The sequence below is a fragment of the Drosophila elegans genome, unplaced genomic scaffold (genome assembly GCF_018152505.1).
Source record: "Drosophila elegans isolate 14027-0461.03 unplaced genomic scaffold, ASM1815250v1 contig_208, whole genome shotgun sequence".
Classification (NCBI taxonomy): Eukaryota; Metazoa; Arthropoda; class Insecta; order Diptera; family Drosophilidae; genus Drosophila; species Drosophila elegans.
The window spans coordinates 19,654,665-19,935,260 of record NW_024545578.1 but is presented as its reverse complement, the minus strand read 5'-3'; the positions used below and the strand labels follow the sequence as shown (position 1 = coordinate 19,935,260).

General features: G+C 39.7%; 28 protein-coding genes and 1 long non-coding RNA gene across 58 annotated transcripts in view; 13 read left to right on the top strand and 16 right to left on the bottom strand.

Annotated features, from left to right (window-relative positions):
- The window catches only part of LOC108142762, a 2,197-nt gene extending 176 nt beyond the window's left edge, over positions 1-2,021 (bottom strand). Inside the window, exons 1-4 of the mRNA XM_017266796.2 lie at positions 1,759-2,021; positions 1,335-1,445; positions 848-1,264; positions 1-91 (exon numbers count right to left, since the gene is read on the bottom strand). The exon at positions 1-91 is cut by the window's left edge and continues 176 nt beyond it. Of these exons, the coding sequence (XP_017122285.1) occupies positions 1-91; positions 848-1,264; positions 1,335-1,445; positions 1,759-1,938 (799 nt within the window). The 5' untranslated portion in view covers positions 1,939-2,021. The remainder of the gene's footprint in view (positions 92-847; positions 1,265-1,334; positions 1,446-1,758) is intronic.
- A 1,455-nt stretch (positions 2,022-3,476) lies between these two features.
- LOC108142506 lies at positions 3,477-13,370 on the bottom strand. Of its 5 annotated transcripts, XM_017266415.2 has the most exons (18): positions 13,174-13,370; positions 12,408-12,954; positions 12,163-12,357; positions 11,759-12,004; positions 11,229-11,705; positions 10,611-11,165; positions 10,230-10,472; positions 9,698-10,168; positions 8,470-9,639; positions 7,951-8,415; positions 7,627-7,893; positions 5,788-6,414; positions 5,331-5,722; positions 4,981-5,136; positions 4,134-4,920; positions 3,975-4,067; positions 3,788-3,871; positions 3,477-3,724 (listed from the first exon to the last, which is right to left on the bottom strand). In XM_017266415.2, exons 1-18 carry the CDS (start codon positions 13,219-13,221, stop codon positions 3,588-3,590), a joined length of 6,960 nt encoding a protein of 2,319 aa, XP_017121904.1. In that variant the 5' UTR covers positions 13,222-13,370; the 3' UTR covers positions 3,477-3,587. The 5 variants fall into 5 exon arrangements, with proteins under 5 accessions (XP_017121904.1, XP_017121901.1, XP_017121903.1 ...); XM_017266412.2 differs by having other exon boundaries at positions 5,788-7,893; XM_017266414.2 differs by lacking the exons at positions 11,229-11,705; positions 11,759-12,004; positions 12,163-12,357 and having other exon boundaries at positions 5,788-7,893; positions 13,174-13,369.
- Positions 13,371-13,530: 160 nt separating this feature from the next.
- LOC108142508 (cytochrome c oxidase assembly protein COX18, mitochondrial) lies at positions 13,531-14,929 on the bottom strand. Its single transcript, XM_017266419.2, has 2 exons — positions 14,349-14,929; positions 13,531-14,294 (listed from the first exon to the last, which is right to left on the bottom strand). The coding sequence occupies exons 1-2, from the start codon at positions 14,811-14,813 to the stop codon at positions 13,704-13,706; spliced, it is 1,056 nt and encodes a 351-aa protein (XP_017121908.1). The 5' UTR covers positions 14,814-14,929; the 3' UTR covers positions 13,531-13,703.
- Positions 14,930-15,550: 621 nt separating this feature from the next.
- On the top strand, positions 15,551-19,991 carry LOC108142692 (F-box only protein 33). The gene is made up of 5 exons (XM_017266701.2): positions 15,551-15,737; positions 16,379-16,534; positions 16,599-16,703; positions 16,761-17,577; positions 17,639-19,991. The coding sequence occupies exons 1-5, from the start codon at positions 15,595-15,597 to the stop codon at positions 17,768-17,770; spliced, it is 1,353 nt and encodes a 450-aa protein (XP_017122190.1). The 5' UTR covers positions 15,551-15,594; the 3' UTR covers positions 17,771-19,991.
- Positions 19,992-23,943: 3,952 nt separating this feature from the next.
- LOC108142426 (arginine kinase) lies at positions 23,944-40,145 on the top strand. 2 transcript variants are annotated; one of them, XM_017266285.2, is made up of 3 exons: positions 23,944-23,997; positions 26,401-26,961; positions 38,946-40,145. In XM_017266285.2, exons 1-3 carry the CDS (start codon positions 23,954-23,956, stop codon positions 40,027-40,029), a joined length of 1,689 nt encoding a protein of 562 aa, XP_017121774.1. In that variant the 5' UTR covers positions 23,944-23,953; the 3' UTR covers positions 40,030-40,145. The 2 variants fall into 2 exon arrangements, with proteins under 2 accessions (XP_017121774.1, XP_017121775.1); XM_017266286.2 differs by lacking the exons at positions 23,944-23,997; positions 26,401-26,961 and adding an exon at positions 37,715-38,184.
- Positions 27,197-30,497, bottom strand: LOC121467125. The gene is made up of 2 exons (XR_005977260.1): positions 27,649-30,497; positions 27,197-27,563 (listed from the first exon to the last, which is right to left on the bottom strand). It is a non-coding gene; the product is annotated as an uncharacterized LOC121467125 (long non-coding RNA).
- An 893-nt stretch (positions 40,146-41,038) lies between the features above and the next one.
- On the bottom strand, positions 41,039-42,433 carry LOC108142427 (arginine kinase). The gene has a single exon (XM_017266287.2). The coding sequence runs from the start codon at positions 42,368-42,370 to the stop codon at positions 41,198-41,200; it is 1,173 nt and encodes a 390-aa protein (XP_017121776.1). The 5' UTR covers positions 42,371-42,433; the 3' UTR covers positions 41,039-41,197.
- Positions 42,434-45,495: 3,062 nt separating this feature from the next.
- LOC108142428 (T-box transcription factor TBX6) lies at positions 45,496-49,332 on the bottom strand. The gene is made up of 5 exons (XM_017266288.1): positions 49,080-49,332; positions 48,391-48,559; positions 46,858-47,125; positions 46,654-46,791; positions 45,496-46,161 (listed from the first exon to the last, which is right to left on the bottom strand). Exons 1-5 carry the CDS (start codon positions 49,168-49,170, stop codon positions 45,679-45,681), a joined length of 1,149 nt encoding a protein of 382 aa, XP_017121777.1. The 5' UTR covers positions 49,171-49,332; the 3' UTR covers positions 45,496-45,678.
- A 25,692-nt stretch (positions 49,333-75,024) lies between these two features.
- LOC108142858 (T-box transcription factor TBX6) lies at positions 75,025-83,277 on the top strand. The gene is made up of 5 exons (XM_017266929.2): positions 75,025-75,473; positions 76,800-76,956; positions 80,591-80,858; positions 80,948-81,085; positions 82,283-83,277. Exons 1-5 carry the CDS (start codon positions 75,383-75,385, stop codon positions 83,048-83,050), a joined length of 1,422 nt encoding a protein of 473 aa, XP_017122418.1. The 5' UTR covers positions 75,025-75,382; the 3' UTR covers positions 83,051-83,277.
- A 3,345-nt stretch (positions 83,278-86,622) lies between these two features.
- LOC108142269 (probable inactive serine/threonine-protein kinase DDB_G0278909) lies at positions 86,623-88,216 on the top strand. Its single transcript, XM_017265992.2, has 3 exons — positions 86,623-86,873; positions 86,929-87,417; positions 87,757-88,216. Exons 1-3 carry the CDS (start codon positions 86,688-86,690, stop codon positions 88,063-88,065), a joined length of 984 nt encoding a protein of 327 aa, XP_017121481.1. The 5' UTR covers positions 86,623-86,687; the 3' UTR covers positions 88,066-88,216.
- Positions 88,217-89,637: 1,421 nt separating this feature from the next.
- On the bottom strand, positions 89,638-91,795 carry LOC108142264 (T-box-containing protein TBX6L). The gene is made up of 5 exons (XM_017265986.2): positions 91,600-91,795; positions 91,361-91,529; positions 90,963-91,230; positions 90,534-90,671; positions 89,638-90,462 (listed from the first exon to the last, which is right to left on the bottom strand). Exons 1-5 carry the CDS (start codon positions 91,688-91,690, stop codon positions 89,884-89,886), a joined length of 1,245 nt encoding a protein of 414 aa, XP_017121475.1. The 5' UTR covers positions 91,691-91,795; the 3' UTR covers positions 89,638-89,883.
- A 3,332-nt stretch (positions 91,796-95,127) lies between these two features.
- LOC108142731 (ubiquitin-protein ligase E3B) lies at positions 95,128-99,448 on the bottom strand. 2 transcript variants are annotated; one of them, XM_017266755.2, is made up of 7 exons: positions 99,055-99,448; positions 98,512-99,001; positions 98,072-98,452; positions 97,386-98,011; positions 97,211-97,329; positions 95,897-97,077; positions 95,128-95,836 (listed from the first exon to the last, which is right to left on the bottom strand). In XM_017266755.2, exons 1-7 carry the CDS (start codon positions 99,207-99,209, stop codon positions 95,552-95,554), a joined length of 3,237 nt encoding a protein of 1,078 aa, XP_017122244.1. In that variant the 5' UTR covers positions 99,210-99,448; the 3' UTR covers positions 95,128-95,551. The 2 variants fall into 2 exon arrangements, with proteins under 2 accessions (XP_017122244.1, XP_017122245.1); XM_017266756.2 differs by having other exon boundaries at positions 95,897-97,074.
- A 698-nt stretch (positions 99,449-100,146) lies between these two features.
- Positions 100,147-107,951, top strand: LOC108142559 (protein Smaug). 3 transcript variants are annotated; one of them, XM_017266500.1, is made up of 4 exons: positions 101,076-101,306; positions 102,873-105,343; positions 105,410-105,989; positions 106,919-107,951. In XM_017266500.1, exons 2-4 carry the CDS (start codon positions 102,972-102,974, stop codon positions 106,958-106,960), a joined length of 2,994 nt encoding a protein of 997 aa, XP_017121989.1. In that variant the 5' UTR covers positions 101,076-101,306; positions 102,873-102,971; the 3' UTR covers positions 106,961-107,951. The 3 variants fall into 3 exon arrangements, with proteins under 3 accessions (XP_017121988.1, XP_017121989.1, XP_017121987.1); XM_017266499.2 differs by lacking the exons at positions 101,076-101,306; positions 106,919-107,951 and adding an exon at positions 100,147-100,563 and having other exon boundaries at positions 105,410-106,911; XM_017266498.2 differs by lacking the exon at positions 106,919-107,951 and having other exon boundaries at positions 105,410-106,911.
- A 285-nt stretch (positions 107,952-108,236) lies between these two features.
- Positions 108,237-109,759, top strand: LOC108142561 (UPF0193 protein EVG1 homolog). The gene is made up of 3 exons (XM_017266502.2): positions 108,237-108,557; positions 109,015-109,386; positions 109,451-109,759. Exons 1-3 carry the CDS (start codon positions 108,353-108,355, stop codon positions 109,624-109,626), a joined length of 753 nt encoding a protein of 250 aa, XP_017121991.1. The 5' UTR covers positions 108,237-108,352; the 3' UTR covers positions 109,627-109,759.
- Positions 109,685-112,365, bottom strand: LOC108142560 (protein phosphatase methylesterase 1). The gene is made up of 6 exons (XM_017266501.2): positions 112,144-112,365; positions 111,884-112,082; positions 111,714-111,823; positions 110,782-111,093; positions 110,496-110,720; positions 109,685-110,436 (listed from the first exon to the last, which is right to left on the bottom strand). The coding sequence occupies exons 1-6, from the start codon at positions 112,215-112,217 to the stop codon at positions 110,127-110,129; spliced, it is 1,230 nt and encodes a 409-aa protein (XP_017121990.1). The 5' UTR covers positions 112,218-112,365; the 3' UTR covers positions 109,685-110,126.
- A 743-nt stretch (positions 112,366-113,108) lies between these two features.
- On the top strand, positions 113,109-116,537 carry LOC108142809 (N-acetylgalactosamine kinase). 2 transcript variants are annotated; one of them, XM_017266870.2, is made up of 6 exons: positions 113,109-113,231; positions 114,096-114,274; positions 114,353-114,526; positions 115,025-115,758; positions 115,967-116,171; positions 116,228-116,537. In XM_017266870.2, exons 2-6 carry the CDS (start codon positions 114,102-114,104, stop codon positions 116,412-116,414), a joined length of 1,473 nt encoding a protein of 490 aa, XP_017122359.1. In that variant the 5' UTR covers positions 113,109-113,231; positions 114,096-114,101; the 3' UTR covers positions 116,415-116,537. The 2 variants fall into 2 exon arrangements, with proteins under 2 accessions (XP_017122359.1, XP_017122360.1); XM_017266871.2 differs by lacking the exon at positions 113,109-113,231 and adding an exon at positions 113,815-113,901.
- On the bottom strand, positions 116,472-117,969 carry LOC108142810. The gene is made up of 2 exons (XM_017266872.2): positions 117,863-117,969; positions 116,472-116,973 (listed from the first exon to the last, which is right to left on the bottom strand). Exon 2 carries the CDS (start codon positions 116,965-116,967, stop codon positions 116,587-116,589), a length of 381 nt encoding a protein of 126 aa, XP_017122361.1. The 5' UTR covers positions 116,968-116,973; positions 117,863-117,969; the 3' UTR covers positions 116,472-116,586.
- Positions 117,970-120,013: 2,044 nt separating this feature from the next.
- Positions 120,014-122,898, top strand: LOC108142786. 2 transcript variants are annotated; one of them, XM_041708190.1, is made up of 4 exons: positions 120,014-120,533; positions 121,647-121,936; positions 122,002-122,346; positions 122,421-122,630. In XM_041708190.1, the coding sequence occupies exons 1-4, from the start codon at positions 120,257-120,259 to the stop codon at positions 122,526-122,528; spliced, it is 1,020 nt and encodes a 339-aa protein (XP_041564124.1). In that variant the 5' UTR covers positions 120,014-120,256; the 3' UTR covers positions 122,529-122,630. The 2 variants fall into 2 exon arrangements, with proteins under 2 accessions (XP_041564124.1, XP_017122321.1); XM_017266832.2 differs by having other exon boundaries at positions 122,002-122,898.
- LOC108142785 (signal recognition particle subunit SRP68) lies at positions 122,884-125,225 on the bottom strand. Its single transcript, XM_017266831.2, has 4 exons — positions 125,069-125,225; positions 124,611-124,960; positions 123,883-124,545; positions 122,884-123,824 (listed from the first exon to the last, which is right to left on the bottom strand). Exons 1-4 carry the CDS (start codon positions 125,166-125,168, stop codon positions 123,120-123,122), a joined length of 1,818 nt encoding a protein of 605 aa, XP_017122320.1. The 5' UTR covers positions 125,169-125,225; the 3' UTR covers positions 122,884-123,119.
- Positions 125,226-125,688: 463 nt separating this feature from the next.
- LOC108142794 (protein Pixie) lies at positions 125,689-128,393 on the top strand. Its single transcript, XM_017266844.2, has 5 exons — positions 125,689-125,797; positions 126,084-126,297; positions 126,362-126,972; positions 127,029-127,745; positions 127,812-128,393. Exons 2-5 carry the CDS (start codon positions 126,085-126,087, stop codon positions 128,101-128,103), a joined length of 1,833 nt encoding a protein of 610 aa, XP_017122333.1. The 5' UTR covers positions 125,689-125,797; position 126,084; the 3' UTR covers positions 128,104-128,393.
- A 108-nt stretch (positions 128,394-128,501) lies between these two features.
- On the bottom strand, positions 128,502-131,997 carry LOC108142775 (myotubularin-related protein 9). The gene is made up of 7 exons (XM_017266817.2): positions 131,481-131,997; positions 131,120-131,370; positions 130,667-131,051; positions 130,129-130,604; positions 129,649-130,061; positions 129,497-129,594; positions 128,502-129,444 (listed from the first exon to the last, which is right to left on the bottom strand). Exons 1-7 carry the CDS (start codon positions 131,637-131,639, stop codon positions 129,367-129,369), a joined length of 1,860 nt encoding a protein of 619 aa, XP_017122306.1. The 5' UTR covers positions 131,640-131,997; the 3' UTR covers positions 128,502-129,366.
- A 645-nt stretch (positions 131,998-132,642) lies between these two features.
- LOC108142202 (uncharacterized Golgi apparatus membrane protein-like protein CG5021) lies at positions 132,643-133,926 on the bottom strand. 4 transcript variants are annotated; one of them, XM_017265889.2, is made up of 4 exons: positions 133,771-133,926; positions 133,552-133,634; positions 133,248-133,482; positions 132,643-133,198 (listed from the first exon to the last, which is right to left on the bottom strand). In XM_017265889.2, exons 1-4 carry the CDS (start codon positions 133,792-133,794, stop codon positions 132,869-132,871), a joined length of 672 nt encoding a protein of 223 aa, XP_017121378.1. In that variant the 5' UTR covers positions 133,795-133,926; the 3' UTR covers positions 132,643-132,868. The 4 variants fall into 4 exon arrangements, with proteins under 4 accessions (XP_017121378.1, XP_017121380.1, XP_017121379.1 ...); XM_017265891.2 differs by having other exon boundaries at positions 132,643-133,183; XM_017265890.2 differs by having other exon boundaries at positions 133,780-133,926.
- A 1,247-nt stretch (positions 133,927-135,173) lies between these two features.
- Positions 135,174-137,478, top strand: LOC108142766 (transmembrane protein 43 homolog). Its single transcript, XM_017266803.2, has 3 exons — positions 135,174-135,609; positions 135,943-136,535; positions 137,142-137,478. Exons 1-3 carry the CDS (start codon positions 135,284-135,286, stop codon positions 137,351-137,353), a joined length of 1,131 nt encoding a protein of 376 aa, XP_017122292.1. The 5' UTR covers positions 135,174-135,283; the 3' UTR covers positions 137,354-137,478.
- Positions 137,374-138,755, bottom strand: LOC108142767. Its single transcript, XM_017266804.2, has one exon. The coding sequence runs from the start codon at positions 138,529-138,531 to the stop codon at positions 137,485-137,487; it is 1,047 nt and encodes a 348-aa protein (XP_017122293.1). The 5' UTR covers positions 138,532-138,755; the 3' UTR covers positions 137,374-137,484.
- A 288-nt stretch (positions 138,756-139,043) lies between these two features.
- LOC108142651 (protein ECT2) lies at positions 139,044-155,583 on the top strand. 3 transcript variants are annotated; one of them, XM_017266649.2, is made up of 12 exons: positions 139,044-139,534; positions 143,626-143,839; positions 149,079-149,214; positions 149,290-149,396; positions 149,620-149,869; positions 150,035-151,438; positions 152,741-152,872; positions 152,939-153,289; positions 153,363-154,304; positions 154,418-154,528; positions 154,595-154,744; positions 154,805-155,583. In XM_017266649.2, the coding sequence occupies exons 1-12, from the start codon at positions 139,504-139,506 to the stop codon at positions 154,931-154,933; spliced, it is 3,957 nt and encodes a 1,318-aa protein (XP_017122138.1). In that variant the 5' UTR covers positions 139,044-139,503; the 3' UTR covers positions 154,934-155,583. The 3 variants fall into 3 exon arrangements, with proteins under 3 accessions (XP_017122138.1, XP_017122140.1, XP_017122139.1); XM_017266651.2 differs by lacking the exon at positions 150,035-151,438 and having other exon boundaries at positions 139,050-139,534; XM_017266650.2 differs by lacking the exons at positions 139,044-139,534; positions 143,626-143,839 and adding an exon at positions 147,763-148,136.
- A 78-nt stretch (positions 155,584-155,661) lies between these two features.
- On the bottom strand, positions 155,662-156,803 carry LOC108142747 (eukaryotic translation initiation factor 4E1). The gene is made up of 3 exons (XM_017266774.2): positions 156,284-156,803; positions 156,039-156,226; positions 155,662-155,984 (listed from the first exon to the last, which is right to left on the bottom strand). The coding sequence occupies exons 1-3, from the start codon at positions 156,628-156,630 to the stop codon at positions 155,824-155,826; spliced, it is 696 nt and encodes a 231-aa protein (XP_017122263.1). The 5' UTR covers positions 156,631-156,803; the 3' UTR covers positions 155,662-155,823.
- A 45-nt stretch (positions 156,804-156,848) lies between these two features.
- On the bottom strand, positions 156,849-187,600 carry LOC108142746 (transcription factor mef2A). 2 transcript variants are annotated; one of them, XM_017266773.2, is made up of 5 exons: positions 187,309-187,600; positions 186,798-187,252; positions 162,443-162,646; positions 158,326-158,663; positions 156,849-158,051 (listed from the first exon to the last, which is right to left on the bottom strand). In XM_017266773.2, the coding sequence occupies exons 2-5, from the start codon at positions 187,248-187,250 to the stop codon at positions 157,178-157,180; spliced, it is 1,869 nt and encodes a 622-aa protein (XP_017122262.1). In that variant the 5' UTR covers positions 187,251-187,252; positions 187,309-187,600; the 3' UTR covers positions 156,849-157,177. The 2 variants fall into 2 exon arrangements, with proteins under 2 accessions (XP_017122262.1, XP_017122261.1); XM_017266772.2 differs by having other exon boundaries at positions 156,850-158,051; positions 186,798-187,600.
- A 1,751-nt stretch (positions 187,601-189,351) lies between these two features.
- LOC108142349 (hepatic leukemia factor) lies at positions 189,352-246,381 on the top strand. Of its 14 annotated transcripts, none has more exons than XM_041707909.1 (7): positions 202,568-202,869; positions 203,935-204,905; positions 240,912-240,953; positions 242,666-242,820; positions 243,253-243,478; positions 244,272-244,513; positions 244,574-246,381. In XM_041707909.1, exons 2-7 carry the CDS (start codon positions 204,803-204,805, stop codon positions 244,658-244,660), a joined length of 855 nt encoding a protein of 284 aa, XP_041563843.1. In that variant the 5' UTR covers positions 202,568-202,869; positions 203,935-204,802; the 3' UTR covers positions 244,661-246,381. The 14 variants fall into 14 exon arrangements, with proteins under 14 accessions (XP_017121627.1, XP_041563843.1, XP_017121624.1 ...); XM_017266128.2 differs by lacking the exons at positions 202,568-202,869; positions 203,935-204,905 and adding exons at positions 232,751-232,784; positions 233,674-234,767; XM_017266138.2 differs by lacking the exons at positions 202,568-202,869; positions 203,935-204,905 and adding an exon at positions 189,352-189,434.
- Positions 246,382-251,456: 5,075 nt separating this feature from the next.
- LOC108142440 lies at positions 251,457-279,840 on the top strand. The gene is made up of 7 exons (XM_017266304.2): positions 251,457-252,227; positions 256,666-258,203; positions 274,792-274,910; positions 274,971-275,108; positions 275,656-276,250; positions 276,912-277,870; positions 277,933-279,840. The coding sequence occupies exons 2-7, from the start codon at positions 257,036-257,038 to the stop codon at positions 278,185-278,187; spliced, it is 3,234 nt and encodes a 1,077-aa protein (XP_017121793.1). The 5' UTR covers positions 251,457-252,227; positions 256,666-257,035; the 3' UTR covers positions 278,188-279,840.
- The last annotated feature ends 756 nt before the right edge of the window (positions 279,841-280,596 follow it).

Here is a 280,596-nt window from a genome sequence, read left to right as displayed (position 1 = left end):
CGCCCAGTTGGCCACATCCATTGCAAACCTTGCGAATGGTCTCCGTGTAGAGCCCACGGCGGGAAAGCAGGTTCCGGATGCTACGCAGCTCCTAAAAAGTGGCAAAAGGAGACAGTAAACAATTAGAAAAATGATTAACGATTCTTATCTATTACTACACTGATCAAAAAAAACGTAGTAAATCCAAATATTTTGTATTAAATTTTAATCTTTTCTTTTTGATTTTCTTCTGTTGCGGTTTTTAGCTATTTTAAATATGAAAATATTAAAAAATTGTTAAATATTTCATTTGACTATTTTCGGATTTGATTTTAAATCTAATATTTTAAATTTTACTTAAAATTTTTAATATTAAATCACGTAATTTAATATGCATTGTATTTAATATTATAATTTCATATTTAATTTAAGTCACATATTTATTTGTGCTTTTCCATTTTTTTCTCAGTGCTGTTTATATGCAATTTTATAAACAAAGTAACCTTTAAAAACCTCTCATTACGCTTACATTTACATTATCAGTCATACTTTTTAGTAAATATTTTTTTTACAAACATATCAATACTTATTGTCGTATGACGTTGTCGTTAGAAAAGCTATTGTTTACGTAGTTATTGACAAATAATAATTAAATGATTAAATTATATTTAAAAGAAAAAAAACAACAAACAAAATCACAATTTTTTTTTAAGTTAAGTTTCAACATTTTGCCGGTTAACAACAAATGTTTTTCGCAAAATAGCATATTTAACGTGAAAACATTTAGCAATTAAATGCTTATGTTTCTACATAATTAGCGAAATATAATTTACCATAAAAAAACCTCAATATTAATTTAATTACTCACATCAGAACCAAGGCCCATGCGATTGCGGGTGAGCACCACGGTGTATATAGAGCTCTTCACATCATTGCCGCAGAATGTGAGCACCAGGTGATCGTTGACAGCTTTTACCACCTGGACGGTGCCAGTGAACTGGGTGTAAGTGTTTAGAGCGACCAAGGATCCCCGCTGGTCGCCAATGTTGGACCATCGACCAGGTTCAGTGGTTGTGTAGTTGAAGGTATACTCCAAATTGTTGTCCCTCTCGCTCCACACCAACCGCAGATACTTCTGCTGGCCGCGATGAGCAGATCTCATGTGGTACTCATCGCTATCCACGTATGAGGATTGAGTGGTGGTTGTTCGTCCATAGTTGTTCTGATTCCGGTCGTAATCCTGGGATCCATAGCCATAGCCGCGACTGGCCTGGCTGTGTCGAATCTGAAACAGCAAAAATAGGCAAAATAGCTTGAGAACAAGATCTAGAAACTAATCAACTTGAGGAGCTCACCTGTTCTGTGACATCGGCAAGATGGATAATCACACATGAGTCGTACTCGTAGGTTCCCGGAAAGTCTTGGCTGTGCACAATAATCTCGCTGCCGTACCACAGACCCATTATCTGTATATGCAGAGAGGCTGGGCATTATTACACACTCAAATAAAAGCGAATGGGGGTCATTTGTGCGATTTGCATGCCACTCGCTGTGCGTTCAATTAAATGCCCACAATGGAAAAATAAATAACCATGGGCTGGGAGCTACAGCATTGACATTGGGCGCACTTTGGGCGCAAAGGGTTAATTAGAACAAATCGACGATAATTGCATTAGCCTGCAATGAGTTCTTCGTATTCAAATGAGCCTATATTTACACTGGTTGAGGCTGATAATCCCTGACTCTAAAAGACAACTTTTGATCTGGATTCCCTTTCACCTGTTCCAAGTCCACCGAATTCTGCGGATTGATGTTCATGCAGCGCAATTCCGAGTTGATCCGTTCCGTGGTGGAAATGGCCGATCCTCCATATGTCCCGTACTGATCGGCTGCGGTGCCTGCAATCTGGCCGCAAAAGAGGCCGAAGATCGCCAAGCAAACCAAGGAATTGATGAACATTATGAGGCAGACTTCTATTTTCTACTGATAAGCCACTGAATGCGATCTGTTCCAGATGAAATCTCACAATCAACTGACAAAGAATCCCAACGTGTTGAGCTGAGTTCCGTCCGTAAATCGCACTCAGAGAGAGAGTTACCCCGAGGAACCGCCCGAGTTTACTCTTTCGCTCAAAAAAAGCTGAATTAAAAAACACACAGGCTTGTTGACCACACAGAAAAAAAATTTTAGTTCTATATATAATTTTCAGAATTTATTCATTTTTTTTTAAACAAGATTCTAGGCATATAAACCAAAAAGAAAGCAGTTTAAAATTAAAAAAATATATATTAAAAAAGGACAATTATTATTGTTGTCTTTTCAACTATCCATTCTAAATAAATGCTGCTGTTTTTCATAAATGGTCGACGTCAAGAGTTTCGGAAATTTTCTCAAAATGTCCCCAGAACTTTTTGTTTACTTGGTTTTAAGTTGTTTACTTTAAGTCCGAGCGAATACCATTTTTAATTTTCATGTGATAAAAAAATGAAACTGTAAAAACTAATTTTTGGCTATTAAATCAAAAATTGTATTTTAAATATTTAAAAAATTTAACAATAAAATATTTGAAATGATGAGGAAAATATGGGACTTTAAATGGGTCCTATTTGTTTGATATGCATTATACGTATTTATTGTAGATTTAATATTGTACAAGCTTTAAATAAATTTGTGGGTTCAATTAAAAACAAAAAACTGCAAAAATGAAAATCAATTTTTTATTAAACATTTTGTTTGGAAAATTTGAAATACAACTTACACGAGCATATAAAAAGATATTTGAAACTAAAATATCATAATTTTTCAAGTATTTAATTGTTGTTTGTTAACTTAAGAAGGGTGTTTTTGTAAACCAATTTTAGCAATTGATTAGTTCTTTCGTATTATAATTTCCAATTTTTCTCAGTGTACGCTGGCAAATTGTTGTATTAATTAAGTTAATTGTAGCGCTTTCCATGCCGGTCATCCAATCGCGCGTGCAACGCCCGCACAATGCGATCTGTGCGAGTAAACAGCTCCGACCCCTTCCCCAATCCGCCGGGTGCTCCCCTTTGACCGCTCTGGTGTCTGGTGTCAATTGAGTGCGTGTTCCGCTCCTACGGACGGACCGTCGTTGACGGTTGACCCAAAAAGTGGAACGGAGCAGCCAGGAGGAAAACTCGGTGAGAACCGAGTGAATCCAGTAAAGCACTCTGAATGGGGGATGAGTCAAACAACCCATGCAGACTTGTGAATTAAATCATTGTCGTCGATGTATGTAGTTTGTTGTGAGTATGTTTTTGTATCTCCGACTAAAGCTTCATTGTTGTTGTGCATTTTATTAGCATTGATTATGGATTTAATTCATTTTTCTGTGTGAGTAAACAAATGAAGAGTACTGGTTTGCAGTCGCTAATGGGTAGATGTAAATTCACACAGCTAAATAAATTATGTTAAGATTTCAAATATTTAATCGTAGGTAAACATTTAAATGTTTATAACATCGAAACTTCTCTATATTGAAACATTTTCTAAATGATCTGCTTTATTAGTAAGCTCACTACAAAATTCTTAAGAAATAATAGTCATGTAACAAGGTAGATATTAAAGGGCTTGGAAAATGTTTGTCCTTAAAAGCGTAGCAAGCTCTCATTAATTTTCTCGTAGATCCAATCGATGTAGTGATTGACACGGACATAGACACCCGGCCTGTTCTTATAGCCGCAATGCTGACCCCACGAAATAAGGCCATACAATGTCTCGCCATCTAGAAAATATAAATTGAAACAAATATAGTTTTTGTCTCCGAACAAATAAATGCTATTCATACCGTCGTCGGAACAAACAAGTGGACCGCCTGAGTCACCTTCGCAGGCATCCACACTCTCATCCATGGAGCCAGCACAGAACATTCCTGAAATAAAGTAGAGTTTAGGGGTTATTTCCTGCACAAACTAGATTTACGAATACAATAGGACTATTGAACTGTTGATTGATCATATTAGCTTAGTACACACCTTCCGACATGGCCGATCCATACACATTTGATTGCTTGCAGACGTTATCAGCTAAAATGGGAAGCTCAGCGGATCCCAAGACTTGCGCAGGAGCTAAAGAATAATATAATATAGCAATATATAGAATTTGAATGAATTACCAAGAAGTAAGCCACTTACTAGACACTCCCGCTTTAATGGAACCCCAGCCGGAAATGGTGCATTTACGATTCTCAACGAGCTCTGCCTTTTTGTCAGGCAAACAAATGGGCTGGACGTAGTCACTAAACTTCAGAGGACTCTTCAACACAACCAGGGCTATATCGTTATTCATATGGGTTCCCTTGCGGAAGTCCTCGTGCGTGTACCAGTTCTCTATGAACGTATCCACCTCGGAGTTCTCGGCTATATTCGCATAGTGATCTCCGACGCGAACGAAGTAAGCTCCCTTTGGACTTCCATACAGACAGTGAGCAGCGGTGAGAAGATGGCGCTTGGAAATCACCACCGCGCCACACCAATGACTGGAGATGCCAGCACGTCCTCTGATTCTTATGGTGGCCTGCCAGGGATGACGACCCCGCTGGGCCACTTTTCCCCTGACCACGCGCTCCTCTCGATGCGCATACTCATCCGTGAGGTCGTCCTTGAAGATTCCACAACGACGTGGAGTATGCAGGGCTTTGCTAGATCGTTCCCACAGGCCAATCTGTGAGTAGCTTCTCGCAGGTGAGGAGCTATCCTGCCCAAGTTGCCTTCCACCTTTGAGTTGGCTTTGGGACAACTTCTCATTGCGAGGTGGCGGTCCAGCGCTGCAATGCAGTGCCACATCCTCTGTGTGGTTACAATTGTGGTCACCCCAGTTCCAGTGGCTGCACTTGTCGAGGCTGGTTTCGTTGCCGAAGCACATCACCTGGTCAAGCCAAATGGGTCCATTGCCAATCCCAAAGATGTTCTTCTCGATTTTCTGGGGTTTAAAAAAAAATACTATGATTAAATATTCTGCAGATAAGTGATTTTTTAATACCGCTGGCCCGTAGAAACCCATGGAATTGCAAGCCACTTGAGCGGACTTCTGGTTGAAATCATCATCGCATACACTGCCCCAAGCGCCATGGTATTTCACCTCCAGGCGGCCTTCGTTGGAATTGCGTCCTCCTTCCAAACGGTACTGAATGGGAGCCTAACGAAAAACGTTTGAAAATCAATTTTTAAAAATCCAAAAACAACTTAGGGAATAATAATTAATGTCTCAAATGACTTTGACAAATGAAAGACAATCACTATAATTGTAGTGGGAATCTATGCACAACGAAAAAAGCGAAATTCTCCGTTCCCCATATTCCCAAGAAATATGAAATATTTTAATTAACCCACCTGACAGACGGCAGCGCATTCGTCTGACTTATCCGCACAGTCTTCAGTATTGTCGCACACAAAGGCGGGTGGGATGCACTCCTTGGAGGTGTGGCATAGCCAGTAGTTATTAGGGCACTTCATCACCGGAACTTTGCAGATGACGCCAGCCACCTCATCAACTCCGCAGTTGTGGATGCCCCACCCCTTGAAGGGGCATTCGCTCAGCTTTGTTTCGTTGCCATGACATTCGAGCTCATCCATCAGATAATTGAAGTCCTGGTCGGGGGGAGCATAAATAGAGCTTCCACGGACCGCTTGAGCACCCATTTTAAAGCCCAGTTCTCGGCACACAACATCGGCATCCTTGAGGCCGAACTTGTCATCGCACACATAGCCCCATTGCCCATTAGCTGGAGGTGGATCAAGATATGGGATTAAGAATAGTTACGAATTAATATTTTCAAGACCCACTCACCCTTTACTTCAATGCGGCCCATGTGAGGGCTTTCGCCTCCTGTCAAACGCACCTCGTAGTCCAATGGCGGGCAGTTGGCCTCGTCCCTGCCGTTATCGCAGTTTTTCTGGCCATTGCAGACCTGCTCCTTCTTCAGGCATTTGCCATCACCGCAATCGAAGTCGCATTGACTGTCGAAATTCGAACGGACACTTAGTTTGGGAGTCACTTCCTCAGCATTGGGATTGACCAGTAGCTCCCAGTCATCTTCTTGTTCCGCCTGCTGGTCGGTTTCATCCTTTTGTGGGAATGGATTGGGCAGTTCCGGATGACGACGATGGAAGTCGGCACTATGCTCGTGGTGTTTGTGTTCATGGGGTTGGCGGTGGTTTTGGTGGTGATGGTGGTGTTGGTGTTGGTGGTTATGAGGAGAGGGATTGGGATGGTGCTCGGAGAACGGATCGGGCAAATTTGGATGACGCTGGTGGTAGTCACGACTGTGTCCAGACGCAAGCCAATTGTTTTTCATTGTGGTTGTGGTTGGGTTCGAGTCGAATTCCGCTTTGCGGGTACTCCGTTGAAAGTCTGTCGAGGCGTACGTTGTACTAGGATTTAGGGTCTGCTCGGTTCGGGACGTCTCCCCGGCATCTGGAAAAACATAGTCGTCGTCAACGGCGTCCAGGCTTTCCTGTTCACCCGCCTTAATAAGTTCGGCGTCAGAGTCGAGGTCTATTCTAGAAGTCGTCGAAGTTGTTGTTGTTTTTGTTTTTGGTGTGGTTGGAGGTTTACTAATCACAGATACTATGGCTGACTCAGCCTGCTTGGTTAGTTTCTCTTGGGCATTGCCACTATGATTGAAATAGGGACGCAGCATAAGTTTAAGAGCCTCTTTGATGGCCGTTTGGGAGTTGGGATCAGAGCCTTGGCTCAAGCTTGGAATCTGAGACTGCGGGCTATAGAACTTGTGATCAAAAGGTGGTGGCACCAAACCCCGTCTCACTGTTGTGGTTGTGAAATCATCACCATCATCATAGAAGGTCTCATCCGATTCAGGATTAAAGGGATCGGGATCCTGTGCTGGCGTCGTACTCGTCACCGAGACCTTTGACCAGGATGCATTTCGAGAGTGGGCAATTCCCGAGTACGAGGGACTATAATGTGGTTGATTGGGAGTCTGGTGTGAGGTTGCATTGGCCACAGGTGGGTAAATAGGAAATGTGTGCAGTCGGTTAGCCAATTGCGGTGTTGGAGCCTTAGAAGGAAAAGGATGGGGTGTAGAAGTGGGTTGGGTGTCAACCGGGAAATCTGGTTTGGGGGGTAATAGACCACCATAAAGATTGGATTCATTACTCAAAGGCGGCCCGTAGTTGGGGTTATGTCTTGGCGGAGTATTGGGCTTGAGCTGGTCCGGAAAACCGTTGGACTCCAAATCAACAGGTTGCTGTCTACCAATTGGTTTCGAACCACTGGGCAGCTGATCTGGATAGAAGCGAGGCGGTGATCCCGGAAGGGGCTGAAGTCCGGTGTACGGATCTTGCGGGGTTTGTTGGTCATCATAGTCCAAGTCAATGGGTTTCTGTCCGAGCAGAGGTGTTTGCGGTTGGGGTTCTCTTGCACCAGGAGTATGGGGTGTATAGTCTAGATTTAATGGTTGCTGGCCACCCAAAGGAGCAAGTGGTGGCATTGGTTTCCATCCATTGCCCGGTGAACCGTAATCGATTCTGCGACTAAAGTTTTGGCGCGATGGCACTGGTCTTTCATGCTCTGGCTGCTGTTCCGCAACAGGTTGGGCATAGTAGACCTTGCCCGTGTTGCTGGGTGCCATCGGGGCCAATGGAGTCTTATAGGTATGATAATTACGGTTAGGCTGTAGCGATCCCTCTACATATAGAGTATTCTGGGAGGGCTCACGCTGGACGTAGGATGTTTCCTGGCCGCTCCAGCCCGGGTTGTGTGCGTGCTGATGATGATGAGGGTTCTGCTCCAGTCCAGCGCCTGATGGTCGCTGCATGTTCATGTCCGACCAACGGTCTCCCATCACCCGCGTTGTGGTCGTAGTTGTAGTTGTGTATCGGTTGCCGAACTGATCGCGACCAGAAGTCTCATAAGATTTGGACTGACGATTGTCTGAAAGCAGAGAGAGAAATCTTAAAAAGAGCGAGACTTTTACCAGGGGTTAGTAACCATTAGAGGGAGCTATCCAACCGGAAGTGACCCCCCGAACAATATAGTCGGTGCGATCGTGGCTGGGTAGTTTCGTATCCAGCACGCACACTCTACGGGAAACGCTGAAAATCTTCTGGCTCGGACAGTCGTACATCTCGGCCTGGCCTGGTCCACATCGCAGGTATTTGCTGGGCACGCTTGGGTGCGGTAGGGTTCCGGTGATCCCCGCGGGACAGGCGGGAACGGCGCCCTCAATCTTCATCCGCTGCGTCCACTCAAAAATGATGTGGAGCTCACTGAGTGTGTACAGACGATCCTCACGCAGTACTTGATCCATGGGCTTGCAAAATCCCAGGGAGACACTGTAGTGCTGTTCATTTGGACAACTCAGAAGTTCCATTCCATTGGGACCGCAGCTCAAGTACTTCGAACAGTCGAAAGGATAGACAAAGAAGCCTACGTAATTTCTAGGACAGGCCAAAGCTGCAAGGGAGAAGTCAGGATAAAAGGACCTGCTTAGCTGAGTTTTTCACTCACGATTATCTTGGTCGGCTTGCTTCTTTTCAAACGGAACACGGTCAGTTATGGCAACATGCTGCCCAGGCAGGCAGTAGCCTTGGGAAACACTGAAGATATCGAGAGGCTGGCACTGCCTAGCCAACGTGTGTCCATCGATGCAGGTCAAATAGCCGGTAGCGTCGAATGGATTCGGAAACAGGCCACTTACCTGTTCTGGGCACATCAGGGGACAAGGTGGAGCAGAAGGCTCTACTCCCCCAGGATAGTATGTTATATCAGTAGATTGGGTTTGCGATAAGTAACCGTCATTCGACTGAAAAGGAGGCTGGTTACCTCCTGTAGTTTGATGGGATGACTGATAACCTCCATTTGCTTGATAAGGTGGCTGGTAACCCCCATTCGCTTGGATAGGCGTCTGGTAACCTCCATTAGCTACAGAAGGTGGATGGTAACCTCCACTCGCTTGAGAAGAATGCTGGTAACCTTCATTATTTGAAGAAGATGGCTGGTAACCTCCTTTAGTTTCATATGGTGGCTGGTAGCCTCCATTTGGTTGAGCAGGTGGCTGGTAGCCTCCATTCGCTTGAGAAGGTGGCTGGTAACCTCCGTTAGTTAATGAAGATGGCTGGTAAGCTCCAGTAGCTTGGAAGGGCGGCTGGTAAGCACCAATTGCTGGAGAAGTTGGCTGGTAAATCCCATTAGTCGGATAAGGTGGCTGGTAACTTCCATTCGCTTGAGAAGGTGGCTGGTAAGCTCCATTAGACGGATAAGATGGCTGGTAACCTCCTTTAGTTGGATAGCCTCCATTCGCTCGAGCTGGTGGCTGGTAACCTTCATTCGAATTGTAAGGAGTCTGATACTTTCCAGTTGATGGAGAAGACGGCTGATAGCTTTCGTCATGCGAGTGTCCTGTCTCCTGCTCCGGCTGCTCCTCTTCCTCATCCGCCTCCTTGCTCAACTCATGCTGCGTGTCTTCAAAATACTCCACACGATCGTAAGCTTCCGTTACTTCATCTCTGTCTACACACTCTTGGCGCGATATGCTGAATACCTCGCCTAGCTTACAGCTCTCTATGGAGATTTGTTGATTCCAGCATTTCAGATACTTGGTGCAATCAAAAGGATGAAGATAGTAGCCCTGGGCTTGCGGAGGACAAGTCAACGCTGAGAAGTCGCGAATAAGGTCAGCTGCGAATGGAAAGGATCACCTAGTATTCACTTAATCGGTTCGTAACAAAGATCTTACTCGAGAACTGTACACTGATATAGCCATAATCCAAATAGTCATGGGCGGAGAGAAGGTGATGGCCCACACACTTGCGTTGGGACAAACTGTAGACAGCTGTTGGGGGACAACTCTCAATCTGCAAATGTCCATTCTGACATTTCACAAAGTGTCCAGAATGGAAGGGATAGGGGTAGTTTGTCCGGAGAGTGTCTGGGCAATCTCTAAGAGGAGATTGACGGGTCTTAACATCCTGACTGGTATACGTTGTCGTGGTCTGAACCTGCAACTCTTCCCAGAACTTCACACGGTCATCCTTAGTCACCTGACGACTTGGACGACAAGCTCGCTGTGACAAACTAAAGGCCGTTTGCGGTCCACAGCTTAAAATGGACATCTTGCCACCACTGGAACAACGCACATATTTGCCAGCATCATATGGATACAGATGAAGACCGTCAGTGCCATCAGGGCAAGCGGAGAGCATCATTGCTGATAGATGAAGGCGTGATGAATTATACGATCAGTAAAGCGACCCAATAAAAAAACTTACATTGCTCAATGCTAATCACAGAGACTACATAGCTCACATAGTCGCTGTAGACCAACTGGGCCTTAACCTGGCAGTTACCCCTCGATATGCTGAACACATAACCGGGCGGACAGCTTTGTACCGAAAGTTTAGCTAACTGACAAAGTAGAAACTTTGTTTGATCGAAGGGGTGAACAAATTTGCCCTCCACTCCAAAAGGACACAAAAGATCTGACAAGTGCTCAGCAGGTGGGGTGGAAGGACCTATAAAAGGGGTTTAGGTGTTATATTTTAACCTTGAAAGTCAAGCTGAGAATGATTGCATAATGGAGAACCAAAACCCAGATGAAAAAGCAGGTGAATAAAGCAAAAAAGGAAGGAAAATCCGTGATTCCAACTTACTGGCTGACTGCGATGGTGGGTAGGTATCCGCTGGTTTTGTTGGGTAGCCAGGTCCATGGTTTGTCTCGGTAGCTTTGTTCAAACCGTGTGAAGAACTTCTGCCACTGCAGTCCACATTATGAGCAAAATCGCAAATCTTATTGACAGTGCTGAAAGCAGTTCCCGGTCCGCAAACCTTTACGAAAGTTTCTCCATCTGCACATTCCAAAAACTTGGTGCAATCGAATGGATGGGCATGAATACCAGAAGATCCCGGTGGGCAGGTAATTTCACCACTCTTATCCAAACCTTTTTGGTGTCCTGGTTCATCTGTCTCATAGGTTGTGACTGTCGTCGTCTCGATCAAATATTCTACATGATCGCTGGGACCCTTGCATTGATCCTTTGGTACGCATTTCTGATTGGAAAAGCTGAATATTTCGCCCGGTATGCAACTCTCGATATAAGTCTGCTGATTCCAACACTTGATATACTTGGTGCAGTCAAAGGGATGCAGATAGTATCCCTGGACTTGAGGCGGACAAGTAAGAGTCGACCGGTCTACCAAAAATTCAGCTGTGAAAGAAAACGGATTGTCAAGTCAAGTCGATTCCAAAATAGGATTCTGGGAGAGCTTACTCGAAAACTCAGCACTGATGTAAGAGTAATCCAGATAGTCATGGGCAGAGAGAAGGTGACGAGCGACGCACTGTCTCTGAGATAGACTGTAGAGCAGTCCAGTTGGACAACAGACTATCTCTAATGCTCCATTCTGGCACTTTACATAGTGTCCAGCATGGAAGGGATAGGGGTAGTTTTGCTGGACATTGGATGGGCACGACCTAAGTTGTGACAACTGGCTCTGAGCGTGTCCCTGACTGTTGTGGTAGGAATACGTCGTCTGAACTTGAACTTCCTCCCAGAACTTAACCCGATCAGTGCTGTGAACTTGGCGACGAGGGAGACAAGTTCTTTGGGACACACTAAAGGCCATCTGGGGACCACAGCTTAGGATGGTCATCCGGCCACCAGCCAAGCACTGAACGTACTTTTCAGCATCGTAGGGATACAAGTACATGCCGTTGATGTTGCCAGGACAGGCAGTTAGGGACAATGCTATTAGAATATTGTGATGAATTCCAATAAAAAGTGAAATTCAATTTACTTACAATACTCATAGCTGATCTGGGAGACAATTAAAGTCACATAGTCGCTGAAGGCTAATTGTGTTTTCACCTGACAGTATCCCCTCGATATGCTGAACACAAATTTGGGCTGGCAGCTTTGCACAGCCACCTTACCATCTTTACAACTAAGGAACTTGGTCTGATCGAAGGGGTGAACAAACAGGCCAACTGCTCCCACTGGACACAGGAGATAGTTGACCTGAATTTCAGCAGAGGTGAAAGAGGAAGCTGTTCAAAAATATTTATATTATAGTAGGTTACAACATGGCAAAGAAGCAAGCAAAGCATGAAACGCATTATATGTGAAAATACTCCAAATGTATAAGCAGATGAACCAAGCAAAAGCAAGCCGTAAGGATAAGGGAAAGAAATGAGATCACACTTACAGGAGGACTGAAAGGAGCCAGAATGAACACATACCAGAGTGGAGCCATCGAAGATCATTCCCTGTGGACACTGCTCCACTTGAGTCTTAACACCTATACCGCATCGCAGATATTTGTGCAGGTCGTGGGGATGCGGACGAAGGCCACGTGTACCGGGTGGACAACCAAGGTCCTCCGAGGATACCTCAGAGTAGCCTGATCCGTGTGTTAGTTAGGGCTTATAAACATGAATAACTCATACGTACCGTGGCTCAGAGATCCTGCTCCTCCAGTTCCACAGTTGGCGACATCCTTGTGCACACAAACAAGCGTTAATGGGCTAAAGGCAGTTCCTGGTGAGCAGTCCATTATGAATGCCTGGCCATTGGCGCAGTTGAGGAACTTGGTGCAATCCGTCGGATGCGGGTGCAATCCATTCACTCCGGCTGGACATTTTGGTTTACTGTCAAATTGCGTTAGTCGTCCCAAACGAGTGGTTTCCGATTCCGGTGTTGGGCAAGCCACATTGTTGGGATGATCACACTCCAGGCTCTTGGCATTAAACAGTGTTCCGGGTGAACAGGTCTGGATGGTGGGACTGCCTTGGAAGCAGTTCACATAGCGATGACAGTCGTGGGGATACGCCACTAGACCCGTAAAATGCGCCGGACAAGGCGAATCCCGATGGTAAATAGGTTGCTGTTGGTCGGTGCCGTAATTCGATTGCCCGTACTCTGCTGCTGATAACCGGACTTGTTCCAACTGCCCGCTTGGGTAGCCGCTGCCTGATCGATAAGCTATAACCCCGGGTCGCTGTCGAAAGCGCAATTATGAAATATTATTGAAGAACTGAAGTAATTAAGAGCAATATTTAGCTAATAGCTTGTAGTTATGTCCAATTTGCAAGAGAAATTTTAAAATTCCTATATCTTGAAAAAGGTATTTTATAATTAAAATCATAAAAAACGTTATGCTTTTTTAAGTAACTTGAAAAATGTAACCAAACTAAGCCCGAAAGACTTTTATACTAACATCAACAAGCAGGATCGTCAGCCAAAGGCCAAGGAGCCACTTGGCCATATTCAGATTTTGTTTCACAATAAAATAAATTAGTATTTTTTTTATATATTGCACCGATGCTGATAGCAACAATTATGTCTCCCGAAACGCGCTTCAAAATTTTTCGTTGTGATCCCGTCCGACTTCCAGGCTCGACTGACTCAGACCCAGATCGCATTTCAATTCAATTGGGCTCGGGATGAATCTCTATCTCTGCCGCAGCTGATAGATGCTCTCGGATGTCGCCGATCCAATTGAGTGGGCCACTATCTGAGCTAGTAATCTCAAGACCTTTCTCGCTGCCTTATCGTCTTGTTTTGTTTGCATTTCTTTCGGGTGTTTTCACTCGTTTATTTGTTTCAGGGAAATCGAGATGATGTTGCATTGTGATGATGAAGATGATTTACAGTGGCGCAGTTGCATTTAAGGGTTGTCTATATTTATACAAACCATAAAACAAACTCAACGTCTTACCTAAATTAGACTAGGCGATAATAACAAAATCATTTGGCTTCTGGCTTATCAGCCGGTGGCCTCTCTACGAGTCTGAGCCGCTGCTGTGTTTTTAGCCAGAGCAAATCGTACGGGTGGCTGAGTTCCGTTTGCGTCTTGGGAATTCCCACAGATCGTCGCACATCCGGCGAGAGGATGAGCAGATTCTGTGCAAGGCCAAAACTGCTGGACGCCACCCAGTAAACACATAAAGCTGAGGGCACGGTACAAGCGACTGGAATCATCACAACACTCAGGCCACGGAACAAATTGTTGAATATGCCCTGCAATCGGGTGGGAGGACGCGTTCTGGACATGGCTTGCACTTCGATGATGGCCAAATTGATGAGGCCTAAGGTTACGGGCAGGATATAGGAGTTGTCCACCACCGTGAGATTGGGTATCCAACCAAATCCGCCAATGGTCATTTCAGTAGCTACGATTTGGGCTTGAATGGCCATTGGATCCGGCAGCATGTAGACCAGATTGCGCAGCGCCACGGATTGAAAGATCCACAGTGGAATTTGACCCCACAGCACTACCATGGTCTTCATGGGATGACAGTTATCGCGGACTATCAGATTCTGCCACTGCTTTTTGATCTGGAATCATATTGAGATTAGGAGTGCATCGAAAATAATTTTCTTTAAACAGACCGAACGCCGGTAGACGATCTGCGTCTGCTTGTCGCTCCACTTGAACTTGTGCTTGGCCATGGCCGCCTCTTTTTTCAGCTCCTCCACTATGGCGGGCATCTCCAGCGCTATCCCCTCGATCCTGGCCGTGATTTTGTGTTGGTAAATGGTCAGTGGCAGGGTGACGACGCTCCGGAGCAGAAAAGTGGACAGCACGATGGATGCCCACCAGGGCAGGCCGCTGTAGTCGTGTATCTTGATGAGGACATCCTGCATGTAGGCCACTGGTGTGCTATTGGACAATGTCTGCCAGAAACCCACCAATCCACCGGCATTTGCCAGTTGGACACTTGCGGACGCCGCTTCTGTAGAGGCCAGCCGATGATTGTACGTGTTATTGGAAGTCGTGGTTCCCGTGTAAATGTAATTATACGCTCCAGCAAATGATTGCCTTCTGCAGGCTCGCAAAAGCAGCAATGCTGCCATATATAATTAATAAATAACAATAAATCAAGGTAAACAACAAAAAGGAAATTACAGAGAACGCTGTTATGTGTTACAGAACAGCTGATTGTTAACATAGCCTCCTAGCATCAGTGTGACCATAGTTTTCGAGCAAACATTTTAGGCACCATTAACCCTTAACTAACCCTTGCGACTCTCATTTATTTTTCTTCATTCTTATTTATTTGATTTGAAAGCTGTTTTCTTTTGAAAGCTGTTCTGTTAAAAATATAGATACTTTTTTTTTGTAAAACATAATCTCAAGCAGTAGGGCAACAGAGTTTTGTATTATTATTACTTATCCGTTGAAAATATTTCAAAACTGTTATATAAAAGAAAACTGAAATATATTTTAAAATTTTAGACAGTTGAATTTGTATGGGACTGCTGACGAACAGCTAACTCAATTTAGCAGTTCAGAGATTTAGTCGCTTAGGGAATTCTGAAAATTGTTGAAAGCTGTTGAAAAATGAAAGTATTTAGTGTTAGAAATAACAGGAATAAAGTAATAGTAATACAAAAGTACATTACCCAGTACAGAAAAGTCAGCATTTTTAATCATTTTTAAATTTGGAAATGGAAAAAAATTCAGCTTAACAAAACCATATAGTGTTTTTTTTATTATAATTGCATTATTAGAGCTTGGTTTTTTTTCCATCTCGCTCCACGGTCACTCTAATTTGGCATTTTAAATCGTGCAGCATACTCGGCTGCACTTGCAACTTTTCATTGTTTGAAACGCAATTAATATTTAATTCGAGTAATGAATTTTAGCCAACGCCAACCAGAATGGCACACAATACCAGCAGTGGCACTAAATCACATCTTCGACTACCTGGATCCTCCCGATCGAAAATCGGCAGCGAGTGTTTGTTATTCCTGGAGACTTTCATTTTTTCAAAAACGGTAAGTTCGTGCCCTCCGTGTGTGTGTATGTGACTGAAATGTTTAAATTCGGAGATTGTTGGGTATATTTCCTTTGTTATTTACCCATATACTATAGCCGTGGGTTAATGAAGCACAGAAAAACATCTGTGCAAGTATAAGCAATCAAAGAACGACCCCATAATAAATGAATGTTTTCGACGCATTTGGCAGCGTTTCAATGTGTGGGGCAAACGCCTCGGTCCGTTTGTTTATGTTAGTGTTGAAAAAAGGGGAAAGTCCAAGATAAGAGGAATTCCCCGTGCCAATAAGTGCAATTAATTAAACTAATTGATCCGATCAGCTATAAGCTGTATAAATCGATCGTCGCGATTGCAAAATGGCATTGAATTTTATATAATATTTTAATTACATATACTGAAAGCCATAAGTATTTATTTCATTTATTTTTGCTTAATTTTAATTTATTATAATTTTTAATTTTTTGTTTAATTATTTATTACTAATGTCCAAAATTTATAATAACAAAAACACACTTCTAATATAGTTTTTGGTTGAAATTTATTTATTTTACTTGATTAAGTTTACTAAAAACTTCTAAATCAATATTAAAACTATGTTTTGCTAAAATGGCAGTAAATAATTTTTTTTTAACCCCACAGCTACTTTAGAAACTTTCGCTTTCAATTGGATGTAGGCATCGATGATCAATTGGCCTTCTTCTATCGCTCCATGGCCCATTTGGCCAGGGAACTGATTATCGTCTTCGACTTTCAAAATGCATTTCACATCCAGAAAATGCGACGACTTCTGCACAAGTGAGTTTCTTAAGAAGGTATAATAAAAAACGTCCCAAACTAATATATCTTATTCTACCTGCAGAGTGGCACGCTGTGATAACATCCAGAAATTGCGTTTCCAAACTCACAATGTGGGCCTCGTTGCCATCGGCAGTATGCACAGCGAGCACTCGGTGGCCATTGAACAGTATGTACTTCCCCGGACTTATTATACCCACAGTAAATAACCCAAAACCCTTCACAGATGCTTCGTGGAGCCACTGAAGCTGTTCCTCAACCGCAAACGTCAGTCCTGCCAGCTGCTGGACCTTGGGGCTATTGAGGCACTTTCATACTATGGCCACGACTTCCTAAAGGCCATTGTCAAGCCCCAGGAGTTGCTGCAATTGACGCTGGCCAGCATCAAGTATGATCCTAGTCACTATCCCATCCTCACGCTGGACGCAACGCTGCTTCAGAAGTGCGCAGCCCTGCAAGTGCTATCCCTCGACTACGATTCCCTATCCGACGAACTGTTGCACACCATTCAGGTGCTACCGCTGCGAAAGCTACTCATCGCGGTGCACGGTCTGGACAGCGAGGAGCATCCCGATGTGTCGGAGGCAGCCTGGGCCAATTTCTCTGACCATTTTTCTAGCATTGAGCTGGTGCTGACCCTGGTGTATGCCTACGAAGCCATCGAGCTGCTGCAACATCGCGTCCTGCGTAGAAACATGCCCGTGACCCATGTGCGACTGCTCTTCTGCGAGCAGATGAACGCCGAGGCCCTAGATTGGATGTCGGTGCATCACAGCGAAACGCTGCGCAGCATCCACTACGTGGACTCGGCGTACAAGCATTCCAACTGCATGGACTACGCTCGCCACGGCTTCCTGCGCCAGGACCCATTTGTAATGATGGCCTGGCGCTGCAAGCACCTGGAGGAGATCGTCGTGCACGGGTACTTGATGGATCCGCACAACCTCGTGGGCATTGCGCGGCTTCGTGGTCGTCAACTGAAGCGTTTGGAGGTCTCCATGATCGACTGGTCCAGCGCTGCCCCGCTAAATTCCTTCAATGAGGTGAGTTTTGGCTCTTCTTTCGGGGCTTCCGAATGACTGTCGTGTTTTGATTCTATCACAGGAAATAAGCACCTTGCTGGGACAACAATGGTCGCCAATCAGCCCCGACAAGATGCCGCCATCGCTGGCTTTTGACTACGAGGTACGCGATCAGTTTGTGTACGAAATGTTGCGCCAGGATCTCAGCCAGTAAGTGGTCGAAGTAGGGACTCACTCAAAAATAACCAAAAATTGAAGCAAAGTCATCAAGTGAACGAAAGAAAAGCAAACATGACACGTGATCAACTCGAGCGCATAGAAATTAATTTAAAAATTGCAAAACCTAATTATGTAGCTAAAACTAAACCCAAAAGAGATATGTAAGCCTAAAGAAAATTCAACCGTTATACTAAGTTATCAAAATTTGTATATGTAAACCAAACCTTTTGATTGGCAAGCATTTTATATACGTTAAATTTCCTAAGTTTTTAGTCTTTGTAATTAAAATCGCTATTAGCCCTTGTTTGTTAGACTAAAAGCGAAGATGAACAGCAACAGGAATGTAAGAAGCAAAGCAAAAGACTTGAGCACTTCACAAATTTATATAATTATGTAACGGGTCGAAATGAGTTTGTTGAAACCTGCTAGCGAAACATCATTTTATAAGCAACAACAACTGTGATTCAAACAAAATGCAAAGCGAGTGCAGAAGCAAATCTAAATGCAAGCCAGTGTGAGCAATTGCGACACCAACTCTCATACAAAACAAAAACGACAACAACAAATTGTTAAGCGAATTGTCTAGTTAGCTAAGTTTAAAAGTAACAAAAGAAAAGTGTTGAAAAATGTTTGTAAAACCAAAACTACGACCAATGTCAAATTGTTTGCTCAAAACTCAATTGGCACAAATTGTTAACCTTTGTAGTAGTGTGAATAAGTACGGAATCCGGCGCTCAATTGTGATAAACCAACAAACAACATCAAAAGCAAATGTAACAACAACGAGAGCTCGATCCTCGTTCGCTAAGCGCCGCCATTTGTGTAGTTTAAAGTGATATAACCGGCAACAGCTAAGAAAATTGTAAGCAAATACAAAACACCACACAGATATATATGTATTGTAATAGCCAAAAGGAGCTAAGTTTGCTGTCACGTGTGGTACATGCGTTGTGGCCAGAGAAACGGGCCAGAAAGCCAGGCAATTGTAAGACCCAAAACCAACTTTTAAGTATTTCGTAGCACAGGCATTAATTTATACAACTATGTACTATATTTAACCTATGTTTGCACAAAACCGGCAGCGTGTTGTCACTCCCCGCGTCTCATCCTCCCTAGAGTTGTTTGCCGACCAACAAGTACAACCGCAACAATGACAACATCAACAACAACAATGGTACCTGAAGATCATGATGAGCATTTAGAGAACACCGGAACAACAACCACAAAGTACTTGCTCAAATCTAACAATCTAAACAAACACAAAATCTATTGAAACAGAAGACTGAACGATAAGGAAAATCGCGACGAGGGTGTTGGCTTCGTTGTCAGAGCAACTCGGAGGATGGCACAGGGTTTTAGGACAAGCAGCCGCAAACAGAATGCGATCTCAAAGACAACTCTTACAACTATCCAATCGACCATTTATACTTGTATGTATCTATATGTAACCAATGCATGTAATAATTTTTGTTATGAACCGCAATAGCGAATATTAATTTGTAAAACAAGTGCAAATCATGTGTAAAGCGAAGCAATCTAAGAATGTCAAGCAGCTATAGAGCAACTGTAACACGGCCACAGAAAACAAAATCAGAAACAGTGTCGGGGTCTGCAAGAGATTCGAAATCCGCGACCTCAAAAATGTAATCAGACCTGTTTTTATGTGGCTGTGCATTTAATTTAAGTCTAGTACGTACCAACACAACAAACAACACCAACAACAAATGTGATAAAAGTGTCATGCTGCTTCCAAGAATAACAGCCTGTGCAAATGCCACCCAAAAAGTGCACGATCGAAGCAATAAGAACAGTAGTAAGCATTGGAAACGCAGGGCCTGATAAATGGGAGATATTCTGCATATGAGCTCTATTTCATAGTCATTCGACACCTGAGTTTAAGTCTTAAAGTCTTAATTTTTTTCTTATAAAACCGACATGTATTTTTCACTCCTGAAAAAAATCATCAATACATAAAAAATCATAAAAATAAAGTGTCGTTTAGCTAAGGAATTGGGTTTATATTCAGCCTTTATCAATCATTAAAGAACGTTAATCAATGGATTCATTCAATTACAATCAACGTAAATGAAAAAAAGTATTATGTTTTTCTGTTATACTAGAAGTCACTTCCAACGCTGCTGCATATGAGTAACGTTCTTTTTGTATACTTACTAAAAAAAAAATATATATTTTATATGCCATTTATTGTATTTAAATTCGAAGAGACCGAAACCAATTTTGTAAACCATTCCACAAACACAACAAACCAATGCGATTTATGCTAACGTATGTACTGATTCAGTAGCAACACTTGCAGAAAGGGAGACAACAACCAAGTTTAAGATAAGTGTTGATCGAGAACAACAACAAGAAGCCAGCGTGTTAATATATGTATGTAGAGTATAGCCCGATGTCGATATTCAGGGGAACAACAAGTGTGACATTGGCGAGGAGGGAAAGAAAACTAAAAACGATAAGATACAGCCGTGCATTAACAACAATGTTTATATATGTATATGCAAGTTATGCTTAAAAGTTAAAAGAGCAAAAGTGAAGAAAGCTGTGATATAACAAAATCCAACAAAAAGGCAAACAACAACCGACAACACACAAAGATAACACCGACACATTCAACTACAAACCGACAAGCCAATTCGAAACGTGTGCGACCAACAAAAGAATGTTAACAACCTTTCCAATACTAAAAACCAGAAGAAGGGCCATCGGAAATGGCCAATGGTAAGAATTAAAAGCGAATTGTAGAAGATCGAACCAGATCCAGTAATAGTTAGCTAGGCGGGATTACGAAGGATGAAGCGGGGAACCAAAGCTTTGAACCGAAGTGTTTAAGTATGCGGAATATATCATTTGTATTCCAATCAGGAAGAAAACTGAAGAGAGAAATCAAATGTTAAATTATATATCGATAAGTAACAAAACACACACATAAAAAATGCACATAGCTTTAACAATCTGAAAGCAAATATTTTATTTAAAGTCAATTTCCATTTGATTTGCCATATTTATGATTTGTGCAAGATTTTAAAGCTTAAATATAAAACAAAACAAAACAAAGGCCAACGACAGTTTGTGTGGCATATGCAATATCATTAAAATGTAAGACAACCAAGAAATATAAACCAATTAAAGTGTAGAAAAAAAATGCATTCAATTGAAAACCCAATAAAAACGTTTGAAACTTAAAAAAAAATTCTATTTTAAATCGTTTAGAAGAGGGCGTACATTTTTTATTGAACATAATCCTTGTCAGGCATTCAATGCTTTATTTTTGTTGCATACTTCTCGGACGGTGTTACACAATAGGCCAATGAAAGACCGAAGGGAGCCGATTAAAAGTACATAATTTAAAATAATAAAAACGTAATGTCAACAAAAACAGAGCACCCACACCAGCAAGGACTTCCGCTGAGCAACGCAAGCGCTCCAGGATGTCGGGAGCTTTTCTCAGTCCTTGAACTTTTGACCTTGTTTCTGTTCGGTTTTATCTCGCAGCCGCGGTTATGTAAGCAGCTGCACGTAGTGTTATGCAACCTGTCCACGGATTCTGGGCGCGTGCCACCGCAACACCAGCGAGTCAGTGACTCTCAATCTGCAGCGGACCCACCAAGCGATAAGGCCCAATTAAGTGGGCTTTGCAGAGGAGATAGCGCTGCTGAATGAATGACTGGACGGTACGATCGAGTTCATTATCTAGACTTATCTGGCCTACGACAGACAACCGGCAAAAGGCGTCAGCGGCCCTTTTTTTTCGCGAAATGTGATATATGGTTACGGCAACCATATAAAATGATCAACAGCGCACTGATTACGCAGTTGCAGTTGTGACTCCTCCAATGCCAGTAAAACTGTTCCCAAAAATTCTATTTTAAATGTTTCGTTTATTGATTGGGCCGTCTTTTGCTCAGGCTCAACTCGATTATTAAAACATAGCGGTGGCATAGCGTAAGCGTATGAGTACACGCAAATAATTATCCAAAGGCTACACCGAAAAAAATGACTACCTAATAAATATTTATATAATTTATTTACTCATCATTAAAGAAATAAATCTAAGTCTTATATGAAATGTATTATATGAAACAGACTAAAATATTAAATACATTTTTATATACATTTTTTATATACATTTTTTATTTAAACTAAGCTCAAGCTAAAATGTGACGGAAGAGATACAAAACATATGGTAACCAATTACTACTTTGCTGCTTAAAAACAACTTATTAAATCCTTTGCTTTTTAGCATAAAATAAATAAGAGCATGCCTAAATATTTAAATATCATATTTTCAGACATCTTCATTTCAAGAAGATTTTTTAAAAATCTATAAAATGATTTTAAATTTGGCTTAGGAACTTGGATCATACATCCATTTCCCACCTTAGGATATTATCTGCTGGTTTTTCTTCGGGTGTATAACCCGGGGTTGGGGGGGGAGCGAATCTCGCGAGAAAAGCTTCGTCGCAAGTGCAGCTAGGAAACATCGGCGTCGGCGCTCTCTTTGGGACTCTCTCATTCGGGGGCCGTCGTAGCTGTAGTCTCGTCGCTTTTGCCGCCAGTTGAGCAGTCGATTTTCGCACGGAGCACGACAGTCGAAAAAATTTGAAAGAAGCATTCAACACCAAGTCGAGAGAAAATAAATTTTATACCTTTACTCAAAATCAAACAACAAACACAGAATCGAAATTAGTGCTCGATATTTGACCAGCTGTGAAGCATTTAAACGAATCAAACCTTTTGATATACGAAAGAAAACGAAGGAGAACAGAACCCTCCGGAAACGACATTAACTTTTTCTATCCGTTTTATTATTACCCAACAGAGGCCCAAAAGGTGAGTGCACGCAGAAGAGGTCACGCTGCAGGGCCCAAGTTGTTTGTTATGTGTGGCATGCTGCAACAGTGAGTGTTCCTACCACCCACCCACCCATCATCATTCACATCCACCCACTCATTCGCTCGGTGTGACGTAACTGTCAGTGTGTGTGTACCATCTGAGATTGCTCATACGCCGCGTGTGCGAAAGAAAACAAACGCAGACGGGGCTCCGTTTGCGAATTTCGTTTGTTTTTGCACAAATCCGTGGGATAAACAAAGCTCAGGGGTTTGCAATCAGCGCAAAAAATACTCATAATTGATCGATGGCGGAACGGTCTAAATTTAGAACCCTTTCGACTATTGGGCGCCATCCGGTGCAAAAAAATACCCCTTTTCACAAATTGATCTGCAGTACACGGAAAACTATTTTTTACTTCTTTAAGGATTGCAAACAATTTAAAGATTGCAAACGAATTTATTTTATTATATTACGCTTACATTTTGCAATACCAAATATTTTCTTAAAATAAGGCAATAGCCTCAACTGTCGTTTTCGGTCTTGTTTCTTAAATTTTGTATTAAGGGCGTTAATTCAAGGCAATTATTCCTAAAATTAAGTAAATTTTTATCTAAAATCAATGAATTTTTTTTTTCTGGGCTAGGAAGTAATCGTTATCTTAGTATATTAATCCGATTTTATTTTAAAATCAATACCCTTAAACTTTAAAATTAAAACATAGGGAATATGGTAATATTTAACCTATGGTTGAAAAAAAATTAAAAATTATATAATTTTTTTAATTAAATATATAAAAGTTTTCTATTAAAAGTTCCATTTATGACCCCATTTTTTCCGTGTGCTGATCTCTGGCCGAATGCCCAGAAGTCTCGGCGTTCACGTGCCTCGGCGCTTGACGCTCTGCGAATTTGGCATTCTGCATTTTGCATTCTGCTCTACGGCAGTTCGCACATCCATGCGCGCTTTTTGTTTATAAATAAACCTTGAATAATGCCGGCATATTTGCACTGCTGTCTTTTCGCTGGTGGTTCGCCGACTGTCTTTTATCTCCATTTCTCGGCTCTTAATTGAGCTCTGACTCTCTGGAACTTACTTTCCTGATGAGCGAGGCGCTCGATTGAGTTTTTAGCATTGCCTCATGACGACGTCATTTGTTGCGCTTTTCGAGGTCGGTCGGTGATTCAGTGACAGTCCAACAAGTGCATAAGCAGTGGAAATTGCCATTTAGAGTGCAATTAATTCGTATAAATTAACGGCCAAATCGCTTACGAATTCACTAAACTATTTACTCATTCTATTCTGTCTTATTTTCAGCTAATACAAAATGTTTGCTTTGTGGTACTTAACTTTTGCGGTCGATGAAATACGGTAAGTGCAAGGGGGTTTTTTTCTACAGTTTGAAAATCACTGAAGGCCCACAGGGCGTATGGAGGTATTTTGGTGCCTACTTTTGGGATAGGTAGTGGGTGTTTGTGTAGAATCCATGTAAAGTTAAATATTTGGGGCGTAATTAAAGGCTTTTAAGGGTAAGTCCTCAAGGAATTGATTGCCCCTCTCTATCCCTAAAAAGTTACATTAGTTCATGGCTTAAAAAAAGAGTAATGATCTTCATTCAATGATTGTATGTACTAAGCCTTTTATGGTTGTTTCTTATTTATACCTTTTATTTTTTAGAACTGAAATTATCAATTAGCCGTAAAAATGTTCTAAAAAGTTAAAAAGAATTCCTTAATTTCTTATAAGAATTGCTTCAACCTATTAATAATTTTACCAATTCCATAAGTATAACCGATTTTTTTCAAGAGAAGCCTTTATTCTTGCATTGCATAAATCTTTGAGATAACTTTTGTCGCAATTTCGGTCGCAATCATTGCAAAACCGATAATCTAATCGGTATCAGTTGATGAATTAGCCCAATCTAGATTTCTATTTCCGCGCATGTTGCGAAACGATCGTTATGGTTGGGAGGTGCTAAATGTCACTATTCAATCTCCGTGCATTTGGCAACAAAGTTAGTCACCTAGCACTGTCACATGACGAACTATCAGCCCGGTTTCCACCCTCGCACTCCCCCGATCTCGTCGAGCTCCCCCAACAACCGGCTTTTGAGGCTCTAACTCTCATTCGTGATAAGTGCAATCAGCTCTCCGCACAAACACACTCTCGTTTGCATATGTGCGAAACCGAATTCGCAATTTTGGGCAACAAAAAATAAATAAACGTTGAGCGTCCAGTTGTTATCTACCGGCAATTAGCGTAATAATGAAAGTGATAATTGAAGTTTGGAGCGGTATTAGTTTTTTCCGTTCTCAGCCACAGCCGGCTTTTTGGCCCTGTTTTTCTTGGTGTTTGTGAGCCGGGTGGAGCTCGTTTATTTGCTTATCTATTTGCCGCATAAGTTTTTCGCCAGCGTATAGCCCATTTGGCCTACGTGACAAGAGAAATGCCGGCGTCTCCCAGCGAGAAATGGGGGAGTGGAGAAAGTAATTTCGTAACTCGGAAGGAAAATGGGTGAATTTGCGGTTACGACACTTTAGGGGCATCAAAGCACTACAATGTTATGGCCCTAGTGCCACGCCTCTTATCGGGTAACGCCTTTTCGTATAACAAAATAAATAATTGGCTCTATTACGTTGGTTTTAATGGGCAAAAGTATTTCGCTTTGCTTGCCAAGTTGTGGGTTAAAAAGAGCTTTGGGGCCCTAAGGGACCCTCAATCTCTATTAAACTTGTAATATTCGAACTTTAATACAGAGGTCTGAATTTTATTTTTACCTTCAAAACAAAAAATGATTTTACGTTTCTTATGTTAAAATTTGAACTTTATTTAAAAAACAGGGCTGCTCCGGAATTCTCATGAAAGGTGACAAGTGTGACCACATTAATTACTTAAACTTTAATAAAAATATGTTTTAAGGGAAACTATATATCTACGGATGCAAAAAGATGGCTTTAAATTTTTCAGAATTTCTAGCCCATTTTCTAGCATTTACCATTTAAAAAATTATTTTGGTTTCTTTTATTAAACTTGTTAAAATCCTATCCATTTAATGAGAAAATCCATGAAAAAAAAAATTATCTGATAAACTGTAGAGCTGTCATTTGTTATTAACCAAAACTTCTTACTCTTTCGGATTACCTGAGAGACATAATAATATAATAATTAAATATGTGTACATATACTTTCAACAGAATATTTTACAACAAAAAAGTAATTATTGGAAAATTAATCAACCCTACAGTTAGCTGTGTTTAGTGACCTCGTAAGCTTACAATAAATTTGGGTGTGGTCACACTGCTTGTCACTTTGCATTGTCCCTTTTACTTTTGTCATTCGGTCAATTAGGACGTGGACTGCAATTAAGTTTTGATTTGCTAATAAATAACCTGGTTTTCGTGTAAACTGATTGCCATTTATTGGATTTCGACTGTGTGCATTGCCTAGAGTTGAAGGTAGGTCGGATAATAGTGGAAATAATTAGCGAAAAGTGCATTTTCAATAGCGACGCGCTTGGTTGCTTTCGTTCTGGTAGTTTCTGGAAAATTCAGTGAAAAGATGCTACAGTAGACATTGCATAAAAGCGATTATTAGGTATTTAGGAGTATCTTGCTATAAATTGCTGATAATTTCAACGCCAAAATATCCTGATTTAGACATTTAACTTGCAATTAAATTTATTTTATTCGTAGTGCACTTTAGTTTATTGGTTATTTTGCAATTTAATTATTATTTATTCTGATTTTCTTTTGTTATTTACCTTTTTATTTGTAGCAAACGTTTAGCTTGGTTATTTAGTTCTAACAAGCCTGCAGCGCAAGCGCTAGACAACAAGCCGGCAAATCCCACTCCCGCCAAGGAATCCGCTCCAGCTCCAGTTCCAAAACCCGCTGCAGTTCCTGCCCCAACGCCAGAGCCCCCAAAACCAGCGCCTGTTGTAGCACCCAAACCCACACCGGTTCCAGTTCCTGCTCCAGCACCTGTTCCCCCGAAAGAGGAAGCACCCGCACCGAAACCCAAAGCAGAACCTGCTCCCGCACCCGTTGTTACCCCGCCCAAACCAACTTTACCAGCCAAACCCAGTAGTCCGCCGAAACAAGCCGACAAGATGCCCATCCCATTGCCCAAATCCTTGAGCGAGGCCAGCACAAATGGCCAAAATGGCAATGCAGCCAATGGCAGTGGGCCCGGAAGTGTGGATGAACGTGTTTTGGGCGGCCGGCAGGCGCCCGAGAAGGTGCTCCCGACGCCCAAGGATGCCAGCAACGACTTCATCAAGGGCGAGACCAATGCCTTCATCCAGTCCATTAAGGAGGCACAGCAGCTGGGCGAGCGGTAAGTCTTAAATCCTTTAGTTTCTTGTTTTAATTTTTTTTAATTTTGAGTTGTTATACTCGTTTCTTGTAGTCGTACAAAGGTATAGGCTACTTACTAATGCTAAGTCATATAAAGATAAATGCTTTCCCTACTCTTTATGGTATAGACTACCTATGAAGTCAATATTTTGTTTCTTTTGAATCTTGTAATTTTTTTTTTTATTGTATAGATTGTAGATAGTATTGCAAATATCTAGATTTCTAACAAATTTTATAATTTATTGGTTATGCCGAGCTTATATAAAATACACGCGTGAAGGTAGGCCACGAATTTTAACCCATAGCAGTTAGTAGCAGGTATCTCTAAGTTGAGGCCACTCAGCTATAGCGTTCTTTTGGTTTTATTTCGGTAACTTTTGAGTTTTTAAATTTAATTTTTCCGCATCTGCCATGGTGGGAAGTGGGTTCAATGCACTCGGATGACTTCTCTTCAACGGGCGAAAATAGTTGCCATGCGGCAGAAAGACAGCCGCTTGCTTGGCGACACAACGGTGCAGCGTCAGCAAATTCGTTGGATCACCAGCATGATGATGATGATGATGATGATGATGATGATGATGGCTATGGGTGGAGACCACAATTTGCTGTTATTTTTGTCTCATGTTCTGTGCTTGGGCGGACAGCTCAAGTCAAGTCGACTACTCACATGGCGTCGCCAGTTTGGGATCTGGTCCTGCATGTGCAGTTTACAGTTTATTTATGAACCTCAACATCGCCATGTGTTTGGTCTCCACTTCCTCTAATTGCGCGCAATTGATTTTCCATTAATATTAATCGAAGAAAACCTTGGGGCACGCAAGCCCTGCCGACTTGTCCTTGCCCCAATGTTGTCAGGTGTTCAAGGATCTCTGGCCGCCCTGCGAGGCAGGTTTATTAGTTTTTGGCAGGCTGCCCACGAGAAATGGAAATCGTAATGACGTGCCTCTGACGGGCCATTATGAGACCTGTCGCGTCGCCTGTAGTCGGGTCACATGATCTCCCCCATGCAAAGTTTATTTATATTTGGAAACGCAGCAGAGGCTGGCTGTTGTGGCGCGACAACGTACACACATTTCGTTACGTTTCATTGTTCATATGCATCAGATTAGCCCGGCAGCAGCAATATTTGCCTCCTGCTGCGGATAGATCCCATTTTAGCCTGGCGTCATGCCTCATATCTGATCCGCCTTTGGGCCCTCTTTCATAATGCCTGAAGTTCCTGATGGACAGAGGTCTTCATTTAGGTGTCTTGTTTGATGTACCCTCATATATATGCATAAGTATAATTTGCCTGTACATATGTACGGATATATATTTTAAGCACTTGGCTCGCGTCTGTGCAAAAAATTGCTTTTGGCAAGCGTCGCTTTTGATGTTCTGCCAAAATATTGTTTAGCAAACAAAAGGCAAGAGCCGAAACACAGATGGAAAGTTGACAACAGAACAGAGCTTTTAGCATATATGCGTTTTCGTTTCATTTTATGGCTATAATCTGTTGCAATCCGTGGATAATTAGCCACTGCTTTGCTAGTGCTAGAGCTCCTCCTCCGTTCCATTTTGAAGCAGTAATTTCACAGCTAATTGCCCGGATAGCGGGCACTGGGCATTAAGTTGGGCTCGTGCTTCGTTGGCCGCAAATTGAACTAATTAATAACACATATTTCAAATGGTTTACTCATTTTTGGCTTTCGTTTTTGCAGCTACATTCTCGATCGCTGGCCTCCACAGGGGTCGCAATCAGTCAATGACTAAATGCTACTATAAACATTGCCCACCATTCATACGTTCGAGAAAGTTATGCAAGTTGTTTCGATTCGTCAGATGTGCGGATAAAGATCGCGTATGTCGAGGCTTAGTGTGTAAGCGATCACATCTGAGGAATCAAGCGGGACTTAGCTTACTGTAGGCTCGTCACATGCAGCCTCAGTTCTACACTAATCTCTTAAAAAGATATACATACAGTTGCGGGTAAAATATTAACTTTGTGAACTTGGAAGAATTTATAAAGGCTTTTGGCAGGCATACTTATTTGAAATACAATACCCTGGTTTATTTCTCTCTAATTTGGACACAAAAAATAAATATTTATCGTATAAGTAACAAAAAAGTAATTTTAAACCTTCTCGAAAAATAGTCGATTAGTGTGGTAAATATATTTTAAGAAAGACAACCATAGGGCCTATAAAAATGACCCGCTCTGTACGTTCTATACCCCCATATGCTAAGTGCTTTCTCAACTGTGTGTCAACAGTAACGAAATCGCCAGTGGCTGCTATTGTATCTACATATCCGCGAGCTTGTTTCGCAAGCTTTTCAAGGTCAGCCCAGTATAGTACATGCCATTTCGCTTTTCCCCCACTTGTTAGTTGGGGTTTAGGTCTATTGTTCTATGTGAAATCCTACGCGGCACCAGCCCCCAAAGGCTGCCAGCTGGTTGATGGGTTGGTTGCTTGGTGGTTAGGAGTCGCTGTGGAATGGAAAAGCTGCTGGGCGCATTTACGTAATCTCAGCGCCACTTGACGGCAGCAATTGAAAATGAAAACGAAAACAGGCGGGGCAGAAGTGACAGTTACCAAAGTAAAAATTGAAAATGCGCAAACTTTTCAAGAAAGAGCAGAGGCGACAACATTTCTGGATTATATAAGCATCCTGCGTGGCTGCTGTAGCCTGGCTTTCATTTAATATATATAAAGAATTAATTTGTACATATTTCTTAAACGTATATAATTTGATTGTTGGAATGGCGGTTTGATATGTATTTTAATATCCGCCAGTGGAAAATTCGTGTTCTGATGAAAAGCAAAAGTTTTGCGTTTTTTGAAAAACAACACACGTAGATAGATGGGTTAGGTGTCTTAAAATCTTTCGATGTTTGCTGCGCGTTGCATAAATTTTGTTGGCAACTTTTCAAATATTTTCCCTCAGTTTTCGTTAGTAACAAATGAATATGTTCGCTTCGATAACACAACATATGTATGTTAGGCATATGTATGGGTTACCCAAAAGATTCAGATGATTTGTCTGAGAATTCAATATCAAGTTCAAGACTTTTGTTAAAGATTGTGTAAACGATTATAATAGATGGTGTTTATTTGTTTGAAATATGGCAAGGGAAAAATTTTGGGATCCGTGCAAATTAGGTATCTGAATAACAAAACTGAAAATTATAGTTAAGTTGGCCACATCTATGTGTCTTTAGTATTTATCGAATCTCCCCCGAATTTGTTTAAATCTTTTACATTTAACAGCACAACATTTTTCATTTTATATTGCGGTATTAGTGCCGAAATTTATGACAGCAACGTTGTGTTTGTTTTCTATTTGGCCAAAAACAACAGATTTTTTTCTATACGTTCTAGGTGTTGATATATATTATAAATCATGCTATTTTCATTACAGTCCATCCTTATTGACTAAAATTTTCTTAAAGACTTCGCTGTGACAATAAAACTGAAAAATTATTTTTAAATGTTCATAAACTTCATAAATTGTAAAAATAAGTGAATAAGAATTAGCTTACTCCTATAAAAAAACGTACCAGAAATGAGAGTTAAAAATAATTAATTATTACTAAAGCAAACATTTTTTTAACCGGTGTTTTAAAAATGAAAAAATTTATGTAAATCACTCAAATTTAATTATTTTGGCAGTGGTAATCTGACAAAGGGACAGTAATATGTGTGTTTTTTCACAGAACAAATCTTTAGAAATAACTTTGGATATACAAGTTATATTATATTTTGTCATCTGGACAAACAATTGGGTTTCTGTGCTTCGTTCGTTTTGGTTGTTTATTCATCAGCTTAAGCTCGGATCTTGTGAGCTGGATTCCATTCCGAATATTTGCGCTTCTCATTGAAGGAGTGACTGTTTACTGGTGCAATTGTGCCACTTGCCTTGATTACTTTCAACGCTCATCATACCATATCATTTCATTCCGTTTGCTGTCGGCGAAGTCTAGTCATAATTAAGCGATGAGACCGCTCCTTGAGTATGCGGTTGTGTGAGTGTGTGTGGCACACCCACCAAGTGCAGCACACAAACATAATATTTTTGATTTGCGGCTGCAAGAAGTCGGTGCTCCTCTCTGCCCTCTCGCTCCCACTCACGCATGGAGCAATGCAGTTTTCTAGCTGTTTGCGAAGCGAACACTTTCCTTTTCTTTCTTTGGCGAGTGAGCTTTCCTTTGCTGTGTGTGTGTGCGAGAGAGCTTTACCTTTCTACTTTTTAGTCATACGTCACGTCCTACGTCAATCGTCGGCGGCTACCAATACATAGGCACCACTCCCTACGTACACAGAGAACAAAAGTTGATATGATATTATGATTTGGTAATTGGAAATATAATTTTATTTAATGTATATTTAATAAAAAAATTTAAATATTGAATTATGAAAACAATAGATTTTTAGTTTCTTTGAAAAAAAAAATTTTGAATTTTTTTTATTAAAAGTTTGTTTGTTTCCGTGCATGCCACAACGCTGGCAGAGGCGGTGGCAGAGGAGCCAGGAGGCAGCTAGTAGGCAGCTTTTGCTCTCTGTCGCTCTTTGGATTTGGCGTCTGTGTGAATATTTTCGTTCGTGTAGTTTGAAAGTGAAAGAAGGAAGGGTGCCTCTGCCGCTGCCGCAGTCGCTGCCTCTGCCAACTTTGGCGCTATGAAGCACCGACTGCAGTCAGTTGGGTTAAAGAACAGAATATTCTGATCATTGTATCGTTGGACGTTGAATTCTACGGTTGCAAAGGTGAGCCGTTCTCCAAAGATAATAATTGCAAGTCAAGTGAAATTTTCAGACGTTAAAGTACCTCACAGATACAGTTTAATCTTTAATTTAACCGTTTTGTGGCACCTTAAAAATAAATGGCAATCAATATACAGTGAATTTGTAGTCTAATTGAATTTCTCGTTTAAAAACTTAAGATTTAAATCTTTTGTATTACGGATTTATGGCAAATGAAAGTTAAATTTTCCCCATTTCAAATTTTTGCAACAGTGAATGGCTTTTAAATTTCAATCGTTAACTTAAGGGGCTTGTGTACATTTTCGGGACTTGTGTAGATTTTCGCAGTTTAATATCCATTAAAAACAGTGAATTGAATTTGGAGGTTTAATTTTATTGGCAATTAAATGCTTTGTGCTGCTTTTGGATTGAAAATGATGAGATATAAATACTATGAGCAATTCAGATAATTTTTTTGAATTTTTGAAACCTTTATTTGATTTAAATTTATTTCTCTTAAATTTAAGAGTGGTAAAATTAAATTTATTAATTTAATTAATTAAAAACTGAAAACTATTTCTAGTTTTATATTTTTCGGGTTTGTCTTTAAATTATAATAATTGTGTGCCAACTAAAAGTTTAATTTTTTTATATTTTTGCAATCGAAACAGTGAACAACTTTTAGATTTCAATCCTTGAGCTTACATGAAAATTTAAATACAAAACAGTGAAATGCCTTTAAATTAAATAAATTTAACCATTTTGTGGCAAGCAAGTGAATTCTATTAATTAATTCTTACGGCTATTTATTAATATTCTCCCGCTATTGAGTTTGAATCTGTGCGTGTGTTAAATTTTCACATCCCCAGTTGAGTCATGCAATGCATTTTTGCAATCCGAAAACCGGTTACCGGCGAAAAGAAATTTATACGGGCGGCTATAGGCTATCAAGCTTTAAGTTTATAGCTATGCAGTTTCAGATTCTTTTTTATTTCGCCAGCCAGCAGCAAAAACTTGTTTGGCCCTGCTGCCACGGTCTGGCAGCCGCTGACGCTCCGTCCGTCTGCCACATTTGTATACACCATGTAGTTGTGCAATTTTGCGGCCAAATGCCAATGAACGGAGGACTGTACCGCTTGCCAAATGCAGTGAATGAGCGTTTGAGGGGGTTCCGATGTTTGCGGGGGTGCAGTTTAAGGTCGGCCGTTCGTTGGCTCTTAGAAAGTGCTGTGTAGCGTGTTCCTGTATCGATTTCGATAAGATATTGGCCCGTGCTAATGCCATTCTAACTGAATGATAGATAAGAGGCGACGAAACGAACTTTAAGTTGGCACTTGGGTGGCTTCTTTGCTTTTTTTATGTTCCTCTCCCTTTTTCCACTCCTTGAACTTGCCCACAAACAGCGACTATAAATAAATAAGAAAAAGTTCTTACCCGGCAATAAAACAAACATTTTCGCGGTCAATGCCAGGCAGTTGCATAATCGCAGATAGGAATTTTATCAACGTTTTCAAACAATTAAACCAGTAATGCTGGGCAAGCACAAAATCAGGGCAACGCAATCCCAGAGGGACAATTATATAAGACAGTTTGAGAGCCACTTGGAACGTCCGATCGAATTTACCCAGCCAAATTTAGTTCGGGTTGATATAATGCCGGCCGCTAAAAATACAACCCCGCCAAAGCAAATAAGCAAAACAAAAGCACAAGCACAAGCACACATCGGGGAACACAGATGGATAGGGGGTAGCTAGGTAGATAGGTGTAGGTACCTAAAAACACACGAAAATTCCAAAAGCATATTATTATATAGGTGAACAGCTGACAAGTTTACGAGGGTCTTTGTATATGATTTGGGCTTTGTATATCATACAGTTTGTTATATTCAGCAAACAAATCGCGCAAATTTGTTGTACAAATTGTTAGCCCCGGGCATTTTTTTTTGCTTCTCCACTGGCACGTTGTTGTTAATTATTCAATTGAGATCTATTAAAGCGCTCGACTGAATAAGAACGGAAAAGGCAGAGTCGGAAAAAATCGAGCGAGAAGCCCGCACGATTAAGTTGTCACAAAGCTGGAAAATCCGCGTTTCCCGCAGTCTAGGTAGTTAACTGGGTAACGCTTCTATTTTCCCTGGCCAAACAAAAGGTTGCAGGTTGCATAATCAAAGCTGGGTTGGGTTCTTTGGCTAGACAGGAAATGAAATCGCACACATAAATCATCGAAAGGCTAGGGGAAGCGGCTCCCCAGAGGGCCAGCCAATCAATTTCGAATAACACCAAGCCGATTTTTCTCGCAAATCATTCGGCCAGTAAATAAACAAATAGCTTAAATTTCACAAAAACGTAAACAACTCGAACGATTTGAGTTCTTTCAAGAAAACAGCTATACCAATATTTTCGAAGCGACTGTTACTGAATGAATGAGAGCTTTTTATTTCCCTTCCCTTTAGGAAGTTGTCTACGCCTTCTGGGAGGTAAAAGCTCCTTATAAGCTTCCCTTAAACCTGGTCTCTAACGATTGATTCCTTTTTCTACATTTGCAAAGTAAAAACTTGGAAACTCTGTGTAGAAAGTAATATATATTTTACTTTTACAGATGTAGAAAGCGCTAGATGGCGACAACTACTACTCATGTAGTAAAAATGTAATAATATAAACGACTTCTTTAAAAATAAGACTATCAAAGAGATTTCTGTGTTCTTCTAAAAAAAATGTATGAAATTTAATTAAGAAATTCTCAGAAATTTTTAGGTTCCCCACACACTCACTGTGAACACTTACTAGATCTTGCCGTTTCCCCACAAAATATGCATCCTACTTAAAACCCTTTACTGCTTCTATGTCTTAATGAAGCCTCGTATGATTTTCGCTGATTGTCTTCCCAGACAGCGCAAATTTAAATCAACGACATCCGGGTAGTGCCTGCACCAAATATTTTGCGGCACTTGCTGCTGTGCAAAAAGTTATTTTTCATCATCTTCAGTAGTGTTTACATATATGTATGTGCCTATATTTCTCTGCATGCTGTCTAATTGAGTGTGAGCCGCTTTGACGTTTTGCCAAAAGAATTTTAATTAAATTAGGACCGCAAGAGAAAAAATAGCGAGTGAAGAGGAGAATCTCGTCAGTAAATGCGGGTGACCAGCAGCAGCCCTAATAACACCCGTCGCTCCCTGACTCACCCCTAATAACCGGACCCCTATATTGCCAGATATATATTAATAAGAGCTTTATGTCACAGCCAGCAATATTATTGGCCGGAATTATTGTATGCGGAAAGGGCCTCCATGTCCATGTCCAGATTCAATTAGTGTCGAAAGGAGAGTGTGAATGAATGTTGGGTACATTCATTTGGATGGGTTATCAGTTATGCTGGCGTTTGGGCCCAAACTTTCCATTCCCATTCCCCTTATCAAATCCGTTGACCAGTTTGGAGTGACTGCCCGCCGTTCCCAATTTCCCATTGCAGTCGCTCACGTCGGCCAATTTCCCGAAAATACATTTCGAATTATTTTCGTACACTTGCCAATTTCTTTGTGCAATCGACTGGCCAAAATCGCAATTAACGAAGGCAACTATTGCAGCGATTTCTCGGGTGAACGACCAGACCAGACCGTTGGCCATAAACTTACCCATTGCACTGGCTGGCTGGCCGTTTAGTGTTCGCATTGCCAATTTCCCCCCAGATTTGTTGCTGCAATACTGTTGCGTTATGTTAAGGCCAGTTTTATGGTGGCCAAACAACCACTTGTGGCCAGAAGAAATGAATTATTTGCTCAAATCCCGGACTGGGCTATCTTATCACCATCCCTCCATTGGGAATGATCATTTCTGACAGCCGAGACGGTTTACGATTTGCAGTTTAGAGCTTATCTACTGCTGGCTTATCTGGCCAACTCTCCTGGCCAAAATGCACACTTCTCTCTCTGGGCTCTCACCTGCTCTCTTTCTCCAGCTCCAGATTTGCAGCAGGTGATTGGGTGTATGCCTACTCGCAGTCGCCGATTTGCGCTAGCCATTCGCGAATTGTTGCTTAGCCTTGACGGTTGCAAAAAATAAAAAAATTCGTGCGTGATATCGTTATAAAGCAAAGGCTCTAAGTAGTAGCCCAAATCGAATTAAGCCGACTTGGTGACGCGTGTGTGATTAGAGCCACCCCGTAACACTAGAGCTGCTCTGCTGATCCTGCCCCGGGGTTACAGGGGGTTATACTGTCCCCTCGGTAGTCCCTGCTCACCCCAAGAATCCCGTGTCTGTCCGCTGCTCATCAAGAGGGTTACATAATGAAATCAGTTTTTTTTCAATTGTGCGTCAGCTTAATTTGATTTGTCCGCCCGACTTTTAAGTGCCTTCAGACCGGGTTTGCTTTCCTCCTGCCCAGTTTTTAGCCTGCCATGTTTGTGTGCTCCAATTCCAGTTTGTCTATCGGGGCGGCACTTGAGTTAATTGATTAGTTTCAACGCCTTCCAGACAGGCCAATAAGTCATTACTATTATCTGGCATGATTCGGAGCCACTTAAAAGTTAGAAGTTTCCAACCAACGCCCCCTTTGGGTACATTGCAAATCGCAATGACCACCACTATCTTTACGAGGCACTAACATTAACAAGCCTCAGATTACTCATGCAGTGCAGAATGAAACGAAAGGCTCATATGACTCTCAAATGATGTAGAAACTTCCACTGCGAAACAATAAACACTTTGCACCGGCTACCAGTTAAAATGGCAAATTGTTTACAACTCGCCATTAATATTTACAGAGCCAAAGCCAAATGGCGATGGCAAATGGCAAAATGGAAAAGTAAGTGATCGGCTGCGATTGCGATTACTCACTCACTCCGACTTACACCATCGCCCACTGGCCGCCGCTGAGTAATTGAAGCTGCAAATGAAATTAGCCAAAACAAAACAAAAGTCTGAAAATACGGCGTTTAATAAACGAAATATTTTCACGACTTAATGTGCATTAGACATGCAATGAGTGTTTGTCTGACGACACATTGGAACCAGTTCCCTGCTCTCAAGTTCAACTCAACCCGCAATGGGTTAATTCACAAGCTTGAAGTGCCCATTCCCGTGTCCTTGTCCTGGGAATCCTGCAAGCTGGCTTTGATTTCCATTTGCCGAGTAATTGATTTTTTTACACACTCAAGAGAGGTCTTTGGGGAGGGGGGGTAAAAGAGAAAGGAGTGTACGTGTACCCGATTCCTGTCATTACCAGAGCACATTTCACACTCCAGTCCGACACTTGAAGTTGACTTGACCGCCCGGGCTGGAGGCGGAGGCAGAGGCGGAGGTAGAGGCTCAACAATTCCCAGCTGCCAGTCGCGTGCTATAAACTTTATTGATTCGGGTAGCAATTGCAGCGAGCGGGTGCACGGGGTAATGGGCATTGGGTGGTTGGTGGTGGGTCCAGCGCATCGTGTAAATATATCCTTCCGCATTATGTTGCCGCTCATCCGGCAACAGTTTGGACCGGCGCCTGCGGGTAGGCATTGCTGCTGCTGCTTCAACCCTCCAATCCTCCAATCCTCCAACCTCGACCCGATACGACCCGACCCTCCCCGAAATATTGGGCAAATATAGCCGTATAGCACTTCGATTGAGAGCACTCTCTTGCTGGGAAACTCCGGGTTAAAAATCTCCCAGCTGAGCGCTGAATGCGGCTCAATGCCGGCGCTAAAGTGCGGGCCCATTGGGTGCGACGGCGCTCGGCAGTTTCATTCGATTTGCCGATTGAAGTTGGCAAGTTCGTCCTTTGCTGACTGTTGTGTGTTGTCCCACGCTCGCGAGTCAAAGGCGCGCGCTAAAACATTGTGCAGAGCAGAGCAGAACAGAGCAGAGCAGAGCAGCTCCAGTAGTCAGTCAGCCGAGCAGCAGTCAGCAAGTCCTTTTGCTCCCCCAAATAGCATCGCGTAGTGTTTGTTTAGTGTAGTATACATTTGGGCGCGGCAGCAGCGAAAAGCACAGAGTCGCAGGAATCTCGAAAAGGAAGAAAAAAAATATACAACATTGTTGCGTCCGATATTTTGATACCAACGAAGAAGACCACCAGAAAACGGAAACTTAAATCCGCTAAAACGAGAATCAATCAATCCCAATCACCAAGCACCAATCACCGAAAATCAAAAGCAATAGCGTTAAGCAAAGCGTGTCTGTGTTTGAAGAACGGAGTGTATGTGGATCACCCAAAGAGATCCTTGAAGAGCTAGAACAAAGCTGCATTGTGATTTCATTTTACCTGCAAACGCAACCAAACAAACGAAGATTGGTTTTTTTTATATACAAACACCGACTTTGTGACCAAGCGAACGCCAAATTTTTAAACGTTTTTTGAAAACTTTACACCACCAACTCTACAAAAACCACACGCAAAATGGGTCTCTGCGCCTCCAAGGACAAGAAGGAGAAGGTGATCGAGGGCGAGGTGGCCAATGGCGAGCCCAATGGCACCGCCACGGCAGCCGCCGCTGGAGGAGATGGGTGTGTATCCCGGGGCTCCGGGGACTTTGCGGGGTTTATGTCTCCTAGCCAGGAGTTGTCTCTATGTCCCCTGGGTGGGTGACGGGTAGGAGGCACTGACGTCATGTGTGTGTGTGTGTGTGTGTGTCGGTGCGTGAGCTGTGTCTGAAAGCGGCCAAAAATAATGTGGCATAGAAAAATTATTATTGCCCTGGTCCTTCGTTTTGTCCAGGACTTCGGCTGGGTAGCCATGTTGTTGTAGTGCGCATGTCCTTTGGCGGTCGGGGAAGGGGAAGGGGAAGAGCGGGTGTATAGTGTGCCGTCGATTTGCGTATTCAGCGGCAGCCGGCAAAATTTTATAGTCAGTCAGCCACCACCGAAAGCAGGACACAACCGAAGAACAGAGCCAGAGCCACCACCTCTAAAAAAGGGGCGTTTTGGGAACAGGAGTGATGGGTGTTGGGTGTTGGGTGCTGGGTGCTGGGTTATGGCTTAGGGAGAGTAAAAAGGAATGAGGAAAGAGGGGGGTATATGTGGCAGTCGCGTGCCAGACTTAAGTCGGGTATGAGAGCACATGGCCATAACCCGAAACTAATTGCGGGGCAAAACAGGCCGGATTCCGAGGAAAACAGAAACAGGAAAACATGTTGCCGACTTTTGGGCGCCACAAAACGGAGATAGCTAGCCCGTAGCAATAAAAACTTGAACTACCGCCCCAGCCACGCCCTTTTACTAATGGTCAATCCCCTTTTTTCTGTCTCTCTTTCGGTGTGTATTTGCAGCAAACAAGACACCATGGTTGATGCCGCTGTTCTCGCTAAACTGGAGGAGGGTTATGCCAAGCTGGCTGCCTCCGACTCCAAGTCGCTGTTGAAGAAGTACCTGACCAAGGAGGTCTTCGACAACCTGAAGAACAAGGTCACGCCCACCTTCAAGTCGACCCTGCTGGATGTGATCCAGTCCGGCCTGGAGAACCACGACTCCGGCGTGGGCATCTATGCCCCCGATGCCGAGTCGTACACAGTGTTCGCCGATCTGTTCGACCCCATCATCGAGGACTACCATGGTGGCTTCAAGAAGACCGACAAGCACCCGGCCTCCAACTTTGGCGATGTGGCCACCTTCGGCAACGTTGACCCCACCAACGAGTACGTGATCTCCACTCGCGTGCGCTGCGGCCGCTCCATGCAGGGCTACCCCTTCAACCCCTGCCTGACCGAGGACCAGTACAAGGAGATGGAGGGCAAGGTGAGCAGCACCCTGTCTGGACTGGAGGGTGAGCTGAAGGGCAAGTTCTACCCCCTGACCGGCATGGAGAAGGCCGTCCAGCAGCAGCTGATCGACGACCACTTCCTGTTCAAGGAGGGCGATCGCTTCCTGCAGGCCGCCAATGCCTGCCGCTTCTGGCCCAGCGGCCGTGGCATCTACCACAACGATGCCAAGACCTTCCTGGTCTGGTGCAACGAGGAGGACCATCTCCGCATCATCTCCATGCAGCAGGGCGGTGATCTGGGCCAGATCTACAAGCGTCTGGTGACCGCCGTCAACGAGATCGAGAAGCGTGTGCCCTTCAGCCACGACGACCGTCTCGGCTTCCTGACCTTCTGCCCCACCAACCTGGGCACCACCATCCGTGCCTCCGTGCACATCAAGGTGCCCAAGCTGGCCTCCAACAAGGCCAAGCTGGAGGAGGTTGCCGCCAAGTACAACCTGCAGGTGCGCGGCACCCGCGGCGAGCACACCGAGGCCGAGGGCGGTGTCTACGACATCTCCAACAAGCGTCGCATGGGTCTGACCGAGTTCGATGCCGTCAAGGAGATGTACGATGGCATCACCGAGCTGATCAAGCTCGAGAAGAGCCTGTAAATTGCCCGCACACCGCCGAGCATCGTCCCCCCGTCTGGTGGTGCATCCCCAAGGAGCTAATATCTGTCCACGGGAGCCACCAGTTCGGGGCACACGCAACAATCAACAACAACAACAACAAGAACAACCAACAGCAACACTTAGAAATCTTCGGCTCGTCCGCCTTGTCGCTTTTGGGCGGTACGGGCTGCAAAAATGTCTAGTTTGTAGCGATGGTGCGGAGCGACTTGTCCCAGCCCGGCGACCTTCGGCATTTTCGTATACTTTGAGGGTTGCGGGCGCAGGCAGCGATCCCATCTTGCAACACCAACAACACCCACTGCAGCAGCAACAACAACGGATAACTATTTGAGAATAACATTTGCTTAATTACAACCAAACAATGTAAAACATTTTGACATCTGTGTCGAGCAAAAACAAAAAAAGAAACTTTAAATACTTTTATTTTAAGTCTTAAGTTTATAAAAGAATTAAAATTATTAAAAAATAATAAAAAAAAAAAAAATAAAAACCCAATTATTGTGTTGTCTTGAATGGATCAAGGATTGAGGAAGAACAAAACTCAGAGTATACTTAGTGCTTTGACCCAATTATAAAGTAGATTCATTTTAAAAAGGTCTATAATAGTTTGCATTTTTTTAAGAAAGGGTTGCGGGCGCAGGCAGCGATCCCATCTTGCAACACCAACAACACCCACTGCAGCAGCAACAACAACGGATAACTATTTGAGAAAAACATTTGCTTAATTACAACCAAACAATGTAAAACATTTTGACATCTGTGTCGAGCAAAAACAAAAAAAGAAACTTTAAATACTTTTATTTTAAGTCTTAAGTTTATAAAAGAATTAAAATTATTAAAAAATAATAAAAAAAAAAAAAAAAAAACCCAATTATTGTGTTGTCTTGAATGGATCAAGGATTGAGGAAGAACAAAACTCAGAGTATACTTAGTGCTTTGACCCAATTATAAAGTAGATTCATTTTAAAAAGGTCTATAATAGTTTGCATTTTTTTAAGAAAGTTTTATAAAAAATTAATTTATTGCAGGTAAAGTATTACTATTGCTTTGAACAATATAATTTTGTGAAGATAGGTAAGTCTGGATTGATTTTTTGTACTGGTTAAATTTAGAACCTAAAAGATAATGTGCATTCCAAACATTCAATCTAAGCTTTCTTTGCCTTGCATTCGGCTTCAATGAGGCCCTTAATCCCGTCATGCATTTCCTTGATGATCTCGTACTCGGTGAGTCCAATCCTTCGCTGGTTGGATATGTCGTGCACCCCGTCCTTGGCCTCCGAATGCTCCCCCGAAGTGCCGCGGATCTGGAGATGGTACTCCTTGGCCAGCTTCTGCAACTCATCCGGCTGGTCCATGAGATTGGGCAGCTTAATATGCACCGAGGCGCGAATGGAGGTGCCCAGGTTGGTGGGACAGAAGGTCAGATAGCCAAGCCGGTCGTCCCTGGTGAACTCGATCTCCTTGCCCAGGGCATCCACGCCGGCAACCATGCGATTGTAGACCCTGCCCAGATCGCCACCCTTCTCCATCGCGATGACGCGAATGTGGTCCTCCTCGTTGCACCAGACCATGAAGTCCTTGGGCTCGTTCAGGAAGATGCCCCTGCCGGTTGGCCAAAAACGAGAGGCTCCTGCGGCCGCCAAAAACCGATCGCCCTGCTTGAACAGAAAGTGGTCGTCGATGAGCTGCTTCTGGACCGCTTCGTCCATTCCAGTGAGTGGCATGTAGGTGCCCCTGTGTTCGCAGGTGAGCGTCATTAGTGCCTTGCAAAGCTTGCTCTCCAGCTCCAGGTAATCACGTTCCCTCAGGCAGGGATTGAAGGGGTACCCTTTGACGGCTCTTCCGCACCGGACCCGCGTCGATACGATGAAGTTGCCGGCGGGATCCAGGTTTTCGAAGTCCTTGCCCTGACCGAAACAGGGCTTGGGCTGCTTGTCCGTCTTCTTGAAGCCTTTGTGGTACTCCTCGATGACGGGATCGAAAAGATCGGCGAACACCTTGTATGCCTCCGCATCTGGAGCGTAGAGACCCACGCCGGAGTCATGGTTGCACAGTCCCGAACTGATGCAGTGCATCAGTGTGGAGTTGAACGTCGGCGTCGTCTGGGTCTTCAGCTTGTCGAAGATCTGCTTGGTGAGATGCTTCTTCAGCAGCGACTTGGACTTGGAATCGACCAGCTTCTTGTAGCTCTCCTCCATGTCCTTCAGCAAATCCTTGTCGATCTTAGCACCACTTTTGCTAGCATAGCGATTGATTGCTAGATGTGTCCACCGATTTAATATTCCAAGTTTAAGCCGGGGTTGTGTTTGTAACACCATTTTAAAAGAGCCAATATTCGAATGTTCCAAGCCAGGGTGACCGAAATTTGAAAGTTACACTATACCAAAGGGCTACCAAAACTAGCCAAAAACTAAACACTAAGAAATAGTCAACGGGTAAGAAACTTCGGTTTCACTCATTTCTAAATATAGGTAGATGTCTAAAAGCACTGATGATGTTAAGCACAGATTCAAACCATGGCATGGAACTCTGTTATCACTAAGTAGAGACTTAAATTATTTTTAGTCCAATTAGCATGGTTTTCTTATGTCAAATACATATATTTGGTACTTTTTTAAACTTGTTGGATGTTTAGTTATATTAGTAGCTAAACAAAAATCTTTCAAATAAGTTTTACAGAAGCACGTTCTTTTATTCCTTTTAAAATTTTAAATACACACTTTTTTCTCAGTGTAATGGTTTATCAAGATCTGTAACCATTGTAAAATACATGTATAATTCGTGTGTAAATTTGTGTTAAAAATATGTCAGATATGGTAAAAATATTATTTCTTGAGTAAATAGTTAGCATTAAGATGAAAAGGCGTTAAAAGTATAATCTAAAAACCAATTTAAATAAAGAATTTGGTTATAAGACGATTAAAAATTATTCTTTATTTAACATTATATCTTGGGCTTATAAAAAAACGCAGGAAATTGATAAAACGTTATATCAAAACAAAATTATGTTTCTACCTGTTGTTATCGTTTATCTGACAACCCAACTGACCAATATTTGGCAGCACTGCGGACAACATAAGCTTCAATAAAGGGCACCAAATCATACTTAAAATATTATAAAATAAGGTGTGTTAAATGTTATTGCTAATCACAGCTCACCTCGACCTGTTCTCATTCGCACAATTTAATTAAATGTTTGCACGCTGTTTGGCTCATAAAACAGAGAATGCGAACATTTTTATAGCTTAAAGCTTAAATACCAAATCAAATATATTATAATTAGCAATAAAGAACAACAAAAGCAGCTGCGGCAACAACAATACGCTAACATGTGGCGCAAATAAAATTCAAATCCGAACGGCAACACCTTCTCAATAAAGCATCGTTATCCTCATTATCATTATCAACAGCTTTGACCGCAAACCGGATTTGGATATTCGGTTTTGGGTATGTGTTTCGGGTATGGACCAACCTACACAACAAAATTCATTAAGTATATTAAAACAAGCGCAAATTAACAATGCAATACGTGAGCGATATCCATTTGCATTTTTATCTCATAATCTACCAATTTTGACGCTTTTTGCCACCGTTTTTCGAAAAGAAGCCAGCCGCAAATCAGCAAAAAAAAAGCTAGCATTTAAAAAAAAAACACTTCTGAAGCGCAGACGCCGACAAGATTTTATGTATTTTTGGCCCCTTTTGTTTTTGGTGAAAACGTGCAAATCCCATAATTTAATTGTTTCAGTATTTCAGATGCAAATTTATGCGCCAACAAATCCAATCGAAGACGAGGAGAAACACAAAGCGCTAATACAAAACTAAGCCCAAATTAGTCAAAGCAGCTTGAAACGCGGTTTCGTGTGGCCAGTGAATTATTTCGCGCTGCCGCGGATTACATTATGCATAATCTATGCAAAGGTTTCTATGAATGGAAGCCAGATCGTTCGATCTGCCTTTGAACTATCCGCATTCGAGGAGAGAGTGGGTCGACGTCGGTCTAGGTATTCTCCGGGTTCCATCTACTGGGTGCACTTAAAAACTTAATTAAAAATATTAAACACGAAATGTTTGGCGCCACCGTTTAGGAAGCGCTCAAAAGTGGACCCCACACGCATCCACGACCGCCGCGTTATCAGCTCAATTATGCAAGCTGAAAGGCAGCCGCCGGCCCACAGACGGATTTGTCGCATTTGACACGATAATGCACACAAGGAGTGACCACACCAAAGTCTCTCCATCGGCATTGCCTCGGCATCGGCATCATTCTCGACCAGCTCCCACTTCGTTTTGGCCTGGCCAATGGCCATAAAAGGTGCGATAAAACGAAAATTTCACAAGACGGCAGCAGCAACACATGCACTGAAGAAAATTGGTTAAAACTTGATTTAGCCAGACGGGAAATGCGAAAATCTTAATTTGTTTAGTTTTGGAAATTTAAAAAGATTTAGTATATATAAATATATAGTGTATAAGGGGTCGAACACTTGCAAACTCTAAAGGGTTCAGATAATCGAGCAACGATCAACGATAGATAGCAACGAAAATAACTCTTTTTAAAAAGTTTGAAAAGAGTGGGTTCCAAATGATTTTTACCATAGTAAAAAAAACTTATTTTAAAAATAGGCAAAAAAGACTTGTTGCAGTTCCGAAAATACAAAAGCTTTAATTAAGGTGGGGCTTAATTTTTAAGTCTTCTAAACAAGCATTGTATTAAATTTTATTACCTTATATTAATTGTTGTTTTTAATTTCAATCAAAGAAATTATCAATTTAAATGAAAATATCAAAGCTAATTTTAAAATTATTTGACAAACATTAGATTTTTTAGTTTTATATTTTCTTTGTAAATATCACTTTAAAGCATAAGTAAATTAAGAATACATCTTTTAATATTATAAAGTTTTTTTCAAAATATTTTTAAATGTTATCCGGTTAATGTAGATCACTTAAAAATCTACTAAACTTTTCGAGCATAATGAATTGGCAAGGCTGTTAAGCTTCTCGAAGTAACCACTTTCTTCTTATTAGCCTGGAAATTAAATAGAACCTACCAGTTAAAACATTTAGATTAAAAACATAATTTATTTTTTCTGTGCAGGCTCCTCTGCGTCATCGGCTCTCTTCGGGGGATGGGGATGAGGATGAAGTCGCAGGGGAGTTGGGTCGGCAAAGACCAAACGGCCTGAAAGCCGTCAAATCGCTGCTCATAATGGACGCCTTATCTTTCCAGAATTGCTTTAACTACTACCGGAGTTGGATGTGTTTCAGATACGTGTGGCTCGAGAATCGACTGGTCACCATAATGGAGAGCATTAATTTGTCTTAGGCCCGCCAAAGCGGTCGCCAAACAACTTTTGGCCCAGGCACCTCGATAGCGCCAAACCTGTAAAAACGGAAACGCTGAAGGCTGTTTCCCTTCCCCCGCACGAAAAGTTTTGCATTTGCTGTATTTTGTTTATTCTGTCCAAAGACACTTAAAACGATTTAACAAAGTATATGATTGCGGCTGGGTACTTAAACGATCTTATGGCTAGTATACAGTAGCTTACAAAGTATATGCACACGTTTCTCACTAATCACAACAGAAGATGACTCCAACCTAAGTGGTTCGTACTACGATTTTTCAGTACGCCAAAATGGCTGAAATGCTGAAGCTATTCCGCTTGGTGGAGGTCGAAGGCTTGGGTGTGCTGGAGCCAACTGGTTGTGGTGCCACAGGACTGACAGGAGCAGGAGCTGGCACATAGCCAGCTGGAGGCATGGCCAGAGCCTGAGGAGGAACTCCACTGAAATAGGCTGGAAGTCCTAGGGCCAAACTTGGTCCATAGCTCAGGGGATGGCGGTGGTAGGGGGATAGGGAACTGGCAGCTGATTGGGCTCCGTAGTAGGCTGGTGAAACGCTGCCCGTCGAGTCCTGCTCAAAGTCCTGGCGCTGACGCTTCGCCTGCGGGGAGTCACAGCTGCTCACACTGGACCCATCGTCCTCCGACTCCAGACTGGAGTTTCCACTGCTGTTCAGCTTCCTTTTGCAGCGGGACTGACCCGTTTCGCGGAAACCCTTGGCGAAGGGATTGTTGTCGATCTTTAGCTTGGTTATGCGATCATTCTGTAAGGATAAGACAATTTTAAAATTAATGTGGGGAACTAAATTGTATTGCCACAGTAAACTGTGATATTATATTTTGGTAATAAATATTATATTTTTATATTGATAATAAAATTGCATTTTTAAATTATTAAAGACTTTACTCAATTAACAGTAAATAACTTCATAGTTAAAATGTATGGCTTTTTACAAAATGTTTGAAAAGTTTTACCCAAAAGACAAAAATCGAATATAAATCTATTAATAAAAGTGGAAAACGATCTATGTTTTAACTGTCTGACAGAAATTTGAGACATGAGGCGTCAGTAAGTAGCCGTCGGCTGGGAAGCACTTGAAAAGTTTGTCTCCGATCCTCGTTAGGATCATCTCAAGTGGCTGGCGTGGCGACAAATTTGGAAATGCCTCAATTAGCCGACGACCCCCGCAGAGCCATTGTCGCGTCAAAAGTGCTCAATGAGGACGAGGAGGATGTTTTCATATTGCTAAACCCACCTGATAGGCTGTGACAGCTACGAACTCCGTCTCCGGGAACACGAACGCCTGCTGAGGAGCCCAGGGAAGTTGGGTGAGCTCGCTGCTTCGGATAATGTGCAGGCGTGGCTGGTACTTATGCATGCTGGCCAGAACGATCTGAAGGAAATAACGATGCGGATGAGTAACCCATCTAGTGGAATGGGGGAGATTTCCAAAACTTACATGTCCGCTGCTGTCCAGCGTGTTGTTGGTTAGCTTCACCTTGTTGAAAAGCAGAGCCTGCGACTGCCAATGGGCACCGGTGGCCGGACTATCCGGATGCAGATACATGCGCTGGGGGCTCTGGGGCTCGGCTCCGCCGGCCGGAACCCACTGGGATCCGGAGAACTTGTAGCGGCAGTCGCCGATGGGTACCATCTCCAGCAGGACGCAGTAGCTGGCCTCCTCCTCCAGTCCACTGAGGGAAACGCGCATCGAGGGGAACATGCGTCTGCAAAGGAGAAGCAAAGAATAGGACTTGATTAAGTGGCCTGCCACGAACTGCATATAAATCAGAGAGGGGAAGGGTATCGCAAAAGGAGGCGTCGCCCGGGCATCTATTCTATTTCACTGTACTTCGCCTTTGATTTGTGGCCCCGGCTAACAAGTGTGTAATTATGGACCAAAAAGCGGGCAGCGGGGAGTCTGCGCAAAGCATCGTAGCGTTGCGCATCGCATCCATTTAAAACGTAACGCAAACAGATCTCGCCAGCCCAAAACAATGTGCCACCGGCACATGATTAATTGTGCAGCAAATCGGTGGACCGCTGCTTGCATGGCGGAGAACTGAAGGGGCAGTGGAGCGGGGCAGTGGAGTGGGGCGATCTGGCGCCAAGCAATTAGACAAAATCTGGGAGTCGCCCTAACGGCTTCCAAGCGTCGAATGCATGTCTAATGAGCCGAGAAAGTGACTGTGATCGCCGATTAAGCCACACAGAAAACAATACGAAATTTAATTTGAAAAAAAAGGATGAATAAGGCAATATAATATAAAAATCATGCCAAATTTGGATCAACCAATGTGAGTAATTTAGGAAATTTACAAAATATATTTACCCATTATATGTACTGAACATTTAGGTTATTTTAAATGCACCAATGATCTGTTTTTGGAATGGAACATGACTTGTTAAACTGACTTGACTTGGCCCTAAAAGTTTTCAATTTCTTCCCGTGTACGTTTGTAACTTAAACTTCGAGTTCAGCTCATAATTATGTAAATTTGTCTCGGCTCCCGCTCGGTAGTCGCTGTGCGATAGTTTGATGTTCCTTTATCTGAGATACCTTAGGGTCTTTTTTTTTGCTCCAGAGAAGGGTCAGGGCTGGGCATTGTGGGCAAAGTGTGAAAAGCGCAGGTAGATCGGACCAAACCAAACCAAGCCAAACTAAACCCGATTGTCAACGCCGAAACCGAAAGAAGAAAGATTTTTATGAGCGGACCGGCGCCAGGGCGGCGTCTTCCTCTTGTCTTCTCCTCCGCCGGCTATCCGGCTATTCGTCTACACTGCACTTGTTGTCACTCGGAGCGAGAGCTCCTGCTGCGTTTTGAATTATGGCCAGGCGCCACATTAGGCCCGGGAAATCGAAAAACAAGGGACTACAAATAGGAAACTGGCCCTGGGACAGGAGCAAATATTAACATAGGCCGTGCGACGCACTTGACTCTTGGAAAAGTCGGGCTATTTGCATAGGATAATGGGTTCGCGGGAAACTTACCGGCCGCTCTTTGTGATGATCATCTCGGTGCCGATTTTATGGAACTGTTGCCACAGATCGTTGTTCTCCAACTTGGCCTCCACGCCAGGAAGGGTGGGCCGGCTGGGCAGCATCATTTGTGGCTGCTGGTGGTGGGGCATATTGAAAGGCAGCATCGACGGGAAGGGGTCTGGAAGAAGCGGTTTGGTTAGTTCATTAGTTTGGCATGGGCTCGGGATGGTCGCCGAAAAGCATATTTCTAGGCTATATCGCTTAATTTCGATGGCTGTCCACTGATTTCATTGTAATTAAATATCTAATTCTGAACTTCAGGTTACGCCAATGGTGATAGAACATTGCAAAACGAAAGAAAATGTCCAAAATAAAACTTTTACTCACTAACACCTTAAAGTTATTCAGTTTAAGAGAAAATTGTAAAAAAAAACCGAAGATTAAAATAGGTGAAGAGTTTGATATGTTTTTGTGGAAATATTTAAAAATGTTTGAAATGTTAAAGTCACATTCATTTTAATGATACATTTAAAAGTCCTTTTATAATTTAACCCTATCCTCTAACCTTACGATTGTACGTTGTAATACAAAAGGTTAAACAGTGCAATTTTGTAACCTCTTCCGCACTGTCTAATTTATAGATTTAAAAAATCACATTGCCATTTGCCGACGGCACTTGACCTTATAGAGAAACCCACCTGGAATTCGCTGCATGATCTGCTGGCGGTAGATCTCGTGGGCCAGCTGCTGCTGCATCCGCATATCCATTAGTTCTTGCATGGAAAGCATTTTGAATCACTTGCACTTGGTAAAAATGTCTGGGTTCTGATAATATCTGGTTCTGGGTACTGGTACTGGTTATTCTTCTTCACTTCACTCGCTCGTAACTGAAGATGCGCTCTGAGGTTCTTTCACGCTCGACGTTTCGCAACGAACTGATCTCGAGCTGCTCCGCTCGAGTGCTAGCTCGCTTTGGGTCGCAGCCAGTTTTTCCCGATCTTCGGCAGCGGCTACCTGCTGTAGGGAAAACCGGTTCTCCGGGGGAATCGCATGTGATTGGCCGACTGGTTACGCCTACGCTATGTGGCACTACTATGGTCATCCCACTCTGGCGGAGATCGGCGGATCGCAGAGGGCGCCATTTTGTGTGCAGGGAGCGGGAAAACGAGCTGCGTGCAGCCGAGTGGCGAAGTTAACGCTTAGCCCTGTTGATTTTCATCAGCCGCAGTGTTTTTCTGCGCCACTGCCTCCTAGCATTTATTCCCTGTCTCCCTCTCGATCACTGTCAGCTAGGTTACTTGGATATATACGTGGATGTGGATGTGGATGTGGCTGTGGATGTGGATGTGGATATGGCGTTGATTGTAATTCAGAAGTGAGATTTTCCACAGCGCGCCTGTCTGCTGCCTTCAGCTGCTGCCTTTCTGTTTTTTTTTTGTTTTGTATCTTCTTGTGTGTGTGTTTGTTTTTTTTTTTTTTTTTTTTTTTTTGGCGCTGTCGGAAAATGTCCGTTGCCATTTCCATTGCAGCCGTCTTCCGTTTGGGCCTGCCTCTCCTTCTCTAACCTTCCCCCGTGTAATTAGCTGGGTTCCCTATCTTCGACATTGTCTGGCGTTTCTTGGGTATTTATGTACTTTGCTCCAGACAGGTGAAACATAAATTTTGTTGGCTTTGTTAATTGCCCGTTTTGGAATTTCGATATGCCCTCGCTATTGATTTGCCAGTCGATGCGTTGGGCTACCCAAAACGAAAAAAATTAAAAAGAAAAACCAAAAAATGCATATATGTATGTAGTATTTGGGACTGGCTTGAGGGCCTATTGATTACTGGAAATTGCTATCTAAAGTGCTTGGGGTTGGAGGTGCAAGTAGATTAAAATGCACATTCCACAGAAAGTATTTTAATTGTCATTTAATGAGCTATTGATCATTGCAAAGCATCGGAATGAATCACACTTGTTCGTAGTGTTAATGATTGTCTGACACAAATTAAGGAAACATATTTAAAATAACTGGAATAACTTAAGAGATTAGTATTTAATGCCTTTTGTTAAAAATTAATATAAAAACGAGCTTTTTGATCACTTAACTAATAAAAAGAAATTAATATTGATTCTAACTTAACAAAAATGTTGCTTTAAAATAATAAACTACAATAAAACTATTTATATATTTAGTTTCCACGTCCTAAAATTCTGACGAATATATATTTTTTAAAAATACCTTGTTTGTTAAGAAAGAAAATTTAGGTTAGACTAACATATTAAGATTCACAAAAGAAAAGATTGCTAAAATGCGTTTAAACTGGGAAGATGATGATAATATTAGATGATATCCCAAGTATGTACTTTGTTTTTAGCTTTGTTTTACAAGGAATTTATGATCTATATAAAATAAATTAATGTGTTTTGAAGAGTTAACTTAAGCAATCGATTCTTATTTTTTGCAACGCCATTGATCTTGAAACCAATTCGAGTCTCAAGTGCATCACAACAGACCTGATCTGGCAAATAAAAAAAGGGCAATTTAAATCCCAAGGCAGACATGATGTGATGCGTTTATCCTTGACTCGTCGCCAGCAAATAATTTCAGGCTTGGGTTCATCTCCAGTCGACTAGAAAGCAAGTCAGTGTCGAGAAGCCTCCATTAAATTAGCATTTGGCTGTCGTTTGGCACGCTCTTCAAAATTAGACCTAATTCCATTCCCATGTCCCATTCGGCCTCCGGATCCGGACGAGACGGCATATCTCCGGTGCAGGGCCAGCTGACGATGATGACTGCTCGTTGCGTCCGGCGCCAGAGCATCGTAAAATATTTATACAAATATCGGAGCAGTTAGAACAAAAGATTGCGATTTGAAATTGTAACGCTTCACGCCTGCCGAAAGACCGACAAAGAGATGTCACACAAAAAAAGGCAGTGGCAGCTGCGGATGCAAGTAGATCTGTGCCCAGATATAGTACTGACCCTCGGATAACTCAGGTGTAATTGCGTCATGCGGGTGCAACAAAAACTAGATCGAAGTAAACCCAACCGGGACAGAGACACATAAGTTGACGCGACATCGGCACAGCCCACAAAGTGACCACGCTCCCGGGATTCTGGGACTCGATTCCCAGGACAGGTCGTTTTGCGGTCTGTCTCCGCTGGGTGTGAAGTGTCCCGTGGGCGGCATCCTCAGTTGCTTGAGATGTCGCGTACCTGAGTAACAGTCTGCTGTCGCCAATTGAAGTAATAATTTTCTATTGTCCCCTCGACGCGCCTTCCATAAACCAAGGCACTGGCACTTCAGGGCACAGAGACGCGACAAGTGCAAGTGCTCTTCCCTCAAGTAGCCGTTGGCGCCAGACGATCATCATCCCGGTTAGAGGACATCTTTGTGAGTCGGCTATCTGCCGCCTTGGATCTGCAGATGCCGCACGGTAGCCGGTCAAACTGCCAGAGGTTGACAACGACATATGTATGTACGATATGTATGTTCGGGCTGGATAAGATTGGACCAAAGCAGATTAGCTAGCCCTCGGGGGAGTGGGTATCGGTATCGGTCATACGGGCGGATGGCTAGACGGAAGCTCCCGGCCAACCCACACAGGGAGCAGCGGTAATTAACATATAACCCGCCGATCAGGCAGCCATATTCATATATTAAAAGACCATCAGCTTATAAATGCCCATAATCATTGAGACAGGTTACATTTCCCAGTTTCGAAAGATCAATAAATCATGGACAACCCTAATTAAGCAGCTCTCGTAGCCACGAAAACCCGTGTGTCACCTGCCTGGAAGATCTGGTGATCTGGAGATCTGGAGATCGTGAGCTGCCAAAACTACAAGTTACACATAATTTATCCGGCACAAAGGCTGACCAGCGGACCAGCGGACCAGCGGAGAGGCAAATGTCATAAAATAATATAAATGATATAAACGACACTGTCTGCGCCTAATAAGCCAGGGCGTGGCCCAAGACCAAGACCAATCCCAATCCCAAAACCAATTCCAATCCCAATGCAGGGTACAAATCCTGGGAAAACGGTATGGGCATAAAGATGCAAACTACACGATAAAGTTAGCTGGTTTAGGCGCCTGCAACTAAATGCTAAACGAGTTAACCCGCTGATAGAGATCTTCTTCGTGTTTTCCCCCATCTTTCTGGGTTTCTGGGTTTTTGGTAGATACTAAGCCGATGCTCAAGGTGCGTCGAGAGCAAAGCATCATTAAGGCAGGAGGAAGGCAGTGGTAACTCCGGGACTTCAGACCACAAGCAACGATGATTTAATTTTCCAACACGCTTTCTACCACGCCAGCATCTGAGATTTTTTGATTTTCGATTTTTAGAGTTTGTTTTTTTTTTTGGGTTTTCAGTATTTCTGGCATGATCGATGGCCTGTCGTTGAGATGATCACTTTCCGTGGCTGCCTAGCGGCTACTAGTTGAGATACTTAACGACGAACCGAAAGGGCGCCATCGGGCCTTATAATTTGTTAAGATGTTTGGGCGATCGTCGATCGATCGATCGATGGATCGATGCCTGGATTGATTGACCTTTCTCTGCATAATATTTATGTATATTTCTCACGACGAGAGCTGGATGCCTAGATGCATTGTGGCGCCCGCAAGAGCTGGGGACAGGCTTTTTGGCTACTGATCATCGGGAGTGGAGACGCCATCATCGCCTTATCAGCGGCTCGGCATCTGGGAACATTGAGCGGCTACTTAAGATACAGCTTCCCGCCGGAGGAGGTATCAGTTCTAGCATATCGATTACCAGCCAGCCGAGGGCAATTGACCTGAACCCAACAGAAGTCGAACGCTGTAATCGATACGATCGGCAATCGTTGATCTTTTGGCAGGCAGAAATTTAGCAACTTTGTCGGCATTTGCAGCCTGTGATCACTAAACTATGATCTATGATTGCCCCCAGGTCGTTTGCCATTAGCCATTTGCCATTTGCCAAATACCCTGCACCCTCCAGTTATATAGATATATATATATATGTGTACATCCACCCATTTCTATCAACTCATCTCGCATGCCGCGCACAGCTCACTCGCACTAATTAAAATAAATTCTGTCAGACATTCTCGTTTAATTTTTTCGCGCACCTTGTTTGTTTTTCTCATTTTTTTTTTTGTTTTGGTTTTTGGCCAGACCCATGGAGACCCAAAGTTGAAGCGAGAAAACAAGCAATAAAAACGTCAGCCAATACGTCAAAGGCAGTCTGACAGACTGACTGCGCTCGCAACTTAAAATGCACATTATTAATTAGTTGTTATAATTGCATTTAAAAATCCATTAATATTTATAGAATTCATAATAAATAATGAGGCACGGTCTGGGCCTCGAACTGGAGCTCTCGAGCTCCCGAGACGGCGACATCGACGCCTCCAAATGCCAAAACGATCTTGTGGCCAGGACGGACTGGGGCCAAGTTTGGCAATTTATGCGACCGACTTCGTGATGTGTGTGGCATATTTGAAACCCAGTCACAAGTTGTCTTTTGACAAATTCTCCAAGAATGTGTCTGCAAGATTTTAAGAGATTGCCCTGGGGCATATCAGCAGGGTAATGCGCTTTGTTTTGGGTCAGAAAAGGGTATCAATATACATACAATTTCCTAATGACTTACTCAAGTTCCTTTCTAACTTGATATAGAACAGACAGTAAATAAAAGGTAATTTGTTTTAGTAAAAATATAACAACAAGCTTTTATAAACATCTACGAAGGAAAGATACATTTTTGAATCGTAGTTGCAATAACGTTGTCATGTCATAAGTAATATTAATATTAATTAATATAAAATTAAATAGAAACCAACTCCATTAAAATTTGATTTTTTTTTAATTTTTGACAGACTGTATTAAAACATTCTACCTAAATAAATATCAAAATACACTTATTATTAGAAAATTATTGTCTATCGTAAAGGTCAGGACCAACCAGCCCAAGTTTTATTTTAATTGAATACATTGGCTATATTCATTGTCTTTTAATTTTTCTAAATTTGTTCTTCTCTATTTAATTGGCATATGAGCACTATTGGAGTTTGTCATGTTCAAGATAGTGTTCGAGGAAAATTAAAGATAGCTACTTTCGATTTATGGTCCCATAATTGCCTATCTTGGGCCCCATCTTCCTGAGTCCGCTCACACCTGATACTGATATCCTGCCGTAAATCTGTAGCGCACTCCATGGCCCCATATACCTTGCGCTCCTCGGAACGGGCCAATTTAGTTTTCTGGTCCAGCGAGCCTTCATAAATATTTATGTGCCGTCATTATTGAGTCAAATTTTTTATAACGCATATTAAATTGTAAATTAAAAACAAATTTTTGTTGACTTTTCTACACTCGGCCAGTCGTCGTGTGTTTTATTGCAGTGATATATGTGTGTAGGCATAGTATCCCGATCTGGATGCCGAAGACCCAAGTCCGAGCCCATAATTAAATTTTAACATTTCCACCTTTTTATGCTCTGCGCAGTGCTGACGCTGTCCAATGTTTTGAGGTTCAGGTCGGGATTCGAGATACGAGATGCGAGATGCGAGGTCCAGAGATGAGTTTCTCAGGCCGTTCGACCCACGCTGTTATGTATGTTCCAGCGGCGATCGGTGGAAAAAGGTGAAATATATCACTGGCGCCAGGGCACCGCCCGCTGGGCCCCAATGTGGTAAATTTTTTATTGCAGCCGTTTAGGCGAGCGTTTGACGGCCAAGGACATCAATCAAAACTGGTGAGATTGAGATTCGGTGATGGCGCGATCTCGGACTTGGGTTTTCGAGATCTTTACGAGCTGGTGGTGGACTGGGGGGTTTTGGAACCCCATTAGAGGGGCTGGACTTGGATGCACCGGCGAAGAAGCGTTAATATGATAATACTCACCTCTGTCTCTCTAGTCGGGCAACCTGCTGTATCTTTCTCTTTTATGGAATAAGCAATTAAAATTGAATTTGAGGCAGCAGCATGCTGGCACTTTAATGGCCGTCATTTAATTGGATTTCAATGTTTCCCGAGATCGTCGTGCGGTGGGTCCCAGCGCCGAATCAAAGATTCCAGATTCAAGACTCCCAGATTCAAGATTCTTAGATTCGCTGGCCGGGCCAAACGTCTGCGATAGTAAACATTAATTAATTTAAACATTTATATTGGGAGTTTATTAACCTGGGACAGGGCGTGGGCCTTGGGCTAGATAAGCGGACTGTTTACGACCTGATGTCTGATTGAGTTATGAATGCTGCAGACGTGACAGCCGAGAGCCTTGGGGATCGCGTTTCTCAGACAGATGGAGTTGGGTTTCGGGTCGTTGCATCTGCATCTGCAAATGTCAAGTTATTTTGTCAATTTACATGACTACCAAACACCCACAAAAAATTGAGTAACTCCACCCGAAACAGAAGTGTAATCCTAGCCAGGCTTACTTGTTGAAGTCCCCACATTAGTCAGGCCTCTAACTAGACAAATCCATTTGTAACCCAACCAGATGAGAATCACCCTGTTACACCCCCATCCACGCCCTTCTGAAATTCCAGTGGAGAAAGAGAACCCTTCACTTACAGCAAAGTTGAGCAGACAGGCACGCACAGTTGGTCAGTTTGGGATTTGGAAAAGGGACGACGACGACGACGACGACGACGACGACGACGACGGCGGCGACTGGCGACGTCTTCAGCCACGCCCCTGTCTCCCGATCGAGGAGAAAAGTGACTCACCCCACTACCTTTTTACCACGACGACTGCGACCTACAAACTTCGGTGATGGAGATCCCACAAGTCGAGTTTAATATGTGAATGCGCTGATTGCCTCCGCTTTTTAATAAAATGATAACTTTTAGACCAGACAAATATTTCATTTCCTTTTCGACGCTGGCGACGCGCCGAAGACGGCGACCGGAGGCAGACCCAGAAACCAGAACCAGAACCCGAAAGTCATCATCTTGTAGCAGGGGGCAGGGCACCACGGTGATGACGATGATCGCTCCGCAGCACAAATTGGAGACTGGCCCAAACGTATTTGCACCTCCGAATTCCGTGTGGGCAATACGGACAGCAACCACATCTGCACTCAGAAAATAAAATCTCTGATTTTCCAGATAGTCTAAAATATCATCAGCTTTTAAAAGTAAAGAAAACTTAGCTGAGCTACTTAAAAGACCCCACTTTTAGCCAATTATTACTTGACTAAATATGCTTTTTTTCTAGAAATTTTCTAATATTTCCGAAATGATTGGCAAATGACTGAATTCGGATGGTGTTATTTCTTTGGACATATTTGATATGACTTGATCTGCTCAAAACCCGATTTCAAAGTAAAATACATTGAAAATTAAAATTTAAAGTAAATTTTTTTTTATTTTCTAGGGGGTTAATATTTTCAAAATATTTTATTTCCAAATATGTATAAATACTTTTAAATGCTCATTAAACTGATTAACCAAACGTATACCCCCAAAATTATAAGTAAGCTTAAAATAAATAAAGTTTTTTTAATACAAATGGCATATTTAAAACGAAGTGTATTAAACTTTATTTGTAAACCTTACCAAATGATCAGCACTTAAGCAATCAAACTTGCGCATTGGTTGGCAATTGGTTAAAGAAGGAATGTAAGGATGATACTGGCTTAAAGTGCTTTTCTTACATTTAAGAAAATATTTTCCCAAGTGTAGACGGCGCTAGCGCCAGTCGGCTGCCAGTCGGTGAAGGGTCCGCTGGTTCACTGGACCACTGGTCCGCTCCTCACCTCAACGCGGCTAACAAGCTGGCTCTGCCCCAAGTTCGGAGTTCGTGCGTCTGTTTTGTGTGTGTGGCATGGTGTGGACGGGCGGTGGCAAGATCGTTTAGCAGCACAACGGCGCACTTCATTGCCCCAAGAGCCTGCCCCTGTCCCTGCCCCTGTCCCTACCCTGCCCCATAACCCCTTCTCGGGCCCTGGAATTCCAGCCAAATTTGCTCGCAACATGTAGAAATTGGTGCCCATTTGTTCGTGCCATCTCACTGCAGTTCGGTCCAGGTTCCAGGTTCCAGGTCCAACTCCAGATTATATGGCCCTGGCCTGGCGCCAGCTTTTGGCCTGCCCAAATGCGGCATTTAATGAAATCTTGCGGTGCAGCTTGCTTTGGCCGCACAGTGGTTTTGGCAGCCCCTCGGGGTTCCGTTCCCCAATGCATCGCCTCATAATCTTTCGTGTGTTATTTAAGTTGTAGGGGATACGGAGCTCCAGTGAATAATGGTGACTTCTGCAGGAAGTTTGCCGGTGGCCTGATAATTTACCAGAGTTGAGGAAGTCATTAAGTTATGAATCGATTAAAGAAATGAGGGGACTGTTTGGATTGGACGTTAGTACTACTATTGAGCAATTGTTGTGTAGGCAAAACCTGTTAGAAAAGCCAAGATCAAAATAAATAAAATTTAAGAAATTCAGTAAATCTTAACTTTGTTTACTGTGGCAGAGAAATGCTCGTAAATACATGTAAAATCTTAATCTTATTTTGGTGGAAGATTATGTTTCGAGCTATAAATATGTAACTTTATTTATTTATTCTTAAATTAATAAATATAGCAACAGCACTTTTTAAAACAAGTGTATTCCAATTGCATTGTATATTAAGTATTTTTAAAAAGTTCTTAATCGTGTTATTTTATATTTGTTAGGTACAAAAATCTATAGCTGACAAAAATTCGTAAAAAATATTTGTGTTTGCCATGGTGTAAAATTTAAATTACCTAACTCTTTAGTTATAGCACACAGCCAATTCGTTGTGGCCCGAACCAAACTCTTTACGTGGAGAGATGGAATCTGTTCTGCTGTTGGCGTTAACGAGACTTTTGACAGGTTGATTCATGCTCACGTCTCTGACTTGGCTTATTTGACCCAAAGTAGGGGCTGGCTGACTGGACCCACCAAACAGTCTTAGCCCCAGATCCGGCATCAACTCCAACTCCATCTCCAACTCCAAATTCGACTGTTCGGAGCTGTCCGATGCGACCGCCCGTCCATTTGTTTGTTTTTCTTATGCTTTCGGGGAGTTGACCAAGAAACAGCACAACGAAAAAACATTTTTATTAATGACCACAAGGGCCACGCAATTGCAATGGGCGCCAAAAGGGCCACTTGGCTGGGAAGCCAAAATGGAAGGGGTTTGCAATGGGCGAGGAACAGTGCTGAGAATTATTTATTACAAAAAAAAAAAGCGAATTCGACAAAGCAAGCAATTAAAATGGAATTTGTAGAAAATAATATACAAGACAATTTAAATTCTCTAAATACCTCTTTTAATTATTCGGTTGTGCATATTCCAGATTAAAAATTTTGTTATAAAATTGTTTTACATATGAACTTCTAAGAACGTGTCAAAAAATTGAACTTTTAATTAAAATATATTTAGATAAATTCGATTATAAATAAAAAATCACTAAACAGAAATTAAACATACAGAATGTTAAGAGCAATTAATGAACATTTAAAGTATGAAACCTGTTTAATTAAATGTTATTGAGAAATAAATAAAAAAAGTTTCAGTATATAACTTCGCAATTCGGTTTGGAATATCTGGCCTTTAATTCAGTGCCCTATATCATCGAATATATAAATGAAGAATTAACGAAAAAATAACGCCCTAATCAAAATTACTGTCTGAGTCTTTATGAAACCGAAGTACGCAATGATTCCAATATGAAACCTTTCAAGATCAGGAAGGTTTAGCTAGGTTATAGCTATATGGGCAACTCTAGTAGGGAATTATACGTCTACTTGCACTGGGGGGCAGATCCCAGCGCCAGTTTTGAGTATGTGTTGAAATGTGGTAATTTGTCTCGCTTAGAGACGAATGTGCCCGTCTGCCCCGCCAAGTGGTGCCCACACTGTGGTGGCATCGTTTCATTAATAAAACATTTGTTCGCCCGAAGCCCGGCCTGCTGATGGATGCAGTTGCTCTGAACTGAACGGACTGCCCTCAGTTCTAAGCTCGGTTTTCCATAATTCATAAATGCCAATGCCAACTGTTAACTCAACTACTGGTATTGAGTTTTTGTCAATAGTCCGGGATTAGAGAAGCAGCAGCCTGGAGCTCTCCCCCCCCCGGCAATTTCAGCTCCTTCTCCGGTCCACCATCTCTTCCACCTGCTCCACCCCCCTCCAAACCAAGCGTATTGTAGCCGGGCAAACAATAAATTTCACAGGTTAACGCGATCGCATAATGAGCCACGACGTCGTCCGAGTTGCAAACAAGCAAACAGCAGCGGGAGCAACGGATTCAACACTTTTTTACCCCATCCCGTGATCCGGTCTCGGCCCGCCGACTGTTTGCCTAGCCGCCAGTCAGTCGATGGGTCCGGGCGGTCGGGTTTTTTTCAGTTTTTCAGGGAACTGCCAGCGATTCAATAGAATTAATTTACGCCTCACGTTGCAGGCACTCGCAACCTGCAACTTTTGTGCAGAAGCTGCAGTTGGAGAGCTCGAAGTTGGAGCAACAGTTCGCCCCATCGCCGGTTGCACGGGGAAAAATATCACGTGATAGCAAAAATCTAATTTCGAATACTGATTTAGAAAAAAAAATGTTAGTGATCAGAATACCAATGGAAATTTACAACAAATGTTAAAAAAAATATGCAAAGTCCAAAAATTACAAGGTATAAACGAAATGTTGTTTAAAAGCAAACGATACCTATGATCAATTAACACATTTAAATTATTTTCAGCACCATAATAGTGATAGTTTATGATAAGTAAGTCAATTAAACTTTCCTTCAAAGTTTTTTAACGTTTCGATATTAATTTTAGCACAAATTAATATTTAGTGAAGAGACATTGTCGTATTAAATATAATTTTGTGCAAGTATTTGTTGTTCATCTAACATCAGAGCTTATTATCTTCTTGTATCCAAGGCATTTCCAATTTGAGTACTCGATATGTGAAAATTGAGATGACAATATCAGACTTATTACTTATACCCCGCTCCATGCCCATTTTCTCTGTGTGTAACTACTATTTATAAAAGCTATCAATATGATTGTAAGCAGTTGGAAAATATTTGTGTCCCAAGGTGTTAGAATGCATTTGCATAAACACTTGAAGCGTTGTCATGCCTCTTTCACTGTCAAAGGCGAATCGAGTGATAGTGTTTCCATCACCTGGTCGTCTACCGAAAATTCAATTACCTTTCATCTCCGGCTACCGTGCGCATAAAAAACAAAGCAAAATTAGGGGAAAAATAGCAAAGGTTTTCCAGGCAGACAATAGGGGCAAAGGTAAATCCCATTACACAGCAGTAGCTCCACGCCTGAAAAGAGCAGGGCAGAGCCGAAGATGTTACCACTTCACACTGGGCCATTGAAGAAGTGCGTCGAAGGACCCCTGACATTGGCACCAGAGGCCAACACCACACCTCCGCTGGAGGAATCGGGGTCGGGATTGGGATTGGGATTGGGATCATCATCGGATACGAACTCACGGACTCACGGATTCCCCAGCGGCAGCTCTTTAAAGAGCCGACCAATTTGGCTTAAAATCTCGGTACGGTACACTGATCAAAGGCAGCTGCGCCCAGATGACGAGATGTCTGGCGAAAGTGCAGTGACGTGTGGATCGGGATCGGGACTGGGATTGGGATCGGGATCTCTGATGATAAGCTGCTGCCATTGATCTCACCTCCGCACCATCGCCATCGTGCGTACATCGTACCTGTGATCCGTTTTACAAGCCAACATCGCTCCAGATATTCGACTGGCTTGTCAATTGGGCGGACAACGATATTGTTATGCTTATTACACCGGCACAGCTACCGAAAGTAGAAACTTCCCCCCTCTCCATGTTTTTCTCGGGTGTAGGAGTTCAGAGTTCGGCGTCCGGACTTCTGACGACCGACCGACTGGGATTATCTCCTTATCAGCCCTAATCTCAAGTAGTTAATAAAGTGCGATGCTTTGTACTTTAACCGCGTCCATTGTTGGCCAGAAGACATGGCCATCGCCGAGAGGATGCTGCCCGGATCCGTTGAGTGTGCGCCGGTGCAGATAATCGTTTGTGGTATGCCGAAAGATGCGCGTACTCGAAGATGTGGAGTACTGTCCAACAAAAAATCGGGGTCCGGCAATGATAATCATTAAGGTAAAAAGTGATCCCTCGTCTGGGAAAAATTCCACTGGACATTTGAGTGGAATTGATACTGCTGTTGATATTCAAAGCTAATCTGAGAGAAAATTGAGTTTTACAATATAACTATTTTCTTCTATCGAATTGAAGAAAGTTCATCCATGAATTGACCTCAATTCTTATTAATCAACTTTTATCCAAGAGTGAAATAAGTCATTATCATGTATTTTATATAATTGTGTGTGGGGTGGGAAATTAAATGATAAAATAAATATTATATATTATAAATTAAATATGGACTATTATATATCTCATACCATAGTTTATTTATTAAGTAAAGAAAACTCATATGCAAAAATATTTTTATTAAACAGCACAATTTTTTTCCAACTCTATTTTCATAGGCCAGCCGTGGTTTTTGAATTTTACAATAAACAATCTTTAATGTAAGCTAAAAATAGGTATTAGAATGAGAATTTTCTTACGATTTTTCAAATTAAGAAAACTTCTTGAGTTTCAGGTCAGAAAAAGTTTCCTTTAATAGGTATTCTTTTAATTTTAAGTAAGTGTTTCTAAGGTTGTTACAATAAACCAAAACCCAAAAGTATCTCTTTAAAACACAAATGTTTACCTTAACTATCTGTTTTCTGTTAAACAAATTTTCGCTTTAACCAAAATGTTATTGTTTCGCTTGTTTATGCAACATTTAGGGATCCCATCGCTGGCTAATTCATGGAACGAACATCCTTCTCCCGAGATCCATAGATAACACCGGCTATATCAACACGCTGATCCAGCTGCAGGATAGATGCCACTTAAGCCTAACAAGGGCTCCCCCCAGCCGAAATCCAAACAGATATTGTCAAACAGATGACAACAGTCCGTCAATTGTCCCCAGCTTTCGATGGGAAACGCGAACAAGGAGCGATGTGCTGTCAACAATGGCAAAACGATGTTATCCTTTAACCAAGCCTCTTGTGGCAAACCCAAATCCCATTTGGCACAAACAATTTAAGCGAAAATTGCTTAGGCAGCAGTAAAAATAAACCACAAGATGTACGCATATGTCCCCAGGTCCAGAAACCCATCTCGGCAAGAATGGGAAATCCTTTGAGCAAATCTTTGTGACAAACAAAAGTGCATACATGTCGTTAGGGAAATGAAAACAAACCGAAAGAAAATGGGATCTCCGAGGCTGCGACAAACTGTAAAAACAAATTGCGCTTTGTTTCAATTATACAAGGATTACATGGGAATGGAAAATGGAAAAATGGGTCCGAGAAGAGGATCTCCTCGAAGATCCAGGGCCTTGTCAAGTGGATAACCTTCGTCTTCGGCGGCGGCGGCGTCTGTACAATTTGCACTTGATTTTTAAGTAGGTGATTTCTATTATTCGAGACATTAGCTGTCATACAAACGCCCTATTCAAGCCCGAGGGCCCAAGGGATCACAATCCTCTGTCCCAGTCGAGCACTTGATTAGCATATGAAAACCCACGCATGTGGCCATAAAATCTCAAGTACCTCGGCATTGTGGCCGTAACGCCGGTGCCTCCTTTTCATAGTGCAAGTACATTGGCAGGTAGGATGGGCAATAAAACCGCAGGCCCTGCAGCTTTGACCAGGATTTTCCAGCTACGCTCGTCAATGGCTGGGTTGCGGGGAAATTCGCCGGAATTTCCTAGCCAACGGCCAGTTGATGTGCCATAAAATTATGGCGGCTCATAAAATTCATTAATCGCTGCTAAATGCGCGTCATTAGTCAACACGCGGCTCGGTTGGCTCTACTTCGCTATTCTGGCCCGCTTCTAACCGTCCCAATGAGCCGACTTTTCCTGGAAACACACCGCAGGCCATGGCAACGTGTCAGTCCCGAGGACTAACGAGTTGGACTGTCGAAGGCGGGCCAGGACCAGGAATCGTGGCCACTCCACAACGGCGACAGCGAGTCGCGTGAAAATGGTGATTAATGCCTTTGGTGCGTGGATTTAATATGGAACACGATCCGGCTAATCAGCTGCCCCAGGTAGCCGGGCCCAGAATGGAACTCTATGTGGAAAGCCCCGCAACAAGTGCGATTGATAAAGGTAGCCCTTTATAAGAGAAGGCCTAACGAATTTGAAAGTGTGTCTTTAAAAAAATAAAGCTATTATAACTCACATACTCTGTTCAAAAGCAAACAAATTTTTTGTCATGAAGCACCAAAAAAAAAAATTCTCAGTAAACCTTAAGCTATCTTTTGAAAAAGTCTATCAAAAGTCATTAAAAAATTTTGTTTTTTTTTGTCGAAACCAAAAAATACGAGTTTTTTTAAATAGAGATACATAGAATTTGAAATTAAATAAGTTCCCTATTTAACTTACTTATTACTTTCTGCTGAACATTATTTTAAGAAATCCCCAAATAAATAGAATGAAAAAATGTTTTAAATATACCTAGTTATATTTGATGTGGAAAATATTAATATTGTACAAATTTTATTTTATGACAAGTAAGCCTTATGCTTTAAAAATGTACTAAAACAATGAATAAACACGCTTAGTTTGTTCTTATAGATATCAACTGGTTTAAAATCAAACAACATATATACCAACCATTGAAATTCAAAGAAATTAGTTTAAGATTCCACTTAATTTCATTATTAACTAACCTTATTAGAAGAGAATTTTCAGTATTTTCCAAGACGACTTGTTAATTATATTTTAATAACTTAATAAATGCAAGAACTTTCCGAGAAATGATTATAATGACAGGCAGCGTTACGGAGACGACGGATAGCAAGCCAGAGAGACGTGATTCCGGTCTACGGGGCTACGCTTAAGACAAGCCACAGAAGGCAAACAAAACCTGAGAAGGAGGAGGAGGTGGAGGTGGAGGTGGATGAGATGGGGCGACGAGGCGAAGAGGCCTACAACACCGACAACTCAAAAATGTGTCTACTTCATTCATAAGATTTTTTAGTGGCGCCTGGCGCCAACATTTTTCACTTGCGTGCAGCAATCGTCGCTTCGGATTGAATGTGTTTTGTGGGTACTACACAGTACAAAACAAAAGCTTCAAGTGTTCTTTCTTTTATGAATATTTAGATTGTATTTCTGACATATATAAGTTAAAAAACAAATAATTTCTTTTTAAATTTCTTCGGTTGGTTGTGACTTATGGTAAAAGAAAGACTTTGGGGTCTTTAAGGAGACTCGTTTAATACCGAAATTACATTTCATGGAAGAAGCAGACGTTATAAATGTACATTAAACTATCTTTAAATAGAGTCGGAATCCATAACCATTAAAATTATAGCTAACCTGTCAATTAGTTGAAAAATACTAAAAAAAAAAAAACTAAGAATAACTAGAAGGACAAGATTAAATTTCTGTGACACCCCGACTGTAATACTTTATGGCGCTTTAAAAAGTGTTCGAAACTATTCTCAACAATCAGTCACCAACTTTTTTCAGTGTACTTTTAAAATTATACTTATTTGAACGGTGGTTTGGCTTCAGCTCGAAGCACTTGACTTGCAGTGCCAACATTTTCATTAAGTGAAATGCCCGCCCGCCCGAGATTATTGTTCCGTTCGAGTGCATCTGCTTGATTTAGCGTATCGCTCATAATTTGTTTTTATGGTTTTGCATTTAGATTCTCGGGCCTTTGGGCACGCGGCTGATAATTCTCCCATGACGCGGCAGCTGCCAACGATTTTCGCTTATCAAGTTAAGTTCTTACTTTCTTACTTTCGATAGGGGGCATGGGCTGGAAATTGAAAGTGGTGCGGCCCAGCTGTGGATTTCCGAGTGGCGCAGAGCGCGTGTCGAGTGGTGGGCTATGGCTATGGCTATGGCTTACTACACTATATAGCATAGCCAACTCTCACACCCGTCCATTGTGAGACTGACAGTGGAATTCGTTGATCGGGAAACGTTTCCATTGCGGGCATGTTAATTTTAGTACAAATTCGGGTCGAAAATAGCTGTGGCCAAAATGCCCACGCAAATATTTTCGATGCTACTTCGCCAAGTCATCGTGGCTATTAACAGATCGAGTGAGCACGAGCACGGGCATGAGTCGGATTTTGTGATATTGTGGTCGTTTGTGATTTCGTAGGTCCCAAGATCAGAGATCCGTGGACGTGGAGCCGCTTTTTGTGGGTCGCCGAGTCGGAGTCGCCAAAGCCAAAGCCAAAGCCGCCGTACGAGTATTGACAATTTCAATTTGGGATCATCCAGTCAGCTCGTCTGCGGCTGCTGTTAAATATTTTGTTATTTTCATATGTAAATCTTGTTTAACGACTCTGTATGAATTCGTGTGTAGTATGGGTATATTTATTGTGCCGTTGATTGAATATGCAAATGCATTTTCACACGTTGGACCGCAGCACCGCTCAGCACACCGCCATGCTCCATAGCCGGTCAGTCAGCGGACAAAGGCACACAAACACGGTCCAAAGAAACACTGCTGGGGCTTCTTCTTGTTTTTTTTTTTGGGCCCCCAGAAGGGATCGCTGATCTCCCGAAGAGTTCGCTGGAAGCTTCTTCCCCTTAGTCAAGTCTACCTACAGCAGTCGCAGCTGAGATCTTTAAACCCTGGGAGGTGATAATGGGAGCGAGAACTCCCATTCCCAATCGCACTCGCTCACACACCTCTTTTCAAAAATGTCTGATATAAAAATTAATATTCCCTAATAAATCTGTCAAAAGTTATGGGCAACTGGAGGCAATAAAAAGAAACAAAAATTAATAAAAACAAGATATAAAAATTAACGAGCAGGGAAAAACAACGAAGTGGTAATGCCCTTTTAAATATCTTTTAAAACATTGCATTTGATTGATGTGCTCAATTTTAGATAGCTTAGGTGAGATTTGTATATATTTTATTTTAATGGTAAATAACTTGTTAGTACTTTTACTCACCTGAAGAAAGAACATTATGTTGTAGTTTTTATTAATTAAAATATATTATTTTATTTATATTTTTTAAACTTTTTAAGTTGGGATTTTAATAAATCATTAAAATACGTTATGTCTCCTTTGGATCATGCGCATGTAACGTAATTTTTTTCTCGTACGAAATTAAAACAATATTAATTATTGACAGTATAAAACCTTTTCACAAAAATGAATTTTACGTAAACTGTTAATGTGAGGGTATAAAGTACAGGTCTGTAAGTGGCTCGCCTTCATTGGAGGGCGCGGCAGCCAGTCAGCAGAGAAGTGGTTCTGGCTGCCTTTTTCCCAGACATTTACCTGTCAAATGTTGCACTCGCACACGAAAATGATGGAGTGAAGAGTTTTAATTTTATGACGCAGCAAAGGAGGCAGAGAATCCGAGAACCCGAATGATGGCGCCAAGAAATTAAGGTAACGCGCCACAATCAACACAAGACCGACTGGCAGGATCTCAGCATTCCGAGCTAGTCCTGTGAGGTGATGTGAAGTGAGTTTACCAGGCAGAAAAGGGCGAAGATTCCAAATGGGCGTGGGCTTTTTCTCATGTGTCAGACCTAAGCCATTAGTTATGCAGCTCGTTGGCTTATCTACAACAGCATCGATCTTGTTAGCTGCTGTTAATTGGCTGTGAAAGGTCCGATTCATTCAATAAAAGTCCCAATAATGTAAATGGCTCAACACTTTCCCACCGCCGAGAAAATCAAGTCCATTGACATCCGATGCTGCGCATGCGTATCCCCGCGTCTATTAAGCCAGATACCATATACAAGATACACGATCGTATCGCTCAGATACAGGCGAACGGCTATTTCAAGACAGTAAATTGCCGCAACCGCAACGCATTCAACAGATTGGTACACTAAAAGAAAACAACTACCACGGACCAAATTTTATCCTTTGCCTAATTTAAAATACATACGAATAACACAAATAAATGGAAACAAGGGAAAACATGTTGGGAAAAAATTTAATTTAATTATTTAAACATTTCATTCATACTTTTAAAGGTAACAAACTACAAAACGATATTGTTCTTTTAAAAACAAAATGAGCAATTTAAAACACTTATTTTTAACAGTGCACATTGTTCAAATCGGTTCAGATCGGATACATAGTTAATTATGCTCCCAAAATGAAACAAAAAAACAAACTAAACATTTTTACGAGCGAAATTTGTAATCATTACCACATTCATATGCAAATGGGGGCAGCCGGCCACTACGTATCTGTATCTGTATCTGTATCTGTAGGGGTATCTGGTATCTGTAACTCAGGGGTTTTCGGTGTTTTTCTTCTCTTTATTTTTTTTTATTTTTTTTTGGCCGTTTGGGCCAGCTGCTCGAACGGCAGCTACGCGTATGTCGCTTCTGTGCTGTCTTGGCCTTTGTTTAGGATCGTGGAGCCCTGATTTTGGTGTTAAAAGTACCGTATTGTTTGCCATATATAGCAACAACATGCTGTCCACGCTGCGATAACGAACTCCCAGACTCAGACACTAATTTATTAAAGACATTTTCTTGTTGTCTTTTTCCCTTTCGCTGCCTGCCTGCCAAGACAAACATAAATTTTGGATGCGACAAGTTTTAATTTCTTCAGATACTCCTCCTCCGATTACCAGTTTCAGGTCTTCCCCCCTCCCAAATTTCAGACTCAGTTCGGTAGCTGACAAGGTTGTGAAAAAGCTTAAATTTTAATCAAAATTAGATCCTTATCTTCCGCAATTTATTTGCCTTTTAACAAAATATTTTCATGCTCTGTCTCTAATCTCGTTTGCTTATTTTTCTGCTTTGGCTCTCTTGTGCTGCTTGTCGCCGTTCGGAACTGTAAATATTTAAGCTTTTGACGCCTCACATGGCTCGGAATTACTGGTGGAACCATACAGCTGGAGCTCCACAGCTCCAGAGCTCCATTGCAGAGGTAACATAAATTTTTCTCGCTTTGCCGCCATTGAGTAATGGCCGTGTTTTTGTTTGTCTTTGCGCCATATTTGTTTGCCGCTTTCCGCTGTGTTCGTGTCGTTTTCCACGAACCCCCACCCATCAAAAAAGGGGGTGGTAAGGTGGGGCAAGGGTGCAATGAGGGGGGTTGGGCTGCACTATCTAGCGTGTAACGCGGTTGCCAGCTCTCGGAAGATTAGCATTTTGAACAACAAACAATTAAAGTTGGTCGAGATCACCAGACAGAGTTGGCGCCGCAATGGAGATCTTCACAAATTCCAGAATGAAAACCTTAAATAAATATGAAACAGGAGAAAGTTATTTAGTTAAGTTATTTAAGGAATTCGCTTAATTACATAGTACACAATGTCCAAACGTTTAGCACCTTCTTCATGTTTTTATCAGTAGTCTTGTAAACTGTTATCTGTAAGCGAAACTGAACACTAGACTAGAACTTGCAGACATAATTAAATTAAAATTGTTTACTTAAACTATATATAGACTAATTAAATATACCGTTGGTTTGTAAGTTAGGGTGTTGATTAAATTTGTTTGTTTAAAATTTCTATCTCACTTACTTACTTACTTAAGAAACTAAAACCCATACATACCTAAGTACATAAAAGAGATTATACGTAAATAAAATTGAAATGTTTTATACCATTTAATGGTAATTGTATTATTATCTATTTTTGGTTCCCCTAATTATCTTTTGTCTTACGATTTTGTTCTATTAATTTCAGAGTATTTTGATTGCTCAATCCCCCTCGCATTCCAGCACTCCTTTTGTTACCATTAAACTGCCATACGCCTTAGAATTTCCCGATAATTCCATTGCAACTACATGTTGTACACATACCCGAGAATTCCCCATTTAAATGAAGTCGCGGCAAGTGCTTCGCCGCTGATTAGGATTCGTGGAAGTGCAGGCACCATAAAAGCGAAAGTCTTGACGCCATTAGAGAGCAATCAACGCCGGCAACTGGAGGCACTGGCCCAGTTGGAGAAGGATGAGGCGGAGGCAGCTCATAAAGTGTCAACTATGACTGGTGCCATGAGTACACAGACAGCCCGAGATAGGGGCCCAGATAGACAACTATGGCTATGGCCAGATCCAGAATGTGGGACCATGCGATGCTCAAATACGAATTGGAATCATGGAATCGGAGACAACGCGACTCGACCCACTATATTTGGCCTCGTGACGTTATGGGTTGGCAAACAAATACGTATCCAACACTCGCAAGGTTGTTGTTGCACAGTAACAAATAAAGAACACTGAGATATCAAAAAACGAAAGTATGTTAAAAGACAGCAAATAAATGCTTATATAGAGAACTAAAATATTTATTTTTGTTTGTAGTTTCGTGACCTGTATTTGCATACATGAATCAAAGTTTATTCATTTCCTAAAAAGATGATGAAACTTATATAAATAAATAATAAAGGGAGGTAAACTTATAGTTATCATAACAACTACCCATTTATTAAAAATTAAAGATGATGAACGGAGTTTTGCTTTGGTTTTATTTTTGTTTTACTAAAAGATAAATTCAAATAATCCTAACTTTTAATATTTTTTTGAACATAAGAAGGGAATATTAAATAGGAGCATAGGGTAGATTAATATTTTTGATACTATATAAAATAGCATGATCATGTTAGTCGAAAATTAAGCTCAGAGAAGCCAGGGCACTTCTTCTTCCTTTTATTTTATAATATAACCCCCGATTTTTTCCTGTGTAGGGTGCATAGATATGGAGCGGGGGCTGAGGGAATGCGAAGGAGGAAGAACGACGACTGAAGCCTGTTGTTGTCACGAGATTAAGGCATTTCCTTATTTGACGTCAGCGCAAGACTCGCCCTTTGCCGCTCTCTGTTTGGCTTCTTTATCACGGCCATTGTAATTGCGCACTCAGGCCTGATCCGTTCCGACCCACTCCGATCCATACCGATCCATACCGATCCCATTCCATCCCATCCCGTGGTCCAGTCGATCCGCCGAGCGACAACAATTACCCCGCGGCTAGGCCAAGCCATCTCGGCCACTCAATCAAAGGCGAAAGCCGATCGCCGCCTCTAAATCGAAATAAGGCAAGCGGTAGCCAAAGAAGCCGTCAAATTGTTACGCATAATGGATGTTTTTATCAGCGAAATGGTTTCTTTGCCCCGTTGGACTACTGGACTTGGCCCGGTATTTTCTCCTTTTGTTCGCTAGCTGTCGGCGATCTTCTGCTCTCGTCTTTGATGTCACCGTTTGGCCGTTGAACTTCTGTGGCTTTGGACTTGGCCACATCTTGCCACCGTTTCACCATTTTGGTAATAAAATGCAGTATAAAATTGGTCAGTATTGGAAACTAAAAGGTTTTTGGAAAGAACAATCGGTTCATTGCCAATTTTTAATGCTCTGTACGCAATAAAACCCATTTGATAATTTTTAAATATGAATTAAATAAATTTAAAACACGTTTTGTAATTTACATTTGAACAAAAGCCCTCAAATAAACGATTATGGTTTTATAAATTTTCTTAATTTTCTTGACGATGACTATGCCTGTAAGATATTGATCGTAATGATTGTTTTGGATGAATATTTAACAATTTTAGTTAGTTATTGAATAAGATTCATAGAACACTAATAATCAGCTAATTTAAATCGAATTTAACTATTAATAAAGTATTACCACTTTTTGTTGAACATATTTAATTTAATAGTTATCCGAACATTTAAAACTTAAAAATCGGAATTATCACCTTATCTTAGTAAATCTTCCAATGCCCAATGTACCATAAACGGCAATTGTTTTCGAACGCCAAATTTGAATCCATGATCTTGTTATTACACATGCCATTAACACGCATCTCCGCCGAGTGCCAACTCAATGAGCTTCGAAGGCAAACAAACAAATGTGATGCTTTGGAAAATATGCAGATTCTTCGACCGGGCACCCAGAAACTATACCAAACATGGGACAGACGACGGAGGAGTGGAGTGAAGTGGAGTGGAGTGGAGTAGAGAGGAACGGCGAGTCAGTAGCACTTGAAATTTGAATATAATATTGTAATAACTCAAGGGTCTACACAACAGAAGCGCCTCTCAGAGCGTCGCGTCGCCAGCAACTTTAGCACTTCAGTTTGAAGAGTGGGGTCTGAAAAGCGTAAAGTAGTAAGAAACATCGGGGGAGGGCCGGGTATTGGGTCTGGGCCTTAATATGAATATGAATCTGAATATGAATAACAAATACGAATCGCAGTCTGGTCTGGCATCTTGGGCCGTATTTGCTTATGATAATTCAAGAGCAAACAGCGATCGAGTGGATTGGTAGCTGGTGGAAACCGAACGTAAGGAAAGGCCTAAAATCTCGGGGGTCGTGAATGTGCAGAAAAACAAAAATCGAAACACACGATTAAACACCTCTCAATTATTGGAGTAGGTCTGGTCCCCCGCTGGCCCCCCAGGTCCCCCATTGAAAGCTGTCAAGTGGTCCGCCATGGACACAGATGATTATGATGCCTCCTTGGTCAGCGCATTTGCTCCTCGTCTCAGCCATGTTGATTGAGTCACTTAATTTGCATACAAAAGTAGATTTGCATGGTTCGCAAGACCAGACTAGACCAGAGATGGTCGTGTTGCAACAATGTACCTACTCACGGGTGAGCAAATACGTCGTATACCCACAATCCGAGATCAAGTGGCAGGCCGTTAATAGTTGTCTATAAAGGCGCTAGGGCTTGTTTAAACGAATCCAAGCTAAAAGTTTAAATCAATAAATTTCGATGCGATGCGATGCGATGGGATGGGATGGGATGGCTGCTTGACATAAGTGGAGGGCATATTTTCCATGGAAAATTACATCGCATTCATAGACGATTTATGCTAATTTTAATTTGAGCAGCCGTGCGAGAAAGAAGCCGAGGGCTCGTGCTCCCACCTTCCCCCGCCATCGGGTTCATTTCGCAACTGGGTGGAAAGACCCCGGCAAGTAGCCGGCACTTACAATGCCGTTGGAGGACGGGCTCTGGTTCATGGCTGTTCAATCTGTTTGTCCTCCCTGATTCACTTAATAACCGTCCGAAACGTATATCTCTGAAATGTATACCCCAAACATTGATAAATGCGAAATACAACCGACACAGATATCCTCTATGCTGATTCAAGCGACAGAAATACGACTACACTCAGGAAAACAAAAGATGCTAAAAGAAACTCAACAAAACTAAGAGAATATGACAGCGTATAAGAAATAATTGTCATAGAAACTTAAATATTGTTGCATCAATTTTAAACATTTGGGTATGAATAATTTCTCAATAATATGAGTTTTAAATTAATAACACGAAAGTATTTCAATAAAACTTACATTACTTATATTACTTAGTATCGAATTAATACTTGTACCTAATTACTCGCTGTAGTTTTTTTCAAGACACTTTTATTAAAGCTAAGCTTTCATTTTTCGTGCTTACCAATTTTAAAGGGAATAATACTTATCTTATTGCATTAGTATTTTGAATTTAAATGAAACTACAAAGAGTTAAGGTTATTATTTTATTATATATATAACAAGTAAAAATATTTATTTAAACATTATTAATATCATCTTTATACTTTTTAGGACTATTTAAAAAATAAATTGTTATTTTGCAAATAGTTGGTAAAAGTCGCCTTTTAAAACTATTTCTTTTTGTTAAGTTTTGACATTTTAGAAAATCAATTTTCTAAGTGTACCTTTGGCTACCTGTTGGCCCATTTATCCGGAACCGAACGGAAGTAAACCGAAATGCATTAGTCAAACAGCAGGCACAGGGGCAGCACCAATTAGCTGGGTGCTGACAAATTGCACAGCTATTGGCAGGGTCTGAAAGGGCAGGCCCTGCAGGATCGATGTCTAATGGTTTGACGAACCTGGTCGAGCTGAAAGACAGCCAAACACAGAAGTTCCAACCGGAAATGTGCGCGACCAAATGTGAAAACGCGAGGCATAAATTACAGGCCGGACGACGGCACATGGCCAGAACGCAATTTGGGCGAAATGCCGGGCTGCTAATAGTAAATTAATTTCAGCCGCTTATCGCCGCCAACACGGCTGTATGGCTGCATGGCAGTATGGAAATAATGCGTGGATGTGTCAGGCCAGCAAAGTGCTGTGTAAATTAGCTCGGCTAACTACATATTTACCCATCGAGAGCCTCAGGAATTTCGCAGTAATGCAGGTCAGATAAGCTTAATCTCGAAAGGAAGTGGCACCGGAGGCAAACACGAGACTCGACATATCGCCAAAAACTCCGTGCACGTTTCGCCGTCGTTGGCCCGCATGGCGTATGCTTAACTTCAGTCAAAGTTCATACCACTTGATTAGGCCTTAATTAGTTTCAAATTTGTAAGCAAGCAGCTCCAACACGCGTTTCCGTCGTTTGAAACAAATGTTTTGCCAAGCTCTCTAAAAGGTCAGATCGACAAGCAACCACCGCCTGCATCGCCAGCCACATCTATAGAAATTGGTATACCAGCAACTAGCGACGCCATATCGGGTCTTCGGATGCCGCCATATCATTGCCTCAATGACGCAGCGTCAAAACCAAAATAATTCACAATAACACAGTGAAAAACAAGTCATTTTCAATGTGATTTTAATAAATCATAATTGAAGATAAAATCTTCTCTTTAAAGGAGAAAATTATCTAATGACGTCCTTTAAGGCAATGTTCTGGGAAACAGTTCATTTGTTTTGGCATGGTGATTAGTAATTAGTTAATTAATTAGTTAGTTAAAAAAGTGTTTATAGAGTTAGAATATTATTTGTATTATTTTTTAAACCAAAGGTTTTTATGTAAAATATGTACAATGTGTACAAGGATACAAGAATTTCAAACTATGAAATTCCAGATAGTCAACTATTTTTGATAATGAGTAATCAAATATTTTGAAAAACAGCAATCATGCAAATCAATAAAAATGCAAATAAGTACTCATAAAAAAAATGTACGCTAAAGTAAATGACGGCTCTTTTTACTGATATTAAGATCAATTTGTTATGCCAAACACACTTAAAATCAATATTTTTCCAATAAAAACCCATCAAATTGCTGATCAAACAATATCAATTCAATAAATTCTTTCCACTGTAGAGACGGGTTAAATAAAATAAATGAGCAGCAAAACGACAAACACACACGGCTCGACGAGAGGCCAGACAAGAGGACCACCATGATGGCAGCGGCTACAAATGGGCAAAGCATAAATACACAAAAAGATGCCAAAAAGAGGAGACGGAGAAAAAACAATTTCAATCATCATGATCATAATTAAAAGGCAGCACACACAGGGCGAACGAAACCCCGCAGCAACATGTTGCTGCTGTGCTGTTGCTGTTGCTGTTGCTGCTGTTGCTGCTGTTGCTGTTGCTGACTGTGCAACTTCGCACTTCAAAATTAAACGCAATTAGAGCGGGCTGGCATCATGGGGAGACAGAGATAGGCAACAGTTCGTGGGCGGAGCAATGGCAGCTGGAAAATTGAGGCATTTTTCAAAATGGAGGTGCCAAACCAGAGCGAGACGGCTAGCTGCCTGTTAGGCAGCCAATCAGTGGAGCGCAGCAGGTAATCTCGATCAATGGCTCAAGAGCAAACGAGTCAAGCTCGTTTCTTTCAGCTCGATCGAGAGATCGCTCCGCCAACGGAACTTGCTCAGTTTAAATGCGAACTTGGCGAACTCAAGACACGACCGTCGGCTAAAGACACCAATCCTCCATATGATATTGTCAAGTAACCCAAATACGACACCGGCGTAATCAAATTAACACCCACGCACATGAGAGACTTTTGTGCCGTGATTTGCATAATTGACGCTAATCGGCGGTGTCTCGTGCTCGCCCAAAAAAGTAAACCCGGACCAAAAAAGACCCCGCCATACATATATGAATGTTTTGTCAACCGGTGACAGTGCTTTGTGTGTGGAACAATTGTGCAAGTGACAAGGGGCAAACAAAAGTTTCGGCTATATAGCTGTTTTTTTTAAAACCCAACTTCGTCAACATGATCACCATGAACGAGTTGGTGGATCTGCGCATGCAGCAGCATATAGCGCACGAGATCTATCGCCAGCAGATTATGCAGCGCATACCAGGTAAGCTTTTAGCCCCACATCACTCATACGCCCCGTTAAGCGCGCGGCAAAGCTGTTAAGCATCATTAGCATTAATGGCCATAACTTTTGGCGAGCTGTTTCTTTCTTTCGGTTTCTGTCCCTGCCCCCACGTTGGCCAAGATCAGCGGGGTGTGTGCGAGTGTGCGAGAGTTTATGGCCAGGCGATCATAAAGCTGAGTAATGTGGGAAAGTGATCGCCGATCGGGAAACTTGATATCAAATGCATTTTGCTTGTTGCCGACGATCGTTAAACAGCGGGATCATCGTGCCCCTAAAACAATATCTTTGTATGTAATCACGTTTGGCAAATTAAGGCTCCATATTTTGTTGTTCCCTAATGGAGGGCATTAAGTTTGGCAATCGGCGAACAATCAATGTTCCTTGTTCGCCAAAAGAGCCCTTATATAACAGCTAAATTTGTCAATGATCATTTTCTTCGTGATAAGTCTGAAATATCACACATCTTTTAAAGACCAGCTTAGTTCTCAGACCCACACTCAAAAACTAATGACAATCATTAAGGTGGCTTTCTATTTATAATGAAACCTTTTTCATTTTTTTTATTATTTCCTTACGAAAGTGTACTTTTCTAACTTTATTAACAACATTGTATCACGTGATTAGGTGCTAACATTTTCAGAACTTAAAAGCTTGTTAATTCAATTTAATCGACAATAATAATCAGTTCAGGTATATCTTTTCTATATTATTTTATCATTTTTCAAAATATATAAGCTTACTTATAAAAGAAGAGCATTTTCATTTTTAAAACATATTTGACAATGTTTCTTTAATATATATAAACTTAAAAAATATATATTCAGTTGTGTTCAATGTGATAAATAAGTTGTGTAAAGACATATGTTAATTAAAATAATGCACACTATACACTCCAAATACTTTTTACTCAACTTAAATATTTATAGCTTTCATTTTCATCCTTTTACTTATAAATTTTAACTTAAATTTAATGCATTTAAATCGAAAAGCTGCTTTTTTAAATATAATATGTTCAACATAAGTTAAAATAATTTGATATTAATTTATTCAATATGCATAACTATTTTTATTTAATATTTAATTCAGATATTTTTTTAACTCAACGATTTGCTTTTCAGACGACTTTTTTTTTAATTTACTATTACAAATTATTTTACCAGCAACCATGTTTTCATAATTTTTTATTTAAACTATTTGATCATTCTTCATAATTAACTAAATCTTATGATTCGTTCAGTTCAAGATAAAGTTATTTGGTAAATTTGTCCTTCTCATGCTTTTTTAACCCATCCTTTCCACTTTCAGATCCCTTTCCGCCCATGCTGCCCATTCCGATGCCGCGGCACGTGATCATGCCACCCCGTGTCACCCTGCCCGGCGTTGAGATGACCCTGCAGAACGATGATCTGTGGAAGCAGTTCCATCAAATTGGCACGGAAATGATCATCACCAAGAGCGGCAGGTAGGCTTAGAGCACAACACGGATCTTTGATGATGAAAATCGAAAAGAGTGAGAGTGGGGGGAATATGAAAATACAGACTTCGGGGATCGGGGATCGGGAACAAACATAGATCGGGCGATGCATTAGCAGGAACGTGAAAACTAATACCCCAGACGCAGGGCAAAGAAAAATAAACCAGCGCTGGCACTTAAAGCACCCTACACAGATCCCAATTTCGATCCAGCCCAGTCCAGTCCTGTCCAGTCCAGTCGGTGAAGCGAGGATCTGCTGCTGTTAAACGCTCATTAGACGCAGGCGCCTGCAAATTGTTTACAGCGGCGTCGCGACAACAATTTTCACAGGCAAACAAGGCGGAAGGATGCACTTACACTGGCAGGATGTGAAATTGGAATTTGAAAAATAGAAAATGGGAAATGCAAGAGCGGCTCGACTGCAGGTACAGCCAAGATGCATAATGGGTACTATCGCGCGAGGCGTAAAGCGGACAAGTTTGCCGGCACTTTGCGTGCCCAGATTGGTGATAGGCAACGGCAACCATGAGTGTCCGAATCAAAGGCATAGCGCGATCGCCCGGGGCTAGTTTATCGTGTATCTATCAGATGCACGACTCGAGCATCGACTACCTAAAAGTGTCCGGCACTTGTTCGAATGTGCGTAAAGTGGCGTCATCGTAATTTATTGTAGGCCGACCGAACGCCGTGCTCAGTGGGACGTCCTGTCGTCCTCGTCGGCGCTCCTTTATACCTTGGCTGGCATAAATCTTCGCGTCAAGGATACTTTGTCGTCATCTTTGTAGCTCTTAGCGTTTTTATTGTGGCGCCTGTCTGCAGACGAGCCCAACCTGAGACCCCGAAATACACGTATCTCCGAGTTCTGCATCCCTCAGATGCGCATACATATCTGTGATATGTCTTTGGCAGTGACAGTGACCACAGCCTGTCGACAGATACGAGCAATTTCACACTTGGCCTCAGTTCGATCCGATCGATCCGATCGAAAAGGGTTCCCAGCGCATTATCATAAACTTTTGGTCTCGAAATGCAGCCGAAAAACTCTCTTCGAGCAGCGAACAACCCTTTTGTTTTATATATGCCATGAATTATTCATAAAGGCTGCGTATTAAATACTTTTTATGCTCATCAAAAATGTTTTATGTGCCTCGGCGGAGAGCTCGCGATGCAATCGATTTGAATTTTTAATGATTAGGCGCCAGAGTGCCACCGTCTGCCCAATCGCATCCCGTTCTCCGTTTCATTTCCCATTCGGATCCGATCTCAAGCCCAAGCTCTATGCCTATACCAAGTGAGGCCCATAAAAACTAATTAGTTGCTTGTCTGAGCTCCGTTTGCCACTTGAACCGTTCCATCTTTTTGGGTGGCAAGAGCGCAGACGGCCATTAATGTTAGATAGAACAAAGCGTATCGGTTAATGCCTGACGGCGGAAAATGAAATGACTTTGTCACGAAGCTTTTAGAGTGTGTGGGCTCCGCTCACCAACCGGGCCAAAATAAGAAGCGCCAAGAGAGGCGGCAAACAGAAGCGACACGGTAACCTCGATGGGAAGCGCAAAGATAGACAGGAATTTTCCCTGGCCCCTTTGGAAGCAGTCTTAAAATGAGCACTTAATAAATAATACTAACGAACCATTAATAATTTTTAAAGAAATAAAGCATTGACGTAATTTTTTATGTTTTATTTGAATTACAACTTTTCTAAAAAAAAATTTGTTTTATGTCATGCTATAAAGATATATAGCATATATAAAAGAACACTATTGTTTGGACCAAAGGTTTAAAATACTGTCATTTCTTTTAAAAATTGTATAAAAATTTGATGCCTTAATGTGTTATCCCTTTTGGTATATCATTAAAATTATGTAAAATTTTTGTTTAGAGCTGTTATATTAAAAAAAATGTTTTGAAGAATAACTATGTCCCGAACAGTTTTCTGACAATACCAATTAATGAAAACGGTTAGTGTTTTCCTTTTTTACCCCTTTAAAACACAATAGCGACAGAATGAGTAGCCTCACTTTTAATTTCCTTTAATTTACAATTTTCTGACAATATCAATTAATGAAAACTGTTAGTGTTTTCATTTTTTACCCCCTTTAAAACGACAAATAGTGTTTGAAATGTATACTCCTATTTCTAGTTTTATAGCTGTCAATAAGTAGCCTCACTTTTAATTTCCTAAATATGCTAATTTATCGAATATCAGGCAGCCACTTATGTGGAATTATAGGGTAAACATTGGTGCTCCGGGGGTGAAAAATGAGTGGATGTTTCCCCTGCTTCGAGAGGCTGAGATCCCCGAACGCATTCCTTGAATGTGTCCCTGCACCTGCCGAGCGTAAAGCGCCAAGGTGAATGCCGTCAATTGGTCAGCATTCTCCTCACTCGCAGCCCAAAAATTCTTCCATTGGTAATTATGCGCAGACGCGCTAAAGATACGATCTTAACAAATCGTTTGTCCAAAACCAGACAGCGGACTCTTGCCAAAAAAAGAGGAAAACAATAAACAACAAACCACAAACGAGAGGAGCCAAATTGAAAATGAAATTCTAAACCGCACAAATGTCGAAATATTTCGGTGCTGTGCTCTAATGGAATTCAACAGACCCGAAAGGCAGTTCGAGAAGCCAGAATCAAATTAAACGTTAGCAAATCAAAGCGCAGCGGAGTTCAATTAATTAATCATCGGCCCGGAGAAACACGAAATCATTGCCAAAAACAACAAGCCATTCGAGGATGAAATGAGGATGAATATGAGGACGAAGGGCAAACAAACATATGTATTTCGGGCTGGCGCCAAGAACCTGGCCCACCTGCTGTTTTCTGCGGCAGCAGAAAGTTGGACTTGGAGTTGGAGGCGAGGGTCAGGGCCTCGCATCCTTGTTAGCACAGGCTCAGGCAGTCTCTATTTGGCCAGGGCTAATTACATGGCGCATGGAAGGGAAATCTCACAATTAAATATTTGTAACGCCCACGCAGGCTCGGCCACGGGCTCCTTTTGTCGATCTAGCATGACTATATTTGAGTTTGCTCGGTAAACAAAGGCTCTAAAATATTCCAGGGATTTTCCTGAATTTCCCCCTCTCATCTGGCACACTCGAATTCTTTCAGAGAATCAATATGAAAATGTTCCGGTATTTGTTTATGATAAAATATGATTTTTAGATGTTAACATTATAAGCAACAATAATAATATAGCTAAAATTGTGGTGGAAAGATGATTGACTTTAACCCATAAAAATAATCAATGTTAGAGTTGAACAAAATTATTTAAAACATTTCAATATTATATAATAATGGTAAATTATATAATACTGGTAAAGTTATTTTTAAAAATTAATTTTATATCCCCAATCACTATTATTAAGATATTACAATGATTTCTTTATGCATTTAATATTCATATGTTTTTGGGCTATACTGATAAGATCATATTTTCTCTCATGTTTAAATCAATTAATTTATAGGAAAACATATGATATTTATCTATATTAATTTTGGTATTAAATTATAAGACAGGAATTCATTAGTTTCTACACAAGATTGGTCTTTATGTTTATAATATGAACATCAATATGGATATGACTAAATTTATGTTTTATGTTTTACTCTTAAACAGACGCATGTTCCCCTCGATGCGTCTGAGTGTGTCTGGCTTGGAGGATGAGAGCAATTATTGCGTGCTCCTGGAGATGGTGCCCATTGGCGACTGTCGCTACAAGTTCTCCGGATCCCAGTGGGTTCCGGCCGGCGGAGCTGAGCCCCAGAGTCCGCAGCGGATGTACCTGCATCCGGACAGCCCGGCCACCGGTGCCCATTGGCAGGCGCAGCCCATACTCTTCAACAAGGTCAAGCTGACCAATAACACGCTGGACAACAGCGGCCATGTAAGTGCGGACAATCCTTTGAAGTCGGCTCTGGTTACTCATCCAAGTCCGAACCCCTTTCGCCATCCCAACTCCAATCCAATCCGCAGATCGTCCTGGCCAGCATGCACAAGTATCAGCCGCGTCTGCATGTCATACGCACCGCTGACCTGGCGCAGATTCCCTGGGCCCCCCAACAGGCCTTTGTGTTCGCCGAGACCGAGTTCGTGGCCGTGACAGCCTACCAGGTAAGTGGTTCCATCTCCACTTCTACTTCACACACACTTTCATTGGGCATACAAATGTAAGCAGGAGGTTTGCAAGGCTTTTCAGGAATGTGTGCAATTCAAAGCATCTAAAATTTGAACAAGTTATATTAAAAAAATGTTTTAATCTCAAGTCGAGCTTTTTTTTAAACATATAATGGTTTTCTAAAGGTAATTTCTCTTAATGTTGGGAAGGTGCATTTTTTTTTAATATTTAAACTTTAAGCTAAAAGGCATGACTTTAGATAGTTTGAAATATCTTACTCTTAAGGAATAAAAATGCAAAATATTTTAATTTAATGTATATATGTATATATCAATAAAGTCGTCAAAATTACAAAGTAGGCTTTACATAGCCAGAAGATGGTAAATGGTTTATTTTAAGTAATGACTAAATATATTAATTTTTAATTACTATTTAACACACATATCTAAACGTAGAACACTCCAAGCTAAAATTCATTACATGCTATCCGATAATTGTTTAATCAATGCGCTTTTAGCAGAGACTTTCAAGGTTCCTCGCAGTCGCACCATTAAGTCTTTAGGGGAAATGTTTTTGCCAAGTGTATTCGAAGCATGTGTCCTCGAGGCTAGCCTGCCTTTCTTGAGCGCACTTTTTTGCCAATTCATTGAGCATTGAGCACTGGCCCAGAGACTGGGAACGAACACACTAATTGGTTAATTTTGGGCAAACGAGCGGCGATCGCTCACGCCGTGGGTAGCTTGGTCAACGTCTCGAATTAGCATGGAACGCCTCCGAGATTCGACGTTCGAGATCCGAGATCCGAAAGGGCGGGCAGGCAAAAAGTCAGCGGGTTGGATTGTTGTTTTAGGAAGTTGGATAGCCACATCCTTGTAAATTTGAGCGCCTCGCTGTGTTTTTGTCTAGGTCTGGGCCCATTGACAGCCGACGCCAGTCTGCCTCTAATTAGCAAGATCGCCGAGAGATCGGAGATTCGGGTTGAGAGATCCGAGAGATCACAAAGTTGTCAAGTCATCTGGAGTGGAACTGAGCGGTCGGGGTCCGGTGTCAAGTGGCCCTGTTACTTAACGCCACTGCTACTGGACGCCAGTGACTTATGCGATGTGTCCTCTCCCCCCGTTACCCAAGATTATGCTGGCAATCGTCAAATTTCACGCTCCTACTCTACTGTCTGTCTGTCTTCTCTTCCGCAGAACGATCGCATCACCAAGCTGAAGATCGACAACAATCCGTTTGCCAAGGGCTTCCGCGAAACGGGACAATCGCGTTGCAAGCGCAAGATGTCTTCATCGCCAACTGGCGAGGATCAAGATCAGTCGCAGTCGCAATCGCAGTCGCAGTCACTGTCCCATTCGCAATCCCACTCCGAATCTGACATGTCGCCGGCGAAAGGCAGTGAGATGGCAGGAGGAGGAGGAGGAGGAGGAGGAGGACCATCATCGGCAATCGGCGATTTGGATGGTCCGCAAATTAAGCGCCTGAGATCAAATGGCTCCGCCTGCTCCTTATCGTCATCGCTGGACGATCAGGCGGCGCCTGGCGCCAATTCTTTGGCCCATCCACATCCCCCCCATCCCCTCCAGGCGAGGAGTGCCTCCAGCGTTTTTATGCAGCACTTCCAGCAGAACATGCAGAGCCTGCTGAGACCCTCACTCGTGGACCTGGCCTGCACCTATTTCGGAAGACCCCACGAGTACGGCGGAGGGATTCAGCCCTCACCTCTCTATCCATCGGCAGCCATTTTACAGGCCGGACTGGGTCCACATCCTGGCCTGAACCTTCCCCCAGGCAATTGCGGTGGGGATCTCATATCGGATGAGTCGGGAGCCGAGGAACTCGAACTGGATGTGGGCAGTGAAACAACCACTGCGGACCAATCCTCACAGGAACAGCCACCGGAACAACCCTCTACAAGGAGCAAGGGCTTCAGCATATCGGCCATCTTGGGGGGAGGCAGTTAGAGGGAATCAAGTTATAGAATTAGATCAAGAATAAGTTTGTATGTATTTTGTTATAAAAAGCTATCATTTTTTGTTAATTACAAAAAGAGCATAGTGACATTCTTAAACTCAAGATAAACTGTTCTGAATCTATTTAAATAATGAACAATATTGATGGCACTGTATTATTCTTGATTTTAGAAGACATAAACATACTTGTTGTACTCAATTTGATATTATACAGATCATAGCCTGATTAGTTACTAAGTTAAATAAAAGTTACACTAAAGTATAAGAAAATAGATTTGTTTTATTTCACTTAGGATTATAATATCCTGCTGGGCTGAGCTCTCAAAGCCAGAACGCCCACTCATCGCTGTAGGTAAATGAACATATCGGAACGGAAAAAATACTACCGCCAGTTGGCCCTCTATCATTGGCCGATCTTGGGCTGGAAATCACAACTTCCGCCAGACATTAATCCCAACCAATTTACAAGATAAACGTTCGGGTTTCGACAACATCATCATCGACATGGGCATCTTCCGCCGCAGCATCCATTAGCCACACAGAGATGCGACTGGCTAGAACATAATTTGTTTGCAATTAAATAGCTCGACAAGGCATGAAATTTTGGTTGCAGCCCTCGGATGCTACCCCAGAGACTCGAATCCATAGGCCATGCTATTTATGAAATGGGCAGAGACTGAGACGAAGCCAAAGAAAATAGACAATTCGTTATGTAAGTTGCCGACGAGATGAAGAGCTGCAGAGCCGGAGCATCTTGGCCAGGGGCTGAACGGAGCCAATGATGAAGTTTACGATGACATGCGTCACCACCCACGTCTCGTCTGCACTGGAGGGACAGAGGGGCGGTGCAGACACCGCTGCCCGCCCAGCCATCGAAAAAACAAACACGGTCGAATCAATTAACCACACCGAAAAAAATAATCAACTTGAGGAGAATATGATCTTTTGACTTGGTTAAGAGTATTTAGATTTTGAAAATAAAAAATTTAATAAATAAGAAAAGGTTTTTTTAAAGTTTTTTATATAAAAGATTCATATACAAAATATTTTAACGATAATATTATTTGTCCTGAACGTTTAATAAAATTTATTAATATCATTGTTATGTTGTAAATAAAATGAATATAGTTTAGATTTTTTCTTTTAACAATCCGAACTGTAATTACTTAGAGGAAATTAAGTTAAAAACGTTTCATAAAACCTATTTTTATGTTTGATTTTTGTTTTTTTTGTCTTTTTATAAATAAATAATTAATGTTTTGTTTATAAATATGAAATATCAATCTTTAAATGTACAATTTCATACATTTCTTACAAAAAACAAGCGTTTTGCAGATCAAATTTTAATCATCATACTGAGAAATAATTTTCTTGCAGTGTACCAAATCGATTTGAAATTGTTGCCGTTTATGTTGCTGTTTTTCTAGGCCTCTGGGGATCGGTTCCGATCGGCAGGCCTGCGGTTTTATAGGGGATTCCAGTCTAGAACGGGTGACAGATGTCGGCCGTGTGTGCGAGTGTTGACAGGCGCAAGGTTGTGAGTGCAATGAATGCCTCATTAAATGGCCGTACTTCCCCCATCCGCACCCCCAAAACCCCATCCATCCACGGCAGATGTCGCAGGTCCCCGGATAATTAATGCACTATGGCTGTTGCTTTTTACGCTGCCACATTTGTTGCCTGGCCTCTGCAAGTTGCCTCTTTCTGTTTTGTTATGAAATTAGATACACTTTGTCGAGCAGCATTTTTGTTGTGTAAACACGAATTTGGGGAACTCAAGAAAAAAGGGGGAATTGTTTCCTAAACGAAACTTAATTAGTTATTAGGGGGAACTGGCACTGGCGGTGCTAATGAGTTGGAAAAGCATTTTACACAGCGCACGCGTGGCTGCCACTACAAATTGAGACTTGATTCGAGAAGTCATTCCTTCTTGCCATCAGGTGTTCTAAGAAAACATAAACTTAAACTGATGATATTTACTTTTTCCGATCTTTAAATCTTAGACTTTAGATAAGTATTTTTTTTAAGTTTTTTTAAAGTTAAAAATGCACATAGAAATATCGTTAGCATATAAATAAACAATAACTTGAGGTTCCCTTTAAGAGTCGAAACACACTTTTTTGATGATTAAGTTAAATAAAATTTGCAAAGCAATTTAAAGCAATGCAATGTTTAATTTAAAAGAGATCGCTTTATTAAGAATAAATAGTATTGATCATCAACATTTGTTCCATGTGGATTAAGGGTAGAAGGAAACCAGAGTAGATTTCCAATCCCGGATGGCCTCCGTCTGAGCCCTTTTCTAAACTTTAGTTTAGCCTGCGCCCGGCGTTAGGCAAACAAGATGGCAACAATGCGATGGTACTTGAGTTTTTATTGTTGGCCAATGCAAATATATTGGTCGCGAGGAGAATGCAACAAAGCGTGGCAAAGAAAGGTTTCCGTGTCGCCGGAGCCAAGCCATAAAACGGATGCACCGACCCAGACCAAACCGTCTGGGTTCCCAAATCGACCTGTACCCTACTAAGCTGGGGTTCTAAACTAGAGCAGAACAAACGCAGCACCAAGATGAGGCTCAACAGCAGGAAGATTGGCCAGCGGCCAACAAAGGCCGTAAAAGCAGTTTATGCAAATGGGCTCACATGTGGGCTAGCATATTCATATACATATGTATGTATGTATGTATGTATGAGGAACAGCGACCCTTTTGGGCTGGCACAATTAACAAAGCGTGTAATTTCTCAAACCTATCGTGTGAACAATGGCACAAACAATTAGAGGATAATGAAAATCACCCACATAAGCAGGTCCACTACAGTGCTCTCCCGGTGGGAGGGTGCATAAATGATCATATAGGCAAATCTCGGGATCAGTTGGAAAATACTCGCAGTGGAACAATCAAAACCGGAGCACAATGGCCGTCGTCAAGTACGTACATATATGCGTTATAGAGGCTTAGACCCCTTTGCATTGTCCTCGCTTTGTTTACAACTGTATTGAGTGCAAAATGCAGCAGCACCGTCGTTGGCCATCTATTTGCATACTTTTGTTGTCTTCGAAGACAAACCACAAAATCAAATTCAAATTAATACGCGCCATTGAATGAGAAGAAGCTCTAGCAGAGTTGCCAAATTTTACACATAAGAACTTATTTTCGTGTTTCCACTAGACAAAAAACTTTATGCGTTATTTATCTTGATAAATACATTCAAATACTTTTATATATTGAAAACTGTTGACACTAAAAATATTTGATTTTTAAATTAGACAAATAGCCTTTTCTAAATTAAAATGGGATCTGTAAATTAAAAGTGGGTTATTTGTTGCTGTCTAAGCCCGTTCCACGAAAACACTAGTATTTTTCGTTTTCCAAGAAAATACTAATATTCATGATATTTATAATAATTAATTATATAATAACTACTTTAATTAATAAACTATTTATTTTATTCCATACGAAGTAAAAGTGGAAGCAGCCCGGGAAACGCAACTTGAAAAAGCGGCAAGTGTATTCGGCCCCAATTAGTTTGGCAGCCTTGGCAACCCTGAAACTTGTCATTTTGACTATTGCGCCATTCCATACAAATAATTTGTACTTTTCGCAAACTAGGAAGAAAATCAAGAAAAAATGAGCTTTCTTGCTAATAAAAGTGACTCGGAGAGCGAGGACAATGAGTCCTTCCACTCCTTTAACCAAACCGATTCGTCCTTCGACAACCTGAGCGCCTCATTCTCGGGGAGCGACAGCGACAGCGCCGCGGACTTTGACTCGGGATCCGAGCATGAGACTTCCATGGAGAATGTGGAGAAAACGGCAAGTGGCATCGGCTTTCCATATAGTACGCAGTGTAAAGATAATACCCCCACAGGTCGAGGAGACCCAGGCCGCCTTTTCGGGCGTCACCTTGAAGCCAAAGTCCCCAGAATCGGAGATCCATTCCAGTGACTCCTCCGCCTGTGATGGCGTCTCCACAGGCAAAGCCACCCAGGTGATGGGCCGCTTCAAGAGTCCCAAAAAGTTCACCATCTCGCCGATTAGTGAGCAAAAGCAGGATCCCCTTCCCTGTTGCCCCAGGGATGTGCCGCAACTTGCCTCAAATCAGATGCCCAGCCAGGAACTCTTCAACCTGGATGAACCTGCACCGATGCTGAAGGAGCACCTGACCACCAATCGCCACACGGCGGCCATTCAGAAGTACGCCTTCACCGAGATTTGGTTGGGCTCACAGCAGCATCCTAGCCAGCCAAAGAGTTCCCGCCTGCGGCAGTTTTCTGTGGCCCTGGAGGCCTACTTTGACACGGAATCGTCTAAAAAGGAGGCTGATGATACCTTTGTTGCTGGCGAAGAGCCAACTAAAGTATGTACACTATATTACTCTTCGGTTTTCGAGCTTAGATATATAGTTAGTTAGTTAGAGGTCTATGTAATCAAAGTTTAACAAAGTATTGTTTAATACAAAGATCCAAATAGTCCCATATTTTTTTGTTTAATTTATAGGATCGACTTCTGAATCTTCAGTAAGCCAATGTAGTATTAGTTGCAAAACTAAAATATGTAAGTTTTTCAGCATATGCTTTTATAATACCATCGCAAAGAAAATAGACTTACAATTATTCATTTTTCTGAAATTTGGTAGTCCACATTACCCCCAAATCTAACTCTGAATATTCACCCCTACCATCTATTCATGTTTCAGACCAATGTGGCTCCTTCGAAAGATAACAAGCCTGTGGAGGAACCCGTGAAGGAGCCCGTGAAGGAACCCGTGAAGGAGCCCGTGAAGGAGCCCGTAAAGGAACCCGCGAAGGAGCCCGTAAAGGAGTATGTATCCCCCTTGCCGAATTTGTCAGGGCAACCAGCTCCAAAGGTGCCGCCTCTTTTGAAGGGCGCTAAGGCGCCGATTATTGTGCCAGCTGGCTTTGATTTGACCCGATTGGTGGAGTTGAAGAATCCCAATCACTGGCATCGCCGTCCCCACATGCGTACTGGCGATCGCATTTACTAAACTTTGCCCAACTATTATTATTATATTATCAGCAGCGTTACACAACTGTTGTTATATTACCATGATCATCAGCAACGCTGGACGATCTGACATTTATTCTGTTAGCATTTATTCTGTGTCTGCAATAAAGGATTGGGAACTACCAAAGCAATTAGAGCACCAAACATACATACATGCGACTGTCAAACTCCGGCAAAGACATAATATCGCCAGCGTTGAATGGGAACGTCGTCGCCGGCTCCAAATGATTTCATTGTGCTGCCGATAAAATTGTCGCCAGCGAAATATGTTGCCCGTGACTTTGATTTCGGCCGCCGCAACATTAATTTCCAAGGAAATTACACATGCCCGTGGAGGGGATGGCTTATCTCGGCTGGCAGATCGCCGAGTGAGCCCCGATCCGGGGCTCATTTGCCGCTGACATGCGAACGTTTGTGTTTGCTCCGGCCCCAAACATGGACTCTTCTCCTGGCCCAGCGGATGCCCCCAAATGAGAATTCAATAAATTTCAGGTAAAGGTAAAGCCAACGGCAGCAGCAGCAGCAGCACAAGCAACAACAACACAATGGGCCAAACGTTGTCGTTAGTCTTTTGGCGACGTTTAACATGAATATGCAGTGTGGCTAATGTGGAGCCCATAAACACTTCCAGCGGCAACATGAATGGGCCGCAAAACAGGTTGCAGCTACGTGTGTGGGTTTGGATATCGGTGGTATATTGGGATCCTGACTCCAAACAATTGTTTCTTAACGCGAACTGAAGCGAATGCCACCGTCGAAGATTGGCCGTTTTTCGGCCAATCATCATCTAGCCGGCTCTCTTTGGGATCAACGATCAACACTTGCGACTGGTGGACCTGGACTTTCAAAGGAGCCGCCTCGTTTCCGCTCGATTGCATGGAGATGTGTGATGGGACACCCGGACAATTGCATGTAAATGGCCACAGTTTCGCTAACAACTACAATGTGAAAACATCAATTACACGGGACTCGGGATTGGGGATTGGAGATTGGGGATCGGGGATTGAGCAGTGGAGTCGGAACGCTTGCTCGCCAGGATTGCCGGCGATCGTGGCGCTCAATCAGCGCATTTAACTTGGCGCCGGCGCCAGCGTTTAAGATGCGGCTCGCTCTGATCTGCTGATAAGCCCATGTCCATGCTGTTGCTGTCGATGTTGTTGCCTGGTTGCCGGTGGGTTATTCTGCTCTTAGAAGGGAGCTTGCTTGAGGTGGAGGAGGTGGAGGAGGAGGAGGAGTGGAAGGGGCCGTTGGGGTCTGGAGGAACAGGTTTTAATGCCTCGCATGCGGGAGATATGAAACCGAAACCCCAAAGCAAAACCAAAACGGAATTATGTATTCGGCGACGACAGGCAAATGGAAGCATGCAACACAAACTGCTGGAACAGGATTCAAAGCGCAGTCATGGGAAGTTATTGGGGAATTTATTCAGATCTCCGGTTTGGAGTTTGGAGTTTGGAGTTTGTCTCTTCTAATTGCTCCGCATTCCCCGCATCGTTTGTCCCAGAAATATGTCCATCGAATTCATACATACATACATACATACACATACATATTTTATTTATCCCGCATTAAAATGCCAAAGACAATAAATCCATTACGAAATCATGTGAACAATTAAAATTGCATAATAAATACGATAAATACTGATGGCAAATACCTGGAAATCCTAATTAACTGCAAAATATCACAATTCAGCTTAGACACTACGCAGACGATGGCAACTAAACGCTAATTAAATGTACAAGGCACCGATTTCAATCCAAATGGGAGCACATGGACCGACCCAACTGGACGCAGTTTAAATGGACGAGCTGGTTCCTAATATGTCCGAGATGCTGAAGCTGCTTCGTTTCGGCTTCGGCATTGCTGGATCGCTGGACGGTTGGGGAGCTGTAGCAGAAACTGGGGCGGGAGAAGCGGCAGCAGGTGGTGCAGTTCCGACCACATCGACAAAGGTGTCGGCATCTGCCTCGCGGTCGGCAGCAGACTCACCGCTGGACGAAGAGGAGACGGATGAGGCCGGCGATGGCGGGGTATAGGCCCAACTTGGATAGCCACCGTTGTGCCTGGCATACTCGATGGCCGGCGGCGGTGGCGCTGCCACTGGCACTGGCACATAGAAATTGGCTTCCCGAGTGTCCAGCAGATAGTGACGCTGCATTGGAACGCTCGGATGGCTCTGATGATGCTGAGGAATTTCCTCCACCAGTCGCAACCGCTTGGCTAACGGCGATGGCATCGCATCCACCTGGTTAACCTCCGTCTGCGATGGCGGTGGCGAGTCATTGATCTTCCTCTTGCACCTCGACTGACCCGACTCACGGAATCCCTTGGCAAAGGGATTGTTGTCGATCTTCAGCTTGGTTATGCGGTCATTCTGCATAGCAAACAGGTGGATTAGTTATCAGATCTCATATCTAGACTGAGATATAGGCAATACACACACACCTGATAAGCTGTTACGGCTATAAACTCCGTCTCCGGGAACACAAAGGCCTGCTGGGGGGCCCAGGGAATCTGGCCGAGATCAGAGGTGCGTATAACATGCAGACGCGGCTGATACTTGTGCATGCTGGCCAGGACGATCTGAAAAGGATAGAAGACATAAAATAAGTTAAAAAGCTCTAAAATATTATTTATTAGAGATTTTAATGAAATTGAAAAGTTTCGGAACACAAAGTATCACTTATTATAAGATGTTTTTAAAGTCAAAGATATATTTATTTGGAGATATTATATGATAAAGGTTATTTATCAATATTATCTTAAAAGAGGCAAATATTTATTTCTTGAAAATAAATCTAGATCAGTGATATTTAGTGATAAATAAGGAATAAAGGAATATTTTAAAAACTTTTAAGAGTGGATAAAACTTACATGTCCATTGTTATCCAGGGTGTTGTTCGTGAGCTTGACTTTGCTGAAAAGCAGGGCCTGTGACTGCCAGTGTTTTCCCGTAGCCGGACTCTCCGGATGCAGATACATTCGCTGGGGGCTCTGGGGCTCGGCACCGCCGGCCGGAACCCACTGGGATCCGGAGAACTTGTAGCGGCAATCGCCGATGGGCACCATCTCGAGCAGGACGCAGTAGCTGGCCTCCTCCTCCAGTCCACTGAGAGAAACGCGCATCGAGGGGAACATCCGCCTGAAATGGACAGAGACAATATGGGATGCATGTTAGTCACACGTTTCCACCATAAGTCGGAGCAGACTTATCAGCTTGAGATAAGCTGATGGGGGGCGAGCAAATAGGCAAACAGACAAATGGTACCAACCTGCCGCACTTGGTGATGATCATCTCGGTGCCGATGCTGTGGAACTGCTGCCACAGTTCATTGTTCTCCAGTTTGGCCTCCACATCCCCGGGTAACGTGGGTTGTGGTGGCGGCGGCGGCGGCGGCAGAAAGTGTCCGGCAAAATTCGGCAGTAGGCCGCACAGGGGATCTACAGATGAAGGATTGGATTGGATCCGTTAGCCGTCGGCAATCGCAGGAGTGGGGAGTGCTCCACTTACCCGGCAATCGTTGCATAATCTGCTGGCGGTATATTTCCTGGGCGATCTGATGCTGCAGACGCAGATCGGCGATGTTGGGCAAGGTCAACATGTTGGGTTCTTCGTGGTGATAAGTAATCTTGTTCTTTGCGGGTGAAGTGGGTCCGTGGGAAAGTCGATCGAGTGGCGACGACTGGAGCACGAACTGATCGGTTTGCTGTCCAGATTGAGACTGTCTTTCTGTGTTTCAGAGCGGGCACTACTTCGATTCTGCCAGAATCCGGTCGAATGGGTTCCTCCCTCTCACTCTCCCTCTGCCGATCCTCAGGTAGTCGTCCGACCTGTTCTCATGCTCAAGTGCGTCGTCACCCGCTCTCTCGCTTCCACTCACTCTGTGAGTGTCTGTGTCTCCATGTGTATGTATAGATCTCCCTGCCATTGGCTGCTTATCAGCAAACCCATCGCCATCCCGCTCTCGCACGCTGCGCCAGATGGAACGCCATTTTCGTGTCACTTTGGAGGGGGTTTTGGTTGCAGTTCGGGTTTTAGTTCTGGATGACCTTCTCCTCCCTCGGAACTGGGGGCACGGCACCCATCTTGCTGCTGCTGATAGCATTCCGTGGAAAGGGGAACGGCAACGGGGAAAGGGGTTTTTCTGGGGAGCAATGGGGAAACGCTCTTTGAAGTCGCCTAATCGCTTGTAATATATTTATGGGACTGGAAAACGTTTTGGATATGGGCCAACCAATAATGTTCGCCGAGATTACGTTCTTCTAAAAATGGGAAGCTATCATTTTGGGAGCACGAGGAAAATCAAAAACAATAAGATATGGCGTAATATTTAAAAAAAAAAATTTCGTAAATAGCTCTACAAAAATCGATTTCAAATAACTCTTCGCAATAACTTGTGATATTGTCTATAATTTTTATTGTATTCAAATTTATGTGATGTTTTTAACGTGATCAGTCCCAAAAAACAGTATTATAATTTAAGCCAATTACTTTTTCTAAGAATGTTTTAAATTTGTATTCAAATAATTAAACCATCAAAAAATTAACACATCTATGTTTTACTATCAGTTTTAATTTAAGTCTGAACTTTAGTGGCCTGGGCTTAATTGATCAGTTGTGCTTAACTTTACTAAATGTCATTATTATTAATGGCTTTAATAAATCATGACTTATGAACATAATAACACATGTCGGTTTCACAAGTGCTTAAAAATAATTGTATTAAAATTGAACAATTGTATTATCAATATACATCAGACCAGAAATAATATATATATTTAATAAGGAAATAATGCAAAATTAGCCAACATAAGTTTCCTACTTCCATAGAACATAAAACAATGGACTTAATATATATCTTATAGATCTCAGTTACAAATACATAATTTCAAATTCTACAGAATCTGGAAAATCTTTAAACACTTTTCCCACAGAGTTTCCTTAAAATCAAGGGCCATATCTTGAACATTGTTTAATATTTTGATCATCTATATTTTAGAGAGCGCACTTGAGTGTCAAACCTTTGATATCCGCTCGAATATATCTTGCTGTGTTGATCAGCACCCATCTGCTCCAGAGCGTTTAACTTATCTGCAATCGTTGTTGCATCTTGTACATGGATGCAACGCAATCTCCGCCGCTACCGTTTGCACCGGAGGGTCGCTAGAAAGAGATCCGCTCCGTGATAAACCGGGCTAATCAAACCTTTAAACGGCACTTGATGCTGGGCCACAACAAATTGCGGCAGTCGGGAGCGGGCATCGAATCAAACTGGCGCCAGGCCACTGTCGCCTTCCAGCCACTTGAAATTCAGAGTGGGATGAGATGGGATGGGCTACAAAAAAAGGGATACGTCTAACGGATCAGTCACTTGCTGCCACTTGTCCTGGTCCTGTTTCTTCGGCGGCACAAACTCACAGGCGAGGGCGAGTCATAAAAATCATCACACTTTGTCCCCGAGATGCTGCCTCATCGCTGGGAACAAAAGAGCAAGAGTCTCGAGGATGCGAGGATGCGAGTTTTTATGGCCTGACGGTGCGACGACCGCCGACTGTTTGTGTCTCTCTGCAGTTTTCAAAATTATTGTTATGATTATTGCCTGTTTGTGGGTCTGCTCTACAATTTGTTTGCTATTGTGTCTGGCCGCCTAAAGGTTGGAGACAAAAGCGGGCCGACAAAACCGCAAAAGGACATCGCTTGGGGGTACGAAAATGGGAACCGGAACGGTACGGAACCCATAAAGATCCTTAACGATCGATGGCCAGGATAAATGTCTCAAATTACCTTTGGAGATGCAGATTTTATGCAGAGATAAAATTATGATACTGATATTTAATGAAAATACGTATGTTCTCTAAAATTCAGCGTAAAGGATTTATTTAATATTTCTCATATTCAGTTGCATTTTTTTTAAATTAGTCAATTAGCCATTTTTTTCGTTTCTACGTTACAACAACAAAATTTGTCCTTGTATTGCAGGTAGTATTTAAGTCGGATAGAGCCGGATCGTACGACTATATCATATAGTTTCCATAGGATCAAACGGAAAAAAATGAAAAAAAAATATTAACTTCGCTGTTTTTTAACTTGTAAGAACATATTTCGAGGTTTTAATAAATTCGGAAGACTATTTAATATTATTATTATTATTAATTTATTGAAAAATATTTCGATATATAGTAATAGTTTAATATTTTAGAATTACGTTTTAAATTTGATTGAAATCGGACAGCGATATATACGCTATAGAATGATCGAAAAATTAGCCTCACTGTTTTTAACATATGTATAAGCATACAAATATAAATATAGCAGTTTAAAAGAATGTTAAATTTAACAATGAACCTTTATAAGGATCGTTAATCTGTTTTTGTAGTTAGTTGAGAAGTATGTCGAAGACTAAGTGATATGTTTTAAATTGCAAACATTGTACAAAAATAATCTAAGAATGTAATAATGACTTCAAAATTCAAAAACGACCCTTCGCATTTGTATCTTGATTGGATTTTTTCCTGGGATATCTTGGTATTAAAGGAAATGAGAGGGATATAAATCCCTGCTCGCATTTCGCTTACCCGTCTCCGGTCATTAGTCAGTCAGATATGCAATTTCCGGTAATTCGTAACTCGACTAGCTTTGCATAAACTCCTTGCCATATTTCCGCTTATTCCGGACGGTCTAAGTGCCCCTGACCCGACCCAACAAAAAAAGACAACGACTGCGACCCTTGAGTGTGTGACTCAGGCAATTAGCGGTGGACGGGAGTTCAGGAGTTCAGCAGTTCGGGAGTTCAGGAGTTCAGGACAGCAGGTCCCGTCCAGACGGATTTGTGTCATTAGCGCTCACGCTGCTCGCCACCTTGTGTCCGGCTTCATTTCCATTTTCATTCAGTATTCGGGATGGAAAAACCCGGGGAAATTTGAGCAGCGCTCACTAATTGCATGTTTGTTATCGTTGGGAACGCGCTTAGGCTACCTTCCTGGCGCAAGACAAATCTGATAAACAGCTTACATTTTGCACATGAATCAGACACATAGATTTATTGTTGCTCGTTTTTTTTTCTTTTTCGTGGTTTACATGTAACTTTTGGCTTACACTGTACGTGGGTTAGATATTTATTGTGTGCGCCATGCCACAATTTACTAGACATTTTCGCTTTTATCATCGGCTACCCAAAATGGATTGCTCATTCTCCAGTATTCGTAATTCAGCTTGGTATTTGTTGTGTACTCTTCGTTAGTTTATTATAGTTTTATCACAGCTATACGTTTATATTTATTTGTTAATAATTGTGTTTAAGATTCATTAAATATGTTTTCCAATCCGTTTGTGATGCGGTCACAAAACATAGATAAAAAAAACACTCTTACACCGAATTGCCTACGAAAAGATGCTTAAAAAGGAATAACATACAAAATGTGAATAAAGTAGGAAATAGTGGGGGAAACCATTCCAAGCTGCTTTAGGACAACTCGAATCCGGTGTTGCTGCTCACAGCGTAGCGCAGTTTGTCCCGCAGCGTGGACTTCTTTTGGTAGTTGGGCAACTTCAGAAGGTTGAAGCAGGTGGACGAGGTGGGCAGGCGGTTGAGTGGGTCTTTTTTGCGTATGGTAAAGAAACCTCGGATCACACTGCCAATCGTGTCCCCCGTGTCCTCGTCATCACCCACCTCCACACAACGAATGGAGAACGGCGGCTCTAGGTGGGCGAAACCCAAGAGCGGAGGCTTCGAGCAGCTGGTTACAAACTAAAAAAGAAGATTTCGTTTATCAAATCACCGATCTGCGTCAATTGACTAACAACGTACCTTTAGAAACAGCTTGCGCTCCTCCTCTGTGAAGTCCTTGGCCAGGATGTCCCAGAGCCAGCCCACCACACGATGCGAGTCGTGAAAGCCACCATAATACTGCGTATGCTTCCGCAGATCCTTCAAATCCAAGGGCACCGTGTCCCCGGATATGAGGCGCTGCAATTCGGGCGGTGAGAACAGAGACAACCACTCGGGATTGACAATGCTGCGGAAGCCACGATTAAAAGCAATCGTCTGCTCGCGGATCTGGGTGTTCATGTGGAAAAAGGCCATGTAGTGGATGTAGACCAACTTGTTGTGATCATTGACCACACGCGCCTTGCCGCCGGGATGCAGTTCATGAGTGACAATCTTGCCCATGACATCCTGGTCGACGGAAAAGGTAAGGTTAAGATCGGCGACGTCCTGCTTGTAGTGTTTGATGAAGGTTAGACTGCGATACAGCTCGTTGTCCAGCGAGGGCAGCTCGTCCATGCAGGAGTAGAGAGCCTGCTGGGTCTGGCCGAGCAGCTGGGAGAGGAAGAAGGAGGCAAACGGGACGTCCACCACGATGCCCTCGTACACCGCCTTGCCCAGCATGCGGCCCACGAACTCGAAGAGCTGCAGATGATTGTCCTGAACGTAGGAGATGGGCGACGGATAGAGCCGCTGATCCGAGGTGGTCTTGAAGAGATTCAGCGACGGATCGAACACCTTCTTGATGGTCTCCTCTAGGAACTCCTTGAACACACCATCCTGGTCAATGCCCGCCTCGTGCAGACCCTGCTGGTTGATGAACCGCACCCGGATAACGCCTTTCAGTGCTTGTGTGGGCTGGGCGGCCAGTTGCCTATAGCCGTCCTCCACAATCCGTTCGCGATGGATGACTATCAGGGCGGAACGCGGTGAGGCGCAGGCACTCTCCGTTAGACCCATCACCGCCTTCTCGTTTTGCACAAACTTGCGGAAGAGCTTGACCCGATCGTCGTGCGGTATAATGTGTGGCATCTTGGCCAAAAGCAGCATTGCGTTCCGCTTGGCCTTCTCCAGGTCGTTTATGAACGTGGAGGGCTTCACCTCCGGTATGAGCCAATGGTTGGGTGGCGTAAACGGGCGGCGGCAATCGCGGCGGTACAGACAGAGCAACAGCGTGTGCAGCGAGAGGAAAACCGGATTCTGGACAATGTTCTTGGCACCTGCTGGACATTGAAAGAGATTGCGTTTAAGAATTTTACCAATGTATACATTCCCTGCCACGATTCCCTGTTCTAGACGAACACTAAAAATCTCTCTGTTCAAATAAACAAGACAAATGAATTAATTTAGACTCACCCAAGAGATTATCGTTAATCAATTTGTACAGAATATTGTTAAGGAAATAGGTCAGCATCACATAATCGTTCAGCTTAAAAGGATTTTGCTCCGTATACATCTCGTATTCATCCAGAATCCTACATACAAATATAATTTTATATGACTTTGCAGTGAGAAAATCGTGTGTACATACGTGACGTAGTGCGTCATGCAGTCACAGAAAAGCATCAGCATGGCAGTTTGGGGCTTCTGCAGGCTAGTCTCGGACTTGAGCAGCTCCAGATACTCCTTCATGCCGCAATTGGGACCCAGCGAAGTAATTAGCAGCCAAATATCGTACAGCACATTGTCGTTGTAGCAGATGCCAGTCAAGATGTCCAGCTTCATTTGGGAGAGTGTGTTGAGGGCGGCATAGTACATGCCGCAGATGCGGGACACCTGCACCACATCCGCGTTGTCCAGCTTGCGCCACTGCTGCTTGCACGGTTTGCTAGTCACTCCGCCCATTAGGTTAACTCCCCTCGTGGAGCTGCGCTCCAAGGCCCGACGCAGTAGATTCGACGTGGATGGCTGCTGGGGTGACTGGAACTCAATGCGCTCATAGTTGGCATTGATTTCCTTCAACAGATCGCCCAGCAACAGCTTTATACAGCGATGGTCCCACAACATGTGAAACTGCTTCTTGATCAAGGCCACATTCTGATTCTGGGCGGGCTCTGGGCCGGGAGTGTGCCATCCCAGCAACTCGTGCCATTGGGTAAACACTCCCTTGGTGGTCACCGTGTTGGGTATTAGCTCCAGCAGCGATGTGGTGGTTTCCTGTGGGCAAATATGTTAAATTATGGCTTGTTGTTGTTGAGTACATTTTGTATAACTCACAGTCAGTAGTGGATAGGCCAACTCCTTGGACTCGCCTTGGCCATCAATGTTGAACAAATTAACTATGTTTCCCAGGAACGCCAGGGACTTGGTGCCCGGCATGCTAGCGCCGAACTCCTCGAACCACTGCAGATCCCCCGAGATACTTAGAGCCTTTTGTAGCAGCCCCAAAGACGAGAACTGCTCCAGGCATTGCGGCACACTCTGGTGCAGATGGTAGATTAAAGCGGGCACAGAGAGTATCTCCGACAAAAACTTGGTAAGGAGATTACGGCTAAAGTTGCCATCGATTAAAGGCCGCAGACAGAGCGTGATAATGGCCACCAGGGTAACAGGCTTCACGGACAATTCCTCGCGCACAGTGCCACGCAGCAAAACGAGCTGAAAGATTATAATAATTAATAACAAAGTTTGTTAATGATAAACCAAAGCGAACTCACCCGCATTGTTCTGTAAAAGTCGTGCTGCACCAAATGCCCCTGAATGTTGCAGCAGATCTTCTGCATGGCCGGCTGCAGTTTCTCGAACTGGACGTTCCTGAGTATCGCCCAGGATTTGGGCGCCGTGAAGACCACCAGTGTGTGCAGGAAGAGGGCAAGGGACAGGCTGTCGGCGTGGTTCTCCGGCTTGAGTTCCGGCAGCAATATTAGGCAGTTGGTGAGCAGTACCTTGATGTGCGCTATCCAGGGCAGACTGCGTTCCTTGAACAGGCAGAGGGCGGCGTAGGATTGCTTGGTGTTCTCCGCCTCCATGGCCTTGATGATGTAGCGACAAATGCGCTCCAGACGCTCCCGCGAACGAACATCGCTCTTGTCCAGTTTGATTTGGGTGAGGTAGCGACGTAGCACCGGATAGACATTGCTGGCCATGAGCTCCAGTTCCGCATCCTTGTCGTCCTGACTCTCCGTGAATATGGCATCGAAATCCAGACTGTATCATAGGATTTAAGCAAGTGCAGCTTAGTGAAGTGGGAATGCACTTACATGATCCGCTTCTGGTACTTCCTGCGCGCCGCATATCCTTTGAGCGTGGACTGCAGCAGGATGGCCGCCAGTTCGCGACGCTTCTCCAGTGCCCGCTCCTCCCGAGCCGCCTTCGTTTGCTCCAGGAAGCTTGTTTTTTGGTTTTGGGCAAACATTTCTCACTGCAGCAAGTTGATGGTGGCTTCGATGTGTGTGTTTTTGTTGCTGAGGGCGTTTGTTTTCGTTGGGATTGTCGCTCTACCGGGGCGATACCTTCTGATCAATCACTTTCTCGAACTGCACGCTATCCAAGAGCCTTGATTCACTGCATTGCTGGATTTTTTCTGCATCGTAAATCCAGCAAATTTACAAAAATTGTCTTTATTCCAATTGGGTTTGCAGTGTGCCCGCCTATCCTTGCGCTCAAATTACCAAAGAGCCTTGCCAATGTGGCCAAATATTTTAGAACAGATCGTTGCCGACACTACACCAACTGATACATGCCTGCATTTTTTGAATACCCTTTTTTCTTATTTTTCTGTCTGACCGTTATGGTCGCGAGTTTGAGCAACTAACTCCATGGTTTTGAACCATAATTTTTATTTTAATTGATTTGTACTCAAAACTATTTGTTATCATAGGAATTAATTAAAAAAAACGGATATGCTATACTAATAACAAATTATGATGATGTGTTTAGAACAGCAATTTGGTCAAATGTGTTGTGTTCGTCGCTAAATTATCTAAGTTCCAGTACCAGGCGGTTTTTCGGAGTGATAATTTTTGGTGTGACCATTTTTAACAATTAGAATGACTTACTATTAGAGATGGTATATTTCCAAGCGATAGTTAGCGGGCACGTTCTGCCCATGAAATGGAGACTTATTCCGCGAGCACTTTATCCGGAAAAACGAAGAGTTAATCAGCAGCTAGCAAATACTTAATCCAAAAATAGAGAATACTTACTCCGATGTTAGCGGAGACACCCTCCACATATAGCTAGGACATACTCCGCATATAGTTGGGTATTTTTGGTATATTTGCCAAAGTTAAAATGGTATAAAAAGTATATTTCGTAGAGTTGGACGGTATAATTTATCGATAATCCCGCGGTCACACTGTTCTCCTCCTCTACGCACAACGCTGCGTTTTGCTAAATAATTAATTAACTGCTGAAAAAATGAAATAGCTGGCGGAAACATGCATCTAATTAAGTGCAACAGCAGCCGTGCGCAGTTATCCGTTTTCGGGCGTTTGTGAAAATACGTTGAGCGTTCGCGCCTGGAGTGTGTGGCTAAAAAAGGCGATGTAGTTATGGTTTAGCAAAAACAACAACGCTAAAGCCCAAAAGTGCTAATAAAAAGTACACCGAGCAAAGGTGAAAATTATAAATTAATAAATGCGCGATGCGATCCGATAGCATATCAAATTAGCGAAATATGCTCGATTGTCGAACTGATCGGATCAAAACTGTGAATTGCAACAGAAAATAATTTCAAGGTTTGCAGCAGGCGAATAGAAGGCGAAAAGGTAATTGAAAAATAGAACGATTTTGGCACAAGCGCACTGTAGCTATATATTTTTGTTGTCTGGCCGACCGTGGCTAGGTGGCTGGCTGGGTGGGTGGGGCGTGATTTTGGGGGCCAATCTTCTGTGTGGTGAAAACAACAAACCCCCTTAAGGAGCCCCCTCTGTCCCATTGTCCCACGCCACTGCCAGAAAAAGACGGCAAACGGAAAGTGAGTGCAAATGAAAACAATTGAAAGGGGAATGTAATGCTCGCTCTCTCATGTAATCTACCGCAATTTTGCCCGTGCATTGCTCAGTGTGTCACTCTCACTCACACACATCTGCCAGCAAGCGCAGCAAGGTCTCCGCTGTGTGTGTGTGAGCTCTCCCCATTTTCTTGACAGCAGCATCATCATCGTTCCGTTCCCTTTGGGCTGTCAGAAAAAAGGCGCGCGCTCCTTTCCTTTTTGCCCGTTTTGCTCTCCCTGCTACCCAGCAGCTCCACCATTTTCTTTCTAAAACGCTGACGCCAGCGCCAATCATTCGCCATCAGCCGCTCCTCCTCCGCGGTTCTCCCCACTGCAGCTTCCAGTGCAGTCTCGTCTTTAGCTTTGCTTTTTTATTAAAACAATTCTTCTTTTGTGTCTCTGCGAGCTGCAGATATCAGTTCAAATTTATTCGTAACGTAAATAAACGTTAGGAATATGCCAATTTATTGCGATCGCGCCTGCTGAAAGGGCAGAAAAATACAAATAAAACAACGTGTGAGTTTCCAGTGTCCTGTATGTGCGTGTGTTTGTAAACGTTCAGAAGCGTTTGTTGAACTTGCTGAATTTTTTGCAAGCCGGTTGAAAAATAACAGCAATTGCAATGACGCATAACCTCAAAGATCGACCCGGGCATGCACAAGTACCGTTAGATCGAAGCTCGCCATGGCTCTCTTCTGCTCTCTTAGACGAGAAAAAATGTGAAATTTCAGTTTAATAAACGTTGAATTGTAAAAAAATAAACATCGGTAAATTCCAAAGCAGTAGCTGTGCTTTTAATACAGTAATTGGGGCCCGTTATGTTTTAGTGCTTGCCCACAAACACACACGCAGGCACCAATCCAAAGCTGCATTGCCGCTGGTTTAAATTACAGTAGGCACTCTATAATTTGTTACGGAGAGCCACATTAAAAATCTTGATATTTTACAAGATCTACATTTTCAACTAGTTTTAATTTTTTTTTTTTATTTTTACTATTTTACTTTTAATAATCTGTGGTTTCACTTCAAAAACAAAAAATGTAATTCTTTAAACTTGATTCTCAATTGTTACATTTTAAACGCTGCTTTTAATAGCTCTATGTGTTGTGTGCATACCGTATAACAGTAGAAGCACGGCAAAAAAAAAAAAAATCGAAGAAAGTCGCCAGTCGCAAAAGCAACAACAACAGCAATGGCGGCAGAAGAAACAAGATTCGAAATGAGCACACACAAGCAATGGCAAACGAAACTAAATGAAAAGTGCGAAACTGTGCAAAAAAAAAAAACAAACCTAACCAAACTTCTCGCCCCCTCTACTCTTAACCCCTTCTTTCCCCAGCCCGGAAATCAAAATCCAAAGTCAAAATTAACAATTTCGTATTTGAAATGTTTGTTATTTTATTGATTTATCGTCCCTCGTCACTTGCGCCATCGAAGCGAATCCGGAGGTGTTATATATTTGTTGTTTATTTGCTTTCCTGATAAGCCAGTCGAGCAATAGTCCGATCGGCGGACCATGCAAATGCTAATTTCCATTCGTCAATTACAGATAATTGTTGTTGCTACCGCACTGCTATCTCCGTGCTTGTAAATTTAACAAATTAGCAAAAACTGATTTGATTAAATTCAAACGTTATTTGCGGCTTTGAGTTTATTTTATTATCGCCGCATAGCACTCTAATCCCGAGTGGAGCAATGGCGACAAATTCGTGAAAAATAAGAGCAGTGATTGATTTCATCACGTGGTTCGAAATTTATGGTATTTTCCTTTGGTTATCTAGTCAACATCATGGTCTTAAAAATATAATAAACCACAAAAAAAGAATTAATAACCGTAATTTTTTACAACATTTTATCAGACTTAATAAAAACTTCTTGTGAAGTTTCAGATAGTAACAAAATTTGTTTTTACATTAGTTGTCTTGAGGGTAACCTGGCTTTTACCTTTAATTAATTGTTAGTTTTATGTTTTTTTTAACAGACACTATTAGCTTTAGTGCTTTGTATTAAAGTCACTATATTTGGGTCAACTTTAACCTCTCTTAAAACTTTATTAACCCTTCCCATTATGTTTACTTTCAGGAAACGCAACCAAATAACCACAAAGAAGCCGTAACCCTTATAATACCATACATTATAATAGACACTATACCCCAAAACAAGAAGCAAACTAACAACGATATGAAGTACGCAACTGGAACTGACAACGCGATGACCACCGGCATCAGCGGCAACTCCAATAACTCTAACAGTGCACCCAATGAGATGCAGCCCACCAACACATCCACCCCTACTGCAGTCCACAAGGAGGCCTCATCCACAGCCACGACAACGGCGGCACACGCCAATGGAAACTCCAATCCTAATACAAATCCCAACCAGAGCCAGCCGCCCAACGCGCTGTTCTGTGAGCAGGTGACCACAGTGACAAATCTCTTCGAGAAGTGGAACGACTGCGAGCGGACCGTAGTGATGTACGCGTTGCTCAAACGGTTGCGCTATCCAAGCCTCAAGTTTCTCCAGTATTCGATCGACAGCAACCTGACCCAGAACCTGGGCACCTCGCAGACGAATCTGAGCAGCGTGGTGATTGATATCAACGCCAACAATCCGGTGTACCTGCAGAATCTGCTGAACGCCTACAAGACGTTTCAGCCATGCGACCTGCTGGACGCCATGTCCTCCTCCTCTTCGGACAAGGACTCGATGCCGTGCTACGGCAGCGATTTCCAGATCACCACATCGGCGCAGTGTGACGAGCGAAAGCTGTACGCCCGCAAGGAGGACATTTTGCACGAGGTACTCAACATGTTGCCATTGCTTAAGCCGGGCAACGAGGAGGCCAAGCTCATCTACCTGAACCTGATCCCTGTGGCCGTTAAGGACACCATGCAACAGATTGTGCCCACGGAGCTAGTGCAGCAGATCTTTTCGTACCTGCTCATCCACCCGGCTATCACCAGCGAGGACAGACGGTCGCTAAATATTTGGTTGCGTCACCTGGAGGATCATATCCAAGCGGCGGCGGCGGGCCTGACTAATCGCAGTTACTTCCTGCAGCCCTCCCCGCAACTTGTCGCTGGTGGCAGCTCCACAGGCAGTGGTAGTTGCTCATCCTCGGCGGCCAGTTCCTCAACGGCGTCCTGCTCGTCGGTGGCCTCTTCCTCGCTGTGCCCCGCAAGCGGCAGCCGCTCCTCGCGCACCAACGACTGGCAAACCATCGCTCCGCCCAGTAAACAGCTGCAGCATAAGTTGGCCGGTGATTGGCGGGGCAGCGGAGGCGGCAGCTCCAGCGGCTCGATCAATCCACTCTGTGATAATCTAAATGGTATTACCCTGAACGAATTAGCTTCTAGTCAGAATAGCCTCGGACTGTCGCTGGAGGGCAGCTCTTCGCTGGTCAATGGTGTGGTCGCCGGAGCGGGTTCAATGCTGGGAATCAGTGGTGGCGACGACCATGACACGTCATTCAGTAAGAATGGCACGGAAATACTCGACTTTGACCCCGTAACGGCGGACATGGGGGAGGCCTGCAGCCTGGCCAGCAGCAGTCTTTGTGGGCGAACCGGTGGCAATCCGGTGGACGATCGATTGCAGCCTCCGCCGCATCTCCAGCAGCAGTTGCTTCAGCCTCCCCCTTACGCATCGATCCTAATGGGAAATGTGGGCGATCAGTTCGGTGAAATCAATCGCTGGAGTCTTGACAGCAAGATTGCCGCTCTGAAGACGCGCCGGTCCAACAGCCTAACCACGCAAACGATCTCCAGTTGTTCCAGCTCGTCCAACTCGTCGGTGATCACGGTTAATGATAACTGCTCCAATTCCACGGAGAACCTGGCCCAGTTTGTCAACAAGCCGCGGAGTTTCTCCCTATCCATCGAGCATCAGCGCGGAGCCTTGATTAACAGTGGATCCGATACGCGTCTGGACGAGTTCAAGCCCAACTATGTGAAGTTCCACACCCGGAACGTTGGCATGTCGGGAATAGGCCTATGGCTGAAGTCTCTGCGCCTACATAAGTACATCGAGCTGTTCAAGAACATGACGTACGAGGAGATGCTGTTGATCACCGAGGACTTTCTGCAGAGTGTGGGTGTAACCAAGGGTGCCTCCCACAAGCTGGCCCTGTGCATTGACAAACTAAAGGAGCGTGCCCAAATTCTTAATCGTGTGGAGCAGGAGTTGCTATCGGGTCAAATGAAACTGAGTACAGCCGTCGAGGAGCTGACCAACATTGTGCTGACGCCAATGAAGCCTGTGGAGGCCATTGGGGCGCCGGAGGAGAACATTGGACTGCGCTTCCTCAAAGTCATCGATATTGTGAGCAACACATTGCAGCAAGATCCGTATGCTGCGCAGGACGATGAGACGCTGGGAGTGTTTATGTGGATTTTAGACCGCTCCATTCATAACGAGGCATTCATGAATCATGCCAATCAACTCAAGGACCTGAAGTTCAAGCTGTCCAAAATGAAGATCTCCATGGTGCCGAAAATGCATCACGTTAAGCCAGCCGGAGTCGGTCCAAACAACAGCAACATCAACAAACCGAGGTATGTTTATTTCGTTTATTAAGACTATTATAGGTATTATTTTTAATAATATAATTTTTGTAATAGATGGAATGGCAAGACTCGCAAGTGCGATACGAAGAATGGCAGCAACGACCGGATTAACAATCGAAAAAATTCCAATGATATGCTAAACTTCTCGCTGAACTGTCTGCAGCATCCGTTGCCTCACCATTCCCAGCAGGCACCGCCTCCGCTGCCGCAGTTTGACTACAACGGCTATGGCGGAGGTCCGTCTCATCAGCCGCAGTACAAGAGCTCCTCGTATCCTAGCTTCATGGGTAATCCTCAACAGCAGCCACCACCGCCGCCGCCCAACAAGTCGCACCATCATGCCCAGCAGATGCAACAAATGCTGCAGCAGCACAACCATTTTCCGGCGTTGCCGCAGCAAACGACTCCTCAATCGCACCGTCGCTCTTTGAACAATCTTATTCTGGTGGCCGGTGGTCCGCAGCAGCCGCAGCAATTGATCTTCAAGCCCGGCCAGGGTGTGCTAACCAACAATGGATCAAACGACAACCAAGTAATGGAGCGCAATCAGCAGCAGCGAAAGCATAGCGGGAACGGAGGAGGAGCTTGCAGTTCGGAGCAGCAACCAAAGAAGACCATGGCCGCCGTTGTGATGGTTAGTAACCAGAATCAGAGTCAGGAGCCGCACGATCAGCCACAGATCCTGATCAACAACAACAACAATAATAACAACAGCATGCTGAACAATAATTTGATTAATCAGCAACAGCTGCAACTGTTGGCAGCAGCCGCCGCCGCAGTGAGCAGTGGCAGCTGTTTGTGCTCCAATGGTGGTGGTGGTGGTGTAACTGGTGGTGCCTGTGTCCACAATCTTTGTCACCAAAACAGCAAGAACAACAACCATGCCGTGGAACATTGCCTGTCGCAGCCACAGCTGGTCAACCTGGGCATGACGCCCCATGTCACCGAGTACAAGATGAACGACTTCAAGAGCCTGGAACAGCTCGAGACGTTGTGTCGCCAAATGACTGAACAGGCAATGAACTGAGCAAGGTTCTTCTGGGCTGCTTGAGCGAGTAGATTGTAATGGGGCTGCCAACAACAGTTTTTGTGTTCACCTAGCTTTGTACCGTGTTTGAAGTTTGATTTCATAACGAACATACATGTTTTTATATTTAGCTTTGTAAGATTCGTATTTATATATATATATGTTTGTGTCGCGTCTAGTTGTCCATTTTGCGCCCCCCTTCACAACCCGTTTTGTAATCGTTTTTAGTTAGTAAGTCGATAGTTTGTTTTAATGTTAAGTTTATTAATTGTGTGCCAAGACGCTCCCAAAGATATGATCAGCTGGCGGGGCTCGCAGGACCAGCGGCTGGCCGTTGGACTTGCAGAACCCACGTTGTACTCCCCGAAGGAAATCCCCATGTCAGCTGTCAGCGGGGGCGTGGCAACTTGCTGTCAATGTTATTAATGTCTACGTTTCGTAAATGTTGTCGCCATCTGTGTAGTTAAACTAACATGCCAAGCCCTATAAGAAAAACACATCGCAAACACACAATACAGTAACTTCTCTCTATGTAGGAAAATTTGGCCAAATTTGATCAACATTTTACGCTATTCTAATCCTAATCACATCATCGACTATATCACCATCAACAACAACGTCGCCAAAAGAAAAGAAATGCCCCGCTAAACGACGACGAAAAAAGTTTATCTAGTAAAAATTATAAAATGAACTCTGCATCGTGACCATGAGACTGACTAAGATTACTTTTCGCAACTATAAAAAAAAAAACTATAAAGAAGAAAGCTGGATGGAGAGGGAATTGAAAAGTGAGAATTGAAAAATGAGAAATGAGAAATTAGAGCTGAGAATTGTTTGCGCGAATCAAAACTAGGCTTGCTGAATGAAGTAGTAGTCACATAATGGATATGTTTATATATACACGTACACATAATTTATTTTAAACTAGAAGGAACATATTTGCTGAACCGTAACTGCACCAGAGGAAATCGCAACACAGCGGAAACAACCACTAGACTAAACTTTAATCGTGAAGAGTTTCAATGTTTCACTGTTTGTGTTGGAGAATCGGAACCACATATTGTATTTTGTATAAGTAAGCGTAAGCCAAACACATGTATTGCACACCGATCATGATCACCATTGTCATTGATTAGCCTATCTCTACTATTACTATTATTATTATGTTTGCTTTAGTCAATTGTTTATCATGTAAATGGTAAGCCAATCACTCGATATGTTATGTTTTAGTTGTTTTTAAAAAATTATATATATTTATATATACTAACGTATGTCGCATCATAAGCTTAGGTTCAAAAACAAACGAAGACGGGCGGAGCTGAAAAGAGAAGGCAGCCAAAAAACAACTACCATATGAGCGTAAACACGTGTAGTCTAATTGTAATTAAAAAAAGAAAAAAACCGAACAAACGCATGTGTAAATTATGCTTAGAAACGTTATTGGTTTTCTAATTTCTTGTCGATATTTCCAAAATACTTTTGTTAACAACAACCGCAACACTGTAAATCGCTGATGCTTTTATTTATTAATAAAAACCTATTGTACGGCCAGTTGGGATACAGAATTAATCGAAACCTAATTGTCAAACTTTAGCGAGTTCAAAACGATCCACAAAACTAAATGGTTTAATATAAAGTGCAACTACTCGTAGACGAATGTGCATAAGTCAGTTATGTAGATGTTCGCAGGGGATTGAAGTTTATCAGAATGCGAGCGTAAACCAAGCGTGTACCTACCCACACATATACACACATACAATACCTACATACATATATTTATTTTCAATAAATTATTTCGAGAATTAAAAATACCCATGCTGTTTGCCTAACAACCCAGGTTGCCATGCGTCTCTACGTTGTTGTCGAGCGTAAAACAACTTCACACCGAGGTTAGCCCTTAAACACGCCACACGAAATTATCGAAGCGATACTTTAGTACTTTCCCGAACTAAAATTAAAAGAGTTTCAGAATGAGCCGACATCGCTTTAACAACGTTCAAATCAAGGCCCTGCCCGGCGGACTTATTGCCCACCAGGAACCGGAAGCGGGTGAAGGCCAGTCCAGTTCGCAGAAAATGCCGATGTGGCCCAGTGAACGGATTGTTCCTGGCGGCGCTGGAGCATTTCACTCGGCTAAGGTGCAGTATAGCAAGGAGACGGCTGATCTGATCCGATGTGAGTGTTTTGGGCAGGGGATAGGTGTATAAAGTATCGTTATTCTAAAATTATATCAAAAAGAACATTTTAATTTGAAGCGCGTTTTTCTTTTTGTTGAGAAAAATTAATTTATTTTTTTTATAAAGATTATGAATTGTAGACATTTAAAAACAACTGATCAAATATTATATTCTATAAGATCGGGTGACCTTGAGGTTTTGTCTTACGATTTTAATTTAAGCCTCAAGTCAGTTTTAAAATATTTAACTGTTGAGAAACTTTCTCGTGCATATGCCAAGACTGTGTTTTATACTGAAAATATGTAAAACGTGAAGTATTACCGTGACCCCTTAATGTAAAAAATTGTATTAAATCTCGTATAAAATTTGCATTTGAATATTTAAAAATTACTAAGATAAAATTGGGCACATTTCTGTGCTTTGAAAAAGCTTTTCAAATCTTCCCACTTCCTTAGTGCTTGTCAAGGAGTCCAAAATGTCAATGATGGTTCGCAAGCAGATCGACGAGAGCCTGCGCAATGGGGATCCTTTGCCGCTGCCCGAACCGCCGCGTCCCAACACCAAAAACGATCCGGATAAAGAGACTCTGGCCATTCTGGAGCGTGCGCGCAATGCGAAGCGAAAGAATCTGCGCCAGATCGTGGCGAGTGGAGCTTACAAGCAGAGCTACTACCGTCCGCCGACCGACAACAGGATGCACGGTGAGAAGGCCAAGTCCCAGCTTCAGTTCACCATGGCCGGCACCCATCTGCCGGATCCGGCCATCAAGCCGCGCCGTCGTCCACGTGAGGAGCAACTGGTGACGGAGGAGGACCTCATAAATGAGTGTAAGTATCAAATTCTTAGTTTGGCGTCCAAAAGAAGCCTCTATATAAATGTCTTAAACTGAAGTGCTGGACCAAATTAACGAACGTGCCGAGTGGCTAACCGAAATGGACTCCATGGGCCAGGGCAAGAAGTATCGAGTCGAGATACGCGAGCAGATTGCCGAGCGCTTGCGCCGCATCCAGGCTCTGGAATCCAAGATGAAGATGAAATCCGATGGTGGCTTCCGTTTCGTGGACTAAACGTGCTATGATGCTATCCAAGTTCTATGAGTTCCTTGCGACGAGCAAAGCAATTCAATAAATTTCAAGATTTATTCGAATTTTGTGAGATTTACTGTTAACACTCGATTAATAAATAGCTTTATTCAACTTATTTGTATTCGTATAATTTGGATTTCATTAAATTTTCTTTTAATCTGGCACATATTTAATACACACTCATTATAACAATATAAGAAGCCCAAACGCAAGCACTTTTGACTTTAGATTTTGGCAAAATGAGTATAAAGTACAATGTTAAAAATTCATAAGGTTTAATTAAAAATACCGAATAAATTACTGGATTATAAGTATATGTGTATATAGAATAAACGGCTATATATATATATATATGTATCTGGACCTACGCACTACATTTTGTATATATATATATGCACGCATCTGTTAGTTCAAAGAGTAATGTTACTCCATTCAAAAATAGACTTTTGTGACCTAAGCTTGTGCTCAAGGGGGTGGTTCGTTTAGCACGACGGCATGTGACACCGGAACTCGCTGGCAGCCTCCGCGAAGCGATTCCGGATCAAGTAGCCGCTGATCACCTCGGCCACCTCGTGTGGACGGTCCTCGTGCACGGCGTGTCCGCAGCGGGCCAACACCTGCATCTGGAAGCGGCCCTGCATCTGGCCAACGGTTAGGGTGCGGTCGAGGCCATCGATGCTGGCGAGGAGCAGTTGCTTGGGCAGGCGCAAGTTGAGGAACTTATCGCTCAGGCCCGAGAACCAGCCCACCCAGTACTTCTCCGACTTGGACAAATCAATGCGCCAGGTGTAACTAAGGATACATAAAGTAAATTGGTAGTTTGCTCTAGCAATAAGTACAGACATATATACTTTTTGGCCGCTTCGGTCATCGATTTGGTCGTGATGGGCTTCTTAAAGTCGGCCCCAGCTGCAGCGCTTTCTGGACTGCCATCGGCGGCTTCATCGCCCGGCGGTGACGATTCCTCGTCCTCCGAAATGCTGAACGGATTGGGAAACATACTGTTGTGGTGCGCCTCCTCCAGCACTTCATCGGGTAATGGCAGATCATTCGTTGCCAGTTTGTTCGTTGTACAGCTAAATGGTTTTGAAAAGATTAACGTTTTCTGAAAATAGAGCAATAGACCTGCACACTTACTTGATTATCTGCCCGGGCATGGACACTTTGGCGCTGTCCACATTGCGCACCTGGCCACTCCGGATGCACCATTCAATGGCATTCGGAATACTCTGGAAATACTTTGGACGGGAGCGCAGAAAGCTCTGCATGCTGGCCAGTGCCTCCATGGCAGTGCCCTCTACGACATCGATGACGGTTATGCCAATTAAATTGGGCACCAGAGCCATGTGGGCAAAGTGGACGGCAATGGCGCCGCCCATCGAGTGTCCAACCACAAAGAGCTGCGGCATCTCCTCGGGGTAGAGCTTCAAGATTAAGTCTCCAATGTCCCTGTGTTCGGAATATCATAAATATTAATAGACAGCTTAAAGATTATCGAATTTTATACAAGAAAAAATGTCCTAAAATCATAAACTTCAAATAATAACGTTATTTAATCATTAAATGTAATAGAAGTAAAGTTATATAATGGCATAAAATTCTAGCAAAATATGAAAAAAAAGCTATTTATCTCCTTGCTGTTATAAACAAAATAAATTATCGAAAGTACTTGTTGGGTTAGATTCTGAATTCGTATAGAGCGACCTCATTTGAGCTATTTTTATAAACTAAGATTATGCAAATTTGGTTTGCGAGTCCATGTGGTTATATGAAGTCAAAGAAAAAATAAAACCTAAGGGATACATTTAAAAACGGAAATATTTTTAAACTAAATGTAATTTTTGTAGAGCAACTAAATAAGACTATCAAAAATTCCATTTGAACAGGGCATGTAGAAAATAGCATTTTGATTCCCTGTTTTCAAACCTAAAGAACGCATTGATTTTTGTAACAGAAGGATTTTCAAATGGTTAATAATACAAGGGCTTAAGAAAGAATTCTATTTGTTAGGGTAGTTTTTTATGGCTTTTAGTTGCGATAGATTTGGTTCTGGAGTGGAATAAACTCACTTGGACAGCGTATCTGCGGAGAGATCGTCCTCGTCGTCCACCTTGCTGTCGCCGTGTCCGCGCAAATCGATGCACAGGCACTGGCAGTGGATCATGCTGGTTACCTCCGTCTTCGATTAGAATACAAAATTAATTAACACACCAAACGCAAATCATTTACAGGTACTCACGCAGAAGTGGGCCCAGGTGAGCGCCGAGTAGCCACCGCCGTGGAGCAGGAGGAGCACCGGACCCGGCTTTTCCGGCTGCTTGGTGCGGTAGATCCGGAAGGTGCGCTGCTCGTCCACCTGGACGTCGTCCTTCTCCGCAAAGAACTCGCTCCACAGGCCCGGCTTGTAGTCCCTGATGCGCGACTTCTTAAACGAGTCCCTGCAATTGGCCAAATCGGGTAGGAATGGCGAACTCTCCCCTCCCAGAATCTTCCACTTACGCTCTGCCGATGCGCCCGCTAGGAATTGTGGGTGGCAGCTTGCCCTTCAGCATCGTGCGCTGTAAACTCGACATAGATTCGATTGTCTCCGCAGTGGGGTCAACAGGTGGGGCTCCTACGATGCAGGTGCAAGTGGTTATTGGCGCTGCTGTTCCTGGCAATTATTCGTTTTCAAAAACAAATAAAATGAGCTCCAACGATGATATAGTCGCAGTGTGCCCGTGGCCGATAAAAATGAAGTGACGAGAGCCGGCAGCACCGTTTCACGAACTTTAGTTGGCAGTCCCCCTTCTGGCAACGCCCAGCCTTAACGGAATATTTTTTAAATTGCTAGTTAAATTGTTCTAGACTAATTTCCGATCGATATGGTCCACACTCGGAAACAAAAAAACATTAATCATCTATAGGATAATTTTTATTTTTATTATTATACTGTTGTAATATAATTTAAATTTGGCACATGTATATATTTATGTATAATTATTATTACTAATCTATTCGTATTTATCAAGAGTTTGTCTCCAAAATAAAGTACCTGAGCATATTAAAAGTACTCCAAGTGCAATTTGCGCCTACCTTATCATAATAGCAAATACTTACCTTAATAGCAAAATAACGGTCAAAGTAAAGGCCTTTAATCGAGGAGAAGCCTAAAACAACATTCAAGGCGATAGAAATTTTAAAACTTGTTTTAAGAATGCAAACAAAAGTTGTTTGGATGTTATGAAGATGTTTGACCTATTTAACGGTAAAGAAAGCTAGTTTTAAACAAACAAAGCTCTCAAAAAGTTGCTACTGATACACATACACATACACAGTCTGACTTCTCTAACTGGAACTTTGATGTTTTAAATAATTAAAAAAATAGACCTAAGTATAAATACGACAATGATTACTTGATAATGATGTTTCACTGTACTGTTCGTTATATTCCGGACTAAAAAACGGAAACGGCACGGGCCTGATTGTTCAGTTGCTTGATGGAACGCGACGTGCTCACATTGAAAACTAGAACTCTTCGCTGATAAGGTCTGAAAACAGCTCCAAGTTATTTTGACCTCATAAACAGAAAGATAAGACATTGTGGGGTATGTATCGGCAATAGCGCTAAGATCTTAACAAAGTGCATAATATCTTTAAAGTATCTATAAATAATAATAACGTGAAAGTAATGGACTCAACTTAATAACCAATGGTCGTATTCAGCAGAGCAACATGATCACTGATCATGGATGAAAAAATCAAAATATAAACAAATCAAATATAGAAAACAAACAAAACTAGCAAAAATCAAACAGATTAAGGTAATCAGTAACAAAAACACTTCAAGGTTTTAGACTTTTATTTGAACAGTAAAATCAAACGAATTTTTATTATTATAATTATAAAGTAATTTCATTTTATTTTGGATGTCTCGATTTGTTTTAAGTAAACACACAGATAATATTAAATAAAAACCTTAAAGGATTTCTATAATAAATATTTAAAGTATTAACCCTTGAGCTGCTTGAGGGTTAAAGTTTTCGCAAACCTGGCAACTTCCAAATAACAGCTGTCGGCTATTGACCTCTCGCTCTCGCATGCCCGTCCTTTTCATTTGCCGGCAGAATTGCACTTTTGCACTTGTTTTTCTCAATTAAGCGGTCAAATTGGCGTCAATCTAATGTTTAAGTAACTCTGACACTGCTTCCCTGATTGATTATCGGAATGTTAGTAAATAACTTTGTGTGCTAATAGCTATTTCGACATTTTGATAAGGTGAGATGGTTTGATAAGCTCATTTTTTGCACAACCACAGGTGCAACTGTTGTTGTTGTTGGGGCTATTTGTTTACGTTTACGTATGTAAATTTGTTTTTGCTCATAAATTTGGATTAACCAGTTGTTGCGACACGTTTACGGTTCGTCGACTGCGAAAAAAATGTCTGTTATTAATGTTTTACCCATCTACAGATAGACATGACCGCCAACGGGAACGGAACTGCTCAGGTTTTGGGAGCCGGCATCGAAGTCGTGGCCCAGCAAAAGCTTCAGCAGGATTCCAAGATTTACGAGCGCGTGCAGCAGCTGGGCGCGTTTTTCAAACAGCAGTTCGGAGCGGATCCAGACTTTTTCGTTCGTGTTCCAGGCAGGTAAGTTTCCCTTTCCCTTGTTGGTTGTGCAAATATGTAAGCTCCCCACTGATTATATCTATCTATATCTATTCCCAGGGTCAACATTATAGGCGAGCATGTTGATTACTGCGGCTATTCGGTGCTGCCCATGGCAGTGAGCCAGAGCATTTTCCTAGCGGTGGCCAAAAATCCAGAGGACAGCCAACTGCAGCTTAGAAATCTGGAGGAGGCCAAGTTCCCGGGCTATGATGCGGATCTGAAAACACTCAGGTGGGTGATTCATATAATGATAATTAACAGACCTTAATAACCAGAGAACGGAATTACATAGCACGTTTAATGGACATTGATATTCTCCCTGCTTTAACTTACTTCGCTTTTAAGTTTTGAAACGGTTAAAATAATAATATAATATTAGAATAATATAATATAAATAATATTTATTGTTTTTAAACACATCAGAAAATAGTCATTCCCTATAAATATTTTTTTGTATATAAAAAAATATATCATAAATAACTATATCATAAAGCTGTTATAGAAAAGATCGATTAAATAAGTCAAAAATAAATAGAAAGTTGGCAAATCTTTGTAGGTAATCAACATTTTGAGTATATTAATAAAGATATATATTATAGATTAACTTATAGCTGTCAGGGTATAAAAAAAGTTTTAAGATTGATGTTGTCTTTTAATAATAACTAAATTGATACCATTATAATTATTTTGATTGAAAATATCTTTCCTTTTCCGTATTGTCTATTTCAGAATTGAGTTGCCAAAAACTGGAGGACCAGCCTGGTACAACTATTTCCTGTGCGGCATCAAGGGCATACAGGAGAGCCTGGGCAGTCAGTGGAAGCCTGTGGGAATGCGCATTGCTGTGGACGGCAATGTGCCGCTGGCTGCAGGACTGTCCAGTTCCAGTGCGATGGTCAGCTCCGCTGTCCTGGCCACTGCGCACGTCCAGGGAAAGCAGCTGGATCGCAGGGAGCTGGCTTCCATTTCGGCCAAGTGTGAGCAGTATATTGGCACCCACAGTGGGGGTATGGATCAGGCTATCGCTTACTTGGGCCGAGTAGGCTGTGCCCACCACATAGAGTTCCATCCCAAGCTCAAGGGCACTCCGGTGACATTGCCAGCGGGCAAGTGCTTCGTGGTGGCCAACAGTCTGGCGCAAAAGAATAAGGCCGCTTCGTCGGATTACAACGAAAGGGTGGTGGAGTGTCGACTGGCCACGCGATGGCTGGCCAAGCGAAAGGGTCTGATCAACTGGCAGGACATTGTGCGCTTCATTGACTTGGAGGAGGCTTGCCAAATGGATAACGAGACATTCGAGAAGTTGATTAAGGACACCCTGACCAAGTGGACCTACACGCGAGCGGATATCTGCGAGGAGCTGGGAGTCACCGAGCAGGAACTGGAGACCAAGTTCCTCTCCGCCAACACGCGCCACATGGAGCAGTTCAAGCTGCGTCAGCGTGCTTTGCATGTCATCCAGGGTGAGTTGATCAGGGTTTTTTTTTGATTATATCGGAAACATTTCTCAAAGGTTTAAGTTCCTCATTTTGCACATGCTTTAAATTAATTGATCGCAATTTGAATAATTACTCTTAATTAACATTATTCTGTTATTGATTAAAATTCTTTAAATTATTTATCAATCGTAACGTGAGTTCACAAGTTATTGACTTTATCATTATTTTACAGAATCCGGTCGTGTTGCCAAATTCCGGAAGATTTGTGAGCAACTGGCCTTGGGACCCAGCAAGGCAGGTGCCAAGCAGCTGGGTGAACTAATGCGGCAGTCTCACGAAAGTCTACGAGAGCTCTATGAATGCTCCCACCCAGATGTGGAGCGACTGATTGCCATTTCCAACGAGCAGAATGTCAGTGCTCGCGTTACGGGAGCCGGGTAAGAAGCTAGAAATCATTATAGCTCTCTAGACTAACTAAAATGTTGTTTTCAAGGTGGGGTGGTTGCATAGTGGCCATGTGCGATTCCGTTGAAGCGGCTGACGAGTATATAAATGCTTTGAAGCGGGACTATTACGCCCATTTGCCAGCGCATCTCCTGGAGCGCCATCAGCCCAACAACTTCTGCGAAGTGGTCTTTGCCACACTTCCGGGAAACGGAGCCGAGTTATATATACAGTGAAGTTTTTCCAGCTTATAATCCCAATTGTATACCAAAAGCCCTTGTCAGTCACTTTAATTCAGTGGTCATTTATAGAGGAAACATTTAATGTGTATGTACAATATATTAACAATTTAAAAGCTAGAATACAACAAGGCACATGGGAAACGGAACTCATCTGGGCACGAGATTTCTATCTGCGACTCAGGTAGCCGGCGTTCTTGAACAGCTTGTAGACCTGTTCCCGCGGAATTTTCTCAGCCTCGCGATGCACCACAGCCATTTCCTTTTTCGTTAGCAGCGATTCCTTGGCCAGGTTGGCGGCAATCACAGGATCATTGTAGAATCGCGCACTCTTCGACAGTTCGGCCGGCAACTCGGACTCCCAGTGGGCATTCCTCACCACCGAGGGATGGGCATCGGCTGTGGCATATCCCTGGTATTGGTTGGCTGGCTCGTAAGCGTGCGCAACCGGCAGACCCAAACCCTGGTGGTAGAAGAACTGGGCCCGAACCGAGCTCACGGCCAGAAGCAGGCATCCAGCGAGCAGCGCTACTTGGCAGGCGGTCAACATGATTGGCTACAGGAGGGGTGAAAAGGAGCAGGAGCTGGCATTATTGTCCAACGTTCTAATAAAGCGATACGGACAGATTTATTGCCGACGGTCAGTGGCAGTTTTTAATCTACAAGTCGGCTGTCAGTTTCGTGCGTCATAAATTATGTACGGGAAAATCAATTATCGCATATGGCCAATGGAGTGGGCAGCGCGGAGATCTTGGCTCGGACTCTTGCAGTGGCTAATCCGTGAACTTTTTGCAACTGGAACTGGCTTTTTTTATTGATAAGAATTGGACTGGCTGTGAGCTAAATGGCGAGCTTTAATTGTCAAGCGTAGAGTGCTCCAATTTGGTCTGAACAAAGCAATGAAATACAGATACAGTGGTCTTTATGGGATTAGATTTTGACAATATTTGTTATATTCACATAGGCTTTGGAACTACTAGTGATGATGCGACAAGATATGTCCTTTTTTCATATTTATTTCATTGGTTACTTTTTTAATGACGATTATTAATCCTTGAACAATGTTTGATTGATTAAGTTGACATGGTTACGAACCTTTTAAGTCAATTACTTTTCGTTTTTTTTAAGAATTAAGAATGGATAATTTTTATTATTGTCATTCGACAGGAAATCAGAGCTGCGTAGTTTAAAAAAATTAACTTTTACTTTTACAAGTGAACCTTGAAAAGATGACATTGGCTGAAAGCCATACATTTTTCTAATTTAATTAAGATCACAGCCACTGTACATGCATGTTCACTGTGACTATGCGCCATTAAATGCATTTACATATTCCAAGTCCAATTTGATACTTTGATACAGCCAAAGTCAAGGTTACGATCCCACACAACCGAATCGGATTTCGGTGCTCCAAAGCACCCACTCGCACAACACACGACACTCACTTTGATGCTGACTTTTTTTTTAGAAGCTAATCCTCGGAGAGAAGCACTTCAACCGAAACTGGAACACCTGGGCCTGGGCGAAGTTGAGACTGTAAACTGATCATAGAATATCGAGGCGACGAACTTTTATTCGCTTGCCGTTGAATGCCACAAAAACGAGTTGAACTCAAGTTTGTGAGTCAACCGATTCCGAATCACGCTCAAAGTCGCTTCTGAGCGCCGAGAATGAGTCAAGTTTTTCAGCTGGCTGCTTTACATTTTATTAAATTAATTATGGTCGGAGCGGAGCGGAGTGGAGTGGAGCGAACTGCAATCTGGTAGAGACTGACCTAGGCCTAGGCGCTTAGATCGGCAATTAAAAACAATGATATCTGTCGCCGTTTCTCATGCTCCATAAAAGTGCCCCCCAAAAAAGGTCGGATTGCCTGCCGGCAACGTTACGCATGGGAAAAGGCGCAAAGATATGTGCACCAAATGTACTTGGAAAAATCGATTTTATAATAATACGTTGAAATTATATAAAAATTGTATTTCTTTTTATCAATAAGTGCAATTGAAGTAAACCAAGTCTTGATTCATTTCTTTCTATTTTAAACCTTTATATGTTGGATTTAAGATATGGAAATTCAATTGCATTATTAACATGTGAAAATGTTTAAATTCCGAATATATTGGTGAAGAAAAAAACAAAATAATGTGTGGTTTTTGTAATTTTGTCTAATATCATAAATCAAAACTATAACCACAGATGATACAATCATAAAACTGCCAAATTATTATTTACCATATTTCGTAGTGCTCGATTTTGTGCAGTGTATAAGTAGTAAAGCGATTACAATGATTGACAAGTTTGCTTAGAATCCATGTCCGACTCAATCCAAGCTCTGTGCGCGATTTTGAAAGTGCCGATTGACCCTGAATTTAATGCTGAGCCAGTAGAGTCTGAAATTTGAGCCGAGCTCGTTGGCTGCACATGTTTGACCCTAATTTGCCACAGGTGTCGGGGTGTACGAATGCTGGGGTATATCTGGGGTTATTCAACCGATCGAATAAGGCGGAAGCATTAGCCCGGAGTTGCCCGCACTGGGCAATTGGCATAATCAACCGCCGGATGGCAGCCTTGAACTTTCCGAATCTCAGGTGCGTATCTTGGCCTGCGCGATTGGTATTTACATTGTTCGGGCTTCGATTTCGATTTCGACTTCGACTTCTCGTTGTCTCTGGGAGTGGTCTCTTATTTATTGGCCGTGGCAGATTTGATATTTAATTAATGACCATTTAGCAGCTTTGTAGATGCATATTAAATAAACAAATTGCCTGGCCCCTGCATTGTTGGCTGCGGCCGACGTTAATGAGCTTGGTCTTTGAACTTTATTAGGCTTTGTCTGCGGCTACGTGACCGAAAATTCAGAGGAACTCAGTCACTGTAGGTCGGATGCTTCAAGAAGAAAATGTTTATGGTGAATTATGATAAACAATTTTCTTAAATTTTCAAATCTATTGAAACTATTTGTGTGCTATTGCTATATAATACTAATTTCTTTTATATTTAAGGCAAACCAATTTAAACAGCTTTTCCTTTGATTTTACAGATGAATACTAATTGCCACAACAACTTTAAAAATTAAAAAAATAGTTCGATTTGCATGAAAACCAATAATAAGAGGGATTTGAAAAGCAGCATCTGGTGGATTATGTTATACAAATGACACTGTATATTTTTCCTACAAATTTGAACCCCTTTTATAATGTGTTTTACTTTGATTTTTATGCGCATTGCCTCGACCCACACGCAGTGCCCGCCAAGGACAGGCAATGCAATTTCAAGTGCACGAATTGGTTGGCCAATGCAAACGACTATCGGCCGACGCGGCGTATGAGCAACATCCGCTTTGGCGGAGCGTCGCATTAAGTATACGCACCCGTCGAGTGAAAGTGCTGTGAGGTGACGGTGACCCTGAACCAGAGAGTTAAGCTTGCCACCTCCTACCGGCTTTCAAAATGCAATTTCAAATTTAGAACTGAGCGCAGTGCGAGAGAACTGAGAGAGAGAGTCGATTCTCCGTGGGTTCTCTATTCGATTCTCACTACCATTTGTACTCTCTAGTGAGTTTTCGTTGCACTTGGTCTGCCAGTCGTCGTTTGGCAGTTTGGCGGGCGGTTTGTTTGTCGCTTTCGGCACACTTTTCGCAAAGGTTTGCTTTTAACCAGTTCTTAACCAGCGGAAATTGTATAATAATTTTGGAAAAAAAACTGACCTGGACTCGATTCGGATTTGTGTCAGTGGTTGAATGAAAATGCCACAGCTGCAGAAACTGACGACTATCAAACGATTTGGCAGCAGCCCTCCGTCTAGAACCATTCCCCATCGGGCAGCCAAGTGAAGTGGAGACAATGGCTTTGGCAGCGGCCCCAACAGCAGGACCTTCGCATGGCGTGATGACCATGGCCGTGAATTCGACCGGTGGTTCAGAATTCCGTCAGTACGAGGAGAATGCCGAGCACCTGCGCCAGCTGTTCAGCCAGAGCAAGCTGGTGTCCTTTAGCATTGCCCACATCGCGTGCACCGCGGGCAGCAGCAGCGGCGACAACTACATGTCCGTAGTGAAGCGGGTAACCATCAGTCAGGCGCCTGCTGAGAAGGACCAGGAACTGGCGACCAGTGAAATTGGTAAGCATTGTTCGTGCAGCCCAAATCCCAGGCGCCATTAAACCCATCTCATTGATTTTCTCTTCAATACCCTATAATTGAAATTCTCAAAAGTCGAACGTATTTACGTCTTGTTTAGTTTGCAGTTCTAAGTTATATATTATTATATTATATTATTGATCAGAGTAGTTTTTAAAAGGATTGATAGCTCACAAAATAACAATATTTATAATTTTCAGTTTAATTATTTTATTTTATATATATATATCTATATTATTTTACTAAATAAAATTAAATTGAAAAAAAAAACTCTAAAGAAAAGTTGTATGTAAATGAACAATTCGATTTCCGAGGTTTCAACTAAATGTTAATTAACAAAATGAAAAGTGTTATTTTTTGGAGGCGGATTGATCGGTTCTGTAGTTTTTAAATGCTAGATAACGCGGATACTTTGTCAATCCCGTCAAAATGTTCTTTAAATTGTATGTGTAAAATTAAAAAAATAAGATTATTTATTTAAAAAATGAAAATTATTATTCAATTACTTTGCTTTACTTACTTTACTTTTATTTTAATACAAAAATTAGGGTATTGGTGGAGCTGGAACTTTTGTCTGCACCAATAGGCGGCGACGTCGAGTGGGTTGACCTTGTTGCACGCATTCTAAATGCATTGCACCCATACACCTAGGCGTATACGTAATATAGATTTTCTAAAGGTCAGCACGCACACTCACAAACAAAAGAGAGAGAGAGAACCGCTCTCACGCACGCAAGGCCACCGCCAATTCATTCATAAATATAAATCTCAGACCGCGACGTAAACAAAAGTCAGCTGTTCCACTATGCCGCTCTCACAGTTAGTTTTCTCTGCCTCCGCCCATCATTTACACAGAAAGAAAAATGTATGGGATTTGATGATGATGATTTAATACATTTTCGATTACTAAATATGGCTTTACCAAATTGTATAAAATTTTATTGTCCAAAAGATCTATATGTTGTGATAAAAAATATGATGATTTAAAGGTAGACAATTTCGACATGCAGCATCTTTCGATCCTTCATTATGTACCGATTAAAATCATATAAAAGATAATTAAGACCTGCACTTTTTGATTTTTTTTCTGTGTAGTTACAGTCATTATCAAGCGGCAAATTGCGAGTCTGTCGCGCCGGCAACTCTACCGGTGCGAGGAGGCCTTCAGCAACGAGATCAACGCCTACCGACATTTGGCGCCTCTGTTGGCCTCCCACAGCCGCCAGCAACTGTTTCCGGTGTGCTACATCGCGGAGACCCAGGATCGCAGGGATGCGGACGGCGGAGAGCCGATCATCGTGCTGCAGGACCTCAAGGCATTGGGTTATCGCATGAGGGATCGTCTGGCGGGCTTGGAACTGCGTGACTGCCTCCTGGTTATGAAGGTATGTGGAAAAGGTTCCATATGTTCCCGATCACATCAATAACCAAAATCTCTTCTTCCTCTCAGAAACTGGCTCAACTGCATGCAGCTTCTCTGGCCGCCCAGGAACTGGAGTCCTCTTGTTTTGCCTCCCAGGCCCAGCAGCTGCAGGAGATTGTGTACTGCGATGAGGCGGCAGAATTCTATGCCACCATACTGGACACCTCTGTGCAGCAGGCCATGGAGAGTCTAGATGGCGCCAATGCAGACGAAAGTCTGACAGAACCCATTCGGTTGCTCGAGGAACTACGTTGCAATTTGTTTGGAAAACTAAAGCAGGAGATTAATGCCACGGCAGAGGCTCCGCATAGTGTGATCTGCCATGGCGACCTGTGGGTGAACAACATTATGTTCCGCCCCGATCCGGAGGAGGTGATCTTCTTCGACCTGCAGGCCATGCGCCGTTCCTCGCCCGTTTTTGATATCCTTCACTTTATTTACACCAGCACGAGAAGGCCGCTGAGGGATGTGCACACGGACACCCTGCTGGCCGCCTACTCCGAGGCACTGGGTCAGGAACTAAGGCACCAGCTGGAGGACACGCCCGCTGCTGAGCGATTAGATGAGCTATGCGAAGCATTTTCGCTGCAACGCCTCAGTGCGGATTATGTGCGTCAAGTGCACTACGGCCTGGCCATCGGCATGTGGATCCTGCCGGCTGTCACCTTTGATCCGAACAACCTGCCCAATCTGGACGTGATGAGTGAGCAGAATCTCACGGGCAAGGAGATCAAGTGCACCCAAACACTCACTTCCGAGTACCATCTGCGCATCCGGGAGCTGGTGATGGAGTTCTACGAGCTCGGCTATCTCCAAATGGAAAAGCAAAACTTGTAAGAGTATTCATGTAGTCATGTAGAGATAGAATTAACTTATAAACTCTAACGTTCGCAATAAATAGATGATAGATTTGCCCTTGAGGAACTATAGCTCTCTCTCTTGAAGGTTCCTTTATTACCGAATAATTGTTCATTTTTGTAACTTACAAAAGTTCTGTAGAAAAAACAAATCTGGCGGGGGGTAAAAGCCAAAAAAACAAAGAACTTATAAAGAACAACAGCATGGACTTGGATCTGAAGGCTTTATAAGTGTAACATGGATGCGTGGAATTCCAGAAGAGTGTTTCGTGGTGGTTAGTTTCAATCTCACTTGTTGCCGCCGCCGCCCCATCCAAGGAATCCCTTGACGAAGCCGGTGATCGAGGGTCCCTTCTTGCCAGGCGACTCCAGTTTGTCCTCGAGCGAAGGCAGCTCAACATAGTTCATGGCCAAGTCGAAGAAGAGCGGCTTGCAGGGTATGGGCTCCATGTCGGGGGTTAGCTTGAACACGTTGGGGGTCTTGGTGTGCAGCGACTGGTCCTCCTTGTAGAGCGACAGTCGTTCGTACAGAGGTTTCGTCGTCTTTTGGGACTTGGTGGTGGTTCCAGCCTCCTCGCTGTTATCGTCCTCCAGCACACTGTATGCATGGGCTGAGAACTTGCATCCCTCGATGGCGGACACAACCTTCTTGAGTTCTTCCTGCAGCTGGAACTCCGGACTGGCTTTGCCCTTCAGCGCCTCGGTGGCGTACTTGGAGGCGCGTTCGTACAGCGCCACTGCCTCCTTCCACTTCTTCATATCGATCAGTGTGAGCGCTATGTAATAGCAGCGGAAGGCCTTGAAGGTAATGGCCAGGTTCTCCACCTCGCTCTGATACTTGGCATCATCCTCCAAGCCGGTGATCTGCTGCATTTCCGTAACGTTCTGCAGGATGATCTCGTAGAGGCGGGCCAGATCTTGGGATCGCACTCGCTTGCCGTCGCCCACATTCTGCTGACCTTGCTGGTTCGGATCGTCGAAGTTGAGCTTGGCCTGGCAAGAACAAATATTATGAGTAAGTAGAGTAAATTGATATTTATTTTTGGCTTACCTGCTCCACTAGGCATAGATTACGCTGCAGCGTGCGGCTGTGACGGATGTAACTCAAATAGGCCAGAAGATATTGGACGCCGGATACGGTCTGTCCGGTGGTTAGTGAACGAAGCTTGGGATCCTGTTTGATCTCGTCCCTTACTGCCTGGATGGCGTCCTTGCAGTCCATCAAAATGCGCTCAATCAACTCTATCTTGGCGTCCTGCTTGGTGGCCTTGGCCAGCGACTTGTCCAGCTCTTGGGCACTGAGCAGGAACAGACGGACCTTCTCCGGACGGACAGTGACCTTGCGGCCGCGCCAGTCGATCGTCTGCAGGCCCTCGCTGCTCTCCGTCTTCGTCTGGCTCACAAGGACATCCAGATTCTCAAGCACTCCCTGGGCGCGAAGCTCCAGGATCTCGTCGATCTTGCCGCCGCTGGCACCACCGCTGATGTTGTAGGCGCAGTAGCGTAGATTGGGCGTGAACTCGTTGACTTTGGCCCGATACAGCTCCTGTTCGTCATCGGGCAGTGCCTTGGCCAGATTTTCGTACACCACCTGGGCGCGCTTTAGATGCTCACCAGCGGACTTCCACAGCTGCAGCTCAAAGTGCAGGGTTCCGTGCATCCAGGCCACATAGGCCTCGCACTCCAACTTGGTCCGGGCATCGAAAGCCTCCGTCTAAATAAAATACATGAATTAAACTTGATACAAAATACCCTTTTTTTTGTTGATATACAGCTTACATTGCACAACTCCTGCAGCTGCAGAGCGTAAAAGCAGGCCCTGCGCAGCTTGTTGACCAGGTGGAAGCGCTTTCGCGGCTCCGTATTGGACTCCTGCTTGAGCTGCATGGCATATGCCCAGGCCCGCTCGGCGCTGATCAGTGGGATGTGGATGAAGCGTTCGTCCGCCTTCTTACCGGTCAACTGGCCAATGGTCACGTCGCGTCGCTTAAAGTGCCGTTTGTCCCCCTGCGGGTACTTCAGTGCCTTCCTCAATCGGCGGATGCGGCGGGTGCAGTAGCCCCGGTAACGCTGGAAATCGCCGTGGCGCAGGCCGTGCTGCTGCTGGGCATCCTTAATCATGTGAAGAACTGCAGCGAGAGTGAAAGTTCAGAGCATTAGCATACAGACTTTTAGGTTAAAGGGAGCGGGGCGTCTGGTCCACCTGGCGACCGGGTGGGGCCTCGCTGGCCACTTACTCTCCACTGTGAAGATCTTGGCTGGCTCTGGCGCCGCCGGAGCACTCTCCGTCTTCTCCACAACGTCCCCAGTATTCGGATTATCCTCTTGGACGACCATTTTCTAAGCAGTCGACACAAATCAACGACGTGTAAAAATTAGGGATGTCAAACCAATTGGGATTGTCAAAAACACTGCGAGCTATCGATAGTCGCGTGTTCTTGTACGATATATATTGGAACAGGAAAAGTTTATTTTTAATTAGAAAAATTAATATTTAAGAGTAATTTTGTTGCAAACTCTCCTTTTACAATTGACTACTTAAAATTGGTCTTGAGAAAAATGGCTTAAATATGTACATACACTGAGAATAGTTGAAAGCTCAACTTATTATTTTGTATATTCTAAAATTTAAGACTAGTTTTCAACTAGTTAGTTGATTTATATTTTTTCACCAACATTTTCCTTTGTACTTGTAACATTATCTCGAAAATGTCCCAAGTAAACAGTGCCATTTTTTTATATCTATGAATGTGTAGAAATTCTTTCTCAAAAATATATATGAAAAGAAGCCCGAAACAACTAATTTCTTCAAACTCTTCTGGCTGTTATCGATAGTAAAGCCGACTCATCTCTATCCCGAGTAGTGTTGGAAAACTCTTCAAAACTCCCCCCTTTTGAAACTTGTTGGCTGACACGCAAGAGCGTGCGTTCTGTCTGTTTTACAACAATTTCGGCCTAGTTCGCAGGTAAAATTAAAACATTTCAACACGCTGCCAACGTGAAAGTGAAGAACAAGGCCTGCCGCGTGCCAGAAAAAGAAAATTCTCCGTAGAAAGCAGTTGTTTTGGCCACGTTTTGAGGTTATACTTTCGCTCACAGACGAACGCAGTCGCCGCACCCCCGCCCTCCGTCCACAAAGCGGTGCACCAGATTTGTTTTGACGGCCGTGGACGGTGATTTGCAACGTTGGCAGTGGACTGATTACCATATAGACGACTGATCTGATCCATTTTCCCCCCTTCACACCCACAGCATGTCGCGCAGAAAGGAGAACGAGGAGGTGGACAAGCAGACGCGCATTGCCATCGTCAGCGATGACAAGTGCAAGCCCAAGCGATGTCGCCAGGAGTGCAAGAAGACCTGCCCGGTGGTGCGCATGGGCAAGCTCTGCATCGAGGTGACGCCCACCTCCAAGATAGCCTCGCTGTCCGAGGAGCTGTGCATCGGTTGCGGCATCTGTGTCAAGGTGGGTCAGCTAGCTATCTGCAGCTTAATATTCTCTCGAATAACCCGAATTTTCTTCCCCACAGAAATGCCCCTTTGAGGCCATCACAATCATCAACTTGCCCAGCAACCTGGAGAAGCACACAACGCATCGATACAGCAAGAACTCCTTCAAGTTGCATCGCCTGCCCATTCCGCGTCCCGGTGAAGTGCTCGGCCTGGTGGGTCAGAACGGTATTGGCAAGTCGACGGCCTTGAAGATTCTCGCGGGCAAGCAGAAACCCAATCTGGGGAAATACGCCAATCCGCCCGACTGGACGGAGATCCTTAGTTACTTCCGCGGCTCCGAGCTGCAGAATTACTTCACCAAGATCCTCGAGGACAACCTTAAGGCCCTGGTGAAGCCTCAGTATGTGGATCAAATCCCCAAGGCAGTGCGCGGCGCTGTTGGAGATCTTCTGGACAAGAAGGACGAGCGAGAGCTGCAGACCAAGATCTGCGACATGCTGGACCTCTCGCATATCCGTGATCGTGAGATCGCCCAGCTCTCTGGCGGAGAACTGCAGCGCTTCGCCATCGCCATGGTATGCATACAAAATGCTGACATCTTCATGTTTGACGAGCCGTCCTCGTATTTGGATGTGAAGCAGCGTCTTAACGCTGCCTTAACCATTCGCTCGCTCCTGCATCCGACAAAGTAAGTGGAACAACTGCAAGTGATTCTTCTTATTAAGGACAAATTTTATTTCTTAGGTTCATTATCGTTGTGGAGCACGATCTGTCTGTGCTGGATTACTTGTCCGATTTTATTTGCTGCCTTTATGGAGTTCCCGGTTGCTATGGCGTGGTCACTATGCCTTTCTCCGTGCGCGAAGGCATCAATATTTTCCTCGATGGCTTTGTGCCCACCGAAAACATGCGTTTCCGCACTGAGTCGCTGACGTTCAAGGTCTCCGAGTCGGCAACGGAAGAGGAGATCAAGCGTATGAACCATTACGTGTATCCCTCCATGGTTAAGACTCTGGGCAAATTTGAGCTGACCGTGGAAAAGGGCCACTTTAGTGACTCCGAGATCCTGGTGCTGCTGGGTGAGAACGGTACGGGCAAGACCACGTTCATCCGCATGCTGGCCGGCAATTTGCAGCCCGACGGCGAGGTGGAACTGCCCATGCTGAATATCTCGTACAAGCCGCAGAAGATTTCCCCGAAATTCCAGAACCATGTGCGTCATTTGCTGCACGATAAGATTCGCGACGCCTACGTGCATCCGCAGTTCATTGCCGATGTGATGAAGCCCATGAAGATCGAGGAGATCATGGACCAGGAGGTGCAGAACCTCTCCGGTGGTGAGTTGCAGCGAGTGGCATTGGTTCTGTGTCTAGGCAAGCCAGCGGATGTCTACCTCATCGACGAACCGTCTGCCTACTTGGACTCCGAGCAGCGTCTGGTTGCCGCCAAGGTTATTAAGCGGTATGTTTTATGTTTTATCTACCCTCCATGTTATCATTTGAACTATTGATTGTTTGCAATTTTTAGCTACATTTTGCATGCCAAGAAAACTGGTTTTGTGGTGGAGCACGATTTCATCATGGCCACCTACCTCGCTGACCGTGTCATTGTTATTGAGGGTCAGCCTTCGGTGAAGACGACGGCATTTTCGCCTCAATCGCTGCTGAATGGCATGAACCGATTCCTCGAACTGCTCGGCATCACCTTCCGTCGCGATCCCAATAACTTCAGGCCCCGCATCAACAAGAACAACTCGGTTAAGGACACGGAACAGAAACGCTCAGGCCAGTTCTTCTTCTTGGAGGACGAGGCCTGCTAAGACAGGTTCACGGATTCAATCGATTGGACGCTTCGCTTCCCTTTGTTCTCCTCAGCTCTCCTCTGTTCATTTTGCATTCTTTAGTCGAAAACACACATTTGCTTTCACTTATTTTGTTATTGTTGTCAAGGATAACGTACAATCGAAAAATTGGGGATTAATTGTACTTTATTAAAGTGAGTTTTATATACGTTTTTACAGCGAAATAAACAGTAAACCAAAACAACAGGAAATAAATGTTGTCTTAAATGAGTCTAGCAAAAATAAACAAATTTTCTTTATACAAAACAGCAAACATGAGTTTCAGTAAAACGAAAATTATATTTAAGAGACTTCTATCAACAGGTGGTCCTGTGAATAGCAGTGAAACCGACAAATCTGAATCAAAACACAGCTGGTTTTTTGCAAACTAACACGTATTTATTGCACTTAAGCGATAATTACACAAAATACGCACAATAGAAATGTAAATACGGATATAAATTACATACAAAATTCTGTTATTTCGAATACGATCACAATTCGAAATAAACACATAGTAGATAACAGCTACAAACATTTATATGTGTATAATTTACAATATTTGTTTGTGGATTTACCAACGCATGCACAGCATTATTGTTAATATAAACGCTTTTTAAGCTTTAGATTTATGCGATTTAATCAAATGTACATACAAATTTTTCGAAAAAGGCAAATTTTTGAATTTATATTGTAATACTAAATTTAATGTGTGCGGCTTGGAGACCACTAAACAACTGACAAAAGTAAGTACTATAAATAGGTAATTTTGGAGACTTATGCGCTAAAAATTCCATAAAAGTAAATGCGTCAAAAATTGACTCAAATATTTGATAGTTGCCATGTGCAGTTTCAATTTTCGAATCTAAATCTGAGTCTGAGAGTAGAGAGCGCTTTGCAATTAGAGAGTTTTAAGTTACATCAATAAGTTCACTTTTTATTTTATGGTTACGTCGCAGAACTTCTACAGTAGAAGTATAGTTGTTAAAAATGGACAAATGTCTAAAATTGAGTGTTCCAGTTGATCCAAAAGCTGATCCTATGGTGTATCTAATAATTCAATTTACCTTGTTTATTTTCTGTTATCTTCAGCACAATTTCTTGTAAATGGAACTTTTAGTGACTTAATTTTAGTGTTGCTATATGCTTAAATAATTGTCGAAATCTTGCAACAGAACGTATCAAAAATAAATGTATATCATGCAGGAGATTAAAACGATAGAGAACTTCTGAGGTAGCCGATTATGCATCGTCTGCTTTGTTCATGAGTGTGGACACTTCCTGGCCGAGTTCCAAGGCTTGTTTGCGCAGTTTGAGGACCTAAGGACAGCACGCGTTAGCCAAACAATTTTCTTGATTTGGATGAACTTACCTGAGTTCTGAGTTCCTTTTCGCGGGTCACAAGTTCCTGTATTTGGGTCATGACAGTGGCACAGCTGCGCTGATCGATCACCCAGCGCAAATAAAGATCTACAATAAGAGTTTATTAACGACGCTTTCATAGATCCAAATATTATGACATACCGCTCCATAGCTCCAAGCTGATTGGCGCCACCGATGGCCATATCACACTGGCATTGGGCTCGTACAGCGGATTCAGCAGTGTCTGGAGGACATCTGGTCGGTTTAGGTAAGACCAAAGGCTCGTCGTCCTGGTGTGCACGTTCAGTTCGTTTCGCTCCCGCTCCGAGTCGCACAGAAACGTACCGTACTGCGAAAAGTGGCTGTGCTCAAACAGTAGGATCAGCAGATGCGTGCTAAACTCGAAGCTGCAGGGAAACTGCGTGTACAGCTGATAGATGCAGTCCAGGAAAAGCACAAAGGTGGCGCCCGAGCCCTTGTTGCGAGTCTGATTTGGTGTATAGCAAGAGTATCGATGACGCGAGGCGAACGGATGGCCCGCCTGTATCCATTCGCGCTCTATCAAAGCCTGCAGGCTGTGAAGGAAATACATTATTTCAGATCACCAATCAGAATCAGGACAATCCTAAAATGAAAGCTCACCCCCTTACTGTTCGGCAGTCGGGATTAAGAATGATTTGTACCAGCGAGGTGACAATTAGCGTGGAGTCTAAGCCTTTGGCGCCGTGAACCAGCACTGGACTTCCCTCCTGATCCAAGCACTGTGCCACCACACAAGAGGCGTTCAGAGAGTTAAGCACGAGGCTAAGCCAGCCGCTGGCCTCCAGCCGCGATAGCCACTTGTCCGTGCTGCAGCCCAAATCGTTACAGGCCTCGATTAGCCGTGCGAAACTATCCAGAATGGAGGCGGGCGAGCTGACGTTGCCAATGGAGCGGTTGACCTTTTTCCACTGCGAGTAGTGCAGGTCCGTCTCCGTGTTAGACTTTCCCTTGCCCCACGTGTCCACAATGAAGCCCTTTCGGCTGCGCCCCAGCACCAAATTGAGGATGGCCTCGTCGGCCCGGCAGCGTTTGATGCCCTGAATTGACAGCGGCTGTGAGCTGCGCATCAATGTGGCCTGTTAATGTGATTCATTGCATTAATCTAATCGAATTGGCGGCTGTGGTTGCAGTGACTTACGCCATTTTCATGCTTGTAGCTCAGCACCGGAAAGCGTCCGCCGTCTCGGAACGCGGCGGAGAGCACTATCTGCTCATCCGTAATTGCTTTAGGTACAATTAGCGTGGCGCCATATGTAGCACAGACGCTGAAGTCTCTGTTGACATTGCTGATGCGCCACTCGCAGGCGGCCTGAGGTCCTTGGAGCACACCAACACCACCACCACCGCCACTCGCCAAAGCGTCTATCGCAAAACCATTTTGCAGGGGATGGGAAAGGCCAGAGCCCACAGCAAGCGTCGATGTCGAAGTTGATGGCATGCAAATTGTTACGTTGGCCACATTTGGCGAGGACGCACCGCCCATGCCCACCCCGCTGATGAGCTTGGCGAACTCCAGCTCGGGCCTGCCATTTAGGGGGAGGATAATTGAATTGTAGCCAATTTGTCAGTGATGGGGAATGTGTGCACTCACCTAAACATCGTATAGCCGTCCTCTAGGATGGTGTACATGGGCCGGTAGAAGAAGGGATACAGCAGCTCGGTGTTCTGGATGCCACTGAGTGCCTCCAGCGAAGCGGCCACATTGAAGAACTCCTTGCCGCACTTGATCTCCAGCGATATGATGCGCAGGTCCTTGCATTTTAGGGTGATGAGGCCGCCGACCACGATGTTCTGTGACAGACTCGGTTTCTTCTCCACACTGTCGATGTTTTTGTGCAGCAACTGGAAGGGCAAACAGGAGGATGAGCTTCCAATCCAATTATTAGCGCTCCATTGAAGCCGAAGCACATCGGATTAGGAGGAAGGGGGGTGGGGCAGCTAAGCAAACTTACCCACAGCTCCTGGCTGGTCTCCTGGCGAGCACTGAGCAGCAGATGGTGCCCGGTGATGCACAGCGTGCCAACTGTTGCACCCAAAGCCCCCACATTTGATGGGTCGTGAAGGAGGACTCCGTCCAGCTTGGGGGTCTTTATCAGGTCGGCGAATTCCATGGCGTCGCCCGCGGCGGGGTGTCCGATTTGCTTTGGCCCAGACTAATTAACTTTTTGCATTTTGCCCCGGCTATCTCCTGTTGCCACTTGATTGCTTCTGTTGATGCCGCCGCTTTCCTCCTTCGCTCTTCTTTGCCGCGGTTCCCCCCGCCTTTCGGCTTTTTTGAACCCACCCCAGTGCGCACGTCACCGGCTCAGACGGCAATTGGATGGACTTACGGCTCTGCTGATCTTTGGCAACCAATCGAACGCTCTCCGGAAAATTATAATCTTTGTTGAACGCCCCCGCTTACGGCACAGATTGCATTTCTTTCTTTTCTGTTTCCGTCCGACTGTTTTGTGCTTTGCGCCAGTGTGCCCGTAGCGCACTGACCCCGAAAGCTCAGTAAAAAAGAGCACTGTCACACCGCCAAGCCAGATATGTACCGTTATTATGAATTCTTAGCTTAAAAACCAGATCACATCATTCAAAAATTAAGGTTTTCATGTTATATGGTTTGGATTTTTCATAAATCGAAAAAAAAATGTCTAACTATTTCTTCTTAGTTAATCCAATATAATGTCATGCTGGGGGATTACATATTTCTTCATGTTTCCATACATGTACATCCTTGATAACTTATTAAAATAAATGTTATTGGAAAGTAAGCCATCAGATTTAAAATGTTTTTATTTTTAACTTACTAATATGCAAATATTTAATCCATTGTAGCATTCTTATATATTTTTTCGGCCTAGCTTCTACGTTAGAAAGCACTCAAATTGATGTGCTTCATAACATAACAAATAAATTTCTAGAGAGGATACAAATATATTAAAAAAGTTTTAAAGTTATACAAAAAAAATATTTAATATTGCTAAGAACCATTAATATTACAAGTTTTAAAAAACAAAGGTTCTTATAAAAATTCATATAAAATGGTTGCTTTGAAAGTCCTGAAAGCCACAACTAACCCATTTCCAAAATCATTTCGTTCATGCTGTTAAACAAAACCACAATGCATACTGGTTGCATGTCGCACGCACATGCGGTCCTTTAATCCAAGTAAAAGTACGAAATGATTATGATAGATTGCAATATGGCTAAATTAAGTTTTACATATGTTACACACAGACAGCGATGCCGTTGAAAGTTCCGTGGTCTGGGCCATAAGAAGCGTCAAATACTCTTTGGAATACGCTGCAGCAGACGGTGGCAATGTGACTTAGTAAATGGGAGTTCACTCAGCTCAAACGACTCCCGTGGGACGTACATTGGTTGGCGGCTGGGCGGCACTGGGCTTGGTCATGATGTCCATGGCGTTCTTAAAGAGCTGCGTCTTCACAAAGTCCGTGGCGGCGGAATTTAGATCCTTGCTAGCGCCATAATTGCACTTGACGTAGCCATACAAATTGGCTGCATTCAGCGCAATGGCAATCATAACCAATAGCAGCCACTTGAACTTCAGACCGAACAGGGCCATTAGGAAGAAGAGGCCCCAGAAGAAGGGACAGAGGATGAGTCCCAGCCAGAAGACACGCTGCTCGTGCTTGTTGATCCGACTCTGGTAGGATTCAGACTGCGTTTCATCATCAAAGGCTTTCAAATGGGTTTATCTCGTGACTCACGTTCTTTGACTCAAACACCCAGTGTGATACTCCATCGTCATCGACGTAGTTCCACCAGCGCAGACCCACAAGCAGTCTTCCCGAGATGTTTTTCACCGTCCAGAAGTCGGCGGACAAAAAGAGCACCACGAAGACGAAACTGGTGATGAAGGAGTCGCTGAACCAGCCGCAAAACATATATATGACGATGGCGGCGCCCCTGAAGAACAAGTGGAAGAAGGTGACATACGGGTGCCTGTGGGATAATAGGTGGGTTACAAGTGCTAGTCTACGAGATCCATTGGTTCTATGTGGCTGTGCCTACGTGTATTTCTGGCCCGCTTGACTGGGATCCCGCATCTCGTCCTCCTCGCCGAAGGGTATCGTGTCATCGTCGAGCAGCGGCACCTGTATAACACGTAAGCGGGATTAATTCAGCTCTTTCAGTCTCAAAGGGGAAGATTTTCGTAGAAAACCTCGGGTCGTATTGTCAGGGTGGCACACCAAAAAAGCAGCTTGTTATGTGTTAGTGCGGCATACATACATTTCTTACCGTTGCGGAGGCCATGCTTGTATTGAATGTGACTTCTAATTCCTAGTTAGGTTTAATTTTCTTGAGCTTTTCACGGATTTTAAAGTTTTTAATACATTTTCTTCTCCCAGTCTCAAGTTGTTGTTGCTTCTGCCTGCGTAGCAGTGTGGCCGCGGAACAGTTACAAAAATATACCGTCTGGTTCTTAAAAATATACCAACTTCTAGTCGGTGCCTGATCGGCAACCGTGGAACGGTGGAATTTGAAAAATGGGGGATGTTGTTATTTTCAATTTTCTTGCTATTAGTCAGCTTATCACAATTAAATGCAGAAGTAAACAAAAGAACAAATTACCAATATGAGTTGCTTTTGGGCTATAAAAATCATGGAAATAATGCTTTGGTAGGAGTCGTGTTTTTAAATCCATTTTTATAAGACTTGAAGACATTTCTGCACTACAATTGAATTGATTCGATCCCTAAATAGCAAAATTGTTTTAAAAATAAAATGAGCTTTCACATTTCAATTTACTTCGTTCCACAATAGCTACATATTCCCCTACGCTAGTTTGACGCTCATTAATTGAAGGGGAAGTACAAATATGTATTGTTTTTGAGCAGGGTCGTTGATCTGTCTTCGTGGCCTAGCCAATATGAATCATCGGCTATTGATGAAATTCTTTGTTGTGTGCAAATAAGTTTTAACATTATTACTAAAACAATATTATTAAATGCAATTGGTCTGGGATCACTTTAAATTAAAGGCTATAGCTTAATATAATTCTACGACATTTACGGGCCCATAAATTTAAAGCACCTACATTGTCCTTCAAAACAATAATTTGATAAAATCCAAAATTTATTTTATTACTCAAAGAAATCTATACATTATGATTGCGGTATAGTTGATTTTTTGTTGTGTCCTGTACTTGAAGTTCAGCTGGAGTTTTGCTCAGCACAGCACGCCTCCTCAAGGTCACATCCATAATTGACCACCTATTTGCGCTTTAAATAGATCTCCACGTTGCTTTATTTTCTTTTGAAAATTTTCATCCATTTCCTTTAACTGCTTGATCTGGTCCGAAATCCTTCTTCTATTGGTTTCATCGGTTGCAAATCTCAATTCCGTTTCGAGCTTACTAATTTGCAGACGAATTTCCATGATTCCCTTATTAATATTATTTACAGAGCTGATGTATTGATGTGAAATTCGATCCATTTCAGATTTCTTTGAAGCTGTGTTTCTTTGTGTGACAGAAATTATAATGAAAGCCCAGATTTGGCGAAGCTGTGTTCCTTCCCGCGACTTTCAGTGTTACCACGTCATGTTTTTGTAAAAGTTTCACATGATTTATAAAAAAACATACTAAATTATGCATATTGTAATGACTTGCAAGAGTAGCTTTTCCATGCTGGCGCCGCACGGTCACACTGTTCACAATCAGCTGTTTTGCTGGGCAGGAATTTTTGTATTGCATTGCCTGCTCTCCACAGATGGATGGAAAACATCCTGAAAACCCGTACCCATGGTCACTCTGAACGAAACGCTCCGTAGCCACTGGCCCATTGCCCTCTTCGGCCTGATCCTTTTCGTGGCCGGTAGCACAGTGCTATACTGGAACGAAGGACGCGCCGTGCACAACATGATGGCACTGGATGAAGCGCACGCCGACATTTACTCGGTGCGCTTCACGGAGGAGGAACAGGAAGTGGGTCTCGAGGGAAGGATCATTCACCTATCTGGACCCATCCTCGTGGGCGAACCGCTCACTGAACCGGACTACAACATCCAGCTATTGGCGGTCAAATTGCGCCGCCGCGTCCAAATGTACCAGTGGGTCGAGGAGACTGTGTAAGTTGGTTTCAAGGGATTAAGTTCAACTTGGGATGATCCTTTCTTTTGGGTCTTGTTAGGAGAATTTGTTAATTATTAATTAACATATTTTATAATTTAAAAAAAAAGAGAGACAAATACTTATAGATACGAAATGTTGTTAATTTTTAACATGTTTTTTTTCCCAAATCATTTCAAAATATCTGTAAATTTCAAATTGCATTAAAAACATTTTCCAAATGACAAAAAAAGAATGACATTTTTGTGCCTTAGGTATCTGTATTTATAAGGAACACTACCGTTGGGATTGTAGTTTTAGAAAACCCCACTAAATTTCGAACTCTTTTTCAGTGAGCACAACTTTGGCGAGAGCGTGGGAACGACGCAATCGGACTCGCGGACTTACTACTACACGCGGGAATGGCGGGACAAGATCGTGGACTCGCGGAACTTTTACAACCGCCACGGGCACACGAATCCCAGCCATTTCCCCATCGAGAGCCACGTCCAGGTGGCCGATGCCGTCTACATTGGTCGCTATGAACTGGGTGCTGAGGTGAAGGACAAGTTCGGTAGCTACCAGGAGCTCACGTCGGACATTCGGCCGGAGGACAGTAGTGTGAAGCTGCATCTGGGCATCTATTACCACACCAATGATGTGTTCAATCCGGAGGTGGGTGACTTGCGGCTCCTCTTTAGCTTCGCTGGAATGGAGGGCGAGGAGTTCAGCGTGGTTGGCAAATTGTCAGGAAACAAACTGGTGCCCTACATCACCTCACGGGGCGTACCGGTTCTGCTCGTCTATCCCGGAGGACTCAGTGTCCAGGAGGTTTTCCGCCTGGAGGCACGAGCCCAAGTGCTGCATACTTGGTGGTGGCGCTTCGTCGGTTGGCTGCTCATCTTCTTCGGAGTCACCTGCAACTCAAAAATTCTGCGACTGCTGTGTGAGTTTCAAAAGATTTTTACAATAGAGGGGTGCCACAAGTTTCCTTTAGGTAAAATTTAGAATCTTTTAGGAAAGTTTTTCTGAAAATCGGTAAAAATGTCCGAGATGAGCCATTTTATTTTCAAAATTAGTTTTACTAACTATTTCTCAAAATTATTATACCTTTTTACTCTTTCAAAGAAATGCGGTTTGCTTGTAACAAACGTATAACAATGTACCATCTGTAGGATAACTAAAAATAGTAGCACAAATCTAAAAATTAAACTCAAGTTCTTAAGTCCGCAGAAAAAGGAAACCGCGAATTTTTAAGATTAAATGATCTAGATAGTCATTAAAATTATAAGCTATCTGCCAAATAACTTAGTCCGTCAAATTAATATAGTTCTTTGTTACGATATCACAAAAAAAAAATCTATAAGTAAGAAAGTAGTGAACGATAACTATTAAAATATCACCAAAAAATATTAAAAAAGAAATTAGTTAGCAAATGTAAAACATTTTCAAGTACAGGCACTCAGTTTTAGAGTGAATGATTTAGACAGGAAGATTTCTTGTCTTATTTCTAGATTCCTTATGCTAAATTGTCTCTTTCTTTCACCTCCAGTTATTCGGGTACCCCTGTTGGTGGCCTTGGCCCCTGATCCCCAGTTCCCGGTGACGGGCAACCTGCTTATCGCCTTCTCGATGGCCTTGACCATTGCGGCAGTGGCCTGGATCCTGCATCGTCCTGTGATCGGCGCCTGTCTTTTTCTGGCAGGCGCCTCGCCCTACGTCTGGTTCACCCGCAATCTGGTAGACTACCAGCGACTGGACTGATCCGCTCCAACACTCGCATCTTATTTACAGGTTTATTTATTGTTGATTCTCATTGTTATGCTAACACTATGTCATTTGCCATATATCCCTCGGCCAATAAAAACTTAATAACACTTAGTAACTAATTAAATTTAGAACTCCCTGATGCCCGCGTTCGTGGTGCTGCCAGCTGTTCCTCCGCCGCTGCCGCCGCCGCCGCCGCTTCCTGTTCCACCCCCAACATTGGGCTTGGATTCGCTTGAGGTGTGCACGCTTGGGCTCTGGGACTTGTCCTGCTCCTCGTGCCCGTTGGGCGGCTCCTCGTAGCGTACGTAGGGCTCGAAGCTGTTGTTGATTTGCACGGAACCGCGATGCAAATTGTTAGACTCGGCCTCGAACAGGATTTCGTTGATAAAGCGCTCGGCGAGGAGTCGCTGCTCGCGGGGTAATCTTTTTAGTTTGTGCGTCCAGGTGCGGGCAATGGACTCCTCCTCGGGATAAGTGCCCGCCAGATACTCGCAGGCAATGTTGAGTAGCTCGTCGTTATTGTGGGAGCTACCAGAGGCTCCTGCAGGTCCAGTTCCACCTCCCGGACAGGGTGGCGTTTGCCTGGCCCGCTTGTTGGTCACATAATCCACGTGGCTGGCTGGCGGCGGTGCTGGCGGCGGAGGCCCAAAGGATTTGTGAAACATTTCGGAGATATTGGGGGTTTGTCCACCTGGCCGAGAAGCTGGATAATGCAGTGGAGCTCCTTGGCCGTCTAGAAAAGCACTGGTGCAATTGCTACCCTCGCTGAAGGCAAAAGAGGGCTCGTTCTTGAAGGCGGGATTGACGGCCAAGAACTTTTCCGAGTTGCGCAAGAAGTCCAACTCCTGGAAGGTCCAACAGCGGGGACTGTGGAGATTGCCCGACCTCATGGCACTCTCCACCACTTTGAGTTCCTTGCGGTAGTTCGTGCGCAGGGTGTTGATTTTCTTTTTCACATCCTCCACGGTGGCGTCCCTCTTGAGATAATGGTAAATGGGCACCAGGCGAAGATAGGCCTCCGCACGCTTCTCCCGATTGGTGTAATCCCGTAGAGAAGTGTCCCACAGGACGGGCAGATCCCTATATGTCTGGATGAAGGCGCGCAGGTAGTGTCGGTTCTCTTCCGCCCCCGACATTACCTTCAATCCGTGGGGCGGCGTTTGGGGCAGCATTTTCCCTGGATTCCGGAGCGCCTGCTTCCAATCCTTTCCAGATAAATTCTTCCCAAAATCCACACCTCTTCACCGAGCCCTGCAAATCCTGTATGGACCTATTGACCAACTGTCAATGCGGGCGAACGTTTGTTGTTGTAATTGCGCGTTTGACAGATTGTTTGCCATATTGACGTAATGGCTGCGTGTGTGGGGGTGTGTGTGACGATAAAGCAACAAGTGCGAAAAGAGTGGCAGCACTGGTCGCAGCTATCGATGTTTTGGGTGCGGTATTTTTAGTCAGTTAACTATTTTATAGCGAATGTTTTGAAAAGTTGAAGAACAAGTAAAACATTTTTAAGCAAGGCCAGAGAAATGTTTTTTTACAAAATGCAATTAAAGTTGCCACAGATTAATTGATTCAGATGTGTACAAATATTTTTGAAAATTCTATGTGTGACCATAATCCACGTCAACTGAAGTTGGTATTTGTATACCTCCTTTCGATGGTATTTTTTGGCGCCCCCACTATGGCCACACCGCGCGGCACAACAACGAAAATGAAAACCAACCGGACGTGCTTGGCCGTTGAGTTTTGATTTGTAATTCCGACGCGCAGCCGTTGACGCGTGCCCCTTCAATTGTTTATCATATTGTTAGTTAAAGTGCTTACATACATAGGTACGCGGAATAGTTAGAACAAATTAAAAAAAAAAAAAAAAAAACAAGGCGACGCTGCCTGCGCGTGTGTGTGTGCGTGACGAATTCAGTCTTTGCCCGCCGCTTTTTAATTGAGTTATTTGTAAAAAACAAAAAAGATGCTCGCTAAATGCATAAAAACAGCGCTGAGTTAATGAAAATAAATAAACGAATCGAGTACAAACGATTTAATTGTCTTCTTGTGCGTTTGTACTGCCATTGTGTGTCTGTGTTCGTGTGTTTTTGTGAATGTTCCCCGAATTATTGCCTTTAAAATAAAGAAGATCCATCGAAATGGAGACCATTGAAGAGCAATCCAAGGGCGGTGAGTACCGGAGGGGCGTGGCAGGTCCAAATACCCCGCAAATATTTCATTTTTCAATGTCGCCCAAAATTAAAGGGGGAGACGCAAAGGGGGCGGGATGAAAACCACAGTCGGGGCCAAAAGATCCTCATAAAAAATGTCGAAATACGACTATAAGTACACGTTTATATATGTATATATGTTTGTGACTAAAAAACCAAGGCATCGCGTCGACGATTTTTAATCTTTTTTTCTGTATATATTTCGGTGCAGAAAATATTTATCGCATAAAAAGAATTGTGTGTGCAAAATGCCTACTGGCTCTTTTCTCTTCCCGTCCCTCTCTTAACCGGCACTGTACCGACAAAACAACAACAACTGAGACGCCTAACTGTTGTGAGAGTAAAAATAAGGACTGGCGGCAACAACACAAGTGAGCAGTTCCTGTTATCAGTGATGCCATTAACGATTTTTTACTAGCCAGGGAATTTGGTAGCTAAATCATCTAGTTCTGTTTTTGTTATTTTTCTGCTTTTAAGTAATGTCAAACTAATTTATAAAGTTATTCGACTAAAGTGAGAAAGAAGTGCTTTAAACTGAAAACAAGTTATTGGAAGGGGTTTTATTATATTTCTTTATTTGTAAAATTTCAAAGCTAGATAGAAAGCTAAATAAAAACACAGTATGGCTAAAGATTTTATTAATCTTATAAAACCTGATTATATTCACCTACTCCCCAGCATCAGCATTAAAGAGGAAAACGGCTCCTTTGTTCTTATATAAAACAAAAGCAAATATTTTGTTGGAAACTTTTAGTTACCCGGTCGAAAACCAACAAGCAATAATAAATTCCGTACAGTGCCATATCAAACATAAAGGTTATTGCCTTAAAAAATACGTGTAAATATGTTGTCTGAAAAGAATTTTTCCAATGGCGGCATATACAAATAAAATTATCATTTAATGTATTTTGTGTCTATTTGAGGCACAAATAAGGCATATATCAATTAAAAGTTTATAATTTGGTTAGGTTTTTTATAATCAGCAAAACATCCCAATGAATAAATTCCCTTTGATGTTGTTTAGCTTGAAGATGTAGCCACTTTGGAAATATTTCCAGATGATAACTCTGTACATATATCTGCCAGTCCTTATACTCAACTCAGGTAGTAACATCCTATCCTTCTCTTTCCTTCGCCTTGCCCAGTGTTCTTGATCCTTGGTCTATGCTTTTACCGTTTCTGTTTTTACCGGGTGATTTACCTACCACCCCGCTGGTCAATTGCCTCGTGTTCCTTTTACACATGTTGACAGGCCGCACATGCCTAAAACTATGACTATATATTCTGTAGCCTGTTTTTCTGTCCCTCAATGCTAATAGCATTTTACATGCCTCGCAGACCTTCGGATCCGATCTTCTCCTACGTCAAGGCTTCCGCGGTATTCGTAATTTTATTACAAGAATTTTCTTTGATGAGTCTGTGCTGTTTGACAAAATCTGCTACACTGACAGAAATCAGTTCACTGCCATCTCTTAACATAATTTTTTGATAAGTATTAATTGTTTCAAATATGGTATTTAATATTGAAAGTATAAAATAATATGTTTTGTTGGTATTTAATTATTAGGACATACTACAAATATATAACATATAATTGTGTTATTTAATAGTTTATTTATTTGTTATTAAACTTCTAAATATATGAATACAAACTTCAGATTTATAGATTTTTAGTTGTTGGTTAATTATAATCACATTTAAATATATGTTAAAACATTATATATTCAAATGTAATTAAGCTCAAAATAAATACCATTTAAAAATGTAACTCGCTTGTGACATTTACCGATTAGTTTTGTAAGTGATTGAAAAGATATACATTTTTTCTGTGTAGAGAGGCTGACCGCCGAAAAAACCTAAGCAGCCCTCTTCTTCCGATGGCTTTCATTTCTCAGATGCCACTCAATTAGGTTTTCATCATGTTTCTGGCAGGCAGCCAGCGAGGAAAAGCAGAAAAGAAACAACAGCGGATTTTGCTCAGGCAGAAAGGAAATTCCCGAATGGCGCAAAATGGTGGCCGCCACCTGTGAGTCTCTGCAGTTTTCCCATATATCGGAAATTTTGCTAAACCTTACCTTCTTATCAACCTTTGTAACCACCTGTGGCTATGCAAAACGCGATTTCAGGGGTTCTCTGAGCCCGTCTTGCATTTAGTTATGTTTTAGAGCCCGATCCTTGAGGATCTTCGTGCAAAATGTTGCACTTACCGCTTGTTCAGTTCAACTATGGAAAGCACTTGGGCAAAAAGAGCAGCGAACTGGTCACGGTTCAGCGACAATCCGCCTCATATTTCACATATGCCACCGCCGAGGAAGTCAAGCAGGCGAAACTCCGACAGGCTGCCTTGTGTCAGGTGTACGAGGATTTTACAGGTATTTAGGGAGACCCAGATCAACCTCCAGGTACAAATTTCAAGGGTTGAATATTCGCAAAACGCAAAAAAATAAATATTATTTCTACGAGAGGGAAATTTAAGTAGGGTACAGGCTTTCGTGAATCATCCAGAAATCGAGAAACACTTGAAAAAGGTGCAGGAACAGGAAAATTAGCGAAAATTTCTTGAGCAACTGTAATACTTTCTAAGGAAAACATTAAATGTCGTTCGTGGAAAAGGTGTATTAAATCACTATCAAAACAATGCTTTGAAATAGATAACTATATTAGTATTAATTCAGCCATGTAGTTTTTTGTTGAAAACGAATAAATGATAATCTTATTACTTCGCAGAACTTAAAAAAACAAGCGTTGGTGTTTTTTATGGCAGAAAATGTTATTAAAACGGAGTTAATAAATCAAAAAAGAAGATCAAAGTATTAAAGGGTGTAAACATCTCATATTTAAGATGTTTTCATTTTAATTATCCATAAATTCTGCATTCCCAGGGTGCGAATTCCATATCAAAAGTTTTATTAGATTCCACATTTATTTGATTTTTTTGTCTAATAAACCTTTTGCTAGTTCATAAATCCCACCGATTTCCATTAGGTAAATTGCATTGTTTATCGCTTGTTTGGGGAATGCATATCTGGAATATCTATCTACAAATTCCGAACGTCAGAGAGAGTACGACACGAACTGCAGTTCTTCTTCTGCAGTTCCTGGACTTTGTTCAATTGCACAAGTGGCGAATGTCTCGCCAGATACAGATACGGATACAAGTGCTGGTGTACAGATATATAGATGCAATTGGCATCGGTTACAGCTGCACAATTCTGGATAAAATTAATGCAACAAAGCCGCCGTCTGTGGCCTTCTTCCATGTGTTGTGTCCATGTCGATTGGGGGTAAATGATTTGCACTTGAAAACATTTTCTAGCCCTAGTATTTTGCGTTGTTTTCATCTCGCACACACTACTTTCGTGGTGTGTCAAAAACTATGAAGGTCGCTTTTTTTTTTTGGCCACTAAGAAATCGGCACAATTAAAATTGATGTCAACAGCTCACAATTTGGCTGCTTAACGATCGACAGCACATTCCTGGGGATTCTGCTGACCAGGCCCCCATCCTACATCTCTACATCCTCAAGGGGTTCTATTTTGGTTAGTGGCTCTGCTCTGTTTCGTCCATTTTCTTTGTTTTATTTTGCACAATTTTCGCTCGATCTCATTCGCTGTCTCGCACACTCCGTTGCATAAACAAACAAATCCACAAAATAGTCATAAATCAAACCAAATCTTTTTTCCAGTCCCCTGTAAACAAAAACGAGTTGGAGGTGTACGGGTTGTTGAGTGGCGAATGTTACACATATCGGGAAATAATAGCGCATCCTGTGAATTTAATATTTATTTGTTTAGGAATTTGTAAGAATTAATTTTGCTGGGAAACGTTAATAAAAAGGATTTGGGCTGTAAAGTGCATTGATGGTTTACTTTACCAATGATCAATTTCAAAAATTAAGCAGGTACTTTTCTATTCGATATTCTGTATCGACCTGCATTTATTTGCTTTATTTATGTCTGACATGCACTTAACACCAAACTATTTTTTTTTTGAGTTAAAATGCTTGCTTTTGATTTTCTAATTTTTTCTTTCGTTTGTTTCGCCCACCAGAGATGTCCATTACAGCGCTGCCCACTCGAATCTGTCTGGTGGGAGGCGTTGGCCAGGATGCGGACACGCTGCGGGCAGCCGAATCCTTTGGCCTGCCCATCGTCACTTCGGACACGGGTCTCGATATCATCGGGGAGTCGGACTGGCGGACCTTCTACGTGCTCGACGACTTCGAGGGTGCCAGCTTTGAGGCGATACATAAGCAGAAGGAATGGTGAGTACTACTAGTCATTGGCACTAATAATAACTTGGCAAAAGCCGAAGCACAAGAAGGCTGCTTAATTTAGACAAAACGGGTGGGAACAAATCTGTCACATGTGGCTAGCTGTCCGCCCCCCCGTTTTTTTGTTTTTTTTTCCAACCCACTTTTTGGCTATGAGGAGCCCAGTCAAGAGCCATTATCATCGCCTCCATCATGCTGAGCCACAGCAAATTGAGTTTGAAATCGAGACACACGCACGGGGATACCGCCTCCTCTCCAATTTCCCCCTCTGGATCCATTCCGTTAGCCACCAATTCTAAGATTGACAGCGTCAGCCATGCGCCAGATATACCAGTCAGCCATTCTGCCTTCTTCTTTTTTGGTTTTAAATACCCTTTATTCAGGGCGCCAGCTATACTTTAATATCTAGAAATAAACAAACACGTTATAACTGCAGTGGTTTAGCCCTAAATTTGTCTGTAGTAACAAATGTCTGATTCGATTGCATTTCCAGGAAAATGTACATAAACTAATATAAATAACACCTGTATCGATTATGGCCATAGGCTTTACTGTTTGCAATAAGAAAAATTATTGTATGAACAATTTTGTTCTAGCATAAACAAAAAAAATTAATTAGAGTGTTGGCTTCGAATGCATTTTCAGGGAAGAACACGAAAATATTACACCTGCTTTCTTTTGTTTACATAAACAGTCTTTTATTGCTCAAACAACTTTTAAAATTAGCAAGAAAAATCATAAAAATTTGCCACTTAAGAGTTAAATAAGAATAAATTTTTAAAGGTCCTACATTTTTATTTATCTTAGTCAAAATATATTTTAGTCACTCTATGCAGATGTATGTATAGATATTCAATGAAATCAGTTAAAGAAAAGTGAGCAATAAAACATTAAGGGTACATCCAACTTCGGCATGACGAAATGGGCTTGCAATTTATTTTCACTTGCTACAAATTGTTGTCAAATTTGAAACTTGCGCAAATGTTTGCTCATCTGCTCTATATGTGTTCGGTCTGGTTCTGTTTGGTTCTGTTCTTGAAATTTTTGCACGCTTGATTAATTTGCCTGCTGCGTAGTAATAGCCTTAAATAACATGCACGCTTTGGATCCCACCCCCAAACTCTTCCCCCCTTTTTTCGACTTTTTTCGTGGGGATCAACCTCTGCCCTGTCTCATTAGTGATAAACCATAACTTTGCCATACTTTGGTTAGCATTTATTTACGAGCTTTTTTGGAGGTCACCAAATGCGTTTAAAAGTTGTTGTGACTTGAAGGGGTGGGCGTCGATTGGGCGTCTGTTTTCCGTTTCATGTTTTACCAACACGCTTTGCTTGTAAGGAAAAAGGCAACTGCGAAACGAAGAAAAATAGCCAAAAAGAAGCTTGTTCTCCCCCCATTAAGAATTATTATTTATTTCATAGATTTTCATTCATGTTTCAGTTCGTTTTGTTATTGCGATTTGTATTTGTTGTTCAACACTTTTTCTTTGCTCGCTAAATGAGCGGAAAATAAAACAATGCTGAGGTGGTGCTGAGGTTGTTTTTCCTCTGGGCTAATTATATTTCATGTTTCACATTTTTTATTTTAGTTTTCCATCTATAAATTTAATTGATTTCCGCTTATAGAAAAACATAAACTGGAATTAAGTTGGAATTTGTTTATCGCTTAGAAAAACTACGTAGAAAATTTATTTGCAACGTAAGTTGTTTATTTTTTAAATAAATATGCAGTTCCCGAGTTTGTTTTTGTCATCTGATGTGAATAAATCGTGACTGTTTTAGTACAGGTGTATTTAATTTGATCATTAAAATTTATATAACCTATGAAACGATTTTCTTTGTTTTGACAAAGTTTAAAATAAATAAATATGCAGACCATTTTTAATTTAATGGGATGGTAATAATGTCCTTTGATCATTGAAGATTAATTAACAATCTCAGGAATATAAACTTATTTTATACAAAAAACAATTGACAGAATTGTTTATCCAACTCATAAACGGTGTGAATTTTCCTACGATTACTTTGTTTACAAAAAAAAATGTTTAATTAGTTCAAGAAACACTACATTTGATTGCAAAAAAAGAAAAACAGTTCTGATTAAAAGTACACAAATCCCAATGGGAAACCGAAGAAATTTTAATGAGATATTCTCAGAAATCCCAGATAAGTGGAAAGAATGACCGGAGGCACTTTAACGGCCACTTAACCTCGCCCAAAATGATGCCACAAAGATCTTGTTAATCGTTGTTCCCAGCATGGATATATATTCTGATTCATAGAAATGATCCATTCGCATAATGGGGGAAGACTGAAAACATTTCATTGCCTATTTTGGGGACATGGCGAATTGACAATGAAAATCAACTTAAACATATAAACAAATAAACCGCTTGCGTGACAATTTCAAATAGTATTTCTTCTACAGAAACTGAAATGAATCGTTTTTGTTTGTATTTATTTCAAATATTATTATTTTTTGTGTGAATTTCTTGGGGACTTCTCTTGGGAAGCCGAAGTCTCTGTCGCCATTGGCCAAGTTTCCATTGAATCACATTGAGGAGGTGGCATTGCAACAATCTCTTGGCGCCAAGAATCTATTGGAATTCGTGTATATTCAGATCGAGCGTTGTCAAATAAAGTCGAAAGTGTTGAAAGCAACGTTTGTGAAAAAACGGAAATTCTTTGCCATAAAAATAAATACAACAAATCGCAAAACAAAAAAAAAAAAACAAAAAATCAGAATTTATGCGTTTTTATTGAGGCATTTATATGATGTGTGCTCTGCTTTGCTTACATATATTTAAATATTTATTGTATATCTGCGAGCGAGTATATAATTTATAAGTTTTTGATATGGCGAATTAATTGAGGCAGAACGAGAAAGAGTCCGCCAACGACATGTCATTGACTGTTCTATAGTTCTGACCCTCGCAAAGTTCGAGTGCCCCGTGTTCAGTCAAAGATCGGCGTACTTTACAAAAGAATCGCCCGTTTGTAAAGATGGCAGAGATCATCCATTGTCGAGGCCAAAACCCCCAGATCCCCCGATCTACTCCATTCCGATCATCTCATACATATATTGTTGTCGAGCACGCGCGGCGCATTTTTATGCATTGACTAAGCAGCACAATTTTCCTGGGTTTTCCTTGGATCTCGAAGAGAAATATTTAATTGTTCTGTGGAATTTCATTTCTTTTCCCGCTGCTGCTTAAATATTTGTTTGGCTCAACTCTCTTTGCATTTCACCTGTCTCCGTTTGATTGCTTACTTTACTGTCACCTCTCTCTCACAGTCGTTTCTATTCTACACAGAAAAAATAGTATTCTAAGGAATTGAAAAACAAAATGTCAAACTTAAGTTCAAATATTGTAATTTTTTTTCTGGTTTAAAAAACAGGAAGAATTTAATATGTATTTCTGTTATAGCTTGGTTTTATAAGAATAAGAAACAAATAAGTTTTAAATCTCATATATTATTTATCAAATCGGATATTTTAAGAACAATAAAAATTAATATTAAATATTATTTCCAACTGAACTTAAAATTGATCAAAATTTAAGTGAAAAGATTTTGTTTTATATTTGTCATATTTAGTTCCTGATATATTTTTTTTTGAAGTCATCCTAAAATCGATCATACAATTTTTCTCTGTAAATCTCACATTCTCCAACTGAGAGAGATGTTTGCACTTCTTATAGGAATATATCACGCCTGTATAGCATTTGCCACTTATGTGCCACATTAAGTGATGGGGAGAGAACGAGCTGAAAGTGGGGAAAATTGAGGAGCAGAAGATGAGGAGTCGAGAGGGTGGACCGCCTGGCATGTCAGGCATTTTCTATTTCCATTTTCCATTCGCTCGCTGCCGCCCCATCGTTTATTCAATAATTTTCCCAAGCAACGAGGCTGGCAGTTGTGTTTGTTTAGTTGCCCGGATAGAATCATAAACTCATGTCGCTCGGTCTCTTCGGCTATATGTCTTAACTTATTCATATTCTGGTACCCTGAATCAGGCAAAATCGTTTCGTTTGTTCGCGACAAATATTTGTGCATATGGAATTCTTCCTCTGTTGATAAGGTTAAGTCAACCTAACAGCCTGAAATGTGGGTGAAATGTGTAAATGCAAATGTAAAATGATATGATAGTAGACTCAATGAGACAGAAGAAGTGAAAGTGAAAGAAAAAAAAACAGGAAGTCAACCTGAGAAAAGACTTTGAAAGTGAAATATCAAGTGATAATGGAAATGGAGAGAGGGGAGAACACAACCAAAGAAAGTTGGAAATTGTGAGTTAGTGGTATTATAAGCATTTTAGAAAATCAAAGATAAATCGAAAACATCCGGTACAATATCAATATGTAGTGATTATCCTTATAAAGAAAAAAACACTCTACCTTCGATGATCCAAGATTTGGCCGGCAAGGTTTTCCTATTAATTTGCTTTAAGTTCTCATATAATTCCCTCTGGAATTTGCAAAGAATTACTAAATAAAACATATAAAACCAATTTATTGCTAATAATAGATTGCTTTACCCACAAGATTAAAATTCCTATTTAAAAATATAAATTTATGGCGCACAGTTGAGTTCTATCCATTCATTACGAAGAATCATTCATAAATTGTTACCAAAATTAAAAGCATTACTCAATGCATGCACCGCAAATTGTTTTCGACTCCCCTGGCCGTAATTATAATTGTGCCTTGATGAGCCGCACATAAATAATTGTACACATTTTAAGTATCATAAATACGTCCCCTACGCCCACAAAGTGCATTCAAAATGTGGCAAACAATGCTCGACATGTCAGGCTGCAGTCAGCTTCCGCTCGATTGATTTGTTTATAAAAACTTCCGGCTTTTGCCAGTTGGGATGCGGATGGGCTGCGAAGGCTTGAGGATGGGCTGCCCATCCAACGGCTGTCGATGTCCGGAATGATAAACAAAAGAGCCCTTAGTCAGATGGGTGGATGGTTCTTCAGTCAAAGTTCAATAAAGCGAAACGCGTCGAGCACTCGAAATCATTTGTGTCCGGAATGCTATCGGGCAAAGAAGATAGCGATGTTCAACCAATTCGAATTGAATTATGGCAACAGCAACAGCATCAGCAACAGCAATTGCAACTGCAACTGCCAAGGTCAATTGGGGCATAAAAGCCAGATTGCCTTGCATAACTCAAAAGTGTGCCACATAAATATTTAATTGTCTCTCCCTTTATATCACTTGCAGCATTCTGGGACCGCCGGCTTTGAAGTACGCGGCCGAGATGAAACAGACACTGGGCCAGAATTCGCGGCCCATTTACAACTACGCGATGCGCGGCGTGGTCACTTGCTTCACGGGCATACGCAAAAAGGATGAGCTGGTGAGTGGCTCGCTGGGGAGTCTCCTCTCCTGACCATTAAATTATTGCTCATTTTCCAAAATGTTTATTTCAAAGACCAAGCTGGTTAACCTTATTCACTCGATGGGCGGCTGCATCAAGAAGGACCTGAACACGAAGACCACGCATCTGATTTGCAATCACAGTGGCGGCGAAAAGTACCAGTGAGTTCTAAACTAAACTAAACTAAAACCATGCTCATAATGCTCATAATGCTCATAAAACTAAATTCCTTGACTTTCCATTTTGTATGAAAGGCTCAAGAATAAGGCAAATTTGTCCTAAAATTAGAAATAAATCCAGCGTAACCAATAAGTAGTTGGAATATAATTGATTTTTAAAATCTCATGTCGAACTCTTATTTAATTCTAACCGCTTTCCTTACAGGTACGCCAAAACTTTCCGTTTGACCGTGGTTCGTCCTGCTTGGGTGTTTGCCGCGTGGGCGGATCGCAATTCGCTGGAACTCGACGCCACGCAGGAGATTTTCACCAAGGCGCATCGCCTGAAGGCCTTCGAGGGTCAGAAGATCTGTTTCTTTGGATTCCCTGCGGAGGAGCATCAACACATGGTGGATGTACTTTTGGAGAATGGTGGCGTTTGCGCCGAACTCGACGATCCGGAGTGCTCGCATGTCGTGAGTCAGCCTTTACAATTACTAAATGCTAAAATGCAAGCTTTTTGGGTAGTTTGGATTTTGTAGTTTGCATGCCTCTTACCTTAATTTTTGTATATACATACTTTGCTGCATCAAGCAGTTGATTTTTTTTTATTCGCAAAACCTAATCCGTGTGTCTTCCAGGTGATGCCCAATACGGGCGCAGTATTTACAAGCACTAGCACTAGCACAGATACTAACCCAAGCACCCAAACTAACCCAACCGAATCCCAAATCCCAGGCAGCAGTGCGTCGCAGGCGGAGGGCGAAGAGGAGCAGCAGGCCAAGGATCTCGAGCAGGCTGAAATCAGAAGAGAGGAACAATCCCAAACAGAGGCGAGCAACGCAATGGCACTGGATGTTAATCCGGAGCAGGAACAAAAAGAGAATCAGGCCATTGAGGACGAAGATGACATACACTTTGACGAACGCCTCTTTGTGGAGGCAGCGGACATACGAAATCCAGGAGATGATCAGTTGCCTGAATCGGACGAAGAAGACTTGGTGGAGGAGCAGAAGCCCAAAGTGGAGGAGATGCTTCAAGAACAGGATGAGCAAGAGCAAGAGGATGTCCAGGCCAGCACGCCAAAGACCAGCAAAATAAGAACAAGCCTAAAAGCTGCCACGCCACTTAGTTCACCCGAAATGGATGGCAATCCTTTGGATTTCGAAAGCACCACTCAGAACATTTCCCCCATACTAAAAGCCATTGACGAGTGTGATCTGGAGACCGATGATCTGCCAGCTTCAGAGAATGATCTAAAACGCAAGAGGGATAGTTTTGACAATGTGTCCCTGATGTCGGTGGATTCTTTTGCCCTGCCAACGAGCACCAAGAAACCCAAACTCATACGCACGGGATCCATTTCGAGGACCCTTCGACGATCGGTGAGCTTTGTGGCCGAACCGCTTATGAAAACTTTAAGACCACGAAGAAGCTCTGTGGCAGATGCTTCAAGTTTCATCGGCAGCGAGGCAGCCGACAATTCCATTAGCTCACTAGCCTCCTCCATTAATTTGACGCTCAATGAGTCCATCAGGAAGCCAGTCAAAGAGAAGCTGCGCAGCTTTTGCGGCAGAATAACCAGAAGCAGCAGTCGTAGAACCGATAGAGGTGTGGATGGCACTCCGGAGTGTTCCACCATCCTGGACAGTGGTTTCAAGACCCCCAAGGCACCCAAGCTCCGATCCACGGCCACGCCCAAAACAGCCAAGCGACTCTTCGGCCCCGTCTCCGGCGTTGTTTCGTCTTTGACCCTTACCAACCCCTCCACACCCACGCCCACGCCCACACCCACCATGCACCCCATCCCCAATCCTAATCCCACTGTCAGTTTGGATGTCAACGATACCTCCACCCACACATTTGCTTTCTGTGCTGCTGCCGTCACGCCTGTCATGCCACCATCATCATCATCGGTATCGTCATCATCTCCCATATTATCGACTTCGATCGCTGTACATAGCTCGGTGCAAGTAATTAAGTCACCCGAAGAGTCGACAGCGAGGCATCAAAGCCCCGGCCCCATAGAAGAGCCCATGCCAATGGTACATTTGAAATTCACAAGTGTTTTCTCTTAAGGATCTTTTACTTGGCAGACATTGAAACGGCAAAAAAAATTTAAAATTTGGGCAGTTCGAATAATAATATTTCTTAGGCTGAGTGTTTCTAGAAAAGTTGTTTATTTTAGTATTCAGAAAATAAATGTGTTTCAACAGTTTTAACATTTCCTTGCGACAAAACAAATTTGCTTAAGCAAGTTTTTCGCAAGACTAATTATTCTATAATTCTAAAATTTTCGTTACCTAAGATTCAGTACTGCGATTTTTCTCTATGTTTCTTTTTCATTACTACATTTTTTTCAAGCATCTAATGGTTATGAAGAAAACCATAAGCCATTCAACTCACTTCCATGTTTCCATTGTGTTCATTAAACTATTTTCGAGCATTTTTAACATTATTTCAGTTGCTGTACGACGCGATTTTCCTCAATCCTCCCGCCATCCATCATCCAGCCTCCTTCCATCCCAAATGTTATGTTAATTGTTATTTAATGGTTATGCCGTAGCTTAAGTCACAACTCATAAAACATCTAATTTGGTGCGGTGTCTGGAATTTCTTCTGTAAATAACTTTGGTTTCCTATGGTCTACTCACTATTTTTTTTTCTGGCCGGCGCACAAAGTACAAAAAAAAGACAACCAAACAAAGCAGCACAATAAATATTGAAATAACATTTATTTGCAACACGCAACACACAAAACACACACACACACACACACTCCCCACACTTTGGTTATAGACTTTCGTTCAGCTTGAATAAATGTTAAAAATGCCACATGAAAACAACGTAGATAAATAAATTGAAACAATAAATGGAGAGAAGAATAGAATCGAGCAAACCTTAAGCCGTCTAGCACGAGCGATTCCTTCGCATTTGGGTGAATTTTTATTTTCTCAATGGACTAACAAATATTTACACAAATGTTACTCGTTCTCGGGGCAAAAAACAATTTGCATTCATGTTCCGTAGCTTTACTCTACACTCTTGCCTAAGATCTTTGCCGTTTCAAAGTGCTGCCAAAAATGTGCACTAAAAATGTTTTGTTTGGCCTTTTTGCATTTGATAAATGTGTTCGAAATTTATTGTGCTTGCTGCTGCTGTGCCGAGCTATATCTCTCTCTATATATACCATCTATATAGACGCTTGATTGACTACGTTTCGTATAATCTAAATTAGGCAGCAAACAAAACATTTTTTTGCGATCTAGCACATTCCGCCGCATCTCTTTTCAAATACTAAACGGTGGATCATTGGAATTAATCGTCTTGATTTATTTGCCGTTCAGGTGGTTGACGAGCACACGACTGTGTCGAAGCCGGAGCCGAAGAATAATCATACGCACATCCTGAAATCAGACTGGTTCTGGTATACCATACAGAATGGCTATGCCAATGAGATGGACTATCTGTTTGGCGACGTAAGTGCATCCCACTCAAAATGGTCATCTGCTGATATTAATTTAATTGCTCGTTATATATTGTAGTATTTGGACAGCATCACGAATACCCCCAATACGGATCGTCGGGACTCGTTACCCATTAGCTTTAACAAGCGGAAACGCAAGCGTTTCTCGCAACGCATACAGCTGGAGGGCACACCTCTGGGCTCTGGAAAGCGACGCTCCTCCGTCTCGGATGCCGGTCTACTGTCCGTATCGAATAGTTTCTTCGATTGCACCACCAGCCCGGATAAACTGGAGGCGGAAAAGCTTTTGCATGCCGAGCCGGAGGCGAGTGAAACCACGCCAGCCAAGAAATCGATGCGCTTTAACCATTTTATGGACTTCTTCACCACAGAGTCCAACTATGTGGGCATATTGGATACCATATTGAATGTAGGTTTCGGGATAAGATGAATAAATGTTTTACATTTTCATTCATATACTTTTTTATTTCCTATCCTTGCAGCTCTTTAAAAATAAATTGGAGGAGCTGGCCGAGACCAATGATCCACTGCTTAACAAGTCCGAGATCAAGACGATATTTGGCAACTTTCTGCCCATCCATGAGGTGCATCAGAGCATGCTGGAGCACCTGCGCAAGTTGCATGCTAACTGGCGAGAGGATTGTCTGATTGGCGACATTATTATCCAGCACCGCGATGAGCTGATCAAGGCCTATCCGCCGTACGTTAACTTCTTCGAGCAAATGAAGGAGCAACTGCAGTACTGCGATCGGGAGTATCCCCGCTTCCATGCCTTCCTCAAAATCAATCAGACGAAGCCGGAGTGTGGTCGTCAAGGCCTACAGGATCTCATGATCCGACCGGTGCAGCGATTGCCTAGCATTAGTCTCCTGTTGAACGATATCCTGAAGCACACAGGTAATAGCAATGCGGATCACAGCCGGTTGGAGGAGGCACTGAAGGCCATCAAACAGGTGACGCTGCACATCAACGAGGACAAAAGGCGCACCGAGTCGCGCATGGCCATCTTTGATATATTCAACGATATCGACGGTTGTCCAGCGCATCTAGTGAGTTCCAATCGCAGCTTTATCTTGAAATGCGAGGTGAACGAGCTCTCCGACTCGCTGAGCGGTCGTGGTGATAGCCTGGTCCTGTACCTTTTCTCCGATTCCATTGAGCTTTGCAAACGGCGTTCCAGAGGATTCAATACCGCCAAATCACCGAGCACGGCCAAGACGCATAAGCATCTCAAGCTGATATCGTTGAACACGATACGGCTAGTGATTGATATATCGGATAGTCCTCGGGCCTTTGGATTGCTCCTGCGGGGTGAAAAGGAAAAGCTATATACGTTTACGATCAGCGACGAGGAGACCGACAAGTCGGTGTATGTGAAGAAACTGTGCAACCAAATTGCTGCTCACACGTGCCGAACAGATGCTGTAAGTAGTAACTATTAAAAGAACACTTTATATTGCAAAACTCTTGTTTTGGGTCCCAACTCTATAACGTAGCTTTTGAGCCTTTAATTTATGTGCTTATTTTTATATTACAGGACAAACTTTTGATTTGTCGTACCTCCCAGGAACTGGAGGTGGACATTAGCGATGTGAATGTCAGCACGCTGAGCAAGGCCTTCAAACTGGCTGCCAAAACTCGATTAAAGGTTGTTCTTGAAATTGAATTGCAATTGTAAACATTTGTTATTTAAATATATATTTTTCTAACCTAGGTTGGTCGAGCCTTTTCCTTTAACAAGACGCCCAACAAGCTGAAACGAGCCGTGTCTACGATGATGACCTCGCCTTTTGGCAGCACCAACTCGCTGACGCCCGCTTCTCAATTGGCACAAATGCGTTTGGCCAGCTGCACGAATATAAATGTGAGTAAGAAAAAGGGAAACCAAGTTAGCAACTACTAATGCTCAATTATATTATTCTAGGAGGTTGACGATGAAGACTGTGCCAGCATGAGGAGTAGTTCGCCGTCAACGCAGTCCGAGATGCTGGTAGTGCCCCCACTTTCCGTGCAACCCACGCGGAAAAACAAGGCAGTTGTGGGTCGCATTTAGAGTTGTCGATGTCGATGATTCCGCAGTCAATTTGTGTATTCCATTTTTGAAGTCTCTTAGAAAGGGAGACGACTCGTCTGCAGTGCTATTTCCTTGGTCATGGGTGGCCCATGTCCGAGCGCTGATGCAACCTTCGAATTCGTAATCTCACAAAAAAAAAAAAAAAACAAAACCAGAAACCAGAAACAAATTATCACGCGTCCAATATTGTTTAGATTGTAAAATGTATTGTTAAGTTGCAACTGTCGATGTGGAGCTCGCGAATGTTGAAGCGTTTGCCCGAGCTATCGATTGACCATGATTGACTTGTAAATAGTTCTCCATATGTGTACGCCCGTGCCCGAATAATTGTGTCGCGTCGCTAAATGTAACCAACTCCAACTACTCATTGCAGTGACTAGAGATCGCATTCACGCACGCACCGAACGATCGGTTCGAATGGGTTTCGGTCGGATGATCGCCACACCGCAACAAGCTGTGAATGTTTACTGAGTAAATTTTTTAAAAACCTATCTTACTATATTGATTAAAACTCAACGATTTTGCTTGAGTAGGCACCTACGACCCTAAGTCGTAATGCATTCGAAGCATGATGATGTTTTTAAGTTAATATATGAACCAATCATTAAAGAAAATTATTTTAAAGTCAACGCCATTTTTTATTTCAAAAAGTTTTGAGCGTCAAAGTAGGCAACGAACTCAAAAGATATTCAATAAGAAAGGTGAAAAATATTTCAATTTTCTTTATTTAATTTAGTTCCTCAAACAATTTGGTTTACTCATTTCCAATTATTCTTTCATAAACACCAAGCCCATACCATCTTCCACACACACACACGAATCTGGTGAATATAAAAATATAATAACGTAGAGGACCTGATCACTATCTTTCACAGTGTGTAAATCGATTTGACACCCGAACTGATTTTGCACATTGCATCGGAATGAAGTTGATATTGCAAATTATGCGCCTGAAAATGTAAGAGCATCTTTAGCTTTTGGCCAATCTCTAAAATGGCCAGCTCGTTGTTGCCATTAGCAGTCCAAACGGCTGTAACAAAGAGTTATTAAATCTATTTGGTTGAAATAAACTTGGGAAACGCACAGATCTTGCTGCTCTTGGCCCTGATGTTGATCACAGCACCGCAGATTTCATCGGAGTAGTCGAAAGTTTGGCCCACCATCATCAGGAGAATATCTAGCCAAATGCGGTCCAAGTCCAGCTTGCCACTTTTGCCCACCGTGATTAGCCAGCGACCTCCTTTGATGTTGGCCTCATCCTCCCACATGGGTCTTGCAGAGAAAGGATTACTATAAGGTACAGAGAAGCAAACTATAATCTTGCCATACTTTATGCCCCGCTTAAACATGGAGTAGTCGCATCCAATCTTAAGCTGAGATGGCGTCTTAATTGTATAGTACAGACTCCAGAAGGTTTCCACACTGTCGATCTGAGTGACCTCGTTCAGCATGTCCTTCCAGTGCTTGGTGCGATCGTTCTCCAGATACCATAAAGTCCACACATGCTCCAAAGGATGCTTGTACTGAACTTCATACAAGTCTTCATCGATAAGTTCATGATTCTGGCCATCTTGAGGGGCATCTTCCTGCTGCTGATGGTTTTCCTGCCCTATTAAATCCTTTGAATGCCCCTCAAAGCCAGCACTTTCTAAGCTCTGCACTTGTGCACTGGCCATTATTATAAATAGAGTAGCTTAATTTATATGTAGACCTCAAGGGCTGCGGTCTCAACGAATTTAGTCACGATTCGAGTGGAAATTGAAAACGGGTAACCAAAAGTACTTTAGCACATTTTTCTTAGTCCTAAACGAAACGTATCGAAATGAAGGTTTTTAAACAATGACTTTCAGGCCATTTGACGTTGAACAACAAGTTAACTGTGCTGGTTTATAATATAAATTACTTTTATTTATTTATAAATACTGCAAAACTTAGGATAAATGAAATTTACATGTTGTTAACATAGAAATGCGCGCTTGGTCCTTAAAAAAATAAAATGATAACATATAGATTAAACATTATATACTCTTTTAAAAGTGATCAACTTAAAACTGAGCGGAGGCACTAGAGAAAAACAAAACTGAGAAACTACGGGGGTATACAAAATTAAATAAAGGCTTCGACCTCTTTTCAAATCCATTTTCGAGGGGCTTCTTTAAGAGTCTAGCAGCAGATTAATAATATCTTTTCAGTGTGGCTTTGAACCTTAAGATATCCACGTGTCTAGACCCACAAAACAGCAGCTGCATCTTCGTTTGATAGAGTGGAGAAGCGCTGATAGCGATTCGCATTACGAAATGTTTTCGATGGCGATTGACTGGTGGAAATCTGAGCTTGAACCTGGACTTGAACTTGAGTCTGGGTTTGCATTGGCAATCCCACCATATTCAAGCCCGATTTCAGTGTGGAGTTTCTGCTGTCCGAGGACATGGAAGGGCGTCTCTGGTTGCCATTCATCAGGGTGGAGCTCAATGGCAAGCCCACGTCGTGAAAGGAGCTAATCGAACTGAAGCCACTCTCATCTTCGGTGCTGGAACCGCTCTGCTTGTTGCTGCTGGTGGGTTTTATATTACTATTGCTGATGGCTGCATTGCTGGCGGTGGTTGTCGTATTGTTGTGGTTATTGTTGCTCTGGCTCTCCTCATCCGTTTCCACTTTCGAGGAAGAGGAGGCCGTCGAGGAGATGGTGGAATGCACGGAACTGTCGGTGGAGCTGCGCAGCGAGAGCCTCGAGTCCCTCATGTTGTTGGCCCGCAGAAAGATCAGTTCCGCATTGGATTTGGCAGCCGGCGATGGTGCCGCCAGTGTGGCATCCATGATGCTGGTGGAATTGTGCAATGGCGGCGTCAGCAGCGTCATCACCGAACTGGTTTTTCCCTTGCACAAACGATGATTTCCCGAAGGCAGCGATGAAATGGAGGCCAGCGAGTGACGCGGCTGCGTGAGATCCGGTTGTTGTTCCGAGGTGTGCAGCAAATTTCTGATGGTCCTGGCCAAACGGAAAGCCTCTTGGTTGAGTTTCTCTTCGGAAGCCTCCGCTGAAGATAAACGCGCCTTGCAGCCTCCACCGCCTCCGGATTTCTTTGGTGAGCGGCGCCTATTTTGGGGGAAAAATAGGTTAATAAGATATCATGGAACTCGTAAATTACCAAAAGCCTAAGTGTATTCAAACTATATAATAATTATTTAATAATAATTATTTTTAAATGGTTTTATGCATTAACAAAATTATAACTTTATAACTTTGTTTATTATAGTTTTAAATTCATATTATAAATAAATTGGAAAAACACATTATTTTAGCTTTAGGTGTTTATTTGAATCATTAAATAAAAAAAAGTCTTTTTGTAAATAATTTATATTATTATTACCATGTAAAATCCTTAAAGGCATTATAGCTTCCAGCTGGTGCAATCGTCTCGTAATTATGCTCCTCATTCATGGCATGCATTGACTTATTCAATATCAAATTGGTACTGCTCCGGGCGCGCAGATATGAAGCGGATCCGGCACTCGAGTCGTCATCATCCCGGGAGTCACTCTGCAACGAAGTGTTACCCACTCCGTGGACATGATGCAAGCTTTTGGAGCGGGCGATCTGCTCCCCATTGCGATGGGTTTGCTGCAGTTGTTGCTGAAGCTGGTAGCGCTCAAAGAAGCGGGCCACTTCCTCCATCACCGCTCGGTACATCTCGCAATTAGTTTCGGTCTAGAATTCAGTATTAAAAAATTAATTTAAATTAAATTAACCGTGTGAAACTTAACAGTATAAAACTTGGATAACAAAAATCATTTTTCACTATATATAATATATCATTGAAAAACAAATACACATTATTGAATGTAGAACGAATTTTCAGCGTTTTTTAACTCGTATTTTAAAAGACTAGCTTGTTTGGTCAAGTGAAAGAGGCAATAATGTCGGACAATATAAGCAAGCAAATTATGGATAATTCTAATTTTCTTCTTGTACCTTTGAACAAATATATGAAATAATTAAATACTATTTTAACAACAAGCATTGACAGTAAGAATTAAATTTGTTTTCATACACAGTTAGTCTAGAAGTGTTTCTCATGAGAGTGATTTTTCTTTACGATTAAGACTTTAACTTAATAACGATTGACAGAGTTTAGGTATAAAAGGGCTGGCACTAACTAAGCACAACATTCACTTTCTCAGTTCGCTTTCACTGGATTAAATCATAAATCAACAAAAACTAAAAAAACATGACACTTTAAAGCATAAATAAATCCGTGACAAAGCTAGAATCAGTTTTGTCTCCCGAGAAACCATTTAAAAAAATCGAATTATTTTATTTAATATGCAACTTCAAAGAGATTTTTATTTGTTGTGCTATATTATATTTTCGTCTATTAATTTACTTATTCTCCTTTCTTTGTTTAAAACCTGTTTATCTCTCTTCACTATTTTTCATTTTTCACAAGAACACTGCTCTCTCTATGGTGATTAAACAAACGAGTTATAACCATATCGTGCACGCCTAAAATGTTTTTAACTTTAGCTTTATTGAAAACCAATAAAAAATTGTATAGATGAACCAACAGACATTCAATCGATATGCAACTGGCCAACTCATCTCGCCTTTCGCCATAAACTCTTATATGTTTGCCCCAATGTGCCAGGTCATTGCTTTGACACTTTGATAATGCATTTGAACCGATGACTTTAATTTATTATTTATGTTAATTGTAAATGATTTTGCTTGGCAGCAAACATTTGTGGAGCAGCGCCATCAGCATCATCATCAGCCTATAAAAACTTTCACTTGATTTATTATCTCGCCTCTTACTCTGCGCATTTCTCTAGCTCTTTTGTGCTGTGGGTCTGTGGGCCATTCCAGCATCATTGGCCAAGTGGCAAAGTGGGGAATGTCGCCTTTCGGTTAACTTCTATGAGCCAAATTGTCTAATTATCAAATGCCATTCGAGTTGGAGGCGCTTGCCAAATTGGCAGAGACCTCAAAAAGGCGTTAAGATTGCCGATTGCCGATTGCCTATTGCCATCACCTGGCACACGCCCACCTCCCCGGCCATTTGAAAATTGGCCAAAACGGGTGGGTTTATATATCTGCTGGATTTCGTGGGGGGCTTCACACGATGCCAAAATAGTTGGTGTCTGGCTAATTATGTAAGTGGCCGCTGCAGTTTGTTGCTTTTGCTATTGCTGTTGCTATTGCAACGCTTGGAAATTGTTGCTAATTTTTCTTTGGACGTTTTTCCGTTTTTGGAGTTTTCCTACTGCGTGCTAGCAAGAGGTTTTCATTCGAATTACGAATTGTTTTCGTGTGTCTGAGATTTATTTGAAAATTATGTGGAAATTGTTTGGCCGCTGCCGCTGCCCCGGCTGCTTCTGTATTTGATTTCGATTTTGTTATGGTTTGTTTAATTTCATTAATGCCCAAAGTGTTTCAGCCATCGAGCAATTGGAGCTGTGAGGATTCAGATTCGCTTGGCCTGGTAACAGCTTCCCATTCGATGCGTTTCCTGGCTGCACCGGTTTACTCAGTTGGGGATCGCACGGGTGCATAAATTAAATGCAGTCGCCTCCCATCGACTTGCATCGGCTCAATCAATCAATCTATCAATCAATCTCTCTCGCTAGGGTTCCACCCACGCCCGGTAAGTTTTTCTTTTCAATTATAATGGCAAAAAGTTTTTCCACGCGGTTTTTTTTTCCTGCCTTCTAACCCAGTTTGCCGTTCGCCAAACAAGAAACGCATCAAACTGTAGAAAATATGTATTTTTCTTTATTATTTTTCTGGTTGCTTTGTTTTCTTTTGCAATTTTCCAAGGCGGAGACCGTCGGCTTTCCAAGTCAACTTCATTGGGGCTCATTTAAAGCGGATTAAATCGAAATGAAAGCGTAAATATTTTCGCTCTTTCAGCGGCATCCGTTGGGTGATTATGCGTTCGTTGCATAGAATCGAATCGCCTCGAATTGAAAGTGTTCATGGGGAGAAACTGACCATGGGTGAAGCGTGAACGCTGAAGGTCATCTTCATGGTTTTGAGTTCAAAGTTCGATTCGGTCAATTGGGAGCAGGCTCGGCTTAGTGAACTGGTCTAATTTTTATCGGAAAAATCACACAAATCTTGGGAAAACTAATCTTGAAGTGATAGAAAAATAATCTTGATTGAAGAAAAATCTAAAGCTTTTCGTGTTTAAAACTGATTTATAAGGTATTTAATAGATTTTGTTATGTATAAACTGCCCAAAAAGAAGTTTAAGGAATTTCTTTAGCTCGAAATGTAGGAATCTATTATTCAGTATATATATTTTTTCTCATAACTTCTTGTAATTTTTTTTACTTCATATTCCTCAACACAAACAGCATAGCTATAATTTGTAAATTCTTCGCAGCTCCTTTAATCAATTCAATCTATGTGAGTACCTCCAGAAATTCCTGTTCAAGAATTTTTCTCATAGCCCAAGACATTTCATTGATGGCCAACTTATTATTACACACCAATAAAGATACCAATTATAATTGTTGTTGATTCAATCTAGCGCTTCTCACTTTTACGGTGATGTTTCAGAAGGCAGAAACCCGTCAGCTCCATTAGATACCTTTTGTGAGGAAGTATAAAATTAATGCAGCTGTTGTCTAAAGGAAATGGTCAAAAGACAATGAAAGACACGATGGCCAAAGACCAGAACAAAGCAAAGTATATAGAAGAGCCCGGCCGACCACACTGCGAGTCTATAATTAAGCGTCAGAGAAGAATTCTGCCGCCTAATTGCGATGGGGCAAGACATTTGCCCCTAACTGAGGAGGATTTATAGAGAAAGGAAATGCCTTTATTGATGCACAAATAAAAGTAATAGGGAATAATAAAAAAATCAGCGGTATTTTGTAAATTGTATTGTGCCTATCTTTGGTTTGAAACTAATTATAGTACTGACCTAAGCCGAATTATGTTGTTCTAAAAATCTGATGACTCAAAAGAAATGTGAAATATACATAATGTACTTATTATTAGAATTTGTGAATCCAAGAGATTATTATTTTAATTTATTTTTTTTTTATATTAAATTAAACGGAAATCGTTTAAACTTAATGTAATAAGTTTAATAGGTATAAGTTTCGAAGTTCGAATAAAATCAACTTTAACTTTCAGTGTAAAAGAACTTAGCTTAACAAGCGACCCCTTCTGGTTACGGAATCGTACCTCACATCGCTTACATTTCCATTTCCATTCCGATTCGAGTAAATTAAGCGTGAGAACTATTTAAATAAAAAATGCTAGAGACAGGAAAACAGGTTGATCCAAGGAGGGCAACAGAAGTCGGTAGTCAAAGCAGATCTTGATTGAGATGGGGTTTCGGTGTGGGGATGTCGGGTTGACTTGGCACTTAACATAGTTTCCTCCAGCCAAGAACACAATGCACAAGTCACGTTTGTGTCTTGAGTCTTTTGTTTGGTTACGGATTTCTTAGCATGCCTTTCGCCGGCTCATTTACTCACCTGTTTCAATTGCCAATGCAATGTATCCACCTGATTCTGCAATATGACAGCCTCGACATTTAGTTGATGTTGTTGCTGGTGGTGCTGGTGGTGCTGATGTTGCTGTTGTTGCTGCTGGTGGTGCTGATGTGGCTGCAATTGCTGTGGCAAGTCATCGATGTGGCTCTGGATGTGGTGGCTGGGTGCGGCCAAGATGTTGGCATCCTGCAAATGTTGTCACAAATAAATACACATATGGATAACTTAAAAGAAAAAAAAAATGCCTGAAAAATGCGCGTTAAATTAGCTGAGCAAAAATGAAAATTGCAATTTGAAAAATGTTGTCAAAGTGTTGGACAACCACCCAGTGGCTGGTTCGCTTTTAATGCGAAATCACGCACAAAAACCGCCAAAAGCGGAAAGGCTCAGGTGAGCAGCTTTAACACTAGGCAACCCATCCAAAGTTGTACAATTAATTAGAGAAAATTATTTATACAATACCCCATCCTTTGTATTTATTTTTTACGTTACTCTACACGCTGCTTGGCATTAAATTTCTGGTATACTTAACATTTTCCACATTTATTAAGGCTGTGGATACGAGGTAGCTGGTCAAGCGCATAACCCGTTTGTCTCTTGCCAACCATGTTTTCATATTACTTTGGTTTTATTTTTTATGTTCACGGTTTACTTTTTCTTTTATAACATCATTTTTTCAAAGACTTTGACCCACAACTCGAAAAAATAAACGGGGAAAAATATAAAGAAGCATACTGTGAAAAATGGAGAAAAGTTAAAAAAAATCAGAAGAACTAGATAACATACGGTATAGAATCTCCTTTACACTCCAGTTAGAAAATGGTTTAATTTAACAGTTAACTTACAACTATTTAATATAAAAAGAATTATAATACGAAAGTAATTGAAAAACTTTCAATATAGTTCATCTAACGAGGTCTGAAGCAATTTAATTTAAATTTCAATAAAATACATTCTTCTCAAAATATATAGACGCGTTCCAGTCCAAAGTCCAGTTTATATATCTATATTTTGTAATTCGGTAATAAAATTAGGCAACAAGGCAAATAAAAGAAAGCCCGAAAACGACAATTACTCTTGAAGTTGCCACATAAATCATTTGATGTCCGACCTCCAGTATTTGGACCAACTAATGATGTAATCTCTTTTAGCCCACTTTCCACGCCCACGCTCACGCCCATTGCCCAAAAGACAAATTACCGAAAAGGCACAGTTGAAAAATATTATGAATTTTCATCAAATTTGATTGCAAATGTTTGTTTTCGTTGTTGTTGCCGCAATGTAAATTATCATTTGCGGTTTTCCAAACTGCCACGCCCACACACCGGTCGCAACGCCGCCCCTTCGATCGACCAAAAAATGTGGTCAGCGCAAAACTCAATTTGGTGCAATTTTACGCTTGTTAATTAATGCATTTGCAGCTATTTTTTACTGCTTCGTTTTTGGCTTTGATTTATTGATTATAGACATACGGCCCCAACAAGATTTGGCGGGGAGATGAAGAGATTTTGTTGCCCCAAAGGCCGAAATAGGAAATTAATAATTGTTTATAAACTGCTTAAAGCGTGCGCTTTAGTAATATTCATGCCATTTATTTAAAATATAATATCTATAATTATGGTCTAATAACCATAAAGCATATAATTTGTAGACTATTTATTTTTCAAGCCATTAAGTACAAATTGTGTTCCGGAAACCAAATATTAAAGGAAGATATGTATTTTGAAGAATGTTATATTTCCTCTTTGCCAAAAACCTAATTTGCCGCCTTACTAATCCATTAAACCGTTCTCAGGTTTCTGCAACTACAAGTCACATATTAGCATATGGGTATATTCCCAGGAATTAGGCACATCTTCAACCTCCTTTTTAATGCCGGAATTACTTTTCAATTATTTTTAATGAATTTTCATTAGGTTTTAATTAAAAATATCTTTGGACAAGCGAAACAAGCTAATTTCCATGGCAATCTTAACGGAAAACCAATTACGTAAAGGTATACAGTGCATACAGGAATCCACTTCTCAAGTAATCAGTCCTCAACTTTGGTTCCAGACTTGTGCAGATATAATTGGATTCCTGTGAAGTTATCTCCCACATTCTCGACTTGTACTAATTTGCATAAGGTGAAGTTCTCAACCCTAACAGTCTAATTAAAATGCGCGTTACAATTCACAGGCAAACAACAAGAAGTTGTAAAAGAAATAGTGGAAACGTGAGGAATGAGAAATATGTAAATATATAGTGAGAGGGAGGCTATATAACCTCGATTCAGAGTTGAGACTTTGGCACCCAAAACCTTTTTTTTGTCCTTCGTTGGCAACAAACAAAATGTCAATTTCAAATGCAATTGCCACCCTCCAGTTACATGTGTACCTACATCTTTAAATGAATGTATACTGAAAAATGAATGTATACAAAATATATAATAAAAATTATATATATAAGTGCTCTAAATATAAATACAGTTTATAAATATTTTAAGCAAACAGTTAACGTTAGCTTTATGTTTTAGTAACACTATTATTTTATACAATTATAAATCTCTTCCATATATTATTTTCTCAACAAATATTTGCATTGCATTTTTGGAACGCATTGTATGCTGTAATGGGATCACATTTCCACCATCCTTTGCCCCCGAGCTCATCAATGTGCTATTTATATGTAGTGAAATAAAACCGCCACAAAAAGCAGAAGAAATCTGCATTTCAAATGGGCTTTTTCAGCAAAAGCAACAAACAATTGCATGCTCCAGTAATCTGCAATTGGAGGAGAATTTGGCGGCCGAAGGGGGTTAGCAACAAGTGTGCTCAAAGGGTTTCCACACACACACACGAGAGAGAAGGGGATAGTAATTCCGAAAGAGAGAGAAAATGGCCAATTCCCAGGCTTCGCCGTGAAACTCTTGGCTCGTCTCCATTACCAACTCGCTGTCGTTGTTATTTAAATTGTTTTGCGCTAGAACCGATGCAGCGATGCACCATGTTGAAGGGGGCGGTGCACTGCGGCATGTGTGGGTGTGGCAAATGGGGGAAAAGGGTCAAATAGCAGTTCACGCTTCGCTGGCGAGTTCCCCACAATCTCGAACAGATCTGACTCGGTTTATTTAGTTTGCTATGCGATCACAAAAACAATTCGGACTAAATAACTAAACATATTGGTGCACAATGAAGCTGCATCAATTAATGTGTTGCCACAGGAAGTGCAAAATGAGAGGGTTTCATATGACTAGACAGGAAGGCACACAGGAAGAATGGGAGAACAAACGATTTATACAAAAAGCATTGTTAACTTTTTCATAAAAAATATATTTTCCCTCTTTAAGCATTTTAAGTTTTTAAATTTTTAATTTAACATCTTTTTTATTATTCGATTGACAAAAAATGGGGCTACCATTTTTTGTACAAAAATTATACTTTTAACCAAATATAGATTTTACATTTATTGATCATAAAGATTTCCTTAATATTTTACGAAATTTTTATATTAACTAAACATTTTTTTAAACTTTTCGTTCCCTTTAAATACTCATCTTACTTTGCTTTAAACTTGTGACCAACACAAGCTTCACTCCCAAGGATACACACAGCTGGCGAAAAAAAAAATCATGCACAAATTGCAAAACCCCAACTAATTGCCAGCCAAATAATGTTATTCATCCCCAGGCCAAAACTCTGACTAATTTGATTAAGGGCTAAAGATTTTGCATTATTTCCCTTTTAGCCATGCTTGCCACACTTTTGGCTTTAAATTCCGCCTCGCCTTTGTATAATTTTCAAGGCAAACAGACAGAAAGTGCAAAGGAATGGCAAATGAAAATGAAAAGAAAAATGAGCTTGAAAATATTATGCCATTACAATGAGATGAAGCTGTAGTCGTAATGAGTGGGTGGAAATTAAGCGGATAAGGTCTGCAAATTGCATAGATTGCTCAGCAAATTGTAAGCTGCTGCATCTGGCCAGCCCTGAATGGAATTTAACTCTGGATTATATATATATCATTACTAGCTATATGGATAATTGTCATTATGGTAATTGCTGAAAAGGTCTGCATTTGGCACGACTTTCTCACATGACAAAACCAAACACAAAACAATGACAAACTTGAATTGCTGTTTGCTTTGGCAATCCAAAAGATTTGCTGATTGCTGTTTATTATTACACTGGCTTTTGCCAAGGAATTTCTGCGCATTTCTGTCGCCGGTTTTACTTTGTTTTCCGTTTTCATTTTCATTTTGTCATTTGCACGGAAATTGGGTTAATTTCAAAACAACATTTTAGTCGAACCGACTTCCTCGCACTCGCACTCAAAACATTTGAATGTTGCGTGACGTGTGCCCTCAGCTGGAACTATATTCGATCCAAAAAGCAGCTCCGAAGTTGCCAATGATTGGCCTGAAGATGGAGACGGAGACGTGGATATCTGTCAACGGGTTTGACCTTCATTAGGCCCAAGCTTGGCTGATTACCTGCAATGTGTCAATGTCTATCACAGCCCATCTCCTCCCCCTACACTAGCAAAAATCGGAAAAGTATGTCAGGCAAAGTTGCCTTAAAACCTTGTACATTTTATTCTATATAATTTTGGGCACCATTTTTCTTTTTAATTTTTCAATTTTTATTTATGTACACCAACAAAAAAAAAAATTGTTACAGAAACTAAACTATTGTTACACGAATTTTAAACTATTTGTTATAAAAAATTTCTAAATAAAGTATACCTTATGTGGTCTAAAGATAAGTACAGTTTTAGACCCTTTGGTATAGAAATAAAACTAAAAAGTATATATTATTTTATTTTTTAATACTGTCTGTAGTTTGTTTTTCAAGCCACACTTATTAAAACTAAACTTTCAGTTTTTTTCTTGGTGTAGGTATATTTAAGTAGGATTTATAACTTTCTTTTAGTTATGTGTTTAAAATTAAGGACAAAAAATTTAATTATTATTTTTGATTATATTAAAATATAAATACAATTTTGAAAAACTAACAAAGTAAATTGTTTTTTATTCCAGTGCAGAGGTGTTGTTTCTTCCCGCTTTAAAATATATAAAAGTATTCCAACTATTCCCTGCCAATTGCATTGACAGTGAACCACAGCCAGCAATCAGCGACAGTCGACGACCGACGGACTGACTTGGCTTTTGTTTACTTGTTGTGTAAGCTGATTTGGTTTAACCGATTCGCGGTGGACGAGGGGTTGGTGGGTGGTTAAATGTGTTTTAAATGGCCCTCTAATGGGGCTCGAACGCAGCCCTTTGTTGTGTTTCCTCATTGTCTTTCTGGGCACAGAATCCCCACCTCCTGATTTTACCTTTTTCAATCTTTCACCTTCCCCCATTTGTTTGTGGGCGTTGGACGACACGCCCCCTTTTGTTTGCCGCCTTTGCGCATAATATATTTCAATTGTCTGACTTCCCAATGTTTTTTGGGGCCAGTCAGTGTCAATTTCTATAGTTGGTGTGGTACAAATTGAAAACGAGTAAAGAACAAATTAATTAAATTTATGTTATATTTAACATAAAATATACATTGTTTTTGCCAATACTTGATGGGTTCAAATATATTGGTTTATTAAAGAGAAATAATGATGTATTGATAACAAAATAGGCTTTAATTAAGACAGGAAAAGTCTGAAATTTATATTAAGTTGTGTATCGTAATTTACTAGAATTATACCTATACTTAATGACAACAAATTTAAGCTGTTGCGGAACTTTTTGTTGTTCGAAATGTTATATAATTATTTAACATCGATTAAGTAATTTTTTTAATTGATAAAAAACTTTGAATGAGACACAAAAAGTTTATCCAACTGTCAGCCACACAAATATATATCTTTGTGAAGTTTGTTCCTCTGTCAATCTGTCAATCTATAATGCCGTCCATCCGCTTGCTTCTGTCTGTCAATCTGAATCCGTAAGTTTGTCTCCGCCGTACCACCAACCATTTTCCATAAACGCCGTAAATTTGGCCCTTAACTTTTACCGACAATCTGTCTATATTTACACGAGTCCAACCGCAGATTTTTTTATTTTTCCACCTGCACGTGTCAATTGTAAATGAATAAACTTTATGGTACAGAGATAGTCATGGTAAAATTACACATACTGAGTAGTTAAAGTGGTAAATTGTTAAATTATTTTGCTTAATTTGCGTTATTAAACACTTTTAAACAGTTATTTAACATTTTTAGTACAGTTTACTTGCGATTATTCAACCACACCTGTTTATGTTTATCATTATTTATTTATTTTCGTACTTCTTTTTGTCAATCAGTTTTCAATTCAATTTTTGGCAGCTATTGTTACAATTTTTAAGCTCTTGAGGTAATTTCTTTGCTTTATTCAAAAACTGTTTCAATTGGCTTGCGGCAGAAAGTTGCAGTCACTTTTACAGAATTCAAGAGGTTGAGCTACATTTTTGTAAGCCAATTCGGTTCGCTCCCTAGGGCAACCGCTTGAGAAATGTTTTTTGAGAGTTACTTTCAGAGTTTCTTTATTTTTTGCGCTTCGAGAATGTTTCTTGCAAATCACGCAAATGGATTGATTACGCCCCTTCGCAATTCGTTCTAATGAAGCGAAAAAAAAAAAATAATAACCCCAAAGAACTCAATTGAATAAATGGAGAATTCTGTGTTCCCTCGTGGCTGTGAAGCCTTTTCTTCACGCCTGAGATTCGGTCAGATTCGAACTGCTTTCTGACGGTTGATGGCTGGCCATTCGAATTGGGTACACGAAATTTAATTTTCCGAGTTGATTGAGTGCGAAAACGTTTTTCCAGTCAGGCTTCGTTCCAACTCTTTTTCACAGGGAGTTGTGTGTTCACCTCTCACCGTGGGCCGAAGACTTGTTTTTCGCAGTATATATATGTATATGTATATGATTTTTAACATTATTCCATAAGCCATTGGCCTTCGGTGACCAGGCAAGAGAGGTAGTATACAAAAAAAAAAAGAGGAAAAGGTGGAGGGGCAGAACGGAAATGCATAGCGACAGGCAAAGTGCGCAAAGAGCGGAACTGGAAAATTGTGTTTGCCTATTGACGGATGGTTTGGGCCAGGCCCGAACAGAACAGGCCAGAATAGTTCTATCCAACTACCTGTTTTATCAGTTGGGGAGGGGTGGATAATTGCATTCTCTTCCTCATTTAAGTTTGCCCTCCACTGGCGACTCATGTTACTAAGCCTTGGCTACAAATATTATAAAACTTGGCAGTACTTTAAATTTTTAATTTCACTTTTATAAAAAGTGAGTTTATCTTGACACTTTCAATAAATAAATGCAAAGCTATTTAATTCAGAATTTATTTATTTTGATAAAATTTAATCTAAATAATATATTTTTTTAGTACACAAAGAAAAAAAGACACACTTTCAAAAAATGTGATATTTTAATAGTTCGTATTTTAATATCGTCTATTACACCCAGAGAAAAAATATCAAATAATTTCGATACTGATTTAGCCCCGAGGAGTGTTTTGTTTAAGTCAAAGTGTGTTACACTTTCAATTTTGTTTTATAAAATTGAAATCTACAATTTTCCTATTAAATAAACCAATTAAATGTGTCAATAATTACATTATCAAGACTTAAGTTTAATATAAGTAAGTTTATATTTTGAAAAACAATGTTACATAGAAATATTTAATGTTTAATTTTACCTTGGGGCTTTACTCTGAGTGTAATTATATGTATCTTTTCTTAAAAAGCTTTGCATTTTGTTTCGCATTTAACTCAATTTTAAGCGTAGTCTTTAAAAACTGCGCACGCCTTACCTTTTTCACCATATACAATATACGTGTTCGGCTAATGATAAGATTATTTAGAATTGATTTAGGGACTTAAAGGATTTTCTACTCTACCTATACATTTACTGTAACAATTTCTCGCACCATTAGCTTCTATTTTTATTGTCTTCCTTCGCCCGCTTTCAGTTTTATTTTGTGGAGCTTTGTGTTCTCATCAATTTAATTCACTCAGTGTCGAGAATTCACAGTTAAACGCATTCGCACGACCGCTCCTTAGGTTGTAGGCTCAAGACTTCGTATCCCCCCGATAAACCTCCTTTATTAGCCACTTTGGCTGGCACGTTCTTTTTAATTTTCTGATAACTACAAATAGGTTCGACACTCGTGCAGCAAATTTTACCGCTGCTTTGGAAGAATGAAGATTTTCGGGGGGATTGTGGGGCCTTGAGGAACAAAGGGGACTTGGGTCTGAACACCCCCTGCATACATGATGAGCCGAACGGAGGTTTCAGCACGATTTTTTTCTTCTTGACTTCGATTCTGGCGTAATTTTTTTTTTCTGACTCAAGAATGATTTTATTTATGCGCCGCTTGTGGCTGCCTCATAATTCAGTGTGTGTGTGTGTGTGTGCAGGGTAACATCAATTTGGCGGTTTATACAGGAGCTATATGTCGGTTTGCTCAACGCAAGCAGCTCCTCTCAAATGCAATTTAATTGGGACCACTTCGGCGGGCAAGCTCAATGGCCAAGCAAACCACACTCATTCATTCTCTTTTCCACTGTTTGCCGAGCTAATGTCAAGGATTTCTTGAAAGCAAGTTGCCTTCAAGGCCACTCGGATTGCTGGTGGGTGGATAAAAAAGGGGGTGGTGCTGGCAGGTGAGACACTTTAGTGCCCCAACACGCCTCCAAGTGTCTGCTATTTAATTTTACGATATTACCCTGCCTTTATTTTATTTTTTTCGTTTTTTTGCATAATTCTCAGCTTGCGCTTTAAGTTTCAGTTCACGTCGCCGAGCGACCACAGCGAACTTCAACGTTTTTACATTATTTATCATGCACGCGATTCCATGTGGGCATCTTAACCAATTCATTACGTATATATTTTTTGTTTTATGTCTTTCGGCAAACTCTTTTTGGTTGTTTGTGTTTGGCCGAAATCACTTTTTGGTCTGCGGCTTTTTTGGCAAAAAGTTCAACGAACTGAATACAAAAGTATATCAAAGTTCATCCAGAGGTGAGAAAAGCGATTTGAAAGAATTATAATCCAATTGAAATGTATGAATTCTATTATGACATATAAGGAGGATTATATAATGGCTTATAAAAATTTCCCTTTTAGCAAAAACGTGTTAAGCAAGCAATATATTAAATTCATTAAAAATATTCTTTCGCAATGTTTTTACACTTACATATGTTTAAGTATTATTGAGTGTGAAAAAAATAGGCTATTACGCTTTTAATGAAAAAACTAATAAAAGCTTATATAAAACACAATGAAAACAATCTTAATACAAGTTTTAAATTTAAATTTAAAAAAATTATTATAATGCTCACCCAAGAGAACCACTTTATTTCCATGAAATAAAATTTCCATTAAACTATTCAAAGCATTTTTGTTCAAAGTTTTCCTATAACAATCAAATAAAAAATCGCAAGTATCGGAGTTGATATAAAATTAAATCCAAATAAGGAAACATCTAGTTATTTTATCATATCTCAGCTAAGTTCCAGTCTCTTACTAATAAAAATCCGTTTAAAAATCCAATCAACACAAGATCACCACAAGATCTAAAACACTTAGTATCTCTCCGCAATTATAGATCAACTGCCTTGCCACTATGAACACACCTTTTATAAATGCACAGCACTCCCTAATCCACTGCCAAACGCTGATTGTCCAACCAAAAAAAAAGGTATAAACAAAATAGCTAAGGAAATCCAAGAAATATTATGCACAAAAGAGCCGGCAAGAAAAGAGTAAAGCGAAAATTACATAATAATTCTTTTTTTATGTGTCTGTCCATTCGTTTGCCTTAGCCAACTTGCAAAATATATTTTTAAAGTGTGTTTTTAAGCAACTTCATTGCCCTGTCTCTGTCTAACACCATGTGTCCGTCTCTCTCGGACGGCTTTTTTTATGGTTGAAAAATTGGGACAACAGTTTGCACGCTCTCGGCAGCACCAACAAATAGCATTTCAAATATGTTTTTTTTTTATTCTAACGGAAGTCGAGTGTTGTTGGCATTTGTTGGTGGTACTTTTTGCCATTTTCGAAGTTTGGGCGCCGCTGATGACCCATGCTAATTGGCTAATTGCGTTTAATTGCCTCTTAACATATATTCAGCTGGGAGTCGGGAATTCGTTTGTTAACTATAATATTTTTCAATTTACTTTAATGTTTCCAGAGTGAGATGGCTCATTAGCGTTTTAATTTTGGCCAGCAAAAATGCCAGCAAAGTGAAAGAAAATTTATGAAAATTTAAATCTGAGTGGAAAGACAGGAAGTGAGATGCAGAATCGGTGTGGAAAATAAATGTGAAATTTATTTTTAGGTAGAATCTGAGTTTAACAAATTTATATAAACGTAAAAGCAAAAGCAATTGAAATTAATTAATTTAATTTTTAAGTTAATGTGCAGACGTGGCATATTAACTGTGTAACAAAATATAAATAGAAAAAATATTATATACATATCATCTATATCGGAAGGGACGAATGTTATACAACATGAAACATATTATTTATTATTTTGAATTTAACTAAAAAATAGCAATTTAAAGTACCGATAAACTTTATTTTAAGAACAAGCAAAACTATTTATTTTTTAATTAAATAAATAAATAAGCCAACTGTAGATACTTGCTCATTTATTTACTTGTCATTTATTTAAACACTACAAGTGCCATAAATTCCGCCCGAATTCCAACCTGAACTAGAACTTAAAATGGCCATGGAGAAAGTCTCGCCGTAAACACTATATGCGAGATACTCGGCGCTTGCAACTCAATTCATGAGATACTTTTCAGCCTGACTAGCAGAGTAGATACAGACACAGAAACAGAAACAGTAGCGGCAATTAAAATATTGTGCATGGCAAACTGTAAACCAAGAGATTTATGAGCAACCGAAAGGGACGGTAAAAGGGTATACAAAATATCCAGAGTAATGCAAAACTAAATTTAAACAGCTCTTTCCCTTCCGCCTGTGAATGCGTGTAATTTATGTCACAGCCAAAAAAAGATAAATTCCGAACCAAAGTGGGAAAATAGAGCTATAAATGTAGCTGGCGAAATGTGATACGGAATGATTAATTTGATAGGCCCTAGAGCAGTGCAAAAACCAGCATCCAGCTGAGCTCTGTCTTGTTTATTAGTTTGCGTACCAGTATCTCGTGGATACAAACGCGGTTTGTTGGCACTCATGTTGTTGCTGATGCTGCTAATGCTGCCGATGTTGCTGCTGCTCGGACTAGTGCAACACGTTGCATGTCAATGGCCATAATTAAGCATGCGAAAACGAAGCAAATGAAAACAATGCGGGCAGACCTCACAAACCCCTTATACGCCTCTCTACACCGAAAAAAATATAATCTTACAAAGGTAGATATACTCCTCTAGCTTGAAATCTATTTAAATTAATGTTTAAACTACCAAGTACGTTCCTATACATAACGTTTATTTTTCCTAAAATCATCTCTTTTAACAAAACGGATAGTACACAATATGTTTTTATTTAATTTGTTGTTATTATGTTATTGTTTATTAATATGGTTCAAGCATAAGTGAACAATTTAAATGAATATGGATACAAAGATGATCCTATTTTAAAAGAAGTCAACATATTGTAAGCTTAACAAAACCAAAATTAAATCTTATATATATTTTAAAAAAATTTGGGTTTATATTTTAATAATATACGAACCTTATTAATTTAAAGTTAAGGATAAAATTAAGTCAAAAACTATTTTTAGTAATGTTAAAAGGTGCACAAAGTTTCTATGTCTATTTCTAGTATTTTTGCGGCGCTTTTGCCAGTTTTTCATGAATTTTGGTGTCAGCTCTGTTGGCCATTTTCATTAATGGTCTGGCTGCATTGTGGGGCGCAGTTGCCTCCCTCTTTTTGCCCCACCTGCCGCCCCACCTCCTGTGGTCCCCTATTCCCATTCCATTGTCTTGCTGCTTGCATTGTTTTGGCTGCATTTTGATTTGAGCCACAGCATCCACAGATATGCCTTCGCTTTTTCTCCGCTTTTCCATTGCATTTTCCCTCCTCGACACCCCGGGGCTATCATTATTTCAATGCTCATTGCTCGCTCTCCTTCTATTTGCGCCATTCTTTCTCCCTCTGTTGCATTCTGTTGTGTTTGTGCAGTCAAAGAATTTGCAACCTCGAGTCGAGATCTTTTTTTTTTCTGTCACTTGGGGCATCATTTCCATGGACCACCGCCCACTCAGCCGAAAGCCACCCCCTATTATTGCCCCATGACCTTTATAAGCTGCGCTGTTGACCTTATTTGTTGTAGCTATTTGTTGGGCCCTGCTTTAAGTGAAGCTGAAACTGAACAGCTTAAGCCCTGCAATTAGTTTCGAGTATTTGGCAAATAAGAGGTTGATGGATTTTCTGGAGGGTAAATAACAAAAAATTGGGAGCAGCAGCAACTCATATAAGTAATTTAAATATTTACGCTTTACTGCCTTTTCCCTTTTCCATTTAGAAACTTAAGAACTTAAGAACTTAAGAACTCAACCCTTTTCAACAAAATTTCACATTTTCCCACAAAATCTTTCTTCTCCGACCCTCTTTTCTTCTCTTTTTCAGCTTGTTTAATATACGTTTTAATCTAAACGCTGTTAATTTAGTTGTTACGCTTCAGACGCAACCAAACAAAAAATCAAAATCTAGATAAAAAAATCATTTTTATAAGGAAAAGTTATTTGAGCAAAAACAAAAAGAGTTTCACCAAGTAGAAATGGAAAATGCACTGGGGGAAATAGGGAGTTCCTGCTTTGATTGCGTCTTCAACTTGACATGTGTATGCTACATGTAATGCGAGAATTCAACAAATGAAGACAAAGAGCAAAACAACAAGAAGAAGCGGCAATTGTTGCTGTTGTCGAGGCTAGAATTTATTATTTCCGCCAGCTTTAAAAACTTCCCTTTTTTTCTTCTGTTCGAAAAGTTGACAAGCATACGGAAAGGTAAAAGGGGAAAACTGGGGAGACATTCAACAGGTACGCATGCGCAACGCATACGTCATGTGCAACAGTAAAACTTCCACAGCAAAAAACATGTGTTACACACAAGTTATAACAACCTCTGGTTTAAAAAAGTTAAAAATATAAAAAAGGGTGGTTTTTAGTTAAAGAAGACTGACTACTATTATTGCCTCTAGTAAATATAAAAAATATTAGCTATGTTCATTACATAAAACTTCGAAACAAATTTAAATTTTGTATATAATTAGCATAATATTAAAAATTATTTAAATTTTTTATTAACCAAAAGTACTAGCCAACTTTTAAAAGGAATGGTTTTGACACTAATTTTAAACTAAACATCGAGAAACATGTTTTTTTTTTTTTTTGTATTTGCAACTAAGCTTTAAATTCTTCGAAATAAAATGTGATTTATTCTTTTGAGGTTTAAGTTATAGAAGTTGTACTGTAGTTGTTGCCGATCGCTGAGGGTGTTTGCTGGAGGGGAACGCGGACAAACGCAGCGAAACGCGTTCACCGTGGGTCCAGCTTTTTTCGTGGATGTTTTACTTTAATTTCGGTTTTACCTTGTTTTTGCTATTGTTGTTGTTTTGTTATCGGCGCAATTCCGCCTTTTGAAATTTGCTGCTCTGCTGAGTATTTTTTTGTTTTTTTTTTTTTGTGTTGCGGCCGTTTTTGTTGTTATTGTTTTACACTTGATGAACTCACTATGAGCCACCGCTAAAACTGCAGAAAGGCAGACAGAAAAGGAGAGAACTTGTCTCTCCGACTTATATTATATAGTATAGTCATGGTCTGGCAGATCCACGCTAGCTATCACACACTTTGTTTTTAAACAAGTCTGCTTATTGCTTTTAGAGCCCAGTGCAGTAGAACTTCAATGTTCTTTATATTTATTAAATAAATTAAAGGCAAATTACTTGTATATTTACCTTTTGGTATCACAGGAATATAAGACAAAAAACGTTCAGATTTACCATTCGTTTCCTTTTGTTAGATATAAACATTCAATCTAAATATTTATTTTTCCCAAAAATATAAACCAAATTATTTTAAAGACCCTGCTGCTGAGCAGCGAGAAAATGCCAGAGCAAAATTATGGAAAAATACATAAAGTGGGCGCATGCCCAATAAATCTGCGAAAATGTTCCTAGGATAATTTATCTTGGCATTTGATTAATTGAGTTAATAAAGAATAAAATAAACTCTGTGCGGGAAAAATGTATCTCTTTAAATTTCGATTTGTTTTGGAGGGCTTTAAATAGGATTCCATACTCTTAAATGTTCCACGATTTTTCCAGCAGTTTTATGGCTACTTAGTCGAAGCACTTGAATCTGGCTCTCGTATATGAAGCAATTTTTCAATTAGCAGAGCTAATTGTACTTTACTTTATTTTTTTTCCACTTTCGAGGCATTTAAGTGATTGTCCAAAACGCAAATAAAAGTTAACCAAAAAAAAAAAAGTGGAAAAGCACACTTTGCTTAAACCAGTCCTAGGCAAGCTCAAACTATTTCAATGTGTCAATCCAAAAGCGAAGAAAAGAGAGGGGAAAAGCGGTGAGATGACCAAATATTATGGCCAAATAGTTTCCGGCTTGGGAAAATGCCTAATGAGACTGCGGCGATGAAAGACGATTTCACGATCAGGCCAAAATGCAAAATGCCCCGGACCAGCTCACTCTGTCAGTCAGTCAGTCAATCAGTCAGTCAATCAAGAGACTTGCCAAATGGACAGAGAGCTGGGTACCGGCCAAATTGGAATGCCAATGCAGACACGAAACTCCTTTTAAAATATTTCCCAAATTGTCTTGACAGTTGCGATTGTTACGGTTATTTAATCTCAAAAAAGAAACAGAAAGAAAATAAATTGTTATGATTTCTTTAGCATCGCTTCTTCGCCATTATGCATTTCATTCATTGCACTTAGACGGCTGTATGAATAAAACATTCAAGCCAAGTTAACCCATTTCTGCATTCATCTTCTCTTCTGTGTGCTTTTATTTCATTTGGTCTTTTTTCCATGCAATTTTCGCACGAGTTGGCCGGGCTATAAATAAATATCACACTTGTCGAGAAAACTCTCTCTCGGTCTTCCTGCGCTCACGATTTATGTGGGAGCTATCCCAGGGATATCGGGAGCTATGTGGACTGGTGGGGCAATCAACTCCCAAATGCGTTGTGTGGCCAGTGCCAAATGCACCAAATCAACAGACACATTAATTTTCTTCCTTGGCTCGGACACACACTTTTTTTTAAATGGAAGTCCATCAGTCTTAGCCCTAAAGTTACTCGGTAAAAGTTTTTTATGCCATCGTCTGAAGTTTAATGGACCCTTTTTATACTGCAAAAGTTTTTTTTTGTTTTTTTGGGCATTTATTTTAAAATAATTATCTCTTACTTGATTTCTGTACATCTATTGCAAGTTACATTATCAAAAAAAAACAATTATAGCAGATATTCAGGGATGCCGATAGTTTACATTTTTATTAAATTTTTTTTTTATTTATATATTTATTGTTTACTTTTTAGTAAATACTTTTGTGGAGGGTATTTAAAATGCCCATTAAACCAACTTAATTTTTTCTTTACGCTTCAACATATCTCTACTTTTTTTTCTCTTTGCGTAATGTAACCTGGGGCAAAGTGGCGTCTGCACTTCTGCAACAACCCCCCATCACCAATTGCGCCCCTTTTTGCCCCACCACAGTGGCGTTGACGATTGACGAGCAGATGGAATGAAATTGTGGCCGAATGGCCGAGAGCACTCTTTCCATATTCCGATATTTCCCAATTTGAGGAAGCTACTAGCTACTAGCAATGATGCGGTGATGAGGCCTGGGATTTCGAATGAAGTGCCATAAGAAATTTGGTGTTTGATTTTTCGTTTTTACTCAGGAGAAATGGATAAAGATGCAAATTAATATGGGTATCATTTTAAATTGGAACATGTGAAAAGAAATTTGCATTAATTTATGGAGCTTATGGTAAGTCAATGAACTTTGGAGTAAATGTGTTTTAGTTAGGAATTTCAAATAAGGAAATTCTTAGCAGAGCAACAATACTTATTTGGACTTCTTTAAAATTAGTCTAAGTCTGAACTTTTTGGCTGTAAACTGGAATTTTCAGCAACAGATTCGAAATGCATTGTATCTCATAAAATTGTGTGCTGTATTTCTCAATCATTATTTTATGATCCCACTGTATTTAGCAAAGTTATGATGTGCTGAACATAACTTTTTTTGACCCAAATCCATTAAAACTTAAATAAGCTAGATCAGCTTTTATTTCTTTGCCTTATTGAATACTTTTGTCACACAGAAAATTTTACTCAGCGATTTTTTACGCTTCGTCTCAATCTTAACTTAGTTGCTTGAAATATGATCCCTTATTATGCTCAGAAATTACCTTCAATTACCCTAAACGTCAGTTAGCGAAGAAAAAAACTACTGTGTAATACAGCTCAAAGAAGTTGGGTCGACTAAAATCGAATTTTCGAAATTTGAAAAGCGGAATCGTTTGCCCATTTTTTGCCCACTTTTGCCCACCAATTAGTTTTTTTTGCCCACCTCCAGTTTTGAAAATATGGGAAGTTCGAAAATTTTCGAAGATTTTCGAAAACATAAAAGTTGACTTTTTTAAATTTTTTTTTTTTTAATCGCAAGAGAATCGTTTGCCCACGTTTGCCCACCTTTTAGAATTTTGAAAAAGTAAAAACTTTAAAAAATATTGAACTTTTAAGTTTTCATAACTTTTTACCCAATAAAAAATCATTTGCCGAAGGCAAAAAAACAATTTTTTCGAAAAAATAAAAACTGCCCATGTTTGCCCACCTCTTAAAATTTCAGAATCTAAAAAAAAATTCGTTTGTCCACCTCCTAAAATATGATTTTTTAGCAAAAAACGTTTGCCGACGGCTTTTAAACAGCCTTGTCCGAAAAAAAATTTGTCCACCCATTAAAAATAGTTTTTTCAAAAAAATAAAAGATGCCCATGATTGCCCACCTCTTAAAATTTAAGAATTTAAAAAAAAAATCGTTTGCCCACCTCTTAAAAATTAGTTTTTTAACAAAAATCATTTGCCGACGGCTTAAAAATAGCTTTTTTCGACAAAAGTCGTTTGCCCACCCATTAAAAATAGTTTTTTCAAAAAAATAAAAGATGCCCATGATTGCCCACCTCTTAAAATTTAAGAATTTAAAAAAAAATCGTTTGCCCACCTCTTAAAAATATGTTTTTTCAACAAAAAACGTTTGCCCACCTCTTAAAAATTAATTTTTCCGACAAAAGTCGTTTGCCCACCCCTTAAAAATAGTTTTTTCGAAAAAATAAAAACTGCCCATGTTTGCCCACCTCTTAAAATTTAAGAATTTAAAAAAAAAATCGTTTGCCCACCTCTTAAAAATTAGTTTTTTAACAAAAATCATTTGCCGACGGCTTAAAAATAGCTTTTTTCGACAAAAGTCGTTTGCCCACCCATTAAAAATAGTTTTTTCAAAAAAATAAAAGATGCCCATGATTGCCCACCTCTTAAAATTTAAGAATTTAAAAAAAAATCGTTTGCCCACCTCTTAAAAATATGTTTTTTCAACAAAAAACGTTTGCCCACCTCTTAAAAATTAATTTTTCCGACAAAAGTCGTTTGCCCACCCCTTAAAAATAGTTTTTTCGAAAAAATAAAAACTGCCCATGTTTGCCCACCTCTTAAAATTTAAGAATTTAAAAAAAAATCGTTTGCCCACCTCTTAAAAATTAGTTTTTTAACAAAAATCATTTGCCGACGGCTTAAAAATAGCTTTTTTCGACAAAAGTCGTTTGCCCACCCATTAAAAATAGTTTTTTCAAAAAAATAAAAGATGCCCATGATTGCCCACCTCTTAAAATTTAAGAATTTAAAAAAAAATCGTTTGCCCACCTCTTAAAAATATGTTTTTTCAACAAAAAACGTTTGCCCACCTCTTAAAAATTAATTTTTTCGACAAAAGTCGTTTGCCCACCCCTTAAAAATAGTTTTTTCGAAAAAATAAAAACTGCCCATGTTTGCCCATCTCTTAAAATTTAAGAATTTAAAAAAAAAATCGTTTGCCCACCTCTTAAAAATTAGTTTTTTAACAAAAATCATTTGCCGACGGCTTAAAAATAGCTTTTTTCGACAAAAGTCGTTTGCCCACCCATTAAAAATAGTTTTTTCAAAAAAATAAAAGATGCCCATGTTTGCCCATCTCTTAAAATTTAAGAATTTAAAAAAAAATCGTTTGCCCACCTCTTAAAAATATGTTTTTTCAACAAAAAACGTTTGCCCACCTCTTAAAAATTAATTTTTTCGACAAAAGTCGTTTGCCCACCCATTAAAAATAGTTTTTTCAAAAAAATAAAAGATGCCCATGTTTGCCCATCTCTTAAAATTTAAGAATTTAAAAAAAAATCGTTTGCCCACCTCTTAAAAATATGTTTTTTCAACAAAAAACGTTTGCCCACCTCTTAAAAATAATAACAAAGGTTTTTGGTTTTTTTGTCACTGACAGTAACCGGAAAGCAGTGTTCCGTTTTCGAGAAAACCAAAACCTAAAATAGGGATTTTTAGTTGCAATTTTTAGCAGGTAGTTATATAAATATTTGAATCATTTTTAAACCTGAATGACTTGTTACATTAACGGTCTGCAAGGTTTTTTACCTGTCAAGGGGTTAAATTTGTTGACCAAAATTTGGGTTTTTTAACAGGTACCTATTTTGCAAACCTGCACAAATTTGGGATTGCATAATTTTTAGCCTGAAACACTTGTTGCCTTTTTAAAAATCGTTATTCTCCTCGATTTTTTACTGGGTGGGCAAACGATTTTTTTTTTAAATTCTTAAATTTTAAGAGGTGGGCAATCATGGGCATCTTTTATTTTTTTTGAAAAAACTATTTTTAATGGGTGGGCAAACGACTTTTGTCGAAAAAAGCTATTTTTAAGCCGTCGGCAAATGATTTTTGTTAAAAAACTAATTTTTAAGAGGTGGGCAAACGATTTTTTTTTTAAATTCTTAAATTTTAAGAGATGGGCAAACATGGGCATCTTTTATTTTTTTGAAAAAACTATTTTTAATGGGTGGGCAAACGACTTTTGTCGAAAAAGCTATTTTTAAGCCGTCGGCAAATGATTTTTGTTAAAAAACTAATTTTTAAGAGGTGGGCAAACGATTTTTTTTTAAATTCTTAAATTTTAAGAGGTGGGCAAACATGGGCAGTTTTTATTTTTTCGAAAAAACTATTTTTAAGGGGTGGGCAAACGACTTTTGTCGGAAAAATTAATTTTTAAGAGGTGGGCAAACGTTTTTTGTTGAAAAAACATATTTTTAAGAGGTGGGCAAACGATTTTTTTTTAAATTCTTAAATTTTAAGAGGTGGGCAATCATGGGCATCTTTTATTTTTTTTGAAAAAACTATTTTTAATGGGTGGGCAAACGACTTTTGTCGAAAAAAGCTATTTTTAAGCCGTCGGCAAATGATTTTTGTTAAAAAACTAATTTTTAAGAGGTGGGCAAACGATTTTTTTTTAAATTCTTAAATTTTAAGAGGTGGGCAAACATGGGCAGTTTTTATTTTTTCGAAAAAACTATTTTTAAGGGGTGGGCAAACGACTTTTGTCGGAAAAATTAATTTTTAAGAGGTGGGCAAACGTTTTTTGTTGAAAAAACATATTTTTAAGAGGTGGGCAAACGATTTTTTTTTAAATTCTTAAATTTTAAGAGGTGGGCAATCATGGGCATCTTTTATTTTTTTGAAAAAACTATTTTTAATGGGTGGGCAAACGACTTTTGTCGAAAAAAGCTATTTTTAAGCCGTCGGCAAATGATTTTTGTTAAAAAACTAATTTTTAAGAGGTGGGCAAACGATTTTTTTTTAAATTCTTAAATTTTAAGAGGTGGGCAAACATGGGCAGTTTTTATTTTTTCGAAAAAACTATTTTTAAGGGGTGGGCAAACGACTTTTGTCGGAAAAATTAATTTTTAAGAGGTGGGCAAACGTTTTTTGTTGAAAAAACATATTTTTAAGAGGTGGGCAAACGATTTTTTTTTAAATTCTTAAATTTTAAGAGGTGGGCAATCATGGGCATCTTTTATTTTTTTGAAAAAACTATTTTTAATGGGTGGGCAAACGACTTTTGTCGAAAAAAGCTATTTTTAAGCCGTCGGCAAATGATTTTTGTTAAAAAACTAATTTTTAAGAGGTGGGCAAACGATTTTTTTTTAAATTCTTAAATTTTAAGAGGTGGGCAAACATGGGCAGTTTTTATTTTTTCGAAAAAACTATTTTTAAGGGGTGGGCAAACGACTTTTGTCGGAAAAATTAATTTTTAAGAGGTGGGCAAACGTTTTTTGTTGAAAAAACATATTTTTAAGAGGTGGGCAAACGATTTTTTTTTAAATTCTTAAATTTTAAGAGGTGGGCAATCATGGGCATCTTTTATTTTTTTGAAAAAACTATTTTTAATGGGTGGGCAAACGACTTTTGTCGAAAAAAGCTATTTTTAAGCCGTCGGCAAATGATTTTTGTTAAAAAACTAATTTTTAAGAGGTGGGCAAACGATTTTTTTTTTAAATTCTTAAATTTTAAGAGGTGGGCAAACATGGGCAGTTTTTATTTTTTCGAAAAAACTATTTTTAAGGGGTGGGCAAACGACTTTTGTCGGAAAAATTAATTTTTAAGAGGTGGGCAAACGTTTTTTGTTGAAAAAACATATTTTTAAGAGGTGGGCAAACGATTTTTTTTTAAATTCTTAAATTTTAAGAGGTGGGCAATCATGGGCATCTTTTATTTTTTTGAAAAAACTATTTTTAATGGGTGGACAAATTTTTTTTCGGACAAGGCTGTTTAAAAGCCGTCGGCAAACGTTTTTTGCTAAAAAATCATATTTTAGGAGGTGGACAAACGAATTTTTTTTTAGATTCTGAAATTTTAAGAGGTGGGCAAACATGGGCAGTTTTTATTTTTTCGAAAAAATTGTTTTTTTGCCTTCGGCAAATGATTTTTTATTGGGTAAAAAGTTATGAAAACTTAAAAGTTCAATATTTTTTAAAGTTTTTACTTTTTCAAAATTCTAAAAGGTGGGCAAACGTGGGCAAACGATTCTCTTGCGATTAAAAAAAAAAAAATTTAAAAAAGTCAACTTTTATGTTTTCGAAAATCTTCGAAAATTTTCGAACTTCCCATATTTTCAAAACTGGAGGTGGGCAAAAAAAACTAATTGGTGGGCAAAAGTGGGCAAAAAATGGGCAAACGATTCCGCTTTTCAAATTTCGAAAATTCGATTTTAGTCGACCCAACTTCTTTGAGCTGTGTAATACTCCTACTTTTGTCATGGTCTTATAACTGACATAATAAAGACATTTCAGCATATGACAATCTTTAGTCTAAACGCACCGAAAGTCAAGAGATAATGATGTATGAACAAATGGAGGGAGTAGCCGAAAATCAAGGTTGGGGAATACCATATTTGGTGTAATTAGGAATTTCAATTGAAGAAGTTGTCATGCCATTAATAATTATTCATGCAAAAGTAGTATACAAGCAATTAAGACTGACAATTAATTTGCTTAAAAATTAATTTACAAAATACGGTAAATTAAGATTTTTAAGGCAGAAAATAAAAATATTTTATACATTTTTGTTTTTTAACCCATGATTTCAATGGCAAATTTGTACGATTTTTAATTGTTGTTTTAAATTGTGACTTAGACATATTTTAACTGTGAGGTATACAACAAGTTATTATTTAACTTTGTTAATTTCTTAGTATTAGTTTTAATTAAGAAAAAGTTGCACTCCTGCCGATGGTTAGTTACCGTAACTTGACCAAACTTCCATGGGTGAATGTTAATGCCAGATGGATTGGATAATATCCCCCGTAAGGTCAACGTAATTTGACTTCTATTCACGCCTGCCAGCGATGGCCATTGTAGTTGGTAAGTCAGCTGTCAACGAATGCGGTTTGTTGTTTTTTTTTTCTTATTTTACCGCCAGCCAAATGAAAGTGAAAACCCGATGCAATGAACTCTTCGCGGGAGGATGAAACTGTGGAGCATGCAACTCCTACAACATAAGTTGCAAGTTGCAGTCAATAGGGAAAGCAGCAGCTGCGTTAGAAAAATTCAAATTATGCGACAACGGAGCCATTCAAGTGTGGCCAAGAGGCCACAACAACAAAACCGGCAACAATATCAAGTGACAATCATAAAGAAAGAAGAAAGACAACAAAAAAGTAGTTAAATAAAAATAATAAGCTTTGCTGCTACTTTTTCTCATTACGTTTTATCGGCAGCTATTAAAGCCGCAAAATCTTGGCGACATTTCGTAATGAGGCTTGGAAAGGGGGCTTTAGACATATCAAATTGCCAGTGGATTTGCATGCCCAAGACAAAAGGCCATAAACTTGTTGATTGTCAGTTGGCATGGCTGCCAATTCCAAAACGAAATTCGGATATACCTCCCCCTTTGACTGGGAAATCGCCACCCAAAGCCCAATCATTAAATCGTGGCCTGACCTTTGCAATCAGTCGATTTCGATTCGAACGCCCTAATGAACGCTCTTGGTCCGACAAACATAAACATATAGGAGCGGAAAAAAACAACGCACAATAATTCTACAGCTAATTACAGTTTAGGCCAAGACCTTGTTAGCTTTTCTTTAAACAAAAGTTTTGCTTTCGATGTTTACGCTTGAGTTTTCAGCGGAATCGGTGTGTGATTATGGCATATTTGCTTGAGAACGAATTCAGGAAATATTGTGATTGTTCGATAAGGTCAGAGGTGGAATGTGCTGATGACTGATGACGGCAGAGACCTTCAAATTAGGAGAAGTGAAACTTGGCTTTGGGAAAATTTTAAGGGTAAAGGAAATATAGGGAATTTCATATAATTACACGGGATGTATCGAAACAATTAAGGGACAAATTAATGTATCAAAGAAAAGGGAACGCCGTTAATATAACAAGTTTTTGGTTTAATCTATATTATTTTTTTTTCTTTTAAAAGAATCTCATAAAAATAAATGTTTTGAGTTTGGGAAATTTATATCAAATATTCAGAAATGCGTTGTGATTAAATATATGATTTATACCAAGAAATCGATTGATGGTAATAAGTTTATAGGATTATTTTAAATCTGACGTTTAAGATTTATATTTATTCATAGTGGATTTGAAGATTGGGAATAAATTTGTTGAAATTTCATAATAAAATGTAATAGTGTTCCTCAAAAAAATGTGAATTCTTTTGCGGCTTTAAATAGCGTTTTTTTTGCAGGTGTTTAAATTTTAATAATAAAATATTAGAAAACTGAAAAAAATGTGGTTTTCATAAACTCTCCAGCAGAGTAACCCTAATAAAACTTTCAATTCGGCTTGATGTCCGCTGCTGAACTCGTTGAGACACTTAATAAATGTTACATGTGCCCCCTTTCAACCACTTACACCTCCCCAACTCTCCCCCCTTATCACCCTTATCAATGCCAAATTAAGTTTGCTCTCCAATCTCAGCCCACACACGAACAACAAACGATTCGAGCACTTTTCGCACATAAATCAAGTTGACCTTAAAAAATCAGCGAAACAAAAAAAAACTTTGTCATAACATGGCAACAACAAAAACTGCAAGACGTAAAAGGAGGCGAAGAGTTTTTGGGAGGAGAAAGGAGTGGGGAGGCTGTCAAGGCTACGTGACAAACAACAAGGTGACATAAATATCCAGTTGCTCCAAAAAGGAAATTAAATTTTTTTCTTTTTTTGCTAAGGCAACATAACAAAGTGCAAGGAGATGGGCATGTGGAGCAGAGTAAGAGAGAAAACGGAGACACGTTCCAAGCAATGAAAACATAAAGTGATACAGTGGACACTCGAATAGAAAGCACCCTGTAACTGAAGTTCTTTCCCCTAAAATATCAAGACACATTTTTGGAATTTAAGTATAAGAAAATTACCGGCATCAACCTAGAAAGTTTATTACATCGAAACTTCTTTTGTTGTTGATGCCATTTATTCTTTAATTATTGTGATATTTCTTTAAGTTTACTGATCATGGTTTTGCTTATTACACAATAGTAATAATAATATTAATTTTAATAAATTGTACTTGAAATGTTTAGATTGTTCGTATTTTCTATTTATTAAAGCATAATTAATTTTTTCTTTAACAACAGCCAGATTCTTCCGTTTCGATTGCAAATACTTTAAATTTGTAAGCGGACAAAAGCCCAGAACTTTTATAAAATCCTTTGGCTCGTCATTTAACTTAAAAAATATTTACGGTTCGGTATATTTCTAGGTAATTAAGAAACTCCTGGAAAAACAAGGAGTTCCCTGTTAAAGTAGTGTTCACTGTACTAACCTGCTGGTGTGCTGGCTGGTGTGTCGGTTGCATTGGCCAGGGCCAGACGAGATTGAGATTCCTGGCGGATTGTGGATGTTGAGGGGGGTATGGCGGGGGATGGTTAGGTGGCGGCGGGGAGAGCAGCTGTTTAGCGGCGTGATAGAGTTTCATATTGGCTGTGTGACGTCGTGCTGGAAGAGCAGGGGGCGGGGTGGCGCACGGTGAATCCTGTTCTCTTTCTCTTTCTAGCGATTCCTGATTCTCCAGTTGTTGTTGTTGCTGTTGTTGCTTGGCCTCGTTTGTCGGCGGCTTCTTGGGCAATGTCAAGGAATTGTTGTTGCTACCGTTCCCATTGTTGTTGTTATTCAGCGAAAGCGAACGCGCAAAAGAACTTTTGAAATAGCGACACGGCATCTGGAAATCAAAGTCAAGATCCGTTGCCTGCTGCATATTTGCTGTTGTTTTTTGCATATCTATTGCCCAAATAGGAATTTTTTATTTATACTTATGTATGTTATATGCGTGGTACCTATTTCTTCTTGTTTTCCTTTTCGGTCTGTTTTAAATTGGCATTGTTGTTTGTTTTCCTTCTCTTGTTTTCCTTATGGATTATTGCATTTTTTCACGCATAAGCTCACTTTCACACACTCACACTCAAATCAATTGGTTTTTGACACCCGAGCGATTTTTTCCAGTACAATTTAATAGAAATTCATTGGAAATCAATTTCAATTTTTGCGATTTATTTGCGCGCGCGCACAAACCAATTTTCATAAAAAGGCGCAGCGATTTTACCTTGCGACCGAACTGTTGAGCTTTTTTCCGGAGAATGAGAAAAAATTCAAAATATAATCGGTGGGAAAGAAGAAACAGAGAGAGCAAAGTAACCAAGGCAACAGAGTCCAAACCAATAACAGTATTGCTTCTTAACATTGCAGTGATCATTTTCAACACACACATAAAAGTAGGCTATAGATTTCATGTAAAATAAATAATACATCACAATTTGACAAAAAAAAATTTAAAAAATATATTGTTGGATTGGGAAGCAATTTCATAGAATTAAAAACAAATAATATTTAATGAAAATGCAATTTATAAATGTCGGGTTGTTAACCTTTTTAATTAATAAACAAATTATAAAATTCAACATTTTACTATGTATAAAATACATCGGTAGATAAAAATTGTTTATAGGTGGCTCTGCCCTTCAATGATCGACGGCGAAATGTAAGACTATTCGTCTTCGTAGATAATATGTATAAATGGTATCAATAATTATAGAGCTATTGTCTTAAAATGTTTTATGAATTTATGCAACTATAAATAATTATAAATATTTAAGTATATATGTATATATATATGTATTAAAAAAAATGTTTACTTTTAAAAATACACTAATACTTTACTTGATAAAAACCCACTATACTACAACTACAATTTATTTAAAACAGAAAGGTGCAAAACACTAATTTAGTGAATAAAATGTTTTGAAATCAAACCTTAAATGATTGATAATAAATAAAAATAAATCATTTTTTACTAAGAGTAATATAAAGTCGTAATATTGAACTAAAAAGGCAAATAACAAAATATTTTCAATGGAACTCATAATATCACTTAAGCCATCGAAATTTTAAATGAGCATTTGCTTCCATCCAAAATCGAACCCTCCGTTTCCTCAGCTGTGTAATACCCGGACTAATTCCCATACCTTATGTGGTATCTAAACTGGGGGGACAGGTTGCCAATCAAATTGATTGTGTTGCGCTGATGTTTGTCCCTGTTTATCAAGCTTAGGTGCAAGGATTTTTCGGCCTTATCATAACAGAAGTGATTAAGTACCCTTTGATGAAATGCACATATGTGAATACATAAGGCTGAATTTAAAAATTTCCTCGAAAGTCTAATATCGCTGATAGACTGATAAGCTTTTATTTAGTTATTCAGTGTCCAAGATGAACCTTTTAATATGTTATTGAACTTATGTTATTAAATTAAAAAAAAATACTAATTATCGTTTGTGAGAAAGTTTTTATGAAACACAACTAATTAAGGTCAAATATTATTAACTTTATTAATCTCAACCCCAAAGAAGATTAGACAAATCCTTTTGCAACTTGAAACGCTGCCCCAAAAATAGAAATAAAGCGATTAGTCAGCATCGGTCGTAGTCGCATAGTGGGTACTTAGTATAGATTTCTATTTTTAAGGCCCCACGAGACACTGTTGCCATGTGCGCATGCCTCTGCGACTCTCCGTTACATAAGGCTTATATAAGCGGGCCATGCGAGCGAGCGGGATGGTCCTACATGACATGGCGCTCTCCCCAATTAGTCCTCTCTCGTTCTGCCCTGCTGAAATGGCTCCAGCAAAGATTGCGACCACGTGATGCGATCCACCGGCTGCAATGAAAAGAGAGTGAAATAGAGAGAGACTAGTACTTGAAGTTGCTCTTGTTTTGATTTTCAATTTATGTTCCATGCTCCCCCGCGCCGCAATGGAAATGATTTAATCTTTTCGAAAATAGTTTCAGTTACGCGTTGTTGCTGAGACCGTGTGAAGCGGTAATCGTTTTTTAGGATTGGCAATCGATAGAGGGAGAGCGTGCAATGAGCGAACCCAGGGAGAATATCATGGATTTATCCGTGCGAGGTAAGTGCCTAAGTATGTAAGCACCTGTCCCCTCCATTCCCCTCTATCCATCTCTTAAAACAACAAAAGAAAAGAAACACGTGCACTAGTGAGAGTGCGAATCGGTTTTGTTTGCTCTGCCTCTCACTCACTCTTTAAGGGGGAATAAGAGAGAGCGAGTGAGGGTGAGAGAGCGATGGGTGGGCGTGTGATAGTAAGCTTTTGCATGGTTTTTTTTTTTTTGCTAGTGCTAAGCCCCCATGTGACAAATTATTTGATTTTGTCTACTGATTGCCACAAATTGGTTTTTTTGATTTTGTTTTTATGTTTTTTTAATTTATACGGTGATTTTTGTTTGCCATTAGGCGAAGCCTTAAACAAATAGAGGCTAGTGTACGAAAACGCAAAACAATTTTGGCGGGAGGTGGCTATAGTCGGTAATTGCGTTCGGGTTTCAAGTGATACGTCACTAGATATAGTGGATCACAGACAACTCTTAAGCTTTGAAAAGACCTAAAAATTTATACTAGAACTTTGTCATTTACCTATTAAGTTTCAAAATTCATTCGTTTTAAAAATAGCAACGCCTCAAAAACAAAATTTTAATTGTTTTAATGTTTTAACTTTTGCTAAATGAGATATAAGTTGAACATGTTCCATAGCCTTAAGTTTTTTATTTTCTTACCATTTCTGAGAGCAAATAAAAGTGAAATTTCCTATCATCGTGATTCATTTTTATTATTTAAGTATCATGTTTTGTGTAAGGTAGTGTCATGCTTATTATTAAACAACGATATTTCATGTAGTATCACACTGTAACAGCTCACTGTACTATCTGGCGAATAAATAATTCAGAATTTACACAGTATGCTGTCATTAATTAGTGCAGTCCAGATGCCGACTAATTGATATATTGTGAACCCGCTCCAGGAAATAACCCTTCCCAGCCCCGGCTATTTAACCACTCCACCAAACGACTTCCCCCGAGATAAGCCCGTATATACCCACCCGATCACCTGCGATCGATATGCATAGCACTTCGATACAAACCAACAACTGACCCCGTTGGATCTTGCGTCGGCATTTACGGTCTTTGATATCAGACTAATCAAATGTTGGGAAGCTCGATAAAATACTATTGATTTTTTAAGTCCATTCCCACTAAGAATTCTTCGGTTGCCATGATGAACTGCTGTCCAGAATTGGTGAAATAGAAACGACGACGTCGTCGTCGCCAGTTGTCGCCATCCCACAATCACAATCAATTGCACTGTCATTGTGTCGCCGGATTCGTTATCAGGAGAAAAGGAAAGACGAGGTTACCAGGCGACTATAAATATTTACCCTCATGATATAGTTGGGCCGCATAAAAAGTGAGTTGTGGCTGTGTGGCTGGTGATTATGATGATTATGGTGGGGATGGAGCCAGAGGGCGAGTTTAATTTTAAGAGTTTACGGCAAAAGCACACAGTTGCATCGCTCACGTTTAGAAAATGGGCCTGATAAACCCGACCATGTAATAAACGCCTTTTATTCAGTGACTTTTAGAAATAACTGTAAGACACTTGTCATTTAATTTTATTAGTGTTAAATTGTGAATATATAATATTATAGAACAAGGCAGAAACTTTTTTATATTTTCTTTTAGCTTTTTAAGTTGAAATTTTGAATAGAATTTTAAAATATTTGTCTTTATTTATGATTGTATTTGTCACAAATAAGGTCTTACAATTTCTTTGATTATTAAAAAAGCTTACTATAGCTGGCATTTAATTTCAAAATCTTAAAAAAAATTAATTTACAGAACTTAAACTTTGAATTTAAAGATCCTTAATTTCCCGCTGTGAACTTGCTTGTACCCTAATATTTAACATTTTCTAGTTACTTCTCTGACCGTTCGACAAAGCTCTCTACAAAAGCTCAAGAGAGTGCCCCTCAATCGTGTTCTCCATATAAAACTGGCTCTCCCCTATCTGCAATTCGGTTTTTTTTTTGCGAACCGATCACATGGTCAAGTTTTCGTGGCTGAGTTAGAAGCTCCAAGTTCCATTTCCATTCACTGATCCGTCTGATAAGATCGCAACGCACGCATCTGGGCGTGGAAGCTTTGACAATGCGAAAATTAAATAGTTGACACCAAACACCAAAACAATCTCTGTATTTGGCAGTTTGGGAGGCTTATCGACAAGCCATTATCTTGTATAGTACCACTAATCTGTTCCCAAAATCGGGTCACTAAACACGCGACTAACGTAGCCTTGCCACGCGCCCCTCTTTAAACAAAAAAAAAAAAAAACGTGTCTGAGCAGTTTTGGAAAATTTCTAAGCAATCTAAGTCAGTCGTTTTTTCGGTCAGTCTTGCTAGTGGAATTGGAAGTCGACTTGGACAGCCAGTGGCGTGATGATAAAAACATATAGTATAGCGATGCCAGGGCGTTTGTCTTCAACCGATCGGGGAACGGTACAGTCCTCATAGTGTCATAAATGGAATTGCCTTCAGATTAGATTCTCCAACTGCTGGCATATATTCGATAAAGAGGGTTTATGAAGTCAGTCTGATAAACTACGTTTTTGACATTTCGTCACTTACTATTTTTAGCGGTTTATTAATTGACAAAATGACACCCAAATAAATCATGCACTGCAACTATATAATTAGAACCCCTATAAAAAGCAGCACCTACAGAAACATTGAAATATAGAAATTATTTTTCTAAGGCTTATTAAAATGTTAACCTTTTCAGAAAAACGGAGATCTTAAATAAAATGATCCAAGACTTGTACTATACTTATCAACAAAGGGGTTTAATAATTGATTTTTTGATTTAATAAAAGCTAATTGTTTTTCAAGCCATAAAAAAAAATTGCTTGATTTATTTGGTTAAATATGAGTAAATATGAAATTAAATAATAAAATATTAGCCACATTAAAATGGCCACAAAAAGTTACTATTTTAAAGGCTTAAGAAAATCTTGTTAAATAATGCATAAGAGCTGACTTTTTTAGTTTGCAATCATAAAATAGTACTTAGTCAGTGCAGATTCATAAAAAAATTCCACAAGCTTTCACGGAAATGAGTAAATGCTATCAGTCATGGTTAAACAAATTATGATTTCAACTGCTCTGCAAAATTTTAAATACACAATATTTCTTAGCTTTGACTGACTCTCAAGCATTATGTTGATTTAAGCTGAAATACATATAAAATATTTGGTAAGTCAGCAAAACGTTTTGAGCCTCTCTCTTCTCCTTTATTATTCTTTTGATTATTCAAATTCGGTCTCTTGCCATCTCCAGGTTCTTCTGCCCTCTCTTTCCCACTGCCCATTACGTCAATTTGCAATAACGAAAACCAGAAAACCAGTGAAATCTAAACAAAACTGCAGCGCCATCAAGTGCGGTAATAAGCAGGCCATCTCGCTTGCACCCGCTGGAATCCATTCAAATTGAGAATGCGAATGGGGGGAGGTGGGTCGAAAAGGGGAAGGTGGGAAGTGGTGGGTCCACGGACAGAGGCTTGAAATGAAATGGGTGAGTCGCCGCGTCGACGGCACCGTCGACTGCAAAAATTAATATTATGTCATACACATGTATAGCGGTCTGCGGTGTAATCTGCAACAGTGTGCGTGTGTGTCAGTCTGGTCAGGCTCGTGTGTGTGGGTGTGTAATTAGAGATGCACTGGGGGAAGTTATCCATTAAATATTCATAAAGTTCTACATTCTATTTAAGTTATTAAGAATATTTTTTGAAACATTTTGTAGACGTTGTACACCCTTGCAGAGGGTGCTATAATTTCAGTGAAATGTTTGCAACGCAGTGAAGGAGTCATTTCCGCTTCATTCTATTATTATTATTATTAAAAATATGGTTTTTATAATTATTCTTCGGGATATCGTGTTTAATATTTCAGATTTTAACAATATGAAATAAGTGCAATAACGGCAATAAAAAGTAATACTTTGTCACACTTTGTTTTTGTGTATCGCAGAAACATTTTTAAAAATTAATTTTCGAGTGTTTACTTGCATCAAGAACAAAAGTTAAGTTACTTATATTAAAATTTACGACAATGCTTTTTTCATATTATTATTACTATTACTATTACTACTATTCCCTGTGTAAATTACACTGTAGGAAACGAGAGACAAAAAGAGAACCGAGCTTTTAAGAAAAGATATCAATCTATCCGTGGTAAAACACGACAACAACAAAAAATCACGATCGTTTATTGCCACGCCAATAAAAGTGCCAATTAACATACATATACACTATTCACAAAAATAAAGAGAACGTGAGAGAGGGAGAAAAATAGAGCTGGGCTCACCACACACACACATACAGACATGGGGTTCAATTAAAAGGCGCCATAAAGACATCCAACAACGGTACTTTTTGCTGCGCTCTTTCGCATACAAATTGCAGGCAATCAATTTGCAAAAACTACAATAAAAGCAATAAAAACAATATAACCACCGCAGACACCGCACAACTATAATGAAGAAGAAAAAGCAGCAGCTGAAGAATAGCATTTAATGAAAATGTCCAATAAGCCAAAGAGCTTTATATTTATGACAACAGTGCGTATGTTCGTGTCAGTCTCATTCCATGTGTGTGTGTAATTGCAAGAAAATAAACAGAACAAAAATGAAATTATATTGGTCATAAAATTGTATACTAAATATAAAAATGCACAAAAATTGGCTCAGCTAAATATTTTAACAATTTCGGGTGTGAGATAAAAATGGAAGAGACACAAAAATTATTTAACGCGATTTAACTTGAGACATACTTTTCGCAAGGCCAAGCTCAATCGATAGAAAAAGTAACTTTAATAACTGGTTTGGCCTAGTGACAAGCGTTAAAGAAAAAATACTGTGGGTCTTAGGTAACAATCATTTATGTTTTGAATTTAAAAATATTTGTATAATTTATTAATAAAATTTTTTTTTGTATATCACAAAGTGCAGATGAAGAAATAGAACAGAAAAACAACAACATTGATAAAAATCTTGTCTTTAGTCTAGTTTTTGCTGGGTTAATAATAAATAGATATGCGGGTGAGAAAATTGATACAATTTTTAGAAAAAGTTGATCTACTTTATTTCCATTTACCCGAAATAAATAGATCAATTAAAATTTGACTATCAAAACAGAAAGAATTAAGTGAGACCATTAAAAGAAATTGACACACGAAGACTTAATTAGTAGCCACAACAATCAATTGTGGTGCCCCCATATTTGCAGCATATCAACCCACTGTGTTGAGTGATAGAGATAGGTATACAGTATATAGAGAGATAGAAAAATACCGGACCGGCAAAAAGTTTAATTGAAAAGCCGAGTTAAATAACCACGTGGTGGAGTAAAATGCATTGTTTATATTTCTTGTTTTGTGAAGTTCTCAGCGGTTTTTCGTGCGAGTTTGTTTTGAATTGCAGCTCAAGTGCCTGCTCTCTCACTCATTCGTCCCCTCCCATTCACCCTTACACTCTTATCGCAATTTGTGAGCCCGGTTTTGTTTTTGTTTTTGTTTGTAGTTGCGGTCTGCTGCCGTTGGAGCAGCCAAAGTGTCAACAGATGATGAAAAATGCGCCACTTGAGGGCTGAGACCGATGAAACCGAAACTCAAACCATGCGATTTTGGCACGGTAAAAAAATAGTAACTTAAATAGGTTAAAATAATGTATTTCTACAAATTAAGGAAAAACTTCAAACTAAAATTAGTGTTCCATCATTTAATTTCAGTATTTCACCTATCAAAGCTTTTTTTTGATTGTTGGTATTATTATTATTATTATTGAGAAGCAAGTATTTTCTCTCATAATGGCTTTAACATTTTTATAAACTTTTTATTTTTTTGTACCTTGCTTATTATTTATAGCAACTGTCCACCAGAACATTGCTTACTCTTATATTATTTTAGAAATCAGCAAATAGTTGTAATGTTTAAATGCTTTAGATTATTACCCACGTTTTACGTTTTCAAGAAATAAAAAAGAAATTCGGTCAAAATATAAAAAGATTTGTAATAAAAAAAATCAGAAGAATATATGTGGTTTAATTAATCAGATGAATTTAATTGTATTTCCAAAACTGTTTGCTCCAGTGCATGTATTTTTTGTGCTCTTCTTTTTCGTTTTTCGGTTTGATGTATTGGCAGGAGCAGTGACAGCAGTGAAAGGGCAAGAGAGATTGCTAGTCCCCGAAGAAGAGTGGAGGTATTTGTGAGTTAAAAAAGGTGAACAGCGTGTGAAGTGGTGACGTTGACAGTTCCACGGATTTGATACTTTTTCCTGTAATTCGGTGATTTTTTTTTTGGGTAAAACTCATTGTAAGTGACACTTGTCTAGGGAGTGAAATGGGCGGGGAAAGTGTTCAGACATTTTCGGTTGCTCATTTACGCCCCCAAAACCAAGAATTTGCCGCACATATCAATCACAAGACCTAAGCCCATGTCTTACCCCACTCACCCCCGACTCTGGTACAGCCCACCCCCTAAAAATCCACCCCCTCTAATGCTCCGTTAATTGACAGTTGACGCTTTCTCTGCTTCTGCCTCTGCCAAATCGTCGACGTCGTCATCGTTGCCTGACAGTAAATTGAAAAATTGTTGAGATTTCACGAAATAACGCAAATGTAAAGTATCTTAGAAATTACAAACAACCAAAAGCAATCAGGAAAGGAATCGTACAGTGACAAAAGCGTTTAATGGGTTTATTTATAGTCATACTTGTTTGTCATTTGGAAGTCTTTGGTTTTCCCGACATTAATAATTTATTTAATAAAATCTTTAAATTGATTTGGTTGCGGAATGTACCAAAATGACTACTTGCATTTATGGCATTAATATAAAGAATATTTAAATATTTAAAAACATTCAAATTACCATCACCCTAATTTTTTAAGCAAATAAATTATTTAACTTTCTTTTAAATAACATAAATCGTGTCCAACTTTTTTCTGTGTACTTTTTTCTGTGTACCCGTTTTGCTTGCTTTCTACTTATCTATCTCTCTATGATTTTGAATTTATTTGTTCTTTGGCTCTGGCAAAAATAAATTAAAGTTTACGAAAAATGCTCAGTTCAAGGTGAGCCCATATGAGAATATAAATTATTTATGTGGTCGTAGTTTTTACCCCACCCCTTTTATATTCTACACTTCCCCCGCCCCGAATACGCGCCTTTTGTTTGCCAACGTCACACGCAAAATTTTAATTGAATTTACATTCTCATCGACACTGAGGGGAGAAGAAATACAAACGAAAATATAAGAAATATTCCAATCTATTTGTTAGTTTGATAACAAATTGAAGGGGCAGGAAAAAACTAATTCAATTAACAGTTGGCCAATAAAAACGGAAAACGATTGCCTATTTAAGTGGTAAAGAGGTGGAAAGGTGGTGGTGGAAGGCGAAATGAAAAAGTGTTCAATAAAAAAGAATTGCTCAATCAAAATGGTTTCTCAGGTAGCATTATATTCTTATTTTTTATTTTGAAGACGCATGTGGCAAATGTTTTTCTTCTTTTAGCAGAGTAGGAGTACCCTATTGTTTTGAGTGTGTTGGGAATTTAAATTTTTTGCTTTAACCAATAAAAATACTTTAAACTTTTAAAATGCAAAACTTATTTATATTATTTTATTTATATTAAAAAAAAGTTCGTTTAATTTTTACTACGGTGATTTGAGTGATTTAATTATTTAATAAATTATTGTAAACATTTTCGAGTCAGCGTCTTATATTTTCTAGTCTTAACGGTTGTTTAGCTTCTAAAATACATTTCTGTGATTTTTTTGTCATCTTAGTCGAACTAATTTGATAATCATAAAGAAACCTATTTATTGATGTAATAAATATCACAAGAATATAATTTGAGTTGGGTAAAATCTTGTCTATGATGTTCTTCTTCTTTTTCTTAAGTGTGTGTTAATTAGGGAGTTCGTGGATATGCAAATTTAAAACATGGTAAAATTTAATGATTATGAAAAACAAATCTGTTGAACGGATATCTTGTAGTCTGAAAACTGGATTAAGGTTCTTAAGTACGAAGGTTTTTCCTCGGGCTCAAGTGCGTGAGCTACCACTTAGGGCATTTTCTGCCCAGTTTTCCTCCTAGTTCTCCCCCCCAGCAAAAAAAAAACTTAGATACACACGCACACAGACGCACAAACTGACAGTTTATAAATGATCATGCGTGGGTGAGTGTTTAACAGTGGGTCGTTGGGTGGTGGGAGGCAGTGGGTTTTCTGAATGGGTGGGTGGTGGTGGTTGGAGGGGGTGGCCAAGTCGTGCATGCTTTGTTTGCTTTGCTTTTGTAGCTGCCGTCACGTGGTATCTTCTTCTTATTCCCTCTTTTTTGGCATTGAAGCTTTTGTGAGTTTGTTGATTTTTTTTGTGTTTTTTGTTTGCATTTCTCGTTATTCCACTGCAGTTGAAATTATCAATATTGTTGTTGCTCTCGTTGTCTGACCCAGAGTTAGTTGGAAAAATGTTTGACTTGTCTTCAGGAAAACGAAATTTCCCCATTTTCCTTCCCGCCTTCTTGTTGGTTCTTTAATTGGGCTATAAAAGGGGACTAGCAAGCATTCGTTTCATGGCTGAATCGATTTTGTCAATTCGGAGCAATCACCTTTTTACTTAAGCATTTAAGCACATTTTTAAAACCTATTCCCAGGCGTTTTAGTTTAAATAAATATTTTTAACTAACGGTCTTAGCTTTTCAAAATGTCCAAAATGTGTCCTCCGACGAACGTTAAACAGTTTTAACTTACTTAACTAATAGTAATTTGGCTTAATACCGCATTTTTTATCAAAGACTTACTATATTTTGCTGAAATGAGCCAATGAATTTGTTATCCTAATTAAAAAGCTATGATTTCAGCGAGAAAATTGACTGAAATCTTATTACAATTGATTGTGTTGGGGAAAAGGATTAAAAAACATTTTTAAAAGTTTCTTCATGATTAAAAATGTTACTTAAAGTAAAAACTTAGCCAAGTATTTAAGAATAAAAATATAAAAAATTTAATAGAATTATGTATAAATACATAAATGTATCATATTATACATGTTATCGCAATAAAAAATTAATAACTTTGTTTTACCGTCTATATTCATACTTACTTAATCATACGTTTTATGCCACCTGCTTTTGTTGACTTCCCATTAACCCCGTAACAACAATTTGCGGCAAAACCCAACTTCATCATAATTATTTCTATTCATCAGTCTGTGTATCCAGGCATCTAGCAATCTATTCAACCAGATAGATCAAAGTGTACAAATAAATCGACAATGATTGCATACACCAACCCCTATCCCCCATCTTTGAAAAAGTACTAACAAAGGAAAAACTTGAAAATAATTCTCGTAGTTTGGTGTTATTAATTCATTTGCGTGATGCTAATGAATTGCCGTACAGCAGCGGCAGACTACATGTGGTGGTATCTCCAAAGTATCTTTGAAATCTGGATCTTGATCTGCTCTGGTGACATTTTTGTTTGCGCAGTGAAATTTTAGACCAGCCAAAGGGCCCCTAAGAAGAAAGTCCCCCGTCCCGTTAAAGAGAACCTCGAGCTATATCCCCTATAGCTTCCCCTAATCTTCTCGCTAGATCAACAAAGAGCACACGTACTAATTCCGTCATTCATTTGTACGTTAATTTGTACAACTTGTCGTCGCTTGCGTCGTCGTCCGTTTTTCGTTTCGTTCGGTTTCGTTTCGTATAAATGTGCGAGATTTCAAATAGAGCAAAATGTAGTTCAGATCTCTGTGTATATACACACACAGAGATACGTATGTGCAGCTAGCTGATAATGGGTAATCTCCATCCGAGTGTTAGCGGAGCAAATAGAGGATTAGGAATGCTCTCTACCATAGCATGACCTGCCGAGGAGATCTATCACAGGTTCGTGTTAATGTCCACTAATTAAAAGAATTTCGAATTTGATTATCCTCGGCTTCAGTTCATTATAGAGGGCAGCACTTTTGGCTTCTTGTAGTGTAGTGTCCAAGGCCGATCACCGATGGTTATTTTGATAAGAAAAAAATGTGTACGCTACATATATAAAATAAGACATTTTTTGGTTCCCATATTTGCACGGTGATATGTGCAGTGGTACCGATAAGGTGGGCCACTGCCACTCGAAACCCCGAATCCGAAATCCATTATTCGCTGCCTGCGACATTTCAGAAAATGCCAAAGCAAATAAGTTTTTAGAGACACATGGATGTACCTATATACAGCGATATATATAGAGGTGTTCGCCGTCGGTTCCTTGACAGCCTGACATCTTGTGATGGGCAACATCGTTGGAACTATCTGAACCAAGGAGAGTAATATATTTGGTTTGGTTGGTTCGAAAATGCGTTCACACAAATTTTGGGGTACAATTTCTCTTTGTATTTCTATTGTTGCATTTGGAAAATGAAGGGGGTGGACCTTTGGCTAAGAGGGGGTCAGCCTTGGAATAATTTATGACGCTCGAACACGTTTCGTGGAGAACTGTGACTGGGCACGACTTTTCCGCCATAGAATCCATCTATCCAACCATCCATCTATATCTGTGTGCTGACTTATTTCTCTATGGCTTTCGGATTTTCTCCTGCCCACCGCTTCCTAGTTCTTCTTCATGTCACATGATGACAGGCGACAGTTTCGCTGTATTCGTTCTATTTCGTTCGAAGAAATTAAGTTTTTGGGTTCCTCCACTTGTACTCGTAGTATATATCCCTCTGTTTTTGGTCTGCGGCATTTCTGGGCCCTGACTCACCGACAAAATGGCCGAAATAGTACCAATCCCCTTGGCTTAGTGTGCCATCAAATTTGGTTAAACTATTCTGATTCGAAGCGCTTTGTAGTTGATCAGTTGTTGATCTCGTCGAAGGTTGGCGGCGGAACTCTCTTGGTTCATTAGCAGCCAGGAAGGTCAGTGGGCGATGGGGGCCACTAAAAAGGTCAGACAATGTCGTGATCAGGGGTAGTCTAAAATATATGTTTCAGCTGATTGCGCATTTGAACATTTTGGGTATATGCAAAGTAACTATTTGGAATCCGTTCTAAAGGTATTTGGTTTCTATATAATCATAAAATGTGTGTTTTTTTTTATTAAATTTTATGCTTCAAAATATAAAAATTAAAATACATTGATACAAAGCCATACAAAAAAACCTTTAATATAAAATATTGTATATTATAAAATACTGTTATTTTAACACTTGACTAATTAAATGATACATTTACATGTTGAAACAAATACTCCCGTTTTACCACATTTAATTAGTCGAACGTGCCATTCTAAATAAAATTGTAAAATGCATTAAAATTCATTAAAATATTTGGAAAGTCATTGCTTTTATTTAATTGCATTTTTTTAAATTAAAAATACAATAACTAAAAACATACATTTTATTAAAGATCTTTCATGTCTAAAATAGGTAAAAAAGTTGTAAGTTTTAATTAAAATCAAATCAAAATCAAAATAAAATACTGATTATAAGTGCTGCACTTATGGAACGAGCAGCAACTGCATGAATTGCAAAATGATGTCAATTAAAACTATTAAAATACGTTCGATGAGCGATTTTCGTATTTTAATTATTTTGTTTACGCTTGACAATTATTTGAGTGTGAGCTCTTATCAGCTTTGCTGATACTTAGAGTAGAGTAAGTTTTATTAAAAGGCATTCGCCACCTGGGAATGCTATCTTCCATTAACTTATATTTTGAAGACCAATTTCAAGGCGTTCTAAATGCCATTTCCCCTTCTTCATAAATCTCTAAAGTGCAAATCGTTCTCGATTTTCGCGGTGTTCTGTGTTTTCTATTCTCGTTTCTACATTTTCGTGTTTATTTATACAAATTACAACGAAAAAAATAACAACTACACAAAACAAACAAAATTTTCCACACATTAAAAAGGTTTTCATAGCTATAAAATCAACTCACGTGAGCGCTGCTGGCGTCGACGTCGCCGCGAATACATGTTAGAAATAATAACAAAAAAAAATAAATAGAAAAAAAAATTTCCGAAATAATGAAAAATAAAGAAACTCGCGAATGGCAGATAAATCAGAGAGGGAGAGAGAGAAGAACAGAACCTAACAACATTGAAATGAACACTGTAGTTGCCGCAGTGCCAAAGATACAAATACATCTATAGCTGCGGCCAAAGATACAGATACTCGTGTTCGTACAACTACAAACGTCAGCGTTTTTGTTCCATTGACGTAATAGCCAGGAGGAGCAACAAAAAAAATCAACACTTTTGCATGAGTAAATTAAAATGAAACAAAATAAATAAAAATTCAGGCAGAGGCACACAGGCCGGCTCGCCAGCGATCTCTCAGATACTCCGGCAATCCGCGAGATATTTTTGGGGGAGAGCGAACGAGAGCGCCGCTAAATCAAAGTGAACTTTGAGACGCAGTGGAAAATGCCAAAACTTTTGCACTAGTGTAAGTGAGCAGCCAAATGATTAGAAGGCAATTAGAAGAATTGCACTGAAAAAACATTTATCGAATTGAGATCAGAAATATCATATTTTAAATCATACTAAATATAAAGTGTTCTGTGTTTTGTTTTACCTTAATATCTGAGATAAATTACTAAAATATTATAAAATATTATTCTATTTTCTTGTAAAAAAAAAGGGGAAAAGTATATTTGACATTATATAAACTTGTTTAATAACAAATGTGAGCAAATATTTATGATGATATTCGTGAAATGCTTTTTACAAATATTACCCGTAATACCCGTAATGTTTCATTTTTTTTCGGTGTATAAACTAAGCTTTGGGAGAAACAGCGAGGAAGAGAGCTGTAACTAAGCGAAACTTAAGCCTGGGGGTTATCTCTCTCTCCGTTTTAGTTTTCGTTTACATTAATAACAGCTTTTATCTTTGTTTTATTTTTTTGAGTTGCGCGCGCTCAACAAAAAAGTTTGCCAAAAATAAAAAGCCAAAACACGCGGGCAAAAAGAGAGGAAAATCGCAATAATAGAGAGCGAAATTTATTCTAAGCGGAGTATCTGTGTTTTTGAGCATATTTGTATTTGTATCTGTGAGATTGCCCTTAGGCCGCACTCTCTTTCTCCCTCTCTCTCTCTTTTCTGGCAGCGTGTTTCTACACTTTTACACTTTGCAACGAAACGAGCGCGTGTCGAGAAGTTAGTTGAACATTCAGCGTCACAAAAGCCACACTAAAAACATCAAAAAATTGAAAATAAAATTTAAATAAAATCAAAATTTGTTACGAGCAAGAATTACCAAAAAACAGTGTAACGAAAAGCACTTATAAACAAAGATTAAACTACGATGAAATCTTTAAATTTACCTACAAATTTAAAGACTTTAAGCAAGAAGCACGTGTCACTGCCAAGCAGTTAAAAAAAAGTGTACAGTAGAAAAAAATTGATGTGTATTTTCTGAAAACAAAAAAATTAGCGCGTGTTTGTAAGTTTGTATGCCTTGATATATGTGTGTTAAAATATATATATATTTTGTAAGGAATGTGAGTGTAATGTTCATAGTGCAAAAAGCATTGTAAGACAAATAGAAACAACAATCAGCTGACTTGCGCGCACTCTCACCCATCGTGGTCGCTCTCTCTTGCGCGCTCTCTCCACACTGTCTCTCTCTCTGTCTCACTCTTATACGGGAAATGCATCTCCGGTTTGTGTAGAGTTGGCCCCACTTCCGCATCCTCTTCGCCTCTTTCGCGTTTTATTCGGCGACCTTTCGAACTTCGAATTTCGGTTTTTCGTAGGCGCTTGTCACATGCGCTCTGCGCCGGCAGCGACGCCGACAGAGCGATACAACTACTACACCCACAAACGCTTGCGAAGCGACCCGAGCGGCACCGAATCGTATTTTTACAGTGAAAACAGCAGCACACGTTGAAACACTCACACGTCGAGCGTCGTTCGTTGAGATACAAACGCACGGATACGCGGATACCAAAAAAACGCACCGCATAAACGGTACAACTAAAAAAGAAAAACCCTCTTACCGACAACAAGAAGGATAATACAAGCCCTTAAAAATTCAATAAAATCACAAACATAAAAATCAAGCATCATAGCATATAAATTAAAAAAAAAAATCCTTAATAATCGGTGCGTTTGTGTGTGTTTTGGTGTTGTTGTTCGCGTTTCTGTTGTCAACATTTTTCATCGATTTTCCCTGTCGGGCGCTCGTCGTTTTTCGCCTACTCTCTCGCCGTCTCCCTCTCTCTCTCTGTTTCTGGCCACCCACTCACCCAAAACTATACCTAAAATTCTCCAGAAAAAACACACAAAAATTAAGCTGCTGCAGCTTCTTCCTCTTCACAAAATCTGCCATCTCTGTCGCACGCCGGGCGACCAACTATTGCAAATGCCATATTAGTGCTTTATAACTGTACAATAAGATATCACATACCTACAAAGTATATATATGTATATATATATAATACAGAATACATATAGAAAGCCAAGCAAAGCAGAACTCTAACCAAAAAGCAATTGATTTTATTTTTAGTGCCGCCACAAAAATAAAAAATAAAACGAAAAAGCCTAACAACAAATTTCAGCGTTAAACGTTTTTGAAACTGAAACTGTCAACAAAAAAACACAGAGGAAAAACAAAATAGAAAAGCCACAGCAAAATAAAATACAGCAACTAGAGAAAACCAAACGCATTCGGCATTTGCAGCAGGAAAAGCGATATAAAAATAGCTTAATTAGCCAATGAAACAACAAATTCAATTACACAAAAATAAACCTTAAGAAAAGTAACCAAAAAGTCATCGAAACGTACTTTTTAACAGCCACATGAATTAGTTTTTAACGAAAACCCCCAACATTTCTTGTTGTACTCGCAAAAGTTGTTATTGAAACATAAAAAAATTGTTGAATGAATTCGCGGTGCCTTTATTTATAGCCAGCATAACAAAAATCCAACAGAAAAGTAATAATATACAAATATATCTATATACATCTCTATATATATTAATATCTATGTAAAAATCTATAGAGAAAGATCGTATATATATAGACAAAGCAATAAAACGTCAACGGAAATCGTGCAATATTTTCAAAGGTTTAAATTAATTAATTTCGATTGTGATCCAAAAAACAAAACTACAAATAACTAAACTAAGCAACAAAATCAAAATAACCATCAAAGTACGATAAAAATTTCGTTCGTTATAAATTAAATAACTGATTAATTGTTATTGTTGTGAGATTAACATCATTATAACTATTATTGTTGCAAAAGTATAACATAGTTAAAAAAAAAAAAACTAAAAAAAAGCTACAGCAAACTGCAGGCCAGCAAAAAACCCGCAACGAGACGTTTTTTTGTTCGTGTATAATCACAAAATTTCGGAAATTTTTATGAAAAAATGAGCGACAGGGAGCGATCGTCCCCAACACTGATCGAAACTGGTTTAAAAAACTTAATTGGCGGCCGTGATGGTAACTATCCACTGATCAGCGGCATTAATGGTGAGTAGAGAGTAAACCAAACCAAATAATAAAATTAGGTTTCATTACAAAATCTACGTGAGCATGTAGTTCTGCACTTGAAACATTCCAAAAATAGTATGTACTATAAAAGCATTACCCGCAAGTACTGGCAATCTGTTACCACTTGAAAACTTAAAAAAACAAAACGGAGAACCACATCAAAATCTAAAAGTCATAAAATACGAATTATTCCGTGATTGGGTCATCGCACGTCCGGAAATATGCAAACTAATGGGGGGAAAAGAGGATGTTTTTGGGTGGCAGGCAGAAGATTTACACACGTTTCGTATAACCCAAATCCAAATTAATGGCAAAATAATGTTTAAAATAAAACCGAAGCATTTTTCATGTCCTCCCAAACATAAATCAATTTGATGGCGGTGGGAGTGGGCTTTATTCCGGGGATGGTTGCACAGGATGACCCATTTGTGAGGCCATTTCTAGGTCTTTTCAGTGGACGTGTAATACAAGTATCTATCTATCTATCTATCGGTTCATGTCGAAGTACGCATCAAATCAAAATTGATAAGGCTATTAACCCACGAGTGAAGGGCGTTGTGGTGGGGAGGAAAATGAGCTGAGGGTTGTCGCAAGGTTAAAGTGTATAAAGTGGTCAACCGAGTGTCGCATGTAGCACTCGTGGTTGTGGGGTCATTGAAGTACATTGAACGGGGGCTGACCCCTTCTAGATCCGCCTCGATTAACCCCCCTCACAACTGCCGTACACCGAGACAGTCTTATCAAGCCCTAACCCATTGAGCAATCTGGGCCAGCAATCAAATTATTGTAAATAATTAGTTTTTAGTGTCTGTAGGAATGTTTTTGGGGTAACCAATTCACATTTGTTTCGGCTTTTAGTGGACATTTTTGTAAGTGATTGCAGATAGTAGTCATTAATTCCTTTTAACTATGAGCCAATTATTTTAATATTTATTAGAAAAGGTAATATTACAACTTAATAATTTAAATTAAATTTTGTATTTTTATAGTTATAGTACCACACCATTTAAATAAATGGTGCTTCACTTAAGGCCTTAAAAACCGATTAAGTAGATCATACCATTGTCAGACAAGATTTTTCACAATTATAGCTCAGAATCTTTTGCAAATAAATACATTTTATCTGAGAAAAGCCCCCTTAGGAAGTCTTTTGATTCCTGCAGGTTGCATTTATTTGTCATTTCAAGGCCGTCGTTTATCTTACTTTACTGCTATTGTTATCCACTTTTCATTGCATTTCAATTGCAATTTCTTTTTCCAAGCAATTACACAGCAATTTTGCTGCACCATCTTGCTGTCTTGTATTTCCATTCCCTACACTTTAACCCGTTTAAATCTGTTCCACGGCATTTGCATAAGAAAGGAATTGGTCTTGACCAGCATATGGCTTCGAAAAAAAATACAAACCCATCTCTGGAAAAGAATTCGATTCGGAAAGCATTTTAATTCCTTTTTTTTGCCATTTCTGTGTGCTGTTGGATTTTTTTTCTGGTGCCACATCAGCCCCGCCCACCGAGAAACGCCCTTTTGTCCGGCGGCAACGTAACCAGAAATCAATAGCATAAAAGCAGAACGAGAAAATGCCATTAAAAAGTGTCATAATCGGTCAGCATAATGCAAAAGCAGGCCCAAGTCCCCCTTCTATGTCGCTCTCAAGTTGTTTCCATAAATCAATATGCGGAAACGCAAGCACTCACTTGTAGAAAATTTTCTGCGTCTAACAACAAACCCCTTTTATATTTTAATCTTTAATTTATTGAAGCATTGGTTTTAAGGCTTTCCAACACCTCTATTATTTTATTAACTTTTCGGTACTTCTTATCATAGAAACGTTGCCGTGTGTTAACAAGCTTTTGATTACCGCATTAAGAAGGGGAAAAAAAAGTACTTTATAAAACACACTAGTTAAATGCGGCAAAATAAACATCGAAATAGAGGGTGAAACTGGCTGATAAGCTGCAGATAGCCAACGGTAAGTGTGCAGAGCGTTGGGTACACGGCAACAATTTTTAATAATCCTTAAAGAAAACGTGCAATTTACAAAATCCAAAAACATCCAAAAGGTTTTTAAATTCAACAGAAATTGGCTAAGACATTTGATACTGAATATTGATATTTACAAATATTAAACAATTTTTTTTCTAAGCCATATTATTTTTGTGTAGTGTAATGGACAAACAAAGAGGGACGCGGGGTAAAATCGAGTGAGCGATAAGCTGAACCAAACGAGAAAATCTTACATGAACATACTGCCGAAGGGGAGGAGATAAGATTGCTGGACTTAGTTGCAAAGAAAAGAAGTCGTTCGTCTGGCACAAATCACTCGCCGGCCACATAAATTCTTCGAGTGTAAGACAATAAAAGCAAAAAAAAAAAAAAAACCATCAGCTGCGTGTGCCGATGTCGAGTGCAAAGCTCAAAAGTTGGTTTAGTTCCTCTGATAAGCAAAGGCATTTGATTTGTATCTAGCTGATGAGCTGGTGATCCAATTCAAAGTCGGATGAGTCGTCGGTTTCGAGGGGATTTAGTCGGTCGATTCCAGTTGTGTCCAAGTCATTTACTTAAAAGCCTCATAAAGCTAGTTTCTTATTCAGATATATGACATTGTCTAGTTAATCAAATTAGGGCAGGGTAAATGTCTCAAGAGATTTATAAGTATTTCCAATAAAAAGTTATAATTTAAACACAATTTGAATACTTGCTTAATTCATTTATATGATAGGATATTGTATCAGATATGATATCATAATAATAGGTACTCTCACTAAAACTATAGGTCAAGTCATAAAATAAGCATTTAATATTTTCGAGGAAACTAAGTGATTTCTTGATAAAAGTTATTTCATTTGCAATAAATTTCACTGGGTTGCATCAACTTTAAAATAATACATAGTTACTTGCCACCACCTTTATGTCCTCTGATTGAATTACGAAAAGTAATAAATGCATTATTTCAAGTGGAGTTTAAAATGCTATCTGCAAAATCCGGCTTTTTCTGTCCTGTTCTATAACCACGCTGTCTTTGTCGAGCTGATGGGCAATTACATTTTATTCGATTTGCATGTCAATGTTGCATAAAACGAAGCGCCGGCAATTGGCATAAATAAATGACAGCTCGAGTTGTTGTTTGACCGAGTAAACAAGTGGCAGGGATTTACTATCTCCTTTTGCCTCCCTATCATTATTGATTGCAAATTAGCAGCTAATCATTAATCTAGAATTTTTTCCAATGACATAATCATGTGTGTCGTCAATTGATAGCTGTGTCTGTGATCACACTGATAAGCTATACATTTGGGTTGCATTTTGCATGCCTGTCACCACCTGTGAAAATGAAGATTAAAATTAATCGAATTTTGAAAAGAAGTTTGCGTGAAAATCCGGCTTGGCCCTTTAGAAAAGTTGTACCAACTCATTGATGCATTGACTTGGCTTTATGCAATTAAAACTTTTAATTGAAAAACCTGCCTTGAATGGCGGCGAATCTCAAGACAAAAAAAAAATATTCAAATGTTTTTGCAATTTTTAATTAAGCGAGATGTGTGAAAAGCTCATACTAGAAATATCAAACAAAAGTGGCTACAAAGTGTGAAAAATATTTTTATAAATATATATACTTGCACACGAGAAATGCAGCTAAGGAAAAACAAAACTGGGGAAAATGCTGGCGTGTGAATTTGTCATGCCAGGCAGCTGGTGGTAATTTTTTCGTTGTTCCCACAAATTGCGGTCAAACAATATGTTTGCCATGTCTATTTTAAAAGATTGCGATGCGTATCAAAATCTCATATCTGCAGCATTATCTATATCTTTAGCCTAAAGTGTGAGTAGAAATGTTTAATCAATTCTCGCTGACTTGCCATTTAAAAAAGTAAAGTAGGAAATTATTTGCTGGCATTTGGCCATGCCAACCTTTCTGTATCATCCGCAGCAAGGACGTCGGCAACTTTTTTGTACCTGGCAAAGGCAGCGGTTCAACAAAAAAGAAGGAAAATGGCAGAAAAAAGGAATCAAATTAAGGTTAAATACCACAAAGCGAGCGCACACTCACACTCACACTCATTCACAGTATGGAAACTTAAATCCGAAACTAACACACGGATAACTAGACGTATACGTATCCTCTTGGCGGCGCCTGAAAGCAGGCAACACTTTTTGGCATTTGCCGCCCGCCGACTTCGGCTTCAGTTTTGTTGAGTTCAGCTGCACTGAAAACAAAAGGGTTTATGCGAAAGTATTAAAACAAATTTCAAATGTATTAGGAAGAAAATTAAAGTGATATTTGTTTGATATTTTAAACAGATTTATAACTCACATTGTTTTTAAATAAATTAACAAATTACTAAGTTTTATCTTACAGCTTTTAAAACACTTGTAAGAATTTTTTTTATTGTATTATTCATATTTAGTTTCTAAAAAGGAATTTTCAGTGCTCTTATTTTTTCCTTTTATCTTTAAAAAATCATAAAATAAACAAAGGCTTGCGAATACATTTTTTTTATGTGCTTTTAAAGTTGCTCGTAGGCGTTGCCACCGGAATTTCTGTTGGCAAAATGATGGACAACAACAAGAACCAGAGTGGCACACAAAACAAACTGGCAGGAAGTTGGAAAACAGTCACGAAAGCTAGGCAGCAAAATTGAGCACTAAAAATAACAATAGCAACAGTAACATACCGACAAGAGGCACTAAAACATTCACAGTTCGTGCAACATTAATAACAAAATCCATAAATGAAATAATGTTGACTTCATTTGTTTGCCCCGATGACGTCAAAAAGGACACACAAAAAAATAAATAATAAAGGGGAGGAAGACCCCAAAATGGGAAATAGAAATGGCAACAGAAATAAAAGTTCGCGAAATGTCTGAGAATCGACAAAGTACAAAGGGAATTTACCCTCCTTGGCGGCACACAAAAGACACACAGACCTATATAGAGATACCCCCCGACGCCACCGTTGCACAGATTTTTACTGTGGAATGTCCTGTCGTCTTGTCGTCCTGTCGTATTCCACCCCCTTGTCCACCCATGAATTGAACATGTGTTGGTTGTAAACAGGAAGCAGCAGCAGCAGCAGCAGCAGCAGCAGCAGCAGAAGCCGAAGCAGCTGAGGCCTCAAAAATACTCGCTTACGAAGAATGTTTTGCCAGTCAGGCAGGGCGACTGTAGCCCCCCCCCAAAATCCCCTTTTCGATCCCCTTCCTAAGCTCCCCCTGAAATTCCCTGGCTTGTTTCTGCTTCTTGCCCTTAGCCAGGCGTAGCATGTTGCAAATGTCAAAGTAGCAAAACCCGGAAATTCGAAGGACATGTTCGAAATACGACGCCCACACATTCAGTGGGCGGAAAATAGAGAGAGAGAGAGAGAGAGTTGCACACACAGACACAGAGAGATAAATGGGTGAAGAAAAGTCTCCAAAGAGCGGCCAACATGCGCAATATTTCTACTCTCTCTTTGAGCTTCACTTGCGTTTTTGTTTTCATTTTGGCATGCAATTGTTGTTGTCTTTTATGAGCCGGTAATGTTAGGTTCTCGCTCTTTTCTTTTTTCCCCTATTTTTTGTATGCCCACCTCCCACTCGTTTGCCAAGAAAACGTAAGCCAAACTAAAGCACTTTAAGCCAAGTTAGCGTCTTGCTATTTTAACTAACACTAAGAAAACAAGAGAGCTTTGCCTAAGGCATCTTGCTTTATTTTATTTGTCCCTGGCCGAAAGCGTGCCTAAATTGTTAAGACTGGCTCTTCGATTAGTTGAACTCAATCACGAGTTTCAGTTTAACAACTAACAAAAAATAAAATAAAAATTGGGCAAACAAAGTTAACCATTTAGCGTTTAATAAAGTGAGACACGAGGCATCAGCGCTCTGATGATATTGCAGTTATGGTCTATGGATATACGGGGCGAATGCGTAATATTATGGCAAGAATTAGGAAATTTAATCGTATAATTATTAATCTGGCTTGGATCAATAACTAAGATTAATATTGATTTAAGGGAGAGGAAGAAAAGCTTTTAGTTCTGCAAGGAAACTCAAAATATATTCAAACCGATATCAATCTTAGTTGCCAAAGCTACCACCATAAATTTACCCCAATTTCAAGGTTATTTTTATATGTGTTTGTTGCCATTTTACCCTCATCGTACGCACTGTTGTCACCCAGATCTTGACATTTGACAAATTACCCTCGTAGAGATTATTTAAATGTATAAATACACCCCACACTATCAAAAGCATTTTAAATTATTTTCCAAGCACATTTTCCTAATCAGTTTTCTCGCGGGTCAACAAAAATCACACATTTACCTCAGCTTTTCCTCTAGCAATAATTACGTTTTTTTCGCATTGCTGACGTAGTTTAGACCGCTGATCATGTGCTGAACGATGAGCACTAAAGCAACAAAAAATGTTGTGAAAGAACGAAAGAAAGATTCAAAAAAAAAAAAAGCGTGAAAAATGATTTCAAATAGACATTTTGAACTAAGGGAAAATAGTAAACATTTTTATATTTCTCAGTGCCTAAAATGATTTGCTTTTGAAAGAGGGAAAATTAAAAAAAAAAATAAAACCTGAGAAACTAAAATTAGCTAACGAAATAAATGAAAATTGCTGCTGCAAGTAATTGCAATTTGGAGCTTCTTGGCAGACAACCTTTCCTGCCCTGTTTCCCGTAAAAACATCCATTAGCTTAAATTACCTTTTAAAATTGTTTTCATTCTCTGCATATCTTTTGCCATTCGCTCGTTTTATTTTTAATTGCACAAACATATTTTTGGAAAATTCGCTTTGCTACATAGAATGTGTATGCTTTTTCTAGTTGGGTTGTTCTTTCAATTAGCCTTTAGTTTTGGGGGCGTCTGCTGACGCAATTATCAATTGTTTCCAGATAACTAAAAATACATTTCTTAATTTTACTCATTTTTTTTATTCCTTAACTTAAAATATTTTTATACATTTCTATCCTTGGCAACAGCGATAAGCTTTCATAGTTGACCTTAATTAGATTGAAAGTCCAGTATTTAAACATTTAAGACAGGATATTGATCGATATCAAGGTTATTTTTTCTTTCACTTTTGTTATGGCTCATTAGGTGCGCTAAATTATGGATCAAAGGGGTTAGCATTCAATAATTCTTATCACTTTCGCCTAGGAATTGCAGTTTTATTGTTTCTTTTATGGTTGGCACCGTTGATATGGCTAAGAGCCTTCTAAGAATTACTTAAGAGTTCTTCATGCTTGCATATATATTTATAGATATAGCAAATAACCTGGCGTGCCTTGAACATTTATAGATTAGCCTTTACTTGATATGGTTGGAACTTCCTGAAAATTATGATAGATTCAATTATATGATATTTATTGGTCTGGCATAATTTTGCTTCTATTCTACGCTTGTCTTCCCCTTTTAAAAGCACACACATCGATCTTACTAATCTCACTTGCTTGAATTGAAATTTTATTTGTTTTCTTGGCTCATTTGTCATAGAGACTTCTATTGTCAGCGGCTTTTGTTGCACAAACAATTCGTAGTCCCTTGGATATTGACAGTCTGTAGATATTTGTACTTTATCAATAAATGTTTACGGCAAGTCAAATCGCAGGAGTTGCAATTTTTATCGGGGAAAACCGATATCAAGTAAAATGTACAGACAAATGGGGGAGAACTTTGCGTCCAAAAACGGGGGTGTGTGCAAAGATATTATAAATAATTTGGCTCTTAGCTTGCAGTTTATTTTTCAATTTGGAGCGATTTGTGTGTAATCGAACACTATAAACAAAAGCTTATTAGTCTTACGGGAAAAATCCATTCCAGACCAAATTAATGTTAACAAGACAAAGGGGGAATATGCTATCGGTAAAGGAAGTACATACTTAAAACATTATTTCAATCGATATAAGCACTAAAATCAATGAGCAATATGTATCGTGCGGTTTTTTTCATTTTGTATATATATTTTTTCTGAACTTTCCATTAAGTCATCTTCCCACAATGACAAAACTGAATAAACTTTAATGCTTCATAGAAACCTTGTCATTTTCTTGAGCCAAACACGCATCCCTTGCTAAAGCTGTTTACAAATGTGTATCCAATCTCAATTATTGCGGAATTGCTCTACTTTGGATCCTTCCATCAAGTTTTCAATAAACATGTTGTGCGGGAACTGATGGTTATAAAAAATTGATTAGTTTATAACGAAGGCAAATTGAGCTTTAATTTGTTTTGTGTGGGTCTGAGTAACTCTGCCCTATGTGCGTGACTAAAGTTGCGGTTGTAGTGGCGTTTACATTGTATAAAGGTCATCATGTGGGTTGCAAACGGCGTAGTAAATATGGTCAAGCTGAGTCAGGTCAGAGCAACAATTTGTTAGCCATTAAGATAAGGATTGCACAGAGAGGGCAAGTCGAGACATTAGTTAGGGGTTGTCGATAAAATATTTAAAACTCAACCCATATACAGTTCACAGTGATGGAAAGTTACTAATACCTAGTTATTCATATTCCACGACTTGTAGCATAGCAAGGCATAATAAATTATTAACATAAATGTATAAATGAAACACTTAATAATAAATAGGTATTTCTACCCTTTTGTTGTAAAATCAAGACCTGCGAAAATCTGGTTTTAAAAGCACAATTAAAATTTCATTTATTTTTTTGACGTGATTCTTGTAGCGTGTATAACATTTGCAGACAAATTAAAATGATGTACATTTTTTTTTTTTTGTTAAAAACATTTTAATTGTTTCTGTGTTAACCTTTAAATGCATTGAAATTTTGTTGGCACCTCAGTCAGGTGTAAAAATCAGTACCATTCCCATCACTGGCAGCGTACCGCCCTCAATCATTTCCCCAAATCGAAGGAAGCAAAGGGGATTGCGAGTCATTATTTTAGTTGGCTATCGCTGTGGCTTTCTTTGTTGGCCTGCTCTGCAATTAGTTTGGCTTGCATTCGGTTGACATTTTGCCTGGCCCATAGCACCACTTATATACCCCTTCGATCTGTGCCTTTCACTCTGCTCTGCTCTGCTCTGCTCTGCTCGCCTTCTGCAATATCTCGTGCATTCGCTTTTGTCAAATGACATTTCTATTTCTTCTAGTAACTCATACATGGCCAACGAAACGAACACGTATACCTATAGACGTGTGTTGCCAGGGGGGATCCCCCTGTCCGCTGGCCCCTTCCTGTACATAGTCTGCCACTAATGTGGCGTACGTTTTTTGGCCAACACTTTATCAAGATGGCAGACGCCTTGGCTTTTGGCCAGAAATGCACACAAAACTACCACAAAATTTTACCTAGGCTAAAATCAAGGGATAAACGGGGGTAAAGGAGAACACCTTGAGGGAGTTTTGTTATTCCTAAACAGTCAAATGTTCAACGCAATTATCAGAATGACATTTTAGCCCATCAAAATTTCAACGAAATGTTCCGAGACCTCCACTCCCCTCCTCCCCAACACAACAAAAATACGCAGATGAGTCATTCGCTTTTATATCCATTTCTATTTGATTTCTTTGCCTTGGCTTTTGTTAACTGATTTGTTTTCCTTTTTGGAATTATTTATCTTGGCGCAATTTTTCATAGCACGAAAAGTGGAATAAGGGGAAGACTCTTAAGACTCTTTTTGTCAACCCCCTCGAAAATGGGCGACAACATGTGCCATTTGTCTTAACCTTCACGAACATTTAGACGTCATTCATTTCTCATAATTTTTCGTGCGCTTTTCTTAGACTTTTCGGTATTTCTTTTTGTCTATAACGGTTGGTCTCTTTCCACCGCCAAAATAAGGCTTTCATAATTTAAGCGAGTTAAATACAATTTGTTTTTTTGATTGCAATTGTTAAAGAGAAATATTTTGCCCACTTAGGTAGCCCAAAAGTTTTTGGGGTGGCGGCCATAAAACTTTTTTGACTGCGGCAGTCAAGGACGTTTGATAAGATTGAACGAGCTGAGGAAGTTGAAACATTTTGCTGGCCCCTAAAGTACCTAATTTGTATGCTGTTTTTGGCAGAAAGAGAGAAGTTTATGGAAGGAAATAATAAATGTTTTTGTGGGCTGCCTCAAAGTGCAAAATTCGAAAAACTTATCAATGCAAAACAATAATAATAAGGTTTTTACTTGAGCGTGCTGTTAAACTGTTAAAATTCAAAAATTTTCAAAGTAAAACTTGATTTGCTTACAAGTAATTTCTTGTCCACAAATTAAAATTTAAAATTGTTTTTAGGTTCTTAGAAGATTATTTTAGAGTGTAATTCGTTGAACTAGAACTTTGTAAGCTTATAATGAATCACTTTCAACAGGAAATTATAAATGTTTTTAAGGCGGTAACATCAAAGACAAATTGCTAAAGAACTTTGCTCAAAATATAAAAATGTCTTCCTGCTAATTGTGCTGAGATATAATAGTTTTACATCTTTAAAATCATAGAAATCATTGAACTAGAACTTTGCTTGCTCGCTTAATAAATCACTGGGTGACGCAGTTTGAGCGGAAAATGTCCCTGACTAATTTCTATATTTCAACTTAATCCGCCTTCAAAAAATATGTGTCAACCAAACCCCAAATAAATTCCACAAAACTCATAAAAAAAAATACAACAAAAAAGCCACACAAAATTATGCATACATAAAATTAAATAATAAAAATTCCAAAACAAATATTAGGTAAATTAATCCGAATAAATTTTATAAAAATTCTCCCAACTGCAATAAAGTGTGAAAATTTGTTGTTTGATTGTCTTGATTACGGTCATCAGCAGACACAAGCTGATTACACCATATTTAAACACAGCATATACGTGTGTGTGATACGGCTATAGATTTAGATATAGCGATATGGACATTATACAATGCCAGGAGAATGCTGCCTCCTGGCATGGGGCCAATAAATTGGGTCGGAAAAATAAAAATGAACAATAAACGCCCGGAGATGAGATGAACAATAAAGGTTGATCTGTGAACGAGGTGTTGCACCATATACATAGAAAATAGAAAACGGCAACAATGACAACGAGAATTATTAGTCTGATTTTAATCCAAAATGTTCCCTGGCCACAGATACGTTTCTAGACACATTTATGGCCAATCAATTTAAGAAAGATAATCACTTTGCACAACACAATGTTTCCGAGTAATTTATTGTGTTCGTGGGATCTATCGCCATGGGATCCATGGGATAAATGGATCGTAAATATACCCCGTTTCAAGTGCCTATCGATAGTTGTGGCGTCTCGTCTGGTTTTTGTGCTTATCAGCTATCATTTTTCGATTTTTTCAGTGAAGCCGGATTTTATGGTTGCGACTATAACGCATTTTTTATGTGGGTCATATATAATTAAAGTGATGGATAGGGATTTTGACATAATCAGTAACTTATTTATGACACCATCGGATTATGCAGAGATATAAAATCTAGTTAAAAAATAATAAGTTTTGAGAAAAAAAATTAATCATAATAACCATCAACCAAATTTGAAGTTTTTATTTACAGAAAGAAATTATAATGCACACTGACTAGTATACAAATTAATCAAAAAAACCTCAAAACTAACTATCAGTCAAGATATGAAATCGGCTTAATAAATCAAATTTCTCATGTTTCTCTCTATATTTAAATGTTTTGTGTATAGTCAGTCAGTCGTAAATCCAACTTGATGATGCAGTTCTATAACAAATCGCTAATTTCTTGGGGAATCACGACTTTAGATCATCGGCATGACATCCAGTATTTGGCTTTACAACATCACCGAGCTGGACTTACATTGTTCTCATAATAGTATCTGTCGGTTTTGACACCTCGATATATGTAATATTTGCGCAGTCAGGCCCGTTTGCTTATCTCATTGTATGCCCGGCGCTGGGGTAATTCAGCCCGACTTGATGACTACTTTGTCTATTTACCCTATCCGCCAGATTAAAGTGTCACGAGTGTTCCACTATGTTCGCTGCTCCATTCTGTCCTCTACTTTACTTTCATCTCCTATGGCCCCTCATCTCCCGGGTTTTTCGTTGTCAATTTGCGTTTATTAGATGCACACGGCAGAAAGCAAGGCTTGAGCTATGGACACCTAGAGGGTCAGGTGGTAAGGTGAGGGAATTCTCACCCATATGCACAGAAAGAAAATATTAAGCAAAACATAACTTTTTCATGTTGTTTTTTCTTATAAAAAGGTTTGTGTAAAATATAAATAATTAACTTTTTGCTCATGATTTTACCATACACATATAATTTTCTTGTGTTTGATATACTAAAAATAAACACTTCTATAAATAACTAATAGTTTATTTTTATTTTTAGTTAAATTTTTTACTCATGAGACATGGCAATTGTAATAAAAAAACTGTTTAAATAAAGAGATTTTAGTAAATTAAATTATTGAAAATAATAAAAATAAAACTAATACGATTGACTGCTGTTAGGCATTCCAAAATATTTGAAATCTGAGATTAACATAGTGTTTTTCTCGGTGTGTACCAGGTGAGCTAAGGCAAGGTGTGGAAGGCTTGGGTCACAGCTGGCGAACTCAGATGTATGTGAAGACGCGAGCCTCGGCACTTGAGAGCAGCTAGGCGTGCTCAACTATTTCACTGATGTTTTCTTAGACCCAGTACATCCCCGTACTCAGCCTCCCTGCCATCCATTACCACACATGCTTTTTATTCAATTAACACGGCGAGAAGAGGCAAACTGAGAGACATGCATTAATTTAAGCCAACAACAAAACGAGCCGAGGCAGCTGCCAAAAAATTGACTTAATTTGTTGAGCAAACAAAGAGAGGATGAAAAAAAAAGAAATAAAAACACATCACGAGCACCGAAAAGTGGGTGGCAAAAAGGGGTTAAGTGGATGTGGGGTGGGTTCTAATCAAATAGCAATCGACATATTCTGTTAATTAGCTGAGCAAATAAAAAGAAACTTTTACTTTTTTTCTGGGCTAGCGAAAAAATAATGTAAGTTGCAATCATGTAAAACTTTGATGCTTGATACTTGAGAACGGGAAAATCACGAAAATAAAATAAAACAGAAAGGGTAAATAAAATAAGCAGGCTGCAGCAATTAAAAACTTTTGTACCCTAAAAAATATATATATTTAAAAAGAAACCAAAGTAAAAAGTTTACATTTTTCACCACATTTGGGAAATTTATTGGTTTGCTGCAAAATGCTTAGCGCTTTTGCTTAAGTTAAATCTGAAAGATATATGAACAAATGTACAACAATTTTAGCTAATGCTTTAAACACACTTCCGGACGGATAGACAAAAGTCCGGACGTTGACTAAGTGCCAGGTTCTGTGATAGAAGTGGACTTCTGGGCAAAGTTTTGCTGCCCTCAGCTACGGTATATCAAAAAGTGAGATGCAAACCCATTCGGCAAGTGGCCACTGTAAAAAAAGGAAGACGAAATCGCAAACTGAAAGAGCTGCAAAAAAATGAAACAAAATTTGCATAAGAGACTGTGAAACGGTTTGCATTTGATGAAAGTCGATTCATGGCTAGCCACCAGGGGGCGGAAATGGACGAGGGCGGGGCTGTGTGTAAGTAGTGTGTGCCCCACTCAATTCATTGAAAGACAAAAAAACACAATAAAAAAAGGGAAAATACAGACAGACGGAAAACTGCAAACAAAAAACACTTAAAGTAGCAACGAGAACAGCGACAATGTAGGACCCAGCCTAAAGGGGGTTGCGAATAAAACAAAAGGAAAACTGTGAAATGAAAAATCCACCCCCAGAGGATCCTTCGTCAGCCTCTCACATTTCCATCAGTCTGCCTGGTGTCGCTTAATGGTTTGCTTCATTAAAATTTGGTTTTCATTTCAATTAAATTGCGGTTTGGTTGGCCGGAAAATGGCAGGAAAATCAAAGCAATTGTTGGCTTTTCGAATTAAAAGAATGGCGAAAATTCCAGTGGTTGGTGGAAAGTGTTGGAAGCAAAAAGTGCAGGCTATTTTGAGTTTGCGAAGGAAAAATCGCGAAACTGGTAAGGAAAGTTTCGACTTGTTTTGTTACCTTTAAAAAGTAAATATATATTAAAGCCCACTGAACTACAAATGAATTGAGCTAATTCGTTTGTAAGCAATCACAGCTTTTAACTAATTTGCTGCCCAATTAATTTGCAAAGATTGCTCATGGATTTATGGGCCACGAATAGAATAAAAAAAAATTTAAGGAAAAACAATTTGTGTGCGGCCCAAATGGCAAGCCACCCACTCATAGTAAATACAATACACCTGCCCCAAGTGAACGCAAACAAAACGGAAAAATAAAAACTTAAAGGCGAGGACGGCGGCAGAAATGTCTGATGGATGTGGACGAATATGTTTTAAAATTTTTCGAAATTCCTGCCCTGGCTTGTGGGAAATGAAATAGAAAATTCAATTTGGCCTTTGATCAAAGAATAAATTGCATTTGCCGCGGTATGGGGGAGTGGTGAACATTTGTTACTACGAAACGTTTCAAATGGCGAACTGGGCGTATGAGGCATGTGCATCCCTCTAATCATCTGCCAAATGGCCATAAAATGCAAAATGCGAATATATGTTTGCTCACTTAATGAGCCAACAAAAGTGCGCAAAACATTTTCTCACAGCTAAACCAATAAAAGATATTATTCATATTTATTTTCAGCTCTCGCATAAATGGTTTCTCAATTGCCACTATTGTGAGGAAGAATTTTGTTAATTACTTGGAATTGTGTCAAAAAAACTGCGAAAAAGACAAGTGCAATGGTCTTTTAGTTTTCATGTGCATATCGAAAAATTGTCTTAACATTCTTGACAGATGCATTTAATGTTTTCATTGATTGCCAGTAGCTGTAAACACATTTCACTTTTCTTTTGCCTTTATTTGAGACTTTTCTCAGTTTTACTTTTTGAACATGAACGTGTTCTTCGTTAATTAACTCGAGTCTCTTTTCTATTTTCTATACAAACGGAAAATTGTAAAATTTAATCATATATCCATGTTACAAAATGTTTTCTTTCTTCCTTCTAATGCCCCTAACTTACAAGCTACTTTGATTTTAATTAAAATTGTTTTTTTTCTTGGATTCTTTGCAGGTGAGTGAGCTCTTTACGAAAATTTATTTGTTTGTGTAAAAAAATGGTGAGTATAAACAAGAAGTAAATTTGGAATATAATTGAAAACACAAAAAAAAAGTCCTACATAAATTTGGTTATGGCTCTTCGAAATAACATTTTTATACCCTTGCAGAGGGTATTATAATTTCAGTCAGAAGTTTGCAACGCAGTGAAGGAGACGTTTCCGACCCTATAAAGTATATATATTCTTGATCAGCATCACTAGTAGAGTCGATCTAGCCATGTCCGTCTGTCCGTCCGTCTGTCCGTCTGTCCGTCCGTCTGTCCGTCTGTCCGTCCGTTTATATGCAAACTAGTCTCTCAGTTTTAAAGCTATCTGCATGAAACTTTCCCAAAAGTTGTCTTTCTATTGCAGGTAGTATATAAGTCGGAACGAGCCGGATCGGACGACTATAGCATATAGCTCCCATAGGAACAATCGGAAAAATAATTGAAAAAAAATTATAACTTTGCTGTTTTTTAATTTTTTGTTTAGTTCTTCGACATATAGCAATGGTTAAATAATTCAGAATTATGGTTTAAATTTCATCAAAATCGGACGACTATAGCATATAGCTCCCATAGGAACAATCGGAAAAATAATTGAAAAAAATTATAACTTTGCTGTTTTTTAATTTTTTTTTAGTTCTTCGACATATAGCAATGGTTAAATATTTCAGAATTATGGTTTAAATACGCAAGTAAATCATAATTTTAATGTTTTCAAAAATATTTAATTCTTGCGATAGCTGCAAGGGTATATGAACTTCGGTTTGCCGAAGTTTGCTTTCTTTCTTGTTTTTAATGTTTCACAATTTAAATCTTTTTTTCAATGCCGCTCTATTAATTCCCAAAACATTTCATTTCCACTTTCAACTTTATATGCTAACCGACAGCTTAGTTAATTAACACTCGTCGGCAATTACAAAAAAATAAAAAAATGCCAATGCAGCAACAACAATAAAGAGCTCAATTAACGCCACTCACAGTTCAGGGGCTAAAATCGGGGGACAGAAAGGGGTTAAGCGGCAGATGAGATGTGCATGCAAACAAAATTTTTTACTAGTTCAAAGTAGTTTTCATGTGAACGACAATTTTAAAACCCGGGTTGCATCATTTCTGACAACAAAGGGTTAATTTCCATTACAAGCTTATTGAGAGCGAAACGCAGGAAACTGTCATTGGCTGAGTTTTTCCAAACGGAAAGACATCGAAACAAGTATCTAAATGTATATTTAAATATGAAAACTATATTTTTAGTTATTGGGCGACGTAAGTTGAGTAAAGGCAACACGCGTGGAGAATGCCTTTGATTTTATTTTAGGTTTAAGCAATGTTTTACACATTTAGAACTGTCAGAAGACAAAGTGTCTAGAAATTCTTGAGAGCACAAAAAACTAAATGAAATGGAAACGGAATACAAGAATACAAGAATAAATATAAATGTGTGGGTGTGTGTATTTCTAGGCAAAATCTTGTTGTTTTTTAAATTATTGAATTTTGAGCATCGAGGCAGCTGCTTCACTTTTTCGCCGCAGACACGTTTCAGAATTTTGTTTGAAAATGTAATTTCTAGTTTTGCTACTGTGGCGCCATCTATCGCCGGCAACTGGCAACTGTCAACCATTGACATTTTCTGAATGAATCAAGCTAAAAATAAACCCCGGCGAGCATTTTTTGGGCACAAAAAAACCATTTTAATTCACGCTGTCGAAAAAATGTTTTCACTCCAATTATTTTCCCTTTGTTTGCATTTTCTTTTTTTTGTACTATGGGCAGATTGATGTGTTATGTACTATATAATTATATTAATTTCAGAACAAATTGGTCTTATTATAAACTCATTTAACGATAAATCAGTAATGGCTGTTTTAATGAAATGTTCTACTGTTCTACTTTATTTTCCCTTAAGCAATGTTTTTATTGTTCTGTTACAAATTTAAAATTTTTGAAAGTTTACTTGTAGATATATCTAAAATAAATGATGTTTGGTCTTCCAATTTATTTTATTTTAATTGTGTTAATGCGGTTTAACCAGAAACAAATGTGTTAATTACTGAACATAAATTAATTTGCTTAGCGAATTTTTTATACTAATTAAATTAATTTATTTGAGAAAAAGTTTCAACTTTAAGTCAGTAAAAAATATTTGTTGAAAGGAATTTTATTTGGGATTTATGATAAAATATTAAACCATTTGAATCACAAAACTTAGAATGTTTCGTTCCACTGTGCCTGATCAAAAGCTTTTGCGCCACCTAGTGGATGTTTAGTGAAAACTGAAACAAAAAGCTTGATAAAGCTTTAGCTTTCGTTCTCAGTTGGACGGCGAGAGCGCATACTCGTGTTTCGTTTATTGCTGAAGGCAGCTTGTCTGGAAGTTTCCCTTGCCACCCACCGCCTCCCCACTGCCGCCCATCCACCCCCAGCAGACGGCTCAAACATTAGAGCTCAGCAGCGGACGCAAGACCGTTGGGTGAAACACGTGCGCACAGTTGTTTAATGAACAAAACATTTCCGCCCCCCTTTCGACAATTTTCTTTGGATATCGCGCATACGCCACGTTAGCGATTAATTATAATTTATATCGCCTCAGCCTACGACAACAATTGTAATCGAAATCATATTGCCAAGATTGCTGACGTCTTCTTGGTATGTTGTTTTGCTTTTCTCCGCCCCCTTTTTTCCACAAGGGTCACATGTTTGGCCAGGCGACGACTTTAGGTACGATGCCATTTCTTAACATTTCTGGCTACTCGAATTTCCAGTCCAAAGTGCCAGGTGATAAGGCCAAAGGGGGGAACTTTCCTCTGCCCGCCTCACTCCCTTCAACTTTAATTACGTAAATCAATTTCCGACTGCTGAACTTCAACTTTGCACCTGATTCGCCGACAAAAAAAATTGTCTGGTTGTAGATATGGAATTTCAGTTTATTGTCTGGTCAGCGGCAAGGCAAACCAACCTGTTGGCCAAGTTTCTTACTGATAAGCCGCCCGCAATATAATTTTTATTTTCTGTTAACTTGTTCCATAAAGCCGGTAAGTTTCAACTGCGGTTTCATAGATATGGCGCATGTTTGACTTTGGAATATCCAGCCAATGAATGAAAGTTATAACAAAAATAAACTAAAGAGATTGGATTATACCAAATTTATTAATGAGAATATGGCGTGTTGAAAACCTTGAAAGAAACTGCATCAAGCGTGTTAATTAGATAAGTTTCAAACAAATGATGTTTTAAAATTTAGGTTATCGAACTATTTCGCACATTAATGTACCTTAGCAATTATTTTATCGTTTTAATTATATTATACATTTGTAATTGATCAACGTGTTTCTGAAGAATCATTTCTTTTAATTATTAAATAAATAAAATCTAAAAAAGCTTTTTTTGAAAAATAAATGTTTCAGTTTTGAAATTATTAAAATAAATTAATAAACAATTTTTTTAAAACATTTTATGATTTACACTTACAGTTTTTTAATTATGCTTTTAATTACTTAATTATTAGTTTATAAATGTTTTTAATTCAGGCTTTCGTTCAAAATGTAAACTATAATTAAAACGGCATAGGTAGTCGCCCTTATTTAGTCCAACGAAAATGTTCTAAGTATATAATTCTATTTAGCCATCGTAGTTGCACTATTTGGGTCAACGGGTTGGAGGCCCTTAATAAGCCAGTTGTGCTATCGTAAAAAACGTTTAAGCATTTCAGCGTTTCTAAATAATTATTTAGCAATATGTTAATTTACGACCTGCTGCTCTAAACACGTGTATAATGACTTGAACGTCGCCATGACAGACCCATACACCCCGCTCTCCAGCGGATCCATAATACCCCTATATGGAAACAGAACCCCAGACGGTTTCCATGCAAACACAGCAAATCACAGAAAGTTTAATTAAGGTTTGACGTGTCATACCTTGTCTTCGTGTTAGTGGCTCAATTCTGCGGCGACATTTTATTGTTGCACAAAAATTTCCACAACATTTTCGAATATTTTCAGTTTTGCATTATTGTATTCAAAAATGAATGTTAAATGGAAAAATCAATAACAATTATATATATATATATGTTTCTCTTTTCTTTTTTCTTTTTCGTGTATGATATGTTTGCCATAAATTATAGTGACACATATTGTTGAATGTTTTTCAGTTTCCCTACATAAATTTGTTATTTTTTTGTTAGTAAGGTATTAAAATACTTTTTTTTTTTTAATACAATTGTTTTTTGCATGCCTGCTCAAAAATTGCAGCAATTATTTTGTTTACTTTCTGTTTCTGTTTTCGATATTTATTTTGCACAACTTGCTTTATTTGCACTTCTATGCAGTGTGTTTGGTTCAATTTTTTTTTGTTCTTTAGATGCAAAACAGTGGCGTGTGAGTGTGTGTGACTCATTGATTCGATACGTAGATGTGTGTGCGATGCTTTAAACTGCTATTTATAAACCAGCAATAGCTTCGTCTTCGACTCAGTTGGGTTTTGCTTAGCGAGTTCTCCCGCTCTCAGGGCTCATTCATCCGTCGAAGCGCCAGGCCGTATCTATGTGAGTGCGGACTGCGGATGTGTTAGTGGGTATTTGGAGGAGCTTAAGTGTGAGCGAGGCATTCGCGCACACACACCACCAAATGGGGGGCTGGTGCACGTGGTAGCGAAACGTGATAACACAAAATACAACAACTGACAACAAAACAAACAGAAAACCTGACAACGCTGCCGCCACAGCCAGCGTCGCTGCCGACGTAGCCCACTGCCTCTGCCCGCGTTGGCAGAACTCTCCGGATTGGTTCCCTTTTCTCGATTTTTCCGGCATATAAGCCCGGCCAATAGCGAACCTCTGCCGCACATCCTTTTGCCATTGGCAGGAACCCGAAGCCAAGTTCGGGTTTCGGCTTTCCACTTCCCGATGTTTTTGATGACTTGTTGCTTTTTCGGTTCCCAAAATAGTCACTTAACGGGGCGTATACTCAATATTCCCAACGTTGTCTCGCCTGGGAAAACAGGTGACTAAAGCACGCTTTTCCACATGTTCCACGTTTATCCAGATTGACTTGTTTTCAGGGCTGACTGGGTTTCTTAAAAGCAAGAGGGCTATTGTTTGACCGAGGGATAGCCCAAGGTTGAAAACCCAGGGAGAATAGAATAGTTTTACGGGGTGAAAGAATTGTCAAGGTGTTCTTGGGATTTACTTGAATTGGCTAACATAAAAGGAAAACTTTTGAAATGTTATTTGAAAAGATCAGGATTAGTGGCAAAATAATAATTTTATGAAACCTCATTTTAAAATTTTAAAAATTTGATCAGTATTTTTTGAATTTAACCAGAATTGATTTTATGTAGTGTGAAGAAATCCGAAATTATATATGTATTTAACATTTATTAATTTCCTACATAGCTATAACTATTAAATGGTAATATTTCAACGTAGTATAATAAATATATAAATTTGGTATTTCATAGAATAAAAAAAATATATTGTTTTAAAACTTTTTAAGACAAACTAAATTGTTTAATCACTACATTGAGAAATTTATAAAATTAAATTAAACAGACTTTTAGGGTTCTGGGAAATCTGATTCATAGTTAAGCAATTCTATAATTTATCTATGCTCTACGTAAAAAAATATTTCTTATGTTATGAACGGCTCGAAAATAACCGGAAAATACAAATTTCTTAGAAAGTTTACCGGACCTATGCCAACAGCAAATAATTATTAAAATCATTGGAAACCTGAGTTAAACCTCAATAGTTTGAATACGCCAATAGTTTTGCTCTTTTGAGATTAAGTATACGCTGAGCTGCAGCTACTACGCCGTGCCTTTGGATTTACCCATAGGGTGAAGCACCCTGCTCTAGACCCCCAACCACTCCCCCCGAGAGACCTACGTACATTCCATGACGCAGCGTTAATTAGTAGGTGGCACAGAGGCAATCCCGTGAAGCACATTACGCATACGTCACGTTTTACAGCCGCATCACTGCCGAATTAAACGTCCACGCACTCCAGCTGATACATGAAGTGTATTGACCATATATATATATATATATATATATATCAGGTACAGGGGGTGAGATAAAGCCCTCTATTGCGAAGCGACTGGAAACTTTTGAGTTGTATTCGTATCTCTATCTGCTACCCTATCTATATGTGTATCTGTGTTTGCCTATATGTATCTTCGAGTGCGCTTGCTGTTCAACGTGCACTTCTCTTTCTCTCGCAATTAATTTGCGACTGTGTGTGTGGCCGGTGTGTCCGCAACACGTGCTTAAAACTGTGCTAGACAGTGGGCTTTGGGTCATATTGAAATCCGCGTGACTTGGCGGCAGCAGCGCTGCCTACGCCGACGTCGCTGCCTCTGTCCCCAGGTATATACAAATATATATAGCTGTGCTCAAAATAATAGCAGTATTTGCTTTTTCTTAAACAAATAGTGCAGGCAAAAAATAGTTTATGGTATACCTTTATACATACAGAATAAAAATAATATATAAATATGGTCTTTTGTATTTTTAAAAACTTGAATACCTTTTAATTATTAAAAATTGTTTAGACTTTAAACAGATTTGTTATCCTTTAAAAAGTTTTTTTTATTAAGGTTTTTTGTATAATTATTTTAAGCTCTTGCTTTAATTGGTAAACTTAAGAACTAATAATCAGTTTTAATATTTATAGGCAAGTTAAAAGAAAATAATGAAGTCTTCAAAATTTGTCTTTTAAAAAGCAATTCAAAAATATTTTGAAAGGTTTAATGTTTATGGTAATTAGGACATTTAACATATGTCCAATACTATTATTTTGAGCCCAGCTGTCTGTATGTATTAATATTCTCTTGTATGAATACAAATATTTTGCGGTACCAACATTTGATAAAAAAACTTGAAAAACAATTAACAAAGTCGGAGAGGGAGAGCTGTTTTCGGACCTCCGCCCTTTACGTAAGCCGACTTACTTGCAGAAAATTGCAATATTAGCTGGCTGAGAGAGCGGTAGCGGTGGCAGAGGCGTCGACTGCAGCGGCGACTGCAGCGGCGACTGCAGCGGCGGCAGAGAAAAACCAGAGACGGACATTGAGACCGAGCAAATTACTCGGCCGGCATTCTGTCGCATCGCGTTCTCATGTGAAAATCGTCGCTGCGCGTTCCGTGATTTTTTTCCAATCGAGCGGGAAAAACAAAAATATTCCTAACGCCAACAAAACAAACTAATTGAAACATATTTTTCAACACACAATAAAAAGTTCTGGAAGAACTTTAACCCAAGCAAGTCATTTTTGCTAAATAAAAATCAAGTGCAATATATTGTGAAATTAATCTAAAGTGTCTGTGTGTGTCATAAAAATTAACAACTATTATTGAAAAGGAAAAAATACGCAGAAAGAAAGAAAGAGAGATAGTATCAGGCAGAGAGGGAAAAAACGAGAGATCGGGAGATCCCTCGAGAATCTCTGTCCATCGACGTCAAAGTTACGGATCCAATTTCAAACAGTTTAATTTTTTTAATTTTTCTACAAAACAACAAGCCCAAGAAAGAAAAATACAAAGCCGAAACAACAAAAAACCCAATGCAAAAAGCGATCTCATTTCTAAGCAGCAACCAATTCTGAGAATAAGAAAAGGTATTCAACAAAAGGCTGAGAGAGAAAAACGAGTTATTCATCAGAAAAAAAGGATAATTCAATTGATTTGGCAAATAATAATTTATTTGTTTTGATCTATGTATAGAAACTATTTAAAGAATAAACCTTTGTCTCGATTATTGATTTGGCAAATAAGAATTCGCTTGTTCACATTTAAATATGTTCTTGAAATTTTCCATGGCGAAAATTGTTTGAAAAACACGGATAGCCTTTGTACCGGTTGATTCCACTTAGAAATAGCGTCACAAAAATCATATTATACAAAGTTAATTGAACTAAAAGAAAGCGCAGACTATACAACTATACAATGCCTTTTCTTATTCCTTATCATCATGATCATCAATAAAAAATAATGGAAACTAAATGAAAATCATACAAAAATAGACGCAAACAAAGTGCATTCCCTGACTACACGAAAACAAGCGAGCTCATTATCAGTCACTATCAAAATCGCTTCCCTATACTGAACACTGAATCACTCTCAACAATTTTAACCCACTATCACCTGTTCATTAGCAACAACAAATTGGCTATCAATTGGCTGTAAAAAGAAGTAAAACACAAAAAGTGCTCAACACTAATCTGGGTTTTCAAACCGGAAGCACAATATTTTCAGATAGCACAGACAAAAGTTTATGTTGCACTTAAAACTACAGTGAAACTAAGTGTAAAGACAATGCGCACAACTTTCGGCCGTGGCCCAAAGTTTATACTGCTGATAAGCAAATTCAATCACGTTCAGCACAAGGAGGTGATCACCTAAGATCACAAGGAAAACAGTGAAATTCCATAACCAGTGAAAGGGTTAACCAGTGAGAATATCGGACCCAGTTTAAAGAACCAGTGACCATGTCGTCGGATACGAATTCGTGTACCAGTTTTTTTGCCCAGGAGCATGCCAATGCCACCTTGTCGCAGTATTTCCAGCAACTTAACTCTCAAGTTGCTGCTGCAGCGGCAGTGAATAGTGGCAATGGCAGCAACACAAGCGGTGGCAACAACAGCAGTGGCAACCTCAGCAGCAGCGGAAATTCCGATAGTGGCAATGATGGCAGCATGACAGGATCCTCGGGAACAATGGACAACCATCGCAGTAGTGTTAGTAGCAATGATTCGGGTAAAAGCAGTGCTGGAGGAGGTGGAGGTGGAGGTGGAACCACCAGCACCGCTAGCAACAATGGCGTGAATGCCTGGACATTGCACCACCAGCAACACCAGCAACAGCAGCAACACCAACAACACGTACACCAGCAGCATCAAGCACACCAGCAGCATGTTGCCGCTGTCCTGCATCAACAACAGCAACACTCTCAGCATCACAACCAGCAGCAACATCTTGGCCATACGCTTCATCCGCATCATACACACCAGCAACAGCAGCAACAACAACAGCAGCAGCAGCAGCAACAGCAACAACAGCAGCAGCAGCAGCAACAACACCACCAACATCAGCAGCAGCATGCACAGCAGCAACATCATGCCGCCCAGCTGGCCCATACACTTTCTTCGGCCGCTGTTGCTGTTGCAGCGGGAAATACCAATGGCAATACCAACACCCACTCCATTTTTGGCACCGGCAACTTCCACTACAAGACCAACAATTCGTGGACGCTGCCCACGCTGGCGTATCAGCGGATTTACCAGGAGAATCACCATTACCAGCGCAACTCCTTCATGGATCCACAGAGCAATGCCGCTGCAGCTGCAACAGCTGCCGGTTGCAGTGCTGCTGCTGTTGCAGCATCCACAGCAGTTGCAAGTGGCAATCAGGGCTCTAATGGAAATAATACCAGTGGCAATAATAATCCTGCTGCAGTGGGAACTGGTAATACAAATACTGGGAATCCCGGCCAAAGCAACAACAACAACAACAGCAGCAATAGTAACAGCAACAGCAATGTGTCCTCCGTGCAACATGTGGCAAATGCCGTGGCAGCAGCCGTGATCGCCAACGAGCATCACAACCATTTGAACAGCCTAAAGTCCCGATTTCAGCCAGCCAACACAGGTGAGGTGAAAAAGTCTGGAAAATTGGGGGTAATATTAGGGTAAATATTCTGAAAGCTACAAGAAAATTAAGGAAAACAGGGTGCACAAAATTAGTACCTAAAACCGTTCATTAATAATAGTTAAAACTCGAATGTTTATGTGTTTCCCTAACGCTATAGTATAAGTTATTCAAAGTGTTTCTCGTTGGATTTAACATTAGTTGAGTATAGTTTTCTGAATAGTTACTTGGCCTTGTAAGTAAATACAGAAAAGTACATTACAAATACAATGGAAACCGAAAACAACTGATAAAATGTATGACTATTTTGGTGGTTTTTTATTTTTCTTCAAGCTTGTCTTGTATTAGAAAATTACTATTCCGTTGCAAACTCTTGATATATGCCAAAAGCCCTTCGCGAAATATCTGTAGAACGTCTATCTGCATCCCGCGGGCTGATATCATCCGACGTCAGCGGCCGAGAACTTTGCGCATTGCGAGCTTGTAAAGCGCAAAAGTCAAGAAAGCTTGCCGCGCACACGTGAGCTCAGCTGGGCTAATGTATACTATACTATATGTGTATATATATAGTCCATATATACTGTACTCACTGACGTCGACGGTTCGAATTGAATAGGAAATGGAATTCGAAATGTGAATACATCGGCAAATGTATCTTTGCACTGAGGGATCGCCAAGTTTATTGGTTAGCAGCCTACCACAAGGGAAATTTCATTAAATTCAGCTATTTCCTTTTTTTTTATTGATAAAATGAATTTATTTTCGCGACCTAGGCCAAACTGCGTTGCAGTTTAAAAAAACTTTATTTAGTATATAACACTAAACTGTTAAGTGCCTATATATACATATGTCTATATCTTAGTTTTCCAAAGGGAATTTTTAATTTTGTATAGCAATTGGAACTGGAAAATTTGTTCATATGCCGTTAAATTTTTCATTTAATAGTAATTAAACGAGAACATCTGTGTGGCATTTGGTTTTTTTTTAGGCCAGACTAAAAGTTTTTTCAATGCTGCTAGATTTCAGTTTTCTTTTTGGCACATCCTTTCACCCTTTTTGATCTACTTAGTCAATGCATTTGGCACAAATCCTTTTGAAAATCGCGACTGAGCTGCCACCAATTTTCATGATTTTTCCATGGTTTTTCCACCTCTTATTTTTTTTAACTGACCTCAGTTGGTCAACGTTGAGAAAATGCATTTGGTTTGATTAGATTTCGGAATTAGGCTGATGAGATTTTTATGACAGATGATATGGAAATGCATATTTCAAATGAAATGTGGGTGGTCTTCCAGCTCTCCCTCTCGATTGTTTGTTGCTTTTTCGCTGTGACGGTGAAATTTTTCGCTATTGAATATACTGGAAATGACCTTTTAAAGGCGGAATGTATAATAATTTGTATGAAATTCGTTTTATTTGTTGTGTGGGTAGAGTGGGGAAAGCTAAAATGGATAAATGTCAGTTGTCGTTGTGGGTGGGCACCCCATGCATGGGAAATTTCCGCCACCCTTGACAGAACCAAATATCTGTCAATTAATTCTCACTTGTGTTCTTTTGATCTATCGCAAATAAATACAATTGCTTTATTTCCTAGGTATTTTAATAAATAAATTAATAACGTTTTTTAAATTCATTTTCATTTGTGTATTAAAGCAGCACTTTAATAATATATATATATTTTTATTCTCTTTACAGGTAAGCATCCAACCCAAACTTTTGGACTGTAGTTTCCCTTTTCCGGGAGTGTTAGTATTTGTATGTTTGTTAATCATTTTGCTGGTAAGCTTTTGTCTTGTATCATTCACTAACATTAAACATTGAAAGGAAATAAAGTTTTTAGTTTTAATGCTTGGGGTACACAATTCGTATCAATAAAAGTTCCATTAAAGCCAAACGTAAATTTATTTGTAAATCGCAGTTTATACTCAAAGTTGTGGCTATTTAAATAAACTGTATTTAATCTTTATAAATATTTATATTTTCACTTTAAAACCGTACGTTTTTTTTATTTAAATATTTTTAAGACAACGGCTTCTTTTACTTTATTTACAACATGGATTCTTATAATAGATAAAATTTGTATTGTATTTATTCTTTCACAATAAATTAAAAATTGTTAAAAGTTATCAAACTATTTTTATCAAAGTAATGGTTTTCTATAAAATATTTTTTTCATAGTAATTTTCTATATACTTTAAAAAGTGTAAAAAACCCATCACTTGAGACCAGAAAATCGCACTCAAGTAGACGAGCGAGCGAAAAGCTTTTGCGAGCGACTCAAAACAAAGCTGCTGCCTGCGTCGGCAGCGGAAAATCTGCTTCCGCATAGACGTCGACGTCGGCAGCACAGCTCCCGCCAAGCGTGGCGACAGCGACGTTGACGTCGGCAGAGGCGAACTTTGGCAGGCGGCGCGAAAGAAAGTAAACAGGCGGAATGCGCAAAAAAAAACTAAGCGAGCGGGGAGAAAGGAGAAAGACATGGTGCCGTGGGCTTTTATGCTTTCGGTTTCAAGTTTGGCTTTTATTTGTTGTTTCTTTTGCTCTTTTTCTCGCTGTCCCAGCTTTTCTCTGTTTCTCTGGTTTTCTCTGTTTCTCTGCTCAGCTGCGAAGCTGAAGCTGCGTTGCATGGCAAATTCGACGCGCGCGTTCACTCAACGTTCGCAGTCCGGCGGCACCGGTTCGGTTCACGGCTCTCTAGCAAAACCAAAAAACCAAATCAAATAATATATGGCCAACCAACCAATCCCGAAAACTCAAAGCCCACTCACCAATACCAAGCCGCCGAAAGCAAAAGCCATAAAATAATACGTATACGACGCGTGTCTTCGTCTTTAGCACGACGCTTTCGAATTCGTGCGAACTTGTGAACTTTCGTTTCCTTTATCTTCCACCCAACGAGGATCGATCCTCTTAAAAGCATCCCTCATTTTGGATTAAAACGAATTGTGCAGTGCTCGAAATTAAATGATCTCCTGAATACCAGAAATTTATGATCCCTCACGATCATTAAAGTGAAATTTAAAAAAATGCTTTAAATTCCTGAATGGAAAAAAAAGAATTTATATGAAAATCAGAGTACATAAAACATCACAAAAATATACAAAATAAAACGACAGAAGTAAATCAAAGGTGCTTATAAGTTTGCAAAGCAAATATTATTACAAAGGGAGCTAATAAAAATCTAAGGAAATAAACAGCTTGAACTTAAAACCAAAAGCAAATATATTAAACATTTTTTGTTATAAAAATTATTTAAAGCTTAAAATAGATTGACACTTTAAAATTTTAATATATTACAAATTAAATTCGAATGCCAAAAATATATTTTACATGAAATAGGAAACCATAATAAAAACCAAAACAAATTGCATCTAAAGTCAAAAATGTAGAAAACAATATTTGAATTGAACTGTCAATAAACAATTTATCGAATTTTTTTTTTTTATCAACATCGCAAACATTCCCTCGCAAAAGAAAAGAATTAATATATGCAATAACAAAATATTCGCTTGAACGTCAACCCACAGAAAATAAGTGCGACGATCAGGCTGACAAATAGCAAAAACGCATAGCAAAACATTTTGCTGGGTGGTTTTTTTTGTTTTGCCGATTCAAGGTCAAACTTTTCTCATTCAAAAGCGGCGGGCAGCGAGAACTGAACCCCTTAGCAAGCGGGCCCAGCCCCACACACAGTCACAAAAAATTAAATAAAACAACGCTCAGTACGGGGAATAGTTGACAACGAATAATAATAGAAAAAGGCAAACAAAACAAACAATAGAAAAATTGCGAATGCAAAAAAAAAAAAAACGACAACAAAAACTAAGCCAAAGCACTCGCAATATTCTGAGTATCAAAGTGTACAAGTGTAAGCTCGCTCTCCGGCTGATGTTGCTGCTGTGCGGGCGATCGCCACAAGCAATTAGAAGCGGCAACAGCAGCAGCAGCAGCAACAGCTACGGCAACGTGCGATAAAAAGCTTTATTCGGTTTTAAATTCCAATTTGTTGTTAATTAAGTTAACAGCCAGTGCCGCAGCAGCAACATGTTTGGGCCACACATGGCCAGCTAAGTGATATATGCAATAAATAACTTTGAATTGAACAAGGAATTTAACAAATTGTGATCTCAGCAATGAGAATGGACTATCAAATGCCACCGCCAGCATTGGCGCTACAGCAGCAGCAACAGCAGCAGCAGCATGGCCTGCAGCACCAGCAACAGCAGCTGCAATTGCTGCAGAATGTGCAACAGCAGCAGCAGCAGCAACAGCAACACCAGCAGCAACAATTGCTGGGCAACATGTCGCAGACGGCGGCATTGCCACCGCTCAGCAGTTTGCCACTGCAAGTGCACAATCTGCCGCATTTGCTGGCCGGCAACGGCAGCAACACGGGCAATGCCAATAGCAACACCAGCAATTCGAATCTCAATGTGGCCTGCAACAACAATCTGCTCCGCAGCAACATGCAACACCAGCAGCAACAGCAACAGCAACAACAGCAGCAACAGCAACTGCTCAACAATCTTAGCAATGGCAATAACGTTGCCAATGGCTCATTGCCGCCGCCCACGCAATTGTTGCAGCATCATCTGCAACATCTGGCGCATGTAAATGTGAATGCAGCCGCTGCTGTGGTGGCAGTAGCAGCCAACAACCTGCAACAGCAACAGCAGCAGCAGCAACATGCCAACAGCAACAACAGCACGGGCAACAGTCCAGGCAGCAATAATAATAATAACATACTCAATCACAACAATCTCAATATCATAATTAATAACCATGCCTCCCTCAACAACAACAATAATAATAACAACAACAACAACAATCCAGCCACACCAAATGCCAATCTAACGGCAACAAACAATGCCACGCCTACAGTTAACACCGCCTCCGCGGTGGCGCAACAACAACAGGCGCATGAGAATAGTTTGGTAAATAGCCTAGTGGGTGTTATCAACAACAGCAACAACAACAACAACAACAACAATAATAACAATACAAACAACAATAGCAACAATAATAATAATAATGCTGGAGGCGATGACAACAATCGATGGACGCAATTCCAGGTGCAACAATTGTGGAAGCAACACGCCAACTATTTAAATGGTATGGATCATCAATTAGTAATTAAATACAACTAGCAACATGGAAATAACTATTGACATCATTCAGGAATTTAATTACATGTTTCAGAGCTAGAAAATACTATTCTACAATTATAATTGTTGAAGCAACTTGAAAGAAATCTAGCTGGGAAGATCTTTAAACATTCTGCAGATGTTTAAGGGGATGGGTACAAGAATCTCAAATCGAAGTGAACATTGATATTCTATTTAATATATAATTTTCGTAACTTTTACTTTACTTGGGAAGCATAAAGCTGCGAAATGGTGTGTTTTAAGGCAGATAAGGAATACCTCTAATACTTAACACACTTAGCCTACCTTCATGCCACAAATTGCTGATGTTGCAGCTCTTGACCTTCGCTGGCTAAGTTTATTTCCTTGTCGCAGTCGCTGCATTTCCCCAAATTGATTGTATCCCTGGCTAATTTTTCTCACCCCATCGGCAGCGGCAGTTCCAACACCCAAAACGACCCTGATGTGGTGTCAAAGTCAGCTTAAATCGATCGGCAAGGGGCACATGTTGCTGCTGTGGCTTTTTATCCGGGGTCTCACTGTCCAATTGAGGAGACGGCTTATGAGGACTGACAGGAGGGGCTTTTGGTTTCTGGGGGGCTGCTCTATGGGTTCAGTGCGGCGGCTCTGACATTTCCGCGTGGGGTAGGTTTCCTCGAGTATCTTAACTTTCAAACCTTTCGGACTTTCCGACTCTGACTCCGGCATTTCACAATCACTTTTGCTTTTGACTTTAGGCCATGCTCTCGGCAAGGGCCAAAATACAGCAACAAGTTGTTGAACGCGACATTTCCAGACAACTTTCGTTTCTGACTTTTGGGTGCTTTCCATATATACGTAAATATATATATATATATATATATATATATATATATATAAATATTCCAAGCTACTTTTTTTGGTTTTATTATGATGTATTTAAAAGCCGACTGGTCCGGCCTCTTGGCTTTTTTTGACTCTCGTCTCGTCTTTGGCCTTTTGTTGTTATCACCCAAAGTTGATCTGCCAAAAAATAAAGCGGCAACAAAAGGGCAATTTTTTCTGTGTTTCTGTTTGACATTGCGCGGCATAATTTATATGTGTCCAGGCGGACAATATCAAATTCATAAGCGGCTCTTTGGCTGCCGAAAAATGCGTTTTTACTTTCGTTGAAGCAACGCCGACGCCAGCAACAACAAGTCAGCTGCTCTGCCGGCTTAGCAACATCACCAAAATTAACTTTCACTTTTTCGGCAGTTTTTAAATTCATTTCTTTCTTTGCTCTTTGGTAGTTTTTTGATATTTTTTTGGCCTGCTCGCTGTTGACGTTGTTGGCTCTTCTTGAAATAAAACAGAAAGACAGACAAGCCACAAAAACAAAAAAAAAAATTGAAGGGTTCCAGTTCAGCTCTAAAGAGTGGGAAAAAATATAATTTTATCTTAATCAAAAAATATAAAATTTCGAAAGTTGCCAAAAACAATGTGTAGATAAATGGCATAGGTCTTTTGTTTAATATTTTATTATTAACTAAATAGTTGTGAATGGGATTTTATTTTATTTGCTTATGATATGATTTTATTTTAATACAATGTAATATATTCAAAGCATAAAAAACATAACATTGTTTTTAGTATTATGCTATAAAAAAATTAAATGCTAAAATTTAAAAAAATAAGTTTTTTTTTTTACTTTTATTAAAAAATATATATATTACTTTGTTTAAAATTGGGATACTTTTTATGTATATTTCGTAAATTTATTTAATTCTTTTTTAAAATACATTTAAAATTTACCTTTTTAAATATTGTTTTCGAAATAAATAGTTGAATTGCTTGCATATGTTTCACTTGGCTGTTGAACCGAGATATCAAATGTTTAAAATATATGCAAACAAATTGTTGGTATGGGAAATTGTAGAATTTAAGATAAATTGTATTTTCTTGAGACTCTGTTTTCAAAAGGTTTTCTTTTCTCGCATTAAGTAATATCTGTTTGCAGCTTCTTCAGTTTCTACGGTTCTATCAAAGCCATGACCACGAGCGCCTCCAATTTCAATTGACTTGACCCGTTCGGTGCGCCTCAATCTGGCCATTCATGACTTCCTTTCGTTTGGTTTATCTCCGCGGGAAGCGCGTCGCATTAATGCGCCCCTGAAACATGCCAAAAGGCGAAAACTGAAGGGGGCTAGCGGGGGGCCTAGAAACCCCCGAGCCGTCACACACTCACCCAGATAGGCGGCCTGCCAAAATGCAACGTATTACAGTTATTTCAATCAAAAGCGCTAGCTACTCGTCTTGGCCAAACGCAAGATTGTTGCCAATTTATTGTTGTGCTGTGTTGTGTTGTGTGTTTGGCCGACACTCACTCACAAGCGCAAAATGTGTTGCGCAATCGCACAACGGTAAAACGTGCGAATTGCTGCGACGCTGCCAGGTGAGAAACTTGAATCAGTGAAAGTGGCCCGAAAGAGAGGCGCTTTGGCTTTTGCCTTGTGCACCACGAGGCGTATGAGCAATCTGTTCACACGTCGTCGGGCCTGGCGAAAAATACGAAAAACACAAAAAGACCAGAAGCACTTTGATTGAATTTACTGTGTTTTGATTACGTTTTACCCCAGCCACGCCTCCAACGTTTTTTTTTTATTTTCCAACTAGCCAGCGTGCTCTGCATATTTGAGGCAATTTTATTTGGGTTTCGATGTCTCTGGTCGTCGTTCGTGTTTCAACCGCTTTATGGCATGAGTCTATAATTTGATAGAGCCAACACGATACGTATGATTATCGGTTTCGCTTCCTTATTTCTGCTAATTAACTGCTCCGGCTGCTGCTGCCGCCGCTGCTTTGGCTTTCTTTCGAACTGAAATTGGGCTAATGGGTTGAGCGGAAAAACTCTGTGGCAAATTGTGTCGCTGTCTGCGGATTTTCACTTTCGCCGCCCGAGTCTCGGGCAATTAAACTATTGCAAAATATTCCGCCGCTCGGTGCGGTTGTCTTTCATAATTTTCTATTAATTTCGTAATAGCAAAGAAAGCGGTCTGCCGTTAGGGAAATCGCGTTTATATCAGGTAGTCTGCAAAAATTCAGAGTGCCGGAGATGGAAAAATGAAATTGCACAGCTGGAAAGATTGTGAAATTTGGGAAAGTTTAGAAAATGGTTTAATTTGGTTGCTCAAAAATTATAGTTTTCAACAACTTGACAATTTGTATCATTTTATTTATTTTAAAACCGGCCATAATTATATAAAAATGTAGATTCCCCTGAATTTTAAATTATATTAATTTGCATTTTATTTAAAAATTAAGGAGGAAATTATTTGTGTGTTAATTAACATATTTATATTAAATATTTGTATACAATCCGTAACGGTCATACCAAACATATCTCAACGTTTGAGGTTCGATGGGATGACTGGTTATAATTTTATAGCCCGGATAATAGTTATTAAAGTATGGAAACTATGTTTTCAAAGTATGGAAAACTTTTTACTAAACTTTTTTTTTTTGTAAGTAAAATATATCTAAAACTTACCATTTTAATATTTAAAAAATCTTATTGGGCTTAGTAACCTACCTTCAACGGTTGTTCTGTTTGGGAAAACAGGCAAAATAATTTTCACCATATATTTGAAAATGTATTGGATAATTCAAAACTAAATAATTAAAAAGAAATTTCGTTTGAGACCAAAAACAATTAACATTTTACAGCAGTGAAATAAAGGAAAGTAATAATAATAGTATAATAATTGGACTTAACGACTATGGACAAATTCTCCAATATAAAGTTGGGCAGACATCATTAGTTTTTAACAAAATATTGCCCTTTGCCGCCTCCCAGCAACAAGCACTCCGCGCTAGCAACCCGGAAATCTAATGCCCATCACATTTTCCCACACATAATTAATTTCACAAAAAAAGAGCGGTAAGGTATAAAACAAGCAGACTGAAAGCTGTAAAAAATATAAAAAGAGGTACAAAAAAAGCAATGCAAATGAGCGCAAATACGGAATGAATGCAATGCACACAAAGCCGCAGCAGCAAAAGCAACAACGACAAACTAAATACACAGAGACGGGGCAACAATCGAAAGTGTTACACTTTCTGCACTTCACCAACAACAACAACGAAAGCAACAACAACAACTTCCCAACAACAATGGCAACAAACCATAAAAAAAGAGTGCGATGTACATATAGTTTATAAATCGATGTAATACAACGAGGCACTCAGGCGCAGCAGCAGCAACAACAACACGAAAAACAACTACAACACCACGGAAAGCAGCAACAAAAAACCAGTCACAGTTGCGCCATCGTTGCGCATGCGCACTGTATGACTGAAAGTACAGAGAGTGTAAGAGAGATGGAGAAAGACAGGTGAAAGGGGCGGACAGTTGTTGTTGTTTAACGTGTGTGCTGGCGGCTCAAAATAAAAAAAATTTGCAAAAAGTTGCATAATTTAGCCACAACTTATTTCATATTTTTTTTTATGACATTATTATTATATTTTATTGTTAGTACTATCGATTTTATTATTATTGTTATGATAATCCAGTGGTGTTAAACTGGGTCTCCAAAATAAACTTTCGCGTGGAATACATTTTCATAAATATTCTTCAATGTCGTTGGCATCGTCATAGTATAATCTCTGATTTAATTCTTCCCCCAGAAGTTGTATCGATTTGCGTATTTTAAACTGGTTTCTCTGAATGCTTTTTTGGGGATAGTTTTTTGGCGGCTTCAGACTCGTTTTTTCCTGTCTGTTCAGCACTCTCACTTTCATTTCGCTTATCGAGGGGGTAAGTGGGGTGAGGAGTAATTTCGGGCGGTTGAGACGGATGTGGCTTGGAATCGACATTTTAATTGGTCTAATAGATATTTTATCTAACTGTTTAAAGGCGGAACCAATTGTAGATAAATGACAACAAAACGAATACAAGATTTTAAGATGGGAAAACAAAATTAAAATAAAGTAAATAAAACTATTTTAAAAACAAAATCAATTTTTCTGGATTCTTATGTACCCTATAAGAAATTAATTAGGTATTGTAAGCTATTTAAAAAAAATATATACTTCCTTCCACTTAATCATCACTTCCTCTTTAACTAACTTGTAAATTCATCAAAATCACTGTCACTAAAACCGCCATCCAACCAAAATTTACGCTGCTTCATACTAAAAACCCGAAAAAAACGAAACAAAAAGTGAAAGTTTAATTCCCAAAAAAAAAAAACCTTTTACATATCTGAAAAATCTACGGACCATGGTCTACTAAAAACTGTGGCCAACCATTAACACAACAAAGACCAAAAAACTAACAATTTACAGCAAAATAATAAGACCAGTAATAAGCATAATCTTATTATAAGGTCTATAAAAAAAAACTATGCCCAAAAAAAAACTGGGATTGTGTGAGAGCGTTTCACTAAAGAAACAATAAATTTGTTGTCGTAGGCCCAAAAAGAGACAACTCTCTCTCTTTCTATCCCTTTCTAATGAAAGTGAAATACATACTAAAAACGCTCGAAAATTATGCAAATTATTTTAATTGCCAAAAATGAGAAATTTTGTTGGTCGAAAAAAAAGAAGATAAAAAATCCCCAGCCCGAAAAAGGTAAAATTAAATAAAAGGTGCGAGGGCTCCCAAAGATGACACAGAAAAAAATCGCTTGACCCACTTAAAATGGCAAGAGAAACTGAAACCGAAACTGAAGCAAAAACAAGAGAAGATTAAGTTGAATTCCTGTTTTGGGTTCGCTTCTAAAAATAAACCGAAAGACAAGATTCCTGCTGCTTAACACACAAATCAACAACGTTGATGACAGTGAAAGTGAACTGAAAAAGAAATAAATTCAGATCGAAGGCAATAAAATAAAAGTAAAAGTATCTCTGGCAATATTCATGAAGGAGTAAAATTAACATCCTTCTCGGTTTCTTATTCCGAAACATATTATATGTACATATATAAAATATGTTGTTTAAAACTCTCTCATTTGCATGCTGTCTGTTATATTGTCATTTTATCTTTTATGTCTTTTCTTAATTAGTTCTTGTTTTTTAATTTTTTTCTTTATTTAAAAAATCCATTTTGTATTTCTTTTCTACTATCTCTCTTTTCGTTTCTTCTGTTTTACAGGCAGGAAATCTCCATTTTTGGGTTTCATTTGCAAAGCAAACGGTAATTTGGTTTTTTGTCTATTTTTGTTTATTAGTTTGTTTTATCTTTATAATGTTTTTGTATTTGCGACGTTGTGTTTTTCGTATCTTTTGTTTGTGTTTTGCTTAATCGACATGCGAAAGTTTGTTTCTATTATTTTTGAATTAGTGTTGTGCGCTTTTTATGATTAATATTATATTTAGTCTTTAGAGAAGTTTTATTGGCATTTGCTTGGCATGATTTGCAAAATTTTAGAAACCTAAATCGATTTTTTGTAGAATTTTTAAGTAGTCTTTTTGGCATTTTTATGAAACCTTTTGGGTCAATGCAGGCTTAAGTTTAAAGTTTGACGAAATTGTACAAAACATATTCAGATTTTAGCTTACAATTTATTTTATTTAAGTTTCCTAGCAAGGATTTTTTGCTTCAGTTTAATGTTTTATGAATATAAATATCTTAGATCTCCAAATATTATTAGTTGAATGATTACCTTTCATCTAAACTGCATAGTACTTTTTTTTTGCCATTCCTGTTTACATTATAAGTTTGGATTTTCTTTAATTATATTTTGTTTGATTGAATTTTCATGCCAAAAGCATTTTAGGCCCTGAGGACTGAGCTAAAAAGTCCTTATTAACTCCCACATAAATCTTTCTGCAGATAACAAATATAAATCGTATAATTAAAAGGAACAGGCCTCAAAGTTCATGCTAACGTTGCCCATACGCCTCGTAGACCCGTGCATTTGCCGACTTGCAAGTCCTAATTTTCACCAAACACCAGACATTACTTCACAGACACTTGAGCATTTCACTTACGCTTTGGTGAGCACATCGAAAAGAAAAGATATTACTTCATGGCACAGACCAGAAATGTGTGTGTGGTGTTTGGCGTCGAAGAAGTCGAGGAAAGGAAGAGGCAAGCCGCAAAATGGCATAAAATTTCGCAATAGTCCGTAATGCAAAAAGCGGCAGTGGCAACAACTGCAAAAAAAAAGAGAAATACAAGAAAAAAGCATTCGCAAATGAAAGTGAGAGTGAATAAGAAAGCGGAAACTATTGCGAGCCGAAGAAACCAAAGACGGCAACTGGTTTCTGTTACTGTCTGTGGCCAGAAAACGGGTTTTGTGAAAGAAATCAAAGAAAAGAAGCGAAAAGCAAAGAAAGATCATGCTCAGCTGCGCATGCGCAGCGTCAAAATAAAGCAGCCAAAATAAAGCTTCGAAAACAAAAAACACTCAACTTGGCTACAATAGGGCTAAAAAGCTTTAGCCATCTCTTTGAGTGCTTGAGTTTATTTTAATTTTGTTTAATTTTGTTTTTTTTTTCTCAGCTGGAAGCGATAAAAATCAGTTTGAAAGCTGTAGTAAAAATTTCACTTTCGCTTTTCGTATGTTGGCTGTCCGCTGCTTCCTCTTGCCGATGTTTGCATTGTGTGTGTGTGTGATTTGTTTGTTTGTTGGTTTTCTGTCTTTGTTTCGTTTTGTTTGCTTGTAACCCGTTTTTATGGCCAAATGCTGCATGCGGAAATTCGCGGAAATTGTTTTAGCTATATGTGTGGTTCCCATACAATTCCCAAAGAATTTGATTGGTTTATATAATAGAGAAATGGAGAATACTTGACCCACTTTCAAGTTTGGGGGATAAGATATCAAATCCTCAACTTGACGCACTTAAAGATCACTATCTTATCAGCTGTGGCCCTGACTAATTGTCCACCCTTTTCTTTTGCAGGCAAATCCACATCGAATAGCAAAGAAATCATCTGCCCGGATGACAAATACAAGGAGGAGGGCGACATTTGGAATGTTGAGGCGCAAACGGCGTTCCTGGGCCCAAATCTCTGGGACAAGACCCTGCCCTACGATGCCGACCTCAAGGTAACACAAGTTAGTATCATTTCTGTCATCGCTGCGTAGTGGCTGCGTCTTTTTATACAATGTTCCAACGGTCAAAATTACACACAAAGCTCAAAATTCTATACTTAAAGGCTTATTCCATTGAGAAACTCAAAATCTTTTCATTTTGGATTTTAATCTTTCTGCGGAAAATTGCTTTATTTGCTTACACTTTTCCTTTCTTATACAAAATTTTACAATGAGTTCAGTGGAAACAGCCTTAAACACACACACAAACACCAGTACAGTCATGACAAAATACTCTGCGAAACAGTTAACTTGAATGTTATCGATTGCTTACTTAGTGCGAGAATTGTATTCTCATCATCAGAGCTCAGATCGTGTGACTAACCCCGAGGAAATATATCTGCTCCTCTCATCCGTGTCCAGTTGTTCATTGCATTTTTGTATTTAACATTTTAGTATGCCGACCTAGACGAGTTCCTGTCGGAGAATAACATACCTGATGGCCTGCCCGGAACGCATCTGGGCCACTCGAGTGGTCTGGGTCACCGGTCCGATTCCCTGGGTCACGCAGCGGGTCTGTCGCTCGGCCTTGGCCACATAACCACAAAGCGGGAGCGGTCGCCCTCGCCATCCGACTGCATCAGTCCGGATACGCTAAATCCGCCATCGCCGGCCGAGTCAAGTGAGTATAGCATACCGCCGCGCCATCGATAAAGTCTAAACTGAGATCGTAAAATAAATTATAATCACTTTATGTACAAGCCAAAGCGGTGAAAAATGCAATATCTATTGTGATCGATATCCAATTAAATCGATTGTTAAATTATAATATCAATTTAAAGTAATGAATCCAATATGCGTAATTAATAAAAAAAAATCCAGTTCCAACTATATTTTGCTTTGCATTTAACTTGTCGATTTTAAACATATTTCCGACATTTATTCAGTGTATATAATAACTAAAATCAATTTAAAAAGTATTTACAATTGACGCATTAGTCTTATTTTGACGATAACATTTTCGTTATCATCGTTATCAGCTTCTTTATCACATCGATAACGCCGCTTAATAATACCGACATAACTACGATCCTAAGAACTTAATCAAAAACTTTATTGACTTTTGTAAATGAAATTATTTAAAACACAAATGGAATGGACATTGCTTCTAACTTAAATTACAACTGAATTTTATAAATTAATTTAAGTTACCCACAAATGTCGTATCAAATGCTAAATGTTAAAGAGACACAAACCAAGGGCCCACAAGGTCCTTCCACTCAATGATTCCCATTCCAATTTGTGCAAATCCTTAAAATTCAATTTCAATTTAAATTCAATTCGTATTCAATATAATTTTCCATGAGTTACCATTTTGTTTGTTGAGTTTCCGTTCTGAGGTTGATTTTTATGATGTTAATTAAGCACGAAACAGTCTGTGAACCATTGTTAACATTTAGTATTTGATATTCCAGCATTTTCGTTCGCCTCCTCGGGCCGTGACTTTGATCCGCGAACTCGAGCCTTCTCCGACGAGGAGCTCAAGCCGCAGCCGATGATCAAAAAGTCACGCAAGCAATTTGTTCCAGATGAGCTCAAGGACGACAAGTATTGGGCCCGCCGCCGGAAGAACAACATTGCCGCCAAGCGATCCCGCGATGCCCGACGCCAAAAGGAGAACCAGATTGCGATGCGGGCACGCTACTTGGAGAAGGAAGTTAGTACCTCAAAATTACTCTCAGATAGCCCAAAATTAATCCGAATTAATTCCATTTAGAATGCAACATTACATCAGGAGGTGGAGCAGTTGAAACAGGAGAACATGGACTTGCGTGCACGTCTATCGAAATTCCAAGATGTGTAATGATAAATACAATTTTGTGACTTGGCCTGAGGACACCACAACAATTAAATAATAATACCTATTGATAAAATAACAATAATCATAACTATGATAAAACTACTAATAATGTTTAGTACAGCAGACATGAAAGCTACACTATAAATACATATTATATCTAAATATGTATATGCAAAAATATAATTAGTAAGCAAACACACACATACACACACACAACAAACCCCTCACGGCGTCGTGCTCCGCTTAAATATTTATTTTATGCTAAAAATTAAAAGCAAATTAACTAAACACAAAGGAGGAGAAACCGAATGGAAACTAATCATTTTTAGAGTAGCCAAAAAAGAAAGTCTCACGAGAGTAGAGCATTGAAAAGCTCTGCAAGCCGAAGCTTTTTGCCTTTAAAGTAGCATACTTCCGAGCGCAATGGGAATCCTAAAATACACTGAAAGAGACACACGTAGAACCCAGACCTAGAATTGTTATCTTTTAAATTGTTTAATAGTTGTCTAGCCTAGTTTTACGCAAAAAAAGAAAACCTTCTTCACCTACTTCTGCTACTTTTCCCCCTTTACTTTAATTTTTATTATTTTTTGTAATTAGTTCTTTGGTTAAGTTTTGCTTTAGATGTTAGTAAAAGGAAAACCACACACATACACACAAAAAATCATATTGTAAATAATTTCGTTGCCTTTTTTCAAATTAACTCGAGAGAAGAATTAACTTTAAAAGCAAAAGAAAAACTTGTATAAAAAATTGCAAAATGAAAACCCACAAAAAAAAGGAAAAATTAACGAAACGCTAAGAGAAAACCATTTAGAAATGAGCAAAGAACTTCCCTCCTCAGTTGCCGGGCACTTGGCAGCTGGTTAGTTTAAGTGAGCTATGATTTTTATATAAACCTAAAGAAAAAAAATATCAGAAAACCCCAAAAAAAAAATTAAATCAGACGGACGGAGACATACTGCGGACAGACAAAAATGCAAAACTAGAAGTGAAATAGTTTTCGTTGTTGATTTGTTATTACTAAAATAACCAACCCCAAATCTAACCCAGACATAGTCAGCAAGTTAAGGCGAGAGAACTATTTTTCGTACTACCTACTAACAAACAAACACAGACCATCCCCCGGAAAACCCCTTCACACCGCGCTATTCCTTCCCATATTTTCACATTTCTCCTTTTAGTTTGTAAAAAAATTTATTCGTTTACCTTTCATAACAAGAAAAACTATTTCTTTTGGTGTGATTTGCAAGATCTTAAACAAAAAATATAAAAACAAAACATTTTTACATAATACCATAAAATTATGTTACTTTAAACAACAACTATTTTCGTTAGTTAAGTTTATTAATTATTATTATTTGTTATACATTTGAGTTACATTTACCTGCATACAATTACTTAGAAATTTAAGAAAATATATGAAACCACAACAAAAAATATACCAACCGAAAGCAAAATTTATATTTTATATTCAGCAAACAAAAAGGAAGCTAAAACAAAAGCGTAGGGAGTTAATTAAGTTCATTAAGCACTTCTTCTTAACAAATTTCAATAAGTTTTATTTATTCTATGGAAAAATGTGCAAAACCAACAAAAACTGAAAGAAACCACAAAAGCAAGATCGAAAAAGGAGAATGAGCGTAACGAAAAAGTGAGAAAGCAAACAACAAAAATTTGTGTGTAATAATAAAAGTCTAAGCGTTGCTTTTAACTATTGAAAACTCGTTTATTTTCTATCTACTTCCTCAGCTGCCCCACCCCCTCGCCGCATAGCTCATTGTTAGTAAATATGTTATAGAAACCATACAAGGATCTCAAGACAGAGTTAAAAAAACATACCTAAAGCCGTAACCAAAATCGAAACTAACCCTAACGATAGATGCAAGAAATACACAAATAATATAGTAATCTACATAGCAATATAGATAAACAGCCACCTCCCTGTTTTTATTTGTTCCCCTAAAAAGAAATCTAACCTAAAGGCCTTTTGCACTGCTATGAGACCACCTAGAGAAAACAACCACAAAATAACGTTAATAAATAAAGAAAGAATCCCACAAATAACACTAAAAATAAAAACCTACGGAAAATGTTGGGTGTCATTTTGCAAAATGAAAATTTTTGAGCTTCGGTTGTTGAATGAATTCACACAAGTATATACGATAAACTTAACATTTATGGATAACTCAAATAGCGGACTATACGACTAAGCAGATTCAAGCAATTGCTACATATTTGTACAACAAACCAGAAGTAAAACAAAAATCATGTTATATTTATATAAAAATATTTATACCTAAGTAACATAAATTGCGCGTAGAGGTGAAAGCAAATTAGGGCGATATTTTGCTTATTTAATTGGCCTGGGCATTAGTTGAATGAGCAGTAGACCTCCCCCACACAGCTTTAGTTAAGCGTAGTTTTGTATATTTTTAATAACTATTGTTTTCCGTAGTTTGTAGTTGAATTTTTGTAGACAATTTTTGGTTTATGTAGAGAATTGTTAAATAAAAACCGGAATAAAAAACCGCCACTGATAATATATGAATTATTTATCATATGACATATAAACACACCCACACTCACGCAGCAGCCAGGGGAGGATGCGATTTCTATAGCCTACTTTCGGGCCATAGTTTTCCCAGGCCAAAAGCAAGCAAAGTTTTCCAGGGCAAGGATATTAATTCAGAATTTCGGCAACGAGTTTGTTGTAGATGTTTTTTATTTACATATTTTGGTTGAGTTTAAAAAAGAAAACCCAGATTTTCGAATAAGAATGTTCCGTAACAAAATGTAGACTTTGTAGCAACAACAGAAGACGATAAAACTGAAAAGTATGAAACGTTTAAAAACAAATATGAAAACTAACGAAATTATGTTTAATATACAATAAACATTAAAATATATTTATTATATACAAAAAGAATTAGTTAAATGAATTACGCATGCTACAAACAAAACAAGCGAATAAATTTTGTAGATAAATTCGTAGTTGACGATTTTTATATCTAACTTATACAGATATTAGTTGTATGCATATAGTACACTCAACTAAATAGCAAACGGGCAAGGGAAGGCGATCGTTAGGCAGGGTTAAAAATAGTAACTAAAGACACAAATTGTTGCAGTGCAAAGCAAAAATAAACAAACAAAAACGAGAAATTAGCAAAGCGATAATTTAAGTATTTAAGTATCGGGAAAGAGCTGAGTGTTTTAAGTGGTTAAGAGATCAAAACAAGGAGCGTAGCGTAAACGGAAATGGCGTCGCGAATCGAATGGCAATGCAAAACATATTAAATGCTATTATATACATAATATTATACACATATACATAACTTATATATACATATATATACATAAAAATATATTCTTACATATTATTAAAGACAAAAATGTTGTTGAATTTTAAAATCAATAAAAGGCCCCGGCAAAAATCCACAAACAAAAATATTTAATTGTAGTAAGATAAAAAAATGGATAAAAACCCAAAAAATTGTTAGTTGTTGCAAAAAATCAAGCTAAATTAATTAAATAAAACCAAACTAAAAAAAAAACTTAACAAAGCGTTTTAGAGCCTTTACTTATATTTTGAGAATTTTGCAAAATGAAACGAAATGCAAATAATTTTATATATGAAAAGCAAAAGAAAGCTGAAGGAAAATTCATAAATAACACAAGGCTACCATAGCTTAAGTTGAGGCTTAAACGGAAGCTAGATCAGCTTAACTAAATGCCTGAAAGAAGGCAAAACAAACTTCATTTGGTACTTAAAATAATTAGTAAAAAATCAGCTTAAGGCATAAGAGCAATGCTAAAAGAAATCCACAAAAAACTCAGCCTAATTGTTGTTGGCAGCATGCAAAACAAAAAAGAAATACGAAAGAAAACCAAATTTAAACTAAAACGTAAAGATGAAAGCCTAAGCAAGGACACTAACATGTACCTAGATATATATACAAAACCAAAATAAAAATTACAAAAAACAAAAGAGAAAACCTAAAGAAATTCCAAGACAAGTGCTCGAGATGCTGCAGATATTAGCTATAATTTATTAACTTTACTGAAGTCAATCGTTAATTATTTTACACTCAGCCTAATTAAGCTTAAGTTCCAAAACCTTCTATCTAAGTTTTTACAGATTTTGTTATTGTAATAAGAAAGTTATGTTTCTGTTATGAGCTATGATTTAAAAATCGAAACTAAAACAATTCGTAGAAACTTCAAGAGGTAAGAAGTGAGATTAAGGCAAAGCGAGTAAATTTGTTTTTATGAGAAACTGCAAAAAAGAACAAACAATAAAGGTTTAGATACAAATTTTGAAACGATAAATGAAAAAAAAATTATTTTTGAAAATTGTTTTAATTGCGTTGCGGATTTTGTAGTATACCCAACAGGTAAGTTTTTCGACTTGGTTATGTAGCGTACTTTGCGGCAGCGTCATCATGGTTAAGTTGTTGGCCTTCAAAGCAGCTGGAATATATTTCTTTGAGGAACTGGAGGTCAAGTTGATTGCGTAATTGGTGAGTGGAAAGAGGATGTAAAAATAGGAACTGGATATGATATGAGCTGCGAAACAGTTGGCTGTAAGTGACATTTTGTATAAATAAAGCTGCAAGAACGTAAGCCTACAATTGTAAATTTGCTTAACAATTGAATAACTGATAGCTACCACTCTAAATAGTAAACGATATTTGTTAAGTAATAATAATTAAATTTTTATAATTTACAAAAATATGCTAAATTAGTTTCAATGATCGGTCTGCTATTTAGTAATAAAAACATGTTAAGAGCCAGAAATACCTTGTAATAATCGATGCAAATCAAACCCAATCCACAATCCTAATTGACCACAAAAGAGTCTGGCCCGACTTCAATTCACAGTCATTACCAAGCTATTAATAGAGCCGAACCCAATCCCAAAACGCCGAAATACTTCCATTATGCAAAAAACATAACAAACCAACGAAAAAAAACCTTAAAGCTAATTTCCTCATATATTGCTTACAAAATAAACATCTCAAACATGAAACTCACAGCTAATTTCCGTTGACTAACAACAAAAGCAACAGCAACTATTTGAGAAATGGGAGCTGCATAACCAGTACACAGAAAAAAAGTTTTCTTTTTATTAGTAACTAATTGTGAATGCTATATTTTCATCTAATAAAGCTTGATTTAAGACAAACTTTTTAAATAGTTATTTGTTGATGTGTTTTCGGAGTGCCTAATTTTACCCTTAACTCGAAGGGATAATCAATAATCACAAAATTTTAGTTTTTATCAGTAAAAATATATGATAATTTGGACCTGATATAACGACTCTTTTTTCGCTGTACAATTTAAACCAAACCCAGATCTGAGGCGAAACGATTCGATTACTTCCCCATGGGGAAATGTTGCAATAAATGCGAGCAATGCTCAAACATATGCGGGTTCCTCTCGCTTGCCGCGCATATTTTTATACTGGCCAAGACTTACGAAAGCGAAAAATGAGTTAACAACAACGGCCACTCAAAATGTTAATGGCAAGCAACCAGCAGCATGAAAACTGGTAGTATGCAGGCAACCGCTAACAGACAACGTTGAACTTGAGCTTGAAATACAAGTCAAGCGAAGCCAAAAGAGGAAGACAAAGAGAGACAGGCGGTTGGTTTGAGCCAAGTTTGTCGACAACTGCATTTGTTGATCAACCCAAATGAGGTCAACGCGTCGTATACGTAATTTGCGTTAAATGACAAAACAATATGTAAAAGCGACACAACACTTATGAAACGCAGAAATTCGATTACAGTCAAACATCTGTATATCTGATCTATACCGGATACACAAAAATTTTAAACTATAAGTAAATAATTTGAAACCTAATTTCAGTTGTTAGGTGTTATTAAATCCTTTTTTTTATACTTTTTGCATTTTCGTTATAAGAATAAATTTATTAATAATATTTTTAGTATTTATTGTCTAAGATTATAAGAATTGTTATTTTATAATATTAATATTTAAAATATTTTTTAGCATTTTTTAAATTACAACTTTTTCTTAACAACTGGAAAATATTTATTTTATTTTGTAATGAATATTATTAATTCATAATATAAGCACTTTAAAGCATTTTACAGTATAAGCAATTCATTTTGTACTTACTAGTTCTTTGGTTGGAACCAAGTGCCCCTTAAATATAATCTTTATCAAATGGATAATTATTCTTTTTTTACTGTACTTTTAATTTTAATTATTTGTTTTGATATCAAAAATTAAATTCATTTAAATATTTTCACAAAATATAATTAACTGTGAAATTGGAATTCAAACTATATTAATTTTTAATCTTGTATCTGTGTTTTATTCAAAATCGTATGTACTTTTTGTCATTATTGATGTTGCTAGTGCTTGTATTGCTGTTGTCTGTTGAGCGGCGCCGGAAATGCGCATCATACGATAAATGACGCCCACTGGCAAACTAGCACAACCCACCTCACCCGCACCACCCTGAAAACTATAGCTTAAGCCACCCTCCTCACCCCCGCGTGCCCATCATTTTAGTTGGCGTCGCCTGTTTTGACAGTTGACGTTTTGCCGGCAAATTTTTCAAAAACAAAAAAACACGCGAGAGATGCCGCCCGAAGAGAACGTGTGCCCCAGCAATTGATGACGCAACAGAGGCGTAAGAGCACCAGCCCCCAGTGACATAATATTCGAGTATATCACACTCTCTTCGGTCGCCAAAGAGAACCCCCATTTGCGCTCCAAGCGAGCGACTAGCTTTTCAAACCTTTCATTTTCTGTCGAACAGCGGCCGTGGCAGGTTCAGACAGCAGAGAGGCGTTCGAAATACAGCCAGAGAAAACACAAATAAAAGGCCAAGTAATACAAAAATTATACAAAATAAAAAGAATAATAAAAACGGCAAATAAAAAGCAACAAAGTGGAGCGCACCCCATAAGCAAATCAACGCCAAAACACTCGAACACGTTGCCGCCGCTGCCGTCGCTGTCTCTTTCACCCCCTCTCTCTTTCTCGTCGCGTAACGTAAGCGTATTACAAAACAAACGCCAACGTAATCAAAGAAATAAATAAAATAAAATAAAGGCGCTCGTTCGCGCGTTCCTCAGTGTAGAAAAGTAAAATAAATAAATTAGTCACAAAATATTAAAGGGGGTCCAAGTGCAGCACACCCCAAATTGCCGCGCACCCTTTTCACAAAAAAAATTAACCCGTGTGTGCGGCGGGGTTACGTAAAGTCGACGGACAAGCGCCGTTTCAAGTTCTTACAAAACGAAAAAAAATTTATATATATATAAAGAAAACAACAACACATAACACGAGAAAATATATTTCCCAATTCGTTTTTTCGCACGCGTGTGGCCATAAATTTTTGGCCAACAAAAAAAAAAATTAATACAAAAATATACAACAAATTTGAAATAAATTGAAAGAAGAAGAGGGAGAGTTTCGTGATTGTGAGTGTGTGTGTGAGTGATTCTCGAGCAACAGCCCACCCCCACACCCCGCAGAAAAACCACCCCTTTTTGGGGAAAAACAAGGAGGCGCGGTTCAACAGCGACAGGTAAATTCAAATTTCCCACACTCTTTAAGTGTTTTATTCTCTTTCGGGCCTCTTTTTTCACTCTTTGTGTGTGTTACGACATCACAACGCATGCTTTTTATCTGTGTGTGTTAAATTTTGGTTTTGTATGTGTGTCCAATGTGAATGAACGCTCAACAAAGTTGCATTTTCAAAGATTTGCACGTTAAAGTCTTTCTCTTAGTTTTCCCGCTCTACCTCTCTTTTGGTGGGGAAAAACTGTTTTCCATTTGCTATCTGCTGATTGTAAAAACAAAGAGTGCAGTTACGGGTTGCGCGGATAATGGGGGGAGATGGCTCTTACGTGTTGCCATATTTTTAAAGGCATTACTAAGCGTTTTTTTGCGCCGTTTTGTTGACGTTCTGCTTCTGTGGCTGTGGCCAATTGAATTCGCCCTGCATTTGATAATTATTTATATTTAATGTGTGATAAAACTTTCGCAGAAAAAATTATATATAATAATTGATTTCATGATAATTTTGCACTGATAGCCAGCCACACAAAGGACTTTTCTTTTTAGGCCGATTAGGCAATCTTCTAATGCATTCGATAGTATGGCAAATTTAAATTCTAAGTGCTTAGAGGAATATAAGGACAAAAATATCAGAAAATGTATTAATTGCAAAATTAACCAACATTTTACTTAAAGCAGTTCAACGTAATGCTAAAATAACACGAAGTTTGGTTTCTTTTATAGTACAATATTACACAATCAAAAAAGTGTTTTTAACATCTCCTTATAAAAATATTATTACATAAAATTAAAGCTTGAAGGTGATGCATTTTTTTAAGTTCCAAGAACTTAAACATGATAACATTTCCATCGGCTCTGAGGATTACTCATCGTTTTTCTTAATTTTCTAGTTTACAGTTCGCAATCTGAGATTATCTACTAAATTTGTCGAGGGTCACCACCCAGATAAGTTGGCTCCTTTTCCCTTTTTCTGCTTCTCCCATGTATGCCCCCCTCTCGCCCAGTTGTCGTTTAGCGTTACGACACGCAATATACAAGTATTATTATGCGACGTTTGCTGCTGCCAATGAACGAGCCACAACAACACAGCGCGCCGTTCAGTCAGTTCGCCCACTTGGCCCAAAACGAATAGCGCTGGCGGGGTACAAAAAATGGTTAGCTCGAAAGAGGAAAAACCTATTTGCATACGTCATCGGGTAAAAAGGTTCGTCATGAGTCAGAGTCGAATATCGAGGAAGCCAGACAGATCGCTGTTATATAAACAAAATCAAGCACTAACATTATGTAAGGCCAAAGGGACAGGGCCAATTAGTCAGCGAGTAAGTGGGTTCTTGTGTAATCCGAGTGAAATCAAAACTGAAAAATCACAAACTAGAAATTGTTGTTACTAATTGGCTTGCCTCAATAAATTCTTTACCCTGGTTTTTGTTGTAGTTTTAGGCTATTTTTACGAGTGTTTATCATCGTCGTCATTGTCGTCCGTCCAAATATAATGTCATAAAACGTGTGAGCCAAGCAAAAAACGCAAAACAAATGAGAAACCAATAAAACAAATATCAAAGAAGAAATCAAAATATACGAAAACGAATACGCCAACATCAAGGCAATGAAAATTTATGTGATTTCATAACTACGGGTATGATTTCATAATTACGGGGAGAATTACCATCGGAGCATAATCAATTTATAGCTCACATTATTATGCAAGTGTTTTGTGGGTTGATGTGTTGAAGATTAAAGAACTCTAACAGAAACCCAGTGGATTCAAGAATAATATGTCTTTAGAACGTTTGTGTCAGACGATAATCTAATTATACACGTGATTATTTTATTAAATTACTAATTACTTTTAATTTTGTATCTCTTGACTCGAAAAATTTTAATAAGCTAAAAATTAAACTAAAACAATTGGTTCAAGTAATAAAAATATGTTTCTTTAGTTTAAAAAAACATTGGATTGTTAAACAAATGCAACAATTTATTTAGTTGGGGGAACTTTCGATTTAAATCAGATCAAGAAATCAAATAGCAAACAATTATTTTCACCATCACTCAATGAATATATCAAATTTAGTGTTATTAGTTCCTTTATCAACTACAATCAACGTTTGCTTACAATTACTTATCAGATTTAAAGCAAACAATGCCTGCATTCAGTTGACTTAGAATACCAACAATAGTTGTTATAACGATCATCAAATTGTCACCGCTGCCATTTTGTCTAACTGGCGATGGACGTTGTTGATAAAAAGCCAGTCAGTCGTCGCTCATGATTGACATTGCATAATATGGTAAAATATAAAGCAATCTACGAGCACTTGCCCTGAGGGCGTGTTCACACAACCGGGCTCCACATATTTGCAGTTCATTTAGGAACGCTTATCGGTTGCGGTTTATGCAATGCCCACGGCTTTACGTACACGATTCCAGTTGGATACACGAGTAGTTATATGAGTCGTATACATAATTTTCACTTACGCAAAGCAAAACCTAAACTATCAACGGTCACGGCAACAATTAGAATCGAGTGCCTGAAAGCTTGTTTACTAACTATTTCCTCGCACATTGTTTCACAATGATAACTGATATAGCTGGAATCCCCGATCGCACACACGATCGTACACTACCTCACTGTTTATATACAAATTTAAATGGTTTCAGACCCGAGTCGAAGCTTGTGTGATGTTATTCTTAAACTTACCAATAGTTCGTTTTCTCAAGTGATTAAAAATCGATATTAACTTAGCAGGCATAGACAAGGTTTTTTAAAATATGTTAGGGTAAATAAATAGTTAATATTCACAACTTTTTCAAATATATTTTAGATAATTTATTGCCGACTATATCATAATTCTTATAGTTGGAATAGCTTTGTAGAATAGTATATAATTGTAAATTAAAATAAAAAAAAGTTAAATATAAGGACTGATAATTCTAACCCACAAAACTTCCCCAGGTCTTATGTAACCGGCAGCCGAAATTCTATTCCGAATATAACATGCGTCTTTCATTATATTTTTTTGGGTCGCCGACTCGATCAAAAAGTCTAATGTAGATCGTATATCTGGGGACATATAAACACACCCTTGATAAATTCATTTTCTTGGCTAACTACCAACTTATAAGAATTTTCGGCATTACTTAACAACGAGATTTCTGCAAAAACAAAAATTGTTTGATATCAAAATGTGAGCGAGTCTCTGCTTGCGTTTATATTTTTCCTAAGAAAAACTACAATTTCATTTGCCCGCAAATTTTGTAGTTTCATTTTATTTTGGCACACTTTGATTGCCTTTGCAAATGTAAACAAATTATACAAACAAAAAAAAAAAGCAATGAAAAGCATAGAGATCTTGATGCCGGCGGACGACAACCAAAAAATTGTTTACATAACAAAACCAGAATGCGAAGGCAAAGACAAAACCGAACTCCAAATGTGTGAGTGTGTTTGGCGGCGTGTATTTGTATCTGTGTGTTATGCCGGCATTGTTTATCTTAAAGATACAATACGAACGACGTCAAAAGCAAAACGTGCGCAAAATCGAAAATACAAAAAAAATAAAAAAACAAAAATCAAACAAAAACAAAAACAGACTCTCCTGTGTTTCGTGTCTCACAAACACATTGAGCCAGAGTTCTCGAAGAGAACTAAAGAGCGAATCTAAGAGCGGGTATATTTGTTTGGGTATTAGTATTAAAGTATCTGTGTTTTGATTTCGTTACTTTAGCCAGCGTCCGCATCAGTTCGCTCTAAGTGATTCAGTGTTAATTTTCATAATATTATGTAATAGCATGTGTCGCCGTCTGGTTGCGATTATATTCTATGCCCTACCTTAACGGCAATAATATAGTAATATTATTTGTAAGGGCTCAGTGGAAATTGAAAGGCTCTCCTAAGGCTTCTAGGGGATTTGAGAAAGTTCATTGAACCCTCCAGTTTTTTCCAGCCATTTTATATAAGAGCTATGAATGGCAATTAGCTTTGTGCTAAGGCGACAAATGTCACGTCATCGCTTTCTGAGGTGGTGCGAGAAGTGCATTTGGTATGCGAGATATCTGACATTCTCCAGTGGTTAAGTAATAGATACAGTTCTTCTTCTTCGCTCCGGCCACCCAGCAATCAAAGAGCGCGGGATATCAAAAGAGCGAGGGTTCTCTCTCCGATTTAAGTGTGTGCGGGTTTGGAATTATAAAAAAAACCAAAAAAAAAAACGGAACATCAAAAGCTGCCTCTGAGAATCAGTTTTTTCTTTGGCTGCTCGCTTTATTTTTCTTATTTTTGCTATTTTTTTTTTGAGCATTACGTAAAGCCCCTATCTTCTTCTTGTTCCGCTTACTTCACATTCTCCCCTATCTTTCTCGCTCTCTCTTTATTTCCTCTATGTGTATGTGAATTTCTCCCGGAATCAAAATCAGAATCCAACTCATATTCTCTTTGTTCTCAGTGTTTTTTTCAGATGCCTATGCCTTGCTGCTGCTGTTGTCAAAACTTCTTCTTCACTTCAACTAAAACAGCCAAAAGCAGAGCACGCAAAAGATTAATTGATGGCAAATAAAATGGAAATAAGTAAATGAAAATTAAAGCTAAAATATAAATAAAATTCAAAATACAAATACAAATCTAGAAAGCTGTTGTGTGCGCAAAGTGCAAGTGAACGAAAGTGAAGTGTAGTGATGTGAGATATAGATATTGTATCTGCAAGATAGATTTACCCCGGGGCAACGCAGACTGTTGCATACGTGACTGCAGGCAGCTACGAAAATAATACAAATACTAGCCGCGGGGATCACGAATTAATAGTTTACCAGGCGAAAATGCCTCTATCGCAGGGCTACTGCTTGAAGCCCTCGCTGGGCGCCAAGAAGCGTGCGATGAAGGTGCTCCGCCAGGAGCAGCAGGATCAGCATGGACACCTCCTCCAGCCCAGCAGCCCAGCAGCGGCAGTGTGTTACCTGCCCAACGACGAGAGCCAGAACTCGCTGCACCTCTCCTATTTGCTGGGCGAATCCTTTGCCAAGGTGGGCAGTCTCTCAAAGTCCTTCGATGTCTACGAACTAATAGCCAGCAGACTGTTGGACGGCCATGTCCCGCTGGACAAACTAGATACGCTGGCCAGCGCACTGACCTCCCACATCCGGAAAATGGGCGGCATTGCCACGCCCGCCACTGTGAAGAGCCCCAGAGTATCGGAAAGACCGGACATGATGCCCTGGTCGAGGTATCACCATCAGGGCAAACAAAATCAGACCGATCAGGCGGAGTTCCTGAGAGGAGTGGCTGAATCCAGTCCATCGCCCCTGGATCTCCACTCGCCAACGCGAGAACTGAGAGTGCCAAGTCCGCTGCAGGACTGGGAAGAGTACGATCCGCTGTTGTGCCCCCTTTGCGGCGACATACTGCGCTGTCCGGTGACCACCAACTGTGGCCACACCTTCTGCCGGCAATGCTGTGAGACGATCACGCAGTGCAACATCTGCCAGGTGCGATTTCCCCGCATCCACGACTCCTACTCCTCGCCAGGTACGCCAGGTACACCGGGCTGTGCCCTGACCTCAACCACTGCAAGTGGAGCGGGATCCAGCTTTTTTACGGCACCCTCCAATCACAACGCGAACCTCAGCCTGATGAGCGTCAACGTGGGCTATGGGGTCCAACTGGCGTCCAGTGTCCATCGCTTGGCCGCACCACCCATGACAGTGACCACCACCACGGTGGCATCTACAACGGCCACGGCCACCACCACCATGGCATCCACCTCGGCGGCAGCTGCCTTGGGATTGAGTGGCTATCCCTCTGTTCACGGCGGAGGCAGTGGCTCCTCGGCCATGAAGTTCATGCCGGACGTTCTGGTCCGTCGGTTGGTGGAAAAGTGGTGGGGTCCGGATCTTCAGGCCAAGAAGATCAGCGAGAAGGCCAGCAGCTGCATGCACCTCAACCTTCTCGACGACGCCCTCAAGTTCTGCAATGCCAGCCTGGAGAAAGGTGAGTCTTACCGTTAATCACTGTTGGGATTGTCGGAAAAAACTTATTATAAAGTCCCGGTAAATTGACTGAAGGAATTATGTATTAACATTTTTTAAAGTACCTTAATTTCTTATATATTTGGTGTCAGCCTTATCTTTTGTTATTTTTGTCACCACTTTTTTTTTATTTAATTGATACAGTCCTTAACAATTTTTTTCATTTGTTCGAAAAATGGTTTTTAAATACTATTTTACAATTTTAGCAGTAGTATATTTTTCTAACCGAAAATTAGTATGTACTTAAAAGTTAATCAACCTTTTTCGGGACCTGTCAGTAAGCTAAATTAGGTTTATAACTAAGAAATCGTATAGAAATCAATAGTTTAGAAACTTCTTTTAAGTTACCATAAGGACGGGTGATCGGACCAAAGCGCTTAACTTTTTCGATTGTAATTCCATTACATTTACACGAATACATTTCTTGCCAATTGTTCAAATAAAGCCAGATTTTTGTTCGCTACTTTTAAGAAATGACATATTTGTTTTCCAAATAATATTTCTTATTTCTTTGAACTATGTTTCCCCAATCACCTTGAAATTGTTATCAGTGCAACAGCAATCCTTTTCGAATCGACTGCAATGTGGGGGGAATTGAAAAATCAATAAAGGGCTGGGCCGAAAATGGCAAGGCTCAATAGACCCCATTTGCTGACGTCAGGCGAAATGGGGAACCCAATGGCGACGCAACAAGTTTTGCTCAGCAAAACCGCCCACACTTAACCCGCCAAGCCCATGCGGCGTGTGCGTATTGCCGCCATTACTTCCTCCCACGAATGTCAACTTGTTACTCTAATTGTGTGTGTTCAGCTCGACAAATGGCACTGGCATAGGCGGGCCAAGGACCCAATTGTGAAATTTGTATAGAGCAAATTCAAAGTAAATAAACCTTGGCCGAGGGAGCGGCCCAAATTCTATCTGATGGGAGACGTGAACTACGGCACGCGCTGCCAGCTCAACTCTTTCCGCACCCGAAATAAAATTCCGTGCAAGCGCTTTTTTAATGAATTATTGAGGCGCTGAGTCAGTCACTTGAGCTCACGAGGATTTTCCCCTTCACTTAGGAGACACACAGAAGAAATATTGAAACCAAGAATACCCACCAAGAACAGCTAATTAATCATTTTCATTTTCCCAGAGACAATTTTGTTGTTGCTCTCTTGGTGCCTCAACGAAAATAGTTTTTTCTATTTTTTTTTTTTAAATAAAGCAAAAAAATCACAACGATTTACGCACTTAGAAATCCATCAAACAAAATGCTTCAAGTACCAGAGCAGCGGGAGAAACAAAATTAACAAAAGACAGAAGGCATCAGACGAGAAACACTTGACTCGTCGAGAGTTCTTTTTTATTTCTTGGAACAGGGGCTGTGCAGGGTGAGACAGCTCAAGCAAAACAATGGCAATGATGGACAGAATTAGGTGCAAGTGGGGAGAAAAAATGGAAAACCATAACTAAAATTAACCAGATCGTAAATCGGAATAGTTTGTTGCCTGGCAATTTATTATTTCGATAATTCTTTGAACGACTTCGAGGTTTTTCTGCCAATTTATAGATATCAACATCCGTTCTTAAGGAATTCTTTTCTATCAATAAGCTATTGGCTGAATTTGAAGAGTGAATACGACTGTAATCATTTCTTGATGAAAACATTAAGTTTATTGACATTTCCACGTAATTGATTTTTTTAGTCAACATGATTGCCTCAATTTGGTGTTTACTAATCAATTTTGGTTTTTCTTCCGGTGACAGTCAGCGGAAAATCCGTTCTGATTTTTCTCTGTTTACCTCTGGCATATAAAATTAAATGGAGTATACAGCTTATTCTTTTGTCTCGCTTCTGGAAAGTGCCTTTCGGGTGAATCGAAGTGTTTGGGCTCCTCATTCGCTTTTACCGGGGGATATAATGCATCAAAGTGTCTGGCATTTCTTTGGGTATTAAGCTGGCAAGTGGGCGGTGGATTTTCCGGCTTTGGTGCGTGACAAACTCACACACAAGGTGGGCGGGTCACCTGAAGAGAGGTGTTACTTTCATAATTGTCATTATCAAGTGTACTTTGGCAGCGTGTTTGTGATTAACCAAATTGAGTGCTGACGCATCCATCGTACGACTTTGTTTACCCCAGGCGTAATAATTGAGAGTGGGCTCTATGGGGGATCTATATGCTGGATTGAAATAGCAGCAAAGTTCCAAACGACACGTAAACAAAGCTAAAAGTCCAACGAAAAATAAGTCTGGTCGGTCTATTTTTAAGAATCGAATGTATTTTGTTCTATTTCACTTGCTTTTTGTCTTTTTCGTTATTTCTTTTTTTTTCGACGCCACAATCAGTTATTGACTCTTGCTGATAAAAAAAGAATCCCACAACATTTTTTTTGGGGGGGGCAATAGCAGAAGTAAAAAGGAAAAAAAAAACTTTACGTAAACACTTTTGATAAACAAACTGCCAAGTCATGGTTATAAAAAGAATTTAACGCAAAATGCAAATTGTGAAGACCAAAACGGCAAATAAATCTGAACCAATTAAGTGAACAAATAAAACGTTTAAGCAAAGATTCGTTGAAGCCAAGCCCGAAAACAGTCAACACATCACATCACACATCCGCCGGGTGGGACCAAGCCAAGTGCCCCACTTGACAATGAAGATGTCAGAGCAAAATGCCACTCTAGAACACTAGTGTTCTACACACACTCACACACACTCAAACTCCTGCAGGAATTTAATGTCCTCCTGAAATGAGGTTTAGTCCCGAGCCAGACATGCACAATTTAATTTTCGTATACGTATGGCTTTTTACGACCCGAGGCTGGTAATGTAGTCGTTGACCTCGTCAGGAGTTGCTTTTTTTTGTTTGCCAAGTACACAGAAATTAATTAACAAAAAAGGTAATACAGACTGGGAAAGTGGAAAGAGTTGTTAAATGAGCCGCAAGGACTTGGCCTGAATACACATTTGGATAGCAGGCAGCAAAAAACTTGAAAAAGGTTGGGGCTCCATCAGAAGTATTGCATTGAAAATGCCTTCATGTCATGCAAGGCTTTTTTCCTTTGACTGCTTCTAATTTAATACGCTAATACACGTATATGTGTATGCATTAAATGTATATGGTTTTCATTATATGGCCAATCGTATAATTATATAGCGTGTTTTCGGGCTGACCAGTCGACTGCATTTAATGGTCTTTTTTCGAGTCGGTGTTCGTTATTTGAATGAAAGAATTTAGCACGAAGCATGCAATTAATTTTGTTATTTTTTCGCCACGTGGCCTTTCTGCCCTTATTTCCACCGATTTCCATTAACTTTTATGGCCCGCTGGATTTCCATTTCGCTTCGAATAATTTTTTTTAGAGGTTCGTGAAATTTGATTTCGGACTAACGAGCACGGTGACTTATTGGCGAAATTATTTCAATTTATGCGCTTAATTAAATTGTAGTTCTTGGTAATTACCTAAAGGCGTTGACTTCTACAGAATTTCCTGGCAAACAAATTCTAGGAATGCGACTTAATCATAGAGCATTATTTGTGTGTCATATTTTAGTGATTGCTGGAAATAAGTGATAATGGTATGTTAGGTGAGCAGCAAGCTTATAAAGTTTTGATAATGATTTCATAAACGTGATATTTTATGTTTATTTAGATAAAATATTTCTTAAGCTGTCACCAAAATAAGTATAAAAATAAAAAAAAAGATTTTGTTTATAGACTTTTCGATAAAGGGAAGTCCGAATTGAGTAAATTTCACATTTTCAACCCAGAATTTTAAATGTCTATACATTCGAGACAATAAAGTTAAGATAGAATGCTAGAACGTATAAATCTTATGATCAGCAGAAAGCAATCTCTCTCGACTCAACTTAAAAAGGATGTACACATCAACATTGAATAAATAATGTGGCTGTTTATGATAAGAACTGCACTTTCTCATGGTAAACTGAAAGCGATTTCCAGTCAAGGGCGACACACTGAACTTCAGACCACTTCGCCTTTGTTCGCGACTATCAGACTATAACCCAAATATGGCACACCTCGCTGGACATCTCTGATGCGATGTGGACATAATGGGGAAACGAATTGGGGGAATAATATATATCCATTCATGTGATTAAGACGTGACGCTTATCGCACCACGGTGCCTGCACACCCAATTCACCTGATAAAGCCAGACCATTAATACTATACATCGCGTATTTATATGTGTACGATTTGTGGTTATTGTTTGAAGAGCGCCTTGATCTTGTTAGCTTTGTTCTGCCTGAGGTTGAGTACAAGTGTTATAAAACATTTGCCCGCCCTCATTGTCGTCATTCCCCTATTTTTAAAAGCTACCCTCTAGCCCCTCGCTTTTTGCAATCATTCAGAGTGACTGCACTCATTAGCATTTGTTTCTTGCCATTTCTGACTGTGCTTTTGATTTCTGCCTTTTTTTGTGGCAGCTAACATTTTTTAATTAGCCAAACAAGAGCTGGAAACAGTGCTTCTGATTTTTTGGGTACACCGACAGAAAATTTAGAACAGTCATATTTTAAAACTTATTTCTGGTAAATTTGTTTTCATAATGAACTTGCGGAATCTAAATAAACTATGGTAATTCTACTGTTAATTTTCTTGAATATTTCGCTTATTTAAAATATATCAAATAAGTCCTTAATTTAGTTTTTTGTTCTTAGGCGATCCATACATCTCAATGTAGTTAAAAAACGAGATTTTTATTTATTTGTTTAAACGAAATTATTAGTAGGTCAATACATTATTTAATTGTCATACCTTATTCGTGAAATATTTTTCCTGTGTAGTCAAAGTGCAGGCAGCCAAAAATTATTGCGCATTTTGAGGTTGTTGAGTTCTTTCCGTGAAAGTGAACAAAGAACTTGGAGGAGGAGCAGGAAAGTAGGGGGAGAAAGTGGGAGAGAGTTTAACGACCACAAAATTCAACTAACCTTGAGAAAGCCAGTTGCCAATGGCCGTCACAGATACAGATACAGATACAGAATAGCATTAGAATGTAGTCGAGCAAAAAGATTGTGTTAATTTTTGGCGCTGCTCTCTGCTTGCCTTTTGCGATATTATTTAAAATGTGCGATTTGATTTATTTCTTTCTGCGTGTGCTTTCTCTTTCGTTGACGCCATGCGTTGCATAGCCGGCATTCCCAGTGCTCGCGTATCTGATAGATACTTTTTGGCATGCTCGTCGCTACATAGCCCCCACCCCACGACAAGTCTGGCGCACATTTCTAAAATGCCATCGCACATTTCACTAGCTAGGTAAAGAAAAAAACAAAACTTTAAAAAAGAATTTACAAGACTTTCAAATGAGGATTCTAACCCGAAAGGAATTGTTTGTGCTTTCGCCTCAAATATTCATTTGCTTTGGGCCTAAAAATGTTCGGGTCGAGTAAATGCAAACTTTTCCCATTTCAAGTCAAGTTTTCGGTATTTACTTCTGGAATTCAGTTCACCCATCAGACAAAGTGGGAGGTGTTTGCCTTGTGGGTTCTACGCTGGCTCTTTGAAGTCGAAGACTCTGAACAAGTTTTTAGGTGTAGGCGAGGTTGGCCTAGTGAAATATGTGTATCGGTGTTAGTGTGGTTAACAAACTTGAGAACACTGCAGATATATGATATAAAGAACTCTTTTAAATTTTTTTTTTTAACTCAAACAAAATACATAAGATATACATTAGTGATAAGAACTTAAAACTTATTCATTTAGTTTTATCCTAAACACATTTATTATAACTATACTGGAATAAGAGCTGGAGTTTGAGACTTATTTTTGAAGTGTTTTTTAAATTTTAAAACTTTTTTCATTCTACATTTAAAAATATCTCATGAGATAAAACAATCATTTTTTAAGATTTCTTTTTGAAACTAGTGAACTGAAAGTCAAAAAAAATTAATCTAAAACTGTTTACTTAGTTAACAAGTTTAATTCAGGAAATATATTGTTATATAATAACTTTCAATTAACCACAATATAAGTTGGTTTACAAATAGACAAAGCTAATAAAAGGTCCCACTCTTAAATAGTATGTCATTTCAATAGAAATTAAATTAGTTTCATTTTAATTTCACAACTTTTAATGACCCGTAAATATATTCCCAGTTATTTAGTTGGTTATGAAATGTCGACATGCACATCCATATAAATGACATTTGACACTTGCAAAGCATTCTGTTCGAGACAACAGCAAAATTCCCTTTTATAGCCGCATGGAAATTATTGTATTGAATAACTTTATCAATTATTCATTGTTTCATAATAGTGTCATTCCATTAAAGCGCAACAATGCCAGGAAAATTTAAGTGCAAGCAAAGGCCTCCCCCCTCGCATTTTTCCATTTTTGCACCCACAGATTCTGCCAAGACAAGCACAATGATGTAATAATCAGCTCACAAGCAAACACTCGGCTCGAGTTCCAAGAAAAACATTGAGACATATTCCTAATTGAGATTTCGCCCTCTCACTCTGAAAAAACAACAACAACAACAACAAATATGTAAAAAAATAGGTTACAAAAAAAAAAAACTGTTGCTCCTGTCGTTCGTTATTTTCTTGTTGCCGTAAATTGCATAATGAGGCCAACTGCAATTGCAACAGCAGCGGAAAAAAAACATAGACAAAAAACAGCAAGCGTGAGTCATAAAAACAAACGCTCTGGCCAGATTGTCTATTAAGTAATATTCTATTGTAAACTGTGAATTACGATTCGCCAAATTCACTTTCAACATTTGCAAGCGGGCAGCAGCAACAACAAATCAACTGGGAGATTACTCAATTGACTGCTGCAATAGCAATAGCAATAGCAAATGCTATAGCTATAGCTATAGCTATAGCAAAATCAAAAGTAAGTCGCCCGCTCACTTATACAAGCTGTCTCGCCCCCTCTCTTTCTAATAGCCTATTGCCGTCTCTTACGCCAACAGCCGCGGTTGCTCTCTGACTCGTTTGAATTACAGTTATGTCATAGAACGTAGGCAAAGTTGTTGCTGCTGGGTTGTTTGTGTTGTTGCCGCTGTTGTTGCTGCTGTTGTCGCTCGTGTTGCGCTTTATCGCATTGCCCAACAACAATAGCAACAATAGCAACAATAGCAACAATAGCTGCCCACAATCAGCAATCAGCAAAACTGCTAGCAATAATTTGTTAGACTATTGAGTAATAGACACGGGCCCAGACATCATTCCACAGGTAAATTGTTGCCCCAGGCAACAACAACAGCAGACATCCTCGAGGAAGCCCTCTCCCTCGCACCCTTAACCTTTTATCCTAATCAATCTATCGAAAATTACATCAGCCTGACATTTTCCGCACAGCGAATAAAATCCACAAAACAATTTCCAAGGGGCGTGACTTCGCTAAAAGACCACTTTAAGTACACAGAGATTTCAAAAGATTTGCCGATCGCTAACAAGTAAATAAAATAAAAAAATTATTTGATAATGAAATTAATTTTACAAGAGGATGTAGGGTTTATAAATGAATTACTCAAATCCAATTAATATTTTATATTAATATTAATTCATTTAAAATTCATTTAAATCAAATAAGAACTATTTTTAATGTATTGTATATACTGTTGAAAAACAATTTTTGAATTTGGAAATTATTTGCATAATATGGACACTCAACCATTTAGGCAAAACTACATTTCTGAAAGCAAAAAAGATAGAATTATAGTTTCTGAAAAATGGGACTTTTTGATCGCTTGAAATATAAAATTCATGACAGTTCCGTTTTAATAAAACAAATCGTATTGACCGAAATTTTGTTTTCCGCAGTGCAGTTATGCAACAATTACTGGGCAACATCGTCATCAAGTTAAGGGGAGTGTTTACTAATTGACGAAACGAAGGCAGAATGGAATTATAAAAGCAAAGTTCAGCACGATGACATAATTGTTTTCGATTTGATTAGCCCGCAAAAAGGATTTCAATTAGCATTTAACCACCAAAAGCTGTTTACACTAAATGGTAAAACTCAAACTTTTCCACTTTGGCAACACGGATAACATTCACATCGGGTATTTGGGTCAGACAGTCAGAAGCATTTGGAACTTTTTTATTAACAAGCCTGACTGAAACTAAAATGTCTTAGCACCTTTCCCTTCTCGTTTTTCAGAATGAAAAGTTTCCTTCCCAAAAAAAAAAAAAAATAGAAAATTGAGCATGCGAAACTTTTTGCATTACCGTATGCTTTGAGGGGAAATTCGTTCTAGCCAGGTGTAAGTGGCAACTATAAGCAAGTGATGCAAAGTAATTGCATAACTGTAATTGGTTGCGGTTGCTTTTCCGATTTCCGAGAATTTTTTCAAATTCTATCTAAAACGCTTGGAAAACCCAATACGACAGATTGTAAAGCTTTTGTAAAATAAAGTTAGAAAATTATTTGTGTAATATTTCTTATTATACATATCTGCTCAAAATAATAGCGATAAATTTCTATAAATTGTTTTAATAAATGTTTTTTTTTTTAACATTTTATTGAAATTAAAATCCAACAATTGCATTCAAAAAAGTGAAAAACAATGAGTTTGATTTCAAACCTTTCAAAGCAATTGGTGTTAAAATGATCACGGACAAGCTATTGGCTTCAAATACTAACAAACGTTTTAAAATTGTTCGATAAAACTAAAAAATATTTTAGGATCTTCTTAAAAATTTTTTTTGACATTTACGGATTGCTCAGAATGACCCAGATCCCCACAAACAACTTTCAAAAACCTCCCATTGTAATAGTTGCCACACACCGTTGATTATTTAATCGCCAAAAGCAGAGAAGAAAAAACTTATTACAAAATTGCAAAATCCTCTGTTGCGGCAGGCAAAAAAAAAACACGAAAAAAAATTAAAAGCGAGACGAAAATTTGAGAGCATTTACAAATCACGATTTAATTTCCACACGGCAACAACCAGCCGAAAAGCGTTGAAATTGGCAACAAACAAATGAGCAACAATGGGTTTTGGGGGCGGGGTGGCCAGAGGGGGCGGGGCAGCAGACTAAGCGTGAAAAAGACAAAAGACCAAGGCGACCACGACAAACACAAGAAAACGGGGGAAACTGAGGCAAATCTTGGGCCTGGAGCTTAACGTAACCAACAACAGTTGGCCGCTGGGCCTTACATAACCCAAAAAAAAGTAAACTAAAATACAACAAAAAAAAAAAAAAAGAAAAAAAGAGCTCCACTTACCAAACAAACATAATAAAAGTGACGTCGACTTCGACGTCGCGCATTTGACTTTGACATACTTTTTCGACTTTGCAGATGACCAAAAGAGAGTGGGAGAGTTGGCCAAAAGTCCCGGAGAAAGAGCACCAGCTGTCAAAAAGTTGACACAAGCCAAGCTTGCGCCGTCTCTCCTTCATTTCTCTTGTTTTTTTTTTCCAGCTCTTAGCTATGTTTAGTGCCTCTTTTGGTTCCATACCAAAAAAAAACTGTTGCTCATTGGCCTTTTGGCTCTTTCTGCCACCACATCTCTCTCTTACTTTTTGCGGATTGCACAAGCTTCAGCTCACGCAATGCCTAAGCCACAGCCAATACCCCCCGCCCCCTCTCAACTTACATGACTTTACTCATATTTTTGGCAGCTTTGCATAAAAAAAGCCGGTTACGTTAGTTGTTTTTTTTCTTCTCCTCTGTCTGCTTATCGAACTGCGTTTAGGGGCTGATTGGCGTCTGTGGCGATTACATAAGTGAAAAGCGGTCCGAAATAGCCATGGGATAGGGGGAAAAATAGACGAAAATAGATCTGGAAAAAAAGGGGTGGTCACTCCATCAAAACAAGACCTATATTAAATGGCTCTTAATCTATTTTAAAATAATAATTGTTTAGGAAGAAAACGTTGAGAAAAACATTTATTTCTGTTACAAATTACGTTTACTATAAGGGCTAAAACAATTACTTTTATAAAACATTTTATATAAAAATTTTTATTGAAACATAAACTAAATCTAAAAGGTTTCGATAAAATATAATTTCAATTTTACCAACCTTAAAAATAATAAAATTAGTTTATTCTTTACCATAAGACTTAACATTTTTATGAATATATATTTAAAAAATCTTATTTTTGTCAAAGTTAATTTTAATAATAAAAACTTTAACCTTACCTAAAAATGTATGATTTTTAACCAACTATATTCCCAATTTTCCCCAGTCTATTAGCTACCCTAAAATGACTTTTAAGTGGATTATTGCCATACGCTGTCAACACCACATCACTCAGTCACCCTAAAATGTAATGCATTTTGATGGTTTTTGGTGTTTGGTTTCAACCTGTGTGTTTTGGGCTTAGCCGTAGTTTTGCTTTGGCGTCAGGTGGTCAGGTCAGCCGAGAGTTGAGTTTTTTTTTCCCGACCTGCCCTGCTGCCTGGGAAATCAATTAACTGCGCGTCAGAGGCGCGTGTGACAACGGATGTGGCGACATGGACGTGGGTGAGCAGAACATTTATCAAATGACATCTGGAAGGGGACAACATATGGCCCAGCAAGGCGGACAACATATGGTAGGAAATGATGGGCAGTGGGCCTTGTAAGTGGGCTGTGAGAGGGGGAAAAGGGGGGTGGAGTCATTTATCGACTGGCACTAAGGCCAAATAATGTATTTTTTCATAAACTTGTTTTATTACCAGCTCTCTAAAACTCGAATGGTAGCATGTCAACATTATATGTATTAAATAAGCACCAAAAATATCTAACCAACTAGGCCTTTAAGAAATTAACAATTAATTAGGATTCTTCCTCTAAAAGTAACTACATAGCGGAAATATGCCTTGAAGTTGTCGGCCTTTCTTTTCGAATTTGTATATTCGTTGCATAACCTGCCTGACTTAACAGACAATCAACAGAAAAGGCCCTAAAAAAATAAATAAGACATACTTGTATATGAAAAAACTTCTTTATATCTTACGCCCCACATAATGTGAGACTTCCGCACTTGTTTGGCCCCCACAACGCCCAGAATTCCCCCCTCTGTCCAACAATCTTGGTCACCAGTTGACCTTCAGACCGCGCAACGAGTTGCTGCTCATTGAAGCGCTTGAAATTGTTGCTGCCGTTTCGGTTAAACATTTTCAAATATTACTTGTGCGGTTCATAAAATTCATGAATGCCTTGGCATTACAAGAAAAACAGCCAAACAACAATATAAAAATATTTTGCGTTTCACACAATATCGAAGGAATGTTTTTTGTTTTGCCTGAATAAAATTCGTATTTGATTTTATTTGCGTGCTTGCGATTTGTACAACATTTTTTCGGGTATATCGGTTTTTTTTTTGTTTTGTGTTTTGCTCCACTTTGCCTGAAGGTTGCGCTTGGCTGAGTCACAACAAAAATACAAAGTTGAGGGATTATATAAGACTTGAAAATGAAGTTCACTTCGCTGAATCTCCCATTCTCCCGCTGCTTTACCTTGACTTATTTTTAAAGTAAATTTGAAGTCGGATTTCTGTTGGAGACTCAAATGTCATCACAAAAATGACGCCAACTTCAACGAACATTTAAGTCGCAATTGGGTAAAAATGGGGTTCAATTACCCTTGAATTTTTTACGCTCCTGCTTTGCCCAAATATTCCCAGTTCACTTTCAATCTGTACGACATTTTGGCTTGCTTTTCTAAATAATTGTCAGCATCATCATCACCATTGGGGCATTTTGGCCTTGGCTCAGTCTGAACTTCGACATTTGATGTTTGCGTACTCGGCTTTTTCTTGTTTTCGGATTTTTTTTGCGTTTTGTTTTCCAGTGCCAAAAATTTATGCGACAACGCATAGCAATATTTCCCAGATGTAACCCGCACCACACCAGCCATAAAAATCTTCACAGTCGGTTGGGTTTCACCAAAAAAAAAAAACCAAACAAGAACGGAAAACAAGCTGCAAACAAAATTTCCACCAGTTTTATATGCTTTTTGGAGGTTGACATTTCAGAGAGTTAGTCGAAAACGCCCACATGAAGATGGGAAAACACAAACTAATTAAAAGCATTAATTAAATTGCTGGTTTAGATTACAACATATGTGTATTAGTTTCAACTCACTCAAAATGCATCCGTACAAATCGTTTTATTCTGTTTAATTTGTGTAATAACGCATGCGACTTCTTTGCCGCACCTTTAACAAGCACAGTAATTGAGTGCAAAACTCAATGTATGGTTTTTAACAAAATAGTAAAAATGGAGGCAAATATGCATGTTCACAACAATATATTTGAATAATTTACACAACAATTGTTTCTCATATGGCCTCGTAAAAATGTACCATAAAAATAAAAATGAATTTTATAGATTTCTTCAACGTGAATATCTGTCGCAGATTTAACGCTGAATAGCCAAAGGCTAAATGCTAAGTAGTGAAAACAAAGCGTCTGCCTGCACTTCCTGAAAGTGAATAATTATTATTTGGTTTATATTATTTTTAAGCAATTTACATTTCCGTCAACAGCATCAAAACTACACAAGTAAGCATTCATTCATAAAGACAATTGTAAAGGCAAATTAAGCAGGGAAATGGTTGACGATTTTTAATGCAATAAATCTGTCTAGATATGCGAAATTTTCGACAAATTTGAGTTTAACAAGGAAATCAAATAAGATTAATTGGTCTAGGGGGATTTAAAGTCAATTAGATCAGGTATTAAATTAACAAAGATTTCTAGCAGTTGAAATAGAAACAATATAAAAGAAAAATAAATTAAAATAATGAACATATCGGCAAAATATTGCATTTCATTGTGGGACTAATATATCAAAGGAAGGAAATATTTGCCTTTAACTGGATATTTCCTTTCCTTTTCAGTATGATTACACTCAACATTCTTCCCCATTTAACTGCTGACATTTCCCCAAACCCTTATATTATTTTTTCGCTTTTACATCGAGCGCAGTAACTTTACGAGGGTCATAAACTTAATTCCGCACAATTAGCTTCATCTGCATAATGGTCATATTTTATGCGAGCGAATAGAGTGTTAGCCAAGGGGGTCTGGGTCTCTTTGCATTTATTTGCTCCGCTCCAGTTATCCCCCATCATAGACATCAAAAACGGTCAATTTCCCTACGGGTTTGGATTCCGTTTCGGCGCTGAGAACTGGGGGGTGTCGCATAAAGTTTGCCATCTTTTTGCCGCTCGTTTATGGCCGCTCGTTTCCCGTTTCACTTGGTGCAGTTTTATGGGCATTCATTTAGTATTTAGGTCAGTTTTTTGCCACCCCCTCCAGCGTTCTGCCCTCTTCACTTATATATATTCCTTTGCATAATAATCCAGTGAGTGTGTGTGGTGCTCATATGCGAACAATCACAGCTCGGACCATGCGGCGTATACGCAACGTATTTATTTTTAGCAAATTGTTTAACGACTTTTAAGCACAATTGAATTAAAGAACTTGAGAGGAGCATGCATTCTTTGCTCGCTACTTGTCACTTTGTTGCTTGGCATTTAAAAATAAATAAATCAAATGATTCAACGGCTTGCGCTAGAAATGCCTTTGTCTTTATATCTCTGATGTTGTCTTTATGCGGAAATCAAAATTCTAAGATTTCTGATTTCGTTATGCAATCCATGCCAATGCCGTCTGTCAACCGCCAAGGAAAATTCGCTTCTATCCTCAATATTCATTGTAATTTTTTTCTGCTGTGGTGGGAATTTTGCAAACGATTTTTAATGTACGTGACGAAATCTGATTTTGAGTGCACACACACGCCAAAAAAAAAGACACGCTGGCACGAAAAAGATATAGATACAGGCAAAGAAAATATGAGATTCAATTTTTATAATCTAAATATCAAAATAATGAGATCCATTTAAAAAAAATTTTAAAAATGAGTTAATGAAAAATATAAATGTTAAAATGTTAGATTTACCATATAGAAAAATAAATAATAAATAGTTAAAATAGTAAAAAGAAGTAAAAGTTTAAAAAATTTCGTCATTAATTTAAAGAATTTTTTTGTGCAACTCAACAATTTTTGTATAGAAAGCTTTTTTACCGAGTGTACGCAAAAAACATATATAAATTGCACACATATGAGAATAGTCATATCTGAAGCCAAATGCAATTTATCAACAGTTGGGCTTAAATTGTCTGCAGCGTAACGGAAACTTGGCCCCGCGTGGAAGATGTTGCTATATCTTTGGGGGCGGGGCTGAAAAGGGGGCGCGGCTGGGGCGGACGTAGAGCGTAAAATTCTCTAATAAGTGCAAATTGGTAGCAGTCGCAAAAGCAAAAACAAACGCCACCACAACAACGGCAGCAGCCCGTCAGCGTTTGGCTTTGCATTTTAATTGAATTCGTGTTTTTTTTTGCCCACTCGATGTGGTTGTAAGTAGAAGTATCTGATGGATACGCACACATATAGTCGCAGATCGAACGGGAAGTAGCTGGTCACCGAGAACGTGGCCGCCTTCAGCGTGATATAATGTAGAAATAAATATAATTAGTATGCATAATACATATAGTTATGGCTCTGGACTTGGGAACAAGTGATGTGGCGGAGTAAAAGGAAAGGAGATCGTACGAGAATATTGCATAACAAACAGGGAAACCACTTTTAAAGTGAAAAACGTGTAGAAAATTTACGGAAATATCACTACAGTTGTATACTTAAGATAGCTATTTTTCCTATATTTCTATATGCTTTTATTTAAATGTATGACTTGATCTGATTTACTTAAAAAAATGGATTAAATCTATTCTGTTACTTTTAACAACCAAATTAATAAAATATACAATCAAAATATTATACATCCGCTTTGTTATTCACTTAAAGATATCGCAAATCTGTCAAAGTATAAAAAATGCCCATCTTATCGCACGAAAAAAGACAGTTTAAAAACCGTTAGAAGAGTAAACAGTTAAATAACATTTTCCCGTTATCTGGCAGGCCGCAGTAAAGTCCCGTTATGTTTGGCACCTTCATTCACATAACGCTTAGCCGCAAATCCAATCTAATAGGCGTTATCTTGCAAACAAACCCCTATCACTGGAATTTTAAATTTAGAATTCATTTGACACCCCAACGCAAAAGCCATAAAATGGGCATAACGAAGTAAACAAGAAATATTGACTTGCTTTTTACATAATCAACAACAATGTGGTGGTAATCGGATGTTTTATAAGATGCGGGAAATATGCAAACTTATAACACAAAATTAATAAAATAGAGATATCTTGTATGTTAATGTATACAAACAAAGTAATAAAACAAACAAGGAAATTATCTTATATCAAATTCCTAAATTTGTTTTTATTATTACTGTTCAATTAGATCAGGAAATAATATAATAAAATATGGCAAATAATTAATATCTGGTTTGGGAAATTGCCGAGGGAAAGTGATCCAGATGTTATTTACGCATTTATATATAAGCAAATGTGTGTAACAATTGCAATAACACCAAAAATGGTTATTAGGGTCTTACACTAAAATGCTAATGTTGTTCTTGTTGTTTTTATTGTCAATTTGTTGTTAGGCTAATGTTGCGTAATGTTAGGCTACATAACATAACATAACATAATCGCGTTTTCCGTCCTAACAACAGCTGCGCGCGTCTGTTTTACAGTTTTAATCTCTTTGATTTTAACAGTGAAAGAGTAAAATATTAAGAGAAAATAACTAACAGGGACAAATGAAAATTCAACAGAAATCTGTGCTGTTAATTTTCCAAATATCTCTTAATTTCTCTTAGGATGTTGCATTAGTTCATGTTGCTGGCATCTTGGCAACATTGTCCACAAGTGGCCTACGTGACGTAGCAAGGGGTGATAATGGGTGGTAGAAAGGGGGAGGAGAGAAGGTGGGGTGGGAAATGCATGACCTAGGCACTGCAATGACTTTCTATTCTAGGTGTTTCGCGCTCTGCTGTTGCTGCCTACCTTGATTTCACTTTTACATTGCATTTACCGATGGTCGAAGCTTGCTTTTTCAGGCAATCATTTATTATAAGTAATATATTTATCGAGGTGGTAATTTTTTGCAACATTGTTTTTTAAATCAATGTGATATTGTTTCACTTCTTTTATAACCTAAGGATTATCGCGATCGATAAACAACAAATTCTGTGCATTAATTATTTTTCTCGTGGAATGGATCATTTAGCTAACAAACAAAAGTTAATAGGTATTTAGCGATCGATATGATTTATGAAACTTTCACAATCTTGGAAGTCCAGAAAATATAATGAATGTAAAGAACTTATTGTTAATATCTTTTATATTTGACCAAATTAATATAGATGTTAAGTGGCGCCTCTTTTAGCAGCTGTCAAAATATATATCTGTTTTTTTTTTATTTTTATACGAAAAAATACTAATTTGACAAATATTTGCGCGTGTTGAATACTTGCCCTATCCCCCAAGATATAGATTCTATTTACACGTCTTTAGACGTTACATGCATATATCTAGAATATTGGCAGACGTAATTGTTTTGGCCGCACGCCGAAAAGCCTTAATGCTGCCAAGTTTCATTTGAGTCCAAAGATGACATTCATTGAGGAATTTACTTGATTTACAACCCATTATTAACTCAAATGTTAATGTTGATTTTTTGTAGCTCCAGCGAATTTCAAGAGTCTCTGCCTGCGTGCTGAAGTTCTCCTTAAATTGAGCCATTTTCAAAGTTCTCTAGCGGATATCGAGAATGCCCTAAGAACGCGCTGTACGTCACCAAAAGTGAGTTTGAAATTTGATCATCAAAAATAATTAAGTAATTAAATATATTTAATTTTTCAGGCCCACTATTTGAGAGCTTTGGCCTTAAGCGGTCTGGGTCGACTAGAGGAGGCTTTGTACAACGGCTTTTTGGCCATCTGCCTTGATAAGAATACAAATCTCAGCAACTCGGAAATATTTCAGCATGATCTCGCCAAGGTAGGTAAAAATAAGATATTAAATTAATTGCGAGGCTGCGAGATTTATGCCTGACTGATGTAGACGTAATAACAATTTAATGCTTACATTTTTGTTTGCCAAAGCTTCAAGTATATAGAAGAAGTAAATCAAATTTATTAAGATGAAAAATTTGTGGTAGTCTAGACATTATTAAAAAGCGCTAAAAACTAAAAGAAAACACATCTAAATTTATAAACTTTTTTTGAATTAAAGATTTATATCTAAAATAAAATGTATGCATCTTCATGAATAATAGAAATAATTCAAAAATTTAAAAAGACGAAAATCGACCACCGGCATTATTAATTGGCCCAATAAAAGAATGTAATGGAATGTAAATTACGCTCATTAATAGTAGTTAAGAAAAAAATGATTTTAAAGTTCGAAAAGTGTTTTTTATGTTTTACATTAAAATATAACTTTTACAAATATTGAAGCATTATGAAGCTAAGTACAATCTATCCTGTGCATATTCTTTGTACCGATATTATAGTAACTTACATTTATCATGTCTTCCAATCCACAGATTCTCCAACGTCTCCTGGCCCAAATGCCCAAAAATCGATTTTCGATCAGTACCGCAACACCACCTGTTTTCCAGCCGCAGCACCGCAGCTTTGCCACCTCGCGAGCACCCTATCCCCTGCTTTGGGAGCAGGTGAGGAGGCGCAGGAAACAGCAGCACCACCACCCCCACCATCACCACCATCACCATGTTCACCTGGACGACGTGGAAGATGAGTTTGGGCACTACGACAACTACATAATGGCCGGGGATGATATGGAGGAGGAGGTGGACGTGGAGGTGGACGGCGGGGAGCCGGGATCCCTGCATCTGGACGGAGATTTCCTGTTTCCCAGTGCCCTGGACTTTATGGATCACCATCGCCATCAGCGGCACGTCTTCGAGCAGAAGCAGTTCGATCTGCAGCCACGTCGCCATGCGAACCGGAAGCACTGCAAGCGGAAATGGTCAGCGGTCATGGAGCCACTGGGTGGCAAGGTCGTCGGGGAGGAGGACGTGGACGTGGAGGACGGGTCAGCTGGCGAAAGTCAGCGGTGCAGTCGACTATTCGCCGGTGTTTTGGAGCGAACGCAGCAGGAACTGCAGCGACTGAGAAGTGAGTAACCTGAAATGTCTGAAACTTTGAGTTTCAGGTGAAGTTGGACTCCCTGATTCAAGATTTTTTGTATCGTACCATTTCTTCAAGCCTACTTTATTTTTTTTCTCCAGTTCTTGGGTCGTTTGGCTCGATTTAGAAGAAATGGGAAATTCTTTAGATGTCCCATACATGTCATAAGAATTGGTTCGCTAATAAATGTGACAAAGTTTGAAAAAGTTTCTAAGATAAAAATTCCGTCACCATTAATTAATTCTTAGTTGCGATATCTTAAAGATGAAATATTGTTGAGCTCTAGCATTTATACTAGCGAACCTACCATTTTATCATAAATAAGTTAAAATTTGTTTTATTTTAAATAATTATTCTTATAACTAGTTATTTAGGAATTCGTTAAAGAAATCAATTTGATCAGTTAAAATGTATGTGATACACTGCATTTATTACAATCATCAACATTATTATCAACATCATTATCAACATCATTATCATCATCATTTATAGTCAAGCTTAAGCAGAAACAGAATTTAATTTGCAATAATTCGATATCAAGCAAAACCATTTAAGGTAGAAAAGCTTGTAGATTGGTTGTCCCTAGTTCTCTTTTTACCAAACTTATTCGACTATGAAAATGCAACTAATACGCATTTTTTCCTTTCAGAACTGGACGGATCGGCTCCAGCACTGGCGGTCAGCTCGGTGGCCGGGCAGCTGATCGACGCCAGCGACTTTGACTGCGTGGTGTGTAGCCGGACACTGTGGAAACCGGTGGTGACCCCGTGCGGACACACGTACTGCCTGGTATGCTTGGATCGTTGCATGGATTACAACTCCCCGTGTCCATTGTGCATGTCACCACTTGTGGAGTTCAATGTCAATGCCAGTGCCAGTGCAAGTGCAAGTGCCAGTCAGAATCCGAATCCGAATCCGAATCAAAATCAGAACCACCTGCATCCGGGCTCATCCTCGCCAGTTCCTTTCGCGCTGGCCAAGCGGCCAGTGACGAAGTTCCTAGAAGCCGCAATGAAACGATTCATTCCAGACCACTACGAGGCGCGTTTTCGCCAGGAGATCGACCAGGAGCCCTCCGTGCCCGTGTTCATCTGCACAGCAGCCTTTCCAGCGGTGCCGTGTCCCCTGTTTGTATGCGAGCCCCGCTACCGTCTGATGGTCCGGCGAGCCGTTAAATCGGGCGACAAAACATTCGGCATAGTGCAGCCGAATGGCGGGAAATCGCGGTACTACGATGTGGGCACCATCCTGGACATCCGCGACTGCGTTCAGCTGGGCGACGGCTGCTCGATCCTCAGCACGATTGGCTGCAAGCGCTTCAAGATCCTGGCGCGCAACGAAAAGGATGGCTATGAGACGGCCAAGGTGGAGTACATCTGCGACGAGCCCATCGCCGAGGAGCAGGTGAAGATTCTGGCTGGAATGCAGGGTGTGGTTCTGGCCAAGGCCAGCGGCTGGTTCGAGAGCCTGAGTACGGAGCAGAAGCACGAGATCCTGCAGAGCTACGGCCAGATGCCGCCACTGGAGCCGAACTGGGAGCTGATCAGCGACGGACCGGCGTGGGCTTGGTGGGTCATAGCTCTACTGCCGCTTTCGCAGCAGCTTAAGGTGGGTTTACCATAGTTTAAATCTGTTTGAGCACTTGTTAATAACGGAATTTACGTCACCAGGTGGACATATTGGCCACAACCTCGCTGGAAAAGCGGCTGCGTGCCATTGGCAAGACGCTGGACTGGTTGCACGACCTTAGCCACCCACAACAGCCGGCGCACCACCACCAGCAGGCAGTACAGTCGCCGCAGCAGGCACATCATCTCGATCTCGACTGCGAGGAGCAGGAAGCGGCCTCATCCGGCTCCGATGAATGTTGCCTATTTGCGGAAACCGGAAACGAGCCGCACACGGATGAGGAGCTGCTCCTCTAGAACGCCTCGATGAATATCCTAAAAATTAAAACATAAACATAAAGAGAGAAATTAAAAGTCAGATATCTGCGAGAAACACTTTTTTGTAAATTCTGTGTCTAAGCCATTTCGTTTGTAATCGAACGTTACATGTTAATCCTAGGGGCCAAAACCGAAAGCGAAGCAACTTTAGCAGAACCAAAATTATCACTAGATCAGCAACATAATCTTTAGCTCTAACCGATTACTTTGTGTGTGTGTAATGTATATTGTAAATGTGTGTAACAAAAAAACTAGTGAGCAACCCAGATAAGTTTGTTTAGGAGCAACAAAAGAAAAAATACCAAAAACCCAGTGAAACAATCAAGAACTTGCTTTTGGCTCAAGCCCACACCCAAAATCCCATAACTGTGAACTTCATTTCCCTAGATCGACTACAACCACATTCCACAAATCTTGAAAATACGTTTGCCATAGCAGAAGAAGAAATGGAACGAAAATATGCTAAAATAAAATAAAAACTCTAACAAACAAAACTCATGGTTTCTACAAACAAAACACACAAATTTTTGAACATAAAACAATTTTAAAATTACTAATAAAATACCAAGACAAAGGCCAACAAACATACACCTAGAAGAAAATACAAACCAATCGGATAGAAAAGAGCCAAGTAAAACAAACTCTTACAAAAAGATTAACTTCTCTTCATTTACTTTGTATAAAGCGGCTGGAACTCTAAGACAATCTGCAAAATATTTTTTTGATATACCTAAACTAAAAACAATATATACAAGAAGAAATTAAACAAAAACTGAACTAGAAACTAGTTATGAAAGAAGTGAGTGGGAGAAAAAATTACCTTTTTGTTGATTAATACCCTTTTACTATGAACACTCTTTAACTCCAACCCCTCTCTATAACACCCCTATTCTCTCTTGATTATGCTTAGGCTAACTAAATGATATGCTCACCTATATATACCTATATAAACAATTCTATATGCTAATTGCTTATTTCTGTAATCGTATCTGTATCTTCAGCCCGCATTCCTATTGAAGAAATAACTTTGATATATCTTTGAAAACATTAGCTAGATCTTCTTTGTCTTTGATTTCTTCTACTTCTAAGCCTCATGCTCATTTGATTTTTTCATTCTTAATCTTCCAAACTCTCCCTATAAAGCAAATCAATTTTAAAAACAACAATTTGCTTTATTAGTCGGCGTATCTTTATATTTGTAAATATATTTTATCGGATAATCCTAAATTATATGTATACGTTCTACGCTAGCTTTAGATCACGAATTTAATTTTCAGCTCAACACAAAACAAACAAGTAAATCAACAATTTTTGTCAACTAAATATTTATGTAATTTTATACAAAGTATACACATACGTCTAAATTAAATCATTTTGTAATTAAGTTTAGCCACTAAACAAAAACCACATCCAAATTTGACATGATATTTTTGTGTCTTCTTTATAAAGAGAACTTGTTATGTAAATCAATACGAAAATATAATTCAATTTTTTAAAATTCTTAAGATAAAATCAGCAAATATTTTCTCTGTGTTTTTTGTGCTAATAAGGTTTTTTACTGGTACTTCTTTATTTAATAATGATGTAAAAAAAATGAAATCAATTGAAATATAAAATAAATGTAAAACATAATTATTGATTTATTTTTTAATAAGGGTATTTGTTTAATACAGAGGGCGCAAGTATTATAACAAGTGATAGTATTAAAAAAAAACAATTAAAATTGTTATAAAGTTGAATTTAGATAATAATATATTAATATTAATGTTTGCAAACAAGCAACCTATTTAAAACAATTTTTTTTATAAATTAAAGTACCCCCATTAATACTAAAAAGATTTCTGCTGAAATTCAGTTTCAGGTTGATCCCCAAATTCTTCTGACTGCACCACTGCATCGCTGAATAGATAACTATATGTATATTCTGTGTGTTGCATAAACCTATAAAACTTTCAAATCAAATCGAGAAAAACTTGTAAATTGCAAATCTTGTGCTGAAATGTTACGTAAGCATCTAATAAATATCGAATTTCTAGTGCAAGCGGTTCGCGATTTGGCAACTATTGAATAAGAATGAGAATTATTAGTTTGTATGCTACCACAAAGTGAGGTCGCAGTCCTGTATTCGCCGCTGAATTCCATTTCTGCTGATCTCAGACTGACAAAACTATGGCGGACCAAAAAGGTAAGGGAGGTGGAGGCCATGTCAAAATTGACTCAAACTCAACTTTCTTAATACTTATAAAATATTCATAGAAATTCGCATACGCATGAAAAGGAAAACGGAGAAGTGGCCCTGACTATGTGAACTAAGGATCAACGACTTGTTATCGTACATGGATTTCAGGAGCTTGAGACTTTTAATATATGTAGTTATTTTAAGCAATT

Coding starts and splice junctions, on each gene's coding strand:
- LOC108142506 (XM_017266412.2), bottom strand. CDS start 13,221: ATGGCCAAGTGGCTCCTTGGCCTTTGGCTGACGATCCTGCTTGTTGAT. Junction 12,358..12,407: donor AGCAGGATCTCTGAGCCACG/GTACGTATGAGT, acceptor CACACGGATCAG/GCTACTCTGAGGTATCCTCG. Junction 5,723..5,787: donor GGGCCGCATTGAAGTAAAGG/GTGAGTGGGTCT, acceptor ATCCACCTCCAG/CTAATGGGCAATGGGGCTAT.
- LOC108142508 (XM_017266419.2), bottom strand. CDS start 14,813: ATGGCAGCATTGCTGCTTTTGCGAGCCTGCAGAAGGCAATCATTTGCT. Junction 14,295..14,348: donor AGATCGTCTACCGGCGTTCG/GTCTGTTTAAAG, acceptor ATATGATTCCAG/ATCAAAAAGCAGTGGCAGAA.
- LOC108142692 (XM_017266701.2), top strand. CDS start 15,595: ATGAATTTTAGCCAACGCCAACCAGAATGGCACACAATACCAGCAGTG. Junction 15,738..16,378: donor CTTTCATTTTTTCAAAAACG/GTAAGTTCGTGC, acceptor TTAACCCCACAG/CTACTTTAGAAACTTTCGCT. Junction 17,578..17,638: donor CGCTAAATTCCTTCAATGAG/GTGAGTTTTGGC, acceptor ATTCTATCACAG/GAAATAAGCACCTTGCTGGG.
- LOC108142426 (XM_017266285.2), top strand. CDS start 23,954: ATGTTTGCTTTGTGGTACTTAACTTTTGCGGTCGATGAAATACG. Junction 23,998..26,400: donor TTTGCGGTCGATGAAATACG/GTAAGTGCAAGG, acceptor TTTTATTTGTAG/CAAACGTTTAGCTTGGTTAT. Junction 26,962..38,945: donor GCACAGCAGCTGGGCGAGCG/GTAAGTCTTAAA, acceptor GTGTATTTGCAG/CAAACAAGACACCATGGTTG.
- LOC108142427 (XM_017266287.2), bottom strand. CDS start 42,370: ATGGTGTTACAAACACAACCCCGGCTTAAACTTGGAATATTAAATCGG.
- LOC108142428 (XM_017266288.1), bottom strand. CDS start 49,170: ATGCTTTCCATGCAAGAACTAATGGATATGCGGATGCAGCAGCAGCTG. Junction 48,560..49,079: donor GATCATGCAGCGAATTCCAG/GTGGGTTTCTCT, acceptor CGCTTCTTCCAG/ACCCCTTCCCGTCGATGCTG. Junction 47,126..48,390: donor ATCATCACAAAGAGCGGCCG/GTAAGTTTCCCG, acceptor TCTCCTTTGCAG/ACGCATGTTCCCCTCGATGC.
- LOC108142858 (XM_017266929.2), top strand. CDS start 75,383: ATGATCACCATGAACGAGTTGGTGGATCTGCGCATGCAGCAGCATATA. Junction 75,474..76,799: donor GATTATGCAGCGCATACCAG/GTAAGCTTTTAG, acceptor TTCCACTTTCAG/ATCCCTTTCCGCCCATGCTG. Junction 81,086..82,282: donor TGGCCGTGACAGCCTACCAG/GTAAGTGGTTCC, acceptor TCTCTTCCGCAG/AACGATCGCATCACCAAGCT.
- LOC108142269 (XM_017265992.2), top strand. CDS start 86,688: ATGAGCTTTCTTGCTAATAAAAGTGACTCGGAGAGCGAGGACAATGAG. Junction 86,874..86,928: donor TGGAGAATGTGGAGAAAACG/GCAAGTGGCATC, acceptor ATACCCCCACAG/GTCGAGGAGACCCAGGCCGC. Junction 87,418..87,756: donor CTGGCGAAGAGCCAACTAAA/GTATGTACACTA, acceptor TTCATGTTTCAG/ACCAATGTGGCTCCTTCGAA.
- LOC108142264 (XM_017265986.2), bottom strand. CDS start 91,690: ATGTTGACCTTGCCCAACATCGCCGATCTGCGTCTGCAGCATCAGATC. Junction 90,672..90,962: donor CCCTGGATAACAATGGACAT/GTAAGTTTTATC, acceptor TATCCTTTTCAG/ATCGTCCTGGCCAGCATGCA. Junction 90,463..90,533: donor TAGCCGTAACAGCTTATCAG/GTGTGTGTGTAT, acceptor TTTGCTATGCAG/AATGACCGCATAACCAAGCT.
- LOC108142731 (XM_017266755.2), bottom strand. CDS start 99,209: ATGTTTGCCCAAAACCAAAAAACAAGCTTCCTGGAGCAAACGAAGGCG. Junction 98,012..98,071: donor TGGCCTATCCACTACTGACT/GTGAGTTATACA, acceptor ATTTGCCCACAG/GAAACCACCACATCGCTGCT. Junction 97,078..97,210: donor GATTAACGATAATCTCTTGG/GTGAGTCTAAAT, acceptor TTCAATGTCCAG/CAGGTGCCAAGAACATTGTC.
- LOC108142559 (XM_017266499.2), top strand. CDS start 102,972: ATGAAGTACGCAACTGGAACTGACAACGCGATGACCACCGGCATCAGC. Junction 105,344..105,409: donor AGCAACATCAACAAACCGAG/GTATGTTTATTT, acceptor TTTTTGTAATAG/ATGGAATGGCAAGACTCGCA.
- LOC108142561 (XM_017266502.2), top strand. CDS start 108,353: ATGAGCCGACATCGCTTTAACAACGTTCAAATCAAGGCCCTGCCCGGC. Junction 108,558..109,014: donor GACGGCTGATCTGATCCGAT/GTGAGTGTTTTG, acceptor CCACTTCCTTAG/TGCTTGTCAAGGAGTCCAAA. Junction 109,387..109,450: donor GGAGGACCTCATAAATGAGT/GTAAGTATCAAA, acceptor CTTAAACTGAAG/TGCTGGACCAAATTAACGAA.
- LOC108142560 (XM_017266501.2), bottom strand. CDS start 112,217: ATGTCGAGTTTACAGCGCACGATGCTGAAGGGCAAGCTGCCACCCACA. Junction 111,824..111,883: donor TCACCTGGGCCCACTTCTGC/GTGAGTACCTGT, acceptor TTCTAATCGAAG/ACGGAGGTAACCAGCATGAT. Junction 110,721..110,781: donor ATGCCCGGGCAGATAATCAA/GTAAGTGTGCAG, acceptor AAAACCATTTAG/CTGTACAACGAACAAACTGG.
- LOC108142809 (XM_017266870.2), top strand. CDS start 114,102: ATGACCGCCAACGGGAACGGAACTGCTCAGGTTTTGGGAGCCGGCATC. Junction 114,275..114,352: donor TTCGTTCGTGTTCCAGGCAG/GTAAGTTTCCCT, acceptor ATCTATTCCCAG/GGTCAACATTATAGGCGAGC. Junction 116,172..116,227: donor GCTCGCGTTACGGGAGCCGG/GTAAGAAGCTAG, acceptor GTTGTTTTCAAG/GTGGGGTGGTTGCATAGTGG.
- LOC108142810 (XM_017266872.2), bottom strand. CDS start 116,967: ATGTTGACCGCCTGCCAAGTAGCGCTGCTCGCTGGATGCCTGCTTCTG.
- LOC108142786 (XM_017266832.2), top strand. CDS start 120,257: ATGGCTTTGGCAGCGGCCCCAACAGCAGGACCTTCGCATGGCGTGATG. Junction 120,534..121,646: donor ACTGGCGACCAGTGAAATTG/GTAAGCATTGTT, acceptor TTTTCTGTGTAG/TTACAGTCATTATCAAGCGG. Junction 121,937..122,001: donor ACTGCCTCCTGGTTATGAAG/GTATGTGGAAAA, acceptor TCTTCCTCTCAG/AAACTGGCTCAACTGCATGC.
- LOC108142785 (XM_017266831.2), bottom strand. CDS start 125,168: ATGGTCGTCCAAGAGGATAATCCGAATACTGGGGACGTTGTGGAGAAG. Junction 124,546..124,610: donor AGCTGCAGGAGTTGTGCAAT/GTAAGCTGTATA, acceptor TATTTTATTTAG/ACGGAGGCTTTCGATGCCCG. Junction 123,825..123,882: donor ATCTATGCCTAGTGGAGCAG/GTAAGCCAAAAA, acceptor TGTTCTTGCCAG/GCCAAGCTCAACTTCGACGA.
- LOC108142794 (XM_017266844.2), top strand. CDS start 126,085: ATGTCGCGCAGAAAGGAGAACGAGGAGGTGGACAAGCAGACGCGCATT. Junction 126,298..126,361: donor GTTGCGGCATCTGTGTCAAG/GTGGGTCAGCTA, acceptor TCTTCCCCACAG/AAATGCCCCTTTGAGGCCAT. Junction 126,973..127,028: donor TCGCTCCTGCATCCGACAAA/GTAAGTGGAACA, acceptor TTTATTTCTTAG/GTTCATTATCGTTGTGGAGC.
- LOC108142775 (XM_017266817.2), bottom strand. CDS start 131,639: ATGGAATTCGCCGACCTGATAAAGACCCCCAAGCTGGACGGAGTCCTC. Junction 131,052..131,119: donor GACGGCTATACGATGTTTAG/GTGAGTGCACAC, acceptor CCTAAATGGCAG/GCCCGAGCTGGAGTTCGCCA. Junction 129,595..129,648: donor CAGCTTGGAGCTATGGAGCG/GTATGTCATAAT, acceptor CTCTTATTGTAG/ATCTTTATTTGCGCTGGGTG.
- LOC108142202 (XM_017265889.2), bottom strand. CDS start 133,794: ATGGCCTCCGCAACGGTAAGAAAT. Junction 133,635..133,770: donor CCTCCGCAACGGTAAGAAAT/GTATGTATGCCG, acceptor CGTGTTATACAG/GTGCCGCTGCTCGACGATGA. Junction 133,483..133,551: donor CAAGCGGGCCAGAAATACAC/GTAGGCACAGCC, acceptor ATTATCCCACAG/GCACCCGTATGTCACCTTCT.
- LOC108142766 (XM_017266803.2), top strand. CDS start 135,284: ATGGTCACTCTGAACGAAACGCTCCGTAGCCACTGGCCCATTGCCCTC. Junction 135,610..135,942: donor CAGTGGGTCGAGGAGACTGT/GTAAGTTGGTTT, acceptor ACTCTTTTTCAG/TGAGCACAACTTTGGCGAGA. Junction 136,536..137,141: donor AAAAATTCTGCGACTGCTGT/GTGAGTTTCAAA, acceptor TTTCACCTCCAG/TTATTCGGGTACCCCTGTTG.
- LOC108142767 (XM_017266804.2), bottom strand. CDS start 138,531: ATGCTGCCCCAAACGCCGCCCCACGGATTGAAGGTAATGTCGGGGGCG.
- LOC108142651 (XM_017266649.2), top strand. CDS start 139,504: ATGGAGACCATTGAAGAGCAATCCAAGGGCG. Junction 149,870..150,034: donor ATCCGGAGTGCTCGCATGTC/GTGAGTCAGCCT, acceptor TGTGTCTTCCAG/GTGATGCCCAATACGGGCGC. Junction 154,529..154,594: donor CTGCCAAAACTCGATTAAAG/GTTGTTCTTGAA, acceptor TTTCTAACCTAG/GTTGGTCGAGCCTTTTCCTT.
- LOC108142747 (XM_017266774.2), bottom strand. CDS start 156,630: ATGGCCAGTGCACAAGTGCAGAGCTTAGAAAGTGCTGGCTTTGAGGGG. Junction 156,227..156,283: donor ATGTTTAAGCGGGGCATAAA/GTATGGCAAGAT, acceptor TTTCTCTGCAAG/ACCCATGTGGGAGGATGAGG. Junction 155,985..156,038: donor GGCCAAGAGCAGCAAGATCT/GTGCGTTTCCCA, acceptor TCTTTGTTACAG/CCGTTTGGACTGCTAATGGC.
- LOC108142746 (XM_017266773.2), bottom strand. CDS start 187,250: ATGCAAAAAACAACAGCAAATATGCAGCAGGCAACGGATCTTGACTTT. Junction 162,647..186,797: donor ACCAGCCAGCACACCAGCAG/GTTAGTACAGTG, acceptor CAACATTTGCAG/GATGCCAACATCTTGGCCGC. Junction 158,664..162,442: donor TGCATTGGCAATTGAAACAG/GTGAGTAAATGA, acceptor ACTGAATTCTAG/ACCGAAACTAATTGCGAGAT.
- LOC108142349 (XM_017266140.2), top strand. CDS start 228,497: ATGTCGTCGGATACGAATTCGTGTACCAGTTTTTTTGCCCAGGAGCAT. Junction 229,656..240,911: donor ATTTCAGCCAGCCAACACAG/GTGAGGTGAAAA, acceptor TCTGTTTTACAG/GCAGGAAATCTCCATTTTTG. Junction 242,821..243,252: donor CCGACCTCAAGGTAACACAA/GTTAGTATCATT, acceptor TTAACATTTTAG/TATGCCGACCTAGACGAGTT.
- LOC108142440 (XM_017266304.2), top strand. CDS start 257,036: ATGCCTCTATCGCAGGGCTACTGCTTGAAGCCCTCGCTGGGCGCCAAG. Junction 276,251..276,911: donor GGAACTGCAGCGACTGAGAA/GTGAGTAACCTG, acceptor TTTTCCTTTCAG/AACTGGACGGATCGGCTCCA. Junction 277,871..277,932: donor CGCTTTCGCAGCAGCTTAAG/GTGGGTTTACCA, acceptor TTACGTCACCAG/GTGGACATATTGGCCACAAC.